This window comes from Anabas testudineus, chromosome 15, assembly GCF_900324465.2.
Source record: "Anabas testudineus chromosome 15, fAnaTes1.2, whole genome shotgun sequence".
NCBI lineage: Eukaryota > Metazoa > Chordata > Actinopteri > Anabantiformes > Anabantidae > Anabas > Anabas testudineus.
The window spans coordinates 17,454,342-17,730,257 of record NC_046624.1 but is presented as its reverse complement, the minus strand read 5'-3'; the positions used below and the strand labels follow the sequence as shown (position 1 = coordinate 17,730,257).

The following is a 275,916-nucleotide window of genomic DNA, read 5'->3' as shown; positions in this document are numbered from 1 at the left end:
GTCATGTCATGTGTAAAATAGCCTTTGACAAAAATATACATCTTATTTATCATCATCATCAGTGGTCCAGTGGTCACATGTAAGATGCTCATTTTACTGAGACAGAATCCTAATGAGCAGCTCAAGTCAGTAAAAATGCAGAAGACTCAAAAAGAAATAATTTTAACACAATATATTCACCTTTGTAAAATATGTGCATATAATGAGGCTTCATGGCTGTTGACACCAACATGACACTGTAATGAAAATGTCAGACAAAAGGGCAGACGCACAGGAAAAAGGTGCTAGTTTTCTAATTGTTAAAATAAAGGCTAACCATCTCAAGATTCACCACTCCAACTTTTAGACAAAAAAACCTTTTAAATAAAAACAAAAAAAAAAACTGCATTTTCTCACTGTGGCTAAGTTTTTTAAGCACTAACAATAGTTGTTCTATTTTCTCTTACAGATATCCTTAATAACAGTTATTATTAATAGCAATTAGCATCATTAATCTAACATTCTCCTTATAATCTCTACAGGGATTCTCTCCAGAAGTACATGTGGCCACAACAATCAGAACATGTACTGTAATTTGACAAAAGCAAAATCATAATGAAGCTGTTGAGAAACCAGAAATCAATAAAAAAAATAATAATTTAAGATGAAAATGATGCAATTTGAAGCAGGATGTTCCTACAAAACAGAACTGAAACACAAACAGTGTTGTGAGTGTTGAATGCCTCCGATTAATGCTGTGCACAACCAGAATGACAAACACGAGTTTGGTGCAGGCTCTTGAGATCCCCAGTTAGCTTTTCATAGGCTGACTCTGCATCCTGCAGAAAAAAAACATTATGTCTTGTTTGAAGTGAAAATATTTGTGGAAACCAACCAATGCATATGTTTAGTTAGCAGTCAGAGTGGTTTTATTTAAACATGTGTGGAGACTGTCCTGCAGCTGTGTGTCCTGTTTGTATTAGATGAATAATTCTGGTTTGTCTCATTATTAGTTTCACTTCACACTAGGTGCCATATCTCCACAAAACTAGATCTTACTCTTGTTGTGCTGCTACTGACTGGCCCAGAGCACTGCAACAAATGTGCATTTAATAATACTGCAAAGCTGTTGACAACCAGTACACAACCTGTAATATAAATAACAAGCTAAACGGCAGCAATATAAAGAAATAACAGCAGAATGATAATAATCTCACTTTAACAATGTTTTCTTGGATTCTCAGATGCTACCCAGGTGCCCTCTAAACGCGCTTATGATCAACAGGATCTGTGCTAAGTGCTGATCAAGCCAGTCTGTGCAGGCTGTCTGGACATTGTGGTCATCAAACCGGCTGCAGTCTCTTTAAACTACAGCCAATAAATTACAGAACACATGAATGATTCTGTCTTCACATGGTCATTAATGTGCATAGAACTGCAGGTATTTAGTACTGATTGCATTTGCATTGTGTAAAATAGGAGACAGTGGGGTAAGAGGATTCAGTTTTTACCCCAGTTCTCTTCTAAGTGAGGAGATATAAGACAGAAGTAGAGTGAAAACTGGGGGTAAATTAATCACTGCTCGCTCCTTATGGTTCCTCCAGGCTTTTGAAGTTGAGGCAGCTTCTTCTGTATGAAAAGTGTCTCATCATTTTCTATATTTTGTGGCCAATGTTTTTAGCACACACAAAAGAGCCTGTGACTCTGTTTTCTAGTTCAAATAGATAAAGCTTCAGTGTCCACGTTTTGTCACCAGAGAGAAAAGATAAAAATTAATAAGCACCAACATGTGTCTGTAAAATCACAGCAAGTAAACGATTGACCCGACTTCATAAACTCTTAAAGGTTTAGATTAACATCTGTTACTCACTATATAATTACATCCTCAGAGACCAGACCTGCCTTTTATGCTTATATACTGTAGGTTTTGGCTAAAGCGGAATATTTTCTACATAATGTATTTTTAAGGGCGGCTGCTGTTCCATAGAGAGCTTCTGTGACTTCTCAGAAAGTGTGCTGCTCTCCATCATTTATGATTTACTGCACTGAATATACAATGGTAAGGTCAAAGTGAAACTGATGAAGAGAAACTGTTTGTTTAAGTTAAGAGTCAGGAAAAATGTTAAGAATATATGTTAAGTCACAGGAAGAGCTGCAGTCTATTATTTGTGACATCACTGACATGCTAAGTGATGTGTTATGTAATAGCTATTCAAATATGAGCCTCCATCATATATATTCCTCTTTTATCCACATTTCTCAATTGTGGTGTGTATTCTAATATTAACCGTAGGAAAAATGTTCAACGAGTCATTATTGAGACAGTAAAAAACACGTTTTGCCTAATTGCAGGATATCAGACATGTTTAATTTGAGAAGTTGGTTCATCGTTGCATTCATGTGCACATTCAGAAACAATGCAACAGCCAGAAAGATGCGTAAATAAATTACTCAGTTTTGTGAATCAATTAGTTTGAGAAAGAGTTTCTAGTTCAGCAGCTTCTTAATTTTATTAATATTTATTTATGAAATCAAATAGTTCAGTTTAACTAGACTGTTCTGATCTGTCAGAATTACATTTAAGTGCCTCATTGTGTAGATTTACTGATTAACTGAAAGTTTTTATGAGGAACAGAAGAGCAGGTGAATGTGCAGAGGGACGTAGAGATCAACAGTGATGGGTGGAAACAGAGGGAGATGAAACAGTGCTGCTCATTTCAGCATTTGCCACCTCTTGTAATGGTTTGGTTTGTCATCACTCACTCTCCTCCTGACAGCACTGAATGTCAACAGAGCCTGTGAGAGCCACTTCAGTTCAGTCACTGAGTAAATCAAGTTCCATTCACAAACACACAGAAAGAAAACTAGCTTCAGTTCAGCCATGCAGAGAAGTCAGAGGCTTGAGGAGAAAATCATAATTTAAGTCGGAGGTAGAGCTCAGTTCCACTTAGTCTGCCTCTGTGTGTATAAATATGATTGTGAAGTTGCTGAATTTCCTGGAAGCTGTTCAGAAATCCACAATACAGCTGTTTGGGGTTTTAAGATAGACGAGGGACTGGCAAGCAGCTTTGTAGACCTCATATCAATTTAACAGTCTGTTTAGTACCGTTACGTGCAGGTCTTCCCACTGATTGGTGTTGTCTCTCCTCACACTGAGCTTCATTATCCATTTACTCTATGACATTATAACCTCATAATTCACAGAGCATCATAACCACCATTACAACCACGTCTGGACATCAGAGTGATTAAACTCTTTACTTCAACATGTCTCAGTAGCTCGTTCACTTTTTTTGTTCATTATTTAAAAGCCACATTTCAAAATCTATACTTGAGGGTTGAACACAACCTTAAAATTTAATAACAGTCCTCTAACACCCTGAGCCATTTGCACAGAAGCTGTATTTCTAACAGCCTTTGTGTCTCCATCTTGGGTGTTGGATTCATAGGGCCTCATAAAAAAAAGGAATCTAAATCTCAAAATTTGCAATTTGTTTTCTTTTGGTGCTGGATAAGCTGCTCAGGCAGCTTGTGTTACTTTGATGTCTATTATTCCAAGGAAAGAGTCAAAGATCATAACTTGAATTCATTCAAAGCTTTTACCTTTTGACAGTGGATAAAAGTCACAATGTCAAAGACATAGAACTACGTTTAAATGTCTCAGTGAGGAAGAGAAAAGCTCTAAGAAACACAGATTGTAGTTCAGTGTTTGAGATCAGTGAAACCTGAAGTCCAACGTCCAAACTGAGGACTCAGAGAGAAGCTCCTAGTTGGTGGTGTGGTGGGTTTGATATCAGGCTCCACGTCCTGTGTCGTCAGCTCAGAATCTCCCACAGTTCATTATGTTCCCAACATGATCTGCAAAGATTTGTTTGATCAGAGTTCTGAAAATCTGGGCTGAACCGTAGGAGGTCATTCATTTCCAGACGCCTCTGTATCAGTTAACGTCGGTACAATCAGAAGATGAGTTGGTTTTATATATGAGATGTTGGAGAGATATACTGACGCTTTGACTTCCCCCCGTTGAAACCACTGTGTGTCTGTTCTTGTGTATCTGATTTTAAAAGGCTGCTAAATGGAAGCTTTTTCATGTCTTCTTATTTTTCCTGCAGTAACATTTCAGAGCCTTTTGCTCTGGTTGGACTTTTGATTTCTCCCAGCAGGGGCATTTTGGTTAGTTTTATATTGTAAAACTTCTCAAAGGGGACCTCTAAAGCAGACATGGCTCTGAGGAATTATCTTTTAAAAGGCATAACTGTGGAACCTTTGAACAGCCGCCACCTGTCACATCTCCTAGTACGAGGCTAGTATAAAAAAGTGACTGGTGATGGAAGAGGCTCATGTTGAATCGTGACTGTCAGACACAGACGCCACTACTGTACATGTGATTATGGCAAGTTTATTTTATTGTGTACTTGTTTATATTCAAAAGGCCGAACAGCACGCTCTGACTGAGAAGCCAGTTTCCAGGAATCTGTTTACTTTCTAAGAGCAGAGAAACAACAGCGGTAGATTAGAAAAACAGATTGACAGGCAACCAGACAGACGCGGCCGCTCGCTCAGCAGCCAGCCAGTGAACCTCAGGACAGCTTGATATGCGGATGCTGGTTGTTTTTTACTCTTTCAATCAAATTTATGTAAGAAAGACGATGATGAATGTGCCCACTGTCTGTGGAGTGATGAGGGAGAAACACTCGGGGAGGGTTTCAGAGGCAGAGTTCAGTATTAAAGGATCATAAGATAGTTGGAGACAGTGACACATGATGGCGTAGAAGCAGAAAAGATTTCACACTGATTCAACCTCATACAGAAAGAAGCAGAACTTGTCATCACCTGAAGAAATGGTTTGCGTTTAGATCCACATTTCATTTTGTAATTGCAAATTATTTTTTGTTTTTTGAAGTTCATTTTGGATTTATGTCTCTTCCCTCCTAAAACCTGGAGTGACAAATGTTCCTATTGTTATTGATGACTCCTCATCTCCTCCGTTGTCCTACTGCTGTATCAACACTGTTGATTGCAGCTACACTGGCTTCGAAGCCATCCAGGGTTCAGTTTTATACAGAAGTGGTTTAGCTCCATGTTTCACAATATACGCTTGTATTAAACCCAGAGGGATAACAGAGAACTACAATAACATTCTTCCTCTTGTTGCCATGTGTATTATGACTCTCAGAAACAAAGGTAGGAGAGGCAAGATGTTGTTATGAGATGACAAAACATCACACAACATATTTTACATCCCTTTATCATACCTAAAAAAAGGTTAAATAGGGGTCAAAGACATCTTAGTGTAGACAGCTTAATTCTCATCATCATGTTAATGTTATTTCCAACATCCATGAACATGATTCTGCATTTAACCTGCATGGATTAGCTGTTTTCCAGGAGTTGAGTACTGCAGCTTGTTTTGTGATTATTGTTAAGTATGGATCTGATTGTGAGTCGTAATTGATGATGGGAGAGTCAGACCGCTGTACAAAGTCTTGGGGTGTATCTGCATGGAGTGAGTGTTGAATGGGTGACCGTGTGAGCAGTCTGCCCTTGACACCAACATCCAGGGACTTGGGGCTGGAGATTTCAGGAGTGATGGGGATTTCACATGAGCTAATGTCTGGACAGAAAAAAGTTATTCTTGTGTTTTGTGTGTCGGGGTGGCTGATGATGGAGCAGGACACTGACGGAGAACATGGAAGTAAATCCATCACATGATGGCTTAAAAGCTACAATCTGCCTCCTGGAGAAGTCAGAACTCAACACGGATGTTCTGACCTCAATAGAGCCATTCACACCAGACATATGGGAGCTACTCGTATTTATGACCAACTAGTGGAAAGTCATTTCAAAGGGTTCACATACTTTTTCATACCGCTGTATGTATGTTCATCTGCTTTACGAGAGCAAACAAGTTATGAAGTGTAAACAAGCTCTGTAACGACCAGCAGCTGTGTCTCGGTCTCTGCCAGTCTCTAACACTTTCCAGCTCGGCCAACATTTCCCATCCTGTCATTAGAGCAGATTGGGTCTCTGTTGACCTTTTACTGTAATTATGTTCTGTCAGTGCGGGCCTGTCTGCTGCTCTCAGCCTAATTCATAGTCGGCTCTACAAAAGAAACCGGCTAAATGTTGAATTAAGTCTGCAGAGATGGGCGTTTCAATCAAGACTCAGAGAGAAATGATCTATCTAAGCACTTTTGTGTGGCCCTCCAGATTTCCAGGGCAGTGGAAACTTCCAGCTGAGCGCCGACCTATTTTACTTCAAAATGAGACACTGTTAGGCGCTTTAGAAGGATAGCACCGATGTCACACTGTGATCTATGAGGGGTTTCAGGGTTTAGTGCCCTGATGCTTGGCAGAGGAGAGTCTGAGGAGAGAAAGAACAGGGCAGCACACAAGGTTTCATAGAAAATCACCTTCCTCTAATGCATCACGTTAGTGTTACTATAATAGTAACCAAAGGCTGTGGTTCAGAAATAAAATATCAGGCATTTAGTCGTAGTAAGCTCCAGTTTGTCCTGATATTTCATAATGTGGGATAGAACCATTCACTCACACTGGTCTTCGGGTTTCCAGTCAATTTGGAGCTCGCCTGCATTTCAAAAGGGTTGAAATATGTGATCAATAAAGCATCGCATGAATATTAGATGAGTAGTGATCTTGGAAGTTTGTGCTGAAATCGTTTGCTGTTCAAACTACTGGTCGTGCACAGACTCTTGCAAGTGAAGGGGAAAGCCTCACACATGTCACATTACAGTAAACATGTTTTCATCTTCCTTGAAATGATTTCTTCATGAGTAAGATCATAGTGAAGTGAAGTTGGCAAACATGCTGCATGCTGAAATTTCAGTATTGCAAGAAAGAGAACTTTGATTTCTGGACACTTTTTGGTGAATATTACAGTAGTAGCAGTGTTTGTTTGTTTGTTTTTTAAAGATCTGGGGTCGACAGTACCGCCTAGTACAGTACAAACACATATGTTGTCATCACTCTAACTCAGTTGGATTTGAAGTAAAACAGCTAAAAACTGTCTTAGCGCTCAGAAATTCACACTATAAAATGTGAATAATGTTAATTAATAATAATTATTTATTGGCTCTTGACATTAACATACCAGTGATTATAGTGTTTCATCTGTTCCAGGTTTTTGTTTCATTCGTCAGTCGTCACATTAAAGAGTCCCCTCACAGTGCCGTTATTAACTCCTAACCATCTTTTGTTTTTTATTCACTGCCGGAGTGACAGGTTTCACTACATTATTCTGTCTCCGAGGGAGATCTCTATTAAGATAGGCCTGAGTGACTGCAGGCTTTAAGAGCTGTGCAGCCTCTCTCCAGCCAATAATGCGAAGTAATTCAAACCAGGCTGAAACAGGACGGGGAGGAAAACGAGCACAGCACCGGCTGAATTGAACCCCGGGGAGACTGTTCTGCTTCACAGAGCGCTGTTCTGCATTTATGGACTCTTTTGTCCTATTTTTGGACTCTATTAGAACAAAAGGCCGACCATTTTGTTTTATTTATTTCACCTGTGTTTACAAGGCAGCTTTGCTGTGCACGCTGCCTCACTTTACTCTCAGGTTGTACTCACACAACGCAGAGAGGATAAAGGGAGCATTTCAGTGCTAAATAAAATGTGCGAGGCAGCATCAAGAAAGTTATGTTCATTTTCTCATTCACCCTGACATCCATAGACTTTAAACTACGTGAGTCATGCTCACCCATGTGGTCTACAGGTCTAATCCCAGGACTCATTCCTCCATCTGTCGGCCATGTTCCACAACTCACTAACTTAGCTATTTGATTGGCTTGTAGCTAACATGTAAGTTCCTTTGGACCAAGTGGGCCTTTCTTGTTGGTGGTGGTTTAATTTAAATCACCTGTGAAGAGGCAGGTGAGCCAGCAGTTCTGTTGGCACCTGATACCAACCTGAAGCTGGGCTGCATCCAGAGAGCAAATGACAATGCTGGGATTGTCATTTCTGTGTGAGCTGTCATATCTGAAGGTAAAATAAAGCATAAGGATCCAGCTGGCTCTCTACAAACCTCCTCTTTTGTAGGTGTTTGAAAGCAGCTGCCTCTTTTCTTTTGCTTTACTTCTGCATCTGTTTTACATCACGTTAGCTCTTGTGTTTGTTTCATAGCTTTTGCATGAAGTTCATGTTTAAACGTCCCTAAGGGGTAAAAGTGTAAAAGCAAAAACACCCAGAGGATCAACACAAAGCATCCTTACCATGGCTGGATGTCAGCAAGTTGTTGATGCTTAGTGATATTCACCATGTCAGTGTTGAATAAATGAGCAGAATGTGACCCAGCCTGGTGAAAACACATGTTAAACACGATGTGTAAGAGGTCGTGTTCTCCTTGGCACAAACAGTCTGTGGTTACAAAACACAGTGGGATCAGTTCTGGCTACTCAGACCTTGCTTGAACCTTTTCCCCTGAATATAAAAACAGCACTTCCTTAATTTTTTATGTATTTTAGTTGAGGCACTTTCCTACATTTTCCCAATATGTAATCCCTTTTGTAGCCACAGTTTTGTTTTTTAGCACAAATAAAAAATACTCTTGGATAGAGGCCTTTTATTACCGTATTACTTCGAGTAGATGCAGTCTGAGTCTCTGAAGCGTGTAACTTTGCTGTACAAAGTAATGTTGATACAGGACGTTTTGAGCTACATCTATTAAGGAATATCATCATTAACCGCTTAGAGCTGAAGAACACGTCAAGCGGTGGAGCGGTGCGTTTGACTCATTACTGATTTGTCTTTTCCTCCTTTCTACAGACGCACCAATTAGACATCAGATTTAGATTATTTCATTCTTTTGAACAATATGGTTCTTATTATGTAGTTAAATATTTCTTGCATGCTACGTGCAAATGTAAAACAAATCAGCCAACGAGTGACTCTAAAACTCACATGTTAATTGTTTTATTGCTTATTTATTATTTACTTTCTTATTGCTTTAGAGATTTTTGAGACATTAGAATAAGCCAATCTACATGTTTATTCTAAGACAACTACTCCTAGCTGTATTTTAGTATTTCTTCTACTATGAATCTCTTTACATGGACAGAAAAAGTCAAATGAACCTTCACACTCTGACACAAGTCTTTTAATCTCATATCATTTACTGTACGAGCTCTACACGTTCTGTTCCCCCTGTGCAGCGATATGTTACGAGCTGTTATTTGAATAAGAAAGTCATCCAGAACATTTTGCACGATCAGTTAATGCCGATGTGCGTGCCCTGCCAGGTGGTGAACAGAAGGTTCGAGTGCTGAACTATTCACGGGCTCATACGAATTCTCTGTGCAGCCGGAGCAAAGGTGCCAATTTTCAGTGACATTTTTGGCTCGATAAGTGACGGGGGAATGGCATGTTCCTGAGTTAATGAGATTTATCCAGAAAGGCCAATCTGCTGATCGAATGGCATTTGTGCCCCTTTTAGACTGATCATTAAGTGGCCAGAACAGCAGACGGTTCCCACTGGTCAAACAAGAGCACGACACTCCCAACGTCTGGACGTCTGTGGGAACCAGACCACTGGGTGCTGCAAACATGAATTGACGACAAGACCATTACCTGATGAGTGATTACATGTAAAGGGGCGATCAGACAGAAACAAAGAGGAAAGCCGGGAGAAAAATCAGCCAGCTTGGTCTTTGTCTTTTAGTTTTCTCTTGTGTTTGAAGGAACAAATAAGATATTTTTTTAGCTAAAATCACTTTCTCATGCTTGAGCCCTTGCCTTCTTGTTGCCCTGCCTCTCTTTCCTTGCGTGGTTTGGTTCCTTTCTCCCATATGTGTAAACGTCAGGCTTGTGTTGTTCCTATTGTGCAGTCGGTCCTCTTTCCAGGTCTTCGTGGTGAAGAGGTCGTGTAGCTCAGGTCGTGTCTGGTGGCACCTGGACTGTTCATTTACGTCTTAATCTCACTTTTGATTGTTTAGGTAAGTTTGTCAGTACAACTATTGTACATCTGCGTGTGTTTGATCTGTTTTGTGTGTTTTTTGCAATCACTATGAGGGGCGTGTGTGTGTGTGTGTGTGTGTTAGATAGAGATGATGGCCTGATGGCAGGCAGGAATCAAACCAACAGGCTTGAGGGTTCACTGGTCCTTACCAAGGACAGATGCTCAGAAATTAGAGGAGATTAGGAGAGAAGGATCAGGAATCTGTTTTCACACATATTCTCCAAAAAATAACAGTCTGGGTTATTAACCGGTGACGTTTCATTGCCTTCGTCTGCTCTTTAGTGAAATCGAGTGCTGTAGTAGTGAATCCAAACCTCACCAGTCAGTTGCAGCACTTTCAGTTCCCTCATCCCGATGTCAGTGGGGCAGTTTTAGTTCTTCATTAGATGCCTGAAATAATTTCTGTGGTTGACAGATTTTCATGTTTTATTCTATGACTATGTGATTTTAAAGTAAAAAAAGTACAAATACATGTTACAGTGTCTGTTTATGTTGCAGCTGCGTGTATTTGTACTAATATATAAAAAGTTAAGACATGTTGTTTTACCAACACTTTAACTCATAGTCTGCGTTAATAAGTGATGAAAAGTGTGTTATAACTTTAAACTGAGCTAGACAGAAGTTCAAATCTACTGTTTGAATATGCTATCAGCACCTTTTTTCACCTTTCTATAAAAGGTCATTTAATTTTAGAAAGGAAACAAAGGGGAAAACTATCTATTACAACAATTTATTGCATGACAAAAGATGTATCTACAACACATTCTCACAATGAATTTCATTAAATCTTGTTTCGCTTACAAAGAAACAGGAGATGTGATTTATTGGGAAGTAAAACCTGTTAAACCCACAATATTTAGCAGTGTAATACTGTTAATACCAACAGTCTGCACCGGAACTGCCATCTGTTACTGTTTCTGTGAGCATCTGAGGTCAAGGACGAGTTGTGATTTTGCAGCCTCACAAAAGCTTGTTCGTGTGACAGCTGAGTTTCTGCATCATCTGGTGATTATTTCAACAAGTGTCCCTCCTCCGGTCATCAATCTCAACATGCTCACAAGAGAGAGAGGAGGCATGTCTTGTGTATAATCATCTGCATCATCATCCCCCTCTATCCTGCTTCCCTTTGAGTGCTTGCGTGTGTTATTGTGCAGAGTATGTGTGTATCCACGTATTCCCGCGGCCTAACAAGGATGTAAGGATGAGGAGCTGGAGTCTGAGTTATGTTTAGATTTGGAATTAGATTTTGTTTTACATGCTTTGGAATGATTCCTGTCATTTGCCCTCAGTCCAAAACTTATTGATTCTCAGGGTGTTTATGTCTTTTTACATAATAAAAACACAGAACATGGCGAAGAGTCGTCTGCAGCAAAGAGTTCTCTGTAAATTGGAAAGCAGTCTATTTTCCTTTCTTTAAGAGTAAAGACGTGTTTTCTCCATTCTCCTCTTCACTAATCTGTGTTTAAATGAACTTTCTAACAGCACAACAGGACCTGGCAATCACAGCCACCAGAATCAGACTGGGAAATCACTGAGCAGTCAATCAACAGCACCAATCACAGACAAGGTGAGTTTAATCAGGCCGGAAAAATCAATTTGCTCTATGTTAGGCATGTTAACAGCTTCGAGGATAGGCAGCACTCCTTAAGTGAAGCTATTTTAGAGCAGATTAGTTTAGGAATGATTCGCTGGTTCTGCTTTAACACACTGCTTCTGCCGAGCAGAGAGCACCTGGCAGCCTGTGATGGTTTAAATGTGTGTTTGTGTGTGCACTTTAGCTAAAGCTAATTCATAATCCCTTGGAAATACTCAGGTAGAGTATTTTTAGTAAGGAAAATGGGTGAAAATATGATTTCCAAAATAAAAACGGCTAAAATTGGGTGGTGAAAAATGGCATTTGCAGTCCTCCCATCACATTATGTACATGAGTTTTTACACTCTGAGGGACTCAGGTGCTATATATATATGTAGAAGGTATAATCATTTTTAGAATAATGTGTTTTTTATGTTTCATGTGAAATAGCACCTCTACAACAAACATGAAAGTAGATTCATCACATGTTGCCAGGAGGAGAATCTCCTGAAGTCTGCACCAGACTGAAACTGATTTGCCGGTAGACTTTTCTTCCCTCCTTCACCGTGTCTCTTGGCTTCAGTTCAGATGATCAGAGGAGAATCAAAGGCTGCTGATGAATGCAAACATAAGATGAGTGAGGCGGGTAGAGCCTGAGAGACTATAAAAGCCAACTCCTTACTCACTCATGCTCTATGATACATTTTAGAGGCACTTTCATTAATCAGCTCAAACATAACCTGGAATTTCATCCTCCTTCTTCCTGTTCCAGTGTAATGTCCAATCAATACAGACTCTGATAAAGACTGTCAGCCCAGTACTCTGATGGTCTGCGTCAATTACTCCCAAAAATAAATTCACGTTTTCACTGATACTGAAATAAAAATAGGTGTTTTTAAAAGGGTTCCAGCAAAAGTCTTGGCATCATTTGTCCCCTTTAAACGATATGCATCGTAATCACTTGGCCAGCACGATGTCCCCTAATTTCTAATTAAAATGATGAATACCCTCGTTTTGAAATCATCATCCTTATTTCACAAACAGTCACGGGCAAACGATTGTTCCACACTTAACCACGCAGAGGCACGGCCTCACCTCACAGTCCTCATGGCTGCCACCACTGCTCCTTTGAGCTTTAAATCCTTTTTAATAAATGGTGCCTTCATCAGTGTGACTTAAACAGAAACATCCTCTGAGCTGAATAGCTTCCATTCAGATTGTTTAGGCTTAGAGCAGAGGGCAGAGCTGCTTCATAGCTTTGTGATTTTAAGCTCTTCAGAATAAAGAATTCATAATTACTTCTAAGGGCCCTGTGAAAGGTTTTCAGTGACCTTTTACGGAGTAACTCTTCAGGCTGAGGTGAGATGATTAGATAAAAACTGGCACTTCTGCAAAGTACAGGGTGCAATAATGGAGGGTCTGTTAAATTTATAATTAGGGAAATTAATGGCAGATAATGAGGCTGCAGTGGCACTTGAATGCTGAATGAAATACACAGTGTTTTAAAGATTCACCAAGGAGTTGCTTATGGAGTTTCTGTCGTACTGTCCAGTGCAGCTTATATTAAAGAGTAGTATTAGTGAAAGATTCAGGTAGAACAAATTCATAACACTGATTTTTTACACCATGTCTTTAATCAATAAAAAAGCAACATCTGAATCATGATAGATTAATGTAGTTTTACCTGTGGAATCATTCATAAAAACCTTCATATTGTCTGTATCGACATGCACAAGAAGCTGAAAGATGTGCCGTCGGCATCTGAATACCTCATGTGAACATAAGGTAAAATATCAACATGGTCATTTCTTTGATGTTGTTGCTGCGCTTTCACAGCGCCGTGATACAAGCTTTTATTTCCACTCACTAGTTGACAGCAGAGGATGCCAAAAAGTGCAGGCGGAGTGCTGTCACATTACTGTTTCTGTAAACAAACTCAGCATTGCTCCATCCAGTTCCAATTTGGTGCTTTAATGTTATGCAGACCTTCATTCAATAAATCTGAACTTTAACTGAAATCATCCATGTGCTTCCAACCTGAAGCTGCTGCTGTCAGAGCATCAATACAATAAAGTAAAACTGGATATGTATTTTTGTTTATAAGCATCTTAACGTCCCGCTGAGCCGTAAAGAGGATGACCCTCCTGTGGACGGTGTCTAACCTGAGATGATGTCATGAGTTTATCAAAGTGAAGCATACATCATCTGTGGCTAAATGTTTTTGTTGTTTTTTCAAACCATTGTACAGAATCATAGTCAAATTAGTCTTGATTCATTGGGGTAATTACAGTAAACAAATACAGCCATTGTTGTAGCACATTTGCATAAATGCAATTATTCCCTCCTGAAAAGAAGAAGACGTCAGCTTTGGTTTAAAATTGCAGCTCTCAGTGTATTTGAATGAAGCACCACACAGTGTGGAGATCAGTGACAGCTTCCTCTCTCCTGATAGACTTGGTTATTAATAGTCCCAATAGTGTGACACTGTGGAAATGTATTAAATAATGTGTCTTTGGTGAAAATAATTGCAACCAGCGTGTGCGTCATGTTAATATAATGAGTTTAAAAAGTTCAAATCTAACTTTGTTTCACTTGCACGTTGTTAGTATTTTTATTTATTTCACCTTTTTTAGATGGTTGAATATCAAAAGCAACAACATACGGTACGCTGTCAGTCAAACAAACTCCAAACAGCAGCTACAAAACTATACAAGCTGTAAACTTTAGCTCTTTATTGACTTCTCAATTATTTTTTTTCCTCATTGGAAAAAGAACAAGTGCAGGGGGTGTTTTATTTCTGACAAGCTCTTCTACCAAACAGATGGCTGCTCTTCACACAATGCCAGCCAAACATGCAGAGAGATCCAGTGTCCAGCAACCAGGCTGACACTTGTGGGATCAGGGTTTTTATGCTTTTAGGTTTGTGGATGTGTGTATGTGTGTGTGGAGGAGTGGACAAGCCTGTATGTGTCATCCTCTTAATCCAAACTGTCTAAAATATAAAGTAAAAACATGCAACAGTGAGCCTTTTCCTGTGCGTACAATATACAATGAACAGAAAAGGAAAAATTGAATATAATGAGCAAACCGAGCCAGCAGTAGAAAGAAGGGCTCTCTGTGGGCAGTCTAGTTAGTTCAAGGATGCAGGGTGCACACTTACAAGCCAGAAACCCAGGAATTTTAATAGCTTCTCATCCTGACCTGTAGAATCCTGTTTATCTTTTTCCTCTTGGTGTTATTCTGCAGCTGTCAATGCTGTTTTTCTGCTTCCATCTCTTCTACTCAGTAGCACAGCTGGCTGTTCACATTTGTACTTTTTGCTGGAGTGTTTGTTATGAATGGGCATCCTGTTATCTTATTGCATTTATATTTCCTGCATAGTGCTATGAAACATACATATTTATAAGGTGGTTGTTGTAATTTACGTGTCTGCTCATTTTCAGGGTTGCAGGTGATTGGAGCCCCTCCCAACATACACTGACGGGTGCTCCATATCACAGACCCAAACTAAATAATGTAGAAAACAGCATTATTATTGAATCCTCGTCTGCTCTTGTGTACGTCCAAGATGAATGACAGAAAAACACTTTCAAGAGAAATAGGGTGACTTATCAGACAGGAACGTATGGCAAACCTGAGCGCGTGTGTGAAACCAAATCACTGCTAAAAATAAGCTAAATATGGAGCCGCAAGCCAACGTCTGCATTGGATGACTGCACGTACAAAGCCCATCTCCAGAAATGCTGGAACAGAATCATGTTTACCATGGTGCCCACATCACCTCCCCTTAATTACACTTACAACTGCGGAAGTGGAATATTAGCCCTTTCTTGGTGGATTCATGTTCCATGGTCCATGCTCGCTGTTGTCTGATTCTCCTCTTCATGATGCAGCATACATTTTAAAATAGGAAACCTTAACTTAACAGCGTATGTCTCTCTGAAATCCTAATATACTCCAATATATATGCATTGAGAAGATTATCTGATTCTACACACATATAAATTGTCCAAACGTGTTAGTTTCCCTATTTAAACTGTAAAGGATGTTTGGTATTACCCCCTCAGTCAGTCACTGTTATCACCTCTAACAGTGAAAACCACACATTCTTCCCCTTTAATAGTCCACACCCGTGCACTGATAAAGTCTGATACAACAGATTCAGCCACAAAGTTTGTAATCATCTCTTGCTCTCACTGTGCAGTGCTGTTTATTCCGCTAAGTTGACTCATAGATAGTATCACTGACACCCTGTTGACACTGTCCTGATACAAGCAGAGGCGCTGCTGCTTTTTAATGAGACAAAATAACACGCTCTTCTCACCACATCCTGTGTCTGCAAACCTCTTAACACATTTCCGAGGCATTTTCATGCCTCTTGCTTCTTGAGATGTGCGGTTGTGTGAGACAAAGCGGGGGAGGCAGGATGTACGCTGAGTGAAACAGTGCGCCAGATGGAAAACGGAGAAAGCAGGACGGAGACGGAGAGGGAAAACACAACGAGACCCAGAGCATATGGAAAAGCAGGTGGAGAGAATTCCCACTTATCTCTGCTTCAGCTTCTCGGTTGTGTTTAATGTCTGCTAACACCTCAGCAGTTATCAAATCATTAATTAAACTGCATCAGGTCTCCAGGGCTCAGTTTTGAGCAAACATTTAACGCAGTCAGCTCCTGCCAACAAGCTAATGACACCTTAAGTGGTGGCGTAAAGGTTGGAGAAACAAGCTTATGATGGTGGAGTAGAGCTGCTCGTCTCCCCCTCATTGACACCACAGTGATGTCCACGATTCATATATACACTGCACCCGGTCTCTCACTTCCTGCTTTCACTCTCAAACTCCACCTGTCCACACCCCGGGTACACGCCAATTCCCTTAATTAATCGATCCTCGATCCTCCCTGGAAGTTGTTCAGCTCCTCCATCTTGAAGGACGTCCCCAAGCCTCTTATTTTATTCTAAGGAGCGAGGAGAGATAAGTGAGGAGCCTTTTACCGGACTGGCACACCTTTTTATTAGAAACCTGTTGGTGATTGGCTGCAGCTGATCAGGCCAAAACAAAAAGGGAGTAAAAAGAAAACAGGCAACAGTAAATCTCTCCAAGTGGAGAGGTCCTGTTTGTGGACTTCAGTTCAGCCTTTAACACGATCACCCCTGGAATACTTTACCATAAACTGACCCAGCTTACTGTACCTGCTCCCACGTGTCAGTGGATCAAGAGCTTCCTGACTGACAGGAGGCAGCAGGTGCGGTTGGGCAGCATCACATCTGGCACCCGCACCATCAGCACCGGCGCACCACAGGGGTGTGTCCTTTCTCCACTGCTCTTCTCCCTGTACACTAATGACTGCACCTCAAGGGACCTGTCTGTGAAACTCCTGAAGTATGCAGATGACATGAACGTTATCTGACTGATCCGGGACGGTGATGAGTCTGCATACAGGCAGGAGGTGGAGTTTCGTGCAATCAGAGGGTACAAAAGACGGAGTCAGACCACATCCAATTCTTTGCTTGTCTTGTGCAAACTTGGCCAATAAAGCTGATTCTGATTCTGATTCTGATTCTGAAAAGTAGTGAAGTACAACAGTTAAAGCTAGATTAGAGAACAGGAGGGAGGTCGAAAGGCAGCAGACACAACTTTGGTAATGCTATTTCAACATACTAGTTGTAGCTGCTGTATTTGTTCTTATTTTTATCATTAGTAGTCAAACCGCGGATCTTGATGAACTACATGTACCAGCAAGTTCAACTTTTTACAGCTTATCTGTGAGCTGACTCAGATAAGAGGTGAGAAGTTGACAGGTGAGAACAGATGTTTGGGGAAAAACACATTTTACAGATTTGAGCTTTGAGCACAGCTATATTTAAGCACAGTGTCTGGCATCATTAGAAAGAGGAGAACAGACAGATCAACTAAACATGAAGATGGGGAAAACAAACAAATACAACTTGGCTGAACCTGAGACAACAATAAAAAACAAACGGTCACATCATGAGGATTTTAAGAGAAGTCAAATGCTCGTTATAGCACTTAAAGGCACTCAAATCTCACACCTGACATCAATACGTAATCACTGGTTATCACTGGTTATCACTGGTTATCAGCGGTCCACACAGGTGTATTCAGGTCAGTCAGAGCAAATGAAAACAGCCCTAAGTCAAGAGCAAGAGAAATTACAACTTATAAAACATTCTCATGGAAAAAAACACACATTTCTACACTTTCATATTTTATTAAACAGAAGACACCAGAAAGATCAAACCTTCAGGAACGTGCCCAAAAATCTGCAGTAAAATGTCTCATGATGCCAAATTAGATCTCAAGAGGACAAACACTGTAGAGACACTGTATTAGTAGAAGGTCTGACCATCATAAACACTGGAAACAACATGAAATATTTCATATATCCATATTTAAAATTACAAGAGACATTTAAGTCATCTGATGTTAAATAATATCAAACTGAAGGAGTGTATTACTTCATCAGCCTGAGAACATGAAGTTCATAAAAGATTTGAGCTCAAATTCAGAACTAAGCCAACGAGGAGTTAGAGTATTAAACAGTAGATTCAATAAAGTGACAGATTATTTAAATTACCAAATGTCCTGGAAGATTAACTTTGTCAGTGGCTGTATAGCACTCAGAAGAGATGGGATAGAGAACACGAACATGAAACCAGCTGCTACAGAAGAATACATGTTATTTCTGTGCTGTGGCTGTTTTGAGTCTAATCTTACCCATGGAGAATTTAGCTGAATGTTGAGCTACTCGACAAATTACACCACTATATGTGTATGTAGATGAATTTATGATTGGTACTGGTGTAGGAACATGACTTTAATAGTTGCCTCTAAAAATAGCTGATGAAAATAAATAAAATAATAAATAAAAGAGTTGAAATGATAGAGTTGAGGTTAGTAACACTTTGGTGATTAGACCCTGGAGGTCTCGGTGCTGGAGCTACAGTAAAAAGACAGAACTGAAATAATATTTAAACAACAGCTGTGTGGCTCAAAGGACAGAGAGTTCATTGGCTTAGTGTGGTGATGTTGGAACCGTGAATATAGGCATTAGGTCTGTAGTCGCTAGTTGTAGTTGCTTCGCTGCTGTTGTAACACACGTGCTAAAAAAGGAGTCAGGTGTGCTGGTTAAAATTAATATTACGCTGCTGGCCTCGTTATTCCATACCAGCAGGTGAATGTGTGAATTTTAAATGATCACACTGGTGCAAACCTGAAAATTAAATGAAAAACCCACTTGTGATGAATGCTAAAGATTTTCCTCCAATTAAAATGATTTGAGTAATTCTGTCTGTAACTAAAGTTATACTTTGTGTTTACCACTATATGTGTAAACCTAGTTTAACTAAATTAAAACTAAACTAACAATTGTTCATGGCAGCAGATGATGCAGATGTGTAAATGAGGTGGGAGCTTTCTGCAACAGATGCATATCTTTTATTTTATTCTACACACGATCTATATGCAAGAGCTTTTTAATATAGATCTAAAGGATGATGAAAGTTCTGCAATATACACTGGGGAGAATCCAGTTATTTATTCAGCAGCAAGGAATCAAACCTTGAAGTCAACCACATCAGCTGGAGACCAGCAGAGGACAGTCGATGCAGCAGAGGTGGGATGAAGGGAGGATGCACACGCTGACAGTGAGCAAATATACAAAGGTTTAAAAGAAAAGCATTTGATTTCACTAAATTCCTGTATAAAACTCAATTATTCATTACATTGATGAGGTAATTAGTTCACTAATTACTCAGCAGCTGTTGTTACAGAGTTAAACAGAGACAGAAGAATACTCCAAAATATGAAGACTTTTTAAAAGGAAGCTTGCTTTTCTCTTCTTTGGAGAGCAGCAGAAAGAATTTGAGAGGATTTTCAAAGAGTAATCACATTACTGTAATGTTCTGCTATGTAATGGGCTACTTTAAGATCTCGTGCAGCCCCAGTGGTTCTGTTCTGCTGCTGGTCATGACTCTGAACGCCTCAGAAGAGGAAGAGTGCAAAGAGAAGTTCACTTTAACCACTTTATGCAACTCCTGGCATAAGAGAGGAAGAGAGGAGACGGGCTGAGTGCATCAAGGGAGGTGCATCATATTTATTATCTCAATGAAAACAGCAACTCGTTCCTCAGTCTTTCAATTCTCTGCTTTTCAATCAGTAATTGAAAAAGGCAGGAGCAGATTAGTGCAGATAAAGAACGTGTGTGGGAGCGAGTCAGGTAAAGATTTAACGAAGTTTGACTGAATAGTTTTAGCAGCACTGTGAATCAGCACAGTCTGATCATAGTTGGCCTTTGCTGGCAATATTTCATAGTACGAATCTGTTAACTTCCATTTCATAGTCCACTAATGGAGCCGTGCAGGCGGCTGCTCTGACTACTGATTGGGCCAAAGTGTGTGTGTGCCCATCTTTCTATGGTTCTGTGAACAAATTCAAGTTCAAACCATCACTGTGACAGTGTGGTCGCTCTTCACGACCTTAAACTCGACACTTGGTTATTTGGTGTTAAGGTTTAGGTGAGTGTGAGGCTGAGGGCCTAAAAAATGTATCATCATCACAGAGAGAAAAGTATGTTGGTGTGTGACGAGCTCAAGGCAGGTAAACAAAAGCAGCTAAATCACAACGAGGTAACTCAGGTAACTCCTCCGCCGCGCCGACAAGAACTGTAATTTCTGTTTTTAAAATGTAATCAAAGCTCTGGGATCGAATTTGATTGTGCAGAGCAGTCGAAATGACACCGATTCTCTTTCTGAAACATAAACAGAATATCAAATAGTCGTGTGGAGCAGCTGCACTCTGAAAGCAAAAACATAAAAATGCCTTTGAAGAACATTTAGAGAGTTTTTTCTTCTCATTGCAAACCAAAGGAAATCCCTGAAGTTTCCTTTAGACATTTTGCTATTTTAGCAACTTGACAATATGTGATCAGAGACACAGGTTTCAGTTGCTCCTGTTAAGGTGAAATGCTTTATTCCACTTCTTTTGAGTAAAATAGTACCTTGCGGTGTGTTGAAGGACAATATGTCAACAACCAGTCCTATATTATTCCTTTCATAACTACAGCCAGATGCAGTGCTGTATCAAAACCTTCAACTCTGCCACTTGTGATTTTCTGAGAAGTTGAAGCTAAGTTTGTGTAAAATGTACTTTATATTGTGCTGGGAAATGATTTCAAGCGCTTTGTTAAGCTTTAGAAAATGCAAAGCAGTAGTGCAACGCTTCGTAATTAACTGGAACACCCAAAACACCAGTACGACCCCTTGAAATCCTACATTTTCACTGTGTGTAAAACCGTCCAAAATGAAGGACGACAAGAGGGAAAAATCATTTTGAAAGACTTGGAGGAGATCCAAGCCTCCCTTTTCCATTTCCCTTATCAGTGCTTGAAAGCGACAAACTGAATTGCAACAAATGACAAATTCACAAAGGGACAGGAATACATTAGACAGGCGGCTCGCCGCGTGGCCCAGACTGAATGCGGTCCTTTTATCTGCCGGTGCTTTGTCACCAGTTCTTGATTATCATTAAATGGACATGAAGGACCCAATTTTAGCTGTTTGTTGATGATTTAATACTTTAATGTCAGTTATTTGTGTTTTTGTCTTCTTAAATGTTTCAAGTGCATGCTGGTTTTTGGCTGAACCACTGAGAGATGAAATTAGTGTAAAGGGCTATTCAAGAACACAAAAGTAATTATGCTGTTTTTATAATGTGAAAGTGCCTGTAACAGCAGCATGAAGATAAATAAACACATCTGAATTACACATACTGCATGATTTTTCTGGGCTTTGCTAGAACTTCTTAACTTTTCAGCAAGATCCTAACATCACAACTAAACAATGCAGCAGCTCAAACTCTGACATCACTTGAGCTTAGAGGTCACAGACGCTGACACTGCAATAAAATGCATCACTGTCTCACTTCAACAAAAATAAAGTTTGTATTCTCACTTCTTTTCAGCAGACCTCTTAGCCCCTGCACACAAAAGGAAAATTTATCTGATTTATTGTCCTCTTCCTCCGAACAGACAGAGAGAGACAGAGATAGAGACAGGCCGCTAAAATTAATTTCAGCTGGAATGAAAAATTGCCCGTATGACGTCCTTCAGTGCAACGGTGAGCAGACAACAGAAAGACAATGTGAAGTGCACCGAGGATCACAGTGCAGTTTAATTAAAGGGTGGAGGTAGCTGAAGGTTTCAAGCTTTTGGAGTTTTACACAAATCCTTCCCTCGAGCAGGAATCAAATCTCATTAACTGAGTCTGGCAGCATTTGGACACACACACAAAGAGGTGTGGTAAAGCTCTACCTGAATTATTTCTTTAACTTTTATTTCTTCTGTCTGTGAAAAAGAAACAAACTACACTTGTCAGAGTAAGTTTTGTGTAGGTGGTTGTGATCCAGGATCTGCAGTTTCATTCGAATGTGACATTTTATTTTCAGCTTTAGGTTTGTCAGACTTATCTCCGCACTATAAAAAACCTGTAATAGTTCAGCTTGTGTCATGAGCTGCCGGATGGACTCCATGGTCAGAGAGCAGACAGGACAGAACTGAGCAAACAAAGTTTATTTATAAGTGACAGAACACAGTAAAGCAATGAAACAGTCGCCAGGTGGGAGGAGATGAGGTAGGGTGCATATGGTGGTCTGGTAGGAAACCGGAAGTAATGTCAAATCCAAGATGGCCGACCAACAGAGAGCACATGGGCAAAATGGAGGACAATGTCAAAACCAAAATGGCCGACTGACAGAGACACAAGAGTCACACAAGCACAACAAGAATGTAGTCCAAACACTATCCACAGAGCTAGCTCAGAGGTCGAGGGTAATCCGGGTCATACACAGGCAGGCAGTTCCAAGTTAAGTCCGGCAGGCAAAATCCACAACGGAAGACAATCCAGGTCGAAACACAAAAGCAGTCCAAACAGACAGAGCAGGAAAGGGGACAACAAGGGAGCGAAACAGAACAGAGGGAGAACTCACTGAACCAGAGGGGAAGCAGGGTCAGGTCAGGCTGGTCCAATAAGGGGGAATCCAGGGTAGACAGAGTAGAAAGGGGACAGGTCCGGGAAAGGGAATCAGGCAGGTCCAGGTACAGGTTAGGTACCGTGAGCAGGGGGGAAAAGACAGAACTCACAGCACCAGGGGGTCAGGCAAGAGACGGGGTCCAGATCAGGCAGAGTCCAAGAAATCCAAAAGAGTCAGTCCAAGATAAATGCTGGATAGTGTTCAGGAGTGGAAAACAGACTATCTGGCAGGGGAAACAGGTGAGCAGGCCGGTATTTATACTCCAGGGGAAAGCCCGGTGTGACCAATCAGGTGAGTGCATGTGACCAGAACGGGAAAGGGAAACAGGAAACCGCCAAAATAAAAGCACGGGGGGAAGCACCAGCAGCAACGAGGCTGGAACCATGACAGCTTGTGTGGGAATTTCAGACGTGTCTCCTCCAGATTAGGGCTGAACACAGTTTGCACGCTGCAGGTTAAAAACCTAAAGCATAGATTATAGTTTAATAAAACATTTAATTCTTTTTTTCCTTATTATAGATCTTTGCATGTACAGTATGCACTGGGTTTACTTAGACACAGGTGTAGAGAGTTATAACTTAATGATGTATTAGCCCATATTCATTGACATAATTTTATTCTCCACCGCCACTTCAGCACCTGAAATGAGTTTTTTTTTATGCCGCACGCTGTCTGTTAAAATATATCTTACTCATTACATTTTACACACTTTAAATGATTTTATATGCGTTGCCAAACTTATATTATTTAAGTAACACTGCTTATTTTAGTCTTACAATGCAGAACATGAAGATGCTCTAACATTCATTTCATTCATTCATTTTCTCATCCGCTTATCTGGGGCCGGGTCGCGGGGGGAGCAGCTTAAGCAGAGATGCCCAGACTTCCCTCTCCCTAGACACCTCCTCCAGCTCTTCCGGGCGGACACCGAGGCGTTCCCAGGCCAGCCGAGAGACATAGTCCCTCCAACGTGTCCTGGGTCTTCCCCGGGGCCTCCTCCCGGTGGGACAGGACCGGAAAACCTCCCCTGCGAGGTGTCCCGGGGGCATCCGAAACAGATGCCCAAGCCACCTCAACTGGCCCCTCTCGATGCAGAGGAGCAGCGGCTCTACTCCGAGCTCCTCCCGGGTGACTGAGCTCCTCACCCTATCACTAAGGATGCGCCCAGCCACTCTACGGAGGAAACTCATTTCGGCCGCTTGTATCCGCGACCTTGTCCTTTCGGTCATGACCCAAAGCTCATGACCATAGGTGAGGGTAGGAACGTAGACTGACCGGTAAATTGAGAGCTTTGCCTTTCGGCTCAGCTCCTTTTTCACCACGACGGACCGGTACACCGACCGCATAACTGCTGCCAATGCACCAATCTGTCTGTCAATCTCACGCTCCCTATTTCCCTCACTCGTGAACAAGACCCCAAGATACTTAAACTCCTCCACTTGAGGGAGGATCTCCCCCCCAACCTGGAGGGTGCAAGCCACCTTTTTCCGGTTGAGAACCATGGCCTCGGACTTGGAGGTGCTGATTCTCATCCCAGCCTCTTCACACTCGGCTGCAAACTGCCCCAGTGCCTGCTGGAGGTCCCGGTCTGATGAGGCCAACAGGACAACATCATCTGCAAAAAGCAGAGATGAAATCCTGTGATTCCCAAACCGGATTCCCTCCGACCCCTGGCTGCGCCTAGAAATCCTGTCCATAAAGGTAATGAATAGGATCGGTGACAAAGGGCAGCCCTGTCGGAGTCCAACATGCACCGGGAACAAGTCTGACTTACTGCCGGCAATGCAAACCAAGCTCCTACTCCGGTCATACAAGGATCGACTAGCGGCCTAACTCTCCTCTCCAGCACTCTGGAATAGACTTTCCCAGGGAGGCTGAGGAGTGTGATCCCCCTATAGTTGGAACACACCCTCCGGTCCCCCTTTTTAAAAATAGGAACCACCACCCCGGTCTGCCAGTCCAGAGGTACTGTCCCCGATCTCCACGCGATGCTGCAAAGGCGTGTCAACCAAGACAGCCCTACAACATCCAGAGACTTAAGGTACTCGGGGTGAATTTCATCCACCCCTGGTGCCTTGCCACCGAGGAGCTTACTGACTACCGCGGTGACTTCGACCAGGGAAATGGACGAATCAACCTCCGAGTCCCCAGCCTCTGCTTCCTCAACAGAAGGCGTGACGACGGGGTTGAGGAGATCCTCAAAGTATTCCTTCCACCGTCCTACAACGTCCCCAGTCGAAGTCAGCAACTCCCCACCTCCACTGTAAACAGTGTTGGCAGGAACCTGCTTTCCCCTTCTGAGGCGCCGGACGGTTTGCCAGAATTTCCTTGAGGCAGACTGATAGTCCTCCTCCATGGCCTCGCCGAACTTTTCCCAGGTACGAGTTTTTGCCTCTGCGACCGCGCGGGCTGCGGCACGTTTGGCCTGCCGATACCCATCAGCTGCATCAGGAGTCCCACAGGCCAACCAGGCCTGATAAGACTCCTTCTTCAGCTTGACGGCTTCCCTTACTTCGGGTGTCCACCACCGGGTTCGGGGATTGCCGCCACGACAGGCACCAGAGACCCTACGGCCACAGCTCCGAACAGCCGCATTGACAATGGAGGTGGAAAACATGGTCCACTCGGACTCAATGTCTCCAGGCTCCCTCTGGACCTGATTGTAGCTCTCCCGGAGGTGGGAGTTGAAGACCTCTCTGACAGAGGGTTCCACCAGACGTTCCCAACAGACCCTCACAATACGTTTGGGTCTGCCAGGTCTATCCAACTCCCTCCTCCGCCATGGGATCCAACTTACCACCAGGTGGTGATCAGTTGACAGCTCAGCCCCTCTCTTCACCAGAGTGTCCAAGACATATGGTCGGAGGTCAGATGACACAACCACAAAGTCGATCATAGACCTCCGACCTAGGGTGTCCTGGTGCCACGTGCACTGATGGACACCCTTATGCTTGAACATGGTGTTCGTTATGGACAAGCTGTGACTAGCACAGAAGTCCAATAACAAAACACCACTCGGGTTCAGATCAGGGAGGCCGTTCCTCCCAATCACGCCCCTCCAAGTATCACTGTAATTGCCCACGTGGGTGTTGAAATCCCCCAGTAGGATGACAGAGTCCCCAGACGGAGCACCTTCCAGTACCCCTTCCAGAGACCCTATGAAAGCTGGGTACACCGCTATTTGGCCCGTAGGCACAAACAACGGTGAGAGACCTATCCCCTACCCGAAGGCGCAGGGAAACAACTCTCTCGTCCACCGGGGAAAACTCCAACACATGGCAGCTGAGCTGGGGGGCTATAAGCAAGCCCACCCCTGCCCGCCGCCTCTCACCATGGGCAACTCCAGAGTAGAAGAGAGTCCAACCTCTCTCAAGGAGTTGTGTTCCAGAGCCCAGACTATGTGTGGAAGTGAGCCCGACTATCTCTAGCCGGTACCGCTCAACCTCCAACACAAGTTCAGGCTCCTTTCCACCCAGTGAGGTGACATTCCATGTCCCAATTGCCAGATTCTTTGTCCAGGGATTGGGTTGTCGAGGCACCTCCACACGGCTGCCACCCAATCCACACTGCACCGACCCCTTATGCGCCTTCCTGCGGGTGGTGGGCCTACGGGAAGGTGGTCCCACGTCGCTCCTTCGGACTGCGCCCGGCCGGGTCCCGTGGGAGAGATCCCAGCCACCAGGCGCTCGCTATGTGCCCCAACCCCAGGCCTGGCTCCAGGGTGGGGCCCCGGTGACGCCAACCCGGGCGACGTACCCGACCTTGATTTTTTACTCGTCATAAGGGGTTTATGAACTGCTCTTAGTCTGGCCCGTCGCCTAGGACCTGTTTGCCTTGGGAGACCCTACCAGGGGCTTAAGCCCCCGGCAACATAGCTCCTAGGGTCATTCGGGTACGCAAACCCCTCCACCACAGTAAGGTGGCAGTTCAGGGAGGGATGCTCTAACACTGAGCTGCAATTATGAGAATGAGAATGAGATCATCATCATATCATCACTGTTGACATTAATTCCTGACCTGTACTATTGAACAGCTCTGTAAGTGTGTTTACACTCTAATCAACACACACTTACCATGCAGCTTTTTACAACAACAGCAGATCAGCAGCTTTAACAATGAGCGGTCAGTGGGAGTTAAACTCAAACATCCAGTGAGTCAGTTATTGACGATGTGATGACAGTGCATCAATAGATTAAAAATATTCTGACTTGTTGTTCGATAAAGGCTAATGTCTTTTTAAATAATGCAGTCACTTATGTGCACCTACCACATACTGCAAAGACACTTGTAAAATATAGTTTATGTACCATGGGACGATTCATGTTTGAAGTGATCTGAGGAAGAAAATAATTATTTAACTGTAACATACATGTATTTCAAATGACGCATCACAACACTTGTAATTTTCCTTCACAAAGAAAAAGGGTTCAGCCTCTTCTCTGTGCTCTGTTTTCCTGTCACTTTGCTTTTCAGCTCGTCTTTCTTCTTCGCTTCTCTGTTTTGACTCATTTTCTCCTCCCTCCTCCACAACATTTACATTTAGCCATTCGGCAGATGCTTTTATCCAAAGTGACTTGCACACACAAGCACACACTGGAGCAACTTGGGGTTCAGTGAATTGCTCTAATAACTGAACCACAGCCGCCCACCAACGTGTTCAACCCTTTCTTGTCTACATTGCTCTCAGCCCTCAAAAGCATATTACTTGCCGTCATGGTCCTAGACAAGTAATACCCCATTAACCCTGTGAACCTGCAGCCTGATGCACAAAGAACTCCATTACCATCCTGTACGGTCGTTAGGCTCTGCATTAATTCATCACCTCCATGCTCTGCTGGATTACCACCATAAGGGTCCAGCAGTAGGCATGTCAAACAGCCCAGTGATTAAATATGCACATCTTTAGTGATGGAGATGGATGTTCCACAACACTTAGACTCTCACAATGTTGGACTTTGAGATGGAGCTGCGTGTGTGAAGAAGCTGCATGTGGAACCTTTACAGACCCCAGTTCACAGTTAGTTTTGTTGGCTTCTATTTTAACTTTGACTGAATGAAATATGGTAAAATAAGCTAATTTTTATGTGCACAGTCGCATTTGACCAACAGGACCAACAGGTTTTCCTTTGTTTTACCTCCAGCTAACACCCTTTCTTAAAGGGAAACACCATCTTGGAAAATAGTTGTGATGGAATTTAGGTGATTATCATTATGAAAACTAAGAGAAAGTAAAGTGATATGTGGTCATTCACATCCATACATCTTTAAGTTCACTATGTTCACTATTTTATGCCCTATTTGTTCGGTTTTACAACATTATCTCCACCAAACTCAAATATTCACATTGTGTGTTTCAAGACCCAATTTATTCACTCCTCATTCAGGATCTTGTTACAAAACCTCACACTGCTTACAAAGACAACAAAGGTTACGAAAAGACGGGTGTAACCTTCAGAAAGGAAGAAAACAGTTCAGTCAGGTTAATGTTTCTCATGTCTGCTGGAGATTGGCTGAAAGGAAACATCTGTTGGCAGTGACGAACACGAGGGACGCCGAGGAAAAGAAGAAGAGACACTGAAAGAGCAACAACAAAGCACTGGGGCAGACGAAGAGAGAATCATTAGCCTGCATATGGATGGTGAGAGGGTTGGAGAGCGGAGGTTATCGCTGTCTTTGTAATAGAGTCCAGTGGTTTGGATCACAGTGGCCTGAGCTGGGCAGCAGAGATATGTGCTGCATGGAGAAATTCTGCAGAGCAACTGCAGAGAGATATTTACCGCCATCGTAAATTTAGTCCAGCACTCACAGAGGAATGAAATAGCAGCCAGAGATGTGGGATATTTTATAGTGCTGTTGTACCTGACAAAGAGACATCTGTGAGATCAAAATCCCCGAATGATTACACGCAGAAGAAAAGCACTGCAGAGATCAGAGGTCACCACCGGGACTGATTTACGGACCGAATGTAATGGTGTTAACAGAAGTCCAGGTCAGACAGGGTGATATTAATCTTTAAAGCAATTTCACTGTAAAGTACAATGTTTATGATTGTCGAAAATGATTACATCTGCTTGATGATGTATGTTAACAAGACTGTGTCAGTCAGTGCTGTTATTCAGTCGTGTGTTGATAGTGTAGTGGTAACATCGCTGACCTCCAGGTGGGACACTAGGGGTCCTTAGGTAAGACCTCTGCCTTTGTCTTGTACTTGTAAGTTGCTTTAGATAAAAGCGTCTGTCAATGACTAATTGTGAATGCATATGAAGAAGACTTTAATTAGATTTTGTCTGCACATTTTTCTCTAATTGGTAAAGTCTTGCATGTTTAGCAAAGCTAGAAACCACTTAAGCATTAAACCAGAAACTTCTGCAGCTACTCCTCATTATCTCAGCACCACATTTGACTTTCACATCCTCATCTGCCTGCAGACATATAGGTTAAATCAAGGGTAAATTTAGATAAATCAGAATCAATTTCTTCCAGCTGAGCTGCTCCTGTCAGTCACTGCCCATGGGTCAGCAACGCTCTGAGATCGTTAAGGCTCTGAGGCATCCCGGGGCAGAGACCTGCACCTAATATCACGCTTCACAACCCCATCAATACCCCACAGCGGAGTAAAAAAACCCAGTTCAGCCTAAACACTCCCAGAGCACCAAAAGACACACATTCATTCACCCCTCTGTTCACTGAGGTCAGAGCCACTGGGGTGAAATCAGCTGTCGTCTGTCTGGAGGGAAATGTAAGAGCAGTCAGTCAGCCAGCGAGGCGTCACACATTCAGTCCGTACAGCCATTTAGCTGGCACTCATTCTGCACATGCTACAACAGCAAAGCTTCATAGAGTCAGAGTGTGTGTGTCAATGAAAAGTAATGTAAACATAGTTTGGTTGCTGAGTGTCTGTCTGGGAACTTTAACAGCAGAAGCCTGGTCACCAAAAACTGTAACCAAAAAAATATATAAATAAATCGAGCTGCACGAGGAATCAATGAATCAGTGAGATTTTCCAAGCGAGGCCGCTTAACACTTGAAAGTCAGAGATAGCAGCTTCTCACACTGGCAGCAGCTGAAGAAAGAGCTGAATGCAGCTGCAGCCTCCGTCTCCAGGGAGCTGCTGTTGGCATGAAATCCATCTGCTGCTTCTATAGTTTCAATTGTGTTTTGTTCAGTGTCAACAAACTCACAACGCTGCTGCTGCCTGCTCCTGAAATACAAGACGCCTCGTGTTCTTTCTCCGCGCTTTTCAAGACAAGTTGGGAGGAAACTAAACTGCAATACAACGATTACACTAATCTCCTACTCTGCACATATACAGTACCCTTCAAGTTTCCTCCAGTTCTTTGACACACTGTTCCGCACCTTTTCTGTGTGAACCTACTTTCCAGAAAGCTTTTGGTTTTTAAATGCAGTGATTGGCTGCTGCCTGGAGACACTTTGACCCTGTTTGTGAACTACTACCTGGTCTCCCCTCGACTCTGCTCTCACCTGTTTCCCCAGCTGGTTACCGACTCTCCTCCTGACTGGTTATATTCAACCCATTTTGTGCCCAGACGTCTAACCCAGATATAGTTTCTTCTACATACTGCACCATTTTTTTCTTGAAATATTACCTCGAATGTTCCTCAAAATAAAAACACAGAAGTCTTTTAGATAATTTAATAAAGCTGTAGACTCAGCTCACAGACATCCAAGGATGCCTGGAGGCGCTACAGCTGTCATTCATGTTACATTAACAAACCATTTATTAAAAGTTTCTACAGTATCTTCCGTAGATACTCGGTACACCCTCTTCATACGGAACATCTTTGTTTCCTGAGCTTCATCAAAGATGCATTTTCATTGTTTGACCTCATGAATATTAGGCTGTGCCACAGGTTTCCACTGCTTTGAAACTATGGCTCCACACGGATGTTGCTTCGATTAATGATTTTACATTTGTGGAGGATAAGAGGCAAATACTTTATAGGTACTTTCCTATTTCTTTCACCAAGTTTTAAATGTCCCTACTCATCTCTCACATAAACAGTCTTCTCTGTTTTGGCTGATCGGCTCGCTGGCCGAAGCCAAAAACCCTGCACAGCCTGCAGCAGGTGTTGTGAATATAAAGTAGAGGGGGAGTGCATCAGTCATTGGCTGGCTGCATTTGGTATGCAAAATAAAAATGAGTTATACAAAACGAGGAGCAGGAGGCTGCAGAGGGACTCAAATACAGCTGCAAAGCAAAGTGTCAAAGTCAGAGCGAAACAAACTTATTTGTTTGTTATTTACAGAATGAAACAGAGGATGTTAAAGGAAAGTCAGTCGTTGTGATTCAAAGCAAGTCAATGTGTTCGGTTTCTGATTAAATTCAAAATGCACATAGAAAAAAATAAAACATCGCTTCATGACTCGAACATAACATACGGTAACTGTGGCTGTAACACGTGATCATTATGCAGTTGCTTTCCAAAAACTTTCTAAACTGGTGGTCGATTGCAGCATCTTTATCTAAGGATCGTCTTAGATAAAGATAATGTTCATATATGAATCATTTGAAATGGGTCCACTTTCAGTTCCATGCCAGTATTTACACAGTTACTCCATTCTTAATTCTTCACTGATAGCTGGGGCATTAATCTAAAGGAGAGCTGGCAATCCTCTTAACAATCCATCCAAACGTGGGCACAAAAACGAGATGAGAGACATGATCAGCATATGATGTGTAACATCTCTGTGTCCAGACACACAAAACCTCCATATTCCTGTCTGCTTTTTTTGTGTGTTTGTTTGTTTTTTTGCTTCTTAAAGTGATTAAAACAAAAACCTCCAAGTTCTAGTGTGATGCAGGCAGCATTCATCTCTATCTGTGCTCCTGCTTCACACACACAAGCCTGCCTCATTCACATGCCGCCCGCCTCTCTGCTCCTGAAAAGCCTCTCTAACATCCCTGTGTAGCTGGATGTATGTAAGTCATCATGGCAGACAAAACAAACACCGTGGCACGATCCAGGAACAGTGGTATTAGCTGTGATAATACTGACAGAATACTGCAGTATACGCTTCTTCTTCATACAACAGATATTTACACAGCATTAAAACAGGAGTGTGAAAACCCAATTTAGATGGTGAAATGACTTCTCTCCCTTTCTTATCATGTGTTTTCAAATGGAATGATTGTGTCAGACCTTCAAATTCACACTAAAAAGCATTTGCTTATCAAACAGGAGGTATATCATCAGTCCTCTTTCCAAGGACATCATCTAAGCTGACTTCTTCATGTCTAACCATGTCTCATTTTATCCATTATTAACATACATTGTGTGTATTTGTAGTTCCATATTCAGAAAGTGAAATGCAAACACATGCCACAGGACATCATCAGTCGTCATCAGGGGGTTAAAGGTGTACGGAGGAAAATTAACAACAAGTAGAGCTGCAGGAATCACATGGTGGATTAATAATAATGGTGAGTGTGGAGCGAACTGTGATTTGGTCCTTCGTCACACTGTGTGGATCTTTTCTGCATTCATTTATCATAAAATGTGATGTGATCAATACAACACAATGTGATAAATTAACATAACAAAAACAAAATCTGATCTTCTGTGTCTTTATTGAGAACAACCATAAAAACCTCACAGTGCAAGTGGAAAAACGGAGTCAGGCATTAGCATAATTTAAGAAAATGATTTTGAGAGTGTGGACTGGAGCTACTTCGACTGACAAAAACCACTACACTAATTTTAAGTTTTTTCAGCCATGCCTCACCAAAAGGTGCTTTCAGAGGCTCAACTCGTTATTAATTCCAAGAGTTCACATAATTTCTCCACTGTATGAGTTTTTTATGGTTCAATAAAGACAATAAAGACATGAACCACCACTTTTTCTTGCTGCTGTATGTTCATAGAACAATTACTACCGTTTATTAAACAGTTGTACATTCCTTTTGTACATCAATGCTTTCAAACCAAACCCAGTTTGGTCTGTGGGATGCAACATGGAGTTCAGTTCTCTATGTTAAAACATTTTAAATTGTCTGCACTTGTTTCTTGGATGAGGGTACAGAGGATCCTGCTACTGGCATAAGCTATTAGTCATGGGAAAATTCAGAAAGGCAAAGAAAGGGGAAAATATCTCTGTGGGTGAACATTTTAGATTCCAAAACAGTTCAGAGTATAAAAGCTAGGGTATAATTAAATTTTGAGTCGTCATTTTAATTCCCGTCTCCTCTCTCGGGGCCACTTTTAGTTGATTAGCAGTGACTGAGGCAGTGTGCTGGGGATCCACTGGACCTGAACTGCTGCATTACATGATGACAGAGCCTAATGGGACCTGAGATGACTCTTTCTCAAACACTGTCAGAACCTCGTCTACAGTGGGTTTTCTGTTTAAAGGATTCTGGCACAGTAGAAGGTTCTTCTTAAGTTCTGTTACGTTCCCTTTCACTGGAGCAATGACTGTAGTGAAAGCTCTCTCTCTTTCCTTCTCGCTCCCCCTCTCTCGGTCTCTCTTCCTCCCTCTCTCTCCTGTCCTCTCACTCTGCAGAGTGCAGCTGAACAGAAAGCAGCCTCTTACCTCTGCTGTCATCGCTGTAGAGCCAGGCGGATGTTGCTGAGTCCTGCCGACTTAGAAGTGCAAAATTCATAAGGGATCTGAGGAGTGTGAGAGTGTGGAGTAAAGAGGAGAGGACAGACAGACTCTCTCTCTCTGACTTTTCTGCAGCTTCTTCTACTTCATCATGGATCTCTGGAGTAAAAAAGTCCAGGGAATAATTACACAGGTCATTCTGATACTCTTCAGCTCAAGCTCGGTAACAAGAGGAGGTGAGAACTGTGAGATTTATATTTTGGGCGACTGCAGAGGTGCGATGCTGTGCTGCTGTTTAGGTTATGTGCATTTTTAATGTTTGAAAAAGTGTAGATCATTACCTCCTCCTGCAGCGAGGGACAGTGCAGCAGTTCTTGAGCTTGTACAGGTTTAATTTATTTCATTTCACACACTAAGTTATGTTTGCCGTGCTGTGAATGAACTAATTCAAACCTACCTTTCTGATTTAAAAGGATTTCCAACTAGAACAGGACATTTTCATTTTATTTTTATGCATTGCTCCTTAATGAGGTGGTGTGAACCAGTGTAGGGTGCAGTAGGTTCAATGAGAAAGCTTATTAAACAGTTGCCCTTGAGCAAGGCACTCGCACCCCGCCTGCTCCGAAGTAGCTGCACAGGCTGCTGAAGCCTATAGGTGCGCTGTAAAGCATGGCAGCATGAATGTGAAGCAGTGCAGCTTTATTATTAAAGGTTTTTGTAATTCAATCAGTAGGTTTTTTTTTTTTATTTCGAAGAGGTTTTTCACGCTGGTGTTAGTGAACAAACCACATTCAACAACATAACCACCATGATGGAAAAGGTCGTTCTGCTTTGTCTTCACATTATTACGTGGTGGGATGTTTCATAAGCCTGTGGGTACATGTTGTCCAGTGCAGCTATTTAATTAATAGTTTAATGAAGTAATATTACACCTGTCAAAGAGCCTGCATTACTTTGGTATCATACACTGTGTTTATGGAACTGTCAAGTGGGGACATAGGAACTGTTTGCATGTGCCAAACACAGCTCATCAGTGAAAATACTGCTAACACAGCCTAATAAAGTGGGTGTCAGAAGATAAATGTTTATCCAACATGAAGCGGATGCAGTTTTAAATTATGTTTTGAGTCCACATGTCTGGGCAAATAAGATTTATTAAACATTCGAGAAAATAAAATGGTACAAAGGGATTCAGCGTGGGCAGAGTGGAGACAGATAAATGGTAGATATTCCCACATCAGGTTTATATTCCTCTTGACAGACAACAGCTGAGAGAGAGAGGGAGTGAGAGGAGGAGAGAGGGAGAGACGCACTGACATTATGGGCTTTGAAAGAGTAAAATAAAGGCGATAAAGAGATTTCTCTGCCCTGAAGGAAATGGTTTGGACTCAGCTGAGTGCTCATCAGAAACCAGAACTAAAAGAAAACGTTGCTGTCTCCGTCACATCAATAAGTTGTTCTTAAAACATTTTTTTGCTGTCTTATAGAGCAAACTTGCAGTACATCATCCACTTAATCATCTCTGATGCCCAGACCTCTCTCCACATTTTATTTGACTTTGTGTTAGTGCTGAGCCAGTGCCACCGGCAAGGTCTGGCTCGAGCTATTTGTCAGAGTGAACAAAGGAGGTAAAACTGTCATGAGAGGGCAGATGTTTCTGTTTCTGCAGTCGGTCACAGCGACCCTGCTCTGTACCGAAGCAGCAGCGTAATTATTTAGGTGAAGCAGGGTGTTGCACTTGGGGAGACCATTTTATGACAGGATGTTAGAACCCTCTGACACATCTGACAAGCCTGCGATGAACAGACCTGTTTCTCCATGAAGGAAGAAAAAATCTCTGTACATCAGCCGTTGTGTCCTGTTACATAAATACAATTATGTTTTGCCTTTTTATGAATTATCAGAAGGACGGGCAAGATTATTAAACTGTCCCAGGGGTCAGACTGTGCTTGTGCTGCACAGAGTTGATGTTTAATGTGATCAGGGTGAATATGTTCTTATAAAAGACATAGTTTTTCCATTTCTAGGTATTTCCATCCCTCTGGACAATAGTTACCTACACAGAACAAATTTGTGTTGTGCATTTCATTCAATTTGTGTTAGCAATCTCTGTGTAATTTGCTCTGTGCACACTAAAGCACCAGCTCAATCAGCATGTGTGGCTGCCTTCAGATGGGTCTGTGAGTGAAGGAAAGCTCAGCTGCAGTTTGAGCGGTGGACTCAGAAAAGAAATGCTGCAGAGAATTGTTGTTTAATAAAGTTATGGTAGTAGAACAGTGAGCAGTGAGGCAGAGAGCGGAGCAGGTGGAGGTAGGAGACGGTCTTGATGGATAATGTCTGATTACTGATCAAAATAATGATGATGAAGATACATGTTGGTGATTGTTATTGTCATTAGAAGCACAGTTCATGCTGGAGTAGAATCTCTTGGGACAGACTGGAAGTCTCCAACCTCCATGTACTCATGAAAAGGTCAAAATGTTGTTCAATGAGAAACGCTCTATAACACCAGCGTTTCAAACAGCAGGCGATGCTAGACTTGTTCTTGGGAGAATATTTTTTGGTGCTGGTTACAACATAAGCTTTACATGTGAATTTGTACCTTCACAACACTGACCTTTAACGGTTGACAATAGAGGAATGTATTGGAAATGATCATCTGTGTTGCACCATCCAGGAGAAGAGAGCATTTCTGACCATAATTACTGACATGAAATTGTCTTTGTTTAAAATAACGGGCTAAAATGTTGCACCTTTGTTATATGCAATATACAAGTACTGCAGTCTCTTTCAAGCAAGAGTTAAATAGCATGTACATACCCACCTAATTTTGAGAAGAGGTCTTACCAATAATGTATGTGCATGTGAACTAGGAATAATTGAAAGTCCATGAAGTATATTTGTGATTTTACAGGAGCCAGGGAGTGATTCAGTACTTTATTCCACATTCAGCATTTTGCATCAGCACTGCCTGCTGTAGAGCCACACACCTGAACTTTTTCAGCGTATTGCATTGTAGGATTGCCAGCAAAAATGTTCTTTAAACACAGTTTTCAAAAGCTTAGCTGAAAACTGACCCTGCATGATTTCAGTAGGTTGAGCTGAACATCCAAGCATTTATCGTATCCCCCTCAGATAGACTAGGCTCCTTCAAATGCATTAGCAATAAGACTGATTATAATTAGACAAATTGTGCTTGCAGGATGTTTTGTCTACCAGAGGTATAAACATACATGACTGTAGACACAAAGAAGGTGCGGTGTACACGCCTGCATTAAAATTTCTCTCTGTGTGGTTGCACAAGTCCTCTAAGGGATTGTTATCTCTTCTCCCAGCTGACTTGGAGTCAGTGGAGTGTGTGCTCTAATCTCAGCCTAATGTCATAATACCACTGCTCTCCTAACATGTGTGTGTCTGCATATGTCCCTGTCTGTTTGTTGTATTCAGATTAGAAGCAAATAGTCACATGTGCACACGGAGTGAGGAGAGAATGCTAACCAGCACCATGGTTGTGTGTGGTGTGCTTCCCCATCATGCCAGTGTGTGCACATGTTGCGCTCAGATAACGTATGACTCACCACTCGCAGTCTCCGAGGACAGAGGTTCTCAAGTAAGACTAATGTGACAGTGGGAAACGAAGCAGAGGAAGCATTGTCCTCTTTCAGTTCAGTCAGCTGGCTTTGTCCCAGAGCTGTTTAAAGGCTTGTTAGCTCAGGATGGATGCAGACCTGTAGATTCTGGTGTGTCCGGTTAATTGGCACTAGTTGAAGGTGTAGAGGTAAATGATGGGAGATCAGGAGCTCGACATAATCACTGCATTTGTACTACATTCACTGTTATTATATAGCTCACTGCCACAGGACATGAGCAGGTTGGATCTCTGTGTCCAGAATATTGCTGGGATTGTAATTTTCCCTTAGCTTTGATAATTCAGTTGATAGCTTGCAATGGTTGGATTGTATTGATGTGCAAGGTCAGTAAACACGTCCTGTTCTTTCACTTCAGATTCACATTTATTTTAATCATGTTTTATAATTCTGAGAAAGGAGCTGAATGCATCGTGGTGCTGATTTCAACCACAAATTCAGAATTTAATATTTCTCAGTGAGCTGGATGTCTTGAGAAGGACATAAACCTGTGAATATAATCGAATCAGCTCGGATTCATTGTGCATTGCTCTGCAAAACCTCACTATGCTTTATGATTCATGAGACACTGGAGTTTGTGACAGAGGAAATGATAAAAGTGAGAGGAAGCTGAGCAGAAAGCCCCTCTCATATTTATTCTTTAGTGTCATTTATGAAAATGTGTGCTCAGAGAAAAGATGCCCTGAATGTGATCTGATGAATTCAAGGCTATGTTACAGCAGCAGCACACTGGGGTAAACCTGGAGCTGTCAGTCAGGAATTTAGATTTATTAGCCCTCGGACAAGTAGTTAAGTGATAAAACTGACAGAGGTCTGCAGTCAATCTATCTGAGTTTGTGACACATCAATATTTGCTCAAGGCCAAATGGGTTCTGGCTTCTTAGACCAACACCCATTTATTGCATGGCCCTGTCATCACCTTAGATGACATGTAGCTGCTTCAAGATTCTGTCAAATTCTGCTAAGGTCAGGGTGCTCTGTCAGTCTGCATTGCAGTGGGGTTGGACTGAATAAAAGCAATGCTGTAGGTGCAGGTGTGAGTGCTGTTAGGGCTCAACTAACAAGCAAGGCAGAAGAATCCCCAAAAAATTCTCCGACCGAAGTCAAACTTATCAAAGCACAGTTTAATTTTTTATATTACAAAAAATTATTATTACACTAATTCTACTGGTTAATAAAAATAGTTTGATTGTGATGGCTATGATAATATACATATAGTATACATAGTCTAATTATGGTGAGCAGGACGCCTTCCTCCATGATGATGAAGAGTGTAGGAAAAAAGGATGAAATATGATGATCATGGTAAAGAAGGTAAAGAAAAAGAATGTCAAGAAGATGATAATTAACATAATGACGCGATTGATAAAGGGAAAGATTTTAATGATGTAGAAAAGGTAGATGTAGATAATGTTGTTGAAAGCGAGGAAGGTTTGAAAAGAAGGTGATGATAGCAAGGAAAAGGGAGGAAGAAGAAGAACATGATGCTTATAATAATGATGACAATAATGAAAATGATCAAGCAGATCGAGAAATAATGAAGCTGAGGAAATATATGAAGATGAGAACATTGTTCTCACTGACCTCTCTACCTCTGGACTCTTCTAAAATCAGTTAAATATTATACAACAGCTGTTTGCTGCTTATGGTTAATGAGCATATTTCCCTTTGCTGTTTATATTTTTCCAGTACAACTGTATCTGGTTGGCTTCTCATTTATTTCCACTGTCCTGGGTGCAGTGTATTAACTTAATGCAGCTCAAACGGGTGGAGCTGGCAGCTGAACACTGCCCCTAACATGCATTTTTTAGAATAACAGAGCCAATGCAGTGTATTCAGAATTCAGGAGATAACTAATATGACATTCTGTCACTGAGAATCTACTTCTGACACTGAGCATAATTTAACAAAACATATACACACTGGAGCTGTCTCCAAATTCCTTCAGACTGCAAATCGCCATCTGTTCCATCTTACAATCCCTGCTGCCACAAGGCATAATTATAACATATCATACGCAAGGTAAATGTGAGTGCAGTACGAATGTCACTGGAACTAAAGGCTGCAGCTGACATTGAGCATTGCTGGATAAAGCTGTGTCAATGCCAACACTTTAGGATGCAACAGAAATAAGGTATCTTAAGACCAATTTAATGACTCGGTTAATGAGGCAGAAGAAGAAGCGCAGAAAGAGGAGAGGGCACCTGCGGTTCAAGTAGTATTTCAGAAACCTTTTCCCACTTCAACAGATTTTTATGGTGCTTCAGAACAAACCAGTTATAGAATCAGAACAGCAGCTTCAGGCAGGGATTCAGTGACAAATCTACAGGCCACAGTTTAGAGAATCTTTACACGGTGTCAACACATAAAGCGTTTCAGCTGGGATTTTAATTTGTCCATCTCACGTGTCTGAAAGAAGCAGATATGCAGCTGTCTGGTGTAACAGCTTGTATTACTCACATGTATAAACACAACCCAAAGCATATTTTTAAAAGTCCAGCTCTAGGTGTAAATTACAGGCAGCAGGGTGAAGTTTAGAAGTCTGTGTGGTTTTCACAGTGAAATGATCACATACTAACACACACACTGTCTGTGATGTCTATGTATAACTTAGGCGGCTGCAGTGCCCAAATGAATGATTGTAATGTTTCATATTAATACTGTGTGGCAGAAATTCTCCAGACGGTGCAATGCAGTATTGCTGTGCCTTTTAAATGTATTGCCTCCATCTCAGTTTTGAAAGATGGTTGTTTTATACCTTTGTGCTATAATTTGACGTAATAGAGGAGCCAGCAGACTGGTTCTTTCTTCTAAAATGGAAAAAATAATGAGAATAAGTCGCCTTCTGTGACAAAAAATAATGGTCTTCTTCGTATCATTAAGTAGCAGCTGCCAGCTGTTTTGAAGACATTCAACTAATAATGCTAAAAATCATGAATGATTTTTATTTGTGTTGTTGTTTTTATTCAGACATCACTCCACTGGAAGACCTTTGACTTGTTTGTTGGCATATTGTTTTTCCAGGCCCTATCCAGACCTGCAGCCATGAGGGGTTTAAATTTTCTGACTATGTAAATGGCAGAAAAGTTTAACCTGGCAAATTCAGAATAAAAAGACTCTAAATACGACGCTAAAGTGGTTGTACAAACATTCCTCGTTATTCCCCAGGTACTACTACTCATATTTTTGAATGTCCTTGTCCTAAATTGTGTGTGAGGCAGTCAGAACATTACAGTAGCAGTATGACTTTTTCCGTCCCTCTTGCTAACAACTTTGTGCATCGGGAGCGGACACTTGTACAGTGTTTAAATTCTCCACCATACAGAAGGTCAGACCCTCGCACCAGGGGAGGAGACGACAAAGACTTTCTGCTCAGAGGAGAAGCCCAGTGGACTTTTAATCTGTGCACCAAGTACCCAGAGGGATATAATCAGGAACTTGTTCTTTTATTTCATTCTTGCTCTTTGGTTTCTTTCTTTGAATCAGTGTGGCTACCAACTGAATTCCACAGACACAGTTCATATTTGTGCAGGTACTGAAAAATATTATTTTTATAATAAAATATTATTTTTCAGCATCCAGACTGGCTGTTCTGCTGGACAGACAGGGCAGAGCAGAAATGATGATGACATACAGCCTGACGATTCACACCAGAAGCAAACGGGTTCTGCTACTGTCATATAAAGAATGTCTCAAAAATACTCAAATAGAAAACGTTTCTGCTCTTCACAAGGTTCCAGTCTCTTTTCATGAATTAAATAATTAGCGTTCACGTCTCAAACTAAATTCTACTCTTCTAGTTCTTAAAAATGTAATAAATAAAAAACTGCGCTCTCCTGGAATTACAAAGGTCTTGAGGAGTGGGAGGCAGTATTCACAGCTTGATTATTTCAGTTACTGTGTTGTTCTCTGCCCACGGCAGTGCTTACATAGCTTTCAAGATCTTAATTAAAGAAGATCATTTCTGCATGCAATGTCTGGAAACTCTCCTTTATATTACAGATCACATAAAATGTGATGTACTATTTTGCTGTTCTCTATCTCCTCTGATGCTTATTTTACATTAAATGTAAACGACTTCATAGGTTGGCAAAATGTAATAGGCTATTTTTTTATTAATGTATTTATAGATTTTAAGTTAAAGGAGGTTAATGTTCGGGTGCACAAACAGGCCATGGTGTGATTATTGTGCTCAGTGATATAGAGTTTAACAGCAGCGTCACCATGAGAGATGCATACTGAGCAGCACCGACTGTTCAGGATCCGTAAAGAGCTGTGAACCTGTAAATCTGATTGTTGCTGTTCATTGAAGAGGAAGAAGATGCTTATCAGCTTGATTTAATCATTAAGTCTGTGGGGACTCAGCTGTTTCAGCAACATGATAAAGTGGATGCTATAGTTGGATGAGAGTGAAGCTACTGAAGCTCACTCTTCTGGATAAATAATAAAAGCATGTGTCATGAATGTGCATGGTGTTGAAAGTCCTGAGAGGCTTTTTTTTAGTTCCCAGTGCTCTCAAACCTACAGAGCTTTGAATGTGAGAGCAGACAAGGTGAAAAAGACTAATGAATCACAATATGCCTGTTTGGGCCGAGGGCTGTTGGGACTATCACTCCATTAGCCGCACTAACACTCACTCCTCTGTGTGCCTCTGAAATGTTAGGTATGCTCAAAAGTACCTCTGGGGAAAAACACCACTAACAGCACGGTGAGTTGCTTGGGCAGAAAACACAAAAATAATCTATTAGAAACAAGTAAAGCTAACAACTGTAAAACATTATAAACAGCTAAATCTTTGCTAATGTTGCTTATTAAAGGCTAATAAGTTATTAGAGTCATTAGAGACACGGTAGATGCTTAGATGCATGAAAAGTGATTTTCACTTCATAAACATTAAGTTTTAAACATACATTACTGTTTAAAAGTTTGGGGTCACTTAGAAATCTACTTATTTTTAAAAGAACAAAGAATGAAGTAGATTATAACATCACAATAAATGGTTTTTACTGGAACATCTAAGCATAAGAGGTCTATTATCAGCAAATATGAGTCTGTCAATTATGTTAACATAGCTGAAAACTGATCAAAGAAGCTATACAATAGTCCTTCTTTAGAGTAGTTAAGTATCTGGAACATCAGTAATTGTGGGTACTTCTGAAACACATTAGTCTCTTCTGGTTTTGAGAAATGAAGGTTAGTATATAAGGGAAATTGCCAAAGGACTGAAGACCTCATACAATGTTGTGTTCTAGCTGCATCACCGAGCAGTGAATAACAAGATGAGTGGGAAGCAGTGGTGCTCCATGAGACAAGTATTACACATCTTTGTATGCTCTATGTCTGACCAAGCCAGACTATAAAAACCTGGCCAACAGATGCATATGCTCAGCTTCAGGACTGTTTTACACACACACAGTGAGTGGAGTATCTTTGAAAACCTGGACCCTGATGAAAATACAGAGACAGTGCGGTTTTACATCAGAACCTGTAGTGAAAATGTGACAAACAGATCAGGGTTCATCCCAGTCAAAAGGAAATACAGTCTCTTTTAAAAGCACAAAGCATTCAGGTCCTGGGACAAGGTCCAGTACAGTGCAGCGAGGGCTAATCTGAGGACGGGAATAAAGGCTGCTTGATCATATCCTTCCATTGCACCGTCCTGTGCCACCCGGAGAAGCCAGGGAACTATATTAGAATGTGGTTCATGGATTACAGTCCAACTTTCAACACGATCATCACAGTTATACTAGTGGACAAGCTGCTACACCGGCCTGGATTATAGACCTTCTCACAAACCGTACATGTTAAGTTCAGACCCTACTGCTCAGGCTCAGCACTGGCTCCCCACATAATGTATGTATATGTATAATTAGTTTATACATTTATTTAAAATAGCGTTGGGAGTGTTGGTTACATAGTCCGAATGCTAATTAGCCTTGTGCTCCTGTAGCTTTATAGTAATTAGCCATGTGCAGTTGGTATGAGACAGGTGTGGTTATGTAGGATATTTGATGAAATTAGTGAAAAGTGAACATAAAATAGAGTGTTTCCTGTTAACTGAGGGGACGAGTCATTTTAGGTGATAACAATATTAAAAACGACTTTTTTGTCAACATCTGCAAGGTTTTATCTGTAGACTGCTACTTCATGTACAACTTGATCCTTGTACATCCTCCATATTTTACTTTATATCTCTGAGCTTTTATCCCTTTTATTGCTGAAACTATAAAAGGTTTAGGTTATTAAAATTGTGTTTTCCCTCACTTTGGCTTGTTAACCTTCAAATACAAAAAGCTGCATATTGAAGCTGGCTAATGGGAAAATAACTGTCCCACTCTGATCACAAAATTAATTAAACTTGACTGGGCCACATTGCTTTAATCTATTAGGAGTAAATATCATATAAGATTATCAAAAGCCAAATGTTTCATCTCAAAACATTTGAAACCCTAAAAGGGTTGATGACTAAGAAAAAGTCCAGCATTAAAAAAACTTTCCTCATTATAGTCACACTTAGTGTTTGGCAGCTGAAAGTAGAGCGTTTGAATGAGTAATCCAAACTCAAATGAAAGAAAGCCACATTGTCAAACTCCCACATGAGCAACAGTATTTCCACAACTTTTATAATCCTCTAATCTTATGCCACTAAAATTATTTCTAGATCAAAAGGTAATTAATGGTTGGTGCAGTGATTAAGATCTTTTTCTATTGTTGGTGTTCACTGCTCTCTCATGGATTGTAGTAATTAATCATTATTTCATCAGAATATTTCATGATACTTTATAATATTTGTTATTTCAGATGCAGCATTATTTAACTCCTGTTTTCAACATCAATTTGAATATTTACATGCACACCAGCACTTGTTATATATTATCCAGTTTACACCACACCTAATATATTTACTTTCCTATACTGAGAGGCCACTGTTATTACACAAAGCACATGAGTTTTATGACAGTGTTTTTTATTTAATTTTTTTCTTAACTATTCAGTTTTTGCACACTAGGCTTACACCACAAGAGACAATGTCAGTGTGATATCTTGACAGGATTTTGGACAGAGTCTCATTAAGTCAGCATAAACAAAAGACCAAGCTAACAGCTTTTCTGAGTTACACTGGCATGAATAGAGAGAAAGCATAATATTTTCATGGAATATAACCTTATTACTCGTATGCGATTTATATATAGCGGTGTGAGCAAATGAGCCGAGGTGTATGAAAAACAACAGGTTATGCGAGAGCCCGTCTCCAGTGGTGAGACCACCCACATCTGTCTGTAGACTCATCTTGGATTAATGAGTTGCAACAGAATTATTGCATTAAATACATTTTCAGTTATTACATTACCTACATTTCTATGTAAAGTCTAGAGGATCAATTTAGGGTTGAAAATGAGGATGCAAATAAATGTGCTGTTCGGGTTGAGCTGCTATGAAATATCCAGAGTTAGCATTTTGGCTGTAATGTTTTTATTCAGATCATACCTCCAATCCACTGTTTTAATCATTCCTCTGAAACTGTCTTTCTCAACTGTCTTTTAGTGCCAGACGCTCCTCTGTTGAGGACAAGAGATGAGCTATTGGTGCATCTCTGTACTTTTTTCGTTCTCATCTGTTTTTTAGCGACATTGCTTAATCACTTGTACAATAGCTGTTTACTGGCTTTTATGCACCCTAGCTAACTCAGCAGCCTACCCTGTTACAAACTGTTTGTGTCACAAATTGTGTGAACAGGCCAGCACTACTAAAACTAAAATGTAACTGATAAAGTGTGATGATACTTCAATATAAGAATATAAGAATTTTTTAATGTTATTTTGAGATGTAATAGATGCTCATATTATATCATTATATTACACAACATACTATACACGACTGACTAATTTTACATTTGACATGTTGCTGCCAAAACGGTTCATCCCTTGTATTGCTGTACTGTTTTCTCAGTTTCATGGATAATTTACGCTTACAGTCTTTGGCGGACTTTAACAGTAATAGACGACAAACAATGCACAAAAGTGTGTAAAGTTGGATAAAATCAATGTCTCATGAAAGAGCAACCAAAGTCAAACTTTCTGTGTAAGTTCCTTTAACAGGCAGAAATCCTATATCAATGCAGCATGGCCAAGTCTGATAAAATCTTAATTAAAGTAAAGACAACTGAAGATCCTTCATTAATATAATCTAAGAGATATCCCAACTCTCAGAGATATTTGATTCTCAGGGTGTGTGGGGTTAATCACAAGAAAAACTTAGCAAACAAAGTAAATTAAATCCAACATTAATGCTTATCAAGGTAAACATGTACAACCATATTTTATTCCTGTTTTAACAACACAAATGTAAGTAATTCCTACGCTTACGTGTGCAGTTGTAGTGTAAGCCTGTTACAGATTGGATGAATGTGCTTCATATTACCCACCGAGTGAATGTTATAAATTCAATAACCATCAGCATGTGCTGTATGTGGCCGGTTTGTCTCATTAATGTGTCTGCCCTGTCAGGCAGTTAGAACACAATGCGTTATATATCCAGCAGGGTGTCATTATAGTAAAAAAACTGTTTACACAATGCTGACATAAGGTCTTATAATTGAGGATTAAACTCCATAAATCTTCCAAATCGAAGCAAGCATTCTTACCCTGAGACGACATAGGGTGCAAAGGAGGAATGACATTTTCAATGGCATCTTGGTTCCTGCAAATTATGTCATGATTTTAAATTGCTCTCTGTTCTGTGCTTCACAGAGGTGTGTCACAGTCCGCTGGTGTCCAGTCTACTGCCATCGTCATTCAGAATCTCCTCACAGTTGTCTGGCAGCCATGGGCCGGGCTTTGCCAAGCTGAACCGGAGAGAAGGTGAGTAGCAGTAACAAGTACATGATGGCTGATATCTGTGATGGTAACGGTTCATAAATTTAAACAGTAGGCTGCTTCAGGACTGGCCCCTCACTGTTTACTTTATTGGGTTTCATCTGTCTTATATCATTATTGCCAGGTCCAGAGTGCACTATATTTTTGTCAGTTATGATGGTCAAATAAGATGATTACAGAGTTATAAATTCTTGCTGTGACTTGGCTGACAGATATGACAGATTACATGTTTAGACCTGACCAATCACAGCTTTCCATCAGAGCCACAGACGGGCTTGATAAAAAGTATTTGCTGTGTGTCAATACAAAAGGTCTACATACTGTAGAAGACATTACAATGGGTGATTTAATAGCTTTATGCTAATAGAGGTACTTACTGGGTTGTTTGTCTCTTTTTAAATTTTTCCATCCCCCAAGGGCATATCAAAAAATGCAGGTGTTGCTGCCAAACTCCACAAAACTTTCCTTTGTGTCACACCTTCACCTTGCAGCATGAGCACCAGCGGCAGCACCACCACCAATAATTCCTCTGTGCTGTGCTCCTGTTGATCAGTGTTGCCCAGCATGTCATGGACATTTATAAAGTCTTTCTCATATCAGTAGTTGTGTTGTTGTGGCATCAGTTGCCAATGTATGTATATGTAAGATGCAGCAACACTTAGTCTCTCATCCAGCACCTCCAGAGCAATAATGTACAGAATGCTTTTATATTAACTAGTAGTGAAAAGAATTGGATCAGCAGTCAAAGAATTCCTGTTGTCCTTTACAGAACAGAGATGTACAGTATGCATTGACACTTTTGCTTCCCACTGTTGATACTTCGCTAGCCGTGCTGTTTGGAGTTGTGCTCATGCATTGCTTAAAGACACCCCACTGGTAGCTGCCCATCAGCCTGTTTATTTTTTTTCTAAACCCTGTCAGGCTGACATCTCACACTGTGTTTAGAGAGAGCACACTGGAATTTGAAGTTTTCAACATTAAGGTAAATTAAGAATTAGTTAGACATCATGATATTTGACCGACCATCAACTAGGCCACAATGTGATTTTCAACTATTCCATCTCTCCATGAGCAATGCTCCCCACTATTCACATATAAAATTTAGCAATTTTATATCAATAAGTTATTGCTGCATTCTTGTTTCTTTTTTGCTCGCACTTTTTTTTCCTTTTATCTCACCAGTTGTGCAGATAAAATAAGCTGTAAAAGGAAACCCCCCTCCTATGTTTCTTTTCTGATGTGCTCACCTCATGATTTACTTCGCTGCAGGACACACAGCACACAACATCAAAGTCAAGTCTCAGAAGGATTCACACAAAGCAGCAGACACCTCATAAGGTGAATGATGGACGAACAAACAGGTCAAGACAGAGGAGAGTACAGTGGTTACTCTTTCCTTTTTGCACTGTTTTCAGGTGAAATTGTTAGATAAGTAAATCACACATTTAAAAAACGTAAAGTTGTGTTACAAAAATAATTGCAGAGTAAACTGACGAGCAGTCTAAGAAGCACCCACAAATCTTTTAGGCTATAATACAGAGCGGTATATAAAAAACACACCTTTTTCTGGCTCATTCTAGCAGGAAGAGTTGGCTGGTTTACACTCATACCTGAGACAAGAATCAGATGGCAGTGCTGTGATGTTTTTGTCTTTGACACAGCAGAGGATCTGAATGATTTTCACCACTTGGGAGACTGCAGGAAGCACGGCCTGCAGGTTGCCGTTTCTTTAGTGTTTGATGGCAGAAGCTGTGAGCAAACATCCCCGCTGCGTTCTTTCACTTCAGTCAACCTGCTCTGTCTGTTTACCAATTCAGGTTTGATCTGCATAAAGACGGATGAGTTGCTTGTAAAAAAAGATCAGATGTGTGTCTAAATGGGAAAACATAAGTTTGGTGTTTTGTACAGAGAAGCAAAGACATGAAGAGGTAATGAAACAAGATGTTAAAGATGGGCTTCCTTTTTGGGCGCTCAAAGGTGCTCAAGATGCTGCTAAATGAAAATACATTTTGTGCTCTGCCAGAATCATGTTTCCAGTAAAATGGTCGTTGATAACATTTGTGTTTTCTCCAATTCCAATCTTGCAGCTCAGCATCAACATTAAACGTTCTTATGGTTATCTTTAGATACTCACGATACTTAAGGGTAGGATTGTGGAAACATTGTGGTGATGGTTAGGGTTATAGAACATTTAACTATAATCATGATCATTCTCTAACCCTTATCAAAGCACTTTTGTTTTATAAATCTAATTACTTCCAGAACTGTAGAAGCAAATCTGTCTCTGGTGTGATAGTTGTATGCAATGTGCACCTATCAGTCATCTCAACAACCACCTGGCACCCCTACCACCTGTATTAAATGTCAAACTTTATTCATGCCAAAGAAAAGTAAGTTGCCTTTGAATATAATCTGGCTAGCGACCGCAAAAGTGTATTTTCTGTTCATTGTAACAATTTTACAAAACAAAATTTCTGTTTATTTGGCAGCATATTGTGCAGTAGATATTAACAGTGCATAGCAAAGATATAGAGTCAGTGCAATAGCGTCCTATGATATTAAAAGTTAAACAGCTTTGAGTGTGCCCTTGGACAAATTTGTGCCATTTCTTCTGTTTCATTGTGGTGAGGGTTTAGGTCATTAGTTCTTGAAATTGCTTGTCAGTTTTTTTCTTGCTATCAATAACACCTGACACCTGCCTTATTGTACATTTATGCTTTTCTGCCTGAGTTTTGAAATGAGTCAGAATCTAGACTGATCAATAAGTCTAATTTGGTTTTGAAAGCAACAACACACTTTTAAGAATGAACTCATAATATAACAAAATGCATCACTGATGTAAGAATAAAAAACGCTTTAATTCCAGAAGCCCAGCTGTTCTCTATAGAGATCTGAGTGAATAAATTAAAAGCCCTGCTTGTTTACGTTTCCTCCAGCTGCTGCTAATGCTCCTCGTTCTCTATAGTCATTCTCTCAAGAGTCACCTTATTCTGCGTAAATTCACTTGCAAAATGAGCAAAGGCTTAACGCACAAAGCCCTGTTTAAAAGAAACGCCAAGCTATTTTTGCTTCCTCTGTACACACACTGTAGTGTTGCACTTTTAACCTGTTCATTAACCTTTGAGAGGTATTGTTAATAATACAAATTACAGTCATTAAAGAAGCACAAAACCTACTGCCATCGGAATAATTTGAAAAATGCATAATTTGTGGCCACTGTGCTGGTGGTTATTTAATAAATGTCCAACAAAATGTAAAAACAGAATTCTGTTGTTACAGTAAATTATAAGACATTGACTATTTCTGCACTGCACAGCTTATGCTCTATGTTGACGGGCTCCTTCTGTCTTTTGTCTTCCTTCTTGTCTGTCTGTCAGCATAACAGTGCATTATTAATGGGCAATTGGATTTTTGTTATGGGCATTTCATCACATTTCACTCTGCTTTGGTACAACCTTGAGGTTGGGTTCAAAACACCAATCTCTGTCAGTATTGGAGTAAGTATCCAAGTAACCAAAGATACAATATCACCATGTCTTTCCATGTGAGGAGAATTTACTCCTCTAATGATTATAGTGCCAAAAAACCTTGGCTATGTGAATGTAAATAAGAAAATGCCAAATTCTCTCTAGAAAACCAGAGTTGTGCAAGTTTACCACTGATGCAATCCTTGGTGGAAATATTGAAATTTTTTGCTGATATGACGAGATAAAAATACTTAAGTAAGCACCAAGTGATTTTGGCTTTCAGTGCAAAAAAGAGTTGAAGTGACAACATTTACATTACATTTACATTTTACATTTAGTTATTTAGCAGACACTTTTATCCAAAGCGACTTACAAGTGAGGAACAAGGCAAGCAAACAAAATCTAAGTCTAAGTGAGAGAAATGTGGTTGTGGCTAGGCATTCAAGTAGCAATGGTCTGGAAGATCTGATCAGTGCAAGAAGATTGTCAGAACATGCAATTTTTTAAATAATTAAAATCTACAGCTATATTAGGAAAGGAATAAAAATGCTATCAACTAAAACAGTGAACAATTTAATGGCAAAAGGCTTCAACCACTATCAGTTATATGCACTGCTAGTTAAGATTGATATCACTTCCCTATGAATTTGGTAGCTATCCAGAAAGGAGCTCTTGAATCAGTTTTTCACTTGTGTAGAATGTGAAATCCTTCCAGACTGGAAGAGCCTGACTGGCTGTGGAATTAGCACTTCTTTGTTCATCGTGACCATGGTTAAATTGGGCTGGAGTGCACCAGAGCTGAGCTAAGCTTCCTGATTTCCACCGGGCACCCAGCTGGTGCTGACCTCTGTCTCCTCATCACAGTGTTGGCATTTTTATGTGGAACATCAAACTCTAACAGTCATCAAACAAATGTATACTGTAGCTCAGTTTCTTAGTAAGCAGCTGTGTCTTTCAAATTGTAGAATAATCACTATGTTTCTCTCCATATTCAGAGAGGAGCAGTGCACATTTTCACAGACAGTGAAGTGGTACCATTGCTCTTCTTGCTGTAGCCTTATTAACCAACAAACTGCTGCTGCACACAAACGAACAGTTACAAATCTATTAAATTCTCATGTATTTTTATGGATGAATCTGTAAAGTGCACAAGTAGTTAAATGTGATAACTGCACGTAAAGAGCAGTGTTTGTGGCTCCAGACAAATCCTAAAGGTCAAATAGCGAAGGTTGTTGACCCCTGTTCTTGAGATTGCATTATATAATGAAGCTCTTGAAAAATGTAGAAATACAAGCACATGAGTGTTGTGGTCTGGCATCAAAACATCATCTTAATATCAATTCAATTCAATTCAGTTTTATTTGTATAGCGCCAATTTACAACAGAAGTTATCTCAAGGCACTTTACAGTGTAAGGTTTAAGACCTTACAGAAAATATTTATACAAAAAATTATAGAGAAAAGCCAACAATCCCATTTGAGCAAGCTTTAGGCAACAGTGGAGAGGAAAAACTCCCTTTTAGAGGAAGAAACCTCCAGCAGAACCAGGCTCATAGTGGGCGGCCATCTGCCTCGACCGGTTGGGGTGAGTGGAAAGAGAAGAGAGAAAAGAACAGCAGGTAATAAAAGTCAGTACTTTTACTACAGCACACAAACACACACATACGCACATTCCTTTTGGTATCTTAATTATTTAACGTCTTCATCTTATGGTCCTCTGCCCAGGGACTCCTGGATTATATGAAGGTCTGATATGAACCAGCCATTATTAATATTGTATAAGGCTCGCTGTGTCCACAATAGATGCCTCGGCTGCAGCTTGTATTATGTGCAGTCCTGAAGCTACAGATTAAACTATTTGACTGTTCCAAATTAAACAACTGGAAAGAAAGAAGTTGATAAAGGATTTGTGCTCAAAGCCTTTAAACTATGTTAGCGTTTGTGTCTGATGAAATAAGTTCGGTTAGGTTTGCCCACTTTTGAGAACAACTGAAAAGTCTGAATGCATTTTTCATTTGTCTGGAAACTTGCTCTTCAAGCAGTTACAGCATTCAAAGGGTCCAGCGGAGCTTTTCATAAGCTACATTTGAGTATTTCTTGTTAGGTATGAATTCATTTTATTCCTATTTGATTTTCAAGCATTCTTAACTAAATTATTTGATAAATGTTCTACAGTTAATGCTTTAGTTAACATTTGTTCAGTCTTCCTTTTTAAAGTACCCCAATATGGTTTTATGTTGAGAAACAAAAAGTCAGTATTTCTATAGATAATTACAGGTATTTATCTCTCTTTCCCTCCTCTCTTTCTGTCTAGGAGCTGGAGGTTGGTCTCCTCTGAGTTCCGACAGGTATCAGTGGTTGGAGGTTGACCTGGGCGGGCGGACGCAAATTACTGCTGTTGCTACACAAGGCCGCTATGGAAGTTCTGATTGGGTGACAGCTTACCTGATGATGTTCAGTGACACAGGACACAACTGGAAACAGTATCGACAGGAGGACAGTATAGGGGTGAGTGCACAACTCAAATTAAAGAAGTGCTCAGTAGAAGAGCAGAAAAGAAGGCTAACATTGGCTGAGTACATGAGTACAACTGGATCCTAGCTGGTGATATGTGTGAGACCAGTGTTACTATAATAAACAGTAGTAAAAATAACAGTAGTGTGCAGTAGAACTATTACTATTATTATTACCCAGGAGTTAGAGAGTGACTCATGTAAGTCCAAAGTGACAACGACCACATGCTTATTGTAACTGTGATGACTAAATATATCATTAAAGTACTCATTTTATCCTAAACCCGTATTTTTACTACATATTGTTTAAACTGAACCCAGTAGACTGTTTGCCTTATTCTAATCATCTAAACTGTGCCTCAGTGTAACAGAACCATTGTAGTTCCACTATAGTGTTTATGATTGTTTCTACACCAGTAGAAACAGTCCAAGGAATTAGCATTTCATTTACTAAATTCTGTTGTCTTTTTTAGATAGTTAGATTGGAAGAGTCAGACAAGCATTACTTTTGGTATAGACAAAAAATTATCCTTATTACAGTGCTAGTGTCACAAACATCTTCTGTTTAAAGATGCTGAAAGCTAAGACTCTCACAATAAGGGTAAAACTAATATCAGGCTAAGACTGCATCAGAGAGACAGAGCAGAAAGGGGCTTCACAAGGCTTAAAAGCTTGTTGATTTTACACTCAGCATAATTCGGGATAAATCCACAGCATGTCTCAAAAGTCCTTCTAAAGCTCCACACATTAGTCAGCCTAGTTTATTATGGCTTTGGGGGAATAGAGTTGACTGCTGAGCTGCTTCATCAGTCACAATTCCTTAAGGACCTCCCCCTTCCTTTAGGCTTAGAGGCCAGAGTTTGTGAGGCTGAGTAATGTTCTCTTATTCCCAATGTTCTCATCATCTCTTTCTCTTTTCACATCTGCTACAAAGGTATAAAAAAGCACATGGTGTTGTGATATATAACCCTCTTATCAGGGCGCATGGCATCCTTAAATATGAAGAGGTAAAGTTAATTGAAGTGCATCATCCGGTAGATTTCCGAAAAGAATACTGTAGGTGCAGACACAGACTGTTATTGAGTGTCATCCAGAAATGCAAATTATGGGCTCCATGTGCCTGAAGTGAGACCAGCTAGAAGGTGAGAAGACTTTGAAGATGCTTACTCATCCAGGTCATGACCAAAAGTGCTGTTCAGTGGCAACTGATTCACCTCACATCTCAATTCAGTTTTACCATGCCAGTGGGCAGTTCCAGGTGGGGTGGGCAGGGGTTCAGACTGAGGGAACATCAGGCAAGATGTTGTTTTCTAAAGTAATACAAATGACTATATTGTATTTCATTGCAAAAAGAAGCAGAAATTCATGAAATGAATATCCACAAAAATGCAGTTTAGTGGCAACAGAACCTGCTGCAAGTCCAGTAAGAATCTTCACAGACATTTATCTGACTTTAAAAAAGTAAAGTAGCCTAAAAGTAGAGAAATGTATATGGTTTATAAGAAAAGCTGATAAAAGGTGAAGATCCAACATGAAGCTTAAATGTTTTAAAAATAAGGTTAATGAATTATTGTCTACAGATGAAATGTTTGCCAAATCATCTAATCCATAAAACTACATCTAATGCTTCACAAATCAAATTTTCTACCTGATTAAGAACCCATTCACCAGGAACTCTGTTCTGTCTCTACAATATTCCCTTCATTAAGAAGAAAATCTAACCTATCGCTTCTGTTCTCTCTTGGGATTGCAGTTCAACTTCAATAAAAAGATGAAGTAGTAAACTTGACTAGAATAAAGATCCAGAGACACTGTAGAAATTTCACTGTTAGTTTGGCTGGAATGGATGGAAAGAAAGACTTTTTCTGCTGTTGATGTGTTTTTTCCAGGCTTTTCCAGGTAACAGTAATGCAGACAGTGTGGTCCAGCACAAGCTCCAGCATCCGGTGATTGCTCGTTATGTCCGCTTGATCCCTCTGGACTGGAATCCTAGTGGTCGGATCGGACTCAGGCTAGAGACCTATGGATGTCCTTACAGTCAGTTTTGCTTTTTTCATCCTCTACTTACAGACATAAACTGAAACCTTTATGGTACAGTGCATACCTACACCAAAACACACAATCCAGGGTCCTAATCTGCATTTTAGAGTTACACCAATCCATCTAAACTAGTTTAACCTGGACTTTATGGATGGCTCAATTGAAAGAGGCCATATTATGCTTAATTTGGGGTTTGTTATTTTATTCCAGGGCTCTGTTGGTACAAGATTATATTATTTTCAAGTGTAAAAAAAGTACATATACTTATACAATGTCTTTTTATGCAACAGCTCCTCTTTAGCTTGAAACTGAAAAAGCGTGTTTAAGGTTGCATAATTACTCAAGAACTAGTAGCCCTGCTATATCATGGTATTTGCATAATCTAAGATGGCATTCACATTATTTATTTTAAATTCAGAGATTGGGTGACTTGCAACAAAACTGCATTAACTGATGCAAGACTTAATTATTTCTGAAAATAACAATAGTGAGCGTGTGTGCTTGTCTGTTGGTTGAGTGTGATTTAATGGTTGCTTTCTTCAAGAGATGGGCTTTAATTAGACTGTCATCTAAAAAGCAAATAGAGGGAATAAACTTCTTTTGCTTCGACTTTTGAATAATTAAAAGTTGTACTGATAGTGTCACTATCAGCAGTAAAACCCCAAATGTACATGATTTGTTTTTCAGCTGACATTTCTAACTCGAGGATCCAATAATGACGCACCAGACTTGTAGCATCACCACAACAATAATAACCACCAAAAAGAGGACTGTTAGTAGGCATCATTTTTTTCAGTGTAGCGTGAAGGATGGTCTATAATGGGCTTTTCATATCCAGACATAAAGCTAAAACATCAGCTTCTGTATGGAGTTTCTACATATTGTTGCTTCTTGGACAACATTTACTTTGGGTATGCTAATTGTGTGCACACAAGAGAGGATGGATTACAAGAGGTTAAAAAGGTGTTAAATCTCCCACAGAGTTTCTTCTCTATTGATGAAAATACATTCAAACTTGAATGGCGAATCCATAATTTATTTTCTAATTGACAGTGAGACCACAGTCTAAAGAAGAAGTGTTCAAATACCTGCACTCTTGATCTGTTTAACAGGCTGTATGGTTTGACTGATTTTTAGACTCTGATGTGTTGAGTTTCGATGGCCACAGCAGTCTTCTCTACAGGCTGAGTCCCAGGCCGAGGCAGATGGCCAGAGAAAGCATCTCTCTAAAATTTAAAACCATGAGAAACTCTGGGATACTGCTTTATGCAAGCGGAGGGAACGAGCACAGCCTCACACTAGAGCTGGAGAAAGGGAAGCTCCTCCTGGTCCTCCAAAAAGGTAAAATAATGAAATTCACACACAATAAATGTCACATTTACGCAAACCCACAGTGTTGCTGTTTTACATTATATAGTACAACAGGTACTTGTAGCCAGAAACCTCAGAGCTGCCATTTTTTCTACTAAGTGAACTTTATTTATTCTCAAATGTTGTTAAGCATGCCCAGACATAAATAAAACTTTTAAGATGAAGGAAATAGGTTGGTCGTGTTTTGCCAGTTTTTATACTGGTCCCATTTATCTGTGTCTCCACTTTGAACACTGAATGTCAGACTAAATGTTAGCTCAGTAACTGCTGAGCTTTTTTGTTTCCTATTTCCCCAGCTTTATGTGTATGTCTAAGTGTATGTACAAATAATGTTCTTAGGATAATCTGTAATTCACAAAACAGAATATTCTCTTTATAGTCTGAGGTGTGTAGTAACATTTATATGATGGTCAGGTCCTGACCTACACAAAAGAATAACAAGCTTTTAGCCCTTTACTTGTTTGTAGGGCTAGTTATATCCAGTCTCTGCTGTGTTGAGCTTGGTCTTGGTCCTTATGGGGAGTGATGAGACAAGAACCAAAACACCAATAAAACAACTCAGTATATTTTTTTTCTGCACCCTGAAAATTATTAAGCAACTCCTTCCTTTCTTTCTCTCATTTTTTGTCGTGCTCATCCTCCCTCCTCTCTAGACTCTCTTTTGTTCACATTTTCCACATTTTTACCCTGTGCTCTCACATTTTCTGCTTTTGCTTCTTTTTATATCTGTAATTGATCACCACTCTTTGAATATGTCATCACAGCTCTCTGCTTGCTTTGTTTTTAAATTGGGTTAATTACCCTCATTAGGTATTTTATTGTGTTTCTTTCTGCACTTTATTCTGTCTCTTCTCTTCCCAAAGTGCTTTCATTACCCTCTACTATCATCCGTATAGCTAGTACTACTACTGCCTAAAATCATATCATTAAATTGTAGTCATTGGCTTAGTTTCATCTGCTTTGAACACATTGAAATGAGTCATGACATGATGCAGACACACGTGTTTCTGTTAACAGGAATCTACAGTATAATACATAGTGGTACTGTAGTACTGTATGCCTATGGTACTGTTAATCTGCCTGTCTTCTGTGCTTACTGCATGTTTAGTGTTTCAGTGAGCCCATTCATATTTCATAAATGTCAGACAGGTTCTCATTTGTACTAACAAATCCCACTGCCTGGCTGTGTGACATTAACAAATCCTTAGCTTGAACAAAACACACAACGTTCACGGTGACAGGGATTCCTCTGCATGATGCAGCTTTTTGCTCTTTGACTAAAAAGAAATGTCACATTTTCAGTAACTAAATAAGCACATCCTTCACTGTGTACATTTATTTGTTTAGTTTTTGTTTTTTCCAAAAGAGTTGACTGCAGTTCAACATCCCATGAGCAGTTGGTTCTGTGTCTTGTTCTATGTCGTCATGCACATGGAAAACCAGGCAATTAACTAATTTGCACCTTTACCTGCATTACATTCTCAGTCTGTATCGATCTGGCCCCCACCATGACAACTCATTACCAGGTTTTTTTCCTTTGTGTACCCTAAGTAGCCTTTGGCAGCACTTAACCGGAGAAACTCAGTTCCACTCTGTTTGCCTGGAGCCATTCAAACTGTTATGAGTAACCTAGCTCATTAAAATGTATGCAATCTCTCAGAAAGCATCCAATTTCCTAGTTGCTATACATTCATCAAAATATTGTCTTATACTGTAGTTCTGTAGCTCACTGACTCATAATTAAACTTAGCTTTTTGCCAGTGGGATTTTCTATGGAACTAAACATACCAGGGATCAATGTTCAGCTTGCTTCCAGATATAAATAGTGTACAATATACAATAATATATATAATAGAGTATAAAGTCCAATTAGGAAATGCAGAATACAGTTCGTGGATGTGTACATTCAAAGCCAGCTAAGGGAGCTCTTGGGATGGAGAGACCATCTTTTTCTGATTATAATATCAAAGCTCAAAATCTTAGGTAAACTGCATAACTGATAAATTTATGACCTGAAAGAAAACAATAAAAGTCTTCCAAAAAGAGCAGCCAGTTGCTGTCAGTGCAGTTCTGGCTTTTATGTAGAAGCTGTTAGATTTGTGGTCATATTAAACCTGCTTGGACTGGAGTTTCAATTTCTCTTGGAGCCTCCATCTTATTATAAAGAACTATAACACAGAGCAGCAGACCACCAGAAATGTGTTAAAAGCACCAGCGTGGTCTTGCTATGTTTTTTCATTTTGTTTTTTAACGTTTACATTTAGTCATTTGGCAGACACTTTATTACAAAGTGACTTACAAGGTACAAGGCAACAGCAGGTGAAGCATAAGGAGGTTCTGCCCAAGGACCCCTACTGTAAGTAGGGGGAAAGATAAGCTTACAGTTAGCTGACTGAAAGAAGAACAGAACAGCAGAGGAATACATTTTCTCTTATTTTCAATTTCAGCTAGACTTTGAAATTCTTTAAATGCATAAGATGACAGTTCCTCCAGGAGCACCTGTTGTGACCAAGTTCAGGGATTGCACATTGTGTTTGTGTTGACTGATTGTGTCTCAGTCATTTATGCAAAATGGAATGAAATGAGAATGCTGAAAAAATTACAGCAGCCAGTCATCTGATAAGGCTTGTCAGTGTCTTCCAACCAAATTAGATTTAGAGTTGCCGTGAAGATCCACAATGCAGAGGCAGACAGAAAATGATTAGGTGATATTGCCCTGGGGAACTGTCTGGAATGATCTGAAACAGGAGCCTACACTGTAAAACGTAAAAACTTTTTTTTAATCCCTTGAAGACTGTATGAATCCTGAGGATACTCACATTAGTGATGCTGGAGATCAGACAGAGCGACTCCCAAAAGTTTATTGAAGTAGTCTTGACATGAGTACTTGCAGTACAAACTTTACTCCTGACAAAGATCTTCTGGCTGGTAGAGCTGCTGTAATAAGAACTTAAACCACAACCAATATCAGCTTTTTCCTTGGGGTATAAAATAGTGTTTAACACCTTATTTAAACCATTTTATTCTTCCCCAAACTGGCTGCCTTCTCTTAGAAATGACCCTATTGTTCATCTGTAAGCCAGTCTACATTTTTTCTCTGACCTAAACCCAGTTATGTGATTGCATGAATGCAACCATAAAAAATGAGGAACATTTGAATCACAAAACTGGATATTGTACTGGAAGATCAGATATTTTTGCAGAAAACAAAATTGAATATTGTAGATCTGCTGTTTTGTCAGACCAAAATACCATGCCTCTGTACATTTGATTGACTCATTATGTTTGTGACTTGCCATCTACACTAATTGTGAATATATGTTCATAGTGTTAACAGGAAACAGGACAAAACAACGTATTACTAATTGCAGTTTAGCTGGATAGACATGTATTTATTAGGAGATGGGGTTGAATCATGGTGGTGGAGTTGTATTGGAGTGCATTATTTTAAGATGTGTTTCTAATATTTTGGATTTACATAAATGAGGCCAAAACATTAGAAACAGTTGTTAATATCAATTTATAGAAGACAGGGTCATCAGTACTGACTAAATACTTTCATGTCTCCATCTCTCTGCATATGCAAATATCTGTCTGCTGATTGACGATCATTGAGTGCTCCTCTCTCTTTCCCTCTCTGTCTCTTCCTCTGCTATGCCAAGTATCTGTCTAACAGATTATTGATGATTGATGACACATTTGACTCTTTCTCAGTCTCTGTCCGTCTCCCTTTCTCTTCTTCTCATTCTTTCTGTTCCCACACAGAGAACGTGGTCACCCTTCAAACAGTATCTAATTCATATTTAATGACAGAGTACATTTAGCTCCGTTGTCACCTTGTCTCAGCAAAAACTCTGTGCTCTGCAAACACTTTAGAGAGTACAAAGAACCAGCAGCATTACCTCTTTCATTTATTTATGCCAGCCTATGTCCTTCTCTACTTTATTTTAGTGTTAATTATGTGTTGCCACCTACTTTTTCTGGTTCTCTCAGTAGATGTACAGTATAGTGGTGATACCACCATACCAGTTCTAATTAAACGATAATTCAATATATCAACTTTCTCCTTTAGATTATCTTCATCCTCTCCTTTATCTGCCATCTTGTCTTCATCTCTTGTTTTCTTTCCATGCTCCAGGTAGGAGTTTGTCACCTGACAGTCGTCACCTCGTGTATCTGGGCAGCCTGTTAGACGACCAGCACTGGCACCACGTCGCAGTGGAGCACCACAGCAATCACCTCAATCTCACTGTGGACAAAACCACAATGTGGGTGCAAATCTCGTCAAAATTCACGCACTGGGACCATGACCAGGTGTGTTTGTGTATGTGTGACTGTGTGTGTGTGTTTCATAGAAACAGGAAAAAAAAAAACCTACTTGCGTTCACACCTATTCCTTTTCTTATGTGTTTGTCTGTGTGCTCATGTTTTTACCCAGATGAGTGTGGGAGCAGATCAGGGACTTGGTTCAGCTGGGTTAAACAGAAATTTTCACGGCTGTTTGGAAAACCTTGTTTACAATGGATTGAATCTGGTAGACCTCGCTAAACAGGAAGACCAGCGGGTTACTGTGAAGGTAAACTGTCTTACTAATATGCTACTGAAAAGCATGTGTGTGTATATGTGTCTGTGCACACTGTAGCCACACTACTCATAATGTTTGTAGATTCTACAGGGAGACCTACAGTTGAATCAACTAGGATTTCATATATCTGTGGGCTTGTAAAGAGAAAGAGAAAGAGAAATAAAACACAATTGTAATATACAAAGTGTTTAAATTTGTATTAATCTATTAGAAGATAGAATAGTCAACAGTTAAACTACAGCTCAAAATCCCACCACAGGGTATTGTATATTTAGTTGTTTGTTGCCATGGAAGCAATATGCAAAAAAGGATTAGAAACATTACGGAAAATACATTTACTACGTAAATATTGCCCTTTACTGTATAAACCAATTTAAGTATAGTGTTGTGGTGCAGCAACTTCATACAATACAATAATATAGATATATATATCTGAATCATTATTTCTAAACAAGTAAAAATGTTCTGGTTAAAGTGCACTCCTTCACATCCCCTCTTTCTGTAAAAAATCTTAATTAGAAGCATCTCTCTGTTTTTGTGTGCTTGCATTTGTGTCAAGCTAGTGCGCAGCCCTGCTGAATCTCTAAAGCCTCCTTCTTTTCAGTCTGCATTACTTTTATATCACCCACAACAGCTTTTGGATTTGATGAGTTGTCTGTGTTTTGCATACTCCACTGAAAATAGAAGACCAGTTTTCCCAGTAGTCAAAGTGAGTGAGTGCTGCTGCCCTTGCAATGAAATTACCATTTCTTAAATGTATCAGCCTGCACACAGAGGTGACCAACTGTTCCCAGACATTTAATTGCCATCTTATTTCTTACTCTCTTCCGCCCATTTCCTGTCACCTGTTCTGCTTCTCCGTTTTTCCTCTGTGACCTTAGAAAGCTGTTAGGTGACATTGGCGCCTTCAGTTTGATCTGCTGGTGCTTATCCTAAGCCTGGCTATTATCATTATGGTAATACTCTCATACTCTTTAAGGAGACTTGCTGATGAGATCTCTGTGCATCAGGGCGCCAGCCTTGGAAATTAATTCATATTCATACATTATAATATTTTCCCTTTTTGCCATTATAATTTCTGCCTCTGTATATTTTTTCTGTTTCTCTTCTCCATCTGTTTCAGGGAAATGTGACCTTTTCTTGTGCTGAACCTTTTTTTGTTGCCTTGACGTTCACCAGCCCCCAAAGCTTCCTCTGGTTGCCAGGTGTGACAGAATTGTCATCTATGGGCACGTCAGTGGGGCTTCAGTTTCGGACGTGGAACAAGGAGGGGCTGCTACTGACCTTTGAACTCCCAAACCAAGGGGGTACAGTCTGGCTGTACCTGAGCAAAGCCAGGCTGCATCTAAAGATCTACAAGTCTGGCAGGGCGCCGCTGGAGCTCAATACAGGTCGGTGTGACCCCTAAACCCCAGCTTTAACTTTGGTTATACCCCCTAGTAAAATCTCATAAAGGTTTAGACTTTTTTTTGGAAAACTGAGCATTTTGCTGTTCACTGTTGATTTAGGCAGTAAAAGAATAAATAAACGGATAAAGTTAAAACCAAGACAGTTAAACCTATGTTTGTACATCTATGTGTGTCCTAGGTTCAGCTCTGAATGACGGTCAGTGGCACTCTGTGGAGCTGACCTCCAGACGAGGACGTCTGACTGTTGCTGTAGATGAAGATGAAGGAGACACTGCTCATTCCAGCCAATTGTTTGCTGCAGGAAAAGAACTTTTCTTTGGAGGTAAGAAAACATTTGAATACATGCATTATCACAACTGTTTATAAAGCAAAACAAGAATTTACGTATGGTTAGAGGACACAGTATCTGTAGTTGTAATTGAAAAATTTTGAACTTGAACCTTGCAGTAATCTGTGGCACAGGCTGTGCTTGGACATGATTGTTTCTTCTGTGTTGTTCTTCTGGCTAATGTTTTTTTCACTCCTGTGTAGGTTGTCCCACTGATGGGAGCAATCAGGAATGCATGAACCCCGTCAAAGCTTTCCAGGGCTGCATGCGTCTGCTCACTGTGGACAACCAACAGGTGGACTTGATCATGGTGCAACAGAGGCTGCTGGGAAACTACAGTCACCTGCAGATTGACATGTGTGGCATCATTGACAGGTTAAACCTAAACACAGCATTTCTTTCATAATAATTATCCAGGGTAGATACACGCTAAATGCTGTCAGATGTTATTTGAATTAATTAAGAATAATTTAGTATGTAATATTATGTATAATACCAGATTTTATGTGTCAGCCAACATTGTCGGAGAAGAGGATGCAACAGTGTTTAGATGTTTCTCTTTTCTTGTAAATTCAGGTAATCTCCCAGTGGAGGCTCTCTGATTTCCTGTGTAATGGGTTATATTTGGATTATTACACAAAGAATTGTCAATGGTGTTACAGTGTTTTCTCTGTAGGAAAAGAATCCAGTGCTATTTCTGGAGAGATAATCTACACAAATGGGAAAAAACAAAGTTACAGTTTAAAACTGTTTAATTCTGTAAATAAAAATATGCACTACTGTGAGAAAAGAACAATGTAGAAACTATCGCAATCCTTGCAATTAGATGGTTCATTTTAAATAATCATTTTAAAAAGCAGCTTGATGGCAGCTGCAGTTTAATTTACAACCCTGGTGCTTTTGATAGACAGTATTACATTTTGTAAGGATATTAGAGTCATACGCACATTCTACTAGATGGCAACCAAGACAGATATTGTAAACTGAAAAAGCTGTTAGAACCATTAATGTAATGGCACCAACAGACACGGTATTCTCTACTTTTCTGTCATCAAATACCAGAGAAGCCGTGGCCTCTAATATGTCTCTATTCTATTTCTGTATTGTTGAAAATGTCAAGTCAAGCTCCACTGTGTCAGTTTAATGTTCTGCTGTGTGTGAGCAATAACACATTGCTCTCAGAACATGACATTAGACCTTTTTCCAAATCATTAGAGCTCACTGGTAAATGGCATATTGCTATCCACCCAGCAGCTTTTGTTTCAATAAAATGTCAAGTTGAAAAATTGATTTACACATTTCCAACCCCTCACCTCCAACCTACAGAGTACTCTGTTGAAATATGTGCTGCTTGACTGATCATATACTGAATTTATCGGTGGCTCAAGAATAGGACATATGTTTTGCAAAGTATGCATTTTTGCAGATAAACAAGGCAACAATGGACTGCCTTAATATAAAATGCATATATTTAAAAGCACAAAGCAGTGGTGTAAATAAACTGCTGCACCTGCCTCCATTCCAACTGTTAGATAAAAGGAAAGCAGAGGAATTGGTGCTAAAAAACAAACTTTTTCATCTGACAAGCCTGCTGAGTAAGTTTTCTTCTAACATTGAATTTCCCACTGACTAAAAGATTAAAAAAACATGCTGCTCTCTCTGTCTCTCTCTCTTAGTCTATCCACAGTCACAATTTGCTGACCTCATTTCCCTTTCCAGATATGTTTACCCAGTCACAGACGAGCTCCATTCATCTCAACCTTCATTTTCTTTGTTGCTCCCTCCTGCCTTACTCTTCTTCGATCCCTCTCTCCACCTTATTTTGCCTCCCTGGATTTCTCTCTGTCTTGTATCTTTATCATTGAACCTCTCTCCTCTCACTTTTTTTCCTGTCCACCCCCCTCTCTTTCTTGTGTTGTTTGCCACTGCCAGCCCCTATCCTTTCACACACTTGGCACTGAAGGAAAAAAAAGCTGCAATAACAACAGATGATTATCTCTCAAATGTGTTTGATTGCATGCACAATATGCTAAAAGACATAAAGTTGGAGGATAAAATAATAACACTAGAATTATTTTCAAGTCAAACAGTTATCAATCAATATTGGGTTGTAGGCTAAAGGCGTGTTTACCTTCCTGACTCTCTCTTTTAGGTGTTCTCCCAGTCACTGTGAACATGGAGGCAGCTGCAGTCAATCATGGAGCACCTTCCACTGTAACTGCTCCAGCACTGGCTACGGTGGAGCCACCTGTCACAGCTGTAAGGGCCTGACACTTTCTGCTGTATGTATGGATTCTTTAGGTCGGCCTGTTAGTTGAATTTACTGTCCACATATTTTTAGTAATGAGTAGACTGAACAACAAAGTGACTGACAAAGCCGAAATAGGAGCTCAAATCAAACGCCACCAGGAAATTACAAGGGTGACAAGTTTAGGGAAAGCTGATATAATTTCAAATTACTGAAATGACATTGACAATGATGTTGTGTGTGTGTGTGTGTGTGTGTGTGTGTGTCTCTTGTCTTCTCAGCGATATATGAGCAGTCCTGTGAAGCATACAAACACAAAGGCAACACGTCTGGGTATTATTACATTGATGTGGATGGCAGCGGACCCATTAGACCACAGCTAATATACTGCAACATGACAGGTATCTCACACAATTCAAATCATGGACACACTCTTGTGTCCAGTCTCTCCATCTCTCTCTTACCTTCTGTCCATCCCACTGAGTGAGGCATCACAGAGGTGAATTGCTCTCACACACAAATAGAAATGAAAAATTAAAAATACAAGCTTTATCTTTTCTTCTTTCTTTTCATATGTCTTCTCTCTGCCAGAGGACAAGACATGGATCGTCATCCGGCACAACAACTCAGAGCTGACCAGAGTTCAGCTACTGCCAGGAAAGAATCAGCATTCAGCTCACTTTGTATACACAGCTGAAGAGGAGCAGCTCACGGCCATCATCAGCGGGTCAGAGCATTGCGAACAGGAACTGACCTACCACTGTAGGAAGTCACGTCTTCTCTATGCAGCAGGTAAAGTGTTGATATTCTGTGACACCTTATAGAAGTGCTGCCTGGCCTCCATAGTTTACCTGGTTTTAATTTGAAATGCAGATGAAAACTTGTATTAAAAGTTCTGAAGAAAAGAACTATGGTGTTTAATGATAGTTTTATTAGCTGAGTCTAATTAACTTAGTATATTAATCTTACCAAAGCAGACACAAAAGGCCTGACACAAAAAAATATGTATTTTATTAATGTTATTGTTAAGGTTAGGATAGGACTGGAACCGGAGAAGAGTAAATGACTACAAGTTTCTAATAAGTGTCTGTATGTGTTTCAGATGGATCTCCACTCAGCTGGTGGGTCGGAGGTCCAGGTGTAGGACAGGTGCAGACTTACTGGGGAGGGGCTCCACCAGGCAGCCTCCAGTGTGCCTGTGGCCTGCAGGAAAACTGTGTGGATCCCAGACACCACTGCAATTGTGATGCCGATCGCACTGAGTGGTAAATGACTATTGTATACAAGATAAGTCTGTGAATGAGGCTACTAAATCAAAGGAAGAGAATGGAGATGATGAGATTGATAAAGTATTAGTTGTTATTACCATGTAATTGATATCTCCTCTCTTGGTTCAGTTTTCCAGCTTATTGCTGGTAGTAATGGTGATGTTGTATGGAGAATTTTCTTTCTTAAGCCCTGATCATCCCTATTCTTCTCCCTGTTTTTTCCTTCCCCGCCCACTAATACTTATGTCTACTTTTGCTTGTGATAAAGGTTTGTCCTTTTCACTGCTAGTTTTAGGTTTCTTTTCTTCTTCTTCTTCTTCCCCTTTTGTCCTTCCCCTACTGTCCAGGTCTGATGACTCAGGTCTGTTGACCCATAAGGACACCTTACCTGTTAGATCTGTGGTGCTGGGTGATGTTCACAGGCCTGGCTCAGAAAGTGCCTACAGGGTAGGACCTCTTCGTTGCCATGGAGACAGTAAGTCTGGTCCTGAACCTTGAATGATACCTTGCAACATTTGAATGATAAAAAAATTATAATGCTGTATCAAGAAGTAATGAACTATTGTCATTTCATAATAACAGTGTCCAGAATCCCTTGTTACAAAATTATCTGTCTCTCTAATATTAGTAAAATTAAAAGGTTTCAATTATTTTTGCAGAAAATGTCTGGAATGCTGCATTTTTTGATAAGGAGACGTCGTATCTCCACTTTCCCACATTCCACGGAGAGCTGAGTGCAGACATCTCCTTCTTCTTCAAAACTACTTCATCCTCTGGTGTCTTCCTGGAAAACTTGGGCATCAAAGACTTCATTCGGATCGAACTCAGCTGTAAGTAAAACCTTTCAGGTTAGATGATGTCTAATCCAGATTGTGCTCTGATCTGAGTATAACCTGAGCAGGAAGGATCATGCTGGGAAGTTTCATCTGAGCTAAACTCAGCTGGATGTGACGGTCCTGGAACTCCACCTCAGTTCTTCTAAACCCTGAAAAATATATACTTTTTCAACATCTCCACTATTTGTTCTTTCTCCTATGGGAAATTACTGCAGTGCCATTGTTCTAGCCCGCTGCTGTACATTTCCTTTACAACCACCAGAGTTTATGGTTCTCTAGTAGTGTGCTGGTGTTGAAATATCATTGCACTGTAATGCTATGGGAGGACACTGAGTGTGTGCTGTTGTAGCTGTCATACATCACTACAGCTCTTGATAAAGAAAATTGCTGTAGTCTGCTATTTTAGGTGGTCTTCTTAGAAGTAAAAGTAAAGCTAACTTTCTGTGACAGATTGTATACTGCCCATCCAAAAGAAAAGTCACCACCCGGATTTAACTAATCAAATAGGTAAGAGCCTCCCATTGGATAATTACTGCATGGATGATTTCAGCTGGTAACAACTCATTAACCCTAACTGACCCTAGCTTCTCATTTCTTAAATAAATATATCTGAAGACGTTTCCTGCGATTGTGGAAAATATGTTAGTCTGTTTTCAAGTAGGGTCACATTATTGTCATGAATCAAGCAAAGAAAACATCTAAGGAGATGAAACTACTAAAACTGGGTTAAGAACTGTCCAATGGAAGAAGGTTATGTGGTCTGATGAGTCAAGATTTACCCTGTTCCAGAGCACATTTCACCCACTTCTCCTCTTACCCATCATGCCTAGTGACTACCATACAAACCTGTGGGGGCTGTGCTATGATCTTGGGCTGCTGCTGTAGGTCAGGTCCAAGTTCAGCAACGTTATGTTTTCACAGAATGAGGTCAGCTGACTACCTGAATATACTGAATGACCAGGTTATTCCACATATGGATTTCCTCTTCCCTGATGGCATGGGCATATCCAAGATGATAATATCAGGATTTATCAGAAATTGTGAACGAGTGGTTCCGGGAGCATGACGGATCATTTCCACACATGGTTCGGCCACCACAGAGTCCAGACCTTAACTCTATTGAGAATCTTTGGGATGTGCTGGATAAGACTTTGTGCAGCGGTCTGACTCTCCCATAATCAATACAAGATCTTGGTGAGAAATTAATGCTGGATGGGAATAAATGTTGTGACATTGCAAAAGCTTATCGAAACGATGCCACGGTGAATGTGTGCCATATTCAAAGCTAAATATTAGAGTGTGCGACTTTTTCTGGTGGAGGTGAAAACCAACTTAGAGCTTCACTTTATAGCTGATTGTCACAGCTACAATGGTTTAGATGTTCAGGAGTAACTACAGCTGGTTGCTAAGACACTCGCTGTTGCTTGTAAGCGGGTTGGTGTCTGTTTGTGTTTGCATCACTTTAGTAATATATTACTTGAATATATTTTTTCTTATCAGAGTTCCACTGGAGCTCAAGTGTCAAAACGTCAACTGGCTCTGCACTCCCACTGCAGAGATCACTTCATCTTCTTCCCTTCTCAGATGGTGAAACTCTTAAAGAGACTAAGAGCTTTAGAGTGAGTCTTCTCCTTGTTGAAAGGTAGCAAGTGAAAAATAGATAAAATGCTGTTTGTGGTCCAGCTATTTGAATGAAAATCACTCAGGTTCAGGATACACACAACAGGACATGGTGCTTTATTGTTGACAATAAAGCAAGACCATATGGGTGATCTTTGACTTGACTAGGAAGTACTGTAGGTTAAACACCAGTGTTTTTCTTTTTTCTTCCTTTGGCTCCAAAAAGAAGAGCCGCTATAGTTAAATAATGCACATCAAAGTAATGGGACAGGAGCTTGTGCTTGTGTGGGAGCATTGTCAAAGGTCTGGCCTGTCTACAGGTGCAAGCCAGACACAGGTTGTATGAAGATATAGAAGACACGATGAATGACTGGTTTCTTCCTTCTCTGATGCAGCTTCTACGGAGGTCCTTTTCTCCTTTGATGTGGGTAACGGTCCGCTGGACGTTAGCGTAACGGCTGACTTCCCACTGAACGACAATAGGTGGCATTACATCCGAGCTGAGCGGAACGTTAAAGAGGCCTCGCTTCGCCTGGATGAGCTCCCTGCTGCCACACAGGAGGCTCCTGCTGATGGGCACATTCACCTGCAGCTGAACAGCCAGTTATTTATAGGTGTGTGGGTTTGTGTGTGTGAGATGGCACTGCTGCATACATCTGAAATGCAATTAGAAGAAGCTGTGTTTTTGTTGTTTTGACAAAAAAAATAAACAGGAGAATATCCAGACAAAATATTAGGATATTAGGAGGATATGTTCTAAAAACATTTCCAATAACCTTGTCTCAGTTTCCATCTTCTAAGCATTTGTGTCACTGACTGTCTTACTCAGAATCCCTTGTTACAAAATGATCTGTCTCTGCCTCCCTCTGAATGTCTTCACACAACTAACCAAAAGAGTTTGTTCTCATACTGTACATTTTTATTGACCCTAGGGAGGTTGAGATTCCTATATCGTTGTCTCCTCTTCTTCTCTTGAAAGAAGGCTTTCAACTAAACTCCACCCTAATGTTCCACTTCCTGTCCTAGTTCATACTGAGCAGGGAACATCAATCAGCTTTTACCAATTTTTGTTCCTAAACTTTGGAAATGGAAGGAAATGGAAGTAATACCGCTCTATAAGTTTCGAAGACTGAGAGAAAATCCCCACACACTGAAATATCATCAGGATGCAGTGAAGTTGTTGGTAGTGGTCAGTTTCCTTCCGGTATCCTTAGTACAGTACAGAGCCCAGTCCATTAGTTAAGGTAGTCCTTTCATTATGGCTCCTGAGGAAACTCCAGGTCCTGATATGAACTTCATTAACTCTCCAGACCTGGAAAGCTGTTAATCTCATCAAAACAGTCTTGAGGTTGCCAGTTTGGCACTAAGGGACAAATATAATGTTGCAGAGCCTGAACACCCAGGACAGTTAGAGGTCGAAATGTGAGAAGTCGAAAAACAACAACTTTTGCAGTTTAAATTCTGCTGGAGAAGTTAAAAAGTGTTTTCCTGTCACAGTCAGCCGGTCAGGCAGGACAAACAGACTGTCAGAGAGACTGACAGCTCGCCAAGTTAACCAGATATCAACTCGGCTGGCAGGGGCACTGCCAGTTAAATGTCAACTCCTTGAATTTTTTAACCTGCCATGTTGTGTTTCATTGTGTTTCATCACCTCATCATTTGCAAAATTCAGTAGGATGGTGACAAATCTTTAAGTATGTTTTGGTTGTTCAAATCAAATATCAATCAGTCACAGTGACATGATATGTTTTTCATTCATTTCTGAAAGCGGGTTGGGTTACGTAATACACCATAAATTACATAATGTCTGGATTTGTTGTTATGTCAACATTGTGAGCTAACGCAGTACAAGTGCTGCAAATTTGTAGTCAAGCTGAATTATCTTGCAACAACGAAGGAACAGTAACACTGTCTCTTTCTTCAGGAGGCACAGCATCCAGGCAGAAGGGTTTTCGGGGTTGTATTCGTTCTCTGCAGCTGAATGGCGTCACCCTGGACCTGGAAGAAAGAGCTAAGATAACCCCAGGGGTTCAGGCAGGTTGTCCAGGCCACTGCAGCAGCTATGGTTCCCTCTGCCAGAATCAGGGACGCTGTGTCGAGAGATCCAACAGCTTTTCCTGTGACTGTGGCTCATCTGCTTACACTGGAGCCTTCTGTGACAGAGGTAAAGACTTCAGCAAACTCTCAGCAACACCTGTGGCCATCATTGATTCATCATTCACTTGAGCATCTTTATTCACTGCAAAACCATAACTGTAATTTGAAACCTCAGTTAATACAAGCATTTGTTTTTTAGAGTTGTTAGTTAGCTAGTTCAACATTAGAGTAAAGTTCTGTAAGATTCAGTGAACTTTATTGAACCCAGTGGGCAAATTGCTTTACTTTACTATAGCTGCTCTCTACTCAAAAAGAAAGAGGCGAAAAAGCAAACGAACATAAAAGCAAATAACTCTGACATTTGTCAAAAAAAAAAAAAAGCATAATAGCATTAGAACTCTAGTTATCAGCTGTGTGGTCTCTTGGAACTCCACAGGCCTATCTGCAACAACTCTGATAAACAACTGCATTATAATTAGCAGCAATCATATTGTTCTTTTCACCTGTCAGCTGGTTTTCTGCGACTGCCTCTCACCAGCTCACTAATTAGGTGTTGTCAGAGCTGCTAAGATACTGCACGTACAGTATATGTATCACTGAACAGTCCCCTGAGATAAGTCTGTACCTAGATTGAGTATGTAAAGACAGTTAATTGAAGATTTAACTTTAAGGAATATAATGAATAATTTATTAATAATTGATTTAAATCATAATGGTATACTATCAATGGGAAACAGTAAAGTGAATTTTTAAGTGACGTATAGAAAAGATAAAAGGTAACAACATATGCATCTGCCATACAAAAAGAAATGAGACAACTGCTGTGACTCCTGTTGTAATTAAACTCTCTGACTTTTTCTCCATCATTTCAGAGGTTTCAGCCAGCTTCAAGTCGGGAACATCCGTCAGCTACATCTTCAAAGAACAGGTGTTCAGTGAGCTGAACAGGAGCAGCAGCAGTGCCCTACCCTCTTCCATATACTCTGACATGACCCTGAGAGCAGAAAATGTCTCCCTGAGCTTCAGAACCAGCCAAAGCCCAGCTCTACTCCTCTACATCGGCTCCTACCACCAAGAGTACCTGGCTCTGCTGCTCAACAGGCATGGTGAGTGCTCAGATCCTCTCATCTGTAACAAGGACTTCTTATTCTTTAACTATTTTGTGTTGTATTTGAGCATCTGCATTCACCCTTGTAGCATCAGCATGTTGTTTATCATCTTTGTCTTTTGTATGAATAAATTAAATTAGTTTTTACTTAGATATTAGAGTTGACCACCTCCCACAAGATAAACTGGTGAACACCACTATTCTCTCGCCATCATGGATAATTCTGTTCATAGGAGTGGTTCTTGCATGAGGCCCACTGTGGCTTTATGAATCCTCCATAGCAAGTTTCCCTTCTCATCAGCTTCTTTCTGTTCTCGTTTTGCTCTCCTTATTATTCCTTTCATCCAGTTTGTCTGTCCTTTGCTGCCGTTCACCTCTGTGTTTAATCAACTCGCCATGAGTTCAACGGGTTGAGTGGAACGTGGGGTCAGTTGAATTGGAAAGGACAAAAGAGGCTGAAGCACTTATTATGGGCAGGATTCCACATAGATTAGCTGTAAATAGACTGTGAATGGGCTGCTTTAATAACCCAGACTGGGGGAAGCTGATGACGAGCAAGTCATTAGAGTTACCATGGTGATCAGGTAGTTGGCAGGTAGCTGCATTAAAACTGAAGCACCCCATTAAAACTCTGGAACAGATTTCTTTTGGTGATAAACCTCTTTGAACAGCTTGTTTGATGTGCTGCTGTATAGAAGTTTTAGTTCTAACAGACAAATGACTCTATGTACCTTTCACTGATTATATATATATATATATATATGGTGCAACTTTTTCCCATACCACACAGAGAGATTGCCAGACCAGGATATTATAGATGCAGTCAGCTGTGTACATGTGTACATGTTTACTAAGGGTGAAAAGACAGAGCCCTGTGGTGACCCAGTGGAGGAATCATGCAGATCTGACAAGGTCAAACCAATGATGTCCTGACTTAACTTTTACTAACAGGTAACAACTTTTCAACTAAAATATGAGACTGAAGTTTGTTAAAAGCAAAATAGAAATCCTACATGAGGCTTTTTTAATTGGCGAAGGTAAGAACAGCATCAGCTCCCATTCCATATCCAAACTGCAGCGGGGTTCTCCCTTTAGATGGGCTGCACACATCCCTTTATAACCAGTGAGGTTAAAGCCACAGGTGTTTCATAATTATGGTATGAAAGTCAAATTCAAAAGACCTGAAGCCTGATTTACCAATCCAACATGGTGCACACCTTGTCCCTGAGTCTTTTCTGAAAATTACATTACTATGGTGAGATTATGAAGCTGTAAGCAAAAGCAGATGGTAAAAATCTTGTCAGAAGTCGCTCATTCTGACATCAAAAATATAAAAGCTGAACTAAGTATTCAGTATCTACGCTGTTGAAAATGTAATTAGATAGAAGGCAAACAAAAAGGTAATATGCATGGGTATAAAATAAATTATGGTGATTGCATTGTTTGTATTTCAAAGGAGAGTTTGTTTTGTAGCAACTGACTATCAAATTCCAGGTGCATATTCTCATTTCCATGCAACAAAACCAATTTATCAGATTCTTCTTGTGCTTGAAAATACACATGCACATTTAGAAGCTCTCCTGACCCAGCATACCACCAGCAATAACCACAGACAAGCCAGTTCCTCAATAATAAATACATGAACTCTGTCATTCCTGAAGATGTGCACTTGTCTTTTTTAGTTGCAAAACAAGGTGATAATTTCTTTCAGAGTAAATTATGTAAATGATGCATCAATTTTGTGTTGCACTGCTGAGCACATTCTGGCACATTGTAATCAATCTACATTAATTATGAACTGTTACATCTCTGTAGCCTACCATTCATTCAACTGACAGCTGTATTTTGTGTTAAACTGTCCTAAAGTGCAAAATGTAAATTAAAACTAATGTTTGTTTTGTGTCTGATATCTAATTTATGTTCTGCAAATTTTTATTCAGGCTGTAAGTAAATAATTTGTCAGTAACCTTTTCCTACTATCTTCCTACTGTGTATTTTTCAGATAATTATAAATCAATTTGGTTATTTATATACCATAACGCAGTCCTCGATTTTACATTCAGATTTATCTCTTGTTCTCGAAACTAAGCTTGTTCTAGTAGAATAACAAGGGCAATGTGGAAATCTTCTGCTGTCAACTGCTGAAAGTTGAAAAGTTCATCTATCACCAGTTTTTTACCACCTACGAGCTTTCTGACAATCTCCATCTCTGTGGAGTCATCTGCGCCTCTCAGCTCTATAGTCACCTCCTGTCATGGTCATTACACTGTCAACACACAAAGTCTGTGTCTTGCTTTCCTGTGTCTCCTCTCTTCTAATAAGTGTGGTAAGAAGGCAAATGTTAAGTGTTAAAAATTATTTGCACGGTTGAATATCATGAATGATGCATAATTGGAGAACTTGTAAAACTTATCTCACCTCTCTCTGCATATGAAACTCTGTCTTATTCAGATTCACCAGGATTACATGCATTTACAATTATTATTCTTTAGGATATGCTTATATCGTCCAGTAAACAATTTTTAGTGCTTTAATATGCACCGTGTAATGGAAAATATGCTTTCCAGTAAAGCCTGGTACATCTTCCTTTCACCCATGGAATGGACTGAAATTATCCCTCCAACATGCCATGAAAATTATACAAATTAACTTGATTCTCTGTCATTATTCACCTTCATTCTTAGGTGCTGTTGACTCAGAACATCCTGTCGCTCTCATGTTAGTACTACCTACAATTGTTTTTTGTTAAAGCACAACGAGGATGAAAACAGAACCCTAAACATTGTGCTGTCGTTAATGTGGAGGCTACACTACAAAATATTTTCTTAAATAGTAGGAGTTTGTTTTGAGATGTTTTGCCTTGGGATCATCATACAGAGAACGTACCAGTGTTGTTTTGTTGATTTGTGTGTGCAGACAAGCTGGAGGTGAGATACAGGCTAGATGGCAGCAAAGATGCAGAGACCCTGAAGAGTAAAGTGAGGAACCTCACCAACGGACAGCTACATACAGTCACCATCAGCAGACTTGCACATGCCGTCTCTGTGCAGGTAACAGACAGCACCAGTGTCCTCAGTCAATATTAAACCCTGAGTCAGCCCAGTTTTCTCAGCAGTCAACATGAGCGACCAAAAGGAGAAGCAACAAGAAGACAGCAGGATGAACTGCAGGAAGCACTCATAGATCCAGTAATAAAGCATGAGCTGCAGTCAAACAGTGGAAACAAACTTGGTGATGGCAGCTCAGTGACAGGATAGCTGGCTCAGTTAGGATTCCTATAATGTCATTAAAGTCATTTTAATATGTAGCATGCTTTGTGTTGTGGGATATTTAGTCTGAGATAAACGTGAGAAGCGAGCAAAGTTCTTCCAAGCCACCTTCTTTAGTTATTGACATTTTCAGTAGTGCAATGAGTTTGTTTTGATTTATTCTTTCAGATTGACCAGAACATCAAAGAGGACTTTAACCTCACGTCTGATGTAGAGTTCAATGCCATCAGGTTGCTGGTTCTCGGCAGAGTGCACAGTAAGTGAGACGACAAAAACCCAGACAGGGCCTTTCAAGCTTCAAACCACTCAGACTCATTTCAGAGAATTTCTGTCTTATTGCACAGTGAAATATGAGGTAAACTTTCATTATGATCCCCTGGATACACTGTTCTCTAGAATATAGCTGGTAAAGAATTAGTGAAGCCGCAAATATAGTTGCAAGAGCCACTAGTCTTACAATTTCAGAGTGGAAGCACAGACAACAGACAAGTTATTGATTTTTAAAAGTTCACCTTTATCATATACATATTGCTTTTCTCCTTGTTGACAATATTTTCCTGGTGGAAGACAAGGCTACAGCAGATAGAAAGTACATAACTTAAATAATGATTGAAACAACATAGAAATTAATGCTGTTTTGCTATTTGCTATTTTAATATGACAGCTCAGAACTGCTGGAAAAATGATTTCCTATGACAGTACAGCTTGATTACTTGGCAAATATTAAACCACAATGAGTAGAATCATAAACATAGACCAATGTTAACTTATCGTACACATCTGTAGAAATATTTAGGTATAGACCAACCAGCACTGCGCTCTACAACACAATGCTACTTAAAGATGTTATTTCTGGTGTAATTATCCATCCGGTTTATTTTCCAGGTGTGGCTTTTAGAAGAATTCCTGCTGTGACTCCTTCTTACTCACCAGGTGTTAAAGTGTGTTTCACTTACACCAGGCTCTTAGGGCTCAAAACACTGCAACTAATTAGCAGCTACTTGGCAGCTTATGCAAGATTTGATTCTGTATAGAATAAAATTGCTTTAGCTGCAAATATAGAAAATGTTTCTGCATATTCCCTCAATATAAGATAAGAGAAAAGATTTATGATTTGTCTCTTTAGGGAAATTTGTTTTCGGCTCTGAAACTCAATACTCAATACCTCAACGACAGCATAACAAACAGGCTTTTCAGGGCAACTGAAGTAGTAACACAGCAACTAAATGGTAAGAAAAAAGGCAACACAGCAACATGACTAATAGTCCCAGATAGCGAAGACAACCACAACATTGTTGTGCTTACCACAAAAATGCAGATCACACCCAAACAGAGGACTGGTATAATAAATACAGCCTCCACTGTATAACTGAAAATGCACTGGTCAACAGCACATTCAAAATAATTACCCTTACTCTGCCAACTCAGCAAGAAGCCTCCTTCTCTGTTGTTTGTATATGGTGTTTCCTGTACGCTACAACTTTTCAAACTCTGCAGACAGGGCACCCATACTGCTAGATGTACTAAAACCACAACCCATTTTTCAGGATTCTCTCAACAAAACCACAGAACCTTTCACCTACTGCATCATCACAGGTCTATTTCTCTGGGAGCTCTTGGATATGATGAGTACACTGCAGTGTTATTTGTTTTGGAGAGCTGTAGCAGTGAAGTGCAGGGTTAGGGTTTATAGGGAGATCAGACTCATACAAAATGTTTATCACATCCGCTAAAAGTTAATGTTTTGTGATGGTTTCTCCAATAAAATACATTAAACACTATGAAGTGTTTCTCTGTCTTTCCCTCCAGACTCTCGTGATTTTGATCCAGAACTGGCTCGGGCCGCCTCTCTGGGTTTCACAGGCTGCCTGTCTGCTGTTGTCTTTAACTCCGTGAGCCCTCTGAAGGCTGCTCTGCTCCACCCAGACACCAGCCCTGTCACTGTCACCGGCCCGCTGGTGCAGTCCATTTGTGGCTCCCCTTCACCAAATCCTCACGCAGTAGAAACCACACACCACCTCTCAGGTCAGAGTAAAATTGTTTCATCTCCTTCATGGGAATTTCTGGGAGGCAGTGCACCTGAAGTGGTCTGGTAATTGCAATGGTAGCTGTTATTGTAAGTATTCCAGCTTCCACATAGAGAGGGATGCTAATGTAGTAATGGGTCCTTACATATGTTAAATTTTGGAAGTTATCCATTAAATCTAGGCAATGCTATGATTTCTTGTTGAAAATAGAAACACTTGTATTAACATTCACTGTGCAACTCTGCTTTTCTAATGTCAATTGATTTTTGTTGTGGTAAACACCCACCGAGAGGCTTGAATTAGGGACTCTTGTTTACTGTGTTGGTTAAGTGTTGGCTGTACACTGGCAGCTTTGAGGCTTTCTGGTTTTGAATGTTTCAATTAGTTTCCTGAATGCAACACTCCAATCTAAAACAGACAGTGGCATGCAGACAGTAACTAAATGCGTTGTGTGTATCCACTGTGACGGATTACCTCATGTAGCTTGGACAGGTTTCAAGTGTCTGCACATTGATTTTCAGAGTGGAGGATGGAAAACACAGACAGTTTTTCATGTCACTAATGACTCTTCGCTCCTCTCCTTTTTCCTCTCATTTGTTCAGCTTCATTTCATATTTTTCTTTTTCATAACTCTTTTTATTCCCCTGTGTTTCTTCCTCTATATGTATCTTCTTCTCTTCCTTCTTCCACCTCTTTGTGCTGCAGGCCACTCTGGATCAGTGGGAACAGGTCAACCTCTAGTCAATAACATTAGGAGTGACTCAGCTTTAATTGGAGGTACTGCAATAGCAACGACTGTCACACTGCAATTATCATCAATCCTGAGACAGAATCGGTCTGCAAAACAAGTGGGAGTGATATCAAGCAGTTAAAGGCTCCTACCATGTCTTTTATGAAATTCTGATTATTTAATTTCTCTTTTTCTGCATCTGTTTGTAGAAAAACTGACAGTGAAATGATGTTTAAACTTTAATTGCATCACTAATATTGGTGCAGAGAATTTCTATTAGTTCTGAAGAAAAAGGAGTCAACTACACTGCTAGTGATAAAGCTTAAGCAATTTTATGCTCTCTTTAAATTTGCTGGGCCACAAACCTTTTCAGTAGGTTTTAAGTAGTTTTATTTGATAATGTTTGCTGCATTTTAGTTCTTTAATTCCAATGTAATCCATTTTAAGGGCCAATAAAGTCACAGAGCACTTTAATATCATCTGCAATCTAAAATAGCTGTTAACTTTATTTGTAAAATGTAATAAAATGTTAGTGTTTACTAATTCTCAGATACAGCTTAATAAAGTAGGATGGTGAAAACTTGCTGAGAAAGCTGAGACACATAAAGAGGCAACTTAGATCAACTGCTGCGTTGTCTCATGTCGCCTGAGCCTAAAAACTCAAAACTGCAGGTGGCAGAAGTCTGTGTTCGTTATTCAAAAAGAGAAAGAAGAGTTAGGAAGGCCAACATAAAAACTGGAAACAAAGCAGCAGCATTTGCTCGCTGTTTTCCCACCAGTCTCGTTTGTTGCTACTTGTAATTGAGTCCGTTCTCTTCTTGTGCAGAACCTGTGAGGCTCCCAAAGAATCTCCCAGCAAGCAGTTTTAAGACAGACCTGAAAATTTGAGCTCCTTTCAACAAGAACATCTTTAAAATAATGGGAAGCTGCCAACTGTAACGTTTGTCATTTCTCTGCAGGTGTCATAGCGCTGGTGATCTTTGTGACCGTGTCTGCATTGGCCATAATGGCCAGAATCCTCTACAGGAGAAAGGGGACGTGTCAGAACCAGGAAGTAAAAACTGTAAAACCTGCAGACAGCCCTGAGCTGCCATTCAGCAGCCAGACGTGCTCACACAACGGTCCGAGCGAGAACCAGAAGGAATTTTATATTTAGGTGGAGGTTCAACTCGCTGCTGACTGTGCGGTGTTGGAGCTGAGGAGGCGGACAGAGACAGAGATGCTTTGTCAAGCCTCAGTGCTTTACAGGACAAACTGAGCCCGAGCTGTGGCTCAACAAGACAGGAAGCTACGGACAGAACGATACGCTCATGTTCTGTCTTCTCTGGTTATGTTTTTGCTTCTGTAGTTGTTCTTTTGTAAAGACTGTATATGGATGCAGAAAAACAAAGTGTTGAATTTGTCAGTAAAACAATTGTAAATACATAATGATGTAAATCTTAAAATGACAACTTTATATAAAACAGTCGTTTTTTCTGTCCTGGTGTTAATTTTACAGTAAGAGAAGTTTTTGTTAGATCTGGGTTAATTAATTTTCTGACATGGATAATGAATGTTTTTTTGTTTTGAGTGACGGAGCCAAATATTTACCTCAGATAGTTTAGAAGCTAAAAGTTAATTAAATCTCCAATTTTTAGTTTTTGTTTTTTAGTTTTTCACCATAATTGACCATGCTTCTGTAGTTTACAGCAAATAATTTTATTTATCTTTTTTAATTCAGTATAAACAAAACATCCAAAGTAAGACAAACACACCACACACACTATTCTGACCTGTGAGGCAAAGAAACATTAATAAACAGTCAGACATATTACATATTACACCCTGTTTTATTGCCTTTCATAATGTATTTCTATTTCTTTTTAAATTGATTCCTTGTTTCATTCATCTTTAACTCATTTTTAAATTTTTTTATTTAAATTTTATTTAATCTAACCCTAATTACTGAGGCAAATCAGACACGTGATAAATGTCTCAGTAACATGCAGTGAATCCCTGAACGTAAAAAACAGTTATGAAATCAGCTTTAGTGTGATGGTACCGTTATTGTGTTATGATAAAACCACAAACTGAGGACTCCAGAGCAGCTTTATTCTTTGTGGGCTGTTAATGAACGTCACCTTATACTGTTTGAGGAGTTTCTGGTTTTGTCTGACAGAGGTTTGTTTCTCTTCTTGCAGCACATCACTTCCAGTGAGCTGCTGTGAGCTTTTAATTTTCACAGATATTTTAATAACAAACAATTCAGTTCTGTGACAATAAAGCAATTGATCTTTTTTTTTCTGAAGTGCGTTCATGTTTCCTTATTGCTGGGTCACAGTCGTGCATTTTTTATTAACCTTTTAACCTTTTTGTAATGATCTGTTCAATTCTTCCATCGCCAACTCTGTTGTGAGAATTGAAATGGTGCAAAGTCGGTGTTGAATCAATGAACATTTGAGATTTTGAGCTTGATCACAGTTTTTCCAATTTGCAAAAACTAATTTATTGAAACCTCCACACATAAATCCAACAATTCAAACTCTGTTCACAAAACCCCAGACCTTTCTTTTAAACCTTAAAACCAGTAATCTTTAAGGTTTATCTCAAATGATAAACGCAGCAAGTACAGTAGAAATATATTCACCACAGAGCCTTCATTAGACTCTACATGAATTATAAATATTTACACTATATTAAATCAATTTTAATAAAAAAAACATTAACACACAAACCACATTACTGCACAATCACAGCATTCTGCAACATCATGTCATGTCTTTGTGCAGGGTTTGGCCAAATGACCTCATCCACGACTGTCAGATTAGGGAGAACACGTGTGTTCAATGTTGAGTTGTTGGGTGTAAAAGATGACAGCTGTGTTAGAGCTGATGATCACATTTTGCTGCCACTATTTACAACATTGCAACACAATTGTATCATGATGTGAAATGTGAGTTTTGCAAATTGTCTCTATTACCTGTAGGGTAGAGTTTGATTTGAAAAATTAATTTAGGCCACTGAGAATTTGGTTCTGAGAATGTGGTTTTGTGTTTTAGCAACTGAGAATAACTGTTACCCGTAAGAATCCACAGTGACACAGGTGTCACCAACACTTTAAGAAATGTGTTCCACATGGTCCATTTGGTTTGTTTTCATTTCCCACATCATTTTTCTTTTAGCAGAAATGGGTCTGGGTTCCTATGGGTTAATAAACAGGCGAACCTGTGACATCACCTGAGGTTTATAAACTAATATCTGAATGAATTCTTCTTTTGCTAAAACAGCTAAATTTAATTAGCATAAATTTCCATGTTCTCTGTGTGCTGTGTCTGATAGGTATTAATATGCATCTGTCTGCAGCGAGGAGATAACTTCACCATCCTTTGTTCTGGGAAACGTTCAGGTTCTGGAGATGTCAAGTTAATTCCCACCTTGCCTCTCTCTGTGCTGAAACAATACCACACAGACACAGAGACTTGATATGAGATAGGGCCTCCTACTGCTGTCCACCGTGTACGGGACCCTTATGATGCAGATGACAGCAGCTGGGTGGTTGTCAGCATGCATTATTTACAGAGAGAGATGCAGCCGTGCCTCTAATGACACCTCATTAGGGAGAACAACAAGAGGACTTGTTGTAATGACACATGCTGCAGCACCAAGAAAGAAAAATAATTCAGCTCATAAGTCAAGATCATCTTCACCTCAGTTATTTGAAGTAAAGACAATTCTGTGTTTAAATAATAGTCTTGTAACACAATTCACCACACAGGTTAGCAATACTGAATACAGAATAACACATGAATTTTAGCCATTGGTGCTTCAATGTGTTTTATCTATCACTGTGTTGATGGATCCATGACCTGCAGCTGATACTGGGTGGTATGTTTCATACTAGAGACACTACTAAGCAGCCCCAGGACATAACTGAGCCCCCTCCATGTTTCACAGTAGGTGTTCTTTTCTTTGAAGCTTCTGAACCCACTGAGTTTGAAAGAGATGATGTGAATGGTCGGAAAGCTTTTATTAAGCGTAACTGTGATCTTGGTGTGTAGCCATGGGAGAGTCATAGTGACATTAAAGTACTGGCTTTGGCCAGATTTGGGCTTGTTTGGTTCCAGGTTAATCTCAGGACTGAATAAAGTCAGGCTGGGAGGTAAATTTGAATGAAGGAGCAGAAAGTCAAACAGAACTCTGGCTGCAACATTTTGGATTAAAGGCTTTTTAAGCAGTTATTGGGACAAAGTAGTGAATGTAAATAGTCCAGTTTGGAAGTAACAAATACATGGACGAGTTTTTCAGCATCACTCTGAGACAGGATGCTCCTAGCAGTATTCCTCAGGTGGAAGAAGGCAGTTCTTGAGATTTCTTTTATGTATTCCTTTATTACATTTATTCATATTAAAATACTTCTCAGCGTTGGGATGCTGCTGCTGCTGCTGGAGTCACGATTCTGCTGTCGACTGCATCTGCACAGCTGACAGCATGAAGAGCGTCTCTGTTTGCACACTGACAGTGCAGTCGTCAGGGGTCAGCAGCATGCAGGCCACAGGTTGGACTGCTCAAGCGAAACTCCCACTGAGTCGAATGTGGCTCGTGACACTTTCTTTTTTTGTATAGTTGGAAGCGTCGCTGGGAAAAGACACAGCAGCAGTGAAACTTGCCCCACGAGGCCAGAATCAGGGGAAGAGCTGCTCCTTTTGGCAGTTTCACCTGTCGACACTGGAGACTTTGTGCAACTTTATTCACCCTACACCAGAGAGCACAGCATGCTGTCAGCACTCCCTGCTCCTCTTCCCTTTCATGTGCCTTTTTCCATGGTGTGATTTTACAATGCACAGCAGCACTGGAAGACATTATACTGTACACACAGTGTCTGAACCTCTTTTTTAAATAACGACATCAATACTGGCAACATGTGACGACTGTTAGAGTGGTGATGAATGTTTAGTATCAGTTTTCTTTTCTATTTTAGAAAATAATGCATGATATACTAATACACACTAATATTTGTATGCAAGTTTGAGATGTGAGAAAATATTACACTGCACATTAATTTCCCCACATACAGGTGAGTTTCATCACCTGTATGTGCTTTATTTACTGTATACAGGTCTGTATGTGCATCTACTGGATTCTTCTAATTCGCTGCATCAGTTTCTTTTCAAACGCTCATGCAGACTTTAATTGAGCTGCATTCTGTTTGTCGTGACTCTCTCGATTTCCTCTCACGTCATGATGATTTTAAAATGAGAGTTCATCAGGGTTAATTTAACTGGCTCCTCTGAGAGAACTCAGCTTAAATGTTTACAAAAAAAAAGATTTATGCTGTTTCACTCACAACACTGGGAGCTCAGCTGCCGCCAACTGATGGAGAATAGACGCACCCAGAGCATGTCGGGCTAATCCACAATGCCATGATGACAATTGTAGAGGACGCTTTTAATCACAGACTCTGTGTAGATGAGACAGATTCAGTCTCTTTGTGTCCAAACAGCCTCTTTTCTTTTTTCATCCATAGTGAATTTAGAGTGAGTGGGCACATAACATTATTAGTATCTTGCAAACATTCGGTTTCATATTATTTTTCTTTTCTCTCTGAGATAGATAAGTTTTATAATTTACTAAATAGCATTGCTAGTCTGGGGTCATAGCAATCTTTTTGCGGTGTCGTATCTGCCAGAGGACTACGAAATGCTTTTTCCCATAAATGTTACCAATTTTTTTATGACAAAAAAGTTTAATATTTATTCAAGCAGAGCTTCTCTGGATACAGAAATAGAGTTGGTAGTTAAGCTTAAATTCATTGAAAATTTCAAGTGTGGTGCTTACTAAGCAAATAAACAGTTGAATCTGGGAGAGATTTGTGTCACCTGCCTCCGCTGACACCTGGCTGCCATCAGTTAATTATCTGAATCCTGTAACGATACCTGCTGTCACAGAGTTGATTAAATCAGGGCCTCACTGACGTTGTGTGTATATAAAACACCTAATCCACTGTTTCCAATTAATTATTTAGGTTAAAAAATATTAACTAGTGTGATCAAATGTCATTTACATTACCACAGCCTACATTGATTTTAAGTAAAGACCTTTAATCTCCATTTAATGGAGCCAGGTTCAAGGTGGGCAGCCATCTGCCTTGACCAGTTGGGTAAAGGCAGATGGCCCATTTGAACTACATTTGTTAATATAGAGAAGCACCGGAGGGAAATGTTAGTGTTGAGTACAGGCAGATTATTATTACAAAACAACAATCCGTTAGATGAAGCTGAGGAGGAGGAGGAAGATTAGGTGTTGACTGTCGGCGGGAAGGTCGAGGCGAGGAGATTGCTGCTTCCTCGGAGTGAGACACTCCATTTATCCAACACGACGATGAGGGTCCACACGAGAGTATCACACACAGGAAAACTGAAGCTGTTATTCCTTCAGGTGCTCTGAGGTGTCAATTAAGACTCAGTGAAAAAGGTCTTCCTTGATTTGCTGAAATCTGTCACTGTCCTGCAGAGTTCAAGGCACTGGAAAACAGTAATCCATCACCCGCTCCGCTCTCTGGACACTTGGCTCTGACCTTGAGCCATAACCAGTGCTGCTGATGTATTACAGCATCTGAGACTGAATAATTATTCAGAGGAGGAGAGGACCTTTAGCACGCGGCCTGGTGGCCTATGGATGGCTGTAAATATGGATGGAGAGGTGTGATTTGAAAACAGATACTGCTGCAAAATTCATTTTATTGAGTAGTGAAATGCTTCATGTGGGTGGTGATTATGATGGAGCATGAAGAACATGCACCTGGCTGCAGAGTTAAGGTAAAACACACAGGGAGCAGTGGCTACTGTCTGATAGTCTTCTGCAACTCATCTTATGCACATTGATCATCAGTCTTCACTAAATAACAAGTCATTCTGCCCAAAATTAAATTATTAGGCTTTGATTTCCACTCAGATCAGGCCGACATCCTAATTAGTGGGAATAAATTCATGCACGGCTGAACGGTGGCACCTGCAGCTACAACAGGATGTGAATCATTACATCCAAGCGTTGTTCGGTCATTTCATCTCATCTATCTCAGCTTTTTATTTAAAAAAAAACTGTTATTTAATTAGTTTTCAACTTGGCAAAGAAAAGAGAAGTTCATTTTCAGTTAGAAATAAGATTTGAGTTGGTTAATCAATATGCTCAAACACCAGAAGATGATATAGATATAACCTCAATCAGCAAATGAAGCCGTTTTCTTCTTTTTAATAAATCCCGTAAAGCTATTTTTTTTATTACTTTGTCGAAGGAGGTTATGTTTTCAGTCCCAAGCTCAGTTTCCATTGTTTCTGTTTGTTTGTTAGCAGGATATCAAAAGTGTGAAGATTTTAATTAAATTAGTTTGGAAGTTCAACTGTGACTCGCAGAACGACTGATTAGCTTTTTTGTCTTTGGAGCAGATCTGCTGCAGATTAAGGAACGTGTTGAGAGTTTCTGTAGGACATTTTTAAACTAATGCATTTACTTGAATAAAAACACCTTCGCCAAACGGAAACAAGCTTTTACTCCACGTTTCTTGTTTAGTTTTACAAACCTTATCTGGTTCTATGGGGAATTCAGGAAACACTAGAGACACTTGGATATAAACAGGAAGAGACACTGAGTCCTGTGGGCTGCTGTGGCTCTACCACCCACATTATAATATATTAGTATTAATGTATGTGTTAACCAGATGTAACATAAATTTCTAGTTAGCACATACATTATGTAAATGGAATCCCGTTTCCAGCAGCATGTGGTGGAAGTGAACCACAGATTTACAAATCCATAGCACTTGGCAGCATTTTCTTACTATTTTCCGGCCACTCTCACCACAGGCGGGTTAATAGCTCCTTCTAATCGAGAACAACTGCCAGTCAGACATTCACTGATGACCCGATGAGTGTCGGCTTGATGTTAGTGTTTATCTCTAAGCACAACTTTACAGCAGCTTTAGCAGGACTTTAATGCACAAGTTATTTACTCACGTCAAGATGAACGAGACAAAAAGATTTTAAATTCAAGTCTCTTTTTTTTAGCTGGAACTAAAAAAGATGACGACAACATAAATGTGACAAACACTGTAGGCTGATGAGGTTAATTTGCTCTCCTGTTGGTGTCAGGTTCCCGACAGTAAACAGAGAACACACACACACGCACACACACACACACACACTAATTAGGACTTCATGTTTGCTGTGATGGATCGTCTTGCACTGTGGGTGTTTGTCATACTTACCAAATTGAATGTCATGAAGCCAAAGGTTTTTAAGAAAGTCATGCTGAGGAATGAAGGAACAAATTAGATGATTATTACAAACTCGCCTTTTGTTAATATTACATTCTTCAGGGTTTTCGTGGAGTAACGTGTTGAATCATCACACGATGTGATACACGAGCCGCAGTTCAGTCACGAGTGTTTGACATGTTGAGGCGTCTGAGTCTCTGAAACCCACTCAGCATTCAGCCCGTCGTGGCGTCCAGCTCCCTGGGGGCTGATGACTGAGAGCTTCCTACTTTGTCAAATCCACAGACACTGTCTGCATGCACAGGCCCAGTCCCAGAGGCTCATGGGTAATCTTCCATCCATTGACTCCATGTAAACAGAAGTGTCATGATCTGACTTCTGATTTGTTCGCCTCGGCAGCCAACACCTTGAACTTTGTTCCTGGCTTGTCTGAGTGTGACACCTCCTCTGCCACCCCCCAGTCTCCATGTAAATGTCTTAATCAAAGCAGATGATAATGTAATTATACTAATTCATGAAAAGATATGACACATGACAAACAAATAATAAATGGACAGGCGAATACTTGGAAAGTTTCTGTGAACAGTTTGCAGAAATGCAGCAGGAGTCATTTAGTTTTCCAGCAATGGGAACAGTGCTGCTGAATAGACGCCATCCATGAATAATATCAAAACAAAGAGCCGGATCTCACAGCTCGTGGGTCCAGTCAGAAGATCTCAGAGGCCACCAGAGTACAACCACAAAGCATATGGTGCGATGAGGGCCACACTTGTTTTGGCAGAACAATCTGTCAAATATTAAAACCCACATTCACAAATAGTGGGAGGATCGAATCAGCACTTTCCATTTTTCCCGTGCATGTCTACACCAGCTGCAGGAGCAGGCGCTGTGTCACTTTGCTGCTCTGACTACAAATGAATCCTTGTAGTGTTTTTGAGCAGAGCACCGTCCATATGAAATTCTACAATTAGCAACAAATTAAAGCAGAGATGAGTTATCTCGCTCAGCGTCAGCGGCAATTAACTTGACAACACTCATTTTTTAGTTTTAAAGCTCAGAGAAGATTTTGGCTGAAGCATCACAGCTAACTTCTGTGAGATGTTTTAACATTCAGAGTGTCGAGTTTCACACTAAGACAGCAGGATAAGTACGGAGGAATCCTCTGAAGGCTGGTGGAGATGGTGCAAAGCCTGTGTGGCTCCCATCCGACTCTCAGGACTAATGCATTGATTTGATCAATAGATTTGGCAGCTGAGGCTGTCCATCAACAGCAGGCAGCGTTTGAGCATTCGGCTCAGCTGGCTGCAGCGTTTCCCCTCACATCTTTTCTCTTTTTCACACGCCTTGCTTCCCTCTTAGAGAGCAGGGATCAAATACATCAGGAATCCCTGTTGGAAACACAAGCTTAGCTCCACGTGTCCGTTTGCTCAGGAACACAGAGACACACTTTTGAATTGTGCATGATCACACACAAGCACTCAGACATGCACACACATGTAAACACGCACAGACCTCTAACACTCCTCAGCTGTTGTCATTTTATTTTCTTATTTTTACAGTTCTGTGCTGGTCGGTGTTGTGCTGTGTGAGCTTTTATATCCTGGTGTACAGCAGTTTTTTCTTGATATGTGATGAAGAATAACCTGCTTCATATCAAATCCCTCTGAAAGACAACTAAACAACCGTTTACTCTTTTTGTGAGAGCTCATTCCGAGCGTTCAAAATAAATATAGGAAGGCTTGTTCATTTGCGCTGATGGTTGGCAATGAAGAGGAACTAATATAAATGCTGAATTCTGCCACATGGCTGATTGCACTGATCCTCTTTTTTAATTACCTTTTAATTACCATGGTAAACTGCACAAAAGAGCTAAATTAACTAAGCAAGTGCACATCTATAAATCTGTGTGATGTTTTAACTCTTAACGCTGCAGTGTAACATAGATTTCACAGTGATAACTCTCCAAATACCTGGTAAAACAGAAATTAACATTTTATTTTATTTATTTTTGTCTTTACAGCTTTAATCTATCATTTTACGTCAGTGAAGTTACAGTAAGAGTTGGGAAAACATGAAGTCAGCAGCAAGACATGCTTGTGTGTTAGTGTGTGTATCTGCAAACCCATCTAAAAGTGGATCTCCTCATCATCACACGCTCACCAACCAGTGAAGGTCCAGGGTTTGTCATGTCTGTCCATAATTATGTATATTAAACGTAGCCTTCGAAACACAAAGGTTGAACTAAAAGAAGTGTCTCAGTCCATGTGCACAAACTGTAATGGTTTAATTTTAGTAGTAAGAGCATGTGCAGCATCCTCAGCCCCCAACGAATCCACTCAACCTCCCAAATGTATTCAATTATTAACAATTCAAATTTTCTACAGCCAAACCGGTGGCTGTGTGAGTGAGCACCAGCCTTCACTAAATGATGAATTATTATTATACAGCTTTGTCTGTGTCAACATTTGAAACTCAACTCTCTACAGTCACCAAAACTTGTTTTTCTTATTGTTTGCTTAAAGCTGTGGCTCCTATGATCCGAACAGGAGTTAGTCTGACTCCTAAAATCTGTATCTGTTACACTTCTCCTGAAAAATACTTAACCTCCTCTCTAGTTTGAATTCTTGGCACTGCACATGTCGGATGCTGTCAGTGTGTTAACACGTTGATGTGCTTCTTTTATTTGGAGAAGGAGGAAGACAGAAGAAGAACAATGTTTGCTGGTTGTGTTGCGGTTTCAGCCTTCATCCTCCTCCTCCTCTTCCTCCTTCTTGTTGTCTTTATCATGGCCTCTGTTACTGGGTCTGTTTTTCAGTGTCAAACCCTTTACATTTGATTTGTGGTTCTATCTCAGCGTCTCGTTCTCTTCGGACTTGTGTGCAGTGTTTTTGTTTTTATTCTGTTGTCTTCCCTCTGTGGTAATAAACTAAACATAGACAAGTATGAAGCTAATTGAGAATAAATGAGCTTAATTGATAGCGATGAACTGATTGCTGCTCGTCTGAGGATGATCTTATTTCTGGTGAAGGCATCACCAAGTTAAAACAGCAGCATACTATTAAAGAGCTGTTTCTCCTGAGCCAATATTAGAAGTGAGAGTAAAGAGCTAATTAGTTTGGGGTCTAAAGTTGTGTTAGGGAAACATGATGATCTCTTCAGCTGTTAGTAAGTCTTATATCAGCCTAACACGTTTTAGTATTATTGTTTGCACCAAGTGCACTTTGTCATATCTAGGAATACATATATCACATGAGGATTAGAAATTCTCCATTATGGTCTACTGTAGAAACATGGCAGCACAAAATGATGGCCTCGGTGAAGGGGGACCTGCTTCCTAATGCTAAGCTATAGACAATATAACAAATTGTATTTTCATAGCAGCACAACACAGCCTATAATGTACTCAAACAAAAAGCTAAACTTACATTTTCTCCTTCACTTCTGTCATACAGTTCAATTAAAATACACAATTAAAGTCCATGTTTGTCAGCAACAACAAAATAGCATCTAAAAGGTCATAGTGATCCTGCTGAAGAAGGACTGAGAGGAAAATGAAATCAAGAAAAGAAGAAATCGTTTCATATTTAGGACAGGATCCTTTTGGCCGTCACAGACCTAATGAAGGGCTCAGGGTGACACGCTGTAGAATACCTGCATATATTTGTGGCAGCTTTGAAAGTGACGCTGCTTTTTTCAAGACTTCTGAGGAAAGCGAGCTGTGATGAGGAGGACAGAGACAGACAGTGAAGGTAAAGGAAGAAAACTTTGTTTGTTCTTTCTTTCCTTTGTCTATCTTGACAACTCTGATCTCCCTCTCTCTCTGTCGCAGTCTGCCTGACACTTTCTCTCTTTATTGTTTCACCACTGAGAGACTCCCCGGTGATGATTCAGCCTCCTGATTTCCTTTAAATGATCTGTCTTTGGCTTCACAGCTGATGACCAAAGCCTCTCATGAACTGTATCCTGTCCATTTATATCTGTGTGCCATGTTGTTCCTTCTTGATCCTCTCCCCCTTTTTGATCTACAATAAATCTCTAATCTTATTCTTATCTTCTTAAGCACATTTCCGTCTTCATATTTCACCTTTACTTCACTTTAGAATCTAAGAATTTCAACACAAAACACAAAAACATGACCGACCAGAGGGGCATTTGAGAGACCTAGCTTAGAAAGTCTGGACTAACTGCTGCTGCAATAAAGGAAAAAGACACCCTTCAGCCATCATCTAAACCGCTTATGCTGTAAGGGGTCTTGGGGGGGCTGGAGCTGATATCAGCTGTCACTGGGTGAAAGGGGCTGATACATAGAGAAGGAAATCTGTGAACTTATGGAAAGACAGTGTGGTGGTGGACAGCTAAACAAAAGAGTAATCACCCCAGATGGAGGTGGTCTAGGCGGCGTTTGACCGAATAATTTTTGTAGTTTAAATGCTAAAGTGCCCTGATGGTGAGGATGTAACAGGGAATACACTCCCATCCAAAAGGAAGGAACCACAGAACAGTGAATCCAGTTCCTTTTACTTTTTCTGTTAAAGTGTACTGTAGATTGGTGGGGTTAGACAGAAAGGTAGTGAAAGCTACAGGTCAATGTGATGATACGTATTTCATTTATTTTCTTCTATTTTTATTTTCTAAGAGTTTGACAGTGTGAGCAGGATGATGTGGATGTAGCTTTGGTTGTGATCGATAACTGCAGCTCAACACACACTGATGAAACTCAGCTTCATTTAACAAAAATGCACGAAAAGAAAAGAAAGGAAAAGAAAAGTAAAGTAAACAAATCAATTTCAGATATCTACCACAGGGTAGATAATGTGAAGAGACACAAGGTGGCACCATTTGATCATTTCATTTCAAATCACCTTGGGTTATTTTTGTATAATGCGTATGACAAAGTCTGTAGGAAATAAGAATCACAGGTAGTTTAAACTAATTTCCCGTGAGGAAAACGCTGTAGGCAGTAATAGATTGTTCAGCTGCTTTTTAAAAGAATATAAAGACAAAAGTTACCCGACAATATTTATTATCTAGTGTTTCTATCTGCTAGTGATCGAAACTTGAATGATGTCCACAAACATTTAAATGAGCTCAAACTAAAATGTAATAAATAGTTGTGTGCACACTCTTGTGATGCTCCATTGGCAAAGCGATAACCCACAGACCGTGAGAAGGTTTTGCTCTCCTTCAATTATTAAACTCCTGAAATATTTTTAGGTTGTTGTACTTTTCTCTGAAGGGAAACAAAAGGAAGCCGACAGACTTTCTGAGACACGCAAGTCTGAAGCTGCAGAAGCTGATTGCGACAGTCTGAAGGAGGATTGTCTTCTATTTATCGTAAACCACCCAAAATCACACCAGGTATGACGATCCACGTCATGAGCCTGGTTCTCTCCTGTCCTTTTCATCAAAACCACAATTAAGTGACACAAATTCAATAGAAAGGTTTTAATAAATGTGGTACGTCACACAGTGGCCACACACTGAGCTTCCATAAAACCAAAAACTATCGACAGCCTCAGGCTGAACCTAATCAGTGTCCTGACTCTAATCACCTGCGTGGATTGCTGAGGATCACATATTGATCAGACATGAGATGTGGGTGCAGAAAAGACTGCATGGAGTTGCCTTGAACATCTTAATGGAAATGCAAATGGCAGCATAGTGTGAGGTCGTTTGTCTAATTGAAGCCTAAATGTTATTTTAATGACGGCGCTCCAACCTGAAGCTGAACAGTAGCTGGTCCAACTTCTGAAAACAGTTCGGAGACATTGAGTGTCGAGTATCTGGGATTAAATAGCCAACAGACCAACAACCTGTCCATCACACATCCTCCGATGACATGAATTATTTCTAATGGGCTCTAATAGTGTTGGTTTCCTTGAAATGTCTCCTTGACCTTTAAACTTTCTGATTCATCCTTCTGAGACTGACCTCTGAACTCAAACCAACCAAATTATTGCACCATTATCACAGGCTGTAACCGTGACCCTTTCCTTCCCACTCCTAACCATAGAACTGTCACAATAATATAGTTATCGTATAGTGTCTGAGCTGATATGTATTCCCAGACACTCCGACTGACCTCCAGGCTTCCTCATCTCAGAGCGATGTCTGTCTATCTTCTGCTGAAGCTGCTCAGCTGTGCAGCCTGTCACTCAAACAGAGACGCAGAGGGAGAAAAAGCAGTTATTGATGCAGGTGAACGACCTTTTGAAGTTGAAATGTTCTCAACGGCCTTAATTGGAAGCTCCTCTAACAATAAAAGCGCTGAGACTTTTCCATGAGGTGATTCAGCAGCAGCTAATCTTGTTCTGTCATCCAAATGCAAAACAAGAGTGTGATTCACCGGGAAACAGTAACACACAAAAAAAAAACACATTCACAAGGGTCATTATTATTATTATTATGTTATTATTTGGTTTTATTTCTATTTACAGCTCTGGCAAAATGTGTTATGCCAACACGCCCACATCCTGAAATCATAGTCACTAAATATCTAATTATCTCAACTTTAAAATGTACAGCGAGGCACAAACAAGGGCAGCCAGTTTGTTTTTCACTTTCTATGAAAGGTGAAGCACAAAAAACCATTATTGTATCTCTGAAAATCTCCCCACTTGACCTGAGACGCCGGGGGTCACTGCTGGAAATTGTTTTGTGGTCACTGAGAGAAATAAATAAAAACAGATCTCAGAAGTTTAGGGAGCAGGGCTCTGTTTTACTATCAGACACTAATTGGTTTTGCTGCCCGAGGTGATGGGCAAGCTGAGGCGTCGAAGGTCAAGACAGCTGGGTGCACAACCAAAACTGGGGGTGATTGACAGGTAGCAGGTAGGAGAGAGATCAGTAGGCAAGATGAAGTCTATCAGCAGCCATTATAAAGAAGATTTTATTTTGTGCTGGTGGGAAACCCCAGTGTTGAAATGGTTAGTCCTGGGTACTTCCCTCTGTGTAAGGGCTGTGTGTGTGCCTGTACTTCAGTCTTGGTGTTAACACTCTGAGCTTTAGCTTCAGAAGAGTGAAGGCATTTTTGGGAAGTGGCAGTGGCCTGAAAGCACTGACTTCATTCTTTGGAAACACATCTTAGTAATGAAATATATATTAAAAAAAACAAACAGCTTCTTAGAAATGACCTGAGTAATTATTAAACGCACATTTAGAGTCATGGTGGTGAAGTAGTGTCTCTGATTTAAACCTTTAAAACCAGTTTGGCAGCTTCTCCCTCTTCTCTTTTTCTTTTATATTCGAACACGTTGACGACCACAACGTGTATTTCAGTCAATAGATTAAGACAGTGTGAGCAGCCGCACTTCTCTATACAGTAAAGTGGTAAAATTTGCTCCAACAACTTTTTAACATTTCTCTTGATAAACTATTGTTAAGGCTTTTTGGTGCTTCTTGTTTTGTGATAAGAAAAAAAATGTGAAATTTGGTGAAAAGTTTCCATCGTGGAAAAAAGTGTGGGCAGCTTTCAATTCTCCAAACTTCCACATGTTGGAACTTCCACATATTCATGATAATGCTCAGGATAATGCTCGGTGACACTAAATCCTCCTCTGAATACCTGAAGTTGAGTTCTTTACTTGTTTGTATGATTTAATTTAAGATAAAGAAGAATCTTGATAAAACACTTGTGTGACGCCAACTTGCAGAAACGTGACGCTTGGCTGACATCTTGTGGTAAAAAGAAAAAGCACATGCACGTCAAGAAATATTTCTTTCCTACTGTTCCTGTTTAATTCTTTCAGTTTTTTTGTATCAATGAATTAATTTGACCACCATACGTTTTGTTGCTGTTCCAGTTCTTTCATAGTTGACTTGATTCCCCCACAGACGATGTTTGGCAGCGGTTGAGAGGATGTGGTATGCAAATAGTGAATAAAGCCGTGTTGCACTGCAATAAGTTAATTTGCATAACATAAAAAGACAATGTTGTCACTTCTAGACCAAAAAGCAGAGTTCAAAAAGTGTAGGATGAAATAAAAAGGTACACTAGACTATTACAAGGAGATTGTTTATAAGATCATGTTGATTTTATTGTCTCTCAGTGGAGAAGTGCTACAGTACTTTGTTCTCATAATATTACTTTAAGTTATTTATAGTTTTGTTTTCATACTAAATACTCATGAAATACTATTTCCCCAGCAAATATGCAGGACAAGTTTCAAAAACCTGTGAAATCCACCAGATATTATGGTAAAAGATCAACTTTTTCCACGGGCGTGTCGGCTGCTTTCATTTCTCCAAACTGCAGCGCTCTGGAACTTCAACACATTTATTTGATGCCTGGTTGTTTGCTCATGTGTATATTTGTTAAAGGCAGTAAAGACACAGTTTAACACTGATGATCATCATCAGATGTTGATGCCATTGTGTTTGTTCCCCTCCTTACTGCTCGGTCTGTCCTTCGTGCTTATCAGCTCTTTTTATTGCTGTTTTTGATTCCACACAGGTAACGTTGGCCGTGGTTCAGAGGGTGTAGGTTCATAAAAGCTGGGGTTTTTCCTTTTCAGCTAATAAAGTCACAGTGGCACCCTTTGGGATTACGTGGAGTTTTACAGTTGGTCATAAAATTTGCTCCGATCTTCATCTAACTCACAACAGTACAAAAGCACAATTTCCATCAATGTAACCGTTTCCAGCTTCATGCAAATCAACAGTTCTTGATCGTAGGTCTTCTGAGAGCTCTATTCTGTGGGGCATGGTTCACATCAGGCCGTGCTTCTTGAAACCAGTAAACCCAAAACTGGTGTGTGTTTTTAAAAGACAGGACAGCTTTCAGCAGCACATCCAATATCATCACACTGATTGGGCTGGAGGTTGGCTCACTCCTGGCTCCAATTAGCTCTTGGAGAAGTCCAAAGGTTCACATACTTTTTCCACCCTGCACTGTGAACGTTTACATGTTATGTTCAATAAAATCATGAAAACATATAATGTTTGTGTAAGATCGGAGCACATTTTATGACCAATTCATGCAAAACTCCACGTGATCCCAAAGGGTGCCCATCCTTTTTCTTGCCACTGTACACCGCACAAAGTAGATTAGAAAAGGAGTTGTGAAACATTGTAAATAGGATAAAGAGCACATAGTTAAGCCTTTTTTAATGAACTGAATGCTACAGTACCTAAACATAATGCAAATAACCAACATAATACACATGTCTGCAATATAAATATGTGCAGGCCACAAGCTGTGAGTCATATCGTGATGACTTAGCTTTCGTCTTCCACAAACGCGAAGTCATCATGATACTGATGAATATACATTTAATGACCCGAAATAGGTTCAAGTTCACAGAGGAGAATCTGCAGAGATTTCTGAATGTTAAGACTTAAAATTCATGACACACATTTTGTATCTTAAATTAAAATCTCCTGCAAACAGCGGGGTTAAATGTAATACTGTAATTTCACTGTAAAGATGCAATAGAAGCATATTAGACGTATGGCTACACATAATCTTTGCTTTCTGGGTTTGATCATTATTCCCATAAACTGAGGTTTCTCCTCTTTAAGTAGCTTCTATGAAAGTTTTCTTATCTAATATCTCGCCAACAAAAACAAATCTAAAAGATTAACTCCAAAAGTGAAAACTGTGAGCACATGCACCGTGTAACAGGCAAAGCCAGTTCAAATACAGAAAAAGAAGAAGGACCAGTTATTCCAAGGATTCACATACTTTTTCCACTTGCACTAAGAGGTTTTTGTGGTTGTTTTCAATACAGACATGAAAGATCTGAATTTTTGAGGGGTTATTATTTCAGGTACATTTGTCTGGACAAGTCGTGTTTTAACAAATTAATCCTGAAAACCACAAAATTCCAAAAGGCTCACATACTTGTTTTTGCCACTGTACTGCACTTTGGCCTTTGTTATTCTAAACTATCACTTTCACAAATCTGTTCATGTTCTCACTGCCATAGTAACCCATGACATTTATGGTCAAACACAGTAACTCTGACCACAACTGTCAGGCCGTCGTCAAATCAGAAACTTGTGTCTGGTTCTTGGGAACAAATAACAAAATGAGGGAGAGGGAGAAACATTGTGATTTACTGTAAATGAGGCATTTCCCTGAAATGATCTGAATGACACACAGATAAAGAGGAGGTATCCTGTGGCAGAGCAGCACCAACAGTGAGCCTCCTGTAAAGAAGTTAAATTTAGTGTTAGTCTAGTGCCTTAGTTGACATGTTATGACAGGTAATATGAGAAGAAACTGAGACACGGATTATCGAAAGTACATGTTAGGATTGGAATTTGATATGCAACCAGTGAAACAAGAAACTTCAGTACTCAAATAAACCAAACCTGCACATCTGCAAACACCTGTGTAGTCTAAACTGTCCTTTAACTGCTCTAAGCTTTAACTGGTTTCAAATGGTTTTGTTGTCTTTGCATTAGAAAAGTGAAGGTAGCTGCAAATCAGTTTGTCTTGGAGGCTGCGTGACCACAGTTTATACTAAACTGTTTACATCTGTCCTCATGTTAAAAGCTTATAATTATCCATTACTCTTTGAGTGATCATCTGACTGAAATGTTTTGCCACATATGTTTTACATTTGTTCGTTTTGGCTGCACCCACTTGGCACTTTCTTTTTCAGTCTTTCTGACTAACAGCCTCTGACCCACATATATTCACGTTGTGATTGTGTGCGATTGGAAAGGTTGGGGAATGTTTGGCATTTGTCTTTTCTAAGGATTTGTTGAGCCATTAGCAAAACTGGTTAAGCATGAAGTGTTATAAATGCTTTCTATTAAATATATATTGCAAACATGCGACATGCTAATACATCACTGGGGACAATAAAGGTTGCTGTAGCATCGTTTGTTAAGTCATGTCTGCACTGAACTTCCACTTAACGAAGACTGTACTTTCCAGAAGTCTGAATCATTTTTGTAAATCACGAGATACACCTGAGGCTCTTCCCCTGCGTCTTATTGACGTCTCAGCTTTGGGAATGTGAACAATCTGACAGACGCACGTCTTTACTGTTTTTATCAGTTTGTGTTTCATGTTTGAACGTTTTGAACGAGTGTGATTGTCTGAAGGTGTGCACTGTTTTCTGACTGCTTAAAAAATGTAGCAGTAGCTCAAGGTCAAATACTACAGTACACAAAAGTTAAAGTACATTTGATTTAAACTGCTAAATAAACATAGTGGGGTACAGTACAGTATTTGCCTTTGAATTCTTCTCTAAGCAGCAGTTTAACAGCGTATTAACGTTTATCAGTCTCACAGCCTGAGGCTAAGAACTGCTCCCAGCCAGGTGGTTCTCCTTCCTGATGGGAGGGACTGTACCGGCACTTCCCAAAAATCCAAGTACTAAAGCACGAGGACACTCACTGCACTGACACAGTTAGTGTGCATCTACATTTAGTGTGATTGTATCTGCTTCGAACCTTCTGGTTTGAGGTTTCAGTCCTTTTGAAAAGATGCCCAAATATAGTAATGAACAGTATGTTGCATCAAGGAAGACGCCTCACACCAGGCTAGAAAGTACCAGCTGTGCTGAGCTTAGACCTAAAAAAAAAGGAAGCAATTATGATCATGAGTTGAATCGAGTATGCAACACCAGTTTATCTGGTGCATGTTGGAGTTGATGCTTCATAGAATTCCCTATTGAATACGATGCTGTGATAACATGATAATTTGATCGGACACATTCCAGAGACTCGTGTAGGTTTTGAACAATATCAAGTTTAGAAAGTGTCACCTGATCTTTTAGTATTGTAAAAACAAAGTATAGAGAGAACGACGGCATGAAAGAATGTCCGATATTTTGTAATATCGCCGTTTTAATAATGTTTGTTTGAGCTTGTGTTGATGAGAATAAAAATAAAATGCAGCACATTCTGGTAAATTCCCACAGCCTTTGTTTGTCTTGAGACGGCTGCCCAGTGCAGAGCCACACTTTCACAATTAGTGTGACACATGTGCACAAACTCATGACTGTTTGAGTTCACTTCCAGTAACAGTCATGGTTTGATTTATTTGTGTTGTCTTGACAACAAGAGGTAAACATGCAGCAAGTGTGCGAGTACACCTGTGAAATCCTGGGTGGTGTTTTGTCTCTCCTGAATCAATGCTCACGCTGGAGGTATTTGGTCTGACCACAAGACGGTTGCTGTTAATGTGACTGCGTGTTTTAGTTTTACACTTTTTCCAGCACACACCCTGCAAACGCATCCAGTTGCTCTTAATAATCAAGATACAGCAGCACTGTTTGTACTAGTAGTAGTACTAGTAGTAGTATGCATGTAATGCATGACATCATTGTTTTAAGGACACAGTCTTATATAGGAAGGTCATGTCAGTATGCTGTTGATCTGCACTGATGTGCAGCTACTTCCTGTTCATTCTTCCTCACGTACACACACAACAAAAAAAAAGAGCTGTCACGAGTCGTCTCTTGAACCTCCAGTGAATCTGTGAATTGACATTTAGTAAATAATTATGTTAAGAGTTCAGGCTGTTTGCTGCAACAGGTTGCTGCTAATTTAATTACATATATGAACGTCAGTGATTAAAAACACGGTTTGAGGTAGACCACACAAAATCTCTCTTTAAATCAGTGCTGTATTTAACATGTAAGGTGTTTATTTAAACACACAGTAAATTCACTGTTGGCAGCTGGTTGCAGGGGTTTTTGTAGGAGCTGTAACAGGGAGGCTGATTTAAACTTTTTATTGTTTTATTTTATTATTTTTATATGATAAATGTCTCTGTAGTCTCTTGTGACCATTCTGTAAAATGAGCAATGCCATTGTCTCAAGCAAGTGAGATACTGAGTGCTGCAATAATGCTTCTTCCTATTAAGCCTCCTGTATGAGTCATTTCCTATCACAAGACACAAGGCACCCCCCCCATCACCCCACTGTAACCTGAGACACTTCACAAAACCAAACTTTTAAAACAAAACTTGTTTCATTTTTAATGCCTTTGACAGAAAAAACAAAACACAGTAACAGAGATGAGACAGATAAAGTCCATGCATCATAATTTGAAATATACATTTGATAAGGCAGAGTGAAAGGAGGAATGTGTGACAAAACAATGACATTAGACATTGCACACATTATTTTATCCACACTTTGAATAGTGTCATTTATATAAATATATATATAAATATACAATGGTAAAAAGCATCAAGATACATATATATATATATATATATATATATATATATATATATATATATATATATATAAATATACAATGGTAAAAAGCATCAAGATGCATATATATAAATATATATTTGTAAATTCATAATAGGCTGGTATCATTAGATAGTCATATATTTTTACTATATTATTATAATACATGTTTAGCAATAGCACATTGCTGTGAATATAAAGTGAAATATGCCATAAAAATATATAAATGACACCATTGGACTAATACAGATTTAAAGACACTTGTCTTAGAAATGACTAGCTGAGAAGGAATGCTATGCGATAGGACATTGAAAGTGCACGCTCTGGTGCAGCTTCCACAGCTTTGTAGACACCAGTTTGTTAGTGGACATGTTTATAAATGGACTTGGGAAACCAACGACGTCCATTCTGGGCCTTAGTCCTCAAAATGCACTCACTGGTGCAGCAGAGAGTCTTTTAGCTTCCACAGCCTCAAGAACCATTCGTCTGAGCACCGATTAATAACTAATAACTAACGGCTGTGCAAATATTACGGAAGCATGTGCAAATGTTTGGAAATGTTTTAGCAAACAGTCACTTCTATGACTCCAATACCAGGGGAAAAGGGGAAAAGGTTTTAACCAATATACTGTTAAGAGGCCACATGTGGCACGTTGAATCTCCCAAGTCCAGTCACAGTATTTAGAAGTGCAGAGTGTGAACAGAATAACAAAAAAATAATGCTCATCGAGCCGTGATGTTTGATATACTGTAGCTCAACGTCTGTGACACTTAAACACATAAATCACAGCTACGGACGGCAAAAAACTGAAGAAATGAGTGAAGTAACGAACACAGATGAACTGTTCAGTCTCTTCCAAAAGGAAAAAGCACTGATGCATAAAGCACAAGGTTTCACTGAATGGTTTGAATAATCTGTCACCTGTCTGTGTGTCTACTGACTGACTGAACACTTTAAAAAGCTTATATATTTTTCAGCTTGACTACATAATTATGTGGAAGCAGATATAAGAGTGCTCCACAGACTACTCTAAATGACCAATACAGCCACACTGATAATAAATTCATAATTTCCATAATTAGGTCAAATGTGAAGATCACACTGCTCCATCAGACATGTTCACAGTCTTGCGTCGAGCTTTACACAGCTGCCTGCACGACAACAACAATTTATCATTATTATTTATATTAACAGTCTACATAAAGGAAGTGTTTGTTAACAACGTGATTAAAAATACCTGATGAAGAAGAGGGTGAGGACCACCAGCACCAGGCTGATGGCAACGACACCAACCGTGTAGTAGCTGATCACTGTGAGGAGAACAGGTTGGACCGTTAATCTATTAATCAGCATTTAACCACGATTAAATGCTGGTGAGCATCATGAAAACGTTATTCTTGTATAACATAGGATGGAAATCTAACAAGTTTGGTAGCTGATCCATGTATCACTGGGCTTGATTCAAGTTTTCTGTTCTCACAGTACTGGTTTGACCGGGTGGATCACATACGTCACAAAATAAAATCCACCTTTTTCACATGAGCATAATGACAGAGCCAGTGTATAACCTGCTTTTAGAGAACAGTTATCCAGGATGGGACAGCGTTAGACTGAGTGAAGTCACTTCAAGGAAGTCCTCATACATAGAAAAGTGAAACCGCTCTCAAGTCACTGCTCTGGTTTCATATTTCTTTCAGATACTGTGTAATTCAGTCAGATAGTAAACATTTGAAAAGTGAATGGTTGTGTAATCTGTGTTAAAGTGATCCTTGTTCACTTTCTCTACAATCAGGTCAAAGTGCTTCAGTAGTGATCTCTAGTCATTGTTTTATTTGATGTCCACTTCCTGGTTGAGGACGGGGCCCACGCGTTGGACTGTACCATGTTGCCACATGTGACAAATGTGTTCTTTATGTACACTGTTCTCCTTAAAGCTCTGGGAAGAGTTCCTCTGACTTATATATTATTTGAAAGCACCAACTAAAAGGTTTTTTGGTTTTGTTTTCTTTAATGAAGATGAAAATAGCTTTGGTTGTGGTTTCACCTATGATACATGCTGAGTAGTTTGACCAGGAAGTATTTGTCACTGAGTTTCCTTTGTTTTGTTTTTATGCCGCTTGTGTGAAGAATATTACGATGATTAAGTTGAATAAACAGCCGATCTGTCCCTGGACTTCCTGGATTTATGACTGAACTCTAAAAGCAGAGTGGGACATGCACGTTTCAGCCCTGTGTGATTTACCAGCTGGAGGTAAAAGTAAGGGGAATTATGTTTAAATTCTTAAATTACAAATGCTTTTTAGTCTGGTATGAATGAATGGAAAGTACTTTGAGGAAACCACTGTTGATGTTTCAGTTGTTACCTTACTCGAATACTCGATGGCAGTAAACAGGAAGTAGCGTAATAATGTTTTGAGTATACAAAACTTTCCAACTTTTACTGCATACACACCTCTTGTATCATGGAGCTGCTCAGTATTTCCAGCACAGGTGGCTGTAAAAAGAAGATATTCTGACTTTAGAGCAGTAGATTAATGGTGAAAACCTCTTCACATGTTATATAAAGCTATATTTGACAGATACTCACTGGTACACGTCGCCTCGTGTGGATTTCCCTAAACAGAAACAAAGCAATACAGGAAAATTAGAATCATCTACAGCACATTTCACTACTTCTGCTATTTGAACATATATCACACTCTGTAGTAGCTAAAGCTCGTCTCCCTGTCGTACCTCAGAGATGCAGTCCCGCATGTAGAAGATCTTCTCTAAGCACCCGTTGGTAGTGAGAGCCATGTAGCTCTTGTTCGCCACCAGGTACCTCATTTTCTCTGCATGATTTGCCACCACGTAGTTCTAAAGTCAAAATATGGAAGAAATAATGTGGTGTTCATTTAACATAGAAACACCTGTAATGTCAGAATAAAGGTTTGAAAAGTCGTTAAAACTTACAGATTCATTGGCCCAAAAGTACTGGCAGCCGGTGGCGTGGAAGTCAGGGACGCTGTAGCGTGTCCACCCAGCACCCTGAGTGACACTACAGGGAACTTCCTGCGCACTGCCCAGCAGCAGAAAGCAAACTGTGGGGGGGCAGATTCATTATAATAAGTGTGAATGGAAATATGATCTTTATTTTATGTGTGGTTACTTTGCTGTTGCTTTGATAGAAGGAGTCACTGTGAACTAGTGTAGAATGTGATTCAATGGAGCAAACACCCTGATAAATGTGGAATCAACTAGAGCCTGATGTGCTGACACACAGTTATACTGGGGTTTAGAGAGGAGCAATGCGTAACGCTCACGTCCTGAGTGTGACTTCCTACACACACACACACACACACACAAGAAAACTAAAACTTGCAGAGTCACATACAGAAAATGAATCACATGATCAAACAATAACGACAAATATATTAAAATAATTCGCAAATGTCTGAATCCTGTAACTGTACCTGATTTGTGATGCGATCGGCACAAAAGTGCGTAAAAGTGCGTAAAAGTGCGTAAAAGTGCGTCATGTTGTCGCTTCTCTCTTCTAAATGTCTCAAATTGTCATTCTGTAATTCCCTGCTCGAACAAAAGGGAATAATGAACCTGATGTTTTAGTTTGGACACACGCTGTGTTGGATTTTGCTCGATGATGTAATCGATCACGCGTGATGTAATTTCATACGACGCTTTTGCAGAAAGTTAATTTTATATATTAAATACAGTCCGTGCTACTGGATTCATACATGTTTATTAAAAATACTCACAGAAAATCAGCGGGTGGAAAAGTCTCATCTTGGTCTTCAAGCCCGAGGCTGCACCGCACTAAGGTTCAGTTCTTCCCAGAGTCAGTGAATTTCTCTTGGTTTCTTTTCCGCCAGTAGATAAAACCGCTCGGTGCATTAAAGCTCGAGTCCCTCTTTATCTCTTCTTAGATTCAGTCTCCAGCTGTAGAAACACCTCTGGGTTGTTCCTCCGCTGCCAGGAGGTGGTTTGATAGCATGTGACGGGGGGCGGTGGTGGAAGGGGCGGAGAGGGCGCTTTCGATACGTCACGTTACCATGTCCTTTAATGATGCAACTTGGAGTAATGTTAAACTTCTATCGACATTTTTGTCATTTTTACTTTACTGGCAACAGTAATTATCACAATTAAGCCCATAACATTAAAGATCAAAAGCATAATTTATAATTTTATTTAAATTATAATATCTGTGATCTCTGGATCACAGTGCGCTCACCTGCACTCACCTGCACTCACCTGTAGGAAAAACAGCGACTGACTGTGCAGAAGAGTCTCAAATGGCTTAATGGATGTATTTACTTATTTCTGCTGTAGTGATGTAATTTGTACCCAAAGATATTAAATATTAAATTGAATTACTCTTCTTTAACCCTATGAGTCTTGCAGGGGTGTTAAAAGCAGCCTGGTGTGGGCTTCTGAAGGTGAGACAGTCTTTCTAATGGAATTCTTCTTCTTCTTCTTCTTCTTCTTCTTCTTCTTATTATTATTATTATTATTATTATTATTATTATTATTATTATGCTATTTAACCCCTGTTATTGCACCAACCCACACCTTTACTACAAATACAACAAATAGACCCACTCATTTTGAATTTGGACATTTTTAATGTTTTGATGGCACCAAAAACAAATCACAAGTGCTGAAACAGTTCTCACACAGTTAATCCGAAATGATAGGGGCAGATTTTATGGATATACAATAAGGATGTGTATAATTTAAGACCAAAACTACTACCACTTACTGTTGTGTTGGATAACATTACATTACATATTGTATCGACCGCCTTTAAGTGTCATTTATAGATAAAGGGCATACAAATATATATTCTAATTAATAAATACAGTATATATGTTTATTAGGCACTTCAGGTATCAATATGAAATAGCTTAATATTCTTAAGTATATTTATTACAGCTTATGTATGTATAATAATACATTAATACATTTATGTAAATATAAAGTGAGATATGCAATATAGACAAATAAATAACTATCGACTAATAAATCAAAGTTAGTAGACATGTTTCTAAGTGGGCTTGGGAAACTTACGGCATCCATTCAGGGCCTTAATCCTCAAAATGCACTCACTGGTGCAGCAGAGACTCTTTTAGCTTCCACAGCCTCAAGAACCATTCGTCTGAGCACCAGTTAATGACCAATAACTACTATCTGTGCAGTTATCATGGAGGCTGCTGGTACTTTGTTTCACCTGAGACTTTTTAAATTTGACAGAAACCTGAGATGTCAGAACAAACAGGAGGTTTGATTTACATTGGCAGTAAAGTTTCTTTGGTGTCAGTCTATGATTCTATAATTTACAGAAAAGAAAAGTGGATAACAAATGAAGTTAGTTAAAAGTGACTTTTTCATTGTAGAAACATAAAGTAAAGTCTGAAATTAATGGACGAGCTTAACGAATCAACGGAATAATGCTACAAAGAATCTGTGGGAAACACTGTTACACTTGGTTTACGGTGGTAGAATAATGTGAAAGTGGATTTAACATCAGTCTAGCCATGCTGTGACTCCACGTCTCCTTCAGTGTTGACACAGTGGCGTCTCCCACATCTGCATAAACACAAGAACAACAGATCATTAAAAACATTCTACATCAGTGCGATCAGGTCATTTTCTGCATTAAGTTGGTTAAAAATACCTCAAAGCACAGAAGACAAGTCCGACCAGCAGCAACAGGACGAGGGCAGCAACAACAACAATACAGGAATGGTGGCGAATGTCTGTCAAGAGAACTGAAGGTGGAACAGATAAATAAAATGCATTTACTGCTTTTATTTCAACTTTATCAAACAAACACACTCAACAAATCGATATCAGACAGTGCTGATTCGTGTTAATCTGAAACGAGTGATTTGTTTTAACCTCCTGTTGTAAATAATTAATGTTTAAATATAGATATTGAGGCAGGGTTAGAGGCAGCTTTAGTAAAATAATACAAAGTGACAGGTTCAAACAAACAAAGCTCATCTGGTTTTCATGAATGACTTAAAATCAAAAGTGAAATCGTTTTGTTTGATTGTTTCTATTGTTTTTTACGAGATCGAGTGCTCACCCACAATAACAGGAAACACCTACACAGACACACATGACAGTCACACTTTCATTCATGCCTTCATGTTCGGTTCAAATCATTTTTTGATGAGTAATTTAACACAACTGTTTGTATCACCTCTAATTAATCTAGTGCTGACAGTTAGTTGATCCCTTACCACTCTCGTTGTGAATCAGTCCAGCATTTACACAGGTTGCTGTAAAAAGAGGATTATTCTAATTTTAGAGGACGGGGTTAGTGGACTACAAAATAAATGAAGGGTGAAAAAGAGTAAATGCAGATAAACATAAGAATCTCACAGATACTCACTAGTACAGGTCGTCTGGCATGAAATCCCCTAAGCAGAAAAAACAAAGACATAACACAGGAAGATTATTATAAATGATATTAAACAGAAAAATGTCATTAACTCTGATTCATTATCTGCAGAGACAATCATAACAACCTATGAGTAAGTGTCATAAATGACTCCCACGGAGAAAACTAGTTATCACACTGTACGAATATGATTAAGACTGGAAGCATTGATGTTGCATAAATCACAGTTCATTGCTTTTTTATGTGTTTGGCAGAGACAGTAATACCTCAGAGATGCAGTCTCTCTTGTAGAGGACCTCCTCTAAGCACCTGTTGGTAGTGAGCGTTATTCTGCTGTTGGTCAGCACCAGACTTTCTATTTCCCCCTCATGATTTGCCACCACGTGGCTCTAAAGTCAACACATGAAGGACAAATGAAATCACAGTGAGTCCAAAAATCATCTCCGTTTTAATGAACATGTACATGAACCGTATTTTTAGTTATGCTGGTGCATTTCTGCTGGAACATCAGCCACAAACTAAGGTCTGTGTGGTTTCATTTTAACACAGAAGACGTGTGTCATATCAGTAAAAATACATTTTCAGACACTGAATTCATTCCCACTCGTCTAACTCACGGTTCCATTGTCCCACGAGTAATGGCAGCTGGTGCCGTTGAATTCTGGGACGCTGTACATTGTCCATCCAGCACCGTGAGTGACAACACAGCGGAGGTCGTGTCCACTGCCCAGCATCACCCAGCCACCTGGGGGGGGGGTAAAATTTAAATAACGAGTTCCAGACACACTATTAGCCCCCACATTAGTCAGACGTGCCTCTCAGAGCATGTTGTGGTTGTTTAAGTCTTTTGTACTTGAATGCATGCCAATCACAATGATTGTTGTGTATCAGTGCTCTTCCTCCTTTCAAGTCTTCTCAGCTGCACTGAACACCACAAATAGGTTTACATTATTATACAGTCATTTGGACTTTATTAATGGGATGTGGCACCTATGGCCTAAAATAGAGTTTATTGCAAGTTTCTCTACAAGGCAGAGGTAGCATGTTACTCCACACACACCTTTTATGTGTAACTGTGGTGTATTCGAGCACATGACCACTGGTTACATGCACAGTTTAATTCCCTCTCTCATCCCAGCTCTTCCGCATTCCGACAGATGACGAAACATAGCAGAGAATCCCCAGAACATCTATTTAAAAGCATGGGCATGTTCATTTGCAGCGTGACGCAATGAAAAAAGTGACTCGACAGTAAAAACAAGTTAACAGTTAAGCATTTTTATATTGAATCATGCACTGGGCTGTGCAGTCACCTTTGGAAAGAACCGATCCCAAAGAGAGAGTAGAGACCAGAGGATCACCACCTCTAATTCTAAGCAGATCGATACATACACAGAAGTGCTGTCACAGCAGTATTTCTTTATTAAACACATTCTCTGCAGCAAATCTCAGTGTCCTAGAACTTGCAGACAAAAGCAGCCCACATGATAAAAACTCATCATGTGGGCTGCGGCCGACAAACTATCAGTTATTAAACAAAGCGATTTACTTACAGCACAGGATGAATAAGCGAGCCATGTGCGTCATCGTGTGCCAAACAAACCGGCTCGGAGCGCTCCCGGTAATGGATCAAGTGTGTAAATCCGTGTCCAGCTGCAGATTTCTGGATTAAAAACACTGCAGGTGTGTGTGCATTTCTACGAAGGACCTCTCGACAGCTCTGGGCTGTGCGTGTGTGCGCAGCTTTGGTCGGAGCAGCTCTAATGAGCAGCTGGGTTTCCCCTTGTTGTAACTGTAAGAAAAAACATTCAGATGTGTTGCGTCGGCTCGTGTCATCATCACCCCACTCCGGGGGGGAGGAGTGTCACGAGCCATATGAAGCACACCTCTGTGACCACTTTATTTGCACAACGATTAAGTAAATAAACCTGGTCCTGGAACCAAGTGCGCGCATCATCTTTAAGTTTAATATGGCGCATCCAACAGTTGTGGAGCCACAGCATTCCTGAGTCATGATGTGGTTCTTCCTCCTTGGTAAACAATCTGGCTGCTCAATGTAAATCTGCTGAGAGCTTATTTGATGTGTGTTGCGCCTGCTGCAGTTAAAATTGGCACCAAGGCAAGAAGAGTCAGCCAAAACAGTAAAGGTTCATCTGAGAGAGAAAATTCTCTGATCTATTCACACTTATCATAAAACATGATTACAGACCTTTCAAGTTCAAGTTTAAATTCATTTTTATTGTTTTATGAACTTGTAAAAGCAAAAGAGAGGATTTGTATGAAGATGTGTGTTTCTGTTTTTGGTCTTGGTTCACTGATACAGTCTTTCCAGTGGTTACGAGTTAGGAAGCAGCACACTTATCATATCATGGTACGTCTACGGTACTGCACCTTACGACAGCACATCCAATACTTCCAAACCCCTACAGCTGCTACGCTATAGTACAGTTTGAGCGGGAATTACAGTCCAATATTACAAACCATAATCATTTCTAGTAATTGCATTGTGAAACTCTTCTACCACAACACAGTATCGTTGTAGCTACGTGGTGTCTCCTCTGATTTCCAAGCATCTGTCTCTCACACACAGGCTCCTCACATCTTCCTACGGAGCTGAACAGATGGTGCTGTTGGTGGCTTTGACTGGGTTCATATAGGACCACTCTCTCTCCTTCACCATCTCAATGGACAGCTCTATCTGCTTCATCACAGGCCTGGAGGAGGGACACCTCTGAGGCCTACAGGAGTCAGGAGATGTGTCTGATTTGGACTGAAGCGTGTCTGGCTCCGGGTCCGAGTTTGGGTCACTTTGGCCCTCTGTCGCCTCCCTCTCCATTGTGCATGTGATTCGAGACTCGCGAGTTGTGGTCTTGGAGTCAGCTCTGTGTCTGTTGCCGTACACCGAGCTAGGCATGGGTCTGGCTTTGAAGGCCTGTCGCTCCTTTTTCTGACCAAGGTTCCCCAGCTCTGCCACAATCTTTGCCTCCCTCTTCCTCCTCTCTCTCTCCAGGAAATGGAAAGGCTGTGGACACGCACCGACGGAGGCCTGGTTGCTTCTGGAGTTGTAGTTATTCCTGCTGCTTCTGCTCCTGTCAGGTCGCAGACTGGGGCGACAGCTGATCATTTCGTAGAGAGGAAGGTGTATGTGTGCTGGTGCAGGTGATGCCCGGAACTGTTTCTGACACTCTCTGAGCTCCTCGAGCTCCCGTCTCAGCAACGTGTTCTCCAGCTCAATCTCCGAACGTGTCCGCACCCTGTGCTTCTTTCTCTCCTCCTCTCTGAGCATCATCTTGAAGGGTTTGGGCACAGTGACCTTCGAGCTGGGCCAAACCCTGAGCCCAGTTTGATGGGACAGTCTTCCCTGTGGTTTCGGACACATGGACTTGGGCTGGAATCGAAACTGCTTCTGCGTCGTCCTTTCTTCTGGACTCAGCAGGGTGTCTCTAGGAGAAAATAAAAGTCATTGACATGTGACAGCTCTCACTAGACCAACCACATTACATATTTATATGACTTCACCAACCTCACAAAGGTTCGGTCCTGCACAAGGGTCCTTCTAGGATTATGCAGCTCTAGTTCCCCCATGCTGTCCTCTCCACAGACCTCCGACTGGTCAGAACCACTTGATGTTTCATTCAAGTCCAGTTCCTCCTGAGAATTGATCCTCTGGAGTTTCCTGACAGCGGCACCATTAGATATCAGAAAGAGAGAATAATAAATGGTAAATGGTAAATGTTCTGCATGTATATAGCGCTTTTCTACCTAGCTGGTACTCAAAGCGCTTTACACTGCATCTCATTCACCCATTCACACACACAAGCACACACACACTCACACACCGATGGCAGAGCTGCTATGCAGCTGACCTGACTCACCGTGGTATAATAATAATGTGGTAAAGAAACTGATCTAATAAATAAACAAGTCTTAGCTTGTTTAGATGCATGGATTGTGAATCAACAGCGCCACCGTGTGGCGAACAACGATAAGACGTAAGCCAGTCAACAACCTGTATTTTAATGCAACTTCCCAACAACGATAAGTCACCGTGAAGACAACACTCATCTTAAAACTTGTTTGTATGACATTCCTAATAATTATTCTAGTTTTCTTTTTCCCTTGCAGTATTATTGTGATTTATAGGTGGAGCTTCATCCTCTTGTGTACAATATATATATACAGCAGCTTTTAACCTGATTGGCTGTCTGCCTTCTCTGTTTCTCCCTCTTCCCAGGGTTCTGTCCTCTTCCTCTCCATGTCTCTCCTTGTCCTGACTGATGTACATCCTCTCCAGCTCTGCCATGTTCCTCAGGTGAGCACTCTTCAGCTCCTCCAGCCTCCTGTAATACTCCTGGTTGGAGAAATAAACAGGCTGCTCCCTCTGCAGACCGTAGATTTCCAGAGACACGGAGCTGCGAATGCCTCTGCCGCCTTTTCCCTCATCACTGTACTCTGAATCCAGATCATAGTCCTGATGGGAGGGGATGCGTTTCATATAATTAGTAATGTTTTATTACTGTGTTACTACTTAGTTCATAATCTTAGGTTTTCTTACATTTACTAGAAGTTATGTGTGTAGTTTTTTTTCGTAGTTTCATTGCTAAAGATCTTTATTGTAGATCTTGGGTAAGAACAGGGAAAAACGGAGTTAACTAGGGGATTTCCATCTTTGTTTCAAGAGGAAGTGTCCCATGATTGGATTAATACTTTAAATCAGTGGGTATTCTGCATAAACCTCAAATATGTAACAAGAGTCCTCGTAGATATTTAGTAGATTTTTTATATCTTGCAGGTAGTTTTAAACATAGTTTCTAAACTTTAGGGCTTCAGTTGAGGAGTGTTGCAGCTTTACACCCTCACCTCTGTGGTGCAGTCCTCATCTCGGACTGGGTAACTGGTGCTTTCCCGTCCATAAAGAGCCATTAATTCCTTGATTTCCAGAGGGGGTGACCGGTACATCGCTGCTGGTTTATTCTCCCAAAAAGCAGAAACCTCACTTCAGCTGGAAGCAGAGCAGATCTTCTGTGTCTTCCGTCTTCAGATTGCACACTGGACTGCTATGTTACTGCAGGACACCAGTAAAGATTAACATCCCGCCTACTGGCACTCACAAAGACTGAGAGTCTTATCCTCTTATCATCAGGAGGAGTTGTGATTTTACAGTCACTGGTGCAGTTGGCCAGATGGTCCATATGGTCCAGCGACTTTTCACCTGAAGGCACGATTCAAAGTGAGATAGATGTCATTGGGAATCTCATTTAGAGATTAACTTTCTTAAACACGGCACAAGTGCAGAATTCTGCACCTGTTGCAAAATGTCTGCACAAGCAAATGTCAGGAAGTGAAACTATGAGTTCAATGCCTACACACATCTACACTATGACTGTAGATGATTCAAATCTGCCAGCCTCAGTGTCAGTGTCTGTCAGGGATGATTGTACCGAATTACAAACAGTAGTTTCTATCTGCAGCACCTGGGCAGGTTGATGCAAACACTACAATCTCTACAAACTTCATATTTGCAGCTCTAAAAGGGTCAAACTCCTCATTTTCCTTGGTTACTATTCATTACTTTATTTAATACTCTGTATTTATTTATTTTACTCTGTCATTGTCCACCTGCACTGCTGATCTCTCTGGTCTATTGGCACACATGGAAAGCTCCCAAGCTTCGGCTTCTAAATACTTTTTAGGATTTGAGAGGTGAAGCTGGAGTGGGAGGACACCTACCAGAGAGCTCTGTATTAATCCATTTACTCAGGTGACAGTGCTCTGTTGTTACAAGTCTTCACTTCATGAACCGTGTTCACCTCTCCCCATCTGTCTCCTGTCTCTTTCTATTCAATCTTCTGTCTAAGAGCATAAGGCAGGAGGGATTAGCAGAAGTACAAAAGACATATCTCATCACCCCACAGCCTCATAGTCAGATCTTTTTAAATAATTTTTAGTAAATAAGTGAAAACTGTTATAAAAGCATTTAAAAAACACTCAGTGATCCCTCAGCTTTATTGATGTATTGAAGTAGTTACAGTAAATAGCCATGTAGAAATGCTAATGGCTTAAATACAGACAAAAGGAGGTGGTAAAAACTCCACATTTGCATAATTTCATTATTTATAATATGATGCTGTATCTGAACACATTTCTACTTCATGTTTTTCACCATTTACTGGAATTGTTGTTGTGTGTTTTTGCACTGTTCATTCTGCAATGTGGAGAAGAAACTTTGATTTGTAGAATCTTACATTTAAAATAGTGGATCAGAGATTTTAATAGATTTTCATTCATTCTAACCAATGCATCACAATAGAAATAAATATTAAAATAAAATTTAGGATCACAAAAACATGACAGTTATATAAACCGACTGTCCACAAGATGGAGCCGCTGCACTTTTTCCATCTGTTTTTAAAACATCTGTGAGGCAATGAGAGGTTTTCAGCTTTTTTTAGTGTATAACAGATATTAAACTACTTTCAATTACAAATATAACATCTTTATATTTATCTGCCTCACTGTCATCATGATTAAAATACGTATGTATGTGACATGTGATGCGTTCAATCTTCAGCAGTTTAAAAGAATATTCTAGGCAATAAGCAGAAAAAGAGAGTTCACATATTCTAAATTAGTGGTTTTACACTGTTTTTTCTTTTCCTCCATATGTCTGTTTTTTAAATTGGAGTATTTTTCTTATCCAGCCGTTCTGAGAACACCGTGTTCTCCAGGTTCACAGAACTTTCCCCCCACATCCTCCCAGGTACAAACTCTCCTTTGTGCGTCTCTGTGTGTCAAAGACAGAGAAACCCAAACTGAGTTTCTGCATTAAAACCCACCTAGAAAACATAAATCCACTCTTTTTCTTTTACATTTTCAGCTAAATTATACATGTTCAGGGTTGCTGGTAGGATAGATGCAGGCGTGCATTGGACAATGGACAAAAACACCTTCAACAGGCCTGTTATAGATAAAACTACAGTTTGATTTACCAAGTCCATAGCTCAAATCATATACTATTGTCCTTATCCGTAGAGTATAACTGTACATTTCTGTGTGCATGCTGGATGTGTGTGTCCACTTTTTCACTGGGCTTCTCAGTGTGTTGGCGTGGGATGAATAGTGGCAGTGTTCAGTCGGAGTGGGGCTGAACAAACAGTCATCACAAGGTTGGCCGTTCTCTGTCACACTGAGCAACTGCACAAAGAACGGTTCTGCTGTGCTTTTTGTGCAGCAAACAGGGGTTTACTAAACAACCAAGTGTCTGAATGATTTCTTATGCTCTTAGAAAATTGCAATGCTTAATTATTTCCTTTAGGACGTGCTTCAGTTTCTTGCTTTGCATGCTCACTTTTAGTGAACCAACTGCTGTAGTGTGACTAGGACATCAAACAGGCCACAGTGCATTTACAGAGAACAGTGCAACCTCAGCTTTTCTGGAAAAGAAGTCCGGTGTTTAGAAGGAAATCCCCCTCACCTCTCATCTTACACCTGTAGGTTAGACAGTATAGTTACACAGAAACATACGTGGGCACACACACTCACTTATAAAGTACACTCGTCAAGCAGTCACAGACCATGTGGGCGCAGATAGACACCTTTCGTCCTGCACACGAGAACAAATAGACATGTGGAGTGTCGGGAATGGAGTGGCTCTCTTGTCTGCTGACCTCCCACTTTAAAGCTGAACTTCACAATCTGTCTGCTCTGAGAGGGACACTCCACCCTCTTGTCAACAAGTCCTGCTCAGTAAGGTTCATAAACCACGTCTGTTCAGAGCCTGGGCTCTAGTTGGGAGGCAACCGAAAAACAAGACTCTCTGCTATGCATGCAATTATAGGTAAAGTTCTTTGACGTCATGTTCCTGTTTCGCTGTTGGCTCTCACACTTGTACCGTAGCTGAATGGCATAAAAAGTCTGCACCCAACTTTTTTTTTCTTCCCACTGTTTAGCTTAAGCTTAACAAATATTTAATGCTCATCCATGTGGTGCCTGCAGGTAATTATGTATAATTGTATAGAACATTTCATAACCTGCACTTAGGTGGTTATGCAACATACATATACGTATCCATGAGTGCATTTTACAGATGGCGTACATCATATAACATTATCACCAATTCAAATGTAGTACTGAGAATAATTGGGACAGTTGTGCTGCAGGATGTGTTCCTGCAAACTGTGACCTTGTTTTCATGTTCATGTGTCCAACGACTTTTCCACAAGAACTGATCGAGACCTCTGCTTTGCATGATTCTAATCTCAATACATAAATTTCAAGCCTCTGTAGCTGCAGAGAGACTGTGTGTTGTAGTGTGAACGCTGTTTTAAAAACCTTTCCACAGAGAGAAATATGATGCAAGTTAAGGTGAACAGTCTTCTGACCTTCTACTAGCACACTCAGGGGAGGCCCTACTGTATGCAGAGGCTGATTTCATATCAAGCTGGAAATAAAATATGCTGAAATATTAATTATGACTTTATATCTGTAATGGTAAATACATTCCAGGAATTCAGGTTCTGGTTTTTCTGCTTTATCTCTGCTTCGATGGCAAAATCCCACATTTCCAAGAATGCTGTTGGAACTTGGTGGTTTAACCTGAGGATGTGATAATGATAACAATAGAAAGTGAGCGTGACAAAGAGAGCGCGAGTGACAGAAAGACAGTATTTATTGAACTAATGACGCTGTTTCAGACATACTTCACATTTTTCAATGTGAAGTATGCCAGGCGCTGAACTCCTTTAGTCACTGTTCAATTATTTGTCTTCTACTTCTCTTTTTTCCTGATTTGAAAAAAGGGTGGCTTCAGGTCAGCAACTGATGTAATGTGATTGTAACATCAACTTCTCACTTCTACATCCTCCTCAGTGTGAAAATTGCATCATAGCGGCAAAGTTGCCTGTGTTTTAAAATAACTTGTATGTGCTTTTTATTTGGGGGTTGCATGTTTTCAAATCAGAAAAGTGAGCTGCACTCTGCATAGAGGTTTGCAGCGCACAGCAACAACAAAAAAAAACTGTTAGTGGGTTTGGTGTTTCTTTAACCTACATTTACAGGTTTGCTCCACCCCCCCAAATCCTTGATACCACTTTCCAACCTTAACATCTGTGAATCGTAAAACTTTTTAAAAGACTGAGGTTAAGAGTGGTAGAAGATCTTAAAACACCGGTTTTTCATTTGCAGCTCTGAGTCTATATAATACAGCAGGAAGAGATGGAGGCAGCCATCATGCAGTATGTTTTAACAATGACTCTAACACTTCTGTGTGCTTGATATAAACCACATTCAAGTGTGTTTTCAGGTGGTAAAACCCAATACTAAAGTAAAAGAACACATACTTGCTTAAAGAAGTACTTCACTAGAAGTAGATGTACAACTTCTACTGTCTGCACACACACATTTGAGTAAACCAACTCTGCAGAGTCAACTGCTCCGTGGACGATGGCATCACCCTCGGCCTCCACCACATCCTCCCGTGTCGGGACACACCCAGCGCTTACTTCTCTGTTTCGTTTCAGCCTTCAATACATCCACCCCCGACGCCCTCCATGGCAAGCTGCCACAGCTACAGGTACCCCGCCCCCTCTGCGAGTTGATTACAGACCTTCTGACCAACAGAAAGCAACAGGTGAGGTTTGGCACCCACACGTCTGCCCCCATTTACCACCAACAACCAATCCGGAATGGATTAAAGACCTTGAAGACGGATCCAGATGTTTTCTCTCCACATCTGTTTGAATTAAAACAAATCAAATACAGGTGAAGCAGGTTTGCTCCTTTCTGCTTTGTTCAGTTTTAGTGTTTGTGTACACCACCAGCAGCTTTAAATCTCCGTTCAGCAACCATCTGAACAGAATGAGAGGCACAAAGGCCTTTTTGTCGCTGTGGTCTGTCTTGTAGAACGGGGAGGGGGGGTGGTCTTCTATGACTGTGGTCAGCCTCCACAAGGAAGGAAGCAACTGATTCCTGTTCCCTTTTACAGGCATTGCAGAAGCTTGTCCAAACAAATGAGGGTAAGATACAAACGTATCAGGCAGCAGAACAATCTATCCTCTCCGTTCGTGCTGCTACTTTCTCCTCATAAGAATGTTTGCTTTGCCCAGCTTTTGTTTACATATCTCGAATTCACCACAATCCTCCGACGGCCTCACAATGCGATGACTGGGAGCAGCAGAAGTTAAAAACTGCTCTTTGCCCTTTACATTCCCCTAACCCCCAACCAGAGCATGTGAAAGTCGTGCTCTTTAGTTTATTCTAATTATCTATAAATTGTTTAATGCTTAAAAACAGCTGCAACTGATGAGGCTGTACGTGCTGCTATGATCTGTCACGTGCACACACACTAAGTGGACGCACAGTAATTGTTGCTGCATGCTAAAGCACAAACACAAAATGCTAAAGCTTTAATCTACTAATTTCTATGTGACACTGAATAAAACACTAAAGACCTCACATTTTAATTTAGCCTGTGTGGTTCTGCTCATGCACGTCGTGGTTCACAACGCTACAGTTTTTTAAAATGCTACTAAAAACACCACAGTGACAAAATTCCCCAAACAGCTGGTAGCCTGTAGAAAGGCCTCTCACGCAACTCCCCCTGTTACTTTCTTCATTCAACACTGCACAACAAGCTAATGATGCATCCACTTAGGTCTAGAAAAGACAAATACCTGATGTCTGGGATGCTGTGACAGAGAGCTGCTATTAATTTGTGGCAGACTCACAGAAATTGGGCGAGAGGTGGGACGTCTGCGAGGAGAGTTCAGAGCCAACTGTTTACAAAGTGAGACTCATAACTATGTTTTTTACAACCATGATGCTTGTTCAGGCTTTAAAAGTGCTGTTAGCGTGACTTCTACAACCAGGACATTAGTTGGGACTTTAGCCTCGCTTGTCTTGAAGTCATTGGGTTTTTAGTTACATGTTTGAAACGAGGTCAGTGGTTAACAACAGCCCTGTGACTTAAAGTAGGTCAGTAAATCCACAGCTCATCAGTGGTTTATTTCTGGTGATTGTATTTAGGTTTAAAAATTAAACTCTGTCTATTTAGTGCAATAATTTATAACCAAGTATAAAAATCCTGTGAGCTTCCTGTCAAGGAAACCAGAGGGACGCTAATTAACGTTTACTTTCTCTGCACACTAAATATAGTGCTACAGTCAGAAGATTGTTAGCTTAGCTTAGCATAAGAAACACTGGGCCTGCTCTGTTTTAGATATCTGAGAGGACACTGTGGTTTGGAGTCGCTCCCACTGGACACATTTTAAAAAGCAGCAAATGTGATTCTTTATTTTTTAAAAACAACAAACTGTATGGTTTCATCCACCATGAATGTACAGAACACTTCATCAAAGACGGCACTGGCTCTATCCTCAGAAACGTCATCTTGTCTTGATGCTGTGTGTGATGTTCACTGAGCTCTGATACCGTGAGCAGAAAGTTGCATCAGACACATTCACCCACAAAAATGTTGACTCTTTGGTTTTACTGCAGAGGAAGTGGCCCATTAGAGGTACTGGTTTGACTTCAAATTGTTTGAGTGCAAGTGTTTGGAATTGTGTGTTTAATGTGCGTCACCACAGTTTTGTGTGTGTGTGTGTTTGCCTGCATCTCTGTTGCGTTTGTGGCCCCTTGAAAAGAAAAGGACCTTGATGCTGTTCCAGCAGTGTTTCATGCCATGGTTCAGCTGTTCTGCTCCTCTCATCTCTTCCTCTAATCTCTAAAACACAACCTGACTGCTCTGTTTCTGCTCTGATTAGACTGCCTGGCTCCTTGGTTTGTATCTTTGGCAGAGCCACAAAGTCGGGGCCCTGCACGACCAAACTGTATTAAATACAGTCCAGTGTGGAGTCTGTCTTGTCTCATCTTGTGTTTTCCAATCAACAGGATGAATCTTGACCTGTGCCGTCTAATTTTAAATATATTTCTAAATACTAATGACGTAAATCCAATTAAAGGGTCACTTCACCAAATAATACCAAATATATTTTTGCACTCAGAGCTAGCGCAGTGTAACCAGGTTTTAGTTTTTTAAAAGAGGAACCGCTGAGGCTGCGAAACATTTCACTCTACCACATGTCACCTAAGATAAGCTCAACACATGCACATGTAACTGGAGGTCACTTTAGGTTAAAGCGACTCTACAGACACATGAAGGAAGTGAGTGAGGATGAATGAAAACATCTCTTTCATTATTCATAGTTTTACTGGATCACTTCCCTGGGCGAGTCCATTTTTAACTACCAGCATTTCACCAGAGACCATTCACTCCCCTTCTCTGACATTTTTCCTTTACTTAGAAACAGAACCAAAACAGACAAAGCAAACTGCTCATTGTTCTCTGGTCGTACATACACAGTGGGCGAGGGACATTGTTTAACATGCAAACTAATTTACTGGCATTCGATCAGTGGATGCCCCCAATCACAGATGTTCTCCCACCTGCCTGTAATGTGTTAGTAACATGTGGTTACATGCATCACAGGTTAATCTCCTAAAAGAGAAGTTAGTTTTCATTACAATATACAATTGAGTTAGTTAACATTATAAAACAAATATATTTTTCCTGCTGATGCAGTTTACTGAGAATTATGTGAAGTTTAACACATAATCGAGGGAAATAAATAAAATCCATTGAGTTGCAAATAATCACTTGAGTTTTTCATTTTAAGCCAAACATTTTGCTAAAGTCTTGAGAGAATCAGCTAAATGTTATTTATAATCACCTGACAAGCTGACAAGTATGTTATTTCAGCTATTTGCTCTTAAAGTATTTGACAAGATGGCACAAAATCCATCCTGTACATCTGTAACCTATTTTATTTTTCATCCAGTAGTGAGTTCAGTCTGCACCAAAATTGAGGATGTAGCTAAAGTTCAGTATCTGATACTGGAACTTTAAACACTACTGAAAATCCTAGAAGCACACATGAAAGTGAACAACAGTGAAAAGCAGCTTGCATTACTGGTATTTGCCTCAGGGAGGGTTTAGAGGTTCTGTGAAATCCTAATGAAACGAGTTCCTGAACATCTTGGAAAACTAATTCATGGGAAACAATCCTCCTTCAGTGCTGAGCTCACGTTGCTGTAATAGACAGAGATGAAGAGATCTACCGATAGAATCAGTGTAGATTTATATCAATATAATATTTGTGCCTGTCTCATATAATAGAAACACTTTCATATGTGCAGTAAACTCTCCAAGAACTGTAGAAAATCAATCAATCATTCAATCAGTGGAGTTCTTGAGCAACAGTATGATGATGGAAGCTGTTACTCATTTACGCTTTTCAGTTTTTCTTGGGATTCACGCTCGTCAGCTTTCTAGGTATCTGTCTACCTGTCTGGCCCGCAGGCTAAAAGCACCGCACGCCTTCATAACCTCCATGTCAACATACCTCAGTAGACGAACAGTCAAGGACAGGCAGCGCCTCACCTGCAGGACACAACACGCCAGGTTCCTCTCTCACATTATAGCGCATGTTACCCACAGTCAGCATTTTCTTGATACACATGACAGTGCCTTTCTGTACATATGGTTTCATGTGGTTTTCATGTTTCTTATTTAGCATGGAGCAGATAAAGTTGCAAAAGGGTTGCCAAGAGGCCATGTGAACCAGGTAAAACCTAGGTTTAGCTTTAGGGGGGTGGGCTCTGCGAGTGCTCATTTGTTTATTTCTGACTGTCTTCTACTTTCAAATAACACATTCCTGTCTGGTTACCAACTCTTTCTCTTCCTCGCCACTTTTGTTGTTTCTCCAGAACAGTCTCTGCTTGACATCACATATCTACAAACAGTGGGAGCCGACGCTGACGCCAGTGTTCAGTGTGGAGAATAGCAGTGTTCATCACAAAAGAAAAATGCTGCCAGGAAATAAATCGAAGGGAAACATTTGAAAAGACGTTCAACTTTATTCCCATTACTGTCAAGATCAATCTTGTACATGGTCCAAACACGGCCATTTTCCATAAGTTAGTCATGTGTTCAATGACAGTTTCAGTAAGTCTTTTGACAAATGTATGTCTCTCTGACTGATGGAAAATTCTCACCTAGTATATGTGGTTTGAAATAAGAGATGAAGCCCCTCGGTTTCCTGTATGAGTTATTTTAGTCATAGTTATTTTAGCCTTGGTCTGTTTATGCCCTGAGTGTATCATCAGCTTCAGAGTTCATGGAAAAGCCCTGGAGAAATAGCTTCACAATAACAAGATTTGGAAATTAATATCCATCAGACATTTAAAGAAAATAGATCCGGTACCACTCACAAGAAATTCAATGAGCTCTACTAGCTCACAGCTCTATTCTGCTACTGTAATAATCCTCTTTATGACAACAGCAATTCAATGTATAAAGAATAAAGAAAATGTAAATGCTGAACGGGTTAAAAAGAAAACATTCTTCAGGACTGGAGATTCAGTTTATTTATACAGCACCAAACCGTAACAAAGGTTACTACAAAGCATTTTACAGTATGCACTTTAAGATCTTAAAAAAATAAACTGTAGATGTATGAAAATCTTGAATTTAGTCAGACACGTTGGTTAAAACACAGCCTGTGAAGGCCTAGTGCAGGTTTTCGAGGTAGCAGACACAGCACCTTGGTCAACTTTGCTCCATAAATAAACATGAATCAACTTAAATGACTGAAAACACACATCAGAACTATTTTAACAAGAAGAAAAGTGATGAGTGCTGCATCATATGATCAGACCTCCCTAATCACCGAGCCCAGCTGAGACGAGGGAACTCTAAAAAGCAGTCGGACAGACTTCCACAGTAGAGGTTGCCAAGCTGCACTGAATAATCTCAGTTAGAAAATATCTTTTGCTCTGTACAATGCTACATGTGTCTGTTTTAATCAACAATGTAAGAAATACTAGCAGAAAGAGATATGGTGGGTCGCAGCTTTTGAATGTACTGTACTGGAAATGTCAACTGTTACATGAGACGCTGGTCGCTTTGGTTCTGTTGTTCAAACATTTACAGTCAGCTCTGCTGCGCGTTTCCCTGACAGTGCAAAGTGCACGGTATACATTACAGTGTGATGCAACACAGACATAGTGCTGTGCATGAGCTAAGAGCTATTTTTGTCCCTTCACATCACCTCCGCCGCGTCCTTTGAGCTGCCAGACATCCCTTTATGTACACATCAGCAGCAAAGGTGTGAACTTTTTGTTTGCATGGAAGTGTTACTTAAGATACCTTTAACCTTTATCTGGTTGTTTACATAAGTCCACTATTAGGTGTCGTACTGTGTTTTTCTTTTTTCAGCCATCAGCCCTTCGAAGGTGTCAGGACTGACAGGTTGTCCATCCAATCACAGAAAGACATGAACACACACACACACACACACACACATCCACAGGAGCTGTAGTGTCTGGGGATGGCAGGTTGTCTATTAGCTGCACCTGAGATCAGGTATCTTAGGAGCAGCAGGTGGAGCAGATTTGCTCTGTTTTGTTGTTTCCATGTGAGTGTGTATCACAGGCAACCGCAGGAACAAAGACTCACATGGATGCACGGAGCACAAAACACCAGGATTAAGTTTCAGCCAACCTGTAGTTCTCCAGGTACAAAAAAACACCCTGTTGTTGTTTGTCGTGTACTAAAATCAGCTAAATTATCTCCAGATATTTAAAAGAGGTTACAGAGAGCAAACCCTTATGGCAAATAAGCCAACACAGCTTACTTCACTCCAATCTACATTCCAGAAACATGTGTGAGAACCATGTTGGCGGACTCATCACGGGTAACTGCAGGACAGCGGTAAGACCACATGATGCAAACAGCACGGTGGTTACAGTAGATGGTGTCTGAGGAATTTCCTCCATGAAGACGATTTGTCAAGAAAATGTTGAGATTTATGTGTTTGTTTACTTGATTCTATGAAGAAACAGTTCACACACACACAGAAAGTGGGAATCGAGTATAGATTAGATGAACATACTGATATTTAACATTAAACTGCTCCATAATGACACATGCTGTGTTTAATGTGATGCACTGTTTTATCTAAAAACAGTTTATTTGTACTAATTCAAATATATGTATTCCTGGAGGTTCCTTCACAATAAAAGCCACCATGTTTTCACCTGTTCAATGTCCTTTTAATGTGAAGGAAGGGAAAGTAGGAAGATGTTTGCATGAGCAGTAACCTAACACAGCTCCAGAGGCTGTTATTGATATAAAATGGTGTTAGATTACGTGCATAATAACAGTTTGAAGAGCAAAGCCTTAAAGAGAAGCTGTTTTTATTATTTCTGTGTTACGAGAGTTATTATAAACATACCTGTGCCACGGCACAACATAGAAAACTATTTGTCTGTTTGCTCAGTAACGAGGCAACAATTTGTCACCCGATGCTGACACAGTACTCCCCATGGAAACGGTTTCATCTTCTCTACCAGTATTCAAGACAAAAGGCCGTGCAAACACGTGCATGCTGCATTATCCTATTCAAATTGACGATGTTTGACCAGGAGACAAAACGAAAGCTTAAGATATTTGCATAGAAAATACATAATGCTGACAAAGGTGGTTCAAAGAGAGTGGTGTTTATCTTGACTTTATGGCACCAGATGACTGTTTTAAAGCCTTTTAATTGTTAAATAGTGTCAAAGAAGCATTTGGTAACATTAAAAACATGTTAAATTCACTTTTAAATATTTAAGTTGCTGATATGTGGCTTTATTTCAGCACGTTTTGCACTTTCAGCAGGGATTTTTTTCATTTTTATGTACTGTTTACTTAAAAAAAAGGTTCAGTTTATGTTGCCAGCCTGACAAACAAACTGTAGAGGTATGAGTCACTGCTGTTCAATGAGGCACGTCATGTTGGCTCCTCTAATCTGCCCATTTCTGTCCTCTGTAACATGAGATGGGGCATCATTTACAGCATCAGAATCATTGAAGTGTCTCATTTCACAGCGTCTCCCATATTAACCGGTTCATTTATGGTTGCTCAAGTTAAATTAGGGTTTTGGTCACATGTACAGTTTAGTATTATTAGTAATCGTAAAACACAATGAAAAGAGATGTGCTGCTGCATTAGGCTACAATTAGGCTATTACAACAGTACAGATAAAGCCCTATCCCTAATTATAAATGTTATTTTGTCCTTGTTTATTTATTACCAGTACTAGTATTTTGTAGTAAGGAATAATTGTGTCCCTTTTAGGCCTCCATACTCATGTAGCCTGGAGCTGCTACATAATGATGAGCAGGCTAAAATGCCTCAGTGAAGTGGTCACGTAACTCTGGTTTGAATGAAAATGAAACGTTTCCATTGACTTGACTTTTGTGTTTTTCATTTCTGCTGTCTGCTGTCTGACTGTCTGAACTCGGACAGACAAGATGCTGTGGTTTCAGGAAAGAGGATGTGCAACAGTGCAGGGAACACATAGACGCATGCAGTCATGCAAGTCATGAGAAGTTGAGCATCTGATCCGTCTCATGATTCGGTGAGAATACTAAAAGTTCTTATTCTTCTTTAACCAGCGACACAGAACAACCTGTGCACAGAGATGTTAGCTGTCCTAGCTAATGATTAACAGTGGAACAGTTTTACTTCACAGTCATCGATACTGAGTGCAAAACTGAGCAACATGTTCACTACTGTACCAGCGTGTCAGCTTCTAAATGCTGAACGTGTTGTGTCACTATGAATAAGCCACCATCAAATGTTTAAAATATCACATTCACTGCACTGACCCAGTTATTTCATTGTGATGCAAATGACAAATGATAAAAACCCATTAGCTCATCGGCCTCATGTGTTTCTTCTGGGTCTCATTCTTTTATGTCAATAACACTGGACATTTATGACACAGCTTTACAGCTGTAATAAACAAAGCATTTCTCAGTTTTGTCAGGAGTTTATAACCAAATTTTGTGTCCACGACTTAAACTAATTCATTATGTTCACACATGAACGCACAGGAACAGAAGTGTGTGTCTTTCACACCTCGAAGAAGGTGCAAATGTTGTGTGAAGTAGTTTCACACTGGGAAAAACCTAATCAAACTTGGTGACTGTTATAGTGTTTGACATACCTGATGTTCTGGAGCAGTGAAAACGTGTGTGCACGCACCGCTTTTTAAGGTATGCAGCCTGTTTGAGAGTGTTCACCCGAGATTGAAAGTCACAGGACCCAAGAACATCGCTGCCAGGATCTGGGCAAAGAGCTACAAAGCTGCTATTGTTGTTAGGAGAGGAACCTCGAGCAGACAATGACAGAGAATTTCAATCACCCTTCCTCGTACATTAAACTTGAACTTAAAGCAACTACAAAACAATTTCTTGTAGTTCTGCATGAACTAAACTTTATTGTGTCACATTCTTGTTTTCTTTATCTCTGTATCTTTGATTCTGTGTCTGCACCCGACATAAAGACAAATTCCTAGTGCTGTAAAGTGTCCTGACCTGACAATAAACTGTTTCTGATTCTGAATCTTTGTGTAACTTCATATTTTACTATTCTAGCTGAGACCAAATGCTCATCAATTCAGAGTAAACTGTAAGAATACATCCACCTCCTGGCAGGTCTGTTTTTTCCTATGCCAGCGACTGAGGTGGGTGTTTCAAGTGACAACTACAGGATGTATCTTGAATTTCTTGTTCGTGTGTGTGTGTGTGTGAGACAACACAGATGTCTTACTTGATAAGAAGTCCTCCTTCTAGCCTGACTCAAAGGAACAATGTCACTGCTGCTCTTAGAAGTCTCAGGAATTTCCCTCATGAATCTGGACGTCCCAAGTGACATTATGGTTCCCTTTGGTTTATATAACGCCTGTCCTGCTTTTCACTGCAGTGGCTTCCTTTGGCTAACAACACAGAGAACACCAAATATCAAATAGACATTTTAAAATGGTTGGAATAATTAAAACTCAAATGATTGTGCTGTTTATCCACTTTACACAACTCACTGACTCAGATATTTAAAGTGGAAAAACTGTGTACACACCTTCTGACTGATTTTGTTTAATCACCCGTGGAAATATGATGTAATAGAGATTGAAATAGAGGCAAGATGTGCTGAATGAAGTCAGGTTGATCATATGCTTAGCTTGTGTCTTTGCGTCTTAAAATAGTTCTGCCTCTTAGAGAGTCACTTCTCAGCAGTTGCATCTGTGTTTCCCCTCAGGAAGTGAACACTTTCTCTCTCATATTATCCAATCCCTCAACTTTATCTGTCGCTTAGTGCTAAATTCACTGCACTCAGATTTTATAACATTTCAACCTCTTGCACTGTTATGGCTTTTTGTCCCAGTACCTTTATTTTGTAAACAAAGGATTTCTGCTGCAAGTGCACACACACACACACACACACACACACACACACACACACACACACACACAGTTGTTGTACACAAGCAGTGTTTATCCAAACAGTACACACTTCTGAGAAACAGCCATTCCAGTGTGTAGCCTATTTCCAAAAAGGAAGTGTGTTTGTAAAATAATTTTTATGATCTCCAACTGCAAACAACGCTCAGGTGTGAATTTATGACCCTGTTAGACACTGATACAGGACCGGTGCCCCAGTTTAAGTGACAGTTAAATAATCATTTACTATAACCTGTGTTCACATTTGGCATTTTATACTGAAATCCGTCCCCTGTCCAGGAGGTCAGCACTTTATGTTCCAGGTGGACAGAAGTAAAACAAAGTAAAAACCATGAGACACGCTGAGAACAGAGGGTGAGACCACAGAGCTAAAAGCTAAAAGTAGAAAAATTAATGTGAAAGTGAGTCCCAAACACTTTGTGTTTGAATCGGTTGTTTTATCAAATCTCTTGGCACGCAGCGGCGCTTTCATTCTTCACCGTTTCCTGCACCTCATTAGCAGCAGCATGTGTTTCACTTTGATTGAACCTGATACACGAGCAGCTGGGTGGCAGCGATGTCTGCGAGCGCCAGAGTGTGCTCTGAAGATACCCCTGGGTGATCACATACACGGCAAACAATGCCTCTCTGGCCTCCAGAGACTCCGGGAGGTGAATGAAAGAGGCACCTGAGTCCTGGCTGTATGTGGTCTTCTTCACACCCGCTCCTCTGTGGTCATCCTATCCTGTCTCACTAACGTTTCAGCCTTGATAACCACTCTGCCTTCTGTCCTGATGACAGTGATTGGTTTATTTATTTAATTCACCACAGGGTGTGGACGTGGACGTGTGTGTATGACGATAATCTGTGCAGGAAAAAAGCCTGTCTGACATAATGACGTTCAACAGACCTGTTTAATGTCAGCAACCTCATAGAAGAGGGTGTCACTAAATGCAGTGATAATCCATCACCTAAAATATTAATGCAGTTTATAATGTTTCATGTTTCACAGGCACAGATGCAGCAGTAAACTAAGTTGAGTGTTCGCTGGCTTCACTTTGTAGTTTTGTCTTTGTACTCACGTCTATTAAAGCATAAACCTGCTGTTATTGTTATACTGACCAATGAAAAGACCAAAACCAACAATGTCTTCCCCATCCTTTAGCAAACAGTCGATGATGGTGTAAGAATCACAATAGTTTTAGTTTGAAAAAGGCTCCGAAACTTCCCATAACAGCTGTGTTGTTGCTTTTTAACGACGTGGATTAATACATTTTTCTACAGGGACGTGAGACTTAGATGTTTCCAGGCAAGTAAATAAGCTACTGTATAACAGACTTCACGGGTCAATTAGTTGTTCCTCTTCGTCTTGTCATGGGATTTGTTGACAGTGAGACTTCTTTTCGAAACCCCTGCAGCTAAATCCAAATGAAACTGAGTTTTGTATCTAGACGACAGGACTACAACACTTTGTGAAAGCGGCTGTGTCATCGCAGCTAAACGATAAGAGTGAAGAACAAGCCCTGAGGAGCTTGTGCAGCAAAAAAGAAAGAGCTCGCCAGCATTAGCATTCATTTCAAGGATAGCGACATGATTCTTCAAAGCCCTCTCTCTCCTGCATCTTCACCCAGGAAGTACTGAAATCCATTAGGCAGCAGCTGAAAGACATCACAACCTATTATATGAGACATTAGATAAATTGAAAGCATTAGGTGGTTGTGAAAGTTTGGCTACAAACAAGCTCTAAATATGACTTCAACGCTAACTTGTGCAAAAACCTTGTAACTGTTCATTTTAAGTCAATATGTGACTCACAGGATGATTATTAATGAGCACACTGGATGTCTATTGTTTCCTTTGGCGTGGTCAGCTGTGGATCAGTTACACAGAGGGAAATAGAGCCTCCCGTCCTCCACACGGCAGACCCCCTTGGTCCTGGCCTGGGAGTAAGCTGCCTGGGGACTGACCCCCTGCTGTTTGGAGACCCCCACACCCTTCACAGACACATACATCCAACCTCCAGTCTCCAAATGCTTTTCTTCCCTGGAGCAAGCATTGTAGCCCAAGTATACAGAGGCTGGTATAAGTATAAGGAGCACCTTCAGAAATCATGCAAACGGAGGCTGGGGCTGTGGTTCACCTCTCAGCACAACAACAAGCTGAAACACACCGCCATGGTGATGCTGGAGAGGCTCCAGGGCAAGACGCTAGCTGTTTTCAGACGTGCACTGCAGCCCTGAACGTATGTAGACACCACCCACAGGAGCTGTTTGTCATTAAACGGACCCAGGATAAAGTCCATGTGACGTCCATCTGAGCTCATTCAGATTGGTCACTGAGGGGGTGAACCTCCAATTCAACACGTTGAATTAGTAGTACACGCCATAAGAACTAGGCTGACAGCCTGTGTAGTGTGCACACACCTGAAGACGACAAACCCGGGGTGTGAGAAGCTCGTAGGGACGTTCCCAAGAGGTCTTCACCAAAATAACTTTTCATATTTTTATTATAATATATTATATTAATATTTAATTATTATAACTAATAATGAAATAGTATAATAATAAAGAGTCTGAATACTTTGATTTCACCTTAGATTTATTTATAATGCATGATTTTTGCACCTTTGCAGATTTTTTTATGGAGTGATGATGTAAATATGGCAAATGTACCAGTGTGTGTGTGTGTGTGTGTGTGTGTGTGTGTGTGTGTGTGTGTGTGTGTGTGTGTGTGTGTGTGTGTGTGTGTGTGTGAGAGAGAGAGAGAGAGAGAGAGACATAGAGAGACAGAGAGAGAGACTTGTCCCCGCCCAGCTGAAGGAACCAAAGTGAATTTCACTAAACTGAAAACAGGAAAGAGTCGCGGCAGAAAGACGACGTCCACCCTCATGGATTATCCGACGTTTGCCCGTGTCGGTTGACTTTGGACTGAAAAAGGACAAGTGGAACCAGCCTGGAAGGATCTGAGTCAGGATTCACTTCATAACAAGGGCGAGCACAGGAAAAGTTAGTGAGCTTCTTCTTTTTATTGTACTGAAGTGTGTGATTTTAATTTGTGGCTCATGTCTGGTTAGAAACTCCATTTGGAAAATGATTAAAGCATCGAAAGGAAACGGAAAAGAAGAGAAATCTTTGGTTTTCTGTGGCGGGGTCGAAGCGACATTAAGACTGAACCTTTTCTAAAAGGTGAGAAACTAGTAGAAGAAACTCCCTCCTCGACTGATCCAGTAGAAATAAGCAGCGTTTCTATTCTCATTTAGTTTGAGTTGAGGAAAAATGAGCTGTTTAAAACCAACACTTTGAACATTTTCCTTTATTTTCTGAGCAACTCAACAGAAAAGAACAAGTTGTCTTAATGAAGGTAGAAACAAATGATCACGGGAAACATCCGAGTCAGTGTTGAAGATATGAGAGAGGTGTGTGTGTGTGTGTGTGTGTGTGTGTGTGTGTGTGTGTGTGTGTGTGTGTGTGTGTGTGTGTGTGTGTGTGTGTGTGTGTGTGTGTTGACTGGCTTTTATTTGAGGTAACGTGTTTTTAACCTGGACAAAAAGCTTTTAGTCACATAGGCAACTTATGTCAGAGTTGCTGTACAGGTGTGTGTGTGTGTGTGTGTGTGTGTGTGTGTGTGTGTGTGTGTGTGTGTGACAGTAAAGTCCAAAATTTTAAATGAGCTGTCCAGTCAAGGTCAAAGTTCCTGCCTTGTATGAAACTAAAAACCGAGCTGAAGATAATGAGATGAGTTTTATTTCTATTATTTAATTTACAGTTTTCCGTTGTGTATATTTCAGTGAATCTGTTATTTTACTGTGGATGTGTCCAGTCTGTGTCCTCACTGTCATGTTGTCTTAGTAATTTGTAATACAAGTACCGAACAGTGTGGATGTAGGTGGATGTGTTTTGTTATCAGTTGCATCAGATAAAGGAAGTACTGTCTGTTGTGTGTTCTTGCATCTGTATATTTAGTGGATATTTGATGGGTTTGCTTTCAAGAGATCCAATTAGCTGCTCGTTACAGTATCAAGTTGCCATGAGAGAGATGTTGGGTAACCCTTGAGCACAAACAATGGCGATTGTTGCAAATCACCACTCAAGGACACTTTGATCGTCACAGGATGCAGATTTACCAGATTTACCTGCTTCTTACGTCTAACCTTTTTAGACTGTCCACTGTGATTTCCTCCCCTAAACCACGTCACCAAATGAAGCACTCCCCATTAATATTAATATTAATAACATTCCTGATCGTGGCTGACTAAACGTTTCTAGGGATGTGAAGACAAACGGCTTAGTTATAGTCATCTGCTTAAGTTATTTCCACAAACACAAATGTGGGAGGCAGGTTGACTGTTGACTTATTGGTTCTGCATTACCATGTTGCAACTCACTATTGCCCAAAAGCACACTATTAAAAGTAATTTGGTTTAAAAGGTTCAGCTCTGTCGTCAGTCCTCGACTCATTTTAGTGATTTTTAAGGTCAGTCATTTCAGCACATCACAAATGGGAGAAGTGGAGATACCCAGGGGTGCTGCTAATTATGGGGACATCACATCAAGTCTGCACTAGAATCACATTGTCGTTCTTCATGTTGACACAGAAATCTGCAGTGTCCTGTTTAGACTTCCACACAGTGTCAGTTTGGACTGTAAGCAGTGACAGCTCACACAGGATAGACCAGTTTGTAGCGTGAATGTGTTTACTTACCTGAGAGTCCACCTTGACGAAAGCTCACTTAAGAAATCTGCATACATGAAGAGTCATGCACTTGAAAAGGCCACAGGAAAACCTGCCTTCGTTCCCTCTTTAACTAGCTTAAATGATCATAGTGTGGCTAAACGCAGATGCTCTGTCATTTGGTTCCACATTAACCAGTCAGCATAATCCACACAGGTTTCTGCTAACATTAGTGGGCAACCAGCAGAAATAGTCACCGCAAGCGTAACCCAGCAGCTTCTGGGCACCTGGTGGTCCTGTCTGTAAGCCAGGTAACCACCCAGAGTCACCTGAACACCAGCTTCTCTTTGTTGTTTTTTGTTTTTTTTTTTTTGGACCAGTGGCTCTCAACCTTTTGCACACTGAGATAAGTGAGACTGGTAGCTGTTTAGTCGCAGAAGCACTGTCAAGAAACAGTCCCTGTGTAGCTGGTGGGTAGACCACAGTTTCCATACATGTTCAATACAGTGTGAAACTAGAACAGCTTTGGAGCTTTTCTCTTGCTTTATATGCTGGGCCAAACCAAATATAAAGATATAGATATCAGTCTCTTCGTCTGAATATGTGACATATATATATATATATATATATATATATATATATATATATATATATATATATATATATATATATATATATATATATATTCAGTTAACTGAAGAAGAAATACAGTTTCCTCACTTCCTGTCATCGTCTTTATTTACACTCCTACCATTTATCTTACTCCATCTATTAACGCCTTCTGTGACTGAACTAGTTTTACTGACTTCCAATCCATCTGAATCTGATCCCCTCATACATAAATATATTAATATTCATGTTTTTGTCAGCCACACACCAGGACTATAGGAAATCTTATTCAAGTGTCTTTGCTGAAGTCTCGAGCAGCTGCTGCTGTTACAGTAGGATACAGGGATACGCTGCATGGACACAGCTAATCCACAATGTTGCAGCCATTTTTCCAGCAGCAGTAACTCCTAGACACACCGAGTCTTTATGAAAGTTATAAGTGACATATTTGTCGCGTTGAACTGACAGGGAATCTGACCTGCACAGTTGGCTCTGTGCTCAAGCATGCTATGAGGTCAGTGTGGTTTCACTTGAGCATGTCTGGGTGTTGATAACTTCAACACCAGACAGTTTGCATCTCTGCATGTTAATGTATGTTCTGCCAGTGGCCGGACTTGTACTGCAGACGTCATCGTGTTTTACTTCTTTTTTTTTTTTATCATGATTTAACACTTTGATGTGTTCACATTCATGTTTATGTTTATTTTGTGACTTTGGACCTGTTGATTCACTAAAAATAAGAACGTAATCAGACGTTGATGCCCTAGTTTCTTTGTTTATGAGTTTAAAAACATTGTCCTGCTCACTTTAATTTCAACTTTTTAATTATTTTAAAATGAAAAAACCTCACAAACATGGATGCCCTATACTCCATACAGTCCCTGAACACCTCACCGGTATGCAGTGTACTCTTGTGTTCTGTTGCATTCCCGTGAGTCGCTCACACTGGTGCATCCAAATACTGATTCACACCTATATGCTGTAATTTTCTGTCACACATGCGGTTGAAATGAGATTCAGCTGATGCTTATTCATTTGAAATGTCAAAGATCACGCCGGTCAATCGGCCAACCAATAAATATGTGACCAACATTTCAGAGGAAATGATGGTCTCTTGATATCATTATTCGATGACTCACATTGGTGCCCCGTCTATTGCAGTGTTTCACAGAAATATGTTGAAACTGTTATTCATGTCCTTTTAACAGGAAGTTTGAGAAACCATCTCTGTTAGTAGCTTGAATGCTCGTGCAGTGTTGTCTGGCACATTTCCTCTCTCTGCCCCATACCTTCTTCCTGCCCTCAGTCCCTGAGGATGCGTAATATACTTATTTAGCCATTTATAGTTCATAATTCAGACGTAATGCAGGATATACGAGCCCTTGGATATTTACATAGGAACCAATCAGACGCGTTCCCAAATGATTCTTCATTTATAGTGTTATTGTGTCTGATTTATGACGACTCCTCTTTACATTACACACACTCACACCTAATACACATGGAAAATGATGTGATTGTGATGTTGGCTTCCTCAGACGCACTGGAACAGACACTTGCTGCGCCCTGTAGACTCCTCCCTGTTTGTGTTCTAGAAAGAAGGAAAGAGGTGAGTGTGGACGAGTCAGTGCTGTCCTTGTTATGACTTAAAATAAAGGCTTTTTTTTATTATTATTATTAGGAAAACAAAAGAAAGGGTAGGTTAGGAAGAAGGTTTGAGATGTGTGGGAGGTGCTGACTGTTTTAACCCTTACCTACCCCCTTACTTTGACTTTCAAAATAACATTTTTATTATTATAGCTTCAGATTAACCAGCTTTCATCACTCTCCCTTTTTGCTTGTAGTAAGTGCTTCATTTTTATGTTAATGTGATTTGTCTGGAGAGCTGGTAAAACACTGCAACACTTAAACAGCTTAATGAGGGTGATGCCTTCCTCGCTGCATTAGCATTAGTTGCAATACCCCAAACAACGCCACTGACTCTTTCCTGCTCAAGACCACCTCATCTTATCTCACAAGCTGTTTGTTTTCGTTTGCTTCTCTGTTTTTTTGAGATGAGAGTGCAGATAACTAACTGTAATCCTGACTAATTGTTGTATTTCACCACTCCACAGTTGCTAAACTTGGAGGCTATAATTATGACAGTATGGCGTACATTAGCCTGGAATATGTCCACCGTGTCTTTGCACACCATCGAGAGAGGTGACCTTTTGCATGTGGAGTCGGAGTGACAAGTATTTGTTGATAATGAGAAATTCCTTTCTATTTTAAGTGTGCATGTGGCAGCATTGCTCTGAGCTAAAGTTTCTCCTTATTCCACCACTGTAGTGTCAAAACCTTTTGCTTCAACCGGCTGCAGCCACTTTGGAAAGAGTTTGCAGGTTGACGAGTTTTCACAATCAGCTGCTTGCACACAGAGTCATAGCTAAACTGACCTCCACGGAGATCAATTCTCCTTTTATCTTGGTCATGTACGTCATTTGGACTTTAGAGTGTAAATGCATGACTTACCCTGCTTACAAGTAGTTTTTTTTTTTAAAAAAACATTCCACCACCAACAGCACCCATAAATATGGGTCCTACATCAAACACTTGGATGGATGCACACAACAGCACAGCTGCTTGAAAAAAGTCCCGGTGCAAACACTGATGAGTCAAGCCCATGTGTTTGTGACTGGCTCTAACTGAGAAGGTGGAACCCAGAGGCCCCTTGGGAATACTCATGTTGACTGTTAATGTTTGGTGAACAGGCTCCAGCTCACACAGCCCCAGCTCCTGTTTGCAAACCAAAAGTTATTTATGGTGGTCCTCTTATGGTCTTCTGACCTCAGTCAAAAATATCTGTTTGGCACTTATAGCCTACTCAGGTGCACTGTTAGACTCAGTGTGCAAAATACATTTCAACACAGGAATAACATTTAGCCTAGTCACAATTTATACAGATAAATAAAAATGACTTGTTACTGTTACTTAGATCTTTGCTTTACATACAAGTAGTAAATGAGCAGATGTAAGCAAAGATTCTTGTGTATATATTTGTCAGCTTGTTTCAAGCAGACAGATTTTTAACATTACTGAAAGATTGTTTGCTTATCATGCAAGCGTGTACACACACACACACACACACACACACACACACACACACACACATCAACGCAGGATAAAACCATTTCAAGCCATAAGGTTATGCAAACGGAGTCTTGATCAAAGTTGTTAAGTAAACTGCTGGATAGTGTAGTGGTAAGATCACTGCCCTCTATGCAGGAGACTGGGGTTTGAATCCCAGCTGTGGTCTACCTCCTTACACTTACCCTGCCAAATGACTAAATGGAAATGGAAAAGGTGATGTAGATGGACAGCTGGATGACTACATTTACTTTCTTGATTAATAGTTTGGTCTTTAAACCCTCAGGAAACAGTGATAATGTTCATTAATACAATTAATAATAAACAATGTGTTTAACCATTGCAGCTTTCTGTTGTACTGGCTGAATTGGTATTTTTATCCAGATGCCTGTAGAGTCTCCTTTACTGCTGCCTCGTGTGACAGTATTCTCATAATTAGCCTAATTAGCACTTGCTGCCAGGCAGACGAACCAACCGAGCAGTGGTTGGATGTTAAACCTCCGTACAAGGCACAGCTGACGTTTTATGTTCAGCACATTTCAGTTACACCACAAAAGTTACAAGAGTATTTTGTTCCTCTTTCTCGTTGTGCTCCTTTTGGTCAGTATATCCTCTATCTCTATCCTCACGTGTCAGTTAGCAGTTGAACTTTGTGAAGAGACCTGGTGTGACCTGGGTGGTGGAAACTCCACCAGGCTGCATCCTTATCTGCTATCACTTATGTGCAGACACATACCACAGTCAGCAAAAAGCATCTGTGTTGGCTTCTCGTGTTTTTTGGAAAGGTTTAGCACAGAGGATACACCTGTTCTTTAGTGGCTTTTGTTGGACGTCCACTTGCCTGAATGCTTTATCTGTGATGCTACAAATGTCCTGGAGACATAGAGAGAGATTAGTCATTGTCTTTGCTGTTGCTGGACATGTATTTCTCATTTTGGTGCAACGGTACTGAAAAATATGTTGATTTGACGTGACGTGACGTTCTGTGTGAAGTAAACAGAGCATGATATTGGAAAGAAATGTCCTCCTTCATGGGTGGAGTGTGGCATAAAACTCCCAATTGCAGGTGGATATTTAAAAATAAAAAGATAATATGGGCAAACACGTGAACAAAGCTACACTCCACGCTCAACAGCGCACGTTCCCTCCTCAGGATTTATGACCTACAGTGAACTCAAATTAGTAAATGGTGATTCCACACCTGTGTCAGATCACAAAGGATCAAAGGAAGGAAGGAAATCCCTGAACCTCTCTAGACATTACGGGGAGGAGCTGTATGTGAGAACAAAAGTGTCCGAATCAGTTCGCTCGGACATATCTGTACTGTCCCATTGAGCCTAAGGGGGATATAGCAGGTTTATGTCTGGAGAATTAACATAGAGCTCGTGTCGATCCACCAGAACATAGGGAAATATTTACACTGCTACCTTACAGAAGACGTCATTTCTGATCATGCTGATTCAGTGTGCTGGAAAAAATAAAGAACAAGAAGAAGCTGCACGTACATTTTGTCACACTTTGATTCTACCAGACTTTATATGAGAAAGATGAAACCTCAGAGCTCTGAATCACTCACTTTTCACACATGTTAAATGACTGCATTTATACTGATGCCGTGATGAAAGACTGAACAAGTGGACGTCCCACTTCGTCAACGTTTCAGTGCAGTCAATGAAACTGATGAATGGAGCCTAAAATCCAGAGCACAGACACATTCAGAAACCATTCAGAGACTCTCTGTTGTCGATCAACACGTCGGCTCGTACATCTTTAACAGTTTCAGCTGACTGGGTAACGTTCAAGTGAAACTTTCAGTTTGTTCATTAACGCTGCACAGTGAGCGCTGATATGGCCTCGTTATCTGCTGACCTCTCATATCTAACTCTCACCACCGGTGGATTAATGAGTAACAACCCAGTTCTGGGTGTCCCTGGTAAATTTTAAAGTTAGTTGTGTTGTTTCTTTTATATAGGAGCTGTGTGGGTGTTCTAAGAAAAACTGTCCAGTCATTTTGGTGCTTGTCCTGTGTTGATGTCAGAACCTGCACAAACCTGGTGCTGTTATTTATCATACACTTTTAACCTTTAGCATGAAAACATACAGAAGGGATATTTATACATGGTTGGCGGTCAGGTTTAAAATATATAGTAGCTTGTGTATCCTGTGAGTGTTTACACTCAGTATGTGGCTTAAGTTTTGTTTCCACTTAGCATTAAACTCTGTCTTGTTTTGGTTTCATTACAAGTGGGCAGCTCAGAAAAATATTTAGCTTTCCAAAAAACTCAATTTGCAAGTGCGGATTTAACCCAGAAGCTTCAGCAAGCAGAGTTTTGGATAGATCTGAATGGCACTGTAAATGGAAGTACCTCAGCCCAAGTGTGTACCTGCATACATACGTGACATTCATGCAGCAGCATGTCTACATGAGTAGAAGCTCAAAGCCTGGGGAGGGACATATTGAGCTGGTAGTATATACAAATCCTGATCAGTCTGCTTTAGTAACCCATTAATCAGCTGCCACATATCCTCCTGTACTGAGAGTAAGTACCACTGAGCTGTTAGTGGCTTGTTTGCACCTTGTCCTCAGACTGAACCTATCCACAGCTGCCAGCTACACTAGTGACACCTCTTGTCTCTCACACCCAGGAAGGTTGATTAAATTAGCATCTGAATAATTTAAATCCAACAGTGTCCGTCCAATGCTCTTGTTGTGTCTTGTGTGTTTTTTTGCTCTACTGTCCGAGGGTGAGTTTCATTAGATAACCATTTTCAAAATGCTTATCTAATGATCAATTAGCCTGTGAAACTGATAAACCTGCATTAGCAGACACAAAGTGCCACTGGAACAGAGGGCTACTGTTTGCTGATAATGTGCCTCTGTCTCACTGTGTCCATTTATATTTTCTATGTATTTCACACCAATTTGATGTTTGATTTGTAAACAAACACATTTCTAAGTGACTTTGCAAGCTGTAAACACAGAAAGTGACGTTTAAACAGTGGTAGTTTTAGAGTACAGGCCCTCCTGATTCTCCTTTACCTCATGTGCATTAAATATTAAAATAATTTCTTCCTGTCTGTTCTGCCGTCCTCTGGATTCTTGAGCTTGCCGTGCTGTTGATATTTGTCAAGTCATTTTCTAAAGCCGTTGACAAACTGGCTCTTATTTCTGTTCTCAGGTTCCCTCCTCTGGTCCCCACCCTCTTCGTTTCCTCCCTTTTCCCCCTTTCGCTCCGGTTCCCTAAAGGGTGGAGATAAGTATGGGGTAAGAGAGCTGAGCAAAGACACCAGGACAACACAAGTTGAAGAGGCCCTCTCACCTGCACAGGTAAGACCGCACAACATGCTCACACACCTTCAGAAATATTGTTAGAAATGCAGCGTGTGATTCAGGGGGTGTGTAGTTGATTACATTTGGAACAGTTAAAATGTCCAGATTTGACTGATAGTGAGGTATTAACATGTAAATTGGTTCAAACTGAACACTGAAACTCATTTAGATTAAACCCTCTCACACAATTTGGCTGTTGTTTTCGACCATCTCTCGCCCATCCCCCCGACAGGTGAGACACCTCACCTCAATGATTCTTTTATCTGGCGGAAACATTGGTCAACAGTCTGTCATTCTTACTGTCAGATCTAATCAGTGTGCAACAGAGCTGCTGTCTGTGTTCATCAGTGAAACTGCAAACACCAACAAAGCCCATGTTGTCCGATGTTGTTTCCAGACCCCCACCTGTATCATCCATAAATCAATATGTTAACTAATCCACCTTTGATTGTTCAGTAGTTGAATCCTGCAGCTTATGATTCAGACTAGGGTTTGGATTTTAACCAAGCATGTTGAGAGTTGTTTGGATTTGAAGTGAGAGAAACTATTGGCCACAAACGTGGATTTGTTCAAATTAGTTAAAATCAGGACACCAATAAATCAATAAAACAACAACAGTCTCTTGCAGCGTAAACTGTTTAAAACAAGAAACAGGTCCAGTCTCCAGTCTCACCTGAATGAATCTCTAGTTCACGAAACAAAAAGCTGAGCCCTGAAGCTCCAGCGTGTTCAGGCACTTCAGCCTGTGGGAGAGAAGAAGACGTCTCTAAACTTAGTCGCACAGTAATGAGTTTTTAAACTACTTAAAGTTGAACGTTTGGTGATATGTAAAAGGTCAGCAGGCAGGAGAGTTTCAGTTGTCAGCGACCGGCGAACCGGTGAAAGAAGAATTTAAGGCTGTTATCTTCTGTAGAATGTGGAAAGTGACTTCAGTGATTACTTCGTGTTAGTTTTAGTTTTAGTCAGATTTGATTTAAAGATGAGGTAGGATTGTTCTCTACCATAAAACTGCGCTGTTTCCACGTCTGCAGCCTTTTGTCTCGTACATGAATACTGTAGAAACCTGGCCACACATAAACATGGCAGTGATTTGGCGTTTCTCTGGGAGAAATACACCTGGGGAAATCTGGTTTCTCTAACCCATCGCGATTACAGAAACCAGTAATGTTTATTTTACCTGACAGTTAAAAAAAATCTGCCAACTGTCTCCAGAGCAGGAGCAGAGGATGAGAGACCATCACTGACTGCTTCGTCCTTTATTTGTCTTTTACAGGACCCCTGCACCACTGTGAAACGTGGTTTTATTGCTAATATAGAGTACTATACAAAGCTTTTAGGACCTTTACATGTTCCAATATATAGAAAATGCACAATATCATGTATCTATATGCATCAGGTTTAACAAGAAAACACTTATTGTAATGAGAGATCCTCAGTCGTATGTCTGATTTGTTCTGTGCCATTAAACATCAGTAGGACTTGAATAGAGGTCACCCTTGAGGCTTTATCGGATGATTACATCCTACACAATACCTATATGTGATGCATTGATGAGAGCAGGAGCTAAAAGAGCCTTGATATCATATCACAGCTGAAACAAAAGCTTCTGCAGCAGCAGCAGCAGATGGTCCATCAAACTAAAGCGGGTAGCTGTGCGTCTACCCGTGAGCTACTAACGGTTAATTAGATGTCTAAAAGCTGTGGTCTTGTCAACATGTTGTTTAGTTTTCTTCTTAAGAACGCCCCCCTTCACCCACCCACTTATTTCCCAGAAGCCTCCGTGATTGTAAGGAAATGCAGAAGACAGGAAAGTGTAATTATCCATGAACAAGAAAGGAAAAAAGGAGTCTTAAGGGAAAAGGTGACGTCTCTGCCTCTCTGTTAGTAATACAGCACTGATAACCATCAGGCTCATGTGTCACCCTCCTATGTTGCTGGTATTTCCCTTTCTGTCGGTTTAAATATAATTATGAGTAAAATTCACGAGAAAGCAGCAGCAGGAGGAGGGACGAGGAGCCGGACAGACCAAGGAAGTGGAGGTTGGGTGGGGGTTAAACAGGATAGAGAGAGCAAACAGGTGAGCAGCGGTGCAGAGTTGTTGCTAGGAGGCCGAGAGAGCAACACAATACACAGACAGGAAGGACACAAGCACAGGAGAGAAACACAACTTTCCCCACATTTTAAAATGTTCATTTTGTCCTCTTGATGTTCACAACAAGTATAAAAGAGTAGAAATTCTTCTTAACGTTTGTTTTTGTATCATCCAAACTGTCTCTAGTCCTGTGGTGTTCCATTTGTCGTCCTTTACGTCTGTGTATCTTCTTATCTCTGCCTCCTGTTTGCATCATGATAATAATCAAAGTCAGTCTGTCACAGTGACATTAATTAACATCAATGCATCAATTAATCAGTGAGTTGATCAAAGAGGATGAACTGTGATCACTTCAATTATACATTTTCATTCACTACTGTCATTAACTTCAAAACTAAAACTTCCATCAGCCTCATAGCGTGACAGATTTCACTTAAATGGTAAAGGAGTTCAACTTTAACTCACCCTAAAAGAATAAAATCTGAACATGAAGCAGAGTCTTTAGGCTTTTAGAGCTCCTCCTCTAGTGTGTTGGCTAAAATTCTGCACGGAAAATGTACGTTTAATGACTTTTATTATGTGTTGTTATTACGATCTGGTTTCAGCGCTGTGCTGGTTATATGGGATGCATGTAGTCTCAACTTTACACCTGCAGAAAGGAAGACGAAATAAGGGAATGAGAGAATACAAACATGGAAAAGAGAATGTTATCAGTGAGGACCCGAGCAGTAAACCTGAGGCGGACTCACACAGACACATGTTTTGTCTGTTCCAACCCGCTTCTCACGTTGCCCTCATTTCTTTTTTTAATCAATTGATTCTGGCCAAAGTAAGTCTATTCCAAAGCGACAATGCATCCTCAAATATTTGTCTACCTTGAAATTGTTCATCTGCCATCATACTGCTTCATCTGAGCAGACAATATGTCATCACCAGCTAACAAAAGACATGGCAGTATGTTGAGGCTTCAGCGCAAATAACTAATACAATGACTGTGATTCCAGGTTAACTACCCTTTTGTGACACGATAACTTGACAGTTAATGTTCAATACACGGCCCCAGATTTACCACACCCTGCTAACACGGTACAATTATTTTATTGTATGTACTTTGAACTGAAGCTAGTCTGAGTTTATGCATTCATGCAGCATCACAATCTTTTTACTGACACACCCTGGTTTCCTGCAGGCCAATCTGAATGATCTGTTGGTTGACTAGTTCTGCAAAGTTTGCAGAGATTACAGTAATTTACTGCCTTTATGTTTCACACAGGGTAAACACAATTGCCATACAATTTAGTAGAATAGCAGGGCAGCTATATTTAAGGAAGGATGCGTGATTTGACATGTGGTACGAGGCTGTTTCACAGAAAACCAGATCTAAGCCCTGTTGACAAGCACCACCCATGTGGAGTGTATTTAGAGTTAGAGGCCAGGTCTTGTTAAATGTCATGTGTGATCACTAACTGATGATGGAGAACAGATCAACATCCTCAAGGCAAACAGAGACGTTAATAGGAATTCCCAGGATTCAGGAATCCACCCGAGTAATATTGGTGTGCATCGCTGCCCTGACAGTTATCCAATACCCACCAAGCTACTTTCCATTCTGAGCTTGACCTTCCAGCTCAGAGCAGGAGATCTCTGCAATGATCAGTTCACATGTAAAATATAATAGGTTGTAAATTACTATTAATTTATTAAAGTAATACAACATATTACATTTAAACTGGACAATTAAGGTGAAACGTCATGAAATGTGTTTGACGTGAATTTAAACTAGGCAGTGTAACCCTCATACTGACCACTGTCAACCACATGTCCACCTTGGAGCCATCTTGTCTCAGCCAGTCAGGCCAGACAAGTCGGGTTCCTTAGAAATGTGCATTGATTCAATTAGCAGACGACAAACAGTCGAAAACAACTGAGCTCATACTGCCAAATGGCTGGAGCCACGTCCCTGTAAGCGAGCTTACCCTTTTATTCTATCTCCCATAAAAGCTTTTTACTCCATAGAACACATCACCAGTGCTGAGTGCTACCAATCATAGCGTGCCAATTATTCAGCTGCACCCTACTTTGTAGCCTGGATGTTATGATTTTGAAGCAGACTCTTAACCAGTAAAGCTCCTGCACACGTTGCAATCATGTTCAAACCAGGAGGAGTCCAAATGGGGTGATAACGATTGTGATGCTTTAAATGTCGTCCTCTGGTAACTTGGTCTCCTTTTCATTGTTGTTAGAGACCAGAGGACATCCTGTCAGAACTGACCAAGCTTTCAGATGACTCGGTTGCATGAAAAATGTTTATATGATTAATTTATTTGCTGTGACTGACTGGGTTTGTTGAAATTCCTCTTCAGTATTAAGTTATTGTTTCACATTTATTGACCTGTTTAGTTAAAAGTTGTTTAAAGATTAAAAAAGGCATCAGAATAAGATGCATACATGGCTTCACCACAAAAGCTACACTGTCATCATCATTCTGCAAACATAGTTATTTATGCTTGGACAGGTTACTTCACTGTTTGCAGAATCTAAAAAAGGCTTTTGAATCATAAGGACAGCGGACAGATTCATACCATATATGAATATATGCTACATTTGACTAATTGCAGTTGCAGAATTCATTTGCATATCACGTATTTGCTTGTTCAGTTCTGCACCTGCTTTGTAAATCTGTTGTTACCCTCTGATATTGTGTAAAAGTGGGACGTTTTGAATATTTTGAAAAGAAAAGCCATGAAGTTTGTTTTTATTATATATCAATTTAATTTTTTATTTTTTCTCAGGTGGTGACGGGTGCAGGACGCTGTCATGGCGCTGCTGCGGAGTAAGCTAAAGCTCATGGTGACGGTGATGATGATCAACCTCTTCATCTTCCTCATTTTCCGGCAAAACAGTCAATATAAAAACGAACAGGACAAGGTCCACATTCCCTCCAAACCTTTCTGGACCAAACTGGCTCCCTCGTCAGCTTACTGGAACCACCAGCAGCAGATTCTGGACTTTCAGAACAATCCCATCCTCATGGCGAACTATAGCGAAACAGACATACCCGATTGGCTTATTAACGCCAATTTGTCCTCTGACCCCTGCAAGCCTAACGTCAGGGTTACAACTCAGGTGAAAGACTACAACTCCCTACCGGACCGCTTTAAGGACTTCCTACTTTACATGCACTGTCGTTCTTATCCAATCAAGTTGGATCAGCCTGATATATGTAAGAAGCCACCGTTCCTGCTCCTTGCTGTCAAATCCCAGGTGTCGCACTTTGATCGCCGCCAGGCCATCCGTCAGTCCTGGGGCCACGCAGGTGTTATAGCCAATCAGACGGTGGTTACCGTCTTCCTTCTTGGCAACGCCACAGCCTGGGACCACCATCCCGATCTGTCCAAAAGCCTGTACGACGAGAGCATGCGCCATAGAGACATCATCCAGTGGGACTACCGGGATTCATTCTTCAACTTGACCGTCAAAGAGGTGCTGTTCCTGGAATGGATCCAGACTCGCTGCCCTGGTGCTCGCTTTATTTTCAAAGGAGATGACGATGTCTTTGTCAACACCTACCGCATCCTGGACTTCCTCAAGGGCCTCTCGGAGCCCAAAGCTAAGGATTTGTTTGTGGGCGACGTGATTGTCGACGCGGGACCACACAGAGACAAGAAGGTGAAATACTTCATCCCAGAGAGCATGTACATTGGGAAGTACCCTCCATACGCAGGGGGTGGCGGATACCTTTACTCTGGTGACCTCGCTGCTCGTCTTCAGCAGGTGTCACAACATGTAGCGCTCTACCCGATAGACGATGTCTACACAGGTATGTGTCTTAGGAAGCTAGGGCTGGCCCCTGAGAAGAACAAAGGCTTCAGGACATTTGACATAGAGGTGAAGTACAGGTCGAACCCCTGCGCCTACAAGAGTTTAATGCTCGTTCACCCAAGGACCCCACAGGAGATGATAAAGATTTGGGCCTGGCTCAGCAACCCTAGCTTGAACTGCCATTAACAGGAAATATTTTATCTTGAAACAGAATTATAACTTAAACCTAAATTGGCAGCTTTAAGTTAAGATATTGTTCGAATGGTCACTTGGACTCTCAGCAAATCGTGTTGTAGCTTGAAAAATGAGCAAGTGTGTGCTCTTTCTTTTTTTTTTTTTTTTTTTTATGGCCACAAGAGTATTTTGATTTCATGTCAGACTTCCATCATCAGTCATCTAACCCTGCTTCACTGTTGAACAAGCTTCACCCAAAGTGGCCACATTTCTTTGCCTGCACATATTTATATCACAACTATTTATATGGCCTTTTTAATGCTTTAACACTGTGTGTCAGGTTTGTGATGGAGTGTCTTGATGCTGTATTATAGGATTTAGTCCAGGGATGTATCCTCCTCTTCTTGTTTTTTAGTAAGAGGAAGGGACAGCGCTCCTGAGTGTCTGAATATTTCAAATTATTCAAAAGGATGAGTGCTTAGTAAAACTAGAGGTAGCTTTCACAGAGCTACGTGGAAAACACTTCCCAGTAATTGTTGCTGGAGACATAGTTTTTGCTGCTATTCCCATCCACACTCCCTAAAGTATTCACTTGTAACTCACTCTAAGTTCAACTCAACCGGTCTGTCCTCATAAAAACTTTGAAGCTTGGTTTTGTTCTGTTTGTTAATTTATAAAACCCTTTATTAATTATTGAAACCTTCTTGCTTTAAGTTAATTATTCAGTTTAAGGCATGAGGTGTCACATTTTAGTTTATCAGTGATTGTTCCTCTTTCTCACGCAGCATTTTCACTTAGTAGAATTTGCTAAGTTAAAAAGAAACGTTCAGATCGTGGGCTGTTTGGTGAAGTGAATATGTGTTTTGCTTTCAGTGGGAGTAGAATCCCTGCTCTGTACAGCTCAGCAGGTCTGGGCTTGGTTTGACAAGGATGAAGAAATCCAAATGCTGTGCCGTTTTGCTTAAGGTTCTCACTATAGGCAAAAAAATTTAAAAAAACGCACATGCAAACCGTAAGTGCATTTTGTGACATGCTTGTTAATTCCAGCTGCTACTATAACGCGCCTCACGAGTGTCTGCAGGTGTTGTGCTGAAGACGGGTGAAATGTTGTAAAGTGTTGCTTCATGTCAGTAAATAAGAGTCAAAGCAGTAGTGGGACATCGCGTGTAATCCAAGTTTTCGTTACTTGACAAACTGGCTGTGCAGTAACTGATCACTGGGAAGGCTTCATTTCAAGGAAGGATTAAAATTTACCTTTACTGAATGTTATAGGATTAAACAGACAGTGACATTCTTTAAAAAAGCTGAAGTTGTAATAAGTTAGAGCTCATAAGGTGCTCCGTTAATGTTTAACTTCTCTTTCCAGGTCATGTTAATTGGTGAATGCTTAAATATGCTGAATAACTCACCCTGAAATTAAAATCTTCCTTTCGTTTGAAGGTTACTGCTCAGCTCACTGCTATGTTGCTTTAGCACCAATACTGTCTTTTACTTGTTTCCTGAGAGAAATGCTGCATTTATGTTACAAAATCTTCTTTTTCATCTACATGTGAGACGTTTGACACGTGCACCTTTGCGATGTTACATATCGCAGAGAGTTAAACATCTACAGAGAAGGAGATGCTTTTTGTTTCACATAAATCTGCTAGAAAAGGTCAAAGAAGATAATTATGTGAATGTATGATTTACCCAGGTTTAGGTTTAGGATCAGTCCACTTTGATTCATTTGATTGATGAAAATAATCAATTATTGAAGTGGATTTTCTTCAGTATTCTCACTGGACCCGGTCGTGAAGTCAAAACGTTAAATAAATGGCGTAAACGCTGTTTTATTCACACGTGGTTTGGACCCTAAACCTGGTTGTTATTCTAATGATGCCAGAGAAGAATGGCAATGTTCCCAAGCCTCTGTTAGAGCTCCCCCTGCTGGTTAGGAGGGTGATGTATACATAAAGGCAGTGGCTACTTGATGATGGTCTGTGAAGATCCAGGTCATCCAGGTCAGCTACGCCATGAACCAAACCTGTAGCACAAGACCTGATCCTTGACTCTATACCACACGTTAAAAACAAAAGCTCATGAGACAGCCACACTCACATTCTGTAAGACTTTTCAAAAAGGTTTTTTTACGTTATTAACATACCAGACACTAATTTTATTATCTATGTGTTAAAATCCAACTGTCTTCATGTGGCACAAAACAAACACACATAGGAGTCAAGGACCAAGTGGAGCTAATTTCATTCCTCGAAAATATTTAAGTTGCAGTATGTAACATAATCTCCTCTGTTTTTTTGGGTCATGTGTCCAAAATCGAATTAATGCTCACGTACCAATGATAAGTCATGTTCTATCTAGCACAGTTTGTGGCTACTTGAAATGTTTACATGTTATTAAAAGTCACCATCACTCATATTTATAATTATAATTCTTACTTCTGTGTGGTCGGCTGATAAGAAACTTTGCCTTTATGTTTCACACTCTTGTTTTTTTTCTTCGTGCCTTGTACACTTTAATTTCCCCCCGTCGCTGTGCTTGATCTGATTTTACTTCACTTTTTTTTTCTCTTTATGGACCTGTTGCTCGTTTTTATAAGACTCCATTGTCTTGTTCTCTGACAGTGTTTCCCTGGTCTCTGTGTCCACCGTGTTTCATTCTCTGACCTTATATAGTTGCTGTCGTTGTTGTTTTTAAGGCACTGTAGTAACTAGATGAAGAATGATTGCACGATTAGTCAATACGGATCAATGATAAGCAAAACTGATAAGGAGGAACTTTGATTATGTGCATAAACCTTCAACCCATCAAACTACCCAACAAACAGCTGAATGTATGACGACCTTGACTGTTTTATAGTGTGTCTTCTCCGTTTAATTAATCAGGATTTGAATCCAGCATCAGAAAAATTGGTTTTAAACATATTGTTTGACTACATCTGTGCATTCTTCCTCTATTTAAAGAACCTGTTATGATTGTGTTACACAACACCTGCACTATAGTCAGAGTACCAAATCTGTGTGTGTATGTATGTATGTAGGCCTACTGTATGTTTAAGAATACTCATGTTGATCACTTTTTTATTACCATTAATGACTTGATTATTTCAATAAAGTTGTATTTTGCTGTTTTGTATATACTGGTATTTATGTTTCTTTTATTGTAGAACTAAAACATGTTGCTGGTGTAATTCAGAAAGTGAATTTGATTTTAAAACTGGTGGATGTTTGGTATATTCACGTGTGAGCTGAGCTCTCTGACATCATTGCAGCTGACTCACCATGTCTCACGCTCGTCACCAGCAGAGGGCACCAGTGTATAAACCTTTTTACACTGATGCTACATTTATGCAGCTCATTCTGCAGAGCTTGATGCCTGTTTAATGCACCTTAAAGGCAGGAATATGAGTAAAAGTTGGCCTATTCGCTATTTTAATACCATAATATGATTAGTTTTTAAGGTAATCTAGAGTTTCTTGGTAGAAAATGACACAGTTCTAGTCTAGTTTTTGTGTATTTTTGTAGCTATTACCTGAGGTTTAAAGTGAAAACTATGTTTCTAAATTGTTTTAAGCAAATACATGTAACACTGGTGTCAGATATATATATAAGTATAGTGGGTTTTACCTAAATGTAATACTCAAACAGACATGGGGAGATTAGAAGTCAATTAGCTTTTTCCAGCGACAAATTTGTTGCCCTTTCCCCTCGAGGTATGTTTCCCTTCTGCCTCTTCACTTGGTGATGAGGGAAAGATGGGACACAGTTGTCATGGTGACCGTATTCCCAAGGTGGAGGCAGTCATCATCTGGTGCAGGTGTGAGAGCACAAAAAGCATCCCAAAAGGGAGGTGCTGTATCACCTCTAAGCCTGAAACCCTAAGGCCTGAATCCTTGCAGCTATCAACGTAGCACAAGTGGCGTTGTCGTATTTTTATGTATTGACTTTTTGAAAATGGTTTCCTTTTCCTTTTCGACTCCACAGTTGCATCCTGTTGGCAGAAAGGTGTAGTTGGAATGACTTCAACATCTCAGCTGTGTCATGTCCTGCCATCCCATTCTGTTTCAACTCCACTAAACAAAGAAAGTTAAGCTCACAAGCTCCCTTTGAGATTTTTAAGGCACCGACCACGTGTAAAACGGAGTTGTTTGTGGCAGGTCACAGTCTAAAAGCATCTAAATGCAAAGAAGTTCCATCCACCTTGTGCTTTATGCAATAAACAAACACAGGAATGACTGTTTTCTGATCCAGCTCTGAATGAGACTGAACCACTGAGTCACTGTGACCACTGAGAAGTTTTCCACTTTCTTTTCCAGCACGTTTAACTTGGCACTTTTGACTAAGAGCTAAGAAATTAATGCTCAGCCTTACTATACTCAAAGAAAGCAGTCTCTCTTTTCCTGAATATATGTGTTGACTTGATTTACTCATCAAGTTAGATTTGAATCAATCTCTTTATTTTACCAGGTGCAAGGTGAAGTCCAAAATCTATAAAACGTACAGTTGTTGCAGTTGAGTGAAGGTTTGGATTAGACCCCAGTTAAACTACTTAAAATTATTTAGTTCATCTCCAGGTTGCAGTGCAGTGGTTAACAATTTAAAAATCTGTCTGCTGAAGGTGATGATCGAGTCTAAACAGAGGAAAGCTGACCACATCCTGACTCATGGATAAGATCGTCAGCATGCTGCCAGGAAGCCGAGATGATAAACTGAATCGTAAGTTCTCTGAAACTGATGGGAGCAGTGATTTCCTCTTTCTCCCTCTGTAACATACACACATTACTACAGAGCACATTCTGTACTCTAGTGTCCCAGAAGGCTTCACTTGCTTCATCTGTCATTTAAATAAATGTTATTTCTGTGGGACTGAAGCAGCAGCATCCATAGCTTATGTTCGACCACAGACACCTTCTCTCGTTCTCTTTCTCACCTGCTGTGAGACGAATTTACCAAACAACATATGAACGACATATTTCATGTGTCATGAACTATATTTATTACAATTTAAAGCAAATCTTCACCTTAAATTTGAGACATTTAATCCTGAAACTCATTTCTAATTTCTGCCACCAAAGACTGGAAACTTTCTTTTTCCAACCTGGAACGGGCAAAGTGGAGGAAACAGTCTGTCACAGTTGGAGTGGAGGTTTGCTCTGTGAAGAATGTGACGGGGAAAGAGTGAGTCACTCTGATCAAAATCTCTGCTTTTAAGCTAAATCTGCAAAATGTAGGAAATACCCGTTTGTTGATGTTTAAACTCCACCGTCCAACAGGTACTGTATCAGGAAAAAGATCATGTTTGAGATTTTTGCAACCACTCCAGTGCAGTCATTAAATAATTTGGCATTTTAGGTTTTAAGCAACTCGAACACCTAAAGCAGGTAGTTTTGGCTTTGCCCTGTAAGTGTACAGATGTTCTCCACTGAATGGGGGTCACAGAAAGACTTAAGTCTAATAGCAGTACTAAAAAAATAATTCTACTTAAACACAAATCCCTGAGACACAGTGTTTGTCCAGCACAGTCAGCCAAATTGTAGCTGGCCCTGCACAGCGTGAAGCACTTTCTGCACACAGGAGGGCACAGCGGGCAGTTCACCAGCACACAGTGCTGTAAGAGTGTCCTAAAGGTGCAGGGAGATATGATGGATGATCCACTTTCTGGTTTTAATGAACATATAGCTTACAGCTTTTCCACTCTGCCGTGGTCCGGGAGGAAATTCTGCTCTAATTCTCTTCCTCCTTTAGGGAGCAGGAAGAAGTGATGAGGGAATGGGAATAAAAAGGGAATGTCAAACACGTTTAAAAAAATATATTACTGAATTGAATTCACTGAGACAAAACTGGTGAAATGATAACGTCTAATATATCTCAAGCAGCTGTCGAATCTATACTGTAGTGTTGAGAGCAGTTAGTTCATGTCATGGTTTTTATTTGCTGATTGATGCAGCTGCCAGATTTGTTTGATTTTCACAGATTTCCAGACCAAAGAGAAATATCCTCTATTCTTTGAAGCTCTTGTTGCTGAAATATCTTTTTGACTTCATTCAACCATAACACCATTCTTCAAACAGAGCAGCTGAAAAAAATAGTCTGATGGCAAAGTCTTGAAATTCTTTCCACTGAGAGAAGAGTTTTTGTTCCACGTCAGAGATCCGACGGACTATTTAAATGACTGATTAGTACGGCTAAATAAACAAATGTTATTCATGGGTTATGGAGAAATAGTTTGGTGTCAAAGTTGAGAAATCGTTTCATTAACTTGAATTAATCTTGAATTTAAAGTGTTCTAATGTCTTTTCCAAAACCTCTCGTAATTATGGATAATCCTCACACCTCTTATTCATCTCTCACAGTCTGTCTCTCCCTCTATCCGTCTCATTCTTATCTTCCAGCCTGAACCCTCTCTTCCTCTTTCTTCTGTTCTCCTCTTACCCCTTATCTCTCCGTCCATCTCGTGAAACTCTTTAAACCTCTTTTACCAGCTTTTGTTTATCTTAACCCACTTCTTCTCCCGCCTCTCCTCTCCTGCTTTTGAAAATAAATCTTGACATACCATTGCTCTCATCTCTCAGCTCTGCCTGCATGAAGTGGTCTCCACACTGTGTCGAACCGAACACTCAATGCATCTTTAGCTGCGGATTGAGGGATTGTGTTTGGGGGTTCTGTTTTATCTTATTCTCTAAAAGCAGATGTGGCTTTTACTCAGGGCATGAAAGCAACTGGAAAAACTCGATTTCAACCTGAACCTTGCTCTTCCCCCCTCATCTCTGAAGATCTTATTCAGACTACCTGTGGTTTTCCATTTTAGTTTTACGCACCGCAGTTTGGGTGCCTCTAAATGCTCCTCCAACAGAAGAAATATATGCTGAATTTCACAGCAAGGAGAGTTTGTCCAGATCTGTATCAGGTATAAATCTGGCTGCTGCTTTCTTGTGCAGTTGCAGCTCATTTAAAGGAGCAGTGACAGCTTTATTTTATGTCTTGTCTTCTGGATTGACTATATTCCTTCCTTCGATCCGAAAATGCACCCTTTATTTTGTCTCTCTTAAACTGGTCATTTTTCACTCACACATAAGTGAGCTTTTAAATTTGGTCTCCAGAGTAGACAAATCTGAAATTGTGTTCCAGCTCTTGCCTACAATCTGTGGCACAGCAAACTCAAATAAACAAAATGGGCCTAACAAGCGATGACAACCTGCTTTTAGATCCAGTAATCAGGTTTTCTGCCTCTCTCGTTTTTTTTTTTTTTTGTGATTTTACATTTAACTGAGGGACACTGAAGCAGCTTTGTCTAAATTTTGTTTCAGCTGTCAGTTGAGTAAACTGTATTGAATTCACTTAGAACTGAACAGTCTGTTTAGAAAAGTAATGAATTGAATTATTCTGATTGAGTAACTCAGGAGGCTGCTGTTTGCCAGACATAATTACACTAGTTTGTTGTTTGCAGCACTTCAAACCCTTGACTCCCAAAGGAACACAAGATGAGTTATTGTTTATTTTTAGCTTCTATTATGTGTAATCATCCTGTAGCAACAGGATCACACTCCGAGCTGCACAAGCTCCGTGACTCAGTGTGTATTTTATGCTTACTTACTTAATGAGCAGATAATTCTTTTAAGTTTGTTTATCACAGAGTATGAACACAAGCCTTGTTGATCATAGAGCTTATTTGCCATAAACTTTAAAAAGGGTGTATATTGACTCACAACGTGTCTCTCTTTGACATGGGAGGATGAGAAATGAGTGGTCACGGTGACCTGGAGGACACCATCTGTTTTAAATTCCCCTCAGTTCATTTTACACCAGTTAAGTAGATAATCTAAAAATATGAATGTATCTCAATTTTCATGATTATGTTTTTTCTTTATGCTGATTTTGTCCTGTGCAGAGACATTTTGTGATCTTGCATGTAACAGTGGATAATATACTAACTGGGATAAGGAAAGTATTTATACAACTGAAAACATGCAAACAAACAAAAGTCTTTAAATGTGACCTCTGAGCTGCAGCGGAGGAGAGAATTCATCCAGAGTTCAATAACCCAAATGAATATTATTGATAATCTTCTTGTATCTGCAGCTTGAACCACAATAACCACCGGTTTCAACACACACTTCACTGATATTCAACTACAAAATATGTCTTGACAGACCACGCTTGCAAAATTCTGGGGCTTCAAGTCCAACTCAGGGCACTGAACATGATTTAATACGACCAAAAAGCCACAAAAGTAATAATATAACATTGGAATGGAGCCTGCATCTCGGCTTATCTCTTAATGGCTGGCTTACATTACAGCAGACCAAAGCTGAACTGCTGTTTTCCAGAGGAGAAGCTCTAAGCTGCCGAACCTTTAACCCCAACACTGGATCAGTTCATGTTATTACACCTGCAGTCAATGAGTGGGCCAACAAGATCCTCTCCACACAGGAGATCATCCAACAAAAGTGCTGCACGTTCTCTCTTTGTTCTTAGCTTCTACTTTTGTCCCTGCTCATTTCATTCTTTTACTTTTTATTTTAAACCTCATCAAAGGAAGTTTGAATTCACTGTTTCTGGATTGAGTGTCTCGCTGCAGGGCAGCTTGACAGTAAATTTGTTACTTTTTTTTTAAATGCACTAAACCTTTTCTCAAATACCAGGATCAACATCTTTAATTTCTTCTTTCTTCTCCCTTTCCTTGAAATTCTTTAATCTGTGTCCTAACCACTGCCAAGCTGTTCCTGTAAATCTTCCACCCCTCTCCTCCAACTATAGTATGTTTGGACAGCTAAGTAAAAAAAGTCCTGAGAATAAAATCCAGAACAGATCATTTAACTCTGTGCCAATCTCAATACGTCAGAGCGAGGTTTTTCAAAGAAGATCAGCGAGATTCTGAAAATTAGACACAACAGGGCAGCGTTTCACAAGCTGCATCAGCGAGTCAGCCAGGTTTTCTGCAAGCTTGTTTAGAAATAATTGATCACTTCTGACAATTCTGGTAATTAATCTGGGAATTTGCGATTGTGAGCCACATTTCTGGACTATCTGACCTTTTATAGCTCAAACTGTTGGTGAATTAACTAAGAAAATAACAGAAAGCTGTGTTATAAAAGCTGTCCTATTTCTATTCAAAGAAATGAATGAACACTAAAAATATGTTATCAGCACAGTTTCACCACATCTCACTCATATTTCATCAGTAATTAAAGCTTTTTCCTTTAACCAGATTACATAACTAACATCCACAAACAAAGATAACAGTGTTAAACATTATGTTTCACCAGAAAGATAAAGTATCTGGGACAAGTGTCATGTGGAAAAATGCAAACACACAGAATTGAAACTAAACTGAAGTATTTTAATGAAATGAAACCATCAGAAGCATTTTTTACTGTGAACTTTTGACCTTACAATACTGCAGCAACTGTTCCACACATTTCACAACTGTTGTGAAATGAGGGAACAGGGGATTTGCTCAGATTTGTTGCTCCATGTATTTTTGCTTTCATCCCAGTTGCATTCGCAGCTCAAACACAATGTGTTTTCCGACTCCCTCGGCTCAGCAGAATAACTCACTACCTGTTTTATAGTGTACAACAGCTGTTCTTATCTTTCTGTTGACAGCAGAGAGAAAGTTTAAATTCTTTTCTCCTGTGCATTTGTCTTGACATCCCAGACAGGACGGGAGAAAACTACACACGAGAGTCTAATACTCAGCTGCTTGATTAAACAAGAAAGAGTGGAGTTCATGGCCTCGTGCTCTGAACCTGACATCTACACAACATAAACATAACTGACATCTGATCCTTCTGTGTGTTTTCCTTGCTCAGTTTCACCCTCTGCATAATTTGCTTTACACTGACAAACTCCAGAGCCAGAGCTAAATGATAAATGAAAACAACAGGATGTTTACATTGAGAGAAAATGTGAGAGAAGTAGAAACTGTACAGATATCCACAGAAACTTCCCATAGAAACTGAATACATGAATGCACATTTTCGCCACCTAAAACAGATACGAAGGCCCCAGGTGCTGGTGTATAAATGCATTTGACAGAAGCACGAGTTCTCAGTCAACTTTCCAACTTAGTTGTTTGAAACAAAAAACCATTAACACATTAACATGCACTGAAAGCCTTGTGGTGTCTTCACATCTGGAGCCACTTTCAGATTAGCCCCTAATAACTGATGCTAATGCAAGGTATTAGTCAAGTGTCACAATCATCTGCCCAAAAAAGCAATTTTGTTTACTCATGTTTGTTTACTCTTTTAAAAAGTCAAACTGACCTGCTGCACAGGAACAGGCTCATTTAAGTGGAAGAGGATGATAAATAAACTTACTTTGTGGAAACAAAAGTTTGGTTGAGGAAAATTGGCAAGAGAAGAACCAGCAACACATATAAAAGCATATAGATTCCCCTTCATTTAAAATCTAACATTAGCATGAAGACGAGAAGACAGGTTTCCTAACTGTTGTGAAATGAGGGAACAGCGATTTGTATTTTTGCATTTGCAACTTAAGCACAATCTGTTTTCCAACTGTCCTAGTTAGTTGTGTAATTTGGGTAAAAGAAAACGAAGTAAAATCAGCAATGCTGTCAAATAATTAACCGTTTCAACAGGAAATTTGTCAGCATAAACCCCCAGAGCTGAACCCCAAAGAGACTAATGTTTAAACATTGAACTGTGGTTCTTTGAATCAAAACCTTTTGGTAACACTACATAAAAATGTTCTTCTCATCAATAGGATTCATCCTCCGTGAAGGAATGTGCAGAAATCCATGCAGGTGTTGTTGAGATATTTCAGTGTGGAAAATTAGTAAGAAACAGCAAAGAAGAGCAAAAGCTGTATTGATTTTCTTTTATTAAACAAGCCCTGTGGTGTTGATTAATTACTTCCAGCAGCAAACCTTTTAATGACTTCATCGAGCCATCCGGCTGCTAATTAACAGGCTATTTAAAAAGGCAGCCGGAAGTATCTTATCCATGCTGGTGGAGGTAGAGCGCACAAGGAAGTCATTCTGCACTCTACCCGCCTGACTGGGCTCCCCAAAAGCCTCAAGACAGCCACCCAGAGCCTAATTTAGCCTCTGTGCAGGTTGTGTGAATGGAAGTAGAGAGCTCTCTCTCTGGAAGAGTAAGTAGAAAGTGACTTGTCTTCTGCCTGACGCTTGTTCGCTAATGATCTCGCATCAGTGTGCTGATCTACTGAGCTCCTTATTTCTGTCTCTTTCTTCTTTCTGAACCAGGGTAGGTTAACAGAACATGCATGTTCTCTTCTACTGTCATACTGCAGTGCTTTGACATGTTTACATTTATATTTCTTTACTTTCAGAGAATCCATTGACCCAAATATCAACATCAACCACATAATGTCTCCAATGTGCATATGCCTCACTGTTTGAAACTGGTGTTGACCATTTATATGATTTTGTTAGTTATAGTTTTAGAAAAATAAGCATTGAACTCCACTCTAAGAGGTCAGTCTAATAATTCACTTCTATGGCACTCAGCAGATGATGGGATTTCAAACCATGACAGCTTAAGTCAACACTTTGTGAGGCAATACTGGCCACTGCATTTGTGTTGCCCTGATCTGTACCAACCTCACTGTCAGCATAAAAGAGCAATGTGATGCATTGGCTTTCACTATCAGCAGCTACCAGGCCATATGTAATCAGCACCATTTTTCTCCAGAGGAAAAGTGATTCTTCAAATTAGGGATCATTGAGCATTCTGCGCACAGTCCAGGCTTTCCCTGGTTGAACGTGGGTTTAATTTCACACAGACATGGATCTGATAACCATCCAGATGAGTGTAAATGGGTAATTGGCTTTCGCTGAAACTCCAGTCCTCAGCAGAGGCTAAACAGATTCATTTAACTCTAATTCCAGACTGATACTGTACAGCTGAGCAAGGCGCTTTGACCGCAGTGACATTGGCACAAAGGCGTTTGTGACCAAGCATAATGTGTCTGTAAACTGTGAGAGATGCAGTGATGCTGGAACACCTTAACAGGCCTTATAAAAACGTTATCCACCCTCTGGACAATGAAATATTATCAATTTCACAATTTCTGTTCATCCTACATCTCACTTGGTGATGAAGTGGTGGTGATAATTTACATCGTCTTGTTCTCTATGGACCTCCACCTGACGTCTCTACCTTTGCTGAGAAAATACTATCATTTCCCTGATTCCAGACTCTTGGCACTCGCTACAGAGCAAGCGTGAGCGTGTTGCTTTCAGAAAAAGGAGGGTGTATTGGCATATTTTTATGATTGCGCCTGTGTCCTTTTACTCAAATATAACATGTCTTTTTGGCTCTGTTGCATTCTCTTTTGTTGTTTATGGTGAAACTGATCTGTCTGTCTGTATATTAAACATTTTGATATTAAGAAACTGGCTAGACTTATCTTAATGCTTTAAATATTATATAAACCACAACAAAGACCCAAAATGACTGCTTGTTGCTATTTCCATCATCAATTAATCTGATGATTAGTCATCAGTAAATTCTTTGGTTCATAAAATACTGGAAAACAGTGAAAAATTCACATCACAATTTCCTTAAATTGTGATGTAAATTATTACATTTGACAATCTGAAGCCATTAAATATTGGCAATTTAGCTGGATCCTACTTCATTTTATAACAATTAAACAAAACATCAAAAATGGAAAGAGGGGGTAGTTGTTGTTATTTGTGGCTTTGATGGCATCAGCTGTAGAAGAAATATTCACAAGCAAGTCAGTCATACACCCATAGCTTCCTGTAATGGAGCAGCAAGCAACAGATACCATCAGACGCTCTGTCGTGAGTCAGGAGGAAGGTACAGTTCAAAGCTAAAGATGTTTATCTGGTACAGTAAGCATGGTACATTCCCACAGAGAGACAAGCCCAAATCGGAATTGGCGGTAGAAGCGATGCCTTAGTAACGATCTAATCAGTTATATTTATTTTTCTTGTTGTGCCTTCTTGATAGATGGAAGACATATGCGGTTAAGTTAAATTAATATTTAACGTAACCCTATGCATACAGTTAAAATAAACACAGGGAGAAGGTCGATTATATTCCCACTTTACTGAAAGTAAAGCTCTAGCTTATGCTTCTCAGTTTGTCCCACAATACTCAGCAATGATACTTTGAGCTATCTTTGCTCCACTGAAGTGGTTCCGACTCACTTGGCTTCTATCTAAAGGACTCTGCTTTGTTAACAGGTCTTTTCAAGTGGTCGAACAGCAAATGCCAGAGACTTCTGCGCTTAAAGAGCTGGCTGAGATCCTAGGGGATGAGTTTTTGTTGGATCTCTACAGATGCATGCAGATAAGTTCAGCTTGAGTCTTCTGCGCCTAACAGTTGGTGGGTGGTGCTAGCACAATCGATATAAAACCCATAATAAGAACCAAAAGAACTATTACTACTGATAAATTCCACGTGTGTTCATTCTTTAGCATTGAGGACATTTTATTTTTGAGATTCGTGTTACCAGGAGCAGTGGCTCTCATGGTATGATTTGGGATCTCTTAGAAATAACGAGAACATGTGAGGAATGAGGCGAAACCAAGCGCACAAATCAACTCAATGTTCACCACAGTGAGAAGTAGTGATGACTTGTTTTCAATAAATCATCTTCAATCATGACAGAGCGTTCACTCACCGCTGACCATGTGCACATTTGTGGATTCATCATTTGTCTGGCTGCTGCAGTTAGTGTATCTGAAAACAGAAAACATTTTGGCCAAATAGGGCAAAGCTCAGTTGGCGCTCGCCTCTGTTTCAGCCTCCCTCAGTGTTCTATGCTGAGAAGAATCTATTTGCACATAACCCCTGGTGCATCATTAAAGTTATTATGGTGATTAAGAGATGAAATGGCTTGTGCTGTGAGATGATGAGCATCTGCTTTCGCTCCTTTTCCCAATAATTAAGCCATTAAAGCAGCATTAAAACAGAAAATTTAAATCATCATTTGGAAACGAGGGTTTTCAGGAACGAGACACATAAAGAGGAGGGAGGTGGGAGGGTGGGACACCACTTGACCTTTGCCCCTCACTGTCACCTACCTTCTATAATACTGTACACTCCTTCTTACACACACATACACAGACACAGACAAGCCTGTTCTCTCTCAGTGTCATGTATGAAATTAGGCCTTTGCTGACATGTAGGCGGACACACAAAGCATCATTTAGCACCGGTCATTTGTCACATCAAAGCATTCCTCTGTGCATGGAGGACGGCTCCCTGTAATCTGTCAGGGTGAAATGTAAACAGGCGACATAGCTGACCCCTGCTGTCAAAAGTTAAAGTCAGTATTATTCTACAATAGTGCTAAAATTATAAATTAATAGTTACCCGAAACAATATAAAGCGCAGGATATCTGTTCAAAACAACAGATATGTCTCCTGGGTGATTTATAGAACGGAGATACTGTGGCCTTATTATTACATTATACTGAATCTCTCTGATTATCTGAATATGAAGGAGTTTTTTAAGCATGTATTGTTTACACAGTCAGACCAAAAAAAGAGAAAAGATAAATCCACCATCTCTCTTGCAGTTTATAGCCTTGAGCAACATATAAAAGGAAAACATATCAATTTCCTGTTATTATGCTCATATCTTTTTCCAGATTGAATTAATCTGCCTCATATTGTTTTCCTTCAGCAGTGCTGGCCTCTGTCCTCCTGCTTTCCTCTGCTCTGCGTTTACAAGTCTGTGCTGAAGGAGTGTGAAGGATGTGTGACGGTGTGTGGGCAGAGGATAGGGGTATTGATTTCTGATGGATGGTAGGTGTTTTATTTCAACTCAACATGTGAAAAAGACCCCCTGAGTATGCAGGAGTACAAGGTTAACACTCACTTATTAATGTGACAGGACGAGGAAGTGGTAAAAACGGAAATGGAAACTGGCACTAACCTGGGGGGGATGAGCTTTCATACTAGACTGTCTTTGATGAACTAAATGCGTCATTTTCTTTAGAAATCTTTGACATGATTTTGACAGTTTGGCTTCAGTTTGATTTCAGGTTACATTCCCTTGCCCAAACACTTTTACCCTGTGTCTTCTTACACACAGAGGTATATTTAATCCCCCTTTGCACAGAGGAATATGTTTAGCTTTTTTTGCTTTACGTTGATGGATATTAAACAGAACAGTATGATCAGTATTTAAGACAACGCAACTAGTATTTGAGCCAATGCAGATCACAAGTCTGGCTGTTGCATGTGAAGCCACAAAGTATTTATCTGCGCTGGCAATGAAGGATTAAATATCTCTGATGGATGTTGGGTTTGACCAGTGAGATGACACAACAGGCCAGAAAAGCCTCATGAATCACTAAACAATCTGTAAGTGGCACAAATATGGCACCAATGGCCGGAGCCCGGGGGCGTTTCTGCAGCCTGCAGTCGCACAGGCGGCAGGCGCTGATGGAGCGGCGACCAGCGTCAAGCTACCTGGACCATCAGAACACAGTGCCGGAAGTATAGCGCTCAGCTTTCAAAATAAAATAACACATTTGTCACGATTAGTACGAAGAGGTCGTGTGGATGTGGTTTACAAATGAAATAATCTAGTATGATTATATTTACTGTTTATTTATTATACCGCAACGTATAGTATTTAGAAAACTGTAGCATGAAAATGTTTTTTATTTCAGTCCCAAAACGGAAGTCCTTCAAACTGTTGCGAACTTTACAAACCCCCGAGGAGCAGAGCGGCGAAAGCGTCAAAAACTATCTGACTACTTTGCTGTGGGAATTTCTGCTCTGTGTTAGCATACTTTTGTTTACCTTAGTTTCGGGGACGAGCGCAAACAAATGCCGTTTCTGACAGAGTTCTGAGTCTTGGAGCTGAGGAGCAAATGTGTCCACTGGCAAAAACAACGGTTTCCGCTCGTACGGTGTTGTGATGCCTAGCCGTCGACGCTAGCCGATAGCTAGCTAGCCAGCTAGCTGTTTGACTGGTGTTGGTACTGTTGCAAAGAAGGCGATAATTAGCTAGCAGGCGGGCTCTGCTTTCTCCCACGGCTACTAGTTTGTAGCAGACACTTCGCCATTTCTTATCCCTGCTGATAGCGGATTATGCGCTGGATGTTACGTTAAGGTGAGTGTTGTACAGCCACAGTTAACCTAGTTTCACATGTTAACTGGTTAGCTTAGCAGCTGAATCATTCCAGTTAGCGGAGCGCAACGGGGCAGACTACTCCCTGGATCCACAGACACTACAACAAATGTTTACCAAATGTTTAGTGGTGCTTCAGTTTTGGTGGTGTCTTTCGGGTGCAGTTATTGTAAATGAGATAGTTTTCATTTATTGTTTCAGTGAAGTGTCACCGCTTCTCTCTCACTCTTTTAGCACATATTTAAATTTTAATATCAAACATGCCAAGTTAGCTAGCCGCGCCAGTAAATACCCCCGGTGCGCCGTGCTGGCAGCAGAAGGACCTAAGTCTTCATCGCATTCTGACACATCAACATAGTGTTATTTGATCAATTTCACTGTTTTTACATCTGCATTGATCCAGTCCAGAGTAACGGAAAAGCTGTTACACAGACAAAGCATCATGTAACCCGTTACAAGACAGTAGTTAGCGTTTAGTGGACTTATTTGGCGTTTCACGGTAGAAAACAACGTGAATAACGTTACACCGGGGAACCGGGGCTTTATAATCTAACTGCTTCTCCGCTTATTGTGTCCCTTATCTTTTATTTGCAGGAAGGATCGCCAAATGGGAATATGATATGTGATATACCCAGTGGATTACTCATCATGCCTCTCGAAATTATAGTGATTTCTTCATAAAATCATGCCCGACCTCCACCAGTGCTGCAGAGATTCCGTGCCCATATATTTGGATTTATCCGGCAGTTTTTAAAGACCAGCAGCCACGATTGGATGTGCAGACGTATCTTTTCTCCCCCAATGTGCTTCCGGTAAAACATTAACTGTGTGTCTATGCGGGTGGGATATGCTCACATACACATAACCATTAGCGTGAATTCGTGCGAAGGAAGCCCAAAGAAGATAGTCCAGGACGGGATAGGTACTCGGACACTACCCGTTTCCAAAGAAACATGGCTTCTGTGTGGAAGAGACTGCAACGTGTGGGGAAGCATGCCTCCAAATTCCAGTTTGTGGCTTCCTATCAGGAACTGATGGTGGAATGCACTAAGAAATGGTGAGTTTGGGTGAAATAACGGGGGACCACAGTGCTGTCATTTAAGCCCTTAAAACTGAGTCTCTCTCTGTGCTGGAATGCCGAGTTAGTTCCTGGTGGCCATAACTCACACACACACTCACACACTGTCTCCTTGGTGTGCAGGCATGTCTGCATGCTGGGAGGGGCCCACTGCCTTGTAAAATTGCTATGTTTTTTTTTCTTGTGCAGCAAATGTTGAATTTGTTTGGTTTGAGTCTTGGGGTAAAGAGTGTGTCAGGCAGGGAGATTTCCTTTCAGCCTGATGAGCAGAGTTCAGACTGCCCTCAGTCTCCTGAAATGTCCTTGAGCAAACCACTAAAGCTGAGTGAGCTTAAGGGATGCTTTTGTTAATGATCTTTACCTCTGACCTCCCTAGACGTAGGCAAACTGAAAGAATTTGGAAAGCTAATATTAATTTAATTAAGATATTTCTTTTTTGTATTAATAATGCAAATAATATGTACAAGATTTTAAACATAAATGACCTCACCTTGCATTGTGTATGTTAAATATATAGCAACTCCGGAATGGGAAAATTGTGTGTAATAGCAAAATGTGCAATTAAAAGTAATAATAATTCAAAGTTGTATTTGTGCTAATACAATGACAGACTTATAAATTACAGTGTAAAAAGCTAATCTTATAGAATGTCCTCTCCTCCTCCTTATACCGTGTACTTGTGGTTAGAAGGAATTATAGGTGTCCACACTGACTGTTTAGCATAACATAATCTACTTGCTATAGTATAGCAGCTTTTTAAAAAGCTTCCACCTCTCTTTTAAATAACATTGCAGTGGCATTTCTTTGACAAATCAAACAATGAAACTCAGTACAACAAAGAAGAATAGCTATGTGTTGTGTTTTCTGAGATGAAGGTAGACTGGAGAGACGGGTTAATATATGCTGCAGTTCGTCCTGCAGTATGTGGACTTGTAAAACGAAGATATAGCCTGCAGACATGAATTCTGAAGCAGCTTGCCGTAGGTGTGACTAACACAGCCCTGCGGAGCTTTGACCTGGGACAGATGTTAACGTGTTGGAGAATGGAATGAGAAAAATGTACATCTCTTCCCAGAGCAAAGGGTGGGTGGGCTCAGCACACAGTCAGTTACTACAATCTGAGTAGGACTCTTTTATGTTTTTACATGGAAGAAATATTCATACATAGACATTCGTTGTTACATAATTTATGTCTTATGTGCCTTTACATCTAATGTCTGCCTGAGAGCAATGCTAGCTGGCTCTCAACTTGTCTTTAAGTGAATATTTGTGGGCATGTCTGGCTCAAAGTGTGTGAAAGTGTTGAAGCACTGCCTACCTCGGACTTCATCAGTACGGTATGTTATTGTTGCAGTAGAAACTTTCCATCTACTCAGACTGGAAACAGTCTCCAGAGCATAAATGAATCTCAAATCCTGAAGCCTTTAAAAGCAAATTTTCTAAACCCACATGCTTTTCTTTTCTAAAATCAATAACAGGAAAAAAGACTGAATACTATGTTGTGTCAGAGTTCCTATGCATCTATTCCCATCCACAGAGGTGTGGGTGCATTGAATGTACATTGTGTGAAGTGTAAAAGCATTTGTACACTTGGCTGAACTCGAAGCTGAGTAGAATAATCCTTAAAGTCGTCTAGTCTGCTGTGCATGTTTGTAGTTCTCCATGTGTGATTCGATTGCTTTAGGTGAGATCAGTCGCTTGACTCCACTTATGTGGACCTAGTGTGAACTTGCATTAGTGTTTTTATCCAGTTAGAATCAGTCTTTGGTGCATCAATCTTTCTTGATGGTCTCTTGTAATGTGGTCTCTCTCTGTCTTTCTCTAGAGGAAACGTAACTGTAGACAGGGCCTGTTTTAATTACATTTTCATTTTAGTTAACTTGAGTCTCCTGTGTTGAGCACTACTACAAAATTGAACACCGAACTGCCATATTGCACGATGCATGATGTGACTGTTTGTGCAACTGTCCACAGCAAAGAATGCTGTACATGTATCATTTTAGCATCTGGTAGTGTCACCTGTGGATGAAAAATGATGGATGTTTATTGGCTTCTTCCTTCCCTCCTCTGCAATTTATCCTTTCAAAAGCTAATACTTTTTTTTATTTTCACTTTTAATACTAGAAGCCAAACACTGAGGGAGTTTTCTGTCATATTTTGTGTTCATAAAGTAATTTTTGGTCTTTATCTTTGGCCTAGTTACTCTAGTCGACTCCTCTGTGCACTCACACCCCCTTTTTAGACTTCAGGATCAATTCAGACTAAGCGTTAAAACATTCATGAGTTCAGTGTTCGCGTTTGCCAGTGAAATGAAGCTCTATTCACCATGTTGAAGCACTGGACGTCAGAAACCTGATAGATAACACCTTTAATGAAAAATGAAATACAGTTTCAGTTACCTTGCATCTGTGCCATGTAATTATGCTAATTTACATTAGGACTAGAAACTTCCATTACACATGAGTAGCAATTTTTACATGTGTAATTTAACTTATATTTGTAATGTTTATAATATGAATTGTCTCACACGTGTTTCAGTACAGTATTACGCTGCTTTCATGATTGTACAGTCTATATGGACTACATGCATGATTTGGCGGCTTTCTCACATTTCTCTGATAGATGCTAATCTGTAATTCTACAGTGACTACCTCACTGTTATATAATAATTCACTGACTTCATCACTGGATGTTGCTTGACTAACTCCATAACTTGAAAGTATTAAGAAAGTAGGCATCTATACAAGATGAAATAGGGTATTTATTGTGGTAGCTTTGAAATATATCCCATATGCTGTCGTGACTATCTTTAATTATCAGAATAGGAACGTACTAAAAAAACAATTATATTGTGATCTCTTTTTTTCCAGATATAACTGCTTCCCAGGCTCAGAGATAAGAATACTTTGATTACTTTTAAAGCAAATATTATGCGAACATACAGGTTTACAGTGGAACAGTGCAAGGTCCACCAGTATAATTGTTTATCTGCCTCTTTCCACTGCTGTTAATTGCTTGGTTACGAAGTGAACTGATTTATTTTAGCCATCGTTCCATTTATAATAGAGTCCATGTGCCATATCTGTCTTTGAGTTTCTTTTTGTTTGTTTTTTTGTATTTGTTACTTGATTTGATATATCTACCTGGGGAAAAGGCTGTGGGATGTGTTTGCGTGTGGCTACAAAGATTGGCATTCCAAATGCAAGAGCTGACACTTTCTGTTTCTCTAACCATACAGTAGCTTGCCAGTGCAAGCTGCCAAGCATCCATTTCTTAATTTTCAACAATTTCTTGCATCATGGGTAGATCTTATGGCAAATCAAAGTGCCAAAAATCAAAATTTGGACTGAAATGGACTAATAATGTTAGTTAAAAGAGGAGATTATTAGTCAGGCAGTAAAGTAACTGGTGTCAAGCTCTCACAAATTGTTGTAATCATGTAATAGCATTGTCACAATAAATTAGTGCACCTTTTCCATTTTCTACAGGTGCATGATTTGATTCACTTGTGCATATTATACTTACTTTTGGTTGTACCATAATGTGTAGGACTAGGCAAGAGTTGTTTGTTCAAACCATCACATAGCAAAATCTGGATGAGTGCAGACTTTCTCGTCCCTCAGCTACAATCTTGTGAGTTAAAACCATCAGTAAAACTTTTGTTTTTGCTGATGGTATTCTCTCAAGATTAATGCTTTTGAACAAGAATGTGTTTTCAGTCAAACTGTCTGATATAATATAGTTGGAAAGCAGTATCAAGATCTGTGAGCATTATTGCTGCTGAGTGAGTTGACACATGTGGCTATGAGAGATGTTCATTTGACACAACACAGAGACTCCACTGATTGCATGGTAATTCTATCTGGCTAGATGTAAGCGTGAGTAATCAAGACTGTTTCCCTTACTGGCACATGACAAGACAGGAAAGGTTCAGGTTAGTCAAGGAAGAGATTTTCATATCAATCAAGAACAGTGCTGACACCCTGAAGGCACGCTGACACATGCACACAAACAAACGCGTTGTTTTGTAGGGTTTTAAAAAATGTTGAATGAACACACACACACACACACACTCTAACTTTTGGAAAGTGTTCAGTGGTTACTCTGTGTAAACCTGCAGTGGAGTTTTTGTTTTATTTTTCAGTAATTTGCATTCACATTTAGTCATTTAGCAGATGCTTTTATCTAAAGGAAGACTTACAAGTAAGGTACACGGCAAAGGCAGGGTGAGCAGGTCTTGCCTGAGGACCCCTACTGGAGGTAGGCCAAAGCCATAGATTGTCAGAGCAAAAAGGCACAGCTTGAAATGTGTTGTCTCTACAGCAAACACCCAAAGTTATCGTATTCTTTTGAATTTCCACTTGCACTTCAAATGGCTTTGCTAGGTTGATGTCCAAATATAAATGTAGAGCTACTGAAGAGGAGATAATCTTTGCTTTGCTCTTTCTTTGCATATCCACTTGTGACAAAGGGACCGACACAGTGAGATCCAAACTTGCACAAATCAGCATGATGTTAAATGTTAACCGTTGATTTCATTAAACATTAATCCCTACCTGCTCATGTACTATATTTCCACTGAACCAAAGCATTGCTAAATGCCAAAAATTACTAAAATAATGTGAATCCACAGCCAGGGGTTCAGACGAATGGTTCACTATTTCAGTGGAAGTGACCAGCGTGTGTCAGGCTGTGACATGCTGTCCTGTTTAGCATGCGTGCATTATGGCAAGCATCCATCATGTCTCTGCCAGAGAAACGTCTTCCTGCCAACTCGCCTGACGTGGCTCTCCATTCTATTTATATTCAAAGGCCTTGACACATTCCTGACTATAAGTTTGGCACTAGGAGATGGTTTCACTGCCAGGTAATACTACGGAGCAGTCACTCATGTTGAAGAAATTCTGGATGACACCACACAATTGGAGTTTTCATTGCAGTAACATTTTGGCTGTGAGGTTTGGAGAAAATAATAAATATTTCTCTGAGTTTAATTTTTTCATTGCAAACATCATCTTTTGTTGTTGTTTAGATGTTTGAAGTGTCTATTCACTGATTTGCCTTCACGTGTTTTAGTTTGCTTTTTTGTATATTTAAACTGAACGTCTTACTGCGAATAACGTGCCAAAAACCAGAGCAAACATAAGTAAGAGTATTTATAGTTGATATAGTTTTGTTGCTCTAATATGAGTGCTTGCTTATCATTTCCTAAATTATAGTTTGATTGTTTTTCCTCTCAGTACAGCTTTCAGCTATCCTCTCCTCCTGTGGTTCTGTGGGTTTGGTGCAACAAACATCTGGGGCAGCTCTCTCGCTATCACTGATGTTCCCCTTTCCATTTTCCCTTTTCTCCTCTGTCTCTGTCTCTCACTTTCTTTGTCTCTTTTCTTTTTTGCCTTGCCTTGTCTTATGATTATTCCTATTTCCAGTAATGTCACTTTAACTGCTTTGCAGTGGAACACACCCAAGTGTATTTGTTCTTTGCTAAAATTATGGACACAAACAGGCCTTTACACACACCCTGTTCCACACACTAAAGAGGCATGAAACATAGCAATGTTGTGAAGCAGTCAATGGGGTGTTAAATGTGATGAAAACACTGCTGGCTATCTGTCTCTGCTGCTGTCAAGCACAGCAACACACGTGGCTCTGCTGACTGCTTATCATATATCAAACAATTAGTTGGTGGAGGTGGATTTTAAGATGCATCTATAGGATAAAATGTGTTTTTTTTTCTTCATTGGTAATTTTTACATAATTTTTTATTAACATTTTCTGCACTATAAAGCATAGTTGTGAGGCTAATAAAAGTTCATCCAGACTGAAACGGAGTGTGTGAATTTGAGATCATCGGCTTGATGTTGTGATATAAACAAGCAAAACAGAGCTCATATAAAAGCTATTATCTGTAACCAAACTGGAAATTGTCTGCAGGGAAAAATAAGTTTAATTTGATTGCTCCATGATACTGTTCTTCCTGTTCTGTGTTAAAGTCATAACCTCACAATTCTTGTCTGCTCCCTATATTTTCTCTGGCTGCTTGGTTGTCAGTCCTCCATGCAGGCTTAGTTTAAGAAAAATGCCTGTTTTCTTATCGATGAGCATTTTCATGTAAAGGGATGTAAATGCAGTTAGCTTGAAAGGCCTGGTCTGGATGTATGTTGTTTTACCACAAGAAGAGTGTTATAGAATGAACCTAACTTAATGTAGACACTGTTTCAGCCACAGGCAGGATGAATTAGATTAACTCTCAGCAGAAGGCATGACCAACATTCAAAACTTCAGGCCTACAGTCAGTTTATTATTAGTCAGTTAGAGGTCATTTCATTTTCACTGGTAATTAACACAAAATAATTTTCACTTCTATCTCTTGACTGTCCATGTTGCCTTAAGAAATGCTTGTCCTCACCAGGGTTCTTGTTTTTCTGCTCTCACATGGTGGTTATGATTCCCACTTTGTCAGTCTCTCCTTAGGGCTGATGGTAAGCTGGTATAGAGAGATGAGTTGTTGTACAAGGAGAGTTTTTATTACCTGATTTACTACCCTGAAAGACGGTGTCCTATCACTCTCTTCTTTATTTTGGAGATGCTTCTAAACACATGATCTAAGTGATTCCTGCTGTGGCTGATCTCTCCCTAAGGCTTTTACTGTGCCGTCTTTTTGAGTGGATGCACACTTTGTTCACTTCTTTGCTTTAGTCAGGGATATTTTATTGCCTTGCCTCGTACTTAGGTTTGTATCAGAGTTGCACTTCTATCTTATGAGTAATGAGAAAGCAAACAAGAAAGAAAGAGCACTAGAGAGGAGCTAACAAGACCAGAAATGTATACAAATCCCAGTGTGTACACTTCTCTTGTAGCATCTAACACATTGACTTAATTAGTGTCGTCTGGAAGTAATTTTGCTCAAACTCTACACAACGCAGACTTATTTTGTTATATAAAATTTCAGAATTGGGTAGATTTCATGGTCCTGGCACATAGCCTCCCAAAACCTTTCTGCGCAGAGACCCTTCACTCACACACCAGTCCCTGTCAGCAAAGAAATGTTCCGATTTCTTCTCCTGGCTGTCATTCATCACCACTTATTATTTTTGACCAATGCGTCCATGGTGCTGGTTCTGGGCCTGAACTAGTGCTTGTTTATTGTTGGTTCAACTTGCAAAACTTCTAAGAATGTGTTTGCTTTTTCACAGGCTACAGAGCAACCATAGAGCGATGTCATTATGCTATTATATATGTCTGCATACGTCTTCACTTTCATAGCTGTCAGTCAGACTTAAATGGCAAGTGGACAAGTCAAAGTAGACCTATAGGTGCTGGCTACATTATTTTGTCTACTGAAAGGGAGCACCTGACAGAAAAGAGTGGTGGATAGAACAGCTATTCTACAAGGAGGAGAGATTAAAGTAGGAAAGTGTCTATTTCTGTCTGCAGAAAACAACCTCTTAATACAGATTTAGATAGAGGAAATGCCCCAGCTAAAGCAATGAAAAATATGCAGCTCTATACACTCATGGTTCTGGCCATTTTAATGTCCTGTTGCAAGACGCATAAACATCACAGTAATTCTCTGCCTTTGCGAACAGGCCTCCTCCTCCCTGCATTACCAAAAGTGTACCAAACCCAACTGAAAACAATGACCCCTGTGCTTGGATGTGGACCAAACTGGGAATTTTGTGACCTGTTTCACCCCCCAAAACATTCAGCATTGCTTCAAGTCAGCATTCAAGCTGACCTGAAACAAACAAGGCTGTTTATTGAGTGTTAAACACACTTAATGTCTTAATGTAAAAGGTTATGCCAGCATACCTGGACCTATGCAGATCTGATGTGGAATACACAATGGTAAACCCACACTCTTCATGCACATTGCTAATGTTGTTGTCTTATTCTGGAAATTCAGCTTGGTTTAACAAAACTTTCAAATTACAGAAAGTGACCCCACCTCACAGCTGACTCCAGTTAACAACAACATACTCTGGACACTTGCACATGCGCAGTCATGTAATCGTACACAAAGCAATTAATTAGTAAGGTACTTTAGTTTTCTATCTGTGTAAATGAAGTCAGTGACGCTCTAATATCTACATGTACACAGATTCTGGTGCATTTAATGATCCAGTGCATTTTAGTAGTGGTAGGTTTTTATGGCAGATCAGATCAATCCACTCCTTACACTGCTGTTGATCAGTACACTGCTTGTTTCAGCAAATACAGATAAAAATACAGCTTCTGCTTAAGGATTATTTTTTGGATTATTTTTTATTTGATAGCTTGACATTGGGGAGCCAGACAGGAATCATGACAAGACAGAAGGTGTCCAAACTGTGAACCACATACATTGCCATGCACAATAACCATTATGCTGCATTATGCTGTCTACTCGGTGTAACATTACTGAATTTTTATATTAAATAGAATTTAAAAAGATGACACTGAGACAACACAATAGATGGGATGGTTGCTGGTGAGACTGTTTCTTCAGAAGCTTATAACAGTCAATTTTTAAACAGTTTGTAAAAATACATTTACAAAAGGATAAAACACTGAAATTCTCTTTACTTGCTGATGACACCCTCTGAACAATGCATTTTAAAGACTCAGTACTTCATGCCCAGTATTGTGTGTGTGTGTTTAGTTTCCCATGCAGTAAGGAGTGTGACAGTAACACAGATTGTGTTTGCACTCCTACATCTGTCTTGATAGAAAAGGGCACAGTCTTACTGATAGCACTGCAGAGAGAGAGCAGTTCTCTTCCGTCTTTTATCCTCGTCTCCATTTCATTTATCTCATCCCACTCTCAACCATCTTCCTATTGTTGTCTTTGCTGAATCAGAAATTGCCAAGTAGGTCAGGTATAAACAGTACATTTCTAGCTTTTCATGACAGATGGTAAGTAATCTGTACTTTAAAAGCATTTTAACTCTGTCTTGTCATTTTTACTGCATCTTCAGTCCAAACGGCTTTAGTACTGCAGATGGATAAACTGCATATTACTTGTATATGTGTGAGAGACACACCAGAGATTAAGTGTGTGCAGTATTGATAAAAGATGATATCTGGATGTTGTTTGTCATTTTGCCAATAACCATAAGTAGACGATATTGACAAAATGTACATAAACTGCATCAAAGTCTGGTGACATGACTTTACTGACCATACAATTTATACAGTACATTCTTTAGTCCCACTATATGCTGCAGCACTCTTCATGCATTGCAGTGACAATATGTGGTATGAAGCTGAGAGATTACATATCAGTGTGCTGGTGTATATCTCAGCAGCGTCTGTGTCTGTCTGTAGTATGCATTGCAGTGCTTCAGTCTGCGATCTTCAACCTTTCATCTCTCACAACTGCTGCATTACAGCCCAAACAAATCAAATATTTCCAGTTTGCTACTGTGTAAAACTGACAGGTAGACATAAAGTCTGCTGGCAGACATCACCTAATCCTTCTCTAATGTCAGCCTTTAGTTGGTATACAGATATGTTAGCTGCTTACAGTAGCCTGTCTAGCTTAAAAAAGTAGACACTTCTCATTTCTCTTCTCTTTCCTCTTACCCTGACTGTCCTTCTACTTTCTTCACCCTATTCTGATTAACTTTTATAAATCATGCCCTCTTCTCTCATTGGAACACACAGTCCATTGTTGCTTTCAGGAGAAGTATGGTGTATTCCATCCATCTTTTTTGTCTGCGTACACCATAAAACATTTTTATAGCATCACAGTGGAAAGCAGTATTTGATGAACAGTGTTCCTTCTTGGAATTTGTAAGTTGGTAAAGTCACTATTGTGGTTTTAAGAATACATGAGATATATATACAGTATATATATCACTGTGATTAATGCGTGGCTGTGTTTTTTTGCTGTGCCACTGAACTGTCCTACCCTGCTGTGTGTTTGTCTGGCTTTCTGATGTTCAAGTACTATACCAAGAGTTTATTGAAAGAACCAGGAATTATTTTATTAATTATTAACCTCTGCACCCCTGCATTATACCAGCCATGCTTTATTTAATTTTAATGTGTGTAGCAGCAGCCTAAAGCATGTTTCTATTAATGTTTGTATTGTAACACGTGGAACCTAAAGCAAATAATTTTCTATTGAGTGATTTCTTAGCCTCAGAGTACGTCATACTGCAGATGCTGAGGAGCAAACAAGGCATAATAATCGCAATCTAAATTGCATTCAAGCATTATGAAGCTGAATGTAAAGCAGAGCCAAAGCAGTAGTTAAAGCAAAAACTACTCATTGAAAGTTTGTTTAAGAATGTGATTTCAGTTTGTCAGAGTAACAGAAGTCATACAACATTTAATATGTTGTATTACCTGCTGTGATGCTGAAACTTTGAAAAAGACCTAAAGTGCATCAGTCATTGCAGGTTTCTCTGCATGAAAGCTGCAGCTGACTGTCTGAAATGGAAATGTAGGAGGGTTTAGCTGTGTTTTGTGTCAATCTCAGCCCCTGCTTAACTTGCTGAACCACTTTAATCTTATTTGCCCCTTTTCCAGCACTCTCTCACGCAGATAGCTTATCTTTCCCTCAGTTTCTCTTCTTCTGTGAACATCCTGTTAATCATTTTTTTATTATGTACTTAAGTTTTTCCTTTTTTTTTTTTTTTTTACTTATCTGAGCAGTCGACCAAGAATTTCACCCATGACATTCACCTAGCAGCTAGGAGTTGAATCCTTTTCTTTTTTTGTACAGTATCGTGTTCTATTAATTGAGGAATTCTTTAAACCACTAGTTGAAGCAAATGCCGCATTATAAGACGTTTGTTCTACATTTAGTAAAATCCATCCACTAAAACATTGTAAGTGTAGCATATCATTATCGTAAAGAAACATATGAACTGCCATGTATTATTAAACCTATTTTTAATAAAGTATTTTACTTACTATACATATAGCCAACCTTTACCAAATGAAACCATTTATCCACAGTGTACAGTCGTGACCCTAATGTGAGGGCTGTTGAACATACACATCTTTCTTCAGGGCTTCTTCTACTCTGCGACTGTCTTCATCACATTTGTTCCTTTTTTGGTGGCTCATTGATTTTTTTTATATACTGTATATATATTACGAACAGTAGGAACATGCAGCCCTAAGCTGAACATTAAGAGAGTCAAAAAAAAAAGAACTCAGTTAGCCTGCAGACAAATGGTTTACATTTTTCTCATAGCCTAGTAAGGACTGTACAAAGGGAAGAAACGGAGGCTGATGTATTGTGTGCTTGCTCTGTTATAGCCTGCGATGTTAGACAATAGCTTCTCTATGTGAGGCTTTTCTTCAAGGCTGATGTTGTTGCCTGTTATTCTCCTGCTCCCATCTCCTCTTCTTTTTTTTTTTTCAACCTCACTCTTTCTCACTCTGTATTTTCCCGTACAGTCTGTATTTTCCTCTCTCTCTCTTTCGTCAGTGTTGTCATAGATGGGCTGCTGTGCTGCTCTTCACGTGTCCCATGAGCCCATGCACTCATAAGTACTGTGTCATGCTTGCACTGCTAAACACTTCAAAACATGCTGATGCATTAATGTAATATCAATTTTACTTTTTTATTGGTTCTATGCTACGAAGATGCTACAGCTATTGAAGAATCATGACCATGAAACTCAGCTGCATATTTTAGTAATAAACAATGTTCTCTGTTGCAAAGTCTGCGTAATGGAGACACACTTTCTAAATCTTTGGCATGTCTGAATTTCTAAATGTGTCTAAGTATTTTCCACTTCTATAATAAGCTAATATAGGCCTGGATGTGTTTGTCAGTTAGGCTCTTACAGAGCTTAACAGAGATAAGAAATTATTTTCTTAATTGATCCCTTAAGGGCAGTTTGCCTTCTTTTCTCCATAGTGAGGAAAGAGATCAGGCCCAGTTACAGCTGAGGAACTCAAGATCATGAGATTTAAACCTGAATCTTATTGATGGACATTCTTGTTGATTGTCATGTGTTAGTTGAAATGCTCTGTTTTCTTTGATTGAAAGCCAAAGCTTGGTTTGCCCCATGTATTAGAAAGGCACTTAACAAGGTAGACCAGCAGTTGGTCCTGATGGTTACAGGAATGCAACAATCCAACTTCCTCTCAGTATATCTGCAGATACTGAATACTGGTAAGATACAGGGGCATCTTTCATCATTTAAAAATGTAGGTTAACTCATCACCATAAATTGCTGGTGGCCTGAAGTAAATCACTGAATGTAATAAGATATTTTCTATTGTGACATTGAATAAGAAAAAAATAAATATGGACTGAAGATCCCAGTTTGATCCTTTTAATAAGGTTTATCCCAGGCCAATACTGATCCAGTGTTTCACTTCTAAAATACTATAAAGGCACATTGATTACAGTATGTTTTCTTCTGCCTCTTCTTCCTGTATATTTATACATGTGAAATGATCTGGCCCCCTTCACTACTAACACACATACAGTGGTGGCACGAAAAGTATGTAAACCTGCTGGCCAGGCCCTGATGCATCAAAGCAGGCCCAAATCATGATGTTTCCTTCACCATACTTTACAACTGGGCTGATGTTTTTATGATGATATGCTGTGGATTGTATCAGTACTGAAGCAGACTTATCAGGCCCTTAAACTTCAGGCATTAGGATACAATCTTCTATCAATTAGACTGACATCCTGGACATGTTGTGTAGGTAGATGACGACGATGAATAATGCGTCTGCCTTTCTTTCCTACCAGGCAACCAGACAAATTAGTGGTGGTTTGGACACGCAGAAGTCGGCGGAAATCATCTAAGGTTTGTTTCAGAAACAGAATAAAGAGACAAATCTATTTTTTTGTGGAAATATATTACTTTTTATAATTTGTCCCTGTTTTTGCAGTCTCACAGCTGGCAGCCAGGTATTAAAAATCCCTACAGAGGAGTGGTGGTGTGGCCTGTACCGGAAAATATTGAGATCACTGTCACTCTCTTTAAGGTAGGTACGGCTGATTAACTAGCACTGATACAAGTGTTGCTGTGTTTGAGTTGGACTGGAGCTTTTTTTTTTTTATTGGAGCCAATGAATAGGTGTCACAGTAACCTGTAAAAATAATCGCACTGAAACACTTACGGTTTCAAGTAAAGTGAATTAACATTATTAATATCTATTTTTATGCTCAAAGCAGCATAATGTGTTTTTAACTTATATTATAATATTTGTAATTTAATAATTTAAATTATTGTTTTAATTATTTTTGCAGCATTAAGGTCTTGATTATCAGCTAGCTTCATGCTGGTGATAACAGCCGTTCTGAGTGTCCTATTACCTGTCTCGATGTGTGTCTACAGTACAGTCTGTTATGTACTCGCACACAGTGAAAGGACAAATCTGAGGCTTCATCTCCAGAGCTTTAGAAAATCCAATTTTTATGTTTACTTGCTGAGTTTTATTGGTCTGAGCTTGTTTAGCACTGATGTGCTTATCAGAATGAATTTATTCTGGGGCCACTTTCACTTCCTGTCCCAGAGGAAGTAATAAAGCTGTTTTTGTAACACAACACAACACAAAGCCACTTATGGCACAGCCCAACCACCACTGCTAGATAAAGCCATAAAAAAGAAGCCTCTTCTATCTATAAGCTTGTTGTCTGTATGAGAACAGTTTTTCTTTCTTGCAGCCATCAGAGCGTCAATTGGGATAAACCTTTGAGCTTAATGACGCAGTGACCAATTCTAGACCACCAGGAGACAAACTCTCACACAGAAGACTGTAATCAAGTTATTATAGTTAAACTCTGAGAAAACAAACACAAAGCAGCACGAGAAAGCCACAGCAGTTGTATATCTGGACACCTGGCTAATGAAAGGCTAATATTCAACGTTCTTTACCTCTGGAGTCCACAAACACTTGAGAAAAATATGCACGAGGGCTCAGCTTGTTAGCCTGGCTTTCTTCACTAATCATTATCGCACTCCTCAATGTCTTCTGTGAGGTATGTAATGTACAGTCAGCTTGCCTGAGCTTGTTTACTGCAAGGAGCTATATAAAGTGTTATAGAAGTAGTAAGACTAAACCATACAGTTTGGGAGCAGAGTGGAAAACCAAAACAACAAGCTTCAAGTGGCACAGAATTGCAAGTTTCAGTGTCATTTCCCAGTGGATTTGGTGCGAAAGAGGCTCCTTACGTTACCTTGAGTGATTACTTATTTTTAACAGGACATTGCGCCATTTTTACAGATAAATCTGTTGATGAAACTCATACTATTAAAATTCCTGTAATAATGAATTTTGTAAATTATATCAAGACAATTTCTTTTATATATCTCACTCACTTCGTAGACAATTTTATAAAATATGATTAAACTAGATTTATATATGTGGTTACTCAAGGTTAAAGCAAATGCCTGCTGTGATTTAAAGATACTCTCTTAGCCCTCTCTGGCCTGAGGCTCTGCTGTGAAAACAACTGAGCTCAGCAGTATTGCAGCCTGAACTTCAAGATGTACAGCAGAGATGCACAGCAAGACAGTCGACAGCCAGAAAATACTGAAATTAAGAAGTAACTTAACTGGGCAGTGTTCCAGCTGCACATGGAGACATAATCGATCGTAACAGGGCACTTAGTGCCAGCCAGTCCTTGCTATGAGACTCAGGTTGTTAAAGTTTATAACACATTTTTATTTTCCAAATGTGTAGAGGAGCTAAACATGTATATCTATAAAGATTCTTTCCTACGTTGTCACAAATTAATGAACAGTAGTTTAAAGAATGATGTTTTTGTTTAGTGAGTTGCATCCTACAAACAGCATTGAAAAAATAGACAAACCATAATCTGAGAATAAACTGAGATGACTGGTAAACCCATGTTAAGTTGTTTATCCTGTGGAGAATTTCAGTTTTGGGAGAATGAGGCAGCTGGTTGACTTGTTCTGTGTGTTTGTGGACATGTAGGTGTTGTTTGACCATTTTGCTGTAGTGCAGGAATATTGATTTACCGGGGTGTGTCACAAGCATAGTCAGAAAGAATCGGTGTGTGTGTGTGTGTGTGTAGTACACACTGAGGCTGCAACAACTGTTAAACTTAGTATTGATGTATTCATTAAAGAGAAAGAAAGAAAGAAGATAATAATAGAAAATGCATATTACATATTACCTGAGGCCAAGTGATTTAATAAATCAGGTAACTAATAATTAGATAATTTTAATTAGATATAAAGTTCAGGGAAGCTGTTGTTTGGTGTTTTAGTTGTTGCATCAGTATAATGTGCATATTTGTGTTGTTGTTCAGTGAGTGCGTGCTTCAGTATTCATCTTTGCAGGCACAGGTTTAAGCAGGCACATAACTCGTGTGCATACATGTATAGTGAGGTGGTTGATTAGAATAGATTACCATGTCTTTGTATGTCCAGCAGGGATTTGTGGTCATGTGCGTATGTTCTTCTGTGTGTAGTCCTGGAGGGCAGTGAAGGTCACCTATACCAGTACATTGAGACAGGGCTGCCTGCTGTCTTGGGGCTTCAATTACTGTCTCCTCTCATCATCTCTCTGCTACACAGGGAGAATGCCAAGGGGATTGACAACACAGAGACACAGCAACAGTATACAGGCACAGAATCCAACAGACAATTGTTTCTTTCTTCAGTTTATAGCTTGCATCCCCTGTCTGGAAGAGGTTTACAGTACAATTAACACACATACGAAAAGATGGGCCAGTCATGTGGCGACATACACAGATAATTGGCTAGTGATAGTTCATTATGATTTAAAGTTATCTCATTAATGCAAAACATTTGACACACGTATGAGAAGGGAAATAGGTCAGTCAAACCAGGTCAGTGGGTGAATAGAGAGTGAGTGTTGGTAGAGCAGATTAGTTGTCAGTCATGTAGTGTGTGGTTTTAGTGTTTTACTGGTGAGTGTGGCTGAAGATTGGTTATAAACATGATGATATTTGAACCACTTGTAGTTTTTATGTAGTGGTTGCAGTGTGGTCTTTTGTACTAATACATGTCTTTTTACATTGCCTTCTCAGGACCCCCATGCAGAGGAGTTTGAAGACAAAGAGTGGACGTTTGTTATTGAAAATGTGAGTTTTAAACTGTATCTTATCTTTATCCCCTCGTCTTTGTTATTGCATTGACACTCTTTTTTTTGAATGTTTATTGCTCTGCATAATTTATTTTCTGTAGTGTTGGTGTACTTTTTTAATCTTATGGCAGTAAAAAGGTTATGAGTAAAAACCTTATTGACTCTATTGCTTGGGAGCACCTGGGTTAACTTGTCAATTACAATTTTAATGTAAATGTTCCTCTCCTCATATTCCTAGTACATCCTTATTGCATTACATGTGCAGGTTTTGCCACCATGTGGTCAGTTTAAGTTATTACATGTTGTTATCATTGTGAATGTAAATCCTTGTAAGGTGTGTGTGTGTTTGTTTATAATAGTGACAGCCTGCATTTCAGCAACCATCCACAGGCCACAAAGCTCAGGTGTAACTTAACTACTAGTGAGGATTGGAAGTATTTATATATTCACATATATACTTAGTCATGAATTTCTTCATTTGTCATTACCATATGTGAAAGTGCTGCAGTTCTGTAATGCAACAGTTATTCTTCTTTCTCTTGTTTTATTGATGACGTTACTGTTCAAGGCAGCAGAAGCAGAGGAAAGAACAACTGTTTGCAAATCAGTTGCATGATATGCAGTATCAGATGTAAATTAGGGCTCAGAGGCTGAAATCGATGGAGCTGGAGTTATGGATTGAAGGAAGAGCGAAGGGGCTCGAGGAAAAGACAGAGAGAGTAGTGAAGTCTGTTTATCTATGCAACAGTCGCCTGCCAGGAAACTGGAAACTTGCTTCTCCAAAGTAATTTGCTTGGGTGCATACATCTGCTGGAACTACTTCTGTGACATAGTATGCCTAAATAGCACAGACATGTTGAACAAATGAGGCCTTTGTATTGCTTACACAGCCCTTTTCTAGTTGTAGCCATAGTGGAACTTATTCAGTTATTCAGGAACTTATTACTAACCCTCTTTGTGGCAGTGCAGTGATATAGTGTCTTCAAAACTCTTAAAGAATTATTGTAGTAGAATCTGTTTGTACTCTGTGACACTGGTAACATAATTGTACAGCTCACTATCTCAATATTGTTCTACTAATTGTCATAGTTAAATACTGATATTTCCTTTGGCTTTATGAGGTTGTGAGGTTATGAGGTCAAGTTTGCCCCAGAGCAGTGCTCTAGTAGGGATTCAGTGTCTTTTAGGCACTTCAGCAGGGTGGATTTGTGCTTGGTTTGGCCCTGTAGTTAGGGAACCACCTTGCCGGATGTGCACCAACACAGATCACATGAACAACCTGACCTCCTGAATCAAATGTTTTCCTGTCTCTGCATTTAGAAGAAACCCAGTGTAGTTGCCCTTACTTTCTGACAAATGCAGTGTATTGTTTAAACTGTTAAGAAGTGAACAATGAAATTCACCATCCTGAAAAAAAAACCATTTCTATCACTGACCTTGTTTTTACTGCTTTTCATTGTTTATGAAGTTTATTTAGCAACATATTTACTAAGGAAACATGTTTTTCTAGTGTTAAACGTTACCAACAGGCGGCCTAAAAGTACAGTTGTTACTAATTCACTAAGGGACTAAGACAAGCAAGTACATTTTTAACAAATGCCCACTTCAAGTGAGTAAGTAACAGAGTGAGCAACAGAGACAGACCTCTGTGACTTCTTTAAAGAATGTTAGATCTGGATTTGTGCTCTGACACAGTTACTGTCTGCATGTATCAAGCTCAAAGAAACAAGTGCAGAAACTGCTCTACCTTTCTCTCTTTGATAGAAAGCTGAAAAGACAAGCAGGTCACTCGGTTTTCTCTTGCTGGAGCGTGGGAGAGAGCTAAAAGAGCCAGAAAGAGAGAGAAATACAAGTTTGAGGGTTTGCCTGTGTCGCTGCATACCTGACTAATGACAGAAAGATCAAAGCTGCACCAGTCTTCTGACAGCAGGAATGGAGGGGAGAGGAGAGAATGGGAAGAGTGGGAGGGAGAAGAAAGCAACTGTACACCTTCACACACTCAGATGTAGATGGAGGGCAATGATGGAATAATGGCAAAATCAAAAGTCAAAATGAGAGAAAGTCTTGATGGATGGGTTGTTATTAGGGGCTTGTTTAAATACATCTCAGGGGGATGTATTATTATATTTGGCCATAAGATTAGCTTTACTAATATTTTAATTGTATTTTTTTTTTTATCAATAATAGAGCATGAGTTGAAATAAAAGAGCCATAAATTGACCACAAGAGGGCAGTCCACCCTAAGAGCTGTAAAACCTTCTTTGCAGCTTCTTGCAGATTAATCTGTTGGATCACTCCCTTATGTCATCTTTGTCTTTGTATATGTGTGTCAGTAGGGAAGCTATATTTGCATGGCTGCATGAGCCTGTACATCTATGTTGAAGCTTGTATGTTTTTATGTTGATCGTACTTTGTTCTCACTTTGCATGTGTGTATATGAGAGTATAGATGGTTCAGACCCCCTCCCACCACGCCACCTCCACCCTTCAGGTATCTAAGCTAATATAAAGTCAAAAGAGATGAATGAATGTGGTAGTGAGTGCTGCTCTGAGGAGGAACACAAGAAGAGGAGAGGTGAGTTCTCCTGACCCCTCATCAAACAGCAGAGGAGAAAGGGGAAGAATACGCCATTGTACCCGAGCGCCGGAGATGATGAAATTCAAGATCCCCGCGCTGTGGCTTCATCTTAATCTGGGGCCCCAACCTCGCACTAAGCTAATCCCTCCTCGTCGAATCACCGGACCTGGACAGATTGTATTTTGTCATTGAAAATGGCAGTGTCAAACACTACCTTTTCTCTCCTCTATTTGTTCGTCTGCCAAGGCACATCGCATAATCAAAAGATGGAGAGAGAGAATGAAGAAGAGAAAGTGGTGGCGAGGGGGGTGGAGGGGTGGCAGGCTGGAAATGGCTACACAGTAGTATCTCTAAATTGCATGCTACCCTTGCCTTTCACCCTTTTTCAAATGGGTGCATATTATCAAAAAGGTGGGCAAATTGAGAGTCAAAAGATTGGACGGCTATATTTGAAGGTATTGTGCTGACAGGCTCTTTGTGTGTGTGTATCTGCGTTTAGATGGAGGGGGGTTAATGTGTATATGTATGTCTGTGTGTATTTTCTCCGAGTTTGCACATCAACCAAAGCTGGAGATGGTAGACCAACTGAACTCATCTTCAAAGCTTTGTGGAAGAATTTAAATAACACCCACGCACACACACAGAGGACTGTTGTAGTTAAAGTGAGAAGCTATCATGTCTGAATGCATTCAATAGGGTGTGATACACACTCCAGAGCCCACTCTCTCTGCTCCTCCCCTATCACTCTTCCTCCAAGTCATATTTCACCTTTCTCACTCACATTACATCAATGTCACTCAGAAAAGAAGGAATTTCCAAATCTATAGCTGCTCTGCCAAATCGCAGCTCGCACTTTTGACAGCTTGTCTGCTGCATGTTGCCACATTTTAAATATCAAATTTGAAATACCCACTTGAAGTACAGCCGTCTTTTAACTGGCTTTTTTTATTATTACACACCAGTAATTTAAACAGTCATTGGGTTTGTGTTAGAAGAGCTTCAACACTGTAACACACCCAAACCTTTCCTTTGTTTTTGCTTTGTCATGTAACATTTGAATGAATGTTATGTTTTGGCGATCAAAGCAATTATGTGCAAATAGTATTTAACTTATTTAGTTATTTACTGTGTAGGGATTTTCATCATGGCTTATGATGATGTTTCTGTCACCCCTTCAGCCTTGTAGTGATTTCTTTCTTTCTAGCAATTCTTTCTTTCTTAAGAGCAATTTGGGGGTTTTAGGTTTTTAGAATTAGGTTGTGTTTAGGGTTAGGGTAAGGCACTATGTGTGATAAATTATAGATTAGCATGGCCTATGCGACAGTAGGGGGCTATGGAATGCATTATGTCAATGAGTGTCCTCACACTGACTGCCATACAGAAATGTGTGTGTTTGTGTGCGTGTGTGTGTGTCTCCCTCCCCTCTTTCTGTCTGGAACACATTACGTAGGCCAGTGGCTTGTGAGCACTGACTGGGCCTTGGGGAAGAAAAACACAATTATTTCAGCCCTCGGCTATTCACGCAAAGGTGACAAAAGCTGGTATGAAGTATGAAATCCCAAAAGTTTCTCCCGTGCCGAGGCCGACAAATTGGGATTAATTTGTGCTCGTGTGCATGCGTGTGTCTCCAAAGTTTTCACCTTTGCTCGTTTTCCATTTCTTAAATAGTTTGGAGAACTCAAAAGGCCTAATTTATTGTGCAGGAGGAAGAGCATATGTTCGTTCAGGTTGTTCGGGTGTGCTCAAAATGCTAATTTATAAATAATATATGTTGTATAGTTAAAAGCTTGAAGGACATAAATTATTGTGTGTTTGTGTGTTTGCCTTACTGCACAAAGGCAGGGGGGCTCTTAGTATGGGATCACACATTCAAACATGCTTTCCAAATTAATTTAATCTAATTAATTGCCCTGCAGAGAGGCAACAGATGCTGGTGATTACCCCCCATGCCTGGACCCCTCCTTTTGTAGACACACAACCATAAACACACACTAAAGCACACACCCACAAGTATTACAATTCTGAACGCTCCTGCCAGTATGCTGCTAATATGCATTATTTTCGTGCATTGGAGCACATCAGTATTTTTGCAGGCTAAATGTGAAATTGAAACATGCTCACTGTAGCAATAAAGAGCTAATTACTCCTCAAAATTTGAATTGCAGAAAGTAAAATGCACGTCTATCTGTAACCGTGTGTGCTGGTATCTGTGTGTTTTTGAGAAAACTGCACCTGTGTCTAGGGAACTGTGTTTATGGATGTGTGTCCAGTCACTTGTATGTTTGGGTGTGTTGGTGGGTTGTAGGTGGCTGTGGAGGCCGGGTGGTCCCTCCTGTCACCCTAATAGGCTTACTGGCCCCTAATCCACAGCCACACCAGCCTGTCACATGGCTGGTCTGCTGACTAACTGCTACCACCACCATGAGGTGTGTGTGTCTGGTTATGACTCTGTGCAGGTGTCATGTTGGTGTGTGGCAGTATATTTGTGCGAGACTGTGTGTTTTTTATTCTTTGTTCAGTGTGTGTGTGTGTGTGTGTCACTTCGTCAGAATGTGTTTGAGAGCACACTTTGTATAAGTGACACAGTTGATTAGTCAATAATTCAGCATGTGCTTTAAGTAGATAATCTGTTAGATTTGTAATGCTGGTTCGACAAAACAAAAAACTGTCCCTATATATTAATTCATTTCTGACATTTTAGAGATTATTTGTTTTTTTGGTACACCTAGCTAAAACTAATGCATTCAATACTTTTATTTATTTATACATATAGCTGCTTTTGTCATTTAGCCTTTATGGGGTTGACGAAACAACTGGTAGTACAACTCCGTACAAGTGAGCAGCAGCACAAGATGATCCTACTGTTCTCTAAAACATAAACTGGACATTTAACATTCATAGAGGGAGGGTTTATTGCAGGATTGTGAAATTAGATTGCATTACTTATATATATTAAAACATATACACACACACACATTTATAAACACAAGCACTCCAAGCTCTGAACTGTTCAGGTACAAATCACATCTTCTATCTTTGTGTATGCATGTGTGTGTTTTTGTTGCTTTCATGCATACATGCATGTGTTTGTTAATTAAACTGATTAAACTGTTTCCCCATGACGATGCGGGGCTTTGGCTCTGTGCTTGCGTCATCTTTTTCATACTCTTTATCTCTGTTTGTGTGTAGCTTTGTATTTGGTCTCTTTTTGTATTGTTTTGTCTGCTTTGCTGTTTTATCCTTGCCCTGTTTATTTTTTAGTCTCTCGTCCTTGTGTTCTTGTGTGCCCCCCTCATGCTGTGTGTGTGTGTGTGTGTGTGTGTGTGTGTGTGTGTGTGTGTGTGTGTGTGGGGCATTGCATTTCGTGTGTGCTCATACAGTCTGTGTTGTTTGAGAGTCGGTGTGTATGTCTTCATGTTTGCATGTGTGACTTTGTGTGTTGTGTGAGCGAGTGTGTCTTGTCCCACTGGTCCAGGTTGTGACCTCGGCTTTCATCTCCTTAGTCTGAGGCTCCTGCAGCCCGCTGCGCTCTGCTCCCAGCCAACAACGCAGCAGATGTCATCAGACCCTGCAGCAAACACACACACACACACACAGACACATAAACACATGTACATACATTATACACCATCTCACACTGTCTTGCTTTCAAATATGCGCGTCGGCACACACACAGGCTCACTGAATGTCCACACATACTGTATATAATCTCACACAAGTATAGACACATTTCTAGCACATACACACATTTGTTTTGCCTCATACAGTGTGATGTTTGACCCCAAAATAAACATCTGAACAGTGGCACCTGAGAAGCATCTTTCTTCCCACCAGTGTGGCCTTCACATGATAGACTTTAAAACACAAGTTAGTGTGCACGTGTTGTGACTTGACTTTATTTTGGATCACTGTCTCTTGGTTCATACTAATATTTTGGCAACACTTTAATAGATGATGGAGCTAATCACTTTGAAATATAGACTAGAGACACAAAAGGAAACATTATCAATAACAGGCTTAATCAGGGTAAGATTTTGGTGTCGGTTGTCACTGCTCATGCTAAATGACCAGCATAGATGCTCATTTCTGCTACAGCGTGGCATTGGCTGTCTTGTCCAGGCCCTGCAGAAGCTGTCACCTCGCTGTGTACAGGCTTGTGCCAGTTTAGAAAACAGGCTGTACGGCCTCCTCCTGTTACCGCCTCCTGTCCCCAAGCTGACCCAGAAGACACACAATGTCTGACGCATAACTAAGCACGCATATACACACACGCACACTGGCAGGGTTCAGCTGATGTGTCTACTGTATCAGGCTTTTTTAGTTTGGTGTAAGATGAGCCTGGAACGAGCAACAGTGAAGCGAAATGGGGAGGAGATAAGACGGACTGAGGTGATGTTTGTTCTGGGTGTGGTTGTAGATGTGTTGTGTGCTGTCTTGTATTTGCCATGTCACACATAGCATGACTCCCTCTGTTCTTTAAATTGTTCTGTGTGTGCATAAAATAAACACAATAAAAGCTATAAATACGTTCTTTGACATTTTCTGCTTTGAATTTCTGAGAGCTAGAGTCGTGATAATTCATCAGCGGCTTTCGGTTGTACAGTATTTGCTGCCGTATCTTCTGCTACCAGTTGTCTCTGAGGTCAGTCTCCATCTCATCATTTCTTCATTTCATGGCTTAACATCCAATCACCTGTCTTCTTCCTCAACTGGCTCCAGTAGAGCTTTTTCATCCCTGTTTGCATCTTCATCTCACCTTGTTTTTGGTGTTGTGTGTTACATTGTGGTTGAAGGCTGGTCACACAATTCTGCTGTAACGTGATGTGTGTGGAACAGTTATTATATTCATCTGTTATTTATTTTTCCTCTATGCGACTTAAGATGGCTGCTCGCGATGGCGACAGGCCTGTGTGGCCTGCAAAACACTGGCCCTGACAAATCCCCCTGTTTATCCACAAGCTTGACCTCCATGGGCGGGTTGTTCCCTTCAGAGATGCGTGTGATCTGTGTGTTGATGGTGGTTATAGAATATCTGTGTGGAGGCATTTGTCATGAACATAGGTTAAACGTGTGTATGGTGAAATTATCTGCTCAGGATCTGCTTATAGTGAGAATGTGATTGTGTGTGTGTTTATGGATGAACATTTTACAGAGTGAACACATGCACATTCATGGTTACTGGCAAACTGAGGTGACTGTTCTGCTAAGTGGCAATGAATAGGGTCTTGTGATGTGCTCTGATGCCAGTGCTAAGCCAGGCACTGACAGTTGGACTGATCCTCAAACATGTCTATGTCTCTGTTTTGGGATATAAATCTACTTAGAGTACCACACCCAGAGAGAATGGGGTCAGGAATTTGAGGTGACTTGCAGGAAAGTCATACACCCACGGGTGTTGAGGAGATGTGACACATTTCCATTGTGAGAGAGGAGATCTTGTTGGGTGTGTCACAGCCGTGGCCTGTTAAATTGCTAAAAGAACACTTTATAGATAAATGCAAAACCGACAACATTTGCTCGTCTGTTTTAAATGTTTTTAATGCTTAATGGGGATAAGTATGAATAAAACAGTAGATGTAAGGTTAATCTCCAGTTTCAGCATTTTAAGTCACTTCAGAAAAGATCTTGAACAAAACGACTCGTCCACTGTGTACATAGATATTTAGATATAAGAGGGAGCTGTTTGTGTTTTTGTGAGTGTCTCACATGTAAATGCACATAAACAGAATTGGGGTCCCCTATTGTTCTTTCCTAGAAACGGAAATTCAAAGAACAAGCACTCACTCGTGCACACACGTACACACACATGCACACACTAAAGCACACCAGCTCCTTATCCAATCCCTCCACTAATTCCCCCTTGGTAGAAGGTGTTCATTGTTTCTTTTTCATTCTAATCTCTCTCTCTCCTTTTTTTAAAATCCATATTAGATTCTCTTTGAGTTGGCCACAATCAGAGGCACTGAAGCAGAGCATCACCCTGCTAATGCTCTTTGTCTTCCCAGATTTGTCACTTAGCTTGGAGAGTACACCTTTGTCATGGAGCAGGGTGGGAGAGAGGCAGACTTTCAGTTGGAGCAATTGTTTCTTGTCACAGGCCATCTTAACCCCCCTCCCCCCTTAAGCAAATCAGCTTTGCTCTGGATTAGGGCCCTATCATAGCGCTCTCAGATCTCAGCAGCCTGCCTTAAACAGCTAAAACAAACAGATCCTTAAAGTGAGAATTGAGTGGATATTGAGATTCTGAATACAAAAAACCCTGGAAAACATAGTTTTATCTCTCTGAAATGTAGAAGTTCCATTCTTGAGATCATGCTGGTAGTCTTCTTTGCTTCCTCCGTGAAAACTATTGTGTTTTAACTATCTGGAGGTTTTGTTTTACGTTTTGATACCTAAATAGGAATTTAGTGGGAAAACTGAGGGGGATTTTCAAAGTCACAAACAAGACAGATAAACGACATGACTTAATTCAGCCCAACTTTTCATTTGCTCAGACCTGTCAGACATGTCTGCTGTATGTGCGTGTGACAATCACCTCCACAGATGCCATCCTGATATCTGAACTGCTGCTTGATGCAGAGGGTGTAATTAATCTCAGATGGCTGGGAGTATAGGCTCAGTGGCTGTGGCTGTGTGTGTGTGTGTGTGTGTGTGTCGGGGTTGTTATTGGCCATTTTAGGCCTTGACGATGACCATAGATGGTGAAATGGCTGCAAAAATGATGAGCGGACACTTTACAGACCAGGAATGAACTCAAGGTATAATCCTTGCAACCTGTCTCTCTCTTTTTCACCTCCCCCTCTTGGGTCTGTCTTTCTATCACCATCACCCCTTCTTCCTCTTTCTCTGCGTCTCGTTGCTATCCACCTCTCCGTCTGTCATTTCCTTCTCTGTTTCCACTCTCTCTTATGACCACCCGTCTTCTTTTCAAAACCCTCCATGTCCCTTTCTCTTTCTCCAGCAGAAGTGCAGAGCCAGGGCTTTTGCCTGCTGGTAATTTATTTTCCCATTAGCCCCCTGTCTGAAGTGCATGCTCTGGGTCTGAGTGTGTGTGGGGGCCACTGAGGGCCACCCAAAAGAAAGACCCACAGAGTCGAAGAGAGGAGGGCACCCTGGACGCACTGATAAGCCGAGAGAGGAAGGGGGAGGCAGAGTGGGAGAAATGAGGGGAGAAAGAGAGGATATGAGATACGAGCGTGTTGTCCATCTAAGCATTTTTGTTGGTTATGAATCATAATGCAAATTAATTAGAAAACTTAATGGAAAATGTTGATTTCAGTGGAGCCAGTGTGAAAATGGTTAGCTGGTTACTTGATCATCAGGACATTGTGATCAGTTGCTGGAGTTGAACTGTAAATTAAATCTAAATCTATTGGTGGGACGAAATAAGTAACTTCACAAGTTCTTACATTTTACTCACTAAGTGATTAATCTCAAAATAAACCAACAAATGAATCCATAATAAAATGGTCAGCTGCAGGGCCAGTGTGCACACAGATTACTGTCCTCCTTATACCTCAGATTTTATCCTGATTACATGTCATAAAATCAGTTTCCTTTATACATCCTACCACATATCTTTTATAGTATTCATGCATATCTACATACATATGACCCACTTTTTCCATGCTCTCTGACTTGGTATTAACATTAATTGACACTCAGTATCCAGTGTACATCAGGCACATTTCTTCTGGAAATATGGATATGTATTAAACCACGTGGAGTAATGTCATAAACTAACATAAAATAACATCAAGTGTGACCTCTTTTTTTTGTGGTCAGAGGGACAATCTTTTAACCTGCTGACTTGTGCTCAGGCTGTTGGGTATACCGATGATAGCTCTTATATCTAGAGGTTTCATTCTTGCTTTTGAAATATTTGAGTCCTCCAGTTAATGTCTGTGTGTGTTTAGCTGTGCATTGCAAGCTAGCAAGAGGGTGCTCCCTACTAAAAACACCCTCATCTCCCTGTTAGGATTAGTGCTTTTAAGGGCTGGTGGTTGGTGACTCTCCACCTTTCATCTGCTGCCGTTAGAGGAAATCCTGCATTGAAGACATTCCTCTCTGTCCTCTCTCTATGCCTGTCCCTTTTTACTCTCATTTTCTACACAGGCCCACACTGGGTTCTGTTTTCTCTGTTGACTCAGTCCGCAGTTGTAATCTGGGAAAAGTTGCAATGTTATAAGTTAACATAAATATTTATTATCCCATCCTACAAAAAATGCTGGAGTTAGGTCAGGTGTTAGGCACAAAATGGCTTCTAGAGCTAGTGTATGGGTCATCAGGTGTTATTCTCGAGGTTACTTAAGCACAACAGGTGCTCTTTTTCAATTTCATTAGGCCTCTTCATTAGATTTGGAAGCTGTTAAGTTTTTTTTCTATTGTTCCACACAGTTGTTGTTTATATCTCTGTGTTTCTTGTCTTCTGTTGTTCCTGTTTCTGGCAGCGGGCTTCACGTCAGACTGTGTTTTACAAAAAGGACTCCATGTGTGGAGCTTAGTGTCATTCTAGACCATTTCATCCAAAACTGCAGCTCACACTGTGCTGTAATCTACCAGTCCTTTCCTTTAAAACAAGCCTAATCCTGCTCTTGTTGTGACTAATCGCTCTTCTCTCGCTCTCTTCACTTCACTTTCTTCACTCGCTTTCCCTCAACTGTTTGTCAACCTTGTGAGTTTTTTTTTTTTTGTTGTTGTTGTTGTTGTTATTCGTGCCCCTGGGACGGAGGCAATGGTCTGCAAAAGATGTTTCCATTTTGGGGGGGTGGTTTAGGTTAAATCTGATCCACAAGGTGGTTCTAGTGAAGAGAAATCATGTGGTTGTATTTTTTTTCTACTTGTGTTCCAGTGTGTGAGAGAGAGGGACTCTGTGTGTGTGCATGTGACAATACATGAAAGCCATTTGCACAATTCAGTCCTTTATTATGACCATTGTTATTGTAATTCACATAACTGCAGTGATAGCATTGCATGCTTTTTATGTCCATTGTTGCCATTCAAAATACTCACATACACACACTGCTTGGGGAAAAAAATAAATCCTCACATATAATAGTAGGAGATGAATAAATTGGTTTTAATCTGTGTGTGTGTGTGTGTCTGTCTGTCTATAACACATATAGTGCAGTATTCATAGGTGGTATGTAAAAAGGCCTGCTTTATCAGTTATCAGGGGAGGCCAAATTGACACAGAGGAATCACTCTATTGTGGATGGATTCAAAGAGAGATGTGAACACATTGGATGTCTCTATTTCCAGTAACTGTGACCTTGAGGCGAGAGGAATAGCACCGAGCCCTCCAACCCCCCCACCTCCAATCTGCTGACTGCTGAATTCAACCACAGTCAGCTGATTTTGGGCGTTGCAGTGCAGGGCTAATCAGAGCTACGCCAAGGTTATTCTTTAGGGTAAATTGAGTTTGGATTTTAGTTTTTCTAACTGTGTGATTACAAATTTCAAAGGCCTCTATACAAATCTGTGTGGGGTAGAGTATTTCTACCCTCTGTGTCCATTCTATGTGCTTTGAGGTTTTGTTTCATACCAGTGTGTGAGCTGGTATGAAAGCTTTACCGTAGCCCTAGGAGTGAGTTTTTTAACTATTATTATTATTATTACTGTTATTATTAGTCTTCCAATTCATGGATCTGTCATTGGGTGTCATTGTTGTCCAGGCTGTAAATGCCACTGTGGTAAATTGACACTATTGTTTAGGTGAATGAAGTGTATTGAACTGTCTTAATTTAAATATATGTACTGTATTTTTGTATTTCTCAGCTCTGAGAAGAACTGAACTACACTATGAACGCATCTCTAAATGTCTAAGTTGTAATTTGGTGATTTAGGGTGACACATACTTTGGATAAAGATGTTTGATATCCTTCCTTCTTTTGCATCCACATTGCCTCCACATTTTCTCTATACTAGACATCCGACTTCAAGGACAACTTCAAGTTTGTTTTTGGGATATTCAAAGTTATGCCACACTGCTAATTTGAGACTTGTGATATGAACCTCACTCTTCTTAAATTTCTTCCTTTGCAGCTTGTACATGTAGCACACAATGTCAAATCTGACAAGCATGTGTAGGCTGCTTAGTTTTTCCTTTTTTCCAGTTACAGTATTTTACCAAATACAACAAACATGCATGCATACATGAGGTTTGTAGTCGTAATAAAGTGTAACTGACCTGACCTTGTCCCTTTACCCCCCTGTTTAGGATTATTTTGTTTTGTGGCACCAGGCTTAAGTCAGATAATCATCTGCTTATTATCATCATTTTAATACCAGAGCACATCTTTTATCTTCAGTCTTCCTCAACAATATAGTAAACGGCTCCACTCACTTATACAACGTATCTGTGTCTTTGCTGATTTCTTCCATTACATCAGCAACTTAGGAATATGACCAGTTAGTGTATGTGTAAATCAATATAAAACATCGACTGTTTGTTAAAATTAAAAACCAATTGACTGATGACCTGAATTAAAAAACCATTAGCTGATTGTCGGGTGTGTGTGTGTGTGTGTGTGTGTGTGTGTGTGTGTGTGTGTGTGTGTGTGTGTGTGTGTGTGTGTGTGTGTGTGTGTGTGTTGGGCATTTTTTGTTCATCATATCCTAACACTGCCCAAATTGTCAGTGTGTGTGTGTGTGTGTGTGTGTGTGTGTGTGTGTGTGTGTCTCAGTCAGACCAGGTCTATACAAAGAAGCCAGGTTCTTTTTGCACTCAGCCTAATTAATCCATCTCTAAGTGACAAAAGGATCCCTACCCCTCCTTCCTCTGGCCCGTCCCATTGGTATTTTGGGGCAGAGAGATTCAGCAGGACCCCTGGGCACCCCTCCTGCCCTGACCCCTGCCCCCCCACCAGGGGAGCATCTGTGCATCGATCCAGGGCCAGCTGGCACCAGGGGAGAGGGGCAGGACTGGTACTCAGTTCTGCTCTAACGCAAACACACCCTTCTTAAATAAAAGTCATGCATCATCATTTATGTAAAATAGTCATAGTCAGTGTAGGCAGGTTTCAAGTTTGATTTGAGTTTTACTTGTGAATTCTCACATGTCACTTTTGTAAATCTGCACCAGCAGTTGGTCTGTGAAGATACTGTGCAGTCATATAGAGCTGCAGCTAGGGGGCAGCATACAGCCATCACCCTCCCCTCCTTCCCCATCTTTCTTCCTCTCTCAGTTGGTGTGTACACAGACATTCACACACCCAGGTATTTAGTCATTCTCTGGGCTCAGAAAGAGAGAGCATATTGATAGTCCTATTCTCTCTGTAATAAATTAAACTTCTGCATTGTCCTTTCCTTTTCATTTTACATTGTCACAACCTCCCACTTACCATAATCCCACCTATCCCCCCCCCTCACCTTCTCTCAAACACACATACACATGCATGCACGCATTGATTGACAAGTAGCATCCGGGGAAATGAAGCAGATTTCCATTGTTTGCTGCCCCTTCTCAAATCTGTTGAAATGGTTATTCCATTCTTTTGCTGGGGTATTTGCATATCCTTAAGTATTTCCTATTTTCCAAGACCTCCCTCCCTCCTCAGTTCCCCATCCTCCTTTTTGCTAAATCCCCTCTTCTTAAGTGTTTGGTACATTTGGCAAATTCATTCATAAAGTATCTACATGCACTATTAGCTTAGTATAATAGTCAGGGTGTAATCTGCAGAGAGATAAGAGGTGGAGAGGGAGACTTTTTTTTTCCCCTCATCATCTTCTTCTTGTGATGGGCTGTTCTTTGGACAAGCTGGGGTTGGTGGTGGGGTTATGATATACGTCATTATGTCCTCCAGTCAAAGCGACAAGGCTCAAATGTCAGCACGAAATGTCAAGTGGCCTTGCTAGTTTGGTCGGTCTGGAGGCAAAGCTGGAGAGAGATGGAAGGATAGGAGGCATCATTTTTGCCGAGACACTTTTAGGTTTTTATGTCTTTCACAATTGTATCTGGACACAAGGTCTTGAGCAAGGGTAGATGTCTGATGCCCATCAGTTTCCTCAACAGGTCTGGGATTCAAACCATCAACCTTTCATTGACAAGACTGCTTTTAAACCTATTGCTGCCTCACACCAACACTCAAAACATGATTAAAGCTCGTGTTGTGCAATTTATCCAGTTATCTAGTTAATCAAGAACTTTTTAAGGCCTAGTTAGTACGTTTTGGAGCTCTGGATTCTCAGGTCATAGCAGGCCACAACAGAGCAGGTAGAGCCTCTGCTAGCTTAAGTTACATATTTTAGCTTTAAGGTAGAGTAAACACACATGCACTATGAGCCCCTGTCTCTAAGTCTCTGACTTAAGAAACTGCATTGGTGCTTGTACTTGTGTTGGTTATGCAGCACCTGTACATTGCTTATTGCAGGACTTAGTGTGAATATTGAGAAGTGAAGTCACTCCATCCACCTGGTTGTGTTCCCTATTTGAAGCTTACATAGTTTCTTACTATTTTACCAATCGCTTTACCACAATGTGCTGATACCAAATCTTTAGATACATGTGTGCATAGGTGTCTGTATAAGAAGGAATACCCTGCAGTCCTTAGTGATAAGGACAAGATTGAGTTTTCCACATGAAGCCAAAGCCTCTGAGGTGTGTGTGTGAAGACATCAGGAAACGGGCAATGTAAAGAGCTTGTATCTCTTTATCTACCTACATGCCGGAGCATATGTGTGTATGTATATGTGCTCTCAAACTGGCGTTGTGTGAAAGAGAGCTAGCTGCTCTGCTTTGTTCAGCATTGTGCGCATGAGAGGATGAATCCTCGGGGCTCGATTCACAGCTGAGGCAAGAACATATTTTTCTGTGGTATTAAAACAAAGTGTGTGTGTGTGTGTGTCTGTGTGTGTCTGTGTGTAGGTGCGTGTGCAGTTATATATGCTTGTTTTAGACATCTATGCAGTGAAATAGAGACAAAAAGGGAGAGAAAGAGGAATCAGACAGATTTAAAGAAAGAACATGTGTGTAGCCACTGCCTGCTGCTTTCATTTCACATGGCCTGTGAAGGGACATGTGAAAACCGGTGTCTGATCCTCACATTGGATTTGGTTCAAACACCAGTCTCTTCCTCACATGCAAATGAGCACATATCATTTAACCAGGAAAAATGTGTCAGTTTACCATCACAAAAACAGAGCAGGCAAATCATTAAGGAGGGACATGGCATGTACAGTAAGTGGTATCAACGCAGCAAGGAGGTGAACGAGTCTGCTATTCACTGACAGCACGGTGTATCCATGCACAGACAAAGCAGACAAAATCCATCAGTGTTTGTTGGAGGGAGGGCAGACAAAAGGCTGGAACATCCCCAACTGTTCAGTTTCCATATCTGGCGGTCAGTGACATGGCTTTCCAGCAGTTTTTATTTTTCCACAAGCTGTCCTCTCAGCTTGTGTGTGTGTGTGTGTGTGTGTGTGTGTGTGTGTGTGTGTGTGTGTGTGTGTGTGTGTGTGTGTGTGTGTGTGCTCACACACAGGGCCATGTCACTGATTCCATAACTCTTATCACCTGGTCTGTGGCATATTCCCAAATTCCAATTTGACTGCTAGCCCCAGGCCTATACTTTAGCACACCACTGTAAAATAAATAAATAAATAAATAGCACAGTAAAAATGGCTTCGGCATGGACATTTGTTGAAAAGTGACTGAAAGGGATTTACAACCAAATTCAAATCTGACCTCCACCTTTAACTTGTTCTGTAATAATATGGATCTTATAATCACAGTCATTAAATTATTCACTGTTGGCACCTTGTAAATCTGTTCCTGTCTTTTCTGTCTGTTTTCCATGTGATCCCAAGTGTCTGTTGAACCATGGCTTTATTCACCTGGATATGCATCATTTCTCTCTCTTCTCCAGGAGTCTCCGTCAGGGAGGAGGAAGGCCTTGGCCACTAGCAGTATAAACATGAAACAATATGCCAGTCCCATGCCCACACAGACAGATGTCAAGCTCAAGTTTAAGCCCCTGTCGAAGAAGGTGGTGTCAGCCACCCTGCAGTTCTCCCTCTCCTGCATCTTCCTCCGTGAGGGAAAGGCCACGTAAGTCTTGGTCTTCTCATTGACCTTCATTGTTCATGGTTTCAGATTCTTATTCTCTGATTTGAATAACAAAAGAAAAACAAAATGTTGAAAGCAACAGTTGCTCATATTTCAGTTGTTATAGCTATTTTTCACTCTTCCTAGTAAAAAGATACCTGATATACTTTCTACTGTCTTTTGTCACATCATCTGCCTGGGTTGGCTGTAAAGTTATATTTTATGGTTTCTTTGTGTGTTGTTTGATAATTCCTGCACACATAATGTATGTATTCACATTTGCTCATCGTTAATTAACAGACACACTCACTGAATTACTCAGTATTTGTTGCTTTTCATTCATTCTCATATATTTCTCTTTGACACTACAGCTTTGATTTGAAGACTCGCTCTCTATCACGGTGTTTTGCCTTTATTCATTCTAATTTGATAGCAACTTTCATTTAAAGACAGGCACATACACACATACACTAAGCAGGAGCAGAGCAGCAAGGCCTTTGTTGTGGCGCGGACGGCGGGTCGATGGTGCGTAACCCTTGTTAACCCTTCGGGGAATGATGTCGACCACACACAAACAAACTCCATCACGCCAGTTCAAATGAGCCCGTGGGCCTGGGAAACACCAAACACAAAGAACAAAGAGGAGAATACAGAGATTATGATGGAGCCGTGGTATCGAGGGACGGTGGGGGAAGTGCACAGGGCCACATAAAATACAATAAAAAAATTCAGAAATTGATGCATCTATGAATAAAGTGGTGGTTGGGAAGGAAAGATTAAGTGAGAGCAAGAGACAAAAGCTTAAAATGTGACGAGTGAAGTTGAAGTGTTAGGTGTTTATTACAGTAAGGTGTAACTATGGGGCTCTGATGTGACAAAACAAAAGAGTGGTGACAGAGGTAGAGACTAGAAGAGAAGAATGCAAAGCTTTCCTAATCCTTACGTGTGATCTAGTGGGTTGAATTCCTCCATCTTCCAGCTGAACCACATTGAAAATACAGTGCTGATGCATTTTCATCTATTCGTTCATCCATTTATGCATTATGCCTTTCATTTCCGATCTGTTCTTTTTAAAATCTCTGCTAGTTATAATGTATTTAATATATTTTATTTAATTTGTGTCACTCTGCATTGAGTTTGTGATTTGTGCACTTTTTATTGTCCAGGGACGAGGATATGCAGAGCCTGGCCAGCCTGATGAGCATGAAACAGGCAGACATTGGCAACCTGGACGACTTTGAGGAGGAGAATGAGGAGGATGAGGAGAACAGGGTTAACCAGGAAGAGAAGGCTGCCAAGATCACAGGTGACCCAATAAGATGTTTCTTCTTTTGGCCATTTGTCAGATAGCCAATCATTGTTTACTTGAAACAAATCAAGCAGTTAAGTCTCCAGTTCACCTGATCTGTGCATGGACATAAAGAAACTGAGATTTGTGTGCGTACGTGAACACGTCAGAAAGAGGAGAGATCACGGGGAGCTGGTGCGGTTTTTCAGATGGAGGCGCAAAGAGTAGAAAAAACTCTAGGCAGCTAAGAAGCGCTCTGTCTGATTGGGCCCTAACAGAGACACACTGTTTGTCTGGGGTGTCAACTTTGCTTTTCTCTTGATCTATTTATTTATTGTAGTTTTCTTTAACTGTACACATCTGGTTATTGAGAGTGTGCTTGCTGATATGTGAAAGAGTCAGAACCTGTTAATTCATGAGCTTCTGTTGTTAAGGATTTCCTTCCCCACTTCCCCTTGTTCCTTGTGCTCTCTTCCTCCCTGTGCTGATGGTGGCTTTCCTCCTTCCTTACATACATGTTGAGGAGCCATTCTGTGATCTAATGTATGGGTCCCTCTGCTTCCTGCTTTGCTTAATCCAACTTTTCAGAGAGGCATCTCTTCATGCTAAGCTTCATGCTTTCTCTTCTTCCTTTCCCTGCCCTCTTTGTCTCATTTATATGTATATGCATTGAGCGCCTACAGTGATGCTTCACTAGCGTGTATTTCTGAATCAAAGGCCCGGCCAAGCTGCCAAAACTCTCTACCATCATTTCCCTCTTGGATGCTTCCTAGCCAACAAGCCAGCAGGCTACCTCAGAAAGAGTAACATTACACTAATCAACATATAACCTGAAAAACACACTGCATGTTCTCCTTTGTGTACACACAGTTTTTAAATAAAAAAAAACCTAACAAGGATGTTATTTGTGTGTGTTTGAATATTTATGTGCAACCCGGTTTCTAGAAAAGTCTGTATGCAAAAATGTGCAAATCTTTGAAAATGTGTATTTTATTGAAAATGGTACTAAGACAGGAAAATGTTCACCACTGTACTGTATCACTTTCTTTTTTTAACAGCATTACATTTTGGGAACTGATGCTTCAGAAACATTTGATTTAGTTTTGAAAACAAACTTTTTTTCATCCTTGCTCGATTTTTCTTTCAATTTTCTACTTTGCTTCATTCCTTCGTTTATGATCCTGGATGGTGCTTATCCAGTATATAGTATTTCTTTTGCATGGTAGAGTTTAAACTTACGTTTGTGGATACAGCAAATAATTGTTTTCACTTAACTTGGTTTAGGTGTTAGGTTGGTAGATATTTTTGAGCCTGTGCAGTGATTTCCACTACTATTTCTGTTTGTAATGCAGTATTTCCACGAAGCCCAAAGAATCGTGTTCATTCAGTTTTGGTTTTCGGCCTCGTCCCTTGTGTACACAGAGATTTCTGCACATTCTCTGCTGTTGAACTTTTACCTTCACCGTCTTACAACTCTCCCCATCCTTACATCTCTGGGATCCTCTTTTTGCTGAACTAATTATTTGTGAAATGTGCCACCAGCTTAACACACGTATTTTCCACAACAGTGTCCCAACTTATATCCCAATCTATTATTTGAGTCAATTGTACAGTAGGTTTTAAACGGTTTTATCTAGTCTAGTCTAGTCTATCTAGTTACAGACATTAACGAAGGTCGACTTTCTTTTCAACTCTCACATCTATGTGCAAATAAATGGTGCATATGACTGTGTATGTATGGATATTCTCGTATTGAGTTACTTTGCCTTGTTCACTGCTCTCTTCCTTCCTCCCTTCCTGTATGGCCCTGTCGTTTACAGAAATAGTAAACCAGCTGAATGCCCTCAGCTGCTTACATGGGGATGATGATGATGATGATGATGAAGGTGTCCTTAAGCGAGCACGCAAAGCAACCGCTAAGCCTGCCGCTTCCTCCCAAGGTCTTTTTTTCACCTTCCTTTCACCCCCTCACCTTTTGTTCCTAACTCCTCTTTCATCATCTTGTGAACATCGTGTCACCTCAACCCATCCCTCCATTACCACAGTTTCTTTCCATTTATTTTTTTCTTAATCCTTTACTTTCCATATTTCCTATCTTTTTGTGTTCTCACTCTCTTGAGACCCCCCCCCATCCTGTCGTCCTTCTTGACATTGGTATTGTGATCGTGTTGTGGACCATGTGGTGATGTGCTGCAATAGGTGTTGTAAAAGTACAAGTTAGTGTCCATCCTTTGGGTTCATATTGTTTGTGTTGCCTGTGTGATTCTTTTTTCTGCAATTGGTAGTGAACCAAACTTAACTCTTTGCACAGTAAAGCATTTTTTTAGTTAAAGAAAGGTTTTGTTGCTTTGTTTTCAAATTGGAATCGAGCTCATTTGTTTAAGTTGAAAAGGAAGCTTTGTATCAGTGGTATCCTCATGGAGCCACAAGCTGGTGAGATGCTTTAGAGTGACAACATAATCATTCTAAGTAACATATTCTCCCCTATCCCAACCTGATTGCATTTTCATTCTTGTTATAGCTCTAATTCATTCTAATTATTGTTTATAAAGAAATCTATACACTCCTGGCCTTTATGTTATATACTTAATTTAGGACCATCTCATTTAACTCCAACTGTCTCCACTGTGCCTTGAGAACACAAGTGTGCTTATTTGGGCTTCTGGGGCTCTCAACTTACTGAACTTCTGCACCCGAGATCTTCTGCCTGGACATTGAACAAACCATTCTACACAGTGTGACAGCCACAGATGTACATACACACACATGCACATGTACACTCGTCAAGGTCTAAAATGGGTCATGAAAGCTGCCAGAATGAGACGAGGAAAAGTGCTGCACCTCTTATCTGTTACCACCACTTTACACAGCCACACAACATATAGACCAAGGGAGACACTCACATACACACTTTCACGTCTCTCAGTTTCTCACCTAGATCTCAGCAGCACTTCTTGGCACCGACCTCACACACATTTAAACTCTTTTCAAACTGACCCACATCCTGGCAGCATGTGATTGAGCTACAGTGAGGATGATGAAGATAAAGTGGACAAGTCTTAGCCTCTCTAGCCAAGCTCTCCATAGCAACTCCATGCTGCCTTCACTGTCTCCCTCGGTAACCTTCCATACTACACAGATTTACCCAGAATGCCACTGTTGTACATGCATTGTAGTGGGCTGAGCTGACTGAGGAGCACAGAGAGGTTTAGGAGGCACTCCTTAACAGGAGAGATTACTTATACATCAGTGAATGCTCTTTACACTTGTGGTTCACTCCAAAGTGCAGATTTTAGTATATTTGAGTTTGTGAATGCTTGTATTAATTTTAATTTTTGCAAAAACATTGTACAGTATTGTATGGAGTTTTTACTATGCATGATTTTGGTTTGTTTAAATGACTTCATGTTGTGGAAACAGAACTGATCAACAAGCTGAACTTCCTGGAAGACGAGGATCAGGAAACACCTCCTGTCATGAACACTAATCCTTTTGATGAACTTGATGGAGACCTTCATTCCAACCACCTCAACCTCAACCCATTTGGTGATCCCGATGAGGAAGGTAAAATTCAAGATTTAGATGCTAACAATGCCTTGAATATGTGTAATTGTTTACCTGCTTGTTTAACTAATTTTAATTGTTTAACTGTCAGTGTCTGCCAGGTTGGAGCTGTAGTAGAACTATAATATTCAAACTCGGGCACCAACACATAGTCATACTGCATGTCTTATAACTGTGTTGTATCTATGTATGTTTCTCTCGCACAGAGCCCCCTGCCCAGCCAGTCTTACGGCAGCAAGTAGATGATAATTCTTTCTATGACCATGACTCCTCAAATCCATTCAACGAGCCTGATGGACCAGAGACGCATACATCCCCAGGGAATCCCTTTGAAGAACCAGACCAAGATACGGACATACAGCCAGACCCAGGACCCCCTAAGCCAAGGCAGAGGAAAGGCGTGCGGCCTGTTGACATGAGCAAGTACTTGTATGCTGATACCTCTCACAATGAAGAGGACGAACTTGACGAGTAAGTCTTCATCTTTTATATATTTCCAGGGAGTTAACAACGCAATAAAACACTATATAGGAAAGTGATGATGATTGTTAAGTCCTGTTAAAGAATAATTGAAAAGTTATTAGTTTTGAATGACAGTATGCAGAAACTGTGCATATTTTGTATGTTTTTTTACACACACACATTTCTACAATATGTCCCTTTATTTGTCTTTACAGAGCACTTTTATGTACTTCTGAGTAGTAAAGTACACACTGTATTGTTTGCTAGAACAACTCTGATAAACACTTCCTCAACTGAGTAGCACATACTAGGCACACTCTGGAGAATCCAGCCTGCCTAATTTGGTAACTGTTGGCAGGCCAAGTCCTGTAAGACCCCTAATGATAGAAGGGTACTTGTAACCCCCCCATCATGGCAGAGTGACGAGGCAGCTCTTTCAACAGGAACAAGGGCCCTGTTGTTTTACTGCATTCTTTAAGCTTGTTTTCCTCCTTTCCCTCCTATCAACTTGTTGCCCCATACTTTCCCTCCTTGCCATCTTCCTCAACTTCCTCCTCAGAGTATGCACATTTTTATTGTACTTCCTCCTTTATTCTGTTAGACAGACACTTTGAGATATACAGTGATGTATAACCGGCTGTGACACTTTTCCTACTCCTAGATGGCAGTGGTTTGAGGTTTTAGCTTAGAGAAGCCGTACATTTAAAGTATTATGGTGACAATCCTTTTTATGTACTCCTGTGTGTGTGTGTGTGTGTGTGTGTGTGTGTGTGTGTGTGTGTGTGTGTGTGTGTGTGTGTGTGTGTGTGTGTGTGTGTGTGTGTGTGTGTGTGTGTGGGTGTGTGTGTTTTGCAAAAAAATAAAAACTGGCTGTCGCCCAAATTGCTGATGTTTTCTGTTGAGCAAAGCTGTCACACACATTGTCATATGTTTTAGTCCTCAATGCTTTCTAAAGACAAACAGGTTATTGATTGGCATGTTTATTTTGCACGGTCTTTTAAACCAGGAGCAGTTCTTTGCAGAACAGAAAGTTCAAGAGGGCAACGCAGTGTTTTGACTGGAGCCCTTTCACGTGCTGGTCTGTTAAAACTGCTCTATGTTCCTGACTGTTTTTCTTTTCTTCACTTCTTTACCCTCTATATCGCTCTGCAGTAGCATACACACTGAATAGCTTTAACCTTTCTCTTTCAGACAGATACCTAGTCAATCAATTCTTTCTCACTCTCGCTCTTACCCCCACCCCCTTCATCCAATTCTCGTGTTTGTTTGGGATTGCTTGTTGCATGTTGAGTGAATGTCTCAAGGCCATGCCCTTTCTTTCAGTGCTGCAAGTATGCCTGTATATTGATAACACTCTGGTATGTGTATTAGAGTGACTGTGTGTGTGTGTGTGTGTGTGTGTGTGTGTGTGTCTTCATGCTCTCTTCTGTCTGTCAGTAGTCTACCTTGGGCAGTGAGGATATGAGGTCACACAGAACTGACCTTAGTGCACCTGCATCTTCTATTACCTTATGACTTCTGTGTGTTGTTCATTGTTTTGCACCAAACTCTTTTTTTCCAAGTAGCAATTTCCTTACGTTTGCTTAAACGAGCAGTTTGAGCCAAAGATGAGTTTAAATTGTGCTGATAATCATCATTGAATCATATAGTAAATGTTTTTATTTTTGCTATATAGTGTGTAGCTAGTGTTTTTTGTTTTGTAAAAACCTGTAAAAGAGTTTGTGATACTGTTTTATAGTTTTGACATATTTTGTTTGGTGACCTGCCAATGAATTATTTTAAGTTCACATTTGTACTGCAACTCATACCTTAAATTTAAAAGAAAATACGCTACATTTGCGTTTTTTCTAACACCACATCTTTTTCCCATGTCTTGCTCTCCTTTCATTCTTAGATCCAACCCGTTCTATGAGCCAAGGACATCGAGCCCTGCACGGCTCACTGCTGGCAGCCCCACCCTCGATGTGGGCGCCAGCCAGAAGAGGAGGGCTCCCTTGCCCCCAAGTTCCAGCCCTGGCCTTAGCCTCAGTACCCCAGATCCCAAACCTAGCCCTGGCCCAGACGTGGAGAGAACCCAGCCAGTCGGGCCCAGCCCAGTGGCGGCAGTGATGGGGAGAGAGTTGGCTTCCTCTTCCCCAAAGGTAAATGGGTTTCTTAATTTTAATAAACAGTGAGGTATCTCTACAACAAGACACAAAGAGACAGGTGAAACCAAAATGAGAGTAGGTGTCATTTTGGTTGAGGTGTTAGAACGATTCCTGAACCAGAAAAACTTTGCTTGCCTTCAGCTGTATCATAATAATCTTATTTTATGTTTAATTCCTTAAACATAAAATGTATGAAGAAATAATAATATGACCTGATATTACAGGTTACACAAATGGCCCATTGTGAAAATTTATACTAGGTTGCTGATGTGTCAGTGTCACTGTTAATTTGCCAAATGCAATAAATGTAAAGATAAATTATTCAGGAAGTAGCACAGACTTCTCATCTTCAAGAATTCCACAACTCCAGGCAAGAAACTACTTATTATTCTCTATTCTGGCTCATTTTTTGCAGCATGTTTTACTATAAGTGAGTGAGTTGAAGTATTTTGTGTGTGTGTGTGTGTGTGTGTGTGTGTGTGTGTGTGTGTGTGGGTGTGTGTGTGTGTGGGTGTGTGTGTCCACATCCAGTGGTCCTTACATTAGCTTTTTCCGCCTGCACAATCCCATCTTCTGCCCCATTCTTTATGCTCATGAAACTCCCTGGCTCCTCATTTGAATATAGGTATTTGTTTATTGGGGTGTTTTCATATGTTTATTTATTTATTTAAATTAGGTAAATCATGGCTGGGTCTAATTAAATGGCTGATGGTCACACACACTCACAGCAGGAGTCAGACCACTGGTGGGGAATGATTGGTTGGGGGTGTGGGCATGGGTGGGGGTTAAAAGTATGTGTGTGTGTGTATGTGTGTGTAGGGGCTCAATGAGCCTATGTGGGGCTTAAACACAGGGGGCTTAACTGCAGCAGAGCGATCACAAGGGGGTGTTGACCGCCTGTGAACACACACATTTTTGTATGGCAGTCAGTGTGAGGACACTCATTGACATAATGCATTCCCTAGCCCCCTACTGTCGCGTAGGCCATGTTAATCTACTCTGTATCAATTTTTAATTTATCACATGTACTGTCTTAACCTAACCCTAACCCTAACCATCACAACTAACTTGCTCACGCTAAACTTTACCCTAACCCTAACCCTAACCAAAACCTATTCTAACCCTAAAACCTAATCTTAACCTCAAAATTGCTCTTTAAACACCCTTCTTATTTTGAGGACCGGCTAAAATGTCCTCACTTTGTAAAAATGTCCTCAGTCCAGTGGTTAAAAAATCATGCTGGTCCTCACAATGAAAGCCATACAAACACACACACCATCAAACACACTCTGTACAGTTACTTACACACACCCAGACACACACAAGTCCCTCCCTCCATGAAGCTGGCTAGCTGACTGTTTTAGTGTAGCTGGGCGGTGATGCTGGCCGTCCATGTAATTATGGCACAGTGGCTTTATCACCCAGCTGCAGTTGCCTGTGACCGTGGGTGAGGGGGCCTAAACCACTTTAATTACCCAAAGCCAGTGACCTGTGGTGGGCCACACTTCGCCAAGAGATGCCCCTGCCTCTGGAGCTTGAGATGGAGGGAGGGAGGGATGCAGGGAATGAGTCATGGGTACAGTGAAGGAGAATAGGTGGAAGATATTGAAGGGAAGAGGAACAGAGAATAGTGGGATGAAGAGAAGGAAGGAGGCCAGGGGATTGTAGAAAGAGAGATAGGATGTTCACAGTAAACAAGGAAGGGCCTACAGGGTTTGTTGACATATACAGCTAGTGTGAATAGATTTGTCTTTCTTATTCACACCAAGCAGTATGTCTCTCTCTCTCGCACACACACACATACACACACACGCCTCAGCCACGTGTAGGTTGTGAGATGACCTTTGAATGTATGAAGTCAGAGAGGATTAAGAGGAGACATTCCCACTATGAGGGGCCAAGACGAAACCAACACATCATCACACTATGAACGTGTACAGGGTGTAGATGTGTGCTTGTGCTCGCATGCATGTATGTGTTCTTATTGTTTTTAGTATGCCTAAGGCTCAGTTCAGGCTAGTCGGGAAGTTGTAACCTTCCCTCAAAACAGAGCTAACCTCCACCTCTCTCATATAAGATGTTTCATGGTGTGTATTCCTATTTATATGTATTTCCACTAACTATTCATGTGGGCAATTGGTGTGAATTATAAAGATAAGCACACATACACACACACACAGACCATTTCTAATATCAGAATGTGAATAGAAATTGATATATTGAAAGCCACCATACTCAGTTATACATTTAGAACCTGCCCTGAAGGGAATGAAATGTCTTGCATGCATTTTGTTTAATGAAATCTCGTCTTTGCTAGCAGAGAGAGATTAGCATGTCTTTACATATTTATTCCATGCAATGGTAAAATTAAGTGCAGCGACTGAACAAGCTCTAACTGCTTGATCTCTGTAGTTACACAAAAAAAAAAAAAAACAGTTTAGAGGGTCAGAACCTCAGTGCCCAGATATGACTGTGATCCCAGACATGCCATTTTAAACATAGTGCAGAGAGAAAAAGAGCAAGGTACGGTAGTAAAGATGGCTGTATGGAAGTTATTACATGGGCCATAGTGGCGTTATGATTTTCCTATGCTGAAAACAAACTGTGTCTTGTCCTTGTGTGAATCGGCTTGGGCAGATTTAGCATTAAACTTTGATTTAGTTTTATCCTCCTTGTCATTGCATTAAAACCAACTACTTCAATGCCAGTCTGTGGCAAATCAGGTCTTCTGCAGGACATATGGTGTGTGCCCACTTCCTCTATACACAGGTATTACACATATGGATAGAATTTACATTAAGCTCTTACAAACATTGGACTTTTTTGCCAGGGGATCACACATTCAGCGCTGGATAGAATTTGTGGATAGAAGAAGAACAACTCAAATGCATTTATTGCTGCAGTACCAGTTGTGGGTCTGGGCAGTTTTACTTTAAGCATGGTGAACCACTGGATAATCATCGGTGGACATCTTCTACAGTATGTAGCATGCATGGGTTGAATATTCTGATGCTGGGCAGACTGTAAGCAGATGTAAAAGCAAGCACATATTGAAGAGCAAATACACTTACTGTAAAGCAATCACTGTCCGAGATGCTTATCTGCATGTTTTTTCTACTCATCACACATGATGAGGAGCTTTGTAAAGACAATATTGAGGATCTGATAGTAATGGTTGTCTTTACCTAAACTGTAAATTTTAAGCTTCATGTTTTTTTTATTACCATTTATATTTGTTAGTTTCTGAGATTTGTCCCAAAGTTGGTGAAAGTGGCACTTCAGTCCATCACTTTGTCTCTTCATTGTGCTGTCTTGTAGATATAGATCCTCATAGCATCAAGTTTAAGTTTAGCATCTGTGAGGGAGATGGTAGGATGGAAACGTCTGTGGGATTAATTTAAATGAACAGAGGAAGTTCCTGTTGGGCGGGTTGTGAGCTCTGTCTGGTCTGATTCAGTCCATCTCTTTTCCCCGGGGCTGCTTTTACCCCTCCCAGTAATTCAGTGATCCCCTGCTCCTCCTTTTGTTTCATCTCCATCTTTGTTCCAAAGTCAGACCGCTCTACACTTAGATGCTCTGATCTTTGGATTTTTTTTATCAAGTTTCCGCTTCATGAATTATTTGCCTTATTTTCATATAAAGAAAAGTTTGAAGTTGGTATATAGCTGTGAGTAAAAGTTTGAGCAAAGAAGTTCTATATCATTTTAATATTTACACAAAAGATCTTCAACTTCAACGACTGGCTCGTACCTTCTAGACAATCGACACAGTTAATGTTTCCTGAATCCAGCTGCTTCTTTTTGTACAAAGTATAAAAGGTAGACATTACTTTCCGTATGATTATCTAACACGGTGTCTTTACTTTATCTGTCTCTCTTTTTAAGACACATATTCACACACTCACTCTTTCCAGAGGTGAGAAAGTGAACCAGCACCAGAGGTATGTCTTCTTTCTCCCCTTCAGTTGAAGGGCTTGTGTGATTACTTATGTTAATCAAAGGGTTCAAATTAAATAGAGTTTTGCAGGTTGTGAGAGCTCCTGTGCCAGGGGGAGGCAGAGGCCAGAGCTCTCCTTCCTCTCTCAGACTTTGTTTTCACAGCCCCTCCTTCAGTTCAGACTACCTCCAAATTGAAATTAGAATAAATTAACATTATTTAATTGAGTTCGCAGAAGGCTGCGATATTTCTTAATTAGCTTTCACCAGGGTTCGCGGCAGGAGAGGACCACATCCTCACTGTGAAGTGTTAGAGGTTGCCGTGACGACTGAGGGATGTTTTCAGAGGACAGAAGGAGCCCAAGAGACAAGGACAGTCATCTCTTGTCTTTTGATTTTTTGCCCATTTCGAGGTCTTCTGTCTTCTTGTCCTAATATCCAGTCAGACCTTATTTCATCTTCTCTTATAATTTTCACATACGGTAGCTTTCGTACACAAAGATGTACGACATAAAAAAACCTAAGGCTCACACAGTTACTAAATTTACTTGATTGTTCTTTTCCCCTCATTGTTCAGTGGGGTTGAGAAAGCGCTGAACATCATATTGCTTGACATTAGAATTAATCAGAATTTTCAATATTTTCAGGGCACTTATGCAGGTATACTGTAAATTGGCAGGTTAATGTGAAACAAATGACAGAACAGTAGTCAGGAAAATGGTCATAGCGGTCCGTTTCTGAGACCAAAGCATTGAAACCTCAGTGGTTTTCCTTGGCCACATTGGCCTTTCCATAAGCTGTGTAATATTAGGAGAATAATCCTAAAGGGGAGGACTAAGTCAGTACCTCTCAGTGTCTGCTTTTCCCCCATCCCAACTTCTTATTTGCCGTCTCTGAGTGGTCTGTCATTGGATCCTGTGGGAGAGAGGAGACCCAGTTTCTCCTCTCATGCAGCGAGCTTCGATCATTGGGCTTCTTGTTGTTGTTTCACGCTGCAGGGCATCACTGTCATCAAGTCGGGCAGAAAGGTATAGGACATTACTGACTAGTGAACAGTCAGAGCTGTTGGTGTCCCACCTTTAAAGGCGAAAAAGTTTAAGGGTATATTTGGATAAAAACGATGTTCTGCTTCAGTTTTTACAAGACTTTTCAAGAAATTATCTGCTCAAGAAGGAGCTGATCTTCTCATTTTACATAAAAAATAGATTTGGACCTCATACACAGAATTGGGTTTAAGTGTCACAGAGCAGGAGATGTTGATATATTTAGTGATTTTAAGTGAATAAATAAAAATCTCAGTGTTAAATTGTATTCAGTGACTATTCAGAATTCAATTTTATACATGGTTGCCATGAAATGACGAGTATGTGTGTGTTGTGTGTACTTATGTACAATCTTGTGTATGTTGTGAGGGATATATTCTGATCCAGTTACTGTAATGCGGCTATCATTTTTCCACCTCTTCCTCTGTTGGGTGCATGTCGAGTTCACAAGTTAAGCACTGCGAAGAGCTCACTCTCTTCAATACCCGTGCCGACTGGTGTAAAAGGGCCTTCCGCAAAGCGCTGCTTGTAATCTGCCTTTGGTAAGTCCTCCTTAGTTTTATCTGCCAAGGATTACCTCACAAGCTGCAAGCAGGAGAGAACGAGGGAGACACAGAGCAAAAGAGAGAGAAATGAAAAGCAAGTCAAACAGAAAACGATGAAGATGGAACAAAATGAAAACAAATCGCTGTGTAATCTTCGAAAGGGAGAGACCTGCTTTGGAGTTGAAGGGGAAGTATCCCTCGCCACTCATTTAGAGAGGGAATTGACTAATCCCTCCATGATTGATGTCTGCTATGAGAGGCTCTATAGCAGACTAATAGGACTTATGAGGATGACCAGAGAGTCTTTTGTGTGTCCGTGCCTGTGTGTGTGTCTGGATGTGAATGAACCAGACCTTTTTGTCTTGTGTGTCCTTCTATCCAGTGGCCACAGAGGCCAGGGGTTTGAATGACATAGCGGCCGAAGAAGGGGTAACTTTATCTTAATCTGGTCTTAATCTGCCCTAGTCCTCCAGGTGTGTGTGGGCTTAAACCCAGAAGGACTCCGGGTTTTGGGGTGAGTTTTAAGGGGCCTTTGGGCGAGGACATATGAACCAATGCACTTGAAAACTCCTTGAACCCCCAGAAGGTCTAAGACCCCCCGCATATTCTTGAAAACTCACTCACTTAGCCATGCCATACCCTTCTCCCGTCATCCTTAAGTGGCCCCTGCTACAATTTAATTGAATTAAACCAACCATTCTCCATAATTTAAAAAGGACTTTAGAAGTACCTTATGAGTTAGTCTGAGTGATTCGTCTTTCAAATTGTGTGGGTGTGTTTAACTGTGTGTGCGGGCAGAAGAGGAAAGAAGAGTGAGTGTAGAAATGATAAGGCTTTAATTGCCTCTTTATAAAGCTCTCTAGCAACCCCCTCTTTGAACTGTTACGGTATGCAGGTGTGCGCTCTTATGTGCTATAGGAAATACTAAGTGGCATTTTCAGCGCTTAACTCATGGATCACTGAGTGGGATCATTCCTTCGTTTTTATTTGAGCTCAGTTGACCTCACAAAGATTGGATCACACCGTACATTCTGTACATAGCGAGTTTACACATACCGAAAAAATTTTTATATTTATAGTAATGGATTATTATAGATGTCTATACTTATGTTTGCTTTTTTGCTTCAATTTAAAGGAGTAAAGGATTGAATCCTACATGCACGATAATGAACATTATATTTTTTTCAATCCATAATTTCACACTCTTCATACCAACATGGTTTAACATTTGGGATTATTAGGCTCATTTGAGACTACAGTGGATAATTCTGCTTTCCTTTCCCTGCATTCTGCACAACGCTGAGGTATTGTTGTTTTTTGATGATTGTTTCCACCCTGAAACTTTCTTTAGCTTTTGAAACAACTGTCTTTTGTCATAATAACCAAGTCAGGAAAGTTAGACCCGATTGACAGTTGCTGGGATTTAAAGTAATAGTCTATTTTTATCCTTGGGGGATTGGGATCTTTGGGTCTTTCTGTGTACTGTGATGATACGGACTCAAATGCAGAACCAATAGTAACTCTTCAATTTATCATCTCTTCTTTCTGGGTGTTCTGTTTGGATCCTCTCTCCTTTTCTAGGCCTCCTTGCAGCATTTTCCCCCCCTCACATCCTTCCTCCTTTAGCATGTGCGTGTTGATTCATGTGTATTCTGATCAGGAGTCAAAGGGGTGACTTTGTAATTATGTTCATTTTAATTGGCTGTGCTATCACCCCTCTCATCACTTTGGAGCCCATGCTGCACTGGACAATGGCAGTCTGTAGTGGGAGGGGGGGGGTTGAGCAACTGCTGTGTCAAGACCCCCTCCCAACCCCACACACACACATACACACACAGTCACTCTCTTTACCTGCAGAACATAATTCCTAAAGTGGCCGCCTTAATGAGTTTTCCCTGCCCAGGCTTAGATTAATTTGATAAATGGTGACGTTATCGGCACGGCTGATCTCTGAATCCATTGCACCACTAATTTGTTTGTTCAAGATGGCAGTTAAAGGAGATAATTACGGTACAGAACCACCCTCCCTTCTCTTCATCCTTACATTCAAAGCTTATTTATTTGCACAAGGAAGAATGAACAGATGGGTGGCGTTTTAATTCTTTTTGGATTACATATTAAAAGCGTGTATACAGTATATACAGTTTATTTGCATCCAAGTCTAGTTAGCCCTAGATTTACCTTTGATCCACAACTCAACAGTTGATTTGACAGCCACTATTATAGGAGCTATAGCAACTTTACAGAACAACACTGAATTTCTGTATTTATCATGTAGGAATATGACTGATGGTGTTGCCTTTAAAAAAAAGAGGGTCAAGAAAGAGGCAGGTGGACAAAGACAGATGTAAATCTGGGGAAGTGGTCATTTTAGAAAACGTGGTCAAGGCCGCATGCTGTGAGTAATGGATTCGTAGGAGGAAGGATAGGCTCCTGCTGGACCTGTGTCACTAATAGGAACAAAACACTTTAGATAAAGTGATGCATCTTGTTTTCTCCCAGCTTCCATAACATCAACCCCACACACACACACACACACACACACACACACACACACACACACCGTCAATCCCACACCTACCCACCCTGCGTGTGAGTTTTTTTTCCCCCCAGCCAAAGCTAATTTGCAGAGGCGTGAGTGTGGGTAATGCTACTGCTGTTTCCATGACAAGCTAAAGCCAGTGCTTACACCGCATTATGCCCCTGCGTTACACGTTAGGCGAGCAAGCGGGCGGGTGGGCACACTGCAAGCTGGCACAGTCACTCCTTTGTCTGCCGCCTCCTCCAAACTGTGTTATTTCATGATGTTTCATTTTTTCAGTGAATGGTTTTTATTTCGGTTTCAAAGCCTAGTCTGTCCTCTCCTGTTCTGCGTTGTTTTTCCTGCTGCTTTGCACACTTATGCCTTTGGAGCAGAATAGGCCTTGGAAGCGAAATGGTCCTGGAAAAGGAAACCGGGTTTCCTGATTTTTGCATTTTACATCTCAGTAGCCAACTGCCGAGAGGCCCTCTGTCTTGGCCTGCAGCTTCACTGCTAGATGGGAAGCATATCTGCATCTGAGCAAATCAGTAGCAACTCCCAATTACCATCAATATTACGTTGAATATATTTACATATTTTCCTGCTTTGTGACATTACACATGTCCATGGCATAAATATGTGTTAAAAACAGTTTAAGAGGTGGCATAGCAGCTCAGTGCCTTGCCATAAAGTAGCAGGTTCAGTCTGTCACAGACAGTATTCAATCTCTTACCCACCCAAACTGAAGCCTGACCTAACTAAACGGTATCGTCATGCACAGACACATATACATACATAACTCCTCAGTGTGATTACAACAGTCGTGATATTTCCTTTGTATGTTAATGTGTATTATTTTTCATGCTTCATTCACTCTCCTCTTCTGCTCCAGCCTTTTGTACCCCCCACACCCTCCACTCTTCCTATTGTTCCATCCACTCCACATCTCCATTTACATAATTGAACTTTTGATTGGACTTCGCTCTCTCCCCTCTGCTCTCATGCAGACAGCGGTAAGCTTCATTTTATGTGTGAGATGATGCAAGGTGATCATGCTCCGTGTGGTTTGTCTTTTTCTAATGTGAAAATATTGGACGTAGGAAGCTCAGATTTAACTAATTGCTTGTTTAGAATGTAAGTGCAATTAAATAATTGAGTGTGTTTGCACTTGGACCTCGGCCAATCAGATGAGAGCATTCAGTGGCAGGATGGACAGGCCACTTAAGTGCAATAGCCTTTATTTTATTAGTGTGAACAGCTGTTAATGTGTTTCAAGTGTATGTTGAAATCTTGGATAAGAACTAAGTGTCACTGTGCGTGTTACATCCCAGCCTGAACTGTATGTTTTCAGTTCAGTATGTTTATCTACTATCACAGCAGTACATTAGAGCTTGAGCATGTATGCATGTACAGTACACACTGATGTCACTTGAGTCTGAGTCTGTGTGTTTGTGTGCCTTGTAGTGTCTGGGTGTGTACTTTTTTTTTCTCTTTTGCCGTAGGCTGCTTGAGCGGATTACAAGTTTTAAAGAGTATGAGATTCAACACCTCCTCAAATCTGACACTCCCTGACACTGCTTTGAAGCCATGAAAGTGAGATTGGAAAGACACGGAAGCGCTTTTCTCTCCACAGAGTCGTGGGTTTATGTCATTGGGTTGAGGCCAGTTAAGTTTCCATTGAAGCGTTGTGCCCCGAAGTGAGAGACAAAGCTGCCACTTAAAGCCTTTGACTTGTATCTTTTTTATGACACGAAAGGGCAATTTTAATGGCTTCCATATTTTTCGGTCATGCAATTGTGTATAATGCTATATGACTTTGTTTACATTTGTCTATCTTCATTTGGCACAACCCAGTAGCAGAACATCTTTCAGATCTGATCTGAAAATAGTTAAGTAGTTAGTTTCTCTACTAACTATGTATTTATGGCAGAAAACATCCATGACCCAAAAAAAATTCAGTCTATGAATGCTGTTCTCTGTCTTAATGATGTTAGTAAAGCAGGTTGGAGTCCAAGTCAGACGATGTTTATTACTTCTGCTCTTGCACTGAACAGTAGATATTGGTGTCTTGTCCAAATCTCAAAGCAAGAATTGTTCTGTTAGACCAGAGATGGACTTTTCCAATTTTCCATGTCATGGTTCATACTCATCATGATTCCAGATCTTGAATCGTATCCCACCAGCATCCCATTGCTGACACTCAAAATCCTCCTGACATCAGCACCAGCAAGAATCTGGATGCTTCCATTCCCAGGTTTCCTCCTATCTTGTCATTCAGGCATTGTAGTGAGCTTAACTCCCCGTTCTTTCTCTCTCACATCCTTTTCCCTTTTCCATTTTTTTCTTTCTTTGCCCTGTCAGATGTATGTTGTTGACACTGAGGCATCAGGAATAATGGAATCTCTTGTCAGTGGCTTGTATTTTTTGCACAGGCTGTTAGGGCTGTGTATAATGGTAGCAGAGGAGGAAGAGGGGAGGTTATGTGCCACCGATAGTAATGAAGGTTGCCTTTTCATTTTTTAATATGGAATGTTTGTGGGCCGAGGCAATGCTCTCTGCTAATCCTACCCTCGAGCCGAGCTAGCTACATGGCTGTGTCAGTGTTACACACACATACCCTGTGACATTCACACAGACAGATAAAAGGCAAACACACACACAGAGAACACATACATGTGCGCACCTTCCCTTAGGCAAGACAGCAAACTGTTTGATAAGTCAGGGTGCATTTCGGCTCCTCATGAAAATTTCACTCCTCCCGTTTGTGTCTTAAGGAAATACAGCCAGGTCCTGTAAAGTAAGATATGGTATTTTGCCAATATGTGATGGATATGAAAGCCTCAGTGCGTAGATGCATTTGTAAACCTTTATCAGGACAGAGCATAATGGAACAGCCTGGGCTGCCGTTTGAGAAAATTACATGAGTTTTTGTTGGGACGAACGTGGGGTCACTGCTAGTCACGCACTACTGTTAGCTGGAACCCACAGTAATTCTAAAAACTGGTTTGTCAGGAACTACAGAAGGGAGGGCTGCTCTCATTGACGGACGTGCAAATTATGGCAGACGTGTGTGTGTGTGTGTGTGTGTGTGTGTGTGTGTGTGTGTGTGTGTGTGTGTGTGTGTGTGTGTGTGTGTGTGTGTGTGTGTGTGTGTGTGTTTTCTGCATGCTCAGATACGGTGGAATGATGAGGTGGTGTTCATGAGAGACTCAGCTTTAAAGTCTGTGTAGCCCACTGTAATAATGGTTAAAATGGCTATTTGAGGGTTAAGGCGTGGTTTTAGTGTTGGGGGGCATAGAATACAGTTTAGATTTAGCGTTGGGGTCAGAGTACGCCATTTCGTTATGATGGCTGAGGTTAGATTAAGGAGCTGGGTAATGCATTATGTCGGCGTCCTCACAAAGATAGAAGGACAAATGCGTGTGTTGGCTTTCCGCCGGCTAGGGTACAGGGTCTACGGCACTGGAGTGTGCTGTGTGTCTAATTGCTTTAATAGCACCTGGTCTCTAATCCCAGGTAATTAGACCGCTCAAATTAGACAGCTACTTTCAACCGTCACTTGAAAAGCAGAAAGGGAAGGCCTGGAGGAAGACCACTCCACACTGAAACTCCACAAACCTACACACACTCTTTTCTCTTTTACTGACACACACTCAAACGGTAACAAAGGCAGAAGACAACTGGAGAAACAAGTTTAGTTCAGTCATCCAAAAAGGAAAAAAGATAAGAAGTGAAATGTATTTTTTCATTGTGAGTACCTATATTAAATTAGACTGTTATGTGAATTTGATGCGGCTATGAAACACATTATATTGACCTTTCTAATTACGAGCATGTTGCAATCGCTGTTCACTTTCTGACGTTTCATATCGTTTTTCGTTTGTCATTTTTGCTGGAGCGGCACGCAGGCATTGTTGAGGCTTCCTAAAACGTGTCTGGAGTAGCTGTGGGGAAAGGTTAAGGCCCTCTTTTAAAGATGAGCCGGAAATGTCAAGTGTCCGCCCCTCAGGCTCACGCTTCCGTCTCCCTGTACTGAAATTGCCATAGGGGCTTGCATGATTCACACATGCGCTCACGCACACACACACATACTGGTAAAAAGGTTAGGAGTTGTTATTAGAGATAGCCTCCAGTCTTTTTCATCTGTTTTGGCCCTTTTGGCATCTCAGCAGACTCCAGGCTTGTGGTCACAGGTTAAACTGTAACAATGGATGAGTAAGAAGCAAGAAACATCGATGTTCTTGTAGACTACAGCTAACTTGGTAATGTTGCTCTTGTACCACTATTGTGTTTCAACTAGTCATATGTTAGTGTCATATAATCTGTCAACAGTAAAGACATCCAGATTTTTCTTTCGTGTACCTTTTGCAGAATTTTCCACATTGTTTTTTTACATCTTATTATTCCTTTAGTCAGCAAACCATCACACTGTACTGCTCTGTTTCCTCAAATGTCTAGTTTCCTATCACTCTCCTGTTCCTGCAATAGCAGAAATCCATCAACAGAGGGGGTTGGTGGGCCATTACAAGCCTTGTTACAGGGCTCGCACTCAAGCAGTCACACTGTAGTGATCTGTGCTTTCTCAAGGCCCTCACTAAGTGTCCTAAATCTGGGTTAACTCATTGCATTGGTCAATGTCAGCTGTTGACGTTGAACTAGACTCTTTTTTTAAACATGTTTCACTGTTAAAAATAAGTGCATTTTGACTGAGAGCTTTTATATAAACGTGGTACCGCAAAGATTAAGAAGATACAGTTTGGATATTACATCTGTTATTTTTGTAATAGTATTGAAGCCTTTAAATCAAGCTTGTCAGAACTTAGACGACCTGCTAAAAACGCGTCATGTAATTAATGAAATCTGTTTTATTGCCCTTGTGTTATTGTTATTGTCGTGCATTCACTAGCATTATGCACTTTTTGATCATTGGCCTCTAATGAATTAGAGAGAATTATCGTAGCGAATTAGCTCATATCAGTGGCTGCATAACTAGATTAGTGAATAGCCGACTAAAAAAAATCTGAATAGCATGGGTTGTGCTGGCTGTCAGAGGAAGACCAGTGTCTCTATGCCACCAAGGATTTGTGGGATTTGGTGTCTGGGAGAGGAAAGGGTCCTAATGGTGAGGGCGACCCAGATAAGACTTCAGAGGCGAAGCTACTTAATAAGATGTTTACATTGGCTACGGTCATACACTGCTTTGTGAATGAGCCTTCATTATAACATGTGTCCGTATGTATGCATGTATGGGCTCATTGTAGGTCAGTATGGAGTGCTAATTATTGAGTAGAGGTTGCTAATGTAAAACATTTTATGGGAAAAAACTAATGAAAGGAGCTCAGAGGTGCATGAGGCAGCAGTGTGGGCGATTACAAGAGTAAGACTTCTGAAATCTTTATCACAAATGAAGACACAAGCTGTTTTGTTCTTGGAAATATGTTTGTCTTATTCAAGTTATTTACTAAATTTCCAAATGAAGTGTCTTCCCAGTGTACATTATTTATTTTTAGCATTTAGTATTGAGGTTTTTTGTCTTTTATGCTCTAAAGTTGTACAGCAATTAATCCAAATTAATTGATAACATCTTGCATCAGTGTACTTAAAATTGTTAAAATGATAATTCAATTAAGCTGTTCTATTCCCCCCTTCCCTTTCATTATTTCCTCTGGCTTGTTCATTCCTCTTCGTTTAAATGTGTCATCCTCATTCATATACCCACTCTCTGCTTGCAGCCCAGCCCCATCCCAAGTCCAGTTCTAGGAGGGAAGCCCAATGCCAGCCAGTCCCTGCTGGCCTGGTGCCGCGAGGTCACCAAGAACTACCGTGGAGTGAAGATCACAAACTTCACCACCTCCTGGAGGAATGGCCTGGCCTTCTGCGCCTTGCTGCACCACTTCAGACCTGACATAATGTATGAAACACACTAACAGACATTTAAACTTAATATTCATAACAACAAGGGCTAGAATTAAGACCAGACAAGTTAAATAAATAATGAAGAAGTTCATTATTAGATGAAGACTGTGTGTGAACCTTCAGCATCATATTTGCACAGTTGACCTGTCATCATCCTGTGGAATGACAGATGTGTGCACGCTGAGTCAATCTGTCATTCTAATATTTAAATGTAGAGTTGCATGTTTGCCTGAAACACTCATCTCATTGTTTAGTGTGAGTGTAATCATAATTCTGTGTGAACATTTTGAGGATTGTGTGTGTGTGTGTGAGAAAATTGTAAAAATTTGAAACTGTTTACTATTTAACTCTGCTGAAACTTACAGCATATTGTTAACCTGCAACCACATCAGGAGAGCAGACATGAAGATAATCCATCAAAACCATGCTCTGTGTGTGCATGTGTTCGTGTGTGTGTGTGTGTGTGTGTGTGTGTGTGTGTGTGTGTGTGTGTGTGTGTGTGTGTGTGTTTACGCTTGTGTGCCTTTGCACTCCGGCCTGTTATTTTTACATATTTTCCACTCTATTAGTTCTGTTGATTGCACTGCTATGAAATTGCATGTTACAGTTCTAATGCCATTACATGTGACGCATATTTAAACACACCTCTTCCTCTGCTATCTCTCTCTCTTTTTCTCTTCTTTTCTCTGCCTGCCTCTTCTTCGACCCTCCCCACTGTTCTTCCAGAGACTACAAGTCGCTCAATCCTCAGGATATTAAAGAAAACAACAAAAAGGTAAGAGGCAGCCACCGCTGGGCCCTTCACACCACTTAGCTCCCCCCCATCCACATCTCCATTTGGTCTTATTTAGAGATCTGCCATTAATCCCTGGATGTAGTGTGTATGTGTGTTTACATGGTTTGAGGAGGGAGGGTGGACACACGTAGGAAGGCTAGAAAATGTGTGTACTCACAATTACGCACATGCACCACAGTCTGAATGTTATAATGACAGTTTTCATAAGATGTTCCCCCTGCTGTGTGTGTCTAAAGTATGACTTGGTCACCTAGCAGAGGTGAGATGGTATCTTAACTCAGATTCCCGCTAGGAGCTGACTAAACTGCCTCTGCTGTGTGTGTTGATGATGTGTGGATAATAGGAGCATACAGTGCCAAGAAAAAGTATGTGAACCTTTTGGAATTTCATGGTTTTCTGCATTGATTTGTCATAAAATTTTATCTGATCTGCATCGAAAGTCAAGAGTATTAACAAATACAATGTGCCTTAAGTAATAACATAAAAATAATTCTGATCTTTCATGTCTTTATTGAGAACAATCATAAACAAAAAAATACATCATCACAGTGCAAGTAGAAGTATGTGAACTCTTTGAATAATTACCTCAAAAAAGCTAATTGGAGTCAGGTGTTGGCGTAAGTTAAGAAAAATTGTTTGGAGGTGTGGACTAGAGCTACTTCGAAAGTAAAAAAGTAATGTCAAAGACAAAGAAATTCACCGTCTACACTTCAAACAATCTACAAATGGAGACGCTTTGTGGCTACTCTATCAAGACGTGGGCGGCCAGTGAAAATGACCCCAAGTGCACAACAAACACTTATCATTGAGGTAAAGAAACAACCCAGAGTGACAGACAAAGATTTGAAGGCATCATTGGAACTGGCTAACATCTGTGTTCATGAGTCTACAATAGGTAAAACTTTGAACAAACAGGGTGTCTATGGCAGGACACAATGAAGGAATCTGCTGCTTACTAAAAAGAACATCGCTGTACGTCAGTACGTAAGTAAATTGAACTATTTGAAAAGAACACACAACACTATATTTGCCATAAAAAGGGCACAGCATATCATCACGAAAAAATCATCCTAACTATAAAGTATGGTGGAGGAAACAATATGATTTGGGCCTGCGTTGCTGCATCAGGGCCTGGCCAGCTTGCAGTGATTAGGGAAATGGTTGTTCAGTAAAGACATGAAAGATCAGAATTCTTTTGTGTTATTACTTTAGGCACATTATATTTGTTAATACTCTTGACTTAGATGAAGATCAGATCACGTTTTATGAAAACTTAATGCAGAAAACCATGAAATTCCAAAACGCTACATACCTATTCTTGCCACTGTATTTTGCCTATTGAAAAATTCTCTTTGCATGTGTTTGTGCCAAAATGCACAGGAAAGGGTACGCATGTCTTGATTGATAATCTGGCATTGGCTTGAGTATAATTTTTCTCAGACTCAACTGAATAACTGGTTCTCTCTAAATTTCCCTATTGTTTTGTCATCACCATGGTTCCCTCTGTGACTCTAGCTAGTCGTTTGCACATTCACCATTTCCCTAAACATTTGTGCAAAACACATATTGCACATTCCTGTTTTTCCCCCTTTCTGTCTGCTACCACACACACACCTATAAACACACAGATACACAGGCGCCCTGTCCCCTCTCTGGCCCCGAGGGCTACACAGAACGATATGCGTCGGGTTCCTGCAGCTTGATTTCCTCTTCTCCTACACACTCTGGCTCAGCGATAACCTCTGGTGGCCCTGTTAGGCATGAATGCTACCCTGTTGACAATAACCACCGTGGAGGGAGAGGGAGAGACCCAATCCCATATCTACTAACTGCCCCTCACCCCCCTCCAGGTACTCAAGTAGCCCTGAAGAAATTGGTTAGATATAAGTAATAACGGAATATGCCGTAGAAGAAGATAGCTGTTGAATAGCTGCAGCACAGTACCCAGCATGCTGCGATCAGCTTTTTTTGTAGAGATCTACACCTGGTGCTGATGTGCATTTGCCCATGCACACTGCAGTGCACAGAGGAGGCACAGGTAGATATCACCTGTGACTTCCTTATGTAGCCCTCAAGAATCCGAGTACGTAGCAACGGTGTGTTAGCAAAATTATAACTGTTAGGTGTCTAGTTAAATCTGCTTCGTTGACATGAATCTAACAGCCCCTTGAGCCAAAGTTGTGCAATCTCAAGGCCTCAAATCAAGGTGTTGGATTTAATTTTGTCAGTGTGGAATTGTTTGTATTTACTGTGAAGGACATTTAAAATGAGCCAAAGAAGAAACCTAAAAGTATTGGTTTGTAATGGTAGCACATAGTGAACTGGCTGGTCATCATAGATTTAACCCTTAAAAACAAATACAAATTCTACTGCGCTGTATGTGACGTAATGTCTGTATGGTTTTATGCTATGCATGTTGTTACTGGTACGTGTCCAGTTGTGCCACATAACTGCAAATTAATTGCACTTAGTGTTGTAGGTGACTGTGAAAGCCAGTCGGTTCATAAAGCAGAAAAGAGTAACGCTTCGTGTGGTGTCATGTAGCACCCTGAAAGTGCTGAACTTGAACAAGAGAAGGGTCTCTGTGATAGTGCCTGCAAAAAAGAATAACCACCCACACTAGGCACACAAGTACAGACGGAGTGATGTGGCAGGTTAAAGAGTCCAAAGACGAGCAGAGAAAAGGGAACTAAAGATGGCACAACAAGAGAAATGTATGAAGAGCAGAATTAAAGATAGATGAAAAGAGACTTTTCACAGTGCTGTATAGAGTTGATTCAAAACGAGTTCTTATAATGTATAGAATTTATTGAATGGACAGCAGAAATGGAAATGTGTAGAAATGACAGCTATCTCTGCTTTTCATGGCTAGTTGATAAACATGCCCTCTCCTCCTTTCACAGTCTATCTGTGAGGAGTGATTGCAATGAGCTCAGACTGTGCTGAATTATGACAGATAAGGACAATCAATATTGGGGGTGGGTAGGAAAAAAGGAGAAAGAGGTAAATATTTAGAACACATGCAGTGTTTGAAATGATCTTTTATCAGTGGATAAGTGTATGTATGCAGGTCTGTGGGTGATTGTGGATGTGTTCATACATCTGCTATTTGAGGAGTTTGCATGTTAAGAGTGTGTGTGTGTGTGTGTGTGTGTGTGTGTGTGTGTGTGTGTGTGTGTGTGTGTGTGTGTGTGTAATGAGGCCAAGGAGAAGTCATTTGTCATGCCATCTGATAGTGTAGCACCAAGCACCAGGCTAAAGCGCCCTGAGCACAACTGTGAGGGGTTGGGCTGAGGGGAGGGGGTATAGATGATTGACAACGATAGATACCTGTCAGTCACTGAAGGGGAGTAGAGGGGGAGCAGAGACCAGCGGCCTGGGGCAGGCAACGGTGACATTTAGTCCAGACCAAATGCTTTGTCAGTCAGATGATTGAAAGCGTGATAACTAGATATTTCCCAAAATACATGATGTTGAATACAACACAGTTCCATATGTAGAACCAAACTCCAACAACTCCTATAACAATGTTTGATTATTATTAGCTTGTAGCCTTTTGTATAACAAAGTGTGAATACATACAACACATGTATAGTATCTTATAGTATTACAGACAGAAATTAACAGTGGGAATTTATGTGGGATAAGTGACGAAGGACCACTGCCCCTCCCGCAACCCCATCTGCTCCACCGTGACATGATCTGAGCTTGTCAAGCTATAAGAGAAGATGAATAGAAACAATAAAGCATAGCACTGAGGTCAAAAAGACAGTAGCACGTCAGGGCACCTAGCTCAAGAGACTCCCTCCCTCCTTCCTCCTCACACAGCTCTCACTGTGTTCTCCCACTGTCACTCTTTCTCCTTTCTTTCTTTCTTTCATTCTGTCCCTATTGAGCAGCAAAGTTGTTGCTCTCTTTCACAGCCTACCCTGGGCAAGAGGGGAACAATGCAAGCACACTTTGCTCCCCTGAATACGTGTTAGAAACCCAATCGGGCCTTCTTATTCCCTGTATTGTTTTTCTTTCTTTTCTCGCTCTCTCTTCTGGCTGTTGAAGTAGTAAAGAATTTAAACAGGCTCACTATAAAGGCAAACTCCTCTCTGTTCTCCCTCTTCTCTTTTTCGCTGTCAGTTCTTTCTACCTGCCTTGTCTTTGCAGGCACAAACACATACATGTGCACACTCTCACATACATCTTATTGGTCTGTGTGAGTATAGATGTTCCACCTATTGTTACCCTTTTCATCAATAGACGGTAACAAAAGAGGTGAGAGTGAAAAAGACTCCTAACAAAAGCATCATAATTGATTGTAAATTGAGAAACTCAGTTAAAAGCGTCATTTTGTTGTTTTGAATTTCTTTCCTTTTTCTCTCATGTATTCAGTTCTCTCTGTTATAGAAAGTCTCAGTAGTTTAGTAATTTTTTGTACCATCACTGACAGGTAGTTATCCTGCTTTAAAAATATATATTGTAGAATGAAATTTAGATTTTTTTAATCAGAAATTAGTAGAAGTAAAGAAAGAAGTAAAACGATTTACAGGCCAGCTACCGTAGACAAACTTTCAGGATCAGCGCTGAGCGTAGTGCACCTTCTGCCGTTATACACACATAGAGAATCATTGTAAAAGGAACAGCATATACATTTATTTGTTTTCCCTGTTCATCTGTGTGGGGAATCGAGAAACATGACTGGAGGAAGTTGCTAGTGTGCATGCTCTGTGGACCCAACAATGGGCAAAGTGTGAGGTTTAATCAATGCATCAGTTTAATCTGGTGTTCACTTGTCGTAATACATTAATGACGGTAGCCCATGAGCCCATGTTTGTAGCCACATCAGAAAGAAAGCAACAACACATCAGTTCCCTTAATGCTAGTTTAAATAAAGTATAAACCAAATATATTAAAGGCAAAGCATTGCATCGCATTGCAGGGTTCTTTTATGGCCTACATACTTCAGACCACTGTTTTTATGGCTCTATATGCTGCACAACTTTTGCACCACTGTACTGTATCAGAACCTCTTGGCAAACAATTCAATCGCTTCTGAAACCTGCTCTCTCCACACCTTTTTTTTTTCTCTCAGCACAAATACTGTATGTCACAACAAGCTAGACATATTCACTGTCTTCCATTAAAGCTATAGTGGAGGTACCCTTGAGCAAAGCACTTATGCATCCTCAGGGACCAACACTTGAGTTAATATTTTCACAAGAAGCTCCCAGATTTAATGGATGAATGCAAAGCGGGGACTTAATGAAAAATCATACATGCTTAATAGGCCCTTTTTCTGGATAAATAAAAGTAAAAACATTTGGAAGTGGAAAAAAAAGAAGAAAAAAGAACTCTTCAGAGCATCCCTGTAAATGAAGGTTAAAAAACTCATGGAGGAGGTTTGGATGTCTGAGAGGGAGATGGAGAGAAAGAGAGAGAGATTGATAGACTGGGGAGATCTACGGAGGCACTGAAACAAACGAGCACTGCAACAGGTTGGAATTAGATCAACACTATCAAGCAGGCCAGATACAAGCTGTGATACCTGGGAGAGACGGATGGGAAGGGTGTGTGTGTGTGTGTGTGTATGTGTGTGTGTGTGTGTGTGTGTGTGTGTGTGTGTGTGTGTGTGTGTGTGTGTGTGTGTGTATGTGTGTGTGCGTGTGTGCTCGCGCTGTTAATCTATTTATTTACCTGTCATTGGCTGCGATAATGGTTTTCATCCCTTCTCTCTCTGTCTCTCTGTCTCAGTCTGTCTGGTGATGGGGGATTGGGTTTCGTGTGTCGCTTGATAATCAAACCTGTATTTTCTCATCAGACTCTAATCAGACCAATTACACGCGTGACGGAGAGCGTGGGCAGGTTGATGTAGGGGAGCGATAGGGGCACACACTTTGGGATTAAGCGCTCTGTCTTGGGGTATCTGCGTCTCTTATCGGGCACAGCCATCCCTGACATGACCTGTCAGCAGTCATGCCAAAGGTGTCTCCTGTGCAAAAACACACACAAACACACATGGATCATGCATACAATAGGCCTTGCACCCAATAAAACCTGTGTCAGGAAAATAAACCTAACAATTCCTGTCTCACAAAGTACTGTCACCCTTCCATCCCTCTCGTTCCTTGTTTTGATGCAGCATATTCTTTTCATTAGTCTGTTTTCTAGTCAACGTCATTATTGCTCTATATGACTTGAGTATTCACAGTTTACTTTTGGTGTTTATTTTGGCAGGCGTATGATGGCTTTGCAAGTCTGGGCATCTCCCGTCTCCTAGAACCATCTGACATGGTGCTGCTGGCTATTCCTGACAAGCTAACAGTAATGACCTACCTTTACCAGATCCGGGCCCACTTCTCCGGTCAGGAGCTCAACGTGGTGCAGATAGAGGCCAATAGCAATCGCAGCACTTACAAGGTGGGCGACTTTGAGACCGATACCAATGCCTCCATAGGCCAGGACAAGTTCTATGCCGAACTCAATGACGTGCAACAGCGTCAGGCTACCTCTCAGTCTCTTGCAACTGCTGGTGAATCTAATGGCACTAAAGGCCCTGAGGAGGAGGTGATGGAGCCAGATTGGAAGGCTGAAGTAGGAGTTTCAGCCAGCTTGACAACAACAACTTTGCAGTCTTCACCTCCTGTCCCATCTCCGCGAATGGTAGTAGCAACCTCAAAAACAGACTCGACCCCCATGACAGCGCCACGCTCTGAAGATAGAGGGAATCTGCTTAAAGCCAACACTTTAGACCTTAGTGAGTTACCACAGAGAGCGGAGAGAGAGATGGAGAAGGAAAAACCGCAGGAGGAGGACAAGGGAGATGATAGAAAGGAGGGAAGTACAGAACCTGGGTCCCCAACCAGAAGAGGGACCTTGTCCCCACCCCACCAGAAACTGGGCTTCTCCTATAACAGGGACGCAGACCTTATTAAGAAGAAGAGGACCAGTCTGCGTCACTCAGAGTCTGAGCCCGCCTCAGATACCAGCTCTCCTCCAGTCAACCACACAGACACGCCTCCCAAACAGGTAAACACTCAGAGAACAGATTTATTGCAGGTCTCTGTAGATGTAGAATAGAGTTTAGCAAGTGTTTTGGATTTATTTTAGGAGCTGTTAAGACATTAATTAAACTATCACACATCTAATTAATAATTATGTACCTCACACAAACTGTGGATAAGTCTGTATGATGTAGACTAAATTCTCATCATTCACACTACTTATGTCAGGTATTAAGATTCTGACAGCGTTTACCTGCAGATACCTGCCAGGCCCCTAAATGGGTTGTTCAGGTTTTTATCCTTGCACTGTGCCTTTGATTGAAACTTTCAGAGCTGCATCAGTCATAAGACAGAACAGTGAACATTTTTTCCCTCCTGGCATTTGCTAAGCTTCAAATCCCGACCTCGTTGATGCCACTGCAGAGATGACCGTACCGAAATTCTCCCCTTCTGCATTAGATGTTGTCGTCGCCTGTCTCATTGCCCAGACCCGTACACATCGAGGCCGAGCCCCTAACATGTAGCGACTATAGAAGGCACCTAAAAGAACCCCCTGCTTTGACATTTCATTATATTTTTCATTATATTTCTCATCCCTTCAGTTGATGGCAGTTGGTGCCGTGACTGCTCAGGCGTGGCGACGCTTTTCGCAGAGCACACCTCATCTCTTCACTCACACGCACTGGCACGCACTTGTATGCGTGTGCGCACATAGTCACACAAACACACACACACATAGAATACATTGCTGCCTGCTTTGGTTAACCCCAGATTACCGCTTCCTGTTTACAAGTCAAAAGGTCACAGGGCAGGCGGGGGGGCAGCAGGGGGTTATGACGGCTATGACACCCTATTTTGATCTGCTGCTATCTAGTTAGTGGGCTGCATCCATGCCTGCACCCCGGCCCCGATTTGACTTGTTGAAAGGATAAACATATTTCAGTGTCAGTAGCAGCTTGGTTGTTATATTCCTCTGTCCAAGCCACATGTAAAAGCTCTGTTTGCACCTGCTTATAATACATTCAGGATTATCCTGCTGATAAAATTCTAGGGTAGGTGTTTGTTTTGCTTTCTTTACAAAGCTGTCATGCTCTCCACACCACTGACCCAGACAAGGCCATAAGCCCAGCTCGTAGCCTGGCCCATAATGCCAAAAGGCAGGCCTTAGATATGATGGTCATTGTATCCAGCTCCCACATTTGGATTTACTTGTCCTTATACCCCACCTGTCTAGTGTACAACAAAGAAATATAAAAGCTGTTGGTGTTCTAGATTAATATTATTTATCAATTCATTGGGCAAATGATTAGAACTAAGTAATCGATGTTGTGCTTTCTCTTTCAAAGGAGCCAACACCTGCAGTTGTATTAACTGAGAAGGTGAGTAAAAAAAGAAAAGACTGATGTGTGATTCAAGAATGTTCATCATAATGTAAATGACAAAAGATCCTGTTATTTTATTGTTGTTATCATTGTATTATCACACTGTATCACACTGTTTTCCTTTTTTTGTTTTGTTTTGTAACACAGAAGGTGCTCTCACGTCAGGAGGAGCTGAAGGAGAGAGCTAGACTCCTCCTGGAACAGGCCCGAAGAGACGCTGCAATGAAAGCCGGCAACAAGAACGTCGCCATCTCTGCCGTGGCTGCAACTAACAGGGCCACAAATGTCTGTGATGTAAGTCAAAATAATGTGTGCCTATGTGTGAATGAGCTACATTTGGTCTAAGACTGCTGACATTATTCTCTTCAAAGAGGGATACCCTCCGTGTAAAATTATACAAAAGGATAGATCGGTTGTTGTTAAAGACTTGACTTGAGTTTGGGTCAGCCTCGATCCTCTGGTTTATGAGAAGCAGGCAGGTCTGTCAGACCTCTCATTGTGTAACATGTAAAGCTTGTCCTGTGCCTGTCTTTGCCTCTTTCCTCTTGCTTCATGCGCTGGAGTGTTGCACAGGAACAGCTACTAGAGTGACCACCAGCCTTTTCAACACCCTCATATCACTTCCACAGTTCTCTATTTGCTGCTCACTACACTTGCAACATGCTGGAAAAACCTGTCCAAACTGTCTCATCATGTGGCAGTCCACTTTGGTAAAGCCTTTATGAGAAGGCTTTGAGAAGGAGAGAAGACTTTTCCTTATTAACTTCTGCTGAGACTCTCTTATGGACTACTGAACTTCACAGGCTGAACATGTCAGTTAGAAAAAACAAAATCTGGATGAACTCCCTCACTCCTTCTTCTCTCTATAAATGTTTCCTCTCTCTCTATCAGTCTTGCTCTTTGGCCAACTTTAGTCCTTTTTTTCTGACATTCTGACCAAATTTGCTGCCCCCTCACTTTTCCAACATTGAATAAATGTTGTACACAAACACCTGTCAGCAAAAGAACATTTGTCGTAAAGGGGGGAGAGAATCGCTGTACCGAAGCAAACTAGACTAGAGAAGACGCAAGTGAAATTGCCAGCTCTGAACTGAGCACGCTTCACTGAACATAATATACTGAGAGTTACGGCCGGGGAGGGGGCACAGTGATGCACCAGGACTTACCCTGGGAAAGCACTGTGGTCAAATCCTTAGTGACGTTTCCAAATGTTTCAGAGAAAGGAAAAGGAGGTGAGAAAAAAATATGGTCTTGTGAGAATTGTGACGACAAGGGATTTGAGGGTAAAATGAAATAAATACCTTTTGGTAATGAAATATCTAAAAGGCAACAGCCGCATTCCCTCGCATTTGCTTCCTGAATCCTTAAAGAGAAATATGCCCTTGAATTAGATGGTTTTTAAAGTGTGTGTGTTTGTGTTTGTGTGTGTATGCTTATGTGTATATGTACGGTCACTGTTCATCTGTGTGTAGGCATGCAAATGTGTGTTTGTGTCTGTGTGCAGGCCACAGGAATAACCATTTCAGCATAATCTGGGGAAATAAACGAGGGCCTTCCAAGGACTGGTGGCGTTAAAATTCTTCAGAGGAAGAAAGCAAATTAAAAGAGTTTTTCAAAGCAGTTGCAGCACCCAGAAAAGGTCCACTTCTGTCCCTTGTTGTGCGCCAAGATGCCTTACTTCACTTAGATTAGTTCCATAAAGTAGCCAGATCCACCCCTCTGCTTTTTCTCTCTCCCTGTCCTCCTGATTTCCTTACTCATTTCCAAGGACAATTGGTTAATAACCCCCTCACACACACAGTCTTACACACACTCTAACCCTGTGCATAAGAGAAGGAGGGAGAGGAGGAGGGGTAAGAGGGAGATATTGAATTGTTTACACTTTTTTTAATAGAAAACATTGATCAAAGGAATACGACTGGCCTTGAGGCCAATGTGCTGATAATTGTTAGTGATTCAGATTAGATTACTTGATGTCTTGTTTTGATTAGTGTGTGTGTGTGTGTGTGTGTGTGTGTGTGTGTGTGTGTGTGTGTGTGTGTGTGTGTGTGTGTCCATGTTATCAGCTGGAGAGGCCCAAGCGTTTCCTATTTAACATCCCATCCGTCTAAGTAGGTGCTTTGCGGTTTAGCATGCATAAGGTATAATTTAATTCAATTAAAGCAGGCTTCATCCTTCCAGGGAAGTGGCTAATTTGGGGGCAACAGAATGATTTGGGCAGAAGGAGAGGAGGGGGGCTACATCAGCCATTTTAGGGGTGTAGGGTACACGTGATAAATTAGTCTTAGATTTTAATATAAATAGACTAGAAATACTGAAAGTGGCACAAGTCAGATTTGTAAGTCAAGATACAACTCTGTATAGTGGTGATCAGTCACAAAATACAGAAAGGTTGATTGATTAGCGCTATAATTATTGTTGCAGCAGTGATTCTCCATTTACAACTTTTCTTTTCAAGATTGGTTAGTTTTGAAGTATCATGATAATAATTAGCAGTGGGGATTCTCCTCCACTCAAGTCAAGATTTTACATTAAATAGCAAAATTAGTGAAGTCCTGAATAAAGTCCTTCTGTAGACTCACTCAAGTAGTAAAAAAAAGACTTGATGTTTACATTTCATAAATGTCAGATTAACAAAGTCCCTCAGACCTCATTAAATGCAAATTTTGAAGTTATAAAAATCTCCTGCCTCAACAGATCATCGGTAAAGTTTTAGAAACAAGATGAAAGGGAGGCCCCACATGTGCAGTTAACAGAACAGTTTACTTGTTTTCATGCTCTCTCTTTTTACAGGATTACTGTCGGTTTTAGTCAGTACAGCTCTATAAATGGTCACACTAAATTCAACAAATTACAGGTATGCAAAATAATGACTAAGTTGTATTTTGCTAAATTAATAATAGTGTTTGAGTGATCACAGTCAGTGCAGAGTGAGGGAAAATGAAATGTTAAACTTGTTATGCATAAATCCACAGCTACAGTGTCAGCATGAATGTAGCTGGATGTAGAACAATATGTTGTGTGTGTGTGTGTGTGGGTGGGTGGGTGTGTCTGTGTGTGTGGGTGTGTGTGTCTGCGTGTCTGTGTGCATGTGTGTGTAGCCCTGTTCTCTTGACCTATGCTCTCCCTCCTGCCATCCCTAATTGTAGCCCACGGTGACTGGGTCTTTCATCTAAGGTCACAGGTTCAGTTTTGTCTCTTTCTCTCCCTCCATGTCTTCTCAGTCACTTGCTCTCTCTCTCTAACACTCTTGTTTTTTGGCTCCATCTGTTTTTCTAATAATTCTCAACTTCACTTTCTCATCTTTTCTCCTGTCTTTCCGTCCTTCTTTTCCATTTTTCTCCTACATCTCTTCTTTCCTGTTGTTGTCCTGCTCTCTGATCTTTCACAGACAAGCAGTACTACTAATTGTTTTGCACCCTCCACCTCCCCTTTCTCCTCATAGGTGGCCTTCACAACATATCACTAGTCACAGTGCAGACGTCTTGTACTGATTAATGTCACTACCCCTTAACCACACAGCAGCCAAATGGGTAATTAATGAGCTTTCTCCAAAATAAAGACTTTGTTCTCTCATTTTATCCCTATTGCAGACATTGCTAAATTCCATTTTAGTGTCTTCCTTGTTCTTTTAGTCTTTCTCACTGGTATTATTTTAATGGAGGAGTGCATGTGGGTCTGTCTATTCGCGTCAGGTTTTCTCATCCGTTAGCAGATGAGAACAGTAATTTCACACCGGCCTGGCCAGGCTAATTATCAGGATCCACACTAGGTTTGAGAGAAGACTCTGTGTGTGTGTTTGTGGGCATGTGGATACACAAGCATGTGCTCCTACGTCGCGTTCACAGATGTGTATTCTTTGCAAAAACTGTAAAGCAGAAATGTGTTTACTGTGTGTGCAAGAATGTAGCACCTGTGCACGTGCGTGCTTGAGGAATAGGTTTGCGGCTGCACGCAAACGCTTTTTGTGGTGTTTTCCAGGTAAGAGAGTTCCCCTGCTCACTGACTCGTTGTGATTCCTATAATTGGGTCCCGTTTGATTTTTGCCGACCAAGATCCCAGCTCCCTCCTCCTCCCTCTTCTCCTACTCTCTGGAATGGAAGGGACTCCTGGACCTCTGCTGTTGTGACCTGTGGGTGTTGTCATCTACTCCCATCTGCTGTCTGTCCTCTGATCCTAACCTGCCTGCAATCATGTACTAATTTTCTTTTCTTTCTTTCTATCTTTAATTTGTTCCCATAGTTTGTTCTTTCTTTTGTGTTACTAGTGACCAAAACAAAGCCCTCTGGCTGATCCTTTCTAAAACTATAAATTCCACATTAGTTTTAATGTTTTTATGATTGTTCTGAATTTCATCTTCGTATGCAGAAACAATTTATAATGATTACTTGTTGCCTGGTTGTTGGCCCTTATTGCCAAACACTTGACAGGCAGAAAGGCAACAATTTTGAAAGGTTGCTGATACACTACAGTTTATGGTTTGTCAGTGTTGAGAGTTGGCCATTTGTAAATGTAATTGCAGAGGATTTTAAACTCTTGTGTGTTTAAAAAAGCCTTTAAGTCACAATTTACTCAAAATTTGATTGTTGGAGAACTACCAGTAAAGGGCTGTCTTTGCAGCAAATATAGAAAAAATGTCTATTCTGAAAATGCAAATATGGCCCTCTGCACTCCTTTTTGTCCAACTTTATCCTTTCTCCCTGCTTCTCCTGTTCGCTCTTTTCAACTCTCTCCCAGCAGTAATAGTTTAACTCCAGGTCTCATTTTAATGTGGTTGCTGTCCCTTTCTTCTCCCTGCGTTCACTTCTTTCTCTTCTTCCTCTTCTTTCACCCCCCTCCTTTTCTCTTGTTCTCTTTCTTCTTTTTGAAGAATCTCCCCCTAATGAAACTAAATAGTTTGGTGGGGAGTTTCTTTGGACTGTGTGTGTGTGCTTGTCTTGGAGTGTGTGGGTATGTGTCGTTGCTGAATTGGCTGGAGTTGAGATCAAAGGCAGTCTCCAAATTGTGTGTGTGTGTGCGTTAACAAGTACGAGAGACAGCTTTCTCAATTGCATCACAAGAACTGATCAAGCCGTCATGGAGGAAAGCTGCACAGCACACACACTTGCATACCTCTTCTGATCACATGTACCTCCCTTTTCTCTCGTTGTCAAGTTATCACATACCTCGTGTTCACATTTGACCAAGTGGAAGTGTCAAATGTCTTTGAAATAACCCCTGCACACTCGATCCCTTGCTATTAGAGCCACTTTGTTAGAATAAAATATGTAGGATGAAGTTCTCAGATGAAGGTTTTAATGTTTATTTCCTGAAATTATTGCCTAAATTTCTTCACCTTTTACACGTTTTTTTTTTTTTCTGTTTGTTGCCTTGATATGTTGCAGCCATCCAAAGGCTATTTTAGATATTTAGATATTTAGGCAGAAAACATTATAGTACATCCAAAATAAGATTTGTAATGCCAGTATTTGATGATTTAGAAATAGAATTAAATATTAGGTTTCCATAGACAAATTATATAAGAGTCCTTTTAATAGTTTTAGAGATGACCAAGAAGCTGCCCCTGCTAGTTGAAGAAAAGAGTCATTCAAGACATTTTCCATTTTTCATAAAATATTCAGTGCAAATACACTAACAACTGCTTAACAACATAATTTTATGAATGATTTTAGACTGCTTTTTGAAAAGGAGGGTCATCGAGAGTTGAAGCCTGTTGCACATTTTGCTTCCAAAGCATATTGTAAGGTGGCACTTTACCTGTGTTTTCTGTCAGTTCATGTTCTCCACCTTTCTTTTTATTTCTCTTCTTCCTCTCTCTCGCCCCAGTAATTATGCTCTCTATGTAAAGGGCAAAACCTTCCAATCTTATTCACCTGTCAGAGTGACGAGCTCTTCTGACTTATGTGTGTGTGTTGAGTAGTCTTCATGCTCCACTCTACCTGTTCTACCTGTCCTAGTGTATAAGTGCCCTTTGTTAGGCATACACACACACACACATACACTGATGAAGACAAACTTTTGCTGTGAACTGTGAAACTACAGGTAAACAGAACTTCAGAAGTCAAACACACAAACGTATTTGCTCATAAAATACCAGCTTGATTTTACAAACACACACCTTTTGTTTTAAATTGTAATTCACACTCAGTACATTACTATTTGGATCATTCTTAAAAATTGTAAATGCAGATTTCACATATATCCTCTTCTGCTGCTGCAGCTGTGTCAAAATAAAAGCTAATTTATACAATTTGAGTATAATATAAACACTAAACTGTACAGTACATGGTTACTTTCAGTCTGTGATGAAAAGTATAAGACAGCTCATCATGAATTTGTCCCAGATGCAGATGCACACTCATACATATTCCTTCATACAAACATACAATCCCTCATACAGTACGTGTACTCTAACACACATGTACACAATCCACACTTATGACATATACAATTATGTACGTACAACACACACACTCACACACACACACACAAAGACCCCTATCATGGGCACGCACACGTCGAATCATAATTAGGCCGTGTCCTGGGTCTTTGATAGCCATGTACAGTGGCTCTTCTTTAATTCTTTATCAAATGCATTGATCGCTGTGGGCCTTGCACGCCCATTGATCCACGCATTCCGTCTGGAGCCACCCGATAAGCTCCCTCCTCTTGCTGTCTCTCGCTCTCTTGCTCACTCTCTCTCTTTCTTTCTCTCTGTCCCTTTCTCTCTCTTTCCCAAAATTTTAGCAGTAAGGATTTTTGAGAGTAGTAGATTCCTAAAATGTTGTATTGTGTATACATAATAATGCTTATATTATTAATGCAGTCAATGTTACTAAAGAATTAAACTACGTGAAAGCCCCTGTAGTGTTTTTCAAGCTGAAGACCACATTTCCCATAAACCTCATTGCTTCCTGCAAGAAAGATGATGTTGCAGTTTCTTCCTTGCCCACTCATACCATCAGTCTTTTTTCCAAATGTGGCTTGAATGTTGAGGTTTACAGGTTATATGGAGTGTGTTCTTAATTGCTAGTTTATCCTCCTAACATTTAAACACTAGATGTTAAGAAAGAGCAACAGAAACTCCCAAGTTTTCCTGTTTAAGAGGTCAAAATATATTTTTACATTTAGTCGTTTGGCAGATGCTTTTATATAGTTATAAGTTTTTATTCTCACAAGTGAGGTACCAGGTACAAGGGTATGGTAAGCGTAAGAAGGCACATGGCATTACCACTACACTATCCAGTCGCTCTGGATCAGCTCTTCAACTACTAACTGAATCATGTACGTTCATCTTCATTCTGACCTCTGAGACAATGTTCAAGAGTATGTTATTGCACAGCTATGTGACTCTGTATGTGTGTGATTTTGTATGCTCTTTACTGTTTGTGTGCCTGGACAAGATAGAGACCTAAAGCACCTCTTGACTGTGAATTAGCCTGTCATGACAAATGTCTGGAACTGCATGACTGGCTGCCAGACTGGCTGGCTATCTGGGAGGTTGGCAAACCCTTTTTAGATAGTGATTGTGTACGCATCCCTGTGTGTGTGTGTGTGTGTGTGTGTGTGTGTGTGTGTGTGTGTGTGTGTGTGTGTGTGTGTGTGTGTGTGTGTGTGTGTGTGTGTGTGTGTGTGTGTGTGTGTGTGTGTGTGGCATCACTCTGTGCCCACGCCAGGTCTCTGTACATGACCAGTGGTGCATGCCCTCCCTTTCTCTTTCTCCTTGCCCAGAAAAGAGCAACCAAGGCAACAATCTGCTCCTCCTGCTCAAAAACGACTTCCAGAGCAGAGAGGGGTCCTCAACCCGACGCCAAGTCCATAGAGGAGCCCTCTGTCTCAGCCTCGCACTCAACCGTTTAGCCTCTCTTCCCCTGGAGGTTCCCAGCAGTAAATGGAAGACACAGTACACAATTGTTCTTGCTGTCGCCGTTTGAAAAGGAACGGTCTCTTCTCCTCCCGAAGCTCCATTCTTGAAGCAAAGTTACCCACTGACCACCAGCTGACATGCTTTCTCTCCTCTCTTTCTTCGGCTTCTTTTTTTATCCTGGCTTTGATCATGTAACAACGGGGCTCGTTGGATTTGTATGTTCTGCTTTTTTCCAACGTTGCAGTCCCATGGTTTTATATCGACTGGTTGCTAGTTTGCTGTGTTGCCACATTTAAGGGCTGCATGTTTATTTTCCGTTTCCCTGTAAAAAAAAAATAGTAGTATGTCATGCTTGTCGCTTCCTGCTCACATCTTCAGTCTTTGCACAGCTTCCTTACATACTTGATGTTTTACTTGGTAGTATAGGCTCTGCTTCAAGTTGTAATTTTACTTACTGTACTTGAACTTTTATTAGAGAAAGAGTTACTAAGGAGGGATATTCAAACAGTTTCCAAAATATTTGTAGATCATGTAACATATTGTCTACTACACTATAAACCAGCTGTCCTCTCCTTCCGTTTCAAACACCTTCCTCGTATTTTCTAATGTGTGAATCTGTAGCTGACTGAGCAAAGCACTAGTCTGATGCATTTTTCTATAGTGTTAATCCTAGCCTCTGGATAGGCAAAGTCAATTTCATATTTTCTGTCCCCAAAATGGCTGACAATAATGCAGTTGGATATTTTGGAGTGTGCTGGGGCCTGAGCTGTATGTATGTATACACACACACACACACATATAGAGGCCCACTTAAAATGGTAGTTGTATTCATATCTGTAAAGGCCAGATTGTATATCAGAACCAGCCCATAGCCAGGAGGTCTTCAGTGACATTACACTTCCTCATATTACATTTATTAAAGAAAGTTATGCATAGGAAACATAGTAAAACAGATGAAAATGTGGATAGAAAGAAGAAATCATTGGAAGACAAACAAAAACGGCAAATACAGTATAAAGATAGAAATACAGAATTAAATTAAATGTCATGACACATTGCGACAATCCAGTAATATTTCTCCAGTGATTTGTCCCTCATGGACCCATGGACCCATCTTTTAGAAATCCAAACATTTAATCCAGTTTAATACGAGCCTTCAAGCTTGGGATAGTATCCACCCTCAGACACGGTGTTTAACTGCTTCCTGTTCCTTGGCTCATTTCTCTCCAAAACATGTGATAGGTGAGCTTCCATCTCTATTTAATATTGTTTTTACTCCTTTGATTTCTTTTTTGAATAATGAGATTATTAAAAGTAGTTTCCATTTAGTGGTGTCCCACATGGATCAATCTTGGGTCCCATGTAGATTTCCAACATTAATGTAAACTGCTTTACAGATGATACTTCAAACGATACCAGGTTTTTGTTGTTATATTTGTCAGTTTCAATTTCTATTTAAAATTTTAGAAAAAATGGTGAATATTTTTCTTAATTTATTCACATTTCTTTCTAGCTGCAGTTTATTGGGGTCTCAAGGTCACCGTAATAGTTAAATTATTTTTACCCCAAATTTCTGTCAGCAATCTAAAATTAAACCTTGCTGCTCTCTGTAGATGTCAAGCATCCCAGTTATGTGGTTGTGATTTGTTCACTTCTTTGTTTGATATCCTTTTTCACTTGATATATCATTAATTAAGAAAAATAGATTTGATGTTTTTTGATATTTTCTTTTGTCTTCATACTTTGATATTTATAAAGTTTTGTGATACTCAAATTAAGTTTTCAGGTTTGCAGAAACTAATTTTCTTTCAACTTGTAACCTGTAACAATACCTCACTGAAAACTGGAAAAGAAGTGTAGTTAAGCATGACACTTAATACTTTTCTACAAATAGCATCAAATCCCATTTCTCCTCAGTTTTTATCTCTTTGTCTCTCTCTCTTTCCCTCTTTTCCCTGTCTTTCTTTATCAGTTTCTCTCAAAGGTGTGTTCCCTTCTCCCTATGGGCATCCCCTTGGGCTCGCGCTCTCTCTCACTCACACACACACACACACACACACAGTGCATTAGGGTTGCTGTCATTTACAATACAGACCCATTGTCCCAGACTAACAATGGCTACAAACAAACAATTGACATGGAAATGGAGAGATGTAGCTCATTAGTGGGCGCTGCTTGTTTTGTTAATGGATAAATGGGCGGCTTCAATAGGCCAGCCCTAAAACCCCTGCCTCAATATGGAGAAGCCTGATTAACAGGAAACCACAGGGAGAGAGAACAGTGACAGAGAAATGCAGCTTCACTCTCCCTAGGGTCGTATGTGGTTGTGTATGTTTGGAAGAAGGGGGGGTGCAAGTGGAGTTTATTTTAGTTCTGTTAGTTTGCTTTTGCCTCATAACCTGTGTTGTTTTTGTCACAGATGCTTAAATCATCCGGGTTGTATTGAAAACTGTGCTTTTCACCTTGGTCCTATCCAAAATCGACTTGTGCAGTTTATTACTCTTCAGCTTCCACAACTCCAGAAAAACCCACAGCTTAAATACTTGTGCTGTGTTCTCTTTTCTTATCTTTTCCCTGTCATAGTCTTGAATTAATTATGTTTCTCTCTGTTCCTTTCTTTATGTGTTCCATTTTAAATTACTTGTCTTTGACATTTGTGCATCTCTGGTTGGATACCATATGCACTTTTACCCTGTGCATTGAGTGTGTGCTTGTTGTGGTCGTCATCAGTTAAGTGTCTGTCAATTGACATCATCAAGGTTTTTCCATCGTGTGTGTGCGTGTGCATGGTGGCCTGTACTATCAGTAGGATCAGATTGGATTGGCCTGAAAATGGCATTTCTGCCATTACTCTGATGGTGACGGCTCAATACTGTATCTGTCTAGTGCCAAGATAGAGTATGTGTGTGTGTCTCTAACTCCATAATGCAGTAAGTGTGCATCCATTTGGATTACAAAACTTTGTATTTAGTATATTGTTGTAGTTGGTGAGTCTGTATCATGTGTGTATATATTATTGAGAATGCTATAAGCAAGTTATGTAATACTTTATCTAAGATTAGGGATTTCCTTATGATTTTTTTCTCTAGATCTTAAAACTTGTCTGAATCTGTAAAAAAAAAAAGTTATTTTTTGTTTTTATGTGTGTGCGACGCAGGAGCGGGATGCAGAGCGGCGAAGACAGCTAAGAGAGCGAGCCAGGCAGCTGATAGCCGAGGCGCGATCTGGAGTCAAAATGTCTGACATGAGCCTGCTGGATGCGTCCAGCATCGAGAGAGGCAACAGCAGCAAGGCTGGTCCTGCTGGAGGTCGGCACACACACACACACAAATCAACAACGGCAAACATAAAGTTTTTATTTTTCCTTTATTTACCTTTATTAACATACTGTCAGACTTTCATTAAAAGGCTTTACATTTACCACACACTAACACTTACAAAAAAGAGTCACACAAGCTTTTGACATACACTCACTTTCTTCATCCACACATGCTACAACTCACACATTTCCATTATGCTCTCTAAAGGGGTTCTGCCTAATCCTCAGAGAAAAACAAAATGTCATTTGACAACTGCCGCAGGTCTAAAAAGCACCACCCTCCTTTTCAGAACAGCAGTTTATTTTGCAACTCCTCCCTTGTCTCATTCGCCCAGTAATTGTTAATCAACACAACACATTGTGAGGCCAAATTATGCTCAAATAACAAACACTTCTAATAAGAGCTTGCAGGAGCAGCAAATGCTGCCATACACATTTCCCACTGCTTTCCATTTCCTTGAAATTGGGGTTATTATCATAATGACCATTATTAGACCTCTCTTGTCATTTGTTTCAGATTCCTCCACATTACACCCCTCTTTGGGTGCACTGTTCAGGTATATCGGGTGCAGTGCATGCAAATTAAAGTTGAGAGTGTAGTCGTGTAATATGTAGAGAAGGTAGCAATAAAATAAATGGTGTAATTGTGAACAACAAGAAGGGGAACACAGCTTTTGTTACTTTAAAAGTGAGGAGGAATGGGGTTCTATCAACTTGATATGGCCTCTTGCTGTTTGCAAGAGGAGGAACAGATGAGGAAAGAGTAAGATGAGAAGGCAGGTTTGATGGAACGTAGAAGCCTCAGAATATGGGCTTTAAAAGAGCCAAAAACTAAAACAGATCAGCGACTTGTTATTTAAAAAGACATAAGAAAGACAGTGAAGTAGAGGGAAGGTAGCACTAGATTTATTTGCGCTTTCAGCTTTTCTGAATTGGACTAATTGTTGATCTCATTAAAAATGGAGTTGGAGTAAAGAACGGAGCAAGGGAGGAAAAGGAGGAGGAGGTGAGGAGAAGAGAGAAACGCTGTGGGCTGTGATACACAAGGCCTGCCGAGCAGAACGGCTAATCCTAGCCCCCTCGCTCTCTCGCTCCCTCTCTCTGTCTTTCTCCTTCTCTCCCCTCAACACCATTCACGGTCCTTTAATGCAGTGCGGGCTGCCCCCTCCATGAGTCTGCCTGCAATGAAACTTTCCAAACTCCATCACCATGGCCTCCCATTAATTAGGCCCCAACCAGCCACGCAGGAACGGCACTTGCTAGCACGCTCCGCATCGCAGCTAGCAAATTAGAAAAGAAAAAAAACAGGAAATGTTAAGTTATTTTGGTTCTCTCTCCTTCTCTCTTTGTTCTCTGCCTCTCTCCCCACCAAGTAGTAAATAGCAGGGAGCTTGCAGTGTCAGACGCTGTTTACTGATTGTTTTGTTTTAATCCATTGTGGGTTATCCATGCAGCTAGAGCTGCTCAGGTCTCAATTCTAGTTGCTTATAACATGTTTCTTCTTTTGTTCCTAATGTGGAGACACTGTTGTTTCTATTGAGCCCCTCAGGAGACTTAATGGAATATGTGCTTTCATGTTTTTGTGTTTTTTGTTTGCCTTACCTCTTTTATCTGGAAATGGAAAGACTGGCAACAGATCTTTGAATGAGGGAAATTAAAGAGAGGTCTCAGTTTCACTTTCTGTGTCAGATATTTTTTCACCCATGCACATAAACCTACACAGATACACTAATCAATCAAAGTCCCCACACTCAAGTGGACTGTACTCCCATTTCATTGATTTACTTATACACCAAGCAAAAAACGTCCCTATGATTGCACTTTTTTAGTTTACATTTTATCACTATACAACAGAACTTGGTACAGACAAGACAACACCAAAAACGCACTCACAGAGGACGATAACATCAGGGATATACTTGCTGTGTACTACTACGTCGTAAACCCTGCGTTGGTTTGTAGCACAGGTTGTACATATTGTTAGAAGTGAATATTATAGGTGTTTGCAAGTTGCAATCCTGCATACAACCAGTGGTGCAGAATTAAAATCAGCACAATAATGGTACATATTTAAAATACTTATTGACTATATTGACATTACCACCACTACGCACAGATACATAGCTACCATTTATATCATTTTTAGTTTTTTCTTTGCTGTTATCTCAGGGCAGAAAGACTGTTATGAATAATTAGGCTCTGGTCAATGTGTCAGTTTAAAGCTTGAAATGACTTTATTGCCTAACATGTATTTTCACCAGAGACCACAGTTAACACAAACTAACCAAGCTTTCATTTGTTTAACACTATCCTTTTATTTCTGCTTTGTCAATACCTCTCCTTTCTTTCTTTATGCTCACCTCCTCCCTTTGCTTCCTTTTCTTTCCGTCTCTCTCTCTCTGTGCTGCTCCATGCACACAGATGTTTTGCATGGAGTGAGAGGTCATCATGAGGTTGACGGTGAGGATGGGGAGAAGGGCGAGGCTGAAAAGGAGAAGCTACATTTTAGTGCTGGTGATGATAATATGGAGGATGATGATGATGATGAGGATGATGATGATAGAATTGCTTCTACATCTGCATCTGTGCTGGTTACTAACCCACTGCCGCTGGAGCCCCTTCTTCCAACCACTTCCAGCACCCATGGGCCCCCGGAGCTTATTAACCATGGCTCTGAGCTAACTTCTCAGGGTAAAATCACTGTAAAATCTGTGTGGTGCTGCATGGTTCACTGTCTTTGCCTTTATCTAACAAACCCATTTCCCTGTGTTGACCATCTTTAGCAAATATTCCTGCATACATTCAGTCTTTTTGATACTCCATTGTATCTCTGACACCCACTAAGCACATTTTTTACTTGCTCTAGTCTGAACTGTCCTCATCATTCTGACAGTCTGATCTAAGCTTTGCTTACTCTTGCATGCTGTTATCTTTCAGTGCATTTTCGTAAATTAGCCTCTATGCACTTGTCCCATAACCTCTGCATCCTATTGACTTCACACTGGAGGCACTAAACATATATGTATGTTTAGTGCTGCCATGTTGTTTGTAGGGTTTTTTCTATTTTCCTTTACAGGAAACTTCTTTGAGTACTAATTAATAAACTCTGAAAACTGCTCCCCAGACAAAAATAAAATCATATCTTCAGGAAAGCATTTGTTCAAATCTTCATAGGTAAACTAATTATTTTGTTTTGTAGTTAATTTATTTTATTCCTCAATTTCCTGCCGATGTGAGATAGGTGAGAGTAAAGTGAGGAACCAGAAGAAACAAACGTGAAAGCAAACAAATGCGTCCTCTGGCTTTGAAGTGAAATATCTCTGCACCATTTGTTGTTTCTCACTGGTTGTGTATTTCTCTTGTTCTTTGTTAGTGGAAATTTCTGTGTAGTCTTGAAAGACATTAACAGTGGTGATTGTACCACTAACGTATCTGATGCCACACTTCAAATGATTTCTCCCCAAATGTTTCATATTATTTTCCTTAAACCTGTGTCATTCATGCCTGCTCCATCTTTCTGTATTTAGGTCATGTGTGTTTTTGCATGTGCTATATATTTATATGATCCTATACGTGTTAAGCTCTGTATCTGTTTGGCATCTGTATGCATGCATCAGGGGATGTGTGTGTGTGTGTGTGTGTGTGTGTGTGTGTGTGTGTGTGTGTGTGTGTGTGTGTGTGTGTGTGTGTGTGTGTGTGTGTGTGTGTTTTTGTGTGTCACAGGGGGAGTTGACACATGAAACGATTGCCCTCGTGTTCTTTCATCTTCTCCAGTGCAGTGGTCTGGCCTGGCAGGGGAGCTGTGGTTACCAGTCCCTGGAAAATAAAGCTGTACAAAATGACAGGAAGGCAGAGGTGGAAAGCAACAGAGGGAACAGTGACAGAGCAGTGAGGAAAGGAGAAAAAGGAAAGGGGGAAAGAAAGGATACAATAAACAAATTAAGGATAGGTGGATGGAAAAGAAGGGGCAACTTTGCTTTTACAGATGAGAAGAGTCAGTTGAATTTGAGCAAATTCATGTGAATTGTGCTAAATTCAAATTTAAATAATAAAAACAAAACCATTATTTCAAGAAGAAATCATCAGCTATCAGAGATGGTTTGACACCAAAATAAGATCAGATATAATATCCTATAATCTAATATTGTGCAGAGTTGGTCATCTTTCTAATAAAACATAAAAGTAGTAACTTTTGAAGATTTGTATACAGAAATCGAATTTATTTGATGTAACGGGAAAAGTTTTAAACTTATGCAGTAAATAAATTCTACTTTTATGTAGTTACTACTTTTTTGCTGAAATAATTGTAGAAAAGAAACATGTTGTTCCAGCTTTATATTTGTAACTTCTGGGGCTGTCAGTACTGCAAAATAATTTTTCAACATATTGTTTTTTCATTAATAAATATTATAAACACCTGAGAGTATGTAAGGGGGAAAAACACTTAAAAACTCAGATATGCTCCTTCTGCCCTTTTCTTTGCCTCCATCTTGCCATGTGGTTTCCATGGTGACAGTCCCAGCAATGTACACTCAGCACCTCTCTGCAGTACAAACAGGACTTAAGGCTGCTAGTCTGTCCAGATCTCTATCGGTTTCACATATCGTATACAGTATATATAAATATATATACACAATATACGCGTATATCTCTTCCCACTTGTGTGCGTGTGTGTGCATCCCTTATCAATGGCTGTGCCCGAGTGTGTGTGTTTGTCTGTGCACATGAATGCAAACTAAGATGTCTCTTCATTCTAGCAGCGTGTGCATGTCTGTTGAACATGAGATTCTGTACCTTTGTTCAGTTGAAGTATGTTTGTGCTTATATTTCATTGTATTCTTGATATAGTTTTGTACTCATTTTCTTTCTCTCTCTAGGTATCAACAGTAAGCATGTGGATCTGAAGTTGAAGAAGCTGGTGGAGATCAACCCAAGAGGAGTCAGCTCCCCTTCATCCCCGTCCTCCACCTCTTCTTCATCCTCACCCACTGCCTCCTCCACCTCTCCATTCAGCCCTACAGAAGGAGTGGCGGTACGAACATACTCACCTCAAAACACTCACTGGGTATCTTTATTTTCTGTCTTTGTATCTCTTCTCTCTCCACCTCTCTTTCCTTTTATCTGTTTTTCCGCCTGCCTCCCTCCACATTATCAAAGGGTCAGTCCAATTAATCAGGTCTAATTGACCCTGGTTGACAACTGGCTGACCCTGTGTACACATCAGTCAGGTGGACCACTTCATAGAAGACCATAGTTTATCCTGCTTGTGTCTATATGAGTCTGTCTAAAGCCATGACACATGCACAGAGACATCCTAATGCTCTACATAACATGTGGCAGTCTCCCTCTATTGACCTTTTCACACAGTTGTTGTGTATGCGTATAGGTGTGTACGTGGGGGTTGTTGCTGCTGCGTGCATCTATATCTTCTGATGTGAATATTGAGTCGGCCGGTCTTAACATCTGTTTAATTGATTTTGAATGTCAAGTGGAATAAGGATGTGTGTGTGTGGCTGTCAGTACAAGAGAAACTCTCTCTGCTTATGGCGACACAGGGTGTCTTTGATCATCGATTCACATAAACACCCACTTGTGTTCAAAGCCTAAAAGGCTTAGTCCTTTATGGCCGAAAGAGTGAGTGACTGAGTTAGTGCGTGTGTGTGTGTGTGTGTGTGTGTGTGTGTGTGTGTGTGTGTGTGTGTGTGTGTGTGTGTGTGTGTGTGTGTGTGTGTGTGTGTGTGTGTGTGTGTGTGTGTGTGTGTGTGTGTGTGACCACTTGACCCTTACAAAAGTAAAAGCACCACTTGGTTGACATCTAAGCCAATCCAAAACACCTTAAACAAACGTGTGTACGTTCAGTTCTGTCAGATATTTGATTTGTGATTCCAGCAGTGAACTTTGATCTGTTCCTTTCCCGAGAGTTCAGCTGCCATCAATGTATTAATGTAGGAGTGTGTAAGTCTGAATGAATATGCTCACCTGGAGGTGAAAACCCTGAACAAACAATTAATCTATTTGACCACTGGTCATATTTTTAAACATTCCTCTTAACTATTTCAACAGAATCTATTGTGTAATCAGTTCAAATGGAGGCTTTAGTATAATATTAAAATTTTAGATAAACTAAAGTATCAGCTCATCAACCTTATGCTGTATCACAGTCTCAGTTTTATCATAAGACTAGGGGTGCAACAAGAAAGATGCCTGCTGCCATGTATCTTAAAATACTGATATTGTATAAACAAGGGTTTAATTGTGTTGCTGACACATTTTTTTTAGTCACCTGCTGACTTTTTTAGCGTTTCAACAGTGTACAACATTCAGTCATTTTTGGCGCTCAACTACTTCTGTGTACCTTCATGTTGGTGCCATGTAAATGTAAAGCTACACTACTAAAAAGAAAAATATAATATATTTTATTGTTAAGAAATCCCTTAAAGAGAAGACATTTTTAAAATGCTGGTCTTACTTTAACGTCTGCACAAATATGTTTAATTTGCAGTTTGCAAGTTTACCACTTCCGTCCTTTAAAAGAAGGATAAAGTCTCTTGTCCCATGAGAATTGGGCATCCCAAAAGTCCTTCAGGCGAGTGGAACGACCTACAGGAACATCACAAACATACACCCACTCTTCCTCTCATTAGTGATTGTGTGTATGCGCAGCCTCGGTGGCGCACGATAAGGGCATGCGACGCTCAGCAGACTGCAACATTAGTCACGCAACCCCCTGCATGCACATTCACAGACTCACACACACCAAAAGCACTGAATCACCACTGCCGCAGCTTACCACAGCGATGATAGCAGCGATAAGAGATAAAGAGGGAGGCCGAAAGAAAGGGAGTAAGATGGGAGGGGAGGGGGGGCACCCCAATATCTGCTTGTCCCAGAGCGTAAAAGAGAGACAGAGGGGTAGCCAAGTGGGCAGGTGTTCTGTGTGTGTGAGCGAGAGATTGAGAGGGAAAGACATTGTATAGTTTTTAAGAAGGTGTTGAAGGCCAGTGGCCAGCGGAGGTTTAGTGTGGTCATCATCATGTGTGGCGATCACACGGATCCAGTGGTGATGCAGCAGCAGTTTAACTATCAAGCCATAGCTGTCTAACCAAGTCAGATTCAGAACAGTTACACAGTAAGTAATAATTGGGGAGACAGCCTCAGTGTCCTAATCACTCCCTCCAGGGATTTACCCTTTTACTAAATAACCAGTTCCCTGCAGATATTGCAGGGGTTTGCAGTTTTTACCAGACTATACTTAAAATATAAGAAAAACAAAACCTTCTCATGAAAATATGACAAGAAGTGCAACATTAGTCTAACAAATCCTTGGACATGCAATTATTAGTGATTGTTGTCATTGTCATTAAAACAGACAGATGAAATATTCATAACATCAGCCACTTGATTTGACTTCTGTGCAAAGTAAACTTTGGAAATTAAGTTATAGCTTGAAGAAGAGAATGAATTTAGCTTTATTTAGGACGTAAAACCATCATATGCAACCCAGCAGCAGTCTGAGAGAAGGCCTTTACTTACATTATTTTCTTTTCTCCACTTTTCCTGCATTCAGTAATTTTACTCTTTGCTCTTCTTGTTTCGCTTGGTGCCGTCCTGAGGTTGACATGAACACACACACAGACATTAGCACTTTCACACATTTAAACTTAGGTCTTATGTTTTAAAATCTGTAATTGGGTATTTTCTCTATAGCACCTCATAAATAAATTTGCCTCGATTTGACTTGGCGTAAGGTTTTAAGTGGCTGGTAGAAGCTGACAGACTAATAGACAAAACAAAGTGAGAACAGACTAATTGCTCACATTGTTTTTGAAAGTCAATAATCTGAAGCTAAACTAACAACTCCCTGTCTACAGCTTGTTCCCCACCCACACCGTCTCTATTAGTCGCTCTACACAGCCTGCTTGACTATCTCCCTCCGTCTCAAGCAGTGGAACATGTTTGCCCTAATTGTCGACTTTATTACATGTTTCGCCATCTTATTAACGTTGCCACAACGTCAATCTTAGCCCGAGTCTGTTTCTTTTCCACTCGGCTTGGCATATTTGGGGGCCCGGTAATAAAGCATTTCTGCATGCCGTTTTTGATAGTGGAAGAAGCGAGCGTGTAGCTTTTTAACACATGTTCACTTTGAAAACAATAGCGTTTTTTTGCATTTTGCATAATCTGAATATATTTTCTGGCTCGGGGTTTTGTTGAAAGTCAAGTTAATTGCTTCCTTTTTGTCTCCCTCATGAGTGAGTGAGAGAGAGGGCACGTGTGTGTGTATCTGCTCAAATTCAGGCATATGATGCTAACAAGCAAACAATAATATAGGAACATATCAACTTCTACCAGATTTATCTCATGGCCTGTCAGTAGATGTTTTAAGATGTCTGTGAAATCCTGAAACGGCTGCCTAATAGATGGTTGAGAGTTGATCTAAGTGACTGGGAGAGGCTAACAGAATAATAGACAATATGTGGAGAGACAGTAGCGTTTTTTTTTTAAGTCAATATTTCAACTTGTCCATCTCTGTTGGTGTTTTATGTTTGTAAAATAGATTTTTTGTTTGTACAAACTATTTTACAGAGTTTTACAACAGTTGTTGATCACGTTACCATTGTTAAATGCTCCAAATGTAATTCTCCAGTTAACAATATATAAGATTAATGCGTGAGACTGAATGCACATGTTTTTGTCTTACAGAATAGCACAGAGGAGCTGCGAGCAGAGCGGCTGCGCAGAGCCACTGAGAAGTTGCGTAGCCCAGTCGTCTTCAGCAAAGACTCTGCTGTCAGGAAAACACAACTGAAGTCCTTCAGCCAGTATGTGGAGAGCAGACCAGGTAGGGGACAGTACAACACAACAAGCATGTGACATGCACCATAAACACCTCAACAATGAAGAAGACTCCACCACCCATATGATATGATGAGTGTCTTAAACTGTATTTATATGTAAGAACAGATCAATCTTACAACTCAGAATACATTTCTGACCTGATGTGCATTTTACTGTGATTCATCCTTTCAGAGGTGAAGAGACAGATCTCTGTTCCTGAGGATCTGAAGAAGGCTGAAGAGGACCAGACTTCACTAACAGAGATTGATATTCGCAGACCATTTGAAGAGGAGGTTTGTCGATGTTTTTCTTTTCTCATAAATTATACTTCGGTTTTCATAGGAGCAAAGTTTAATGCATACCTAAAACTTTCACACCTGATTCAACTGACAGAAAAAGTAGAGGAAACATTTTAAAGCGTTTACTGTGGTAAAGAGTAAAGTTCTGTAACAAGTCTTGATTGTTCCTCTGCTTAGCTGTGGTCACCAGTTCACTTTTAGCCCACTGCAGATTTAGCTTCATAAAATCTGAGCAATCGGCAGATGATTGTGTGAGAAGGAATTAGTTAGTCCGGGCAAAGTAAAAGAAAGTAGTCAGGGGTCAGAAGTGATGTTGGACGTTGTCTTTCTTAATTGCTCCTACTTGGCCTTTTTTATTTCCTGTTAGTCAGCTTTCTTTCTGTCTCCTGTCTTGTCTTATAAATCTATCTGCTCCCTCTGTGCTTGAAAGTCTCTCCTCCTCTTCACCTTGTCCACCTCTCATCCTCTCTCACACACACACACTCTCCCCATACTGTCCTCTCTTCGCCACACAGACATCTAAGTATTGATCTAACACACTGCCATTTTAATTATAACAATGGTAGATATCAGCTGCTCTGCCATTTAGAGGTGTGTGTGTGTATCTCAGCAAAGAAAGTTGTGTGCCTCCGTGTCCTTCAAGTGTATACACACTCTCACACTCTCTTCTCAGCCTGTATTTGAACTTGTGCATACAAAGACTGTGTCTATAAGAATGCTATTATTTCACTGAGTGTGTATGTGAGTGTGTGTGCCACTAGAGACCTTGGGGTGAATCTCTCTTCCCACGCAGCCCTCCACTGCTCTCAACCCTGCACCCTCCACCCCATCACACACACGCACACACACACACCCTCCTCCTCCCAGTGCCTGGGCCCCAGGGTTAATGGGTGTTCAACCTTTCCATTATCCCGATCAGCCAAGAATTACCTGCTGAATGATGTTTGCATTAATATAATATATATGGTAATTTCCCTCCTCTTAATTACGGCTGGGCCGAGCGCGGCAAGGGGAGTGGGCTGATCATGTGTAAAATTGATTTGCCAAGGAAAAATATGGTGATAGAGCGAGAGCGCGCAAGGAGGAGGGAGGCAGAGAGAAGAGAGGCTGCTGGGAATCAATGCACACACACACACACTTGCATAAATCACACGTGCACATAACCACACCGATGCACACACTCATGCTGGAAAGAGTACAGGAAAAAGTGCTGGCCTGGGTGGAATAAAAAAAAAAACTTTCTCTCTCCTGCTCACTAGTTCACCTTCCCATTAAGAAAAATGAAGTGCATCAGCAATAAAATGGAGATATTTTTTCGGATGCATCCTCAGTTGTGAATTTGAATAAACATTTTCCTCACTCAGAGGAGTTTCTCTGGAGAATAGCAAGCAGCCAGGAGACAGAGGTGAAGAGGGTCAGAAATGGAGTGTGTATTAAGTGCTTATGGTTAGAGAGTGATTGGGGTGTTTGTGTGTGTGTGTGTGTCTGTGTGTGTCTGTGTGTGTCTAGTATGTATAATTATGGAGTGTCTGGTGGTTGTGTGTATGAGAAGTTAGAAGAAAGACTTGCTTTAAGTGTGTAGGGGTTGAAAAGGGCTGAATGCAAGATTTAGTTAAAACAGCTGTGAAGGTATTTAACCCTGCAGGTAGATTGATTCCAGACTGCAAACAAGTGTCCATATAACAAACTTTAAAGCAGCAAATCATCCAAAATACTGATGTTATTTGCTTTGTAATTCAAAGCACATGTTGTATATATATATATTTTGATCGTCACTACTAGTGGGATCGGTGGTTTGATTCCGAGCTTGTTCTGTTATATTTCATAGTGTCCCTGGGAAACTGAACTGCTTAGCCATCAGTTTGTCAGTGTGTGAACAGGAGAGGCAGTGTACAACGCTTTGGGTACCGATAAGGTAGAAAAGAGCTACTCAAGTGCAGGCCATTGGCCTTTTGGTTCAGGTTTACAAGTGGACTGTTTAAAGTTTGCTAGAAGAAATGTTAACTTGTTAGTTTGGTGCAAATAAACAGTCACTGTTCCTCATTCTTAGTTCTCTAACCCAGTTATTTAAAGCTTTACTGTTCTTTTAAAATATAAATAAAGCAATAATGAAGCTATGAAGTGGTTTTGAAGTTGGAAAAGGAATTCATAAGACAAAGCTCAACCAAAATGAGAGGCAACAACATTTCACAGGTGTGTGTGTTATCTGTGGTGAAATTAGACTTTACTGAGGTGATTATGATTTAGATTTTTCTTTTGTTGACACACTGCACAACATTTCACTGCTTTATTTCTTCGTTTTCATCCTTTCTCTTTTTTCTATCCCTTCATCTCCTTTTTGCTTTGTTCCATCTCTGTATTTCTCTATTCTCCCTCATTCTGTCTCATCCCTCCACCCTTTTTTCTCTGCCTCTGTTTAATGCTATATCGCACTACTCTTCCTTTTCTCTCATAACTATTCTCTCTCTCTCTCTCTCTCTCTCGCTCTCTGGTTGACAGAAGGCGTTCAAAGACACCAGTCAGTATGTGGTTGGGGAGCTGTCTGCGCTGGAGAGCGAGCAGAGGCACATAGACGCCCGAGCAGCTCGTGTGGAGAAGAGGCTGCGCTATCTCATGGACACAGGTACCCCAAGCCCAATTACACTGGAAAAACTGTTTTGGCAAATTGAGTGTACGCACGCACATACACACGCATGTGCGCTGAGAGAGTGTGTTTGTGTGTGTGTATTTATGTGTGCATTTGTGTGAGGGAGAATCTTTGAAGCCCCCCCCCTCGCTCCCTCCCTCCCTCTCGGTTGAATGTTGCGCGACGGAGCGCTGGGTGGATATGAAAGGAGGGGATGGGGGAGTGATGGAGGAGGTGGAGAAGGGAGGTAAAGGGCGGGTGTGGAGGGAGAGAGAGGGGGAGTGTGTCTCGGGGATGGGAGAAGAAGGGAGACCTCTCTGGGCTGGGGTGATAAGGGAGCCCTTCATGGGGGAAACGATAACTGGGTGCGATAGCGGAGCCCCAGCCGAAGTCTCTGCTGCAGCCGTTTGCCAGCCACGGCCCCAGCCAGCCAGCCTCCACACTATTGAACAGTGCGCTCAGCCATGCACAGCTACACACACATACACCCTCCTTCCCCTAGTACATATCTGGCCTTCATTGATATGCTGTATAAGGAAAGACGGGGTGAGTTAAAGGGAGGAGAGAGGGAGGCAAAGAAATGTTTAAAAAAAGAAAAGAAAAAAAAAGAAACGCACACACACGGCAACACAACATGAGCACTGACACAGTTCACAAATCCACGACAGACTCACACAAATGCTCACACACATGCAAAGTGCAATCTGGTTTGGCGTACAGAGCTGGATTCGGAAGGTTTTTATTTAAGATTTGGCCGGGGGTAAAGCCTTGTTAAGACATGAGACAGTGTACCGAGCCAAAAGAGGGGCCTTGGCTCCGTTAAGTCCCTAACTGAAATTGGAGAATAGCATCCCATTTGTGATACTAAACCATCCCATTCCTCACCCAAGAATGCTGCTGGAAAAAAAAAAACATGGTTCTAGGAAGTGTAAAATTTTGATGTTTGCAAATGTCCTGAAAGTGTATGTACAGTATTTGCTGTAGTAATTTAGTTGCAGCTGTCACGCTCTTTCTGATATATCAGTGCCTAACTTGGTGGATTTAGCCCCCAAAATCCTAAAAAAGCAGCACAGGGGAGGATAGAGGATGGCTTTTTTTTTTTTTTTAAGAAAGGAGACTGGGGCGGTGGGATTTACGCTCACCTTCTCCATCCCATTTGGGTCATGATATCATGACTATCTCACCTCTGTTTGTTGTGTTCACTTTCCTCCTTTTCGCCTCCCTCCCTGCTTCTGTGCCCTCTTCCCCTGTCGGAGCACATGCCATTGTGTCAATCTGAAGGGCTGTTTTTCCTTCTTCTTCTTCACCCACTGATAAAGCAGCCGCTAGCCAGCAAGACGCCAGGTTATTTACTTCCAAACACCTTCGGCCATAAAGATTTCTCTTTATATAGCTATATAAATAAATAAATATATATATATACCTGCAGTCCTCTCCTGAAAAATATGATTCCACAGAAAAGGAAGAAGGTGACAACGGGGAAGGCGAGCACTAAATAATAAAAGGATATCATGAAGAGACATCACCTTAGTTGCCTTTCACCACTTTGTAACATCTGTGGGGAATGAAATTGAGAAAATGTGGTTCCCACAACTCAACACACTGACAACTGGGAGATGTAGTATGGTGTATGTGTCTGTACGGGGGATATAGTATGTGTTGTATGATGACATTTTGCCACATCTGGTCAGTGATTGAAACTGCCATGAAATGTGGACTAACCAGTTATAATATCCTAAAATATGAAACCTTTAAAGGCCGTAATGGTGAGAAATCAGATGGGCTTTAAATGGGCACGCAGTGGCATTGCAGTTCAACAAGCAGCTTGCCACATGATGTTAGGCATCTTACTCACTTCCTGAAAGTGTGATTCTGTTTCCATATCTCATTTTGCAGCACTTTTCCCAGAGACTCATCCAATATGTTATGGATTGAGCCTTTAGGCCAAAGTCTGGAGGCAACAGAGCGAGATGCGCTCATGACAGGTGGTCACTAAAGTAACCTTTATCACCTCACCAACTGAGGTCACCTTTCTATAGGCTGTCATAGATGATAGATATTTTTCTCTGGAACCAGAATGTCTGATTGAAGTTGGGGCTGATTGGCTGTAAGCACAGATCCAGTATTGATTCTTCACATCTGGCTGGTGCCCGTATTTTACTAGGGGACATGATGAGGAATTACCACCAGCTACTCCGCCAGCCACAGCTACCCAGCTAGAGTCCAGATTTGTCCAGAGCACTTTTCTTGGATTATTGTCTCCACATCCTGTATTACTATTGAATCTGTTGATCTGTAGGATCATCTGGCCAAAGTTCATGTGTGTATCAGCTACCTGCACTGGTCTTGTGTCAGACACACAATCATAAAATATTAATATTGTACAAAAACAGATGATGCTCAAAGTGAAGACACTGCAGACAAAATCCCTACTGTCCCTGCTGCTCAGTACTGGTGCCGATCACCAGTCACAAGGCAGGTGTAACTTACATAGTCCATTTCTAACAATTTGTAATCACGTGTAATGATTTATATTTAACACTTTGCAGAATTTTAATTCAGCTGGAGGACGTGTGTGCTGGATAGGATCCTAAAAAATTAGATAATAATAACACAGTTGAAAAAAAAAGATAATTAAAGAAGTAGAGGTGCATTGAAAGCTGCACATCACAACGAAAAAAGTGAGCAGTCGAGGTTATAGCTAAAAAACAAGATTTACATTCAAAACTGGATGCACTCTGAAACTTTTAATAAATCAAAGACTATTCCCTTATTAACACTTTCACACCCAGTCGGTTTTGTTCACAGAAAAAAACTGATTGTATAAACAGAGGGATGTGCAGAGTAGTCACAGCAGTGCAATGATCATATGATTCAGACCTCTTGAGGTAAGTTTGGGTGAGCTCAGTGTGCAGCAGTGCTGTGGTAGCGCACAGCGCTGCAGGACTGATGGGCAGATGTGAACAGACTGACCGACTGACCCATGACTGATTGTTCATGTCTCTGCTCCACCAGCAGACAGCCTGGGAAGATCCTCAATGTGCTTTTCTTTGATATCACATGCCTTTGCTTTGTCATTCCAGCATCCTGTTTTTCCTTTCATCTCTTTAGAAATCATGCGTCTGCTTGCTGGTTACCGTAGACATAACACACTTTCTATACTTGCATGTGTAATGTTTGCTACAAAGCTAAAATAATCTCATTTTTTATCATCTTTGCTGCAGTATATTAAGTTATGCGTCCTGGACTGATTTTTTTTCTGTTCTTTCCAAATCAGTAATCTTTTTCTGATGTTTTTTTTTCCTACACCTTCATCTTCTCACTATTTTTTCTGAAACCGCTTCTCTGCATCACATTTTATTTGTTTGTTGTTTTTTATCCTGGAGAATCTGTTTCTCTTTCCTTCCTCTCACCGTCGCTCCCCCTTGTTTCCCTCCTTTTTCACACACCTCCCCTCCTCCCCCCATCTCTCCCCAGGTTTGGGCACAATGCAGCTTTCTGGGGCATTTTCTATTACGCCACGGCCCTCCCCAGATGAATCCAAAGTAATTGGGGTGGTTAATTTATTTACTCAGAGGCAGTTCACAGCACATTAAATAATAGAGATAATTGAACAAGAATTGTCAAGTGTCTTCTGATATCAGACACATTACAGGAGGGAGTGTGCATAAAACTCCATTTCTATGCCCCCATTGTTTATGGTAATTAAGTACACAGATTTATTCCTTGGTTGCCTTCCAAGCTTATGGCAAGCGCCATTGTTGTCTTCTATTAATATGTAATCAGTAAATAGTTTAATTTTCTAATCTGCGGTTGGAGAATTCACTTTCTAACAACTCTTAATTACTGCTGGGCTCTAATGAGTCTCGCCATGCCGACAGAGCTAGCCAATCAGAAGCCAGGCGCGGGCCAGGGGGGAATTTGAATTCCTGCGGTGCCCCCCCTTGACTAATGAACTTGTTATTCTTGCACCAATGGGAGCACTGTCCTTCACACACGCAACATTAGGAGAACATTCACCTCCTGCAGTGGACAGTATATTTATAGGACTTTATTGATTGTACAAGAAGAGTGTTAGTGTATTTGAACAGAAGCTATGTATTAATTACATATACATTTTCACTGTAACTATGATATTATTACTTTTTGTATGTGTGAAACTTTAAGTAAGACCTGAAACTTTTGTTGTAGCATGTAGTCTTTCTACTGCTGTGTTTTTACAGCTTGTACAGATTGAACTTTTAACATGTGTTTGATGTGCTCATATTTTTAAATTAAGATACCATTCATCATTAATGTGTTTCTATACATGCATGTAATGCTTCTGACCTTGGCATTGTTATTTTTCTAAGGGTATTGTTACAAAGAAAAACATATCAAACGCGCCTTATTGAAAATTCAGCATGTGGTGTGAAGAAGCATTCAAATGCATCATGTAGCCTTTGCAGAAAATCCCCTTGCTCCTGTTCGAATATATCTCAGCCACCCCCTACCTGGCCCCTGCACCTATTTACCCACACCTCCCATTTCAAATAGCTATATAACCTGCAACAATGGACGCAATTATCCAAATAATAGCACTTAGCCGCACCGCAAAGCTGCCCCTCACCTACTGCGCATTTGATAAGAGATAAACAAGCAAAGAGAGGAGAGAATGAGTTTTAGCTCTCCCAGATTAACATATGTTTAAAAATTGCACTTGAAGCCGATAAGATTGACACAGGGTTTTTATGGCGCACGCTCCTTTTAATCTGTCTTTGTGTCTGCACGTCGACGAGAGGAGAATGGCACACAGAGTGATCCAGCAAGAGCTTAATATACTTTATACATGCAGCCTATCCCCCTCCATATCTGAGAAAGGGACAGGACGGACTGTCAATGCCTGCACACTGGAAAGAGCAGCTGGCAGCTTTAACTTGGTCTGTGATTGTGTGAAGGCTTGCAGAACATGAACGGCTTGGCATTTAGAACCTGTGGCTCTAAATTCCCATCGTCCACATTAGGGCCTTCAGGCATCTTTTTACATATTTAATTGTACAGTTTTAGTTTTATTTGCCATTATCTGGGATTAAGTGATTAAAGATCAAGTGCACTCATGACAAAATGTTTTAGGAAGGACTTTGTAAGTTGCAATTCATTATTATAGAAGTATTAACATGTGCGTGAGTGTACTGTTGAATAGATATCCTGGTATCTACTGTGTTGTGTTAGCTATATTTCCCCCACATCCTGCATCAACACTAATGCTGATGTGGTGCAGGCATCATTGTCACTGAGTGCATGTTTGTGTGTGTTTATATTTCCTTACCACCAAGCGAGCCGGCCTCTCACTCTTTTTCCCATGCCTGTCGTCCTAATCCAGCATTGTGGCAGCAACAGCTTATAGTTTGACTAAAGATTTAAGCTGGGCTACGTGAGTGCCATGGGGACTCACATGCACATCAAGCCCTGTCTTGTCTCGGCTCGTCACACAAACAGCATGTGTAGCTTTAAGTATATTATCAGGGCCAGTTCTTTTACAAACGTATTGCTGAAGAAGCTTAACATTAATTATTGTAACTTTGGGCAGATTACATCCGTGCCCGCCTTGTAAGCACAAGCAGACTCATCTTGACCTCCTATACGAGAGCTTAAAGACACAAGAATGGCATTTTACCAACTTTAATGGGATAACCAGTCTAATCTTTCAGCACTGAGAGACGAAAAAAGTGTTTAGACTATAATACCCTCCCCAGTTCACAGAATAAAACTTGGTGTTGGCTTTAATCTAAAGGCACTTTGTTTCTCAGGTGCTGCATTGCACGATTCCCCTTTTCCCTCCCTTTGTTTTCTTGCACACAGAGAAAATGCTCTACTTGTGAAAATGAATCAAGTTCACACATTGCTCTCCTCCTAAATCTTCCAATAAAGGTGGAAAGTAAACACAGGCTATGCTGAGGGCTCGGCCATCGTGTGAATTGTTGAGCAGCAAGATTGCGACTGTTGTTTATCCATAATCACAGACCCAATTCATAAGCTAAGCTTGTGGCAACTGAGATAGACTCCACCAACAGAAGATGTTTTCCTTTTTGAGGCCTTTGGTCATTTTCTTGTTGTTGTCAGGGTTACGAAAAGAGCACTTGCTTTCAATCGAATAGTTTTGTATTAGACCACGGTGGAATGTGTTTGTGGTCATCTTGAATTCACTTCAGGAGCAAATGCCCCTGCTCTTCCCTATGGGAAAGAAATCTAGGGATCACTCTTTTAAAACCTATTGCCTTTTTCTTGCCTTTGAGGGGACAAAACAAAGGATTTGAGCTTTTTGTTTTGTGTGAAAATGGTTGTGTGTGTGTGTGAGACTCGGTGGTTCAACTGTGTCAGAACACAGATTAACACCCCCCCACACACACACACCCATATACACTCCCATTTCCCTTAATCTCCTTGGCCATTTGAATGTTTGAGCAGCAAAACAATTTAATTAGTCAACTTGCAAGGTCTCTGCACAAGCAACCAATGCCGAGCTGTAACCGCCACTCCGCGTTCTGCCTTCTTCCAAGCAGTGTCACCACCCTCACTCCCAGATGTGCACCTCTTCTTTTTTTTCCCCCCACTTCTTTTCTCCAGCTTGGTGTCAGCCTTTCATACATTCTTCAACAGTGGGGATGAAAGGGGGATTTTTAGGAAGATTAGGGAACGGGATCCTCTAGGCATTGTCTGAGAATCTTTAGATAAAATGAGCTGGGTGGATGGAGTCAACAGGAGGGAGGGAGTTTGTTGGGATGGGGGGGAAGGGGGTGTAGCTCGTCACCACAGCCCGGAGACGTGCACGTTGAATTTGTTTGTAAACCAGATCAGATTGTGCCACTTTGCCATTTTCCTCTAACACATTGTTTATTTATTGACTCATTTGTTTTTTATTGACTATTTTCTCTCTCTAAATTTCTCTTTTTATGTTGTTGTCGTTTTTTTCTCCTAACGTCTCCTGGTTCAGTTGAAGTTTCTATAAAAAGCTTCAGGCCAGGCACTCCTCTTTTTCTCATGCCAGCAACAGGGCCAATGAATGTTCTGAGCAGAAGAGTGAGTAAGTGGGGATGAGGATGGTGTTGTGGGAGAGAACTTGGAGGTGGACAATGGCCACTTATGATAATCTGCTCTTTATTGGAGCATCCCGCCAATGCTTTCATCAGCTGCCTCTCTGCCTGAGACCCCATGCAGCAGCCGGTCCAAGAATCCACGCTGCAAGCTGCCAAACACATCACACACACAAGCACTAAATATACAACATTGTACATTTATAAACACTCTGAATACTCGCATACACACACCTACAGAGGGCCTGGACCGCACAGTCATTCACACTGCTACGAAAACTCACTTTTTACGCGTTGCCACAGCTTAAACACATCTTCAATTCATCCTTGCTTACATTTAAACATTATCTTTGTTCCATCTTGTAGGAAATTGACAATTAAATTTAGAATTCTTATGTAGCTCCGATTCACTATAGCTGTTCCTTTTGTTTGCTTTTATGTGGTTGATTATTTAGTGTACGAACTGGACCCCAATGACATAATTGAATTTAAATCTTGCAGTCAATTAATCACGGCTTTCTTATGGTAACTGACGTGGTGGCACTCAACAATGTGGGTTAATGACAGAGGTTTGGCCAGTAATTACACCATTCACTTGCTAACACAGCTGCTCGCTATGCTACTGTTGTCATCACCACCACCACCCCCATACACACTCCTCCCCATTTCCCATTGTAATGAGCACTCCAGGCTACAAATACCAACAGCTGTCTTTCCCAATACATTTCCATTTAAATATCTATTTAAACACGGCAATTTAGCATTTGTGTATTGAGTCAAAGCTCAAGGCATGGCCAGTGACATTAACGGGAAGGTGTTGGTGTCAGTGGTAATGTAATGCTATTCCAGATGAAATGTGTTTGGGGTTTATATAACACATTTATAAATGCATTAGGAAGTGTGATAAACAAACCAAAGTCATCATTTATAATTCTTCTTTTGCTTGATGTTGATGCACTTAAAGTAGGAGGGCAAAGAGTTGGTGTCCTTGAGCAAATCTCTGCAGAAAAGAAGAGACAGACGGGGAGTAAAGATGAAAACGAAAGGGCCAAATTATTGTCTAGCAGAGGGAGAAGAAGGAGGAAGAACTAGTGACTCCCTGTACAGATGTAAGAAGGATGACTAATGTTGTTAACAGAGCCTCTACTGGTCTGCAGATTAATTCATTAAGCAAATTTAATATTCACCTCCCCTCGGCCTCCTGTCACAAGGCGTGTAATATGACACCTCTCAAATTTGTTCTAACATCTACCCCAGGGGGGATGGAGTCGAGCTCCCCCCTCCTCACACACACCCTCCTCCATCTCTTTGCTAATGGAGCAGGCGGAGCCACTTATGCTAAAAAAGATTGAAGCTGTCTGTCAGTAGGCTGTGGGGGGGTCCTTCACTGGGGGTTATCACTGCTCTCTCTGTGACGTAATCACTCTTTTTCATTAAGAAATTTCTCTACCCCTTCTCGTTTGAAGGCTTGATGTGGGTGCAGGCTGCATTTTGTAATCTAAAGCTGTACAGGTTCTTAAAGAACATACATAAAAAAAAGTTATTAACATTTACATAAATATTTACCAAATATCTTATTTAACACTAAGTTCACACAGATCATAGCGTCCGGTCATGGCGTAGTCATTTTTATTCTTTACTAAGAAATGCTGCTATCTGACACCTACCCCAACTAATAATGTGTATTCCCTTAAAGCATGTTAAATTTGACTCCTGGCCCAGATCAGAATCCCTACAGATTTATGCCAATGTTTGTGTTAAGCTGTCCCAATTAACGCCATCAACAGGTACTAAGGTTTACACTAGTGCTTGTCTTTCTCCGCCCCCCTAAGCTCCCCAAATGGTTCACACCTCAGTGTGTGTGTAAACACATACTGAGGGAGCTGAACTGCCTGGCTTAACCTTAGCTGAGCCTCACCAATCCCCAGCTTATGTGCAAGTTTCAACAGTGATGCCACAACATTGTTTGTAGCTCTGTAGCTGCATGTGACGGCGAGGAAGGCCTCAGTGATGCAGCATGAAATGAGCTCATAGTAAAAAGTCTGAAAAGATATAACATTTTCTTTAGTAAGACAGATTTGTTTTTTTATCTCTGGCGCTTTCAGTGTAAAGATGAAGCTGGATGTTGTGGTTTTGTGGCTTGCACACTAGCAATTAGATCACAAGTGCACTCCAATGACTATAATATAAATAATATAAACTGTAGTTTAAAAAATATTACAACGGAAAATTATGATGAAATCTCACAAAATTAGTCTTACTTTCAGAAGGAAAAGTCAGCAGCTGGAAAGGTCGGGTTCCAACCCCAGCTGTGGCCTACCTCCAGTAGGGGTCCTTAGACAAGACCTCCTTACACTGTTTGTGCTGACACGTCCTTCACAACCAGCACTAAAATTAAACCAGTCGATCAAACCACTACTTTGTGTTACTAATTTGGCTGATGGATGTCACCCAGGCTGTAAGTGTATGTCGTAGTCTGATAAAGAATCACTTCTCTGATGATACTGTCCCAGACAGATGTGCATGTTACAGTGACACAAAGATAACTGATTTTGTGCTAATCATCAGTCTACATACACTGTTGCTGTCAGTCAGCTGGCTCCTTGAAAATTAGATGTGACACTTTGCAAAAAAAAGGCTGCCGTTATTTTTATTTTGTTTTACTTTATTTCACCTGCTACTGGCTGCATTTTGTCCATTTCTATCTCTACATGTAGCTTCATATTCACTGTGATCATATAATTTCTTCTATTTCAACATTTTAAAGCCTCACAAAGTTCATAACATAATGAAAGGTACGGTAAGGCCATTAAAACACTCGCTAAAACATTACAAAAAATAAAAGTTTCACTGACTAAATCTTGACAAGATAAAATGAATGACTATAATGTGACTATAATAAAATAGTTTTAAATAAGTGACTGAAAGTAAGTTAACAATTACTGTTTCTTTGGACGATGCCACTGACCAGATTCAGTTTAATTATGTGGGATTTTAACTCTTGAAAAATTACTGTACCAATGCTCTGTTGTTAAGATACAACTCATCAGTAAAGATTTAGCTTTATCTGATATTTATTTTTGAATTGCCTTTTTGCAATAAGTTAGTGTTTTCCCTGAATAGTAGTAACAGTTTGGAACTTAAATAGAAATTATTTTTTTTTGTGTTGTTTAAATTAATCAGAGCAAGTGCAGCTGTTGTGTTGTAGGTTTGAACATCTGTAAAAACTTAGTTAAGTGGTTCTGCAGCAATTAAAACCAACAAGGATTGTAAATTCAACTTTATTAGATTTAACACCCGGAGCAGATTTTAGCTGCTCATGCTAGGTGAACTGATGATGTAACCCCCCTACTCCACCACACCCTCCTCCAGCCTGGCCACACTCGAGCAGAGCAGTCAGAGGAGAAAACGAACCCAGGGTCTAACAAATACATGAAGGTTTGGTTTAACTAAATCCCACAGATAATGGCTACTGTGTCAAAGACTAAAGATAGCGGGAGGGGTGGTGGTGGTGGATGGAGGGGGATTACTTCGGTGTTTTGCATCAGTTGCTTTCTGCTGGGTGGCCCCGCTTGTCAAAAAAAAGAAGGGAGAGACAGAGAGAAAAAGAGAAGGAGAGAAAAGCATTTAACGCAGCACATTGAGAAGACGAGGGCTCTTAATGCCATCAAAGCAAGGGGCGAAATCAGCCATTAATTTATTCTGGCCCTCAAACACGTGCACACGCATTCATGCATGCAACCACACACACCCACCATGCACAGTCCTTCTGCAGTTTTCTCCAATTGTTGATCATTTCAGTAACACATGGTCCATGACGGTCTTGGAAGTGTGTGTGTGTGTGTGAGCGCGAGCTCGCACCTGAAATGATTTGTGTGTGGATTAAATTATAGTCCTGACGTGAGGAGACATTTTTTCGCCCTCAGATTCAGGAGGAGGTGCAGATGACTGGCCTATTCATTGGTTGATAAGAACTGATGGAGAGGTTAATAAGCTACACACCCAGGTCATCACAGGCTTTTTACTGGGCCACAGAGGAGAATGGAGGACGACGATGATGAGTTGAGGTGTGTGTGTGTGTGTGTGTGTGTGTGTGTGTTTGAGGATCTAAGGTGAAGGAGTGGGAAGGAGTAAATTTCTTGAATATCTGTAGTCTGTACTTTTACTTTTAATGGTCCCTCAAAGTTCTTTCTATCACACCGAATTAGCAAAATTCTGACTTTCATGCAGGTCAATGAGTTTGGATTTGTGTGGTAGTAAGTAGCCACACAGCAGGAGCATTCATTCTTAGATCCATTAATGCAGTTGTTAATTAAACACTTACATGTTCTTAATTAAAGTGTCCACATGTAGCTGCAGAACAGCAGAATCAGACTGATGGACAAACTGCTGATGTTTGTAAAACACACACACACACACTGTACAACACACTCTGTATTTGACTCACTAGTTGGATTGATTCAAGTCTTATGCTACAGGTAGCTTGATTCCCAGTCTAAGTGTGTCTACCAGTGTTCAAGTGTGAGTTTCGATGACACTTTTGATGTCATTGTTGTGCTGAAAGGTCAAACATCTCCCTCTTTAACTTCAGTCACTTCAGCCACTTTGCAGTAAGGGCTTGATGATGGAGTGCTGCTGAGATGTTCGTCCCTCTGCCAGGTCCTTCCGTCTCTGCTGAGCTTTTCTGGAGCTCTGTCAAAGTGACATCTGGGTTCTTGGTCACCTCCTCGACCTCCACCTCTGTTCTTGTCCACTTTCTCAGTTTGGCCTTTTATTGAGGTCACTTTGCTCCTGAAAATGCTCAAAATGTTATCCTGGAGGTCTACACAGAGTTCTTCAGCACATTGAAACACCAACTCTTGCTTGCTGCCGTTCACATGCACAGCTCAGTTTGTCTTTTTCCCACAATTCCCCTGTGTAACCTGAGGCTAGAGGCAAGCACCCCCACTGAGCAGAAGACAAAACGCTCAAACAGAAAAACAGACTGATCTTTATTTCCCTCACTCATTTTCTCTTCCTCTCTCTCCAGCACACATTCACACTCTCTTAGCAATGCTGCTGTTGAATACCCTGCTTAGTACAAAAATTTCCCTTGACCCATTTCATTAACTTAAAGAGATGACAATAGTGGCACATATATACGCTTCCAAACACCTTGGCGGCAATTCATTATGCATATACAACAAACTGTACAGCAGCACTCGACTTAGCTGTACCTTTTTTAGTATTATGGGAACTCAACTCAAACAAGCAACTAGTGCTGCTGCTTTATTAGTATCTAAAGCCATCATTGTCTTAATGGTTGTTAGAGTGGGAACTGAGGAAAAAGGTGGATGTTTTCCCAGAGAGGTTCACCACTGTTGTTGGTGTTCGATTGAGGAAAGGCTCCCACTTTGTGTTGTACAACTGACTTATAGAAGTTAGTGAAGATCCAAGCAGAGTCTCATTCTGTAGAAAGGAAAAGACTCCAAGCAATACCCTAGCATGGGGTCTCTCTTCTCCCCCTTCATACCTACTCTTGTCCCAGGGCTAATAGGGAGGCGCCGGGTGCCTTTCCTGCTCCATATCACCCACTCACCTTCATAATAAAAGAGAGCCCCTGTGGAAAGGCGCTAACATGAGCTGGTGAAGATCACGCTGTTAATAGGATGATGCCTTTTTGCCTTTTGTCATGAGATTATGAACGGGGATAGCCTCTCCTTGCTTCTCTTCTCTGCTCCTCGACTCTTCTTTGCTCTTCCCACACACAGCTACAGGCGTCCTGGAGGGCCCCATTGAGGTGGAGTGGAGACAGGCGTAACCAAGGCTTTGTTCCTCTGCTTGTATGGTAAAAAGCTCGCTAATGAAATACCTTTTAGGGGGTATCGGCAGGTGAGCTCCCCAATCAGGCATTTCAGCAAAAACACACACAGGCGTACATTCACTCACATATTCTCTGTCTCCTCTCATATGCCCCCTCTTGCTATATTAATTACCTGAAGTGCTCCGGCCTTGCAAAAAAGCTCTCGCTTCTGCCGCTCTTCTCCTTCTCTTCATCCAGTTCGACAGCTACAACGGCCTAAGCTAGCCTAAAGTGGGGGGTGCAACAGAAAAGGGAGGATGATAATAGTGGTAATGAACACGGGTGACAATAATGAGAAAGGTAATTGAGAAATTGTGTATGGCAGGCCCCCTGATTTTCCTTTTCCAGCCCCAAGCTAAGTGGGGACAGGTTGAAAATCATCTTATTTTGAGCTCAGTTAAATGGTTCTTGTAGAGCATTGGAGAGAGCAGGGATTTCTGACGCTAAAGCTAAAGCAAGCTGACAAGCATAGAGTCATGATACAGCGGCGTAATGGGTTAGGGAGTGTCGCTGTTGGTGTCATAGAGGGCAGATTTTTTTTTTCTTTTAATTTCTTATTGACTTATTATTCTTTTTTTGTACATATTGATTTGAGCAATAGCTCCTGTGGAACAGCTGTTTGTATATTTGTGGCTCTGTCTGTATTTTTTTCACTTGCGTCTTACGTCCACTTATGTTTACTGTAAGCACCTGTAATTTTATTTGTGTTTATATGTGCAGTTGTGAGCTCATGTTATCTACCTTTCTCTTGTGTGTGTGTGTGTGTGTGTGTGTGTGTCTGTTTCCTCCTGGCCTCCTCACCCAGGTTGTGATAGAGACAGGGCGGTCTGGGCTTTAACAGACACAAGCTGCCTCCACCAGACCCATAGTCTGCCACTCTCTGATAATGTTTATTGATTTGTAGCAAAAACACAATTTGATGGAGCGGGTGAGGGAGGGAGGAAGGAGAGGAGATAGGGTGGGTTGAACTGAGGAGGGAGGAGTGTATTTGTGTGATTGTCACAGCTTGACTGTTCTGCAAGACAAACTAAAAAACACTCTAGAACTAGTTTGTTTTACTCTGATCTCATTCTAGTTGCTTTATTTAATTTAGTGAATGCATTAAATCGTTGTTAACGCATATTTAATTTGAATTATTTAAATGAGAGTGTAGAGAAAGCATACTCGGCACAAGAAATGACTGTGTGTGTGTGTGTATGTGTGTGTGTGTGTGTGTGTGTGTGTGTGTGTGTGTGTGTGTGTGTATGTGTGTGTGTGCACACACAGAGTTTATCCTCCCAATATGAACATTTCATCTTCAGAGTCTATTATGTGAACTCTGTTTGCCCGAGCCCCCATGGCTCCTTAACCTCTGAGGTGGAGGAATGAGAAGTGTCTGGAGGTTTGTCTACTGTTAGCTCTGAGGTCAAACATGTTTGCCCAAGGGTGTGTGTGTGTGTTTCTGTGTACATAGGAGAGTCGGCAGAAGAGAGCAAGATGTGTGTTTTAGAGAGAGAAGAAAAATATTAGTAGGACAAACCGATCTGTCTGTGTTTAACATGGTCTCTGAAAACAAAAATTCAAAGAGGTTCATAGTAGGTGCTACATATGTATACTGTTCAGCTCATTAAAAAGGGCTTTAACATGCTGTTTACTACAGTTTGTAGTCAATCCATCCAATGAAACAGTGCCCACATTAATGAAACCTGCTAAAATTGTAATGCCATTTACACAAGCATCAATGATAACCATGATGCACATGTGCTTTTATTCATACTTCACTTAGGTACCTACATGGACACATTTTAGTCATGCTCAGCACTAAACTTTGATTGAACAGTGTGAAGAACTGAAAGGAACTGTGTTTCCCAACACTCACCGACACACAGAGAAGCAGAAAGCATGAATTGGCCTTAAACCATTTCTATTTTGCATATTTCTGATTTCTTTTAATTATCGTTTTGTTTTGTTTTTTAAATCATATTATTCAGCAAAATCATACATGATGTATTCAGCAGCTCTTCGTGTCACTGTGCACTTTGTAATTGGAAACAAATACTTATGCAGCCCCACTTATGATGAGGAAAAGGCTCAATTCATGGCTCTGCCCCCAACACTCTCAATCACACCCCACTCTGGCTTCTCCTGCTCTCTCCCCCACCTCCACATCTTTTGTAACTTGTAAAGCAAGCAGTGGTTGACAAATGACACCGGTGGAAAAGGCAGTCATTGTGCCTCAGTGTGAGAGTAGGTTTTTTTTTTTTTCCTATTTCTCTTTTTTCTTATTTTACTTTTCTCCTGTTCCATCTGGGGGGAGGGAGGAAAAGAGGTGAGTGTGAATCGGTTAATGTGTTCCATTCACCAGACATTATACACAGGTTCAATAAAGCAGGGATCTGCTCTATACGCTGGGACCATTGTGCCATTGAGGGTGGTTAAAAAGGCCTCGTTCAAGCCTCCCTGGAAAAAATAGCCCTCAGCACCACTCCAGTAGAGAGCAGAATAGAAAAGAAGAGAGCAGGAGGAATCACATGTGCAGTGTAAAGAAGGTTGAGGGGTTTGATTCTTACACATATCACAACTGTTGTAATGTTGCTGAGTTGGGAAATGAGACAACTGTTGCATTCAGTGTGCATTGCTCTGAATAAAAGCCTCAACAAAAAAAAAAAAAAGATGCTGCTTTTTAGTGAGCGACTGACTACTTCAGGATTTAGGTTATGTTTTATGACCAAACCTAAATTTGTGAGCGCCCTAAACTTTCTTGCTTACAACCTGCTTACTCTCTCTTTCCTAACAAGACACTCCTCCACTCACATTAATTAAATCAAGTCTTCAGTAGGCACAATTCCCCCCTCCGATCCTCTCTGATTAGACCAGCCCCTGTCATGCATATTCACATCGCCGCAGTGACAGCCTTTTAACGAGCTCTTACCTAATCACAGGAAACAATGTTCATCCTGTTCTTTTTATTCCTTCTTTTCTCATTTCCTTTCATGCGTCTTTGGCTTTCATCTTCCCTGATCCCCGCTGATATCAGGCAGGCTTGACGCTCGGATGGAGAGAACGATGGGAGAGACACAAGTGCGGCTTGTCCCTAAATAAACCGCAATTCAAAAAAGTGACTTGGACACAGAAGAGAAGTTCAGCTCTATCTCCTCCCTCTCCCTCCTCCTCCTCCTTCTCTTCTTTCTCCTCCTCCTCCCCGCTTTTTTACATGTCCGATAGACAAATTGGATTAGCAGCTTTTGGATTAAATGGCAAAATGGTGGGATAAGAAATGAGATGAACGTGCTGTGATCACAGCTTTTTAATGTTTTTCTCTTTCTGTCTCATTCATTTCTCCTCCTGTCATCCACGCTCGCTTCTTCAAGGCACAAAGCGACGTCGTTTTTCCAGGAATGACAAATGTTAGATTTCTTCCTGATCAAGTTACTGTAATTCTTAGTAATTGTAGATACCTGCAGTTCATTGGTAGCTGAAGGTCTGCCCCCTAACTGGAAGATCAACGGTTTGACCCCTGCAATTAAGTAAATTGACAAAAAGCACTTATTATTTAAGTAGACTATTGAGTAAAAATAGCAAAGCATTGGCTTATTGAAGCTTCTGCAATTTTATATACTTATAAATTGAATATATCTTTGGACTGTTTATTGGACAAAATGAGCAATCTGCTAATGTGTTTTGGAGAAGTAGCATTAGATACAAACATTAAACAAACATATAATTAGTCATTAATTGCAGTCTTACCTTTTACAGTTAAATTTTCCCTCTTCTTCTGCAGCATCTCTTCAGGGCGTCTTAGGTAATGAAACAATCCACTGAAAATACAGTCAATTCAACATTTACTCACTAAAACACTCCTTGCATGCATTTAGGGAGACTAAGTATGGTAACATTACACACTTAATTAATAACCAGTGCAGGCCAGCAGCAGTTTGACCACCTCAGGGTGGGTTTCATTCTTCCTATCTACGTTGAATGGAACAGTGGCCAAGATAGATATCTTAATCTTATTTGCTCTCTCTGTCTTTTCTCCCAGCCTTTCATTCTCGCCGTTTCTTTCTGCATTTTCTCTCCCTCTGTCCTCTCATATGGATGCATACAAATACACGCTGACCCTTGATAACCAGCTTTTTTTTTTTTTTTTCATGCCTTTTGTAGAGAGAGTGAAACAAGAGAAGGAGACAGCCAATCAGATACAGGGGTATCTTGTTGTATCTCGTGTGTCTGTGTCTGTGCGTATGTGAGTTGATTGTATCTTGTGTTGCACCATCACAGACACACTGATAGCTAACACTAAACATGATATTAACGACGATAAAAATTTCCTGTAGGTAGGGAAGCCCTGTGTATCTCCATCAGGCATATTTCACTAATCCTTTGATGTCCTGATGAAACGTTGTACCGATGCCAAATTTATTGCTTCAGTCTCAGTAGATTCTGGCCTGTTTCTGCTCTGCCCTGCTCTGTGTTGAGCACACAGAGATGGCGTGTAAGGCAAGCAGCAAGACCCACAATGCAACCTGCCAAACTGCCAGATGCTTTGATCCAAGATGGCCCCCTGAGAGCCAGCATGGATCCACAATGTCTTAGGGCCAAGGCTGGATTCACAGACACAGTGTCAGAGCTGCTTGCCAGAGATATATACACCATTTGTTTTCATACAACAGAGCGTTGAGCTTTTTTTTTCTTTGTTGTTGTCACTCTTAACATTCGCCATTTGGTTTATGCATTAACCTAAACAGTACATCTTTTTCTGACATTTAAAACTAAAAGTAAGTTAAATAAGATTTAAGAGATGGTTTATGTATATTATAATTTGATATAATAGTGGCAGATTGGTTATGAAAACCTTAGTAGACAACAGAGTTGTAGCTCCTCTAATAAATCAAACATCCAGTAAATGGAACTCATACACACCTGCAGTGTGTCTCTTTAAGAGGCTGGAAGGATCTGGAGGTCAGAGTTCAATCCTGGAGAGGTAGAGTGAAGGGACGAAGATGCTGAGCAGCGTCCTGCGCCACTTGTTCTCCCTCCATCTCCTCCTCTCTTCCCCTTCTTTGAAATTGCTCACCTGTTTGCCCTTACTCCCTCCTGCACCCCCTCCCTATCCAGTCATCCTATTTCACTTCCAGTCCCCATTTTCCCCTCTGCCCGTCCCTCCATATCCCTCCTCATCCCTCGTTTTCTCCTTCCTTCTACTGTTCCTTCTTTTTTATTTCGTCCTTCCTGTTCTGCTGTTCTCCTCTGACCTCCCTGCCTTTCTTCCCCTCTCCTCCTTTCCTTTCTATCTTCCCTTCGCCTCCCCTGCCTCCTTTCATGAAATGCGGTTGGTGGTTGGCTGGTAGCTGCTGGCTGGCTAGCGGTGGGGGATATAGCTTTATAATCCCCCCTCACCTTCCAGCTCGCCTCACCACAATGTCACAGGAGCTTAATATTTGCCATTATTATTTGCTTGTTTTATTTGACTTCGAGGCAGCACAATGACCTGTCAGCGCCGGCTTTATCCCCCCTCCGAGTGTCGTCCGTTTCAAAGTTGACTACAGTAATCCACGAGCCCCCGATTCGGCTAAATCCTGAAGCTTTCTTTCATTTGCTCATTCTTTTTTTTCCATCTCTCCCCCCTCCTCCTCACTCCACCCTCCTAAATGAAATTACATACATCTGCTGGCTCAGAGTATCACAAATGTCCACACACTCACCGGTGTCCACACACATCTCTCCGCTGCCTTTTGTCGTCAGTGACGCAGCGGCCCAATACTCCTCTCCTCATTCTTGAATGGTGGTGGTGGTGGGGGGTGTTTTACAGACACATTTCTCTTTGATTCTCTCATCCTAAGCAGCTGAATGCATCAATTTTGAATCAAGTCAGAGTTTATATTGTGATCAAAGTATTTGGATAACACTCTTGTACTGATGCTCGCAATAAAAGCATCAGTCTAATAAGCTAAAAACACAACCTCACTGATTTTGTGTTTAACAAAATGAATAAGGGCAGCATAACAGTGCTTCTCATATTATTTTGAGGACCCCTAATTAATAAATAACTGAAATCTCTGCTTAGTGTTAATTCTGTTATGATGCCTGTCGTTGCTTTGCAGCTATTAAACCTTCCTCCTGAGAAAAGGAAGAAAAACAACCAGAGATAATAACCTAAGCTCTAAGACGATCTTTCATCTGGCATCCTCCGTTTTTATCCATTTGTTCTCCTCACAGACGTACTAAATGTCAGATTAATGCTGTTGTCACCGTTAACTGGCCTCCAGTGCCACAAGCCTTATTTTCCATTTCGAGACAAAACATTTTACTGACCACACAGCACAGTCCCAACAAATAAAGTTTATTTAAATTTATAATATATATGAGGTCCTACATCTTTTCTGCTATGTGTAAATAAATGAAATGGCCCAAATTTATTTCAACATAAATTTGACCTAAATTAATTTATAATATGTAATAATATAAAACCATCCTTTTTGTCTGTATTAAATGTACCTGATGGAACAAAAAAAAAAGACTAATGTTGTTGTTTGTTGTTGTTATGTGGCCAGCATTTGAAGGCTTCTCTTCATTGTGCTTTGTTCGTATCACTTGTTCGCATCCCATTGTACCTAAGTAAGTTACAGCATAGAGCTTTAGCCCCAGGCGAGGATGACGCTTGCATTAGCCATGCATCTGAGCCTTGCTAGCTCCCTGTAGGATGGTCAGGTAATACATTAATCGTCAGTCAGCGTGTCCCCGAGGCATGTTTTTTCTTTTTCCGAAGGCCTACTGAGTGATTGGTGGGATATGTATTGCCCTACAGTGATGGGCTCTACTCTGTGAAGGCACTCGACTGTAATCGCTGAGTTAATCCCGCCCCGGTTGAAGCTGTATTGACGTTTTGAAGACACAGTGTGGAGTATGTGAATGTTTACACAAGCAGGAAGTGTACATACATACACACATAAATATCAGGTGGTCATACTGGCTTCACAGAAGCTGAGTAATTTATCTACATCATCTCTTTTATGTATGGTTGTTTAGATTATTATAGCACAGTCGAACATTTATCTGTCAATTGATGTGGATATGATCTGAAAACCATCTTATAGTTCGAGCAATGAATAACATGACAAACAACGATTCAAACTTTTGAAATAGTCTGTTTATTATTTACTTTGTTTGTGTGGACTCTCTAGGCAACAACAAGGAAGAGGAGGAAGCCATGATGCAGGAGTGGTTCATGTTGGTCAACAAGAAGAACGCCCTCATCAGAAGACAGAACCAGCTCTCTCTGCTGTATGTATCTTGCTTCCTTTTTGTTTTTCTCTATTTTTTTTTTGCACTGAGAAGCGTTAAAACCTGGAAACATTACTCTCCTATTAAAGTATTAGATCAAGATCATTGAAGCTGCACAGCGTGGCAGTGTACTCACCACTCCATTCACCCCCTCTGTCTATCCACTCATTGATTTACATGTGGACGGGATATGAAATCAATAGAAATGTGACGATCATCACTCTATCGCTAGTCTCTTTGTATGTGGTCAGCTGCGACAGGTGGAAACACACACTCACACACACAAACACACACACTCACACACACACACAGGCTGCCTTTTTTCTTCATTTGCCGCTGTTAGGATTTCAAAGTGTGCAAGTGAAGGAGAGATTGAAGTATTCATAATCACATTATATCATAGCAAAGGGGAGGCTTTGAAAGTGGCCAATTGACAGAAGGGCTGATTATTAGGCCTTTCTGTTCTCTCTTTGTGGAGGCAAAGAGGAAAGCCGCCTGTGAAGGACAAATTCTATTAGGGACCGAATTACCTCATTTTTTAATATGGCTGAAAGAGGAAAGAATTCAATTTGTGCTGCATACACACACACACACACACACACACACACACACACACACACACACACAGAAACCATACGCACATGCACGGCCACACACATTCATGGCATATTCATATATGCACATTTGTTTTTTCTCTTTTCCCGTCATTCATCCTTTCCCCACCTTTCTTCTCTTCTTATATTCCCTTTTCTTTCACCACACACATTCACCCCGGGTCGTGTGAGCGCAGTATGTGTATCAGTTATGTGCAGTAGATTAATGTGAACCCGGAGAAGGTCCAGGAGAGTAGCTGAATCAATGTTTATTGCAGGTTTCTTTAAGTGCTTAATGATTTAGTCATTAACATATTGATGAACTTCGTTGTGTGTGTGTGTATGTGTGTGTGCGTGTGTGTGTGTGTGTGTGTGTGTGTGTGTGTGTGTGTGTGTGTGTGTGTTTTTCACTCTCTCTCTCTAACTTGCCACAGGGAGAAAGAGCACGATCTGGAGAGACGCTTCGAACTGCTGAACAGAGAGCTGAGAGCCATGCTGGCCATCGAGGGTAAGTCATTAGATTAACTTACATCCAAACAGTTCCACTTAAAATAACCAGGTGTCACTGCTGAGTTGGATGCTACTGATACAGGGAAGCAACATAACAACGACGTCTGCAAAGAAATCCATTTCTTGTCCAGTTGGAGATCATTGTACTCTCCCTGTAGCTGACTTATTCCCAAATCCTCCCAACTAGTGTCACTAAATGTCACTTTTTAGCAGTAAAACATCTGGTAACGTTTAGTTTACTAGAGATGTTTCCATTTCCTGACAACACAGCAAAGACTAAAGCTACTGTCTGAAGTGTTAAGGTCCAGTAAAGCGATTAATCTTTCTCCACATGTATTGTTTTGTTTTTCACGAGTCCTTCGTGCATCTTGTCCAGCTGTTGACCAGCCTTCATCAGGAGCCTAAAGCAGGATGATTTTGATTCTCCATCTGCTTTTCGATGAGGATTAAGATGCAAGCTAGCGAGGGATTTCACTCCCTGATACTTGATCAATGCTATCTGTTTCCTAGCTAGCCCTGACTAGCCAATGCCTGATTTGAAATCTAGCCGCAGCCACATTGAAAGACCTCTTGCGAGGTTAAAAAAAACACGTTATTGAAAGCTTGTTAACTATACCGGAGCCAGAAAGGCAGCCATTGTGTTGTATCAAAGTTGTCAGGGGTCCAGAGAAGTTTAATCCCCTTCAACTGTGTCCTCTTTGGCAAAATGAACCTTTTGCCAATCAATGCTAATTGATTTTGCCATTCGACATTGACCACCACCACCCCTTTCCCCAGCCCCCGCTTCTCCACACAGCCTTCGGACACCCATTGTAATTTCACCGGGCACCTGATAAGCTACCTGGTCCATAATAAATCAATTGTAATTAGCAAGAAAGGAGGTGGACCAGGCAGGCGGGGGTTGAAGGGGGAACAGATATGCGTATCCAAGCAGGAGCAGATGGTGCCACGCTGCCTGCGTCCAGGTTGATTTCCTCTGTCTTCACCCGGCCATTTTATTTATTTTTATTTATCGAGCTGCTGAATGTCCGCAGCTCGAGTCAAATGGGAGGATGTCACTTTTTCTGGTTCATGTGTTCCAGTGTGTGTTCATTTTGTGTTTAGCGTATTGAGCTGAAGTCTACAGTACTTCTGTCTTTTTGTTTTGGTGTGTGTTGGCACCTGTGTGCGTGCGTGTCTCTGGGCTTTCCAGTTCTTCTGTGAGCACGTATTTCTTTATATATCGTGTGCATATCGTGTCTGCATGCTCGCCTGTGTGTGGATGTGAGAGAGCAGAGATAGTGTGAGGTGAGGTGGAGAGGTGGTGTGTGTCGTGTCACCTCGCTCCTCTCTGCCTTCATGTGGACTTGTTGGATTTGCAGCTGACTAACTTATCAGCCGGCCTTATTTTCCTCCCTAAGGGAGGCACTTAACATTCACAGGCTCTACCTTTCTGTAGCAGCCACAGATAGTTCTGAGCTGCTGGGAAAAGATTTGTGTGTGTGTGTGAGAGAGAGAGAAAATTCTGTTGCTTTCTGTTTTTTCTGCATCTGTGTGTTTACGTCTCACAGGTGTGTGTGTGTGAGTGCGTGAGAGAGTCTCCTCTGCTCTTATTTGGTGCTTGGGCAGGTCCATTGAGCAATGGTCGGGCGTGCGAGTAATTGCTGATTTGGTTGGCCAGTCGATGACAGAGCGAGAGAGAGAGAGAGATGCACCGAGAGCAGAGAGGAAAAAAAACACACATCGCTCAGATACACCTGCCTTGACACAGACACACACACCCTGCTGAGAAAAATATATACCTGTGCAATGATACACACCATTCTCCCCCTCTATCTGTTCCTGTTCTGGCCTGTAAGGCCACATACTGAACCATGGCTTCATCACATAGTCTGTGCAGGTATATGTGCTACACCTGTCTATGTCCGGTGGTATAAAAAGTTACTGGATTTTGCATAAATAATGACAACGATGAACTGTGACATAAAAAAAAAACAACTTTAATTCAAAGTTATGTGTAGTAGAAAAGATGGCAGACTAGCAGAGATCACACACATGTACAGAGAAAAAGTGATGATCATTCTTAACCTTGTTGTTTTATAATGAAGGAACAGGTCAACAAGTGCAGCACTGTGGCTCCAATAAGATAAACCAGGTTCTGCAGCTAGAAACATGAACATAATTAAAGTTGATTTCTGAAAACGACCACCGTCCTGATCACGATGCAGTGAGGCTGATGTTTCTCCAGCGTTGTGATGCTTAAAACCCCACGTGCTCCTCAGCGGACACTTCAAACAGCATGACGTGGAAACAGCTGGATTAGATGTGCAGCTGTTGTAGTATGGCTGTCAGGCCAGAGCTATTGCTTATGAGCATGATCCGTGATAACCACCTCCTTGTAACTTCTTGGTGTGATGCCAGGCGGGAAAATGCCATCTGTATGCCACACTCTCATCTCCCTGCCATAAAACTGATCCACTATGCCCTCTTTATCTGCTTACCAATTCACACCTATGTATGCACACACAAAACTGTGTCTTGGCTCCCTTCAAGTACTGTGCGTGTGTGTGCGTGTGTGTGTGTGCATGTTTTAAAGTGGACGCCCTCTCGCCATCTAAAAGGGATTTATGCATAACCGGGTCCCAGAGTTTTTCCTGTTACGGTTTGATATGATAAGCTTTTTTATATGTTTAAAATCAATATGTAATCCTATGCAGGAGCTTATCCCTCTCCACACCTCCGACACACACACACACACACTTACTTCCCATTTGTAAATCTATTTGGGCTTTGTAACACATCGGGGCGGTGCGCTACAGACCTGATTGATTAGGTGCACCGTGGAATCCCATCACATGGGCGGCTTTTGATGATGTTGCCAACTCTTTTAGGGTTGCTAGTTGACTGGAACCACCGATAACAAGTAGCTTCGTTCCACAAGTTGTCAGACTTCAGTTTTGGGGAATTAGTGCTGTTTGCAACAAGAGTGTTTGAGCTAGTTTTAAACTGTTCTCTATTCAGGTTTCTCAAAAACCGAAGACAAACACTGTCCTTAATTGGTTAAAGTGAACAAAGTATTCTCCTGACGTCATCTCCAGCAGTTGTTAGTGTAGCTAACATGATATTATATGCTGGTTACTGGAACATATGTCTCAACAGATGCTGAAATTGTGCATTTTTTGTTTATGTTCATGCTTCAGTTTCAGGCTGGTCGACCATCTGATATTTTTCAAAGTTAGTACTGAAGGTTCTTCTTCTCAAACACTGACTTTTAACGATGAGTCACGAGGATGAACGTCCAACATACCAGCAGTTCGACTCTTTCTTAGAGCATAATGTAATCATTCATAGCATAAATGATTCACGTTCGATTGGTCCATTATTAAAAAGGCTTTAGAACTTTTCTAAAACAGATGGTGATTTAGTTTTGTAGCTATTTGTTGGCCGCAGATTCGTCAGTAATTCTAGCAGCAGGACGGTTAAAAGTGCACATGCTCATCTTAATAACTTAATTACTTTAATGGTTTTTGGACAAAATTAAGTTTTGTGATCCACAGATAAATTATTAAATCTTTATTTTACCAGGAGAACTTCAGTGAAGTTGAGGATCTTTTTGTCAACAGAGGTCACGTCAGCCTAAAATATAATACGCAGGATCCATCACAACCTTTAGTTAATTTATTAATAGTAGTTAATAATAAATAATAAAAAGAAAAATATAGAATCCTAGAATATACTCAAGCTAATTTTAAACAGGCCGCTGCTGTCTGTTTGTTTTCACGGCACCAGATTTGTTCTTTAAATGTTCGAGGAACAATCCACTGTTCAGTACCTGGTTGTATTTTTAAATTCTCTTTCCTGAGCTGTTTTCCTCGTTGGCGGCACTTTAATGTCTCTTTAAACATTATTTAAACATTATTAACATATGCATGAGATTTAATCTCCACACATTTTCTCCTCTCGCCTGTTGACTTTCTTCTGTGCTGACATGTTTTTACACCAGGAGAACAGGTAAAGAGGAGACAAGAGTCCTAAACGTCCAAAGACTCTGGAGAACTTATGAAACTGTGCGTCGGATCACGTCTCGACATGACGGAGACACCCAGACGCATGTAGGACGGCATCTCCTCGCTTTGAGAGAACGAGGCTTTGGACCAGTTTGCTCTCTTGAATAAATTTAGCGTCGGAGGGAGCGGGCGGGGAGGGGCTTCATGGGGATTTGAACCCGTGCATTCTTGTGTGCCTTGTGCAGACTCACATGGTTACCGTTGGCGTGCACGGCCGGGGTTATCTGAATACGCACCCACCATGTGAGTTGTACACACTCCTCTGAGTCTTTAACCTCTCTCTCTCTCTCCCTCTCTCTCTCTGTATTATGGGGGAGGCGGGGTTTACATGGAGGGGGGGTTCTGAGTGGCTGCAGGGTGTTTTGTTTGTTCCTGGGTGTCTGGTTACCCAGCCTGCCCTGCTCTGGTGTTGCCTGGTCACGTCTCTCATCGGCTCTCTTTATTGTTTACCTTCCTAATGAGGGGGGCGGGACTCTGTGACATGTGATTGACAGCAATGTGCTTTCCCCTCCATAACCCCCCCTCCCCAACCACCACCGTCCCCTCCAAACACCGATCCCCCACTCCTCCCTCCTCAGGTCAACCAGGACTTTGGCTTTTTGGCTGATTTGTGCTCTGAAGGAGAAGGAGGAACTTTTTTTTTTTTAACGCACCTCTTTGTGTTTTTGTGGGAAGTTTTTTTTTCCCCTTCCTCCTGAACCCTCCTCTTGTGGGCCGGCCTTGTTGAGAGAGGATTGTGGGAGAGTGGCGGAGTTATGGTGGATATGGATACACACACATTCCTGTCTCACAATTATCCAAAGATGATGACTCACTTGATGACTCACTCGCTTTTCTCGCTCCGTCTTGATTTCTCAGTTTCCTAAAACACCTCTCGTTAAGAAACGGAAAACGCTCCTCACACACAGGTTTTACAGTCTTTGAGGATTTGTCGACTTCCCCACAAAGCCAGAGGAGAGTAAATTTGCTTTCCTGAGGGAAATAATACAAAAAAATAAAAGAACGAGCAAGGGGGGGAGAGAAAGGAAGACGGGGAACGTGGAGAGCCAAATATTGGGACTGTGTTCATTTCGCTCTGTGGTCGACTTCAAAGGGACGAACGGGGCCAATGAAGAGAGCGCAGACCTTTCAGGACAAACACACAGGGCCCAGCGTGACACACACACACACCTCGACTGCCGCAATTTGACTCAATGAAGTGGGGGGGGGGAATATTTATTTTTAATAAAGCCACACTTATTTTGGGACTGACATTTTACATCATCCCTTTTATTCTCAAATCAATAGACGGTTAAATATTGATAGAGGGGTGAAGTTGCCTACGCGCCGCAGAAGTTGCACACGGTGTTTGAATTCTCTCTGGGACGGAGCAGGTTTTTATTTTTTTATGACACGATGGTGTGTTTTTTTAAGGGGGGGGACACGTTCTCACACTTAGCTGAGGAGCAGCTGGAGGTTTCAGATTTACTCGAGTGTTTTTTTTTAATTTAATTTAATGTATTTTATATAAAGCACAAAACAATGTTAAAAAAACAACTTGTGTTAATGAGATTATTGTTTAAGCACAGTTTGGTGTTGGGGGGTGAGAAGGAGGAGTGCTGCTGGTGTTGGGTGATTGTGGAGCCACGGGCACCAGGCGGATATTTGAGCTCCAGGGGGAGCGAGTGCTCTCCTGTGAGCAGCCCCCCTCCTCCAGAGAGAGGCTGTGGGGATTTGGATCGGGGTCCCACCTGGACCCTGTGGGGCCCCTTCCTGCAAAGACCCTGGAGAACTGAGAGAGGAGGCTCAGAGGGGTTCACCTACTTTGTTTGTTTGTTTGTTTGTTTGGATCTGACATGTTTGTGTTTATTGTGAAAGATTCTGGAGACAAAACTAAAATAGAAATTAATAGAAAATCTACATTTAATAGAACATGGACGGAAAAATAGGATTTTTAATAAGAAATATTCTTTATTTGATCAAAAATCAAGTCATTTGTTACCTGCTGTAGGAATTCCCTTAAAGTTCTGGATCCTTTGTTCCTAAAATCCTTTTTAAACATACAAACAAATATAATTATGTTGAATTTAGACTTTAAGTCCCTGTGGGAGAGGGATTCTCCGTGTGCATCATGAGGCTGCACATCGACATGACAATGTCCTTCACGTGTGTTTTCTTAGATCAACCCATCACACACACAGTCAGTGTTTACTTGTCACATGTACACACTGGTCCACACATGGGACTCGTCTCCACCTCTACACAATCCAGCAGGTTAATGCGAAGATAAACTTTTACCAATGTGACCGTCCACCGAAGGTTGTGGAGCGTGCAACCAGAGCTCTGTAGTCCTCAGGAGGATCTGATAATGTGTCTCAGTTACCTGATAAAGTGCTGTGTGAAACAAGTCAAGTCTGTTCAGGAGAAGCCTTTTTATTCCAGGAGGATCCGAGGGAACTCGGCATTATGCACAAATGTGTCTCGAATTGTCTTCAAGTGCACATTGGGTGGTTTTAACATCACAGGGCGAAAAATAAAACCTTTCCTCCATGAGTCGGTGTTAATGAGTAAAGATCGTTCTCCGCGTCCTCTGGTGTGAACGAGTTTGTTCCTCTGGTGTCGTTGCAGACTGGCAGAAGACCGAGGCCCAGAAGAGACGAGAGCAGCTGCTGCTGGATGAACTGGTCATACTGGTCAACAAACGAGACGCGCTGGTCAGAGACCTGGACGCCCAGGAGAAACAGTAAGTTATCGACAGTCCTCACACAACAAGCAGAAATACAGAACAACACTTCAACACCACAGAGTTCTGGGAGTCGGCGCCAGCAGCCTATCTTTACATTTCCAGAGGTCCCTCAGAAACCGTAGACGTTGTGAAAACACGTTGGGGGGGCATGTTGCGTTTCAGCCAGCCTGCAGCCGCACACCTGCATGTGCGGGATCCCGTCCAGGTTGGCGACGCCGTCCGCTGACGGGGTGCCAGGCAGGTGAAAGGCCAGAGCTCGGGCCCTGGCACCAGGCCACTCTACAGGTGGCACAGACCGTGTTACCTGTGTGCATGTGTGTACCCTCACCCCCTCCTCCACCTCCACCTCTTCCCCGCTTCACCCTCTGACCTTTTGACCTTTGCCCTCTGCAGGGCCGAGGAGGAGGACGAGCACCTGGAGCGGACGCTGGAGCAGAACAAAGGCAAGATGGCCAAGAAGGAGGAAAAGTGCGTCCTCCAGTGATCGTGACCCCGGAAAAACTCAACCAACAAATGTAGCCGATAAAAGAAATGTAATGTTCAAACTGAGATGATGATTGGAGAACGTCAGATGTTGAAATCCTGATCTGTTGTTGTCTCGGTCCAATTATCTGCACAGACTCTGCAGGACCAAGAGGCCCGTGATGCCTTCACACCGACTTTATACTGACTCAAACTGTCCCACGCGTATAACCAGTAGTTTTTTTATTGTAGTTCTCGTTTCCTTCACCAAGAGCGGTACTTGTATGTAACATATAAATATGTAAGAGACGGGAGCAGCCGAGACCCTTCAGTCAGACGGTGTGATCTTTGTATGTAATGATGCAGCAGCACAGCCTCGTCTGTGCAAACGTGCGGACCGGTGGGTTTGAGGTACAGCACAACTGGGTTCAAAGGGGCGTTTTTAGTTTAGTTTAGTTTTTTCTCGTCATGTTAAGTTGAGGAAACGTCAGTTTAATATCAGTCTTTTCAAGCTACTTCATTACTTGACTGTGTACGTTTTAATTAATTCACTTTAAAGTTTTTACTTGTAAAATATCTTAAAAGAGGCGAAGAGGAGCGGGGGGGCGGTTGTAACCGTTCATAAATCTTAACTTTCCTATTGCTTTTTTATTGTCTTGGCTTGAAGCAGTTTACCAAAAGAAATATCATGTTTAAAAAAAAAACTCATGTTGTATATTTTCCTCTATAGCTTCCAAAATCCTGTTTTGTTTTTTCCAGAACTCATGCAGATAGAAACAAACATATATATATTATTTATTGCCTTTTGTCCTATAAGCTGCTTGTAAGTGATCTACTATCACATTTCATGTGTATTTTGCTCAGTAACGTTTTTGGTTTTTTATTTATTGTATTCTGAAGAAGAGAAATATGCTTCCACATGCATCCATTAGAGCTCCACATCTGGTGCAGTTGTTCTTAACGTGTGGACATTTATCTGTTTATTTATTCCAGTGTCATAACCCAAGTCTTCAGTAATAAAGTCTTTATGATTTCATACTCCACAAAGCAGCGAGTGGCGCATTTTTAACCGTCTGTGGTGAAACGCAGGAATTTAAAGGAGTATTTTTAAAATTAAAAACCCGGTTTTACTGTTTAATTGTTAAAACGTTTAAATCCTGGATTTTAAGGTGTTTTTTATTATTATTTTCAGTTTTATAATTACACACACGCTCCTAAAACTTGTAATTCCATTACTTTCCAATCCAGAGGATCCAAATCACATTCCTGATTTTCTTTTTCCCCCTTTTTCTTTTCATGTAACATAAAGTTATTGAAATGCATGCAGCGCTGCACATAAGTGGCCCCTATCACTGCTTTCACCAGCGAGCGTTGCGTTTAGCAATGCTGATTATTCGGCGCTCTGTTCAATTCCCCTGCGACTTGTGCGTGTTTATAAATTAAAATTGGCGTTCGGGTTTTTGTTTGAGGTCGGTGCCGAGCAGGTTTCTCCGAGGAAGATTAGAGAAATCACTTTGTACCGAGCAGATGTTTTTTTTTTTTCTTTCTTTCTTTCTCTGGGCCGCTTCTGTGCGCGCCGGAGACGTGGGCAGAGCTGGAGAAGCTCGATCCCCCGCAGCCAGGGATGGAGAGGATGAGGATGGAGCGGGAAATAAAAAGTGGAAGAATTAGGGGGGAAGTGCCTGTTTTAATTTTCATATTTAAAAAAAAATTTAGATAATTAGATGGAGGTAAAATGTGCACCAGTCGTGTGACGCACCGGCTGAAACAAACAGCGCAGAGGGTTCGTGCAGAAAATGACAGCAGCAGCAGCAGAGTGGCTGTGGTTTAACCCTCCACTCCATCCCTGCAGGCAGCCTCCCGTCCCCGATTCAAGAAGGGAAATAGGTTGTGACAGCAGACATCCTCCTCGGCCTTTCTCATACTTTAAAAATTAATTTACTCGTTCGTTTCTTCTCAGCTTGGCACCGACTCTACGTGCGCGTTACGCAATTTACGTCCCCGGAGGCGCTTTGTTTTAGCGCGTTTATCACGGGTGGATGTGATCTGTGGAATAAAGCAAAGAGTCGAAACCTTTTTCTCGTGGCTGCGAGTGTGTGTTAGAAATTATCCACAGCACCTGTGACTCGTGTGGATTGAAACGTTTCATAAAAACAGTTTAAATCTCGTCTGAGTCCGAAGTGTTGATGCGTAAAACTCAACTTTTATCCCTGAATTTGACAAAACTTTTGGTGTTTGTTGTTAACACCTGTTTAATTCCCCTGATCTTAAATTAATTCATCTTCAGTGATGAAAACTCCTAAAATAAATCATCCACATAAGGAAATTAACAATTACATTTGTAGTGTTAGTAAAGGATAAAATGGAGTGGATGCCGTCTTACCTCTTTACCTCTGCAGCGTCACTCGGCGTCTTTAAAGCTCCTGTTAAAGCAGAAGACTGAAAAACATTCAGTCACTTTCCTGTTTTCAGTGAATAAGAGCGACGCG

The 275,916-nt window shown here is 40.7% G+C and overlaps 4 protein-coding genes across 7 annotated transcripts; 3 read left to right on the top strand and 1 right to left on the bottom strand.

Annotated features, from left to right (window-relative positions):
- Positions 1–59,501: 59,501 nt before the first annotated feature.
- LOC113158050 (contactin-associated protein-like 4) lies at positions 59,502–78,819 on the top strand. Its single transcript, XM_026353719.1, has 18 exons — positions 59,502–59,623; positions 60,812–61,023; positions 61,220–61,363; positions 61,573–61,744; positions 63,522–63,628; positions 63,899–64,018; positions 64,209–64,409; positions 64,720–64,882; positions 65,233–65,360; positions 65,545–65,715; positions 67,737–67,955; positions 69,266–69,505; positions 70,311–70,544; positions 73,463–73,596; positions 73,984–74,071; positions 75,625–75,840; positions 76,548–76,619; positions 77,532–78,819. Exons 2-18 carry the CDS (start codon positions 60,858–60,860, stop codon positions 77,726–77,728), a joined length of 2,772 nt encoding a protein of 923 aa, XP_026209504.1. The 5' UTR covers positions 59,502–59,623; positions 60,812–60,857; the 3' UTR covers positions 77,729–78,819.
- A 28,159-nt stretch (positions 78,820–106,978) lies between these two features.
- Positions 106,979–108,693, bottom strand: LOC113158416 (protein FAM161A-like). The gene is made up of 3 exons (XM_026354319.1): positions 108,579–108,693; positions 107,909–108,061; positions 106,979–107,828 (listed from the first exon to the last, which is right to left on the bottom strand). Exons 1-3 carry the CDS (start codon positions 108,686–108,688, stop codon positions 106,991–106,993), a joined length of 1,101 nt encoding a protein of 366 aa, XP_026210104.1. The 5' UTR covers positions 108,689–108,693; the 3' UTR covers positions 106,979–106,990.
- Positions 108,694–126,484: 17,791 nt separating this feature from the next.
- Positions 126,485–144,667, top strand: b3gnt2b (UDP-GlcNAc:betaGal beta-1,3-N-acetylglucosaminyltransferase 2b). Of its 2 annotated transcripts, none has more exons than XM_026354728.1 (3): positions 126,485–126,713; positions 135,294–135,442; positions 140,330–144,667. In XM_026354728.1, the coding sequence occupies exon 3, from the start codon at positions 140,355–140,357 to the stop codon at positions 141,543–141,545; it is 1,191 nt and encodes a 396-aa protein (XP_026210513.1). In that variant the 5' UTR covers positions 126,485–126,713; positions 135,294–135,442; positions 140,330–140,354; the 3' UTR covers positions 141,546–144,667. The 2 variants fall into 2 exon arrangements, with proteins under 2 accessions (XP_026210513.1, XP_026210515.1); XM_026354730.1 differs by lacking the exon at positions 126,485–126,713 and adding an exon at positions 126,723–126,893.
- Positions 144,668–157,221: 12,554 nt separating this feature from the next.
- On the top strand, positions 157,222–274,465 carry ehbp1 (EH domain binding protein 1). 3 transcript variants are annotated; one of them, XM_026354680.1, is made up of 25 exons: positions 157,222–157,618; positions 158,231–158,693; positions 171,424–171,481; positions 171,567–171,662; positions 174,700–174,753; positions 191,198–191,379; positions 192,543–192,682; positions 196,085–196,228; positions 196,435–196,699; positions 198,585–198,831; positions 212,614–212,792; positions 213,524–213,572; positions 219,819–220,610; positions 221,932–221,964; positions 222,115–222,261; positions 232,992–233,142; positions 235,575–235,844; positions 238,031–238,185; positions 241,857–241,995; positions 242,184–242,284; positions 244,793–244,913; positions 264,992–265,091; positions 266,119–266,192; positions 272,848–272,962; positions 273,359–274,465. In XM_026354680.1, exons 2-25 carry the CDS (start codon positions 158,590–158,592, stop codon positions 273,447–273,449), a joined length of 3,807 nt encoding a protein of 1,268 aa, XP_026210465.1. In that variant the 5' UTR covers positions 157,222–157,618; positions 158,231–158,589; the 3' UTR covers positions 273,450–274,465. The 3 variants fall into 3 exon arrangements, with proteins under 3 accessions (XP_026210465.1, XP_026210464.1, XP_026210466.1); XM_026354679.1 differs by having other exon boundaries at positions 244,790–244,913; XM_026354681.1 differs by lacking the exon at positions 235,575–235,844 and having other exon boundaries at positions 157,223–157,618; positions 244,790–244,913.
- The last annotated feature ends 1,451 nt before the right edge of the window (positions 274,466–275,916 follow it).

Bases quoted from the DNA above. Each gene is read 5' to 3' on its own strand.
- LOC113158416 (XM_026354319.1), bottom strand. From the start codon at position 108,688: ATGGCAGAGCTGGAGAGGATGTACATCAGTCAGGACAAGGAGAGACAT. The intron at 108,062-108,578 runs GTTAAAAGCTGC...TGCCGCTGTCAG, and splicing joins GAAGGCAGACAGCCAATCAG to GAAACTCCAGAGGATCAATT. The intron at 107,829-107,908 runs GTTGGTGAAGTC...ATTTTCTCCTAG, and splicing joins CAGGACCGAACCTTTGTGAG to AGACACCCTGCTGAGTCCAG.
- ehbp1 (XM_026354679.1), top strand. From the start codon at position 158,590: ATGGCTTCTGTGTGGAAGAGACTGCAACGTGTGGGGAAGCATGCCTCC. The intron at 213,573-219,818 runs GTAAGAGGCAGC...TTATTTTGGCAG, and splicing joins TTAAAGAAAACAACAAAAAG to GCGTATGATGGCTTTGCAAG. The intron at 272,963-273,358 runs GTAAGTTATCGA...TGCCCTCTGCAG, and splicing joins CTGGACGCCCAGGAGAAACA to GGCCGAGGAGGAGGACGAGC.
- b3gnt2b (XM_026354728.1), top strand. From the start codon at position 140,355: ATGGCGCTGCTGCGGAGTAAGCTAAAGCTCATGGTGACGGTGATGATG.
- LOC113158050 (XM_026353719.1), top strand. From the start codon at position 60,858: ATGGGCACGTCAGTGGGGCTTCAGTTTCGGACGTGGAACAAGGAGGGG. The intron at 63,629-63,898 runs GTAAGGGCCTGA...TTGTCTTCTCAG, and splicing joins TGGAGCCACCTGTCACAGCT to CGATATATGAGCAGTCCTGT. The intron at 67,956-69,265 runs GTGTGTGGGTTT...CTCTTTCTTCAG, and splicing joins GAACAGCCAGTTATTTATAG to GAGGCACAGCATCCAGGCAG.